Below are 279,762 nucleotides of genomic sequence, written 5' to 3'. Positions count from 1 at the left end.
ATCTCTATCAGAGTTCCCAGTGTCGCTCTGGGCCGGCTAAACTCAGTCGGCGACTGGGGAGGGCCGCGGCAGGGGACGGGAGTCTTGGTGGGGCGTCTGTCAACCACCCTCGCTCGGGTTGGGGGTTGAAACAGGGTTTTGAGTGCTTTGGAGGAATGTTTCCCTCTTTTAGGAAAGAGGGGCCGTGCTTTCGCACTGCCAAACAGGGTTGGTCGCGGAAAGAAGAGAACAGGAATCTTGCAGTGTTAGTCGTGAGAAAGGGCTTCGTGTCGGGACTAAGTCTTAGTCCTCGGGCACCGGGTGTCTTCCCGGGGTCCGGGTTGGTTGCGGAGCTCTGGTAAAGGCTTTCCCTGGCCTTCTCAGAGGTCCTCTTCCGGTTCCGCACTGGTTTAGTGCGCTGCGGCGGCCCGCGCTCTGGACTTTCCTAAGTCCTACTTGCCGGGCACCAGCTGTCCTCCTGGGGTCCGGATCGGCCGCAGAGTTGCGGGAAAGGCTTTTCCTGGCCTTCCAGACGTCCTCTTGCGATCCCGCACTGGACTAGTGCGCTGCGGCGGCCAGCACTCTGGACTTTCCTAAGTCCTACTGGCCGGGCACTAGCTGTCCTCCTGGGGTCCGGATCGGCCGCGGAGTTGCGGGAAAGGCTTTTCCTGGCCTTCCTAGACGTCCTCTTGCGATCCCGCACTGGACTAGTGCGCTGCGGCGGCCAGCACTCTGGACTTTCCTAAGTCCTACTGGCCGGGCACTAGCTGTCCTCCTGGGGTCCGGATCGGCCGCGGAGTTGCGGGAAAGGCTTTTCCTGGCCTTCCTAGACGTCCTCTTGCGATCCCGCACTGGACTAGTGCGCTGCGGCGGCCAGCACTCTGGACTTTCCTAAGTCCTACTGGCCGGGCACCAGCTGTCCTCCTGGGGTCCGGATCGTCCGCGGAGTTGCGGGAAAGGCTTTTCCTGGCCTTCCTAGACGTCCTCTTGCGATCCCGCACTGGACTAGTGCGCTGCGGCGGCCAGCACTCTGGACTTTCCTAAGTCCTACTGGCCGGGCACCAGCTGTCCTCCTGGGGTCCGGATCGTCCGCGGAGTTGCGGGAAAGGCTTTTCCTGGCCTTCCTAGACGTCCTCTTGCGATCCCGCACTGGACTAGTGCGCTGCGGCGGCCAGCACTCTGGACTTTCCTAAGTCCTACTGGCCGGGCACCAGCTGTCCTCCTGGGGTCCGGATTGTCCGCGGAGTTGCGGGAAAGGCTTTTCCACACCTTCCCAGATGTCCTTTCTCGCCTCGACGCCCCACTGGTGGCCTACCAATGGGGAGTCAGGTTTCGACCAAACCTGACGTGTTGTCGTTGGTCGAAACTGGCAACCCGTCGTCCAAACAGGTTAAATGTCGTTCAACACTCGCCCGAACGAGTGTAGAGCAGTGGAGTTCACTGTGTGAGAGGCTAATCGACTTTAGCCTCGACACAACTCCCGGTCGCTGAAGAAATCGGAGTTCACTTAGTACTGGTGTACTGTGACGTTGCTAGCTGCTCGCTGCTTCCTTCTCACCTCTCTCGACCGCTCGACTTGGCTCTCCGAACTCGACTGCCTCTTGCTGGCCTTTCTCGAGCCTCCCTCAGTGACCGAGAGGGAGGGGAGAGAGGATGCGCAGCAACGCTGAGCGGTAGGCCAGTGGCTGGCTTGAACGTTGACCCCTCAGATTCTATGAAAGATAGCCGAGCGTCGAATAAATGAGCCCTAAATTCAATGCCTTTCTCTAGTTACGATATACATCGTGACACACTGTTCCTACTAAGGGAAGGGGGGGGGGGAAAGAGAGGGGTGGAGAGGGGGGGGGTGAGGATGGAAGGGGTAAACGGCAGACAGAAGGTCCCAAATGCCTGAGTACATTCTGCCGCCTCTCCGCCGGTCAACATAGACCGAACATAAACTGGGCGCCAGGTTGGTTCCTCGCCAACCGGTGGTGATGCGTCGGCACCATCCGAAGAAATGAGCAAGCTACCCGGCCAGATCCTAGGCCTAGCTTCAGAGAAGATCTTGAAGATCTGCGCCGTGCTTTCGCACTGCGTTGAGACGCCGTGTTCGCACACTGCAAGAGACCGCCATGCTTCCGCACTGCGATGGGGGACGCCGTGCTTTCGCACTGCAAGAAACGCCGTGCTTTCGCACTGCAAAGGACCGCCGTGCTTCCGCACTGCAATGGGGGACGCCGTGTTTGCACACTGCAAGAGGCTGCCGTGCTTCCGCACTGCGATGGGGGACGCCGTGCTTTCGCACTGCAAGAAACGCCGTGCTTTCGCACTGCAAAGGACCGCCGTGCTTCCGCACTGCAATGGGGGACGCCGTGTTTGCACACTGCAAGAGGCCGCCGTGCTTCCGCACTGCGATGGGGGACGCCGTGTTTGCACACTGCAAGAGGCCGCCGTGCTTCCGCACTGCGATGAGTCGCCGTGCTTGCGCACTGCATGTGCCGGGCTTTCGCCCTGCATGGCCGTGTTTTCACACTGCCTTGCTTCGCCGTGCTTGCGCACTGCATGTGCCGGGCTTTCGCCTGCATGGCCGTGTTTTCACACTGCCTTGCTTCGCCGTGCTTGCGCACTGCATGTGCCGGGCTTTCGCCCTGCATGGCCGTGCTTTCACACTGCCTTGCTTCGCCGTGCTTGCGCACTGCATGTGCCGGGCTTTCGCCCTGCATGGCCGTGTTTTCACACTGCCTTGCTTCGCCGTGCTTGCGCACTGCATGTGCCGGGCTTTCGCCCTGCATGGCCGTGTTTTCACACTGCCTTGCTTCGCCGTGCTTGCGCACTGCATGTGCCGGGCTTTCGCCCTGCATGGCCGTGTTTTCACACTGCCAAAACTTACAGCATCAGACAGCTGGAATGAATCTTCAACACGACCAGGAACTCGTCGTGGTCTCAGCAATAGTCAGCTGAGATACAGCTCCAATAATTCCAGGAGCTCGTCAAGGAAGTAGACTCAAGTTGCAGTCCCCATCCTCAAGAAGAAACGTGATACACAACAATGTACCACTTCACAGGAGGCAGAAGTTGATAGAGGCGAATTGGAGTCCAGGAAAATTACCAAGTGTCAGAGTGATGGATACTCTCAGTTAGTTCAGTGTATCAGCAACTTATTGTTCAAAATAAAATATGAGAGATGATAATATGATGAGGAATACTGAATCATATGGTTGACATGAAGCCACTAGTTGTGATGTTACACCACATATTTCGATTTTATATCACAATTAAATGTGGTCGAAATAATAATTCATTTTCGATCTGTTATGAGGATCACAGCCTTCTCTTTATATCACAATAATAAAATCGGAACTATAAATTTTAACTCAATATTCCACTTCTCACTGTTCATTTCAATAATGAAATCAATCACATTATTTACTTATGCAAAGTAACCATCCATTGGATATAAATGACAGTGTGTTTATTATAACAGATAACATCTGCTAATTAATTCACAATCAGTGAACATTTATTGCTCAATCTCTCCTTCTCACTTCAAGACTTATTTCACCCCGAAATAAATCTTAATTTACTTTTTCAAAGTAATTATTCACACAAGGCGTGTATAATGACCCAACAGCTGTTAATAAATCACACTAAGTGAATATTGATTTTCCGAAAAATAATCACAACAATTAGCACAAATAATAATTATTGAATGAATCAATACACCGTCAATAATATCTCATGATGGTAGGCTGAGTAAGAATTAGATTCACTCTCGAGACGTGATCTAATTCCAAACTAACAATAGCACGATCTAACACAGACTGACTCAATAACAGTAGAATATCTGGAAAAACTAGAATTCACATGAATTCTATTTTATAAATTGTTATTGAAAAGGAGAAGTAATTCTCTTCTACAGACTAGAAGCTTGGCGATAGCAGTTAGCCAGTTGAGATAACGTTTATCTTATCTTCACAGCACAGCACAAACAACTTTTCGATCCAACATAGAATTAATTCCAATTGAAATAATAATTATTTTATTCCAATTTATAGTAAGTCCTCCGACTTTATTTTCAAGTGAAATATTAGAAAATGTTAATCATAATCTGAAGCTAAAAAACCCCCGATTGTAGTACATCTCGACTCACAATCAAACGCAATTTATTCATTCCACATGAATAATTAATTGCAACGTAATTCACTTTTATCCCACAGTATAATAACGTCTGTTAATCAACTGCATCGTAACACTTTACACGGATTAAAGCAATTACCACCAGCTTCATTAAATGATTTCAATTATTATAACCATTACCTCATGGTTAAAATATTAGTCAGATCATACTGATCTATAATGTTTTCTAATATTCTCTATCCACTCATTCCGCCATCAACTATTTATGGCAAATAGAAAACAAGCTACTGCAAGTTTTGTTCGTTAACCTGTACTTGGTTACAACAATATCGGTAATATACCGATCAAGAAAATTTTAGTATAGTTGGAATCGACTTTGGCTGTTATTAACTAGTCATAGACTGTAGAAAATTTTCTTGATTACCCTTGCTTGGTCACATCATAATGTTGTACATAAATTTCAAACTGAAATTATTGGGATTGCCTTCAGATCAAAAGAAACGCATTAATTTGTCAATAATAATTTTTTCCACTTAATCCAGCCATTGCTTTATGACTGATTATATTAATTAAACTGTAATGGTTGAGTTGCCATTTAGTTTAAGTAGAACTCTATTTTATGAGAAAAATTAAACGGAATATGCTGTTTCCTTTTAATAAACTATTGACCAATTTCTTTCAATAACAATAATATTGTCAGTCTTTTAATATTTTCATCATTTTCGGAATCGTGCTAATGCTATTAATTTTCAAAATTCGGCTAATAAATTCGTGCTAATAATTCTGAATTAATTTTCTTCAATTTCTATGCAATTTTGTCTTTGACAACAAAATTTAATTTCCTCATTTTAAATGGGATAATTTATGAATCAAAAATAGCTCTAAAGCTGTGATATGATTGAACTTCTATGAAATTCACCCCTTCTCGCCTCTTACCTCCTTATTGGCGGCGCGTGACACCTCTCTGGTATCCCATCCTCCGGATAGGCAGCGACCCTCTATAGACTCGCTCGGCCTCCTGCTGTCCATCCGCTCGAATTCCGTCCACCTTTTCCGCAACTGCTCCATCACCATCCTCTTCCTCATCTTCGGGCAGGTGTGGCTGGAGCTTGGTGCCCTTCTCGTGCACAGTAAACCTCTTACCGGCACTCAACATTTCCTCGACCTCATATGGGCCAGAAAATTCCGGCGCTAACTTCGCGGCAAGCTGATTAGCACCCGAGGACAGGTGACACTCCTTCCTGTAGACTAGCTGTCCAGAGTTCACCTTCCTTGTCCTCCTTTTCCAATTATAATACCGGTTGGCATTATAATTCTCGTTTCCAATATCTGAAACTACTTTCTGTGTAGTTTCCAGCACCGGCAGTCTTCTAGACTGCACTGCTCGACGATTATCTCCAGCTCCTTGCTGAAAATTATCCTCCTTCTTCCGCCTCCGGTACAGCTTTTCCGGACAGTTGAACCTCCAGTTCCCAGCTCGTTTACAGTGCCAGCAAATGAACTTTCTACGGGCTGGAGAAATTTTCTGAGAAATAAATTCCTCTTTTCCAGTCTTCCACACGGCTCCTACGTGTTCCTGGACTTGAGGAAATTTCTTCTTCTCCTGCTTCTTCACAGGAATAATTCCAGGTGGCTTCCTTGACCTCCCTATGTCAGGCTGGGTTTTAACAGTAGCCAGCCTCGAGTTGACAGCTCCTTTTCCCACTTTTGGAGTGGAAATATCGTCTCCAATGTGTGCTTTGACGAGATGAGGATCCCATTCCACTGACCGGGAATAGGGGTCTATTCTCACCCGGTGCTCTCGAAGAAACTCCATACCAAGCAGAATATCTGGAGACAGCCCATCCATTATTGTGAGTGTTGTTGATAGGGATATTTTGCCGATTTTCAGGTTGATTATAACACCACCTCGCAGACGTGCAGCCGCCCCATTAGCCATAGCAGCGCCGCGCTGCACAGGCTCTCGTTCCACTGCTTCCAAACAATTAAAAGCTTTAGAGCTAATATAGTTGGACTCTGCTCCGGTGTCGAGAAGAGCTCTATACTGTCTGTCTCCTATTTTCACTATAGTGAAAAGACGGTTGTCATCCTGGAGCTCTGGCTCTAGCTGGATTTGAAGCCTCGTTTTAACCACTGCTGTTTTATCAGAAGTCTTCTTCTGCTCTCTCTCACAGGAACAATTGGGTCGAGGCTTCCCACACTTTGAGCAGAGTGAAGCCTCCGGACACTCTGATCTCCAGTGTCCCACCTTCTTGCACTGCCAACACACGGGGCCTTCTGGAGGTTGTTCACTCCGACGCCGCGTAGTAGTAGTCTCCTGTCGAGGCTTGGTCTGCTTCCTCACCTCCTCCTGCTTCACAGCTCGTTGTCTCTGTTGAGCACTCTTCTCCTCGAATTTAATTCGTTCATATTGTCTCGCTAAGTGTAGCAAGTCGTCGGTGTTGTACACTTCAGCCTCCCTGATGTAGAGCTTGTAGCGTGGTAAAAGATTTTTGTACAATCTCTGTACCTGGCTACTCTCTGAAAAACCACCTCTTCTCCTCATCAGCGTTAGCAGCTCCTCAACATAGTCGTCTATGAGCTCGCCTTCTTTCTGCCGCCTGTCGAGAATTTCATTCTCAAGATCCTCCACATAAGTAGGTGGATAGTAACGAGACCGAAAGTCTCTCAGGAAATCGTCCCAGTGTCTCCACTGTTCTCTCCTATTCCTCATCCATAAGGAACATTTCCCCGCTAACATTTCAGGTAGCGCTGGAAATAACTGTCTGCCAGACAAGCCATATGCTTGTTGCAGCTCCTCGAGCCGCTCCATAAAACTTGGAGCATCTCCACTCCCATCATATGAGAGCCGCCACCCTCGAACCTTGTCACACACGGCACCCGGGTCCATACAGGATGTAGCAGGCACCGCTGACCTGGTAGGTGACCTCAACACATGCCTAGGCATGTTATTATGCCTCTCCGGCATCTCCGGCCTCACTAGCGCAGGCTCTGCCTCCTCGCTAACTGGTGCTGGCCTTCGCGCTCTTCGACGAAGCGCCTCCTCCCCATTATCCAGAACGGGGAGCATCGCAACAATCCGCTGTCGTTGCTCCAGTAGAGCCCTCCTCAGGCTCGTACTTGTGCCATCTGTCAGCACTGAGTCGAGTAGTAGATCAATCAAGCCCTGATCGTGCACTCTGTACACCCAGGAGTTGCTGGAGTCTCCATCAAACTCTGGAGACGTCTCCTTGGGTATTTCTTCCAGTCTGGAACATGCAGTGGCCTCCGCGACTGGTGGCCACAAAGCTGCAGCTCCTTCCTCTTCCTGACCTGTGCCAGCTCCGCCACCGATCCTGTTTAGACCGGCGGCCTCCACCATTGTCCTCCGGTGGTTTTCGACAAGAGCTCTCCTGAGCTCTGCCATGGTACCTGTTGTAGGTAGCCCTGCTGATGCTGCTAGATCCACTGCTTCATTCCGGTGGAGTTTGTAAATCCAGGACACTCCTGGATCGCTGCTATCCTCTCGCGCCTCCTGGTCTTCTCCGGCGCGATTACATTTCTCTTCTGCACTCATTGCTGCTTTTCTCCTCCTGCCTTGGGCCCCACGTTCGTGTGCCAATCTTCTGAGTAGATTTTTGCCCACACCTATCTCTATCAGAGTTCCCAGTGTCGCTCTGGGCCGGCTAAACTCAGTCGGCGACTGGGGAGGGCCGCGGCAGGGGACGGGAGTCTTGGTGGGGCGTCCGTCAACCACCCTCGCTCGGGTTGGGGGTTGAAACAGGGTTTTGAGTGCTTTGGAGGAATGTTTCCCTCTTTTAGGAAAGAGGGGCCGTGCTTTCGCACTGCCAAACAGGGTTGGTCGCGGAAAGAAGGGAACAGGAACCTTGCAGTGTTAGTCGTGAGAAAGGGCTTCGTGTCGGGACTAAGTCTTAGTCCTCGGGCACCGGGTGTCTTCCCGGGGTCCGGGTTGGTTGCGGAGCTCTGGTAAAGGCTTTCCCTGGCCTTCCCAGAGGTCCTCTTCCGGTTCCGCACTGGTTTAGTGCGCTGCGGCGGCCCGCGCTCTGGACTTTCCTAAGTCCTACTTGCCGGGCACCAGCTGTCCTCCTGGGGTCCGGATCGGCCGCGGAGTTGCGGGAAAGGCTTTTCCTGGCCTTCCCAGACGTCCTCTTGCGATCCCGCACTGGACTAGTGCGCTGCGGCGGCCAGCACTCTGGACTTTCCTAAGTCCTACTGGCCGGGCACTAGCTGTCCTCCTGGGGTCCGGATCGGCCGCGGAGTTGCGGGAAAGGCTTTTCCTGGCCTTCCTAGACGTCCTCTTGCGATCCCGCACTGGACTAGTGCGCTGCGGCGGCCAGCACTCTGGACTTTCCTAAGTCCTACTGGCCGGGCACTAGCTGTCCTCCTGGGGTCCGGATCGGCCGCGGAGTTGCGGGAAAGGCTTTTCCTGGCCTTCCTAGACGTCCTCTTGCGATCCCGCACTGGACTAGTGCGCTGCGGCGGCCAGCACTCTGGACTTTCCTAAGTCCTACTGGCCGGGCACTAGCTGTCCTCCTGGGGTCCGGATCGGCCGCGGAGTTGCGGGAAGGCTTTTCCTGGCCTTCCTAGACATCCTCTTGCGATCCCGCACTGGACTAGTGCGCTGCGGCGGCCAGCACTCTGGACTTTCCTAAGTCCTACTGGCCGGGCACCAGCTGTCCTCCTGGGGTCCGGATCGTCCGCGGAGTTGCGGAAAGGCTTTTCCTGGCCTTCCTAGACGTCCTCTTGCGATCCCGCACTGGACTAGTGCGCTGCGGCGGCCAGCACTCTGGACTTTCCTAAGTCCTACTGGCCGGGCACCAGCTGTCCTCCTGGGGTCCGGATCGTCCGCGGAGTTGCGGGAAAGGCTTTTCCTGGCCTTCCTAGACGTCCTCTTGCGATCCCGCACTGGACTAGTGCGCTGCGGCGGCCAGCACTCTGGACTTTCCTAAGTCCTACTGGCCGGGCACCAGCTGTCCTCCTGGGGTCCGGATCGTCCGCGGAGTTGCGGGAAAGGCTTTTCCACACCTTCCCAGATGTCCTTTCTCGCCTCGACGCCCCACTGGTGGCCTACCAATGGGGAGTCAGGTTTCGACCAAACCTGACGTGTTGTCGTTGGTCGAAACTGGCAACCCGTCGTCCAAACAGGTTAAATGTCGTTCAACACTCGCCCGAACGAGTGTAGAGCAGTGGAGTTCACTGTGTGAGAGGCTAATCGACTTTAGCCTCGACACAACTCCCGGTAGCTGAAGAAATCGGAGTTCACTTAGTACTGGTGTACTGTGACGTTGCTAGCTGCTCGCTGCTTCCTTCTCACCTCTCTCGACCGCTCGACTTGGCTCTCCGAACTCGACTGCCTCTTGCTGGCCTTTCTCGAGCCTCCCTCAGTGACCGAGAGGGAGGGGAGAGAGGATGCGCAGCAACGCTGAGCGGTAGGCCAGTGGCTGGCTTGAACGTTGACCCCTCAGATTCTATGAAAGATAGCCGAGCGTCGAATAAATGAGCCCTAAATTCAATGCCTTTCTCTAGTTACGATATACATCGTGACACAATATATATATATAATATATATATATATATATATATATATATATATAGATAGATTGTAGCTTCCGGGGAATTCAAGGAAGCTGCAATATGATCTGCTCATGCTTATCTATTCTTCCATTATTTCTTCCCCTTTGATTAAATGTAATTTTTCCTTAATTTTCAAGTTCTCTTCAGGTTCCCATCTCTCCACGTTCTCGTCAATTAATGTCATTCTCAATTCCTTACTTTCTATTTTCTCCTTTCTTTGTATCTTTCATCTTTTCTACAATTCCATAATAAACATTCCCCTTTAGAAATTCAAATAAGTGTTTCAAACTTTGTTATTTTTTCTGTTTGATCTTCTCTTCTCACTCATCTTCATCTTCTTTCATCCTCTATTATTCCCAGTGTGTTCTTCATTTCCCATTTTACTCATCATCTCCCATTGTATTATTTAGCATTTTTCATCTTTCCTTGCAGTTTATCACATTTTCGAAAAAATGATACTCTGTTCTTCTGCTTTAGTCTTATAATATCTTCTCACTGAATATAACTTGCTCTCCTCAACCTTTCTATTCACGAACCAAAAATCATTTTCCCCCCTCTTCGGGTTTTGTTGTGATTTCTTCTTCAACATCCTTTCTCGCCTGTCTCTTTTATGCCTCTCATCCACTCACTCCTTACCATCTCCTCCTCCTCTTGTATTCTATCATCCTTACCCTTTATCACCACTTACAACTCTATCCATTCTTCCTTATCTAGCAGGAGAGCCTCCACTCCCTCTTCTGAATATGAAAACTGTTTCAATTAACCTTCTACAATTATTATTATTGTTCCTCCTTCACTATCAGGTGGGTATGACCTCTCCTCCATGCGATAACGGTAACATGGGCGATTTAGAATAAGTTGTTAAAAGACTGCATTGGGCGAGAGAAAGTACTCTGATATTTCAGCTAGCCGTAGTAATAATAATGGATGAATGATATTGTACTCGAATGGAGTGCTTGATAATGAATTCTCACTTAACCTAATACTCCGTGAGAACGATAAGAGAGCATTTCTCTTGTTCGATATGACTTCAATCACGATATTCAAATATGCATTTGTAAATCAAATAGAAAGAATTTTGAAATGGATCATTTCTCGTGAATTGAATGATTTTGAGAGAGCAATGCAAGAGATTCAATAACAACACTCAGAACTATGTATAATAATAATGATGAGCAGTTTTCTTCGCTCAATTCATGGAATCGAGTGATTTTTACAAAAGTCCAAGAGATTCGTTAATTTATTCAAAAGACTTTGGTATTATAATGTCTTAATTTCCCTTTCATATGAAATTTTTTTAACTTTTATAATATTCAACATGATATATTATACACACGAAATAGCTAGAAATTCAACCGAGATTCAATGTTGAGACGTTGTGCAGGTGATCAATATTGGTTCAATATACAATTTATTCTTCCTACTTCTATACCTGAGCTCTTCAGTTTTATTGGAACAAACTGATAAACCGTGTGAGAATTTGACTGAGTCACTGTCGATGTTATAGAACCGTTCCATAAGGAAATAAAAACACACATATATCGTCAAATTCTATCATTCTATTTGGTTTCGTGTTGGTCTTTGGTTCCAGGACCATGGTTTCGTGTCAGCTTGAAAATGTGACCTGTGTGGTACTGTTCCTGTATCAAATTGAACTGTAGAATTTGACAATATTCATGTGTGTTTTTATTTCATCGTGTGAGAATGAATCACAATTTAGAGCAGCTTTCGTGGTATGAAGAAATATTGAGAATGCTATCTCTTCTCCATGGAGATTCAAATTCAAACTGTCAGCATTCATGTATAAATGTATATAACATCAATGCCATCAACCAATGCTGACAATAACACCTCTTTAGTAACACAAAGTAGAAGAAATCATTCATTCTTTTTCATTTCCTGTGATAGTAAGATTCTCTTAATATTGTCAGCATGACGTCAATGGAGAATATTAATGTTATTCATAAGGAATTCTGACAGTTCAAAGTGAATATTGCTAAAGCTGCTTGGAATTGTGGTGGATCTTCACACAGAATTCTGTCACTATTATACCACTATACTGTATGCTGTTGATGCGGTGGAAACGCAATATGTCTGGAAACGCAACATAGACATCATGTGCAAGTTGGCAGCGTGATAGAGGATATGCAAATGCTAGCGTCGGCGGAGCTCACGTGTTCAAACTTGGTGGCAAGTTTGCAAAATGAGCCGATTAGGTGTCGCATGTGGTTTTGGCGGGAGCGAGGAAGCGCGCGCTAATTTGCCGGGCGTTGATTGGTCCGAATTTCGCGCGCCGGTGATTGCCGTCGGGCGGGAACGCCGGCGATTGGCGGGCGGGAGCCAGGAGTCCGTTGGCGCGGAAAATCCCCGCGCCGCCGACAATGCCGCAATTTGCGGTGTGAATGCAGTCCTAATCAACTAAGGGGTTGAGCACAACAATCATTAAAATGTCAAATACCGTGCCAGCAGCCGACGACAACTACAGGCTTGGGCTCTCTACCATCTACGCGCGTTGAAGCCTTAAGCCTTGCAATTTAATGCATCGATGAACGCATTACTAGAGAGGCTACCCTCTACTCTCTACTCGCGCCAAATTCAAATCCACGGTAGCCGCTCTACTCCTAACCTAACCTAACCCTAATCAATCAGGCTCTAACAAGCTTACAAGGCGGCTCGTATTATCTTCCCCCACTAGATGGCGTACATCCTCAACCGCCAACCAATCTGTCCGCTCAGTTCAATCCATATTAGTCCGCCTAAAGACCCCATTCTTCGTCAGACGTCCCTCATCGGAAGCCTGTCAATTGAACTATAACTTGATTTAAGTTCTGCTCGCATGAGTAGAGGTTTTAAAATGTGGGTAGTAGATTGGGTATTGTTGGTTATGGGAGCCGCAAACTTGATTTCAAATCCATTTTTGAACTTGTGGTTGTAGGGTAGTTGATGAGGGTTGCCTCTGTAATTTTCAGTAGCCCTTCACAGAAATAATTCAACACTGTATAAGGAAAGGAAAGATGATTCTTGAGGACATATTTTATGTATGGAGTATGCATGGGTATAACACGAGAAATTAATAATCTATCCCAAGCATAACTCATAGACCATCATAATACAGAGGTCAGACTTCACCTCTCTGTTTACTATGAAGTGAGTAATCGATAGACTGATGCATGTTTCGTGCAAGTTGAAATTTGTGAATGGAGAGTCTATCTCAGATCAGTCCCAATTCCTATTTGAATTCATGAAATTCATTTTACATAATTTTCCGAACGAATCTGAACTCATGAATGGTATTTATTCGAGGGTTATTAATTAAAATTTTGAGTAGGAAATTTTTCCGGAAAGTTATCCATTGTGAAATAGGAGAAATTGTGGAAAGAAATTGATAATGAATATCTATTCAAAGCATATATTCAAATGAAAATCGAACTTCAATTTTAATAATATCAAGAGAAATAGCTTATAACATGATAAATGTAGTTCTACTCATAGGCCTACTTCAAAGTAAAAATAATTCATCACTATTATTGAGAGAAGCATAGTCGGTTGAAGCTTGTAACAGGAACAAAAATCTGACAGAAGTTGAACAAGATATATTCCCAAAATTTCAATCCGTTGAAAATTGATTTATCTTTCGTTAAAAATGCTGTAATCTATTTCATATATTTCTCTCCTCATATTCAATATTTGTAATCTTATTTCTGTGTACGTTCCAGGTATCAAAACAAAGACAGAAACCCCGATTAATCATCCACCTTGAAATTGAAATATCGTCATAATAGTGTCAATAAGAGTCTGCCGAAGACACCATAATTCACTACCATTGTCATAAACAACGACTGACAAAGAATAAGAACTGCGAGGCTGCGGAGATCTAAAGAAGAAGCTTTCAGGAGCAGAGTATCCCCCCTGTATGCCCTTGGGAGGGAAGAGCCACATTGATGCTAGCGCCGAGAAAGGGGAGTGTATGCAAATTACACGCCTGGTAACCATGGTAACGGGGCACGCTATCACCACCAGACTCTGTTGTCACCATCATCATCAACATAATCAGTATCATCATCATCGAAATCATCATAATCATCGTCATCCGTGGGAGTGTTTTCATCCTCCCCCCCCCTTCAACCACCCGATCCTCTTTTCGCCAGAAATCTCTCCTTCTTGCGAATGGAAGCCCGAAGAGGGCATTAGTCTCTCTTTTGCGACAACACCTAAGCTATAAAAGCGTCAACGGCAGTCGGTCCATGCTCGGTGCCCTGCCTCAGGCATAAGCTACTAATCATAGCCGTGCTGATGATTATGAAGACAAATGAGAAATCTCCGAGGTATTTTTTGTGCTGCGTTTGTCAGCGACATTGCTGGGATTCGTGAAAAAGAGAGAGGTGCATCCTTTATGGATTATACGGCGGTCGACAGTACCCGTTTATAAGCTTCACATATGATTTTCATTGAACAATCAAAATCTTTTTGAAATTTCACAGCATATGGGATAAAAGTTCAAATTTCAAATAAAAAGAGAAGAATTTTAATAATATGGCTCATATTAAGCTGTGTCAACACTGAACAAATGTTCGACATACTTGTTCAGCGAACCTGTCTGTTGAGGAGCTGAGGGACAAACATTTAAAAATGTTTGGACAATCATTGTTTGTCAAACAAAAAATTACTGTTTTTTCCAAACATGTTCAGTGTAAAACAGCTGTAAAACATAAAATCTGTTCTCCTCACAAATATTTTGCTTGATGACGCATCTACACATTGTTTGTCAAACATAATAGAATTTGCCCAAACAGTCTCAGCAAACATGTTTGTCGAACATTTATTCAGTGTGAAAACTCCTGAATCTTCCTTAGCTGAATCAGTTGTGATATATCTCTGATAGGTGATAGGTAACTCTGATAGGTGGAATTTATATTGTGCCTATAGCAATATCTTTGAATAATTATAACTGTTCTATGAGAAAAAATTTAGTAGTACAAGTGAAATTCTAGAACTTTGTTTTTATACGGAAAACATTATTTTTCATTGTGGAATCTGTTGATGGAGAATATTGAAAGCAATGGTAGAGAAGTCTAAAGTAGAACATAATTTAATAAAATATATCATTGTAAATTTTCATGGAATAATAGATTTCTATTAGGTTTTCCAATTGTAGTATTCGTATCATTTTCATGTTTGATTCTTCAAACTTCTCTGTAGTGCAGCTCCGGAATTTTCACCTGATTTCACCCAATCTCAATCTTCTCAGAGTCGAAACAAAATATTTACGAGTCGACTCTGTCTAGAAATACATCCCATGGATAATAATTTTGGACAATTCGAATAATACAATCACATGATTATACACTACAAACTCTGTTGTCTCAATTAAGAATCAGTTTATTCCATGAAATGAGCTTTATATTCGAGAACTGATGTTTCCTAAGAAACAGAATACAGCTCATAAAATTGTGAATCATGTTTTACCATTGACAGTCTGCAACGGCAACCGAACAAATCGATTGTCAATTGATATGTTTGTCAAATTCATTCTCCAGGTCTGAAATAAGTTTCGAAAATATGTCGGCGTGACCAAATCGTGCATAACACTCGTGCGTGATGCTCAAGTGTGTTCATGCCTGCGCATAAATCAGCAGCAGCACCTGTTCAATTCAACATCGCTTGTTTCCCACAAATCCAGCGGAAATTTCTATCAAAATGTCGACAGAATAGATGTCTTATGGGACTTATATTCCCCGGAATCAATGGAGTTTTTTTCAAATTTCATGGATAATAATGGGATAGAAAAGCTTAAGAATTGGTTCTGTTGAACCAAGTTGAACCAATTGAATAGTTCTGTAGAAACTGAAACTCATACCAAGCGAATGATATTGCCATTCATCACAATTTCAAGAGTTATTTTGTTTTAGAGTGAGAATGAGATACGTTCCATATTAGTTATGATATTCAAACATGATTTCCAATCGAATATTGTAATAGGGCCACTTGAATGTTCAATTATAGAAAATAGCTAGTACCCTTGTAATATTTCCACTAGTTTTGACATATGTCATTTGAAAAAGGATATCTGAGAATACAACGATTTTGAAAATAGTCTTGTTTAAATCAAATCATCACAAAGGTACATGCTAGTTATTTTCTATAATTAATCCAATATTATAATATCGTATTCTCGTATTCTAAATCTTGAATATTCATTTAATATATGTATATTCTCACAAGTACAAAATCAAAACATCCAAAACTGTCTCTCTCCTGAATTTAGGATGATAGGCCTCAAGTTCACTCTATATAATTGTATTGACTTCATGTCAACAATATCTTGCATTTTCCAGTTCACGATTCATACAAATTTACAGTCTTGATAGTTTTTCTATGTGATGATTTCATTGGGTTTTAGCAAGATCAGCGAAAGTTAACTCCATGCATCTAGAACGCATTAAAACTCCAAAATTTGATTCGTTGAACAATTAACAGAGGCTGACATCACACGAGTCTATATTGTGGCGAACTTTGAACATACAGGAGCACTTGATGAGTCGAAACCACTGCTTGACGCAACCAGAACAACACTCACTCGGGACTTGCTCTGCTCCCTCTTCAAACCTCAAATGACGATGTTACGACTGTTGTGTGCCAGATGATGGTCTGTATGAACTCTGGTTGGTTTTGAAGGATAGAATGCAAGTTAATACAATGATGGTGTGTATAAACTTTGGTTGGTTTTGAAGGATAGAAAGCAAAATAAAACAAGTGTTGTTCTTGTTGATGGTTTGCTTTTCAGCGACAATAGACACATAGACAATTGAAAGTAGATTTAAATGGAGTTGAGTTCAAAAACTGTAATCAGATTTGAAATTTTGAAAACAGGTTATCGAAATGGCTGAAATAGATTTGATGTTGTTTTCATAACGAATTAATTACCACCTATATAGTTACACTGTTGGAGCTTAGATATTTTGTTTCTAGACTTCAAGATGATTATTATCATTATTTGAATAATAATCCCTAATGGGTCTGAAATTTTTTTCAATTAGCCTATTTTGCTGGTTCCAAATAATTTTGAAATTATAAGAATAATTAAAAAAAAAATATTATTTTGTCTGTTGTAAAGTCACTGCCGCCAGCCTGAACGACTGATAATTTATTAATAATTAATATTGTATAAAATATTTCCTCCTTTTTTTCCTGCCTTAACCCCTTTTAGTTATCCGATTAACTCCTTATTTCTCTTAATTCCAATTATTATGTTTATTATAAATTCCCATTATTATTGTAATCCTCTTATTCCATTTCTTGTATATTACTCTTGATTCACGACAAGCTATTATTTAACAACGACGTAGTTAAGTGGTAGAGTGGACAATATTGTCCAAACTTCGCCACGTCAACATAAATAAAAAAGTCATTCTATTCTATTCACGACAAGCTATTCTATTTTATTTATACTTAATTTTAATTTAACGTTGTGAATAATTTAGTTTTGATCTGGCACCTGCTGAAAAACCCACGGGTTTAGCAGGACCCAACAATGTAAAAATGTTTTTCTAATGAAATTGATTGATACGCTTCAATGGACTGAAAATACGGTCTATATATCTATTAGGAATGAAGGAAAAAATTGGTTAAAACACGTACGGAATAGGAAATTTACGAATGATGCATTATCATGTCTTCTGAACTACTGGACTGATTAATTTGAAATTTTGCATATTTATTTTGAATTAACCGAGGATGGTTATAGGCCTATTTTGAATTCTTCAAGATTTCAGTAGATCAAGTTTTCAGTTCATCAGGTTTTTAATTAGACCCTTGAGGAGCACGGGTTACCTGCTGGTCTTCATCAAGACAAATTGATGGATACATTCCATGAAAAATGTTTGATAGAATAGGATGTATATAATAGGAAATGAGAAATGGATAAACATGTTCAATGAAACATTTATTGATGAAAATGGCACAAATTGGAATTCAGAAACTAGATATACCTGTTACCGGAATTATACTAATGAGAAACATGCCACGTTCCCGAAAACTTGCACCGTGAAATCTCACATCTTCATCCGACTGATTAAAATCATTCATCTTCCACAATCAATGAACTGCCAAGGAGCTGTTCAAAGCCGAATTAGAAGAAGAATAAAATGAAGAAGCAGAAGATAAATAAGAAAAAGAATAAATTAGATTGGAAGCAGAAGCATTCCGTAATGACACTCATGTTAACCGCAGAAAATCCGAACTCTTTTCAGAAGCTGCTACAACATCATCTAATCCCTGTACCGTATAATCCTTCTCCTTCCTCTTCTTTTCCATTCATCCTTTCATTTATCAGGTTGCCTTGTCAGGTAACACAGCCGTCCTCTGCCCAGATATTCCGGCCTAAAATGGCAGCAAGCCTGTAGAACAGAGATCGTTAAGAGATAAAGCCATTAGTGATTAATTGAAAATAAAGTTTTGTGATTTGCATACCGGATCGGGCCAATAAGATCAATCGGATGCCGTGTACAGAGCACTGCTCCATGAGAAACATCGGTAGCTACCGGTATTTGAATCAGAACGGGAAAAAAGTGGACAATAACATCGTCGAAAATAAACTGCACAACAGTAACAACACAATTTAAGGAGAGGCGTAGAGTCATGGTCTTGTTATAAGCTGTGTACAACTGTATTCTTTTCAAATCATGGCTGGAAAAAATTCTCCCGGTACATATTTCATTCCAAAGTATTATTTTTTTCTAACTGTTTTGCACATAATCTGAGTAAGAAGAAACCAGATAGAGTTTTTTCAATAATTATGCTTTCTTCTTCCAAAAAAATTGAAGTTTTGACAGGAATATTTTTTTATTCCTGATTCACTAATTGATAATTATTATTAGAGATACCAAGATATTCCGAAATATTCAATTTATAATAGATCAATCAATGATCTTATTGAAAAATGGAAGATTGGTTCCGATCATTGGACATTAGCAATAGGCTATCGTTGCGATTTTAATATATTTTTCCAATCTCAACAATTTACATTCTTCAATACTGAGATGTATTTTTGATTCATTTTGTGTATCCATCATTCAATATTTACTATTAAATTTGGCTCAGTGGTTTTTTGTTTCGTTTCGGTTTTGTATATATTTGGACTTTTTAACATCAAAATTAACTTTATTCCGAGGTGAAAAGTGTAAATTTAAAGTATTGTGCTCACTATAACCTTAGTGTCCGGTTTCCCATTGGACTACATACGGCAAGGTGGAACTACCCTTGGGTCTCCCCACCATTCAAAGCCATACGCTAATAATAATATTCACTAAACTTGAATTTAAAAAAAACAATTTTGAAGTGAAAATACAGTTACTCTTGTAGTGACGATCGTTTCGACCTGTAGGTCATCATCAGACTGTGTGATGACCAACAACAGGTCAAAACGATCGTCACTACAAAAGTAAGCGTATTTTCACTTCAAAAGTGTTTTTTAAAATTCAAGTTTCATTTTGAAAAAGTATAGATATACAACAGAGTAATATTTACTATTGAGTCCAATAAATAACTACAATAGTAGTCCTAGGAAACAGAAATAGAGGTTAGGTAAGGGTTCAAGTTTAGAATAAAACAATCTAATACGGTATCTGTCTAGTCATATGATATTATATCTGTCTAATATCTAATCTAGTATGAGTTTTCCCTGGTTCAGGTATGCCCAGTCAAATATGCTCATTCTGAAGATTTATATAAATTCGAAACTGACTAGAATACCATTACGCTGAACTGACCGACAAACCTAACAGAAAATCAATCTGGATCGAAAGATACATAAATATATTGTATTCATGTAATCTCTATCGAGATGGAAAACAATGAATTATTATTATTGGATTCACATATTTCTCCAGCATTCAACTAGCTTCAAAGAAACCACCATTCAATCTTGAAACAAAAATATTTCAGTAAAGGTGAATTTTCGTTTGTGCATAAGCTTCCGCAGTCGACGACGACAAGCATTGTTGTGATTCATATTGTCCAAATTTCAAGTGTGCTAAAGCAGCTGATCAAATAACTTTCCATTATTTGTGTTTATTATTCAAGAATTGATACATTTCTAATAATATCAACATATTGCCATTTGAAAGAATAAACTGAACCTCCCACATTAAAACATAATTGAACATGATCTTTTAAGTTATTTAGGCAAATTGAAATCTACCCAATCTGAGATCCTCATCCTGTCGTGGTCGACGACGGCATTCACGCACAAACGAAAACCCAGCTTTAAATCTTTTCAAGTTTTCAGTTACAAATTTCCCACGTTATTCATCACCTACAACTCATATAAACCTTTCTGTGACCAGAAAGAATGTAGCTTAGAGTACGTTTGACACTCTTTTGGTGGACAAGAGGATTAATACCTCTTTCAATGAATGGAAATACTCAAGTACGAGGCATCCAGGAGAGAACAATGACTTCAACGGGAACCAAAACGCTGTTCCATTCAAAATAAGCTCACAATGTGATGATTCAAACCACCATTGTTATCAGAGATTCCCAAGATCAGTTACTACAGAACTACAAAACTACAGAACTATGGAACTACAGAACTATGGAGCACCGCTCGGAAAAGCGAGACCGTTCTGTATCGTACAGGAAGTCTTCCAACGTGACTTCCTTCTGCCTCACAATTTGTCACATGATTGTTTTATTCCACTTCTTTCCCTTCTCCTACTTCTTTTTCTTCTGTGCTTTGTGCCGTGATCTCATAGGTCACGTAGAGGCTGCGCTCGTAAAAACGTCCAAATTCGACGGCGGGCTTTCTCACCGTGAGGAGAGAAGGAGGAGGATGGAGAGGGAGAGGTGGAGGAAGAGGAGAATGAGGATTAGAAGGAGGCAGTTGGATGATAAGAGGAGGATTTGTAGAAGAAGGTGAATGGTGAGGAGGATGTGGAGGGGGAGTTGTAGAAGATTAGATTGGATTAGATTTCTTTATTTATGTATGTTACAATATTCACTAGCTTATACAATAATTTTCATTGAATATGACGATAATGCTAGTTATTCAAAATTTTTTAGAAAGTATAAATAATCAATCAATGAGAATAAAGATTGAATGCAATTAGAATAACGATAATATAATATTGTGTCTTAGCTTCACAAATCGGCGGTGTTTCAACAAATAATTGTCTATTCTCCAAGAAGGATATGAAATAATATTCTTCCCATTAACACACGACTGATTTTTGGAAGATAGTGAGGGAGGAGGAGCAGTAGAAGGAGGAAGACGGATTTTCACATTTCCTTCATTATTAAAAATATTCAACCTCATTAAAATTATTTTGCGCCTCAACAAGTGTTACCTTCAATAAATTGTATTAGTACCAATTGTATTCAAAAGCACTTGCACAATTATTTCTATAAACAAAACCCAATCAAGGTTTGACAACTCAATTATTTTTTTTAATTTCCACAAATCTAGTAGTTAACACGAGAACATCATTTACGATAGCAAAACTTTCAAATAGTACTTTGTACATTAAGTCAGGGATGACCAAACCCCCCACCACTGATGATTGATTTAGAGCCTCATTTTTTGTGGATTTCAAGCGCCCCCCCCCGCCACCCAGAATTTCCGAGGCGTCCAAATCCACCTCTGTGAGCACCCTGATTTAGTATAATCTGTCAATATTAAACCGCCAGTTTCTCCTGTACTTAATCATAGATACATCTCTTGTCCATTACCAAACATTAAATACTTCCCGTATATAATTTTACTGTACATATTTTCAACTACATATATTTGCACCTGACACTACACATAGGAAGTCGCAACTGGTGAACGTACAGCTGCTGTAGCGAGTCGATGCGGCCGGCAAACCGAGACGCGACGGCCAGGCCAGCCGATCGGCCCACTAGATAGAGAGAATGTAGTCGTGTCCAAAATAGAAATACAATCTGATAAAAACGACGAGTGGCTACTGTTTGAATACAAAGAGTCCGCTTCTTCTTCACCTTTGTCTCCTCCTACTCCTCCTCCTATTCCACCCTATCATCAACCTCCTCCTCCTCCAGCATCTACTACTCCTCCACCTCGTCATCCCCCTCATCCTTTGCTGCGTCTCCACCTGCCGCTTTTCTGAGGTTATCTACATCACCGACATATTATTCATTCTTGCTACCTCGTTCAGAACTTGAACCAGTACACACCGTTTGCATTGTGCCACTCCAATGTATCCACTATCTATATCGACAACTATTTCATGTAAGGTTATTCTATCTATGTGATGCCTACATACGCAACGGACGATAGAGTGGCTGGGCTGTTTGTAGGTGTGAGTGGAGTGCGAGTTGAAATATATAATATATTAAATCAATTTATTTATTGAGTTCTGATAATTAATATCCACTCGTTTTTGAAAATACAGAGTATTCAATAATCCTATTGGAGTTGTTTGAATCATCGTCACTAGGTTGGAAAATGTATTCTATAAATCCTATTATATTGAGCGAGCAATTTCTCTATTTTTATATCTGGTTATTTATATTTATTTATATCTGGATATTTATGTTCAACGGATCTCGAAAACGGCTCTAACGATTTTCACGATATTTGGAACAAAGTGTAGGTTTATGATATGAAAATTCGATTGCACTAGGTCTCATCCTTGAGAAAATTCGCTGAACGACATTAAAAGGATAATTCATCCTTGGCTGAAACAGCTGTGGATAGTAAAAAAGTCAGTGAGCGAGTGAGTATGTGAAAAATCAAAATATCGCATCCCCGATATTCATAAGATGACATATAGCCAGCTGTGAAATATAAACACGATCATTTTAGGTTGTGGTTCCTGGAAAAGTAATAATACCAATTTCTTACCAGCTCTCTCAGGAGCTCACACAGTTCTCTGCTTTTGCTGATTACTGACGTCGGCCGCTTTAACAGTTCACAGTTCCTGTGACTGATTTGTTGAATTCCACAAATACAGATGCAGAAGATATAGACAGATATAAGGGCTCTGACTATCGTGCTAGACGATGCGACCCCGCCACTAACGCCAACCGCCACCATTCGCCAAAGTGGTCAGCAATGGAAAATGATACCGAGCGGAATCAAAGGCGATACTCTATCAGAATACCTTATAAACTCTATTATTTTCTTAATACTATGACCTTTGAGCTTCTTCAAATCAGATGTGTTAGTACTGGATAATTTACATAAATCTCGGGAACGTTCTATTTCCAAAGATTCAACAATCACTGCTGTGTATCGCTGATTTATCCAACTCATTCGGTGAAGAATACAGTTGGTTGATAATTTTAATAATAGGTCAATAATAATAATAAAATAGAATATAACAAGATTGGTCATGCATGGAGATAGGATAATAAATGAAAAGCACACCATTCAATGAACATAAACATGTAATTACATAAAAAAATCAATGAGCAATAAATAAAAAATATAGAACAACAAATATAAAAATAATATGAGAAATAATATATATCAAAAAATATCACAGGTAGTTCACAGCTTTGTTTTTTAGCACGAAATATTACCATGTGCTTCTTTAATCAGCAAACATATACTTTTAAATTATACAGCTCAGTTATCGACTTGCTGTTGCTTGTCGAATAAAACTTCATGAATCTTTTTTCCAAATTAATGTAAATAATTAATATAAATTATAAATCTCAGAATATATATATGTATATCTCTCAGGGCTTGGGTTCGGCCTCTGGTGGAAATTAGATAAATCAATTTATCTTATGAACATGAGCTTTGCGAAAATCTATCAAGCAACTGACAAAAGATATATGAATGAGCATAAAATTATAATAAATCAAATATTCATAAATATTCCCTCTGTGCATATTTAATAGTGAGTCTCATAAATGTTTCTTAAAAATTATTCCCTTTACTATTAATACTTGCACAAGTTTTTGATATTACTTTTAATATTTAAACAACCTTTTGACGAGCTAGCTTTTATAGATTATAATAAATTGTAGCACTGAGGGCCCTCTCAATAATTTCTCAATGGATAACTCACATGTCGAAAATCACAATTTTGATGGCGCTCCGGATTAGTTCTGATGTCCTAGGCCTTCCTGGTGGGCTGCTGTTGTTTCCTTCTAGGGGATTTTTTGATGAATGACTCCTGTTATAATGCAACTTCACTCAGTCTAATACAATCAATTCATAAATTTAAACTTTAGATACTAAAATGTGCAAATATTAAAAAGGGATCTTGTGCTCTATAAATTGGTGGCTGTTCCCGGTGACCTCTAGCAAGCAATTGGGCTTAGATCTATCCCTATTCTTTTCACGACCATTCTTCCGTATTTTTGAATTTGCATATAATTTAAATATCCTCTCTGATTGGTGCTATTGCCTCACTACTACGCAATAATATGATTCAATATAGTCCATGTTAATCTGCTAGGTTACCGCTGTCACGTGTTATTTTAGCACCACAAAATATTTTTTTGAAATGAATTATTGAACTCTAATGGAATTATAAAATAGAAAGGAAAGATAGCCTAGTCAAAGTACCACTCAAGTAAAATCGAATGTTATTAGCAATAAAGAGTAATCATATTATCTAAAGCAATAAGAAAAAACATGCGTAATTGTAATTCAACAATAATGAGGATCCATTGGCAGAATTAAAAATTATAAAGCGGCTTATTTATTATTGGCAGATCATAGAAAATAAAAGTTTGCATGTACATTTGAGGTTAGAACTGTTTGTTTATGTTTTAAAATGAACCAATCGATCTAGGATAAATCGATAGTTATATGAATCAATACCTAACGAATCAGCTGATTGTTCGATCAACCAGTATAAGTTGAATTATAAAATTTACTCACAAAAGATGTATTAAATATACTAGGGAAGGTTTATGTAAATAAATAGGGACAACTATTATTGCTGCATGAGTATTTATTACAATCTAAAAAAGTATGAAAACCAGGAGTATACAAAGCTCATATAAAAAAAATTGAATGTACACTGTGTGATAGTATCATATATCACAATTTATCTATTAGAATAATCTAAGACAATCATTCCATCTATTTATATAAAAACCTTTTTATCTATCTTTCTATAATAAAGTTGAAGAAACCCTGAATCTGAGGTAACCAATTGTATTGAATCTTGCTAAATTAGAAAGCCAATCAGAAGGAAGCTTACAAATTGTTCAAGGAAGAGATGAAATTTTTCTGGAAATCACTTCTCTTTGGCTTGTGATCTTGATCTGTGAAGATGCACATGGAAATTAGGGTTCTTTCTTCCTGTTAAATTTTAAAAATTATCAAGCCAATCCCTTTTTTAAATGTGAACTATTTGTAATTAATGTTTATTTATCTGTGAACTCAGTGTTTCCAAAGAGTTCTTAATTGTAATCTGTTCCCATAAATGTATCTTTAATGCTGAAAGAAATCTATAAGAAATCTGGACCACGCGCGAGCCCAGCCGAGACGAAAAGGACCTGCATAATACATTATTGGAAATAATTAATTTATTCTACAAGACCTTCAAGAACATCCTTACTGTGAGTGTTTGTTCAAACGAGCTTGTTTTTTAAAGGCATTTTAATAAGAGTTGGGGAGTTGATCAAAGCGCTATATAAATTAATTCAAGTCAAAGAAAATTTGCAACGTGTTGAGAGCTATCATATAGTCTATAAGAATGTTTTATGAATTTATTTGATTTATGTAGGAAGCTTACTTCCATGCATGACATGGACCCATGAAAACCCTGAGATTTTTAAATGTTATTTTTATTAATTATTATTTGCTAATTGATCAAAGCATGTCCTATTAAATCTACAGACCGAACAGGTTTTAAGTTGTGAAATTCTGAATTGACTTGAAGTCCAAGTATCAGTATTAAATATAATATATATATATATTTTGAAGCTCACAACAGTGAATGCTATTAAGCCTTGTGATAATCATTCAATTTATAGAAAAGAACTGATTTAAAGAAAATTATAGATAAGTTATAAGAATATTTTTATATACATTATTTTTATGGGAATATATTTTGTGGTTTATATCAGCATACAAAATCATAGAAGTTTTTATTATATCCTAATTCATCTCGTGATATACAGTTTGAGCTGTCTCAGTACCAAGAAAAAATATTCTGCAGCATATAAAATTAGTGAATCAATTAATATTGATTTTATTAAGAGTATTCAGTATTTATCATCCTTTGATGATAGTCATACTGGTCCGCCAGAAAAAACATATTGATAATTATATTAATAAGGTTCGAGCTATATCATATAAGGATCCAGAGAGCTTCAAGAACTGGCGTTGTAAGTTCTAAGGAATTTCAGAAGGATAAATTGGTGGATGATACCTGTATTCATAGCGAGCATTTTAAAAATCAACTAGAAAAAAACCATAGTTGGTCTTCATTATTCTCGATTGGATACATGGTTACTGGTAATCAGTCATCAACTATCTTTTTGATTTCCTTATTGGTATTCTTCAAGAACTTCATGGAAGCAGCAGTAAGAATTATTAATCACCAGTCATTGAACCTTGTGATGATTAATTATATTTGGAAAATTCATGCATCTACCACTGAGCTAGAGCTGCGGTTTGAACCCAGCAATTTTGCGAGCCGGACGGCCTTAACTTTCTGCGAGTTTATTCGCAAAATAGGGACTTTAGCGACCGCTCTTATAAATATCAAGAACACCGTATCATCTATAAAGGATTTGCAATTTACCACTTCACACCGCATAAAGAGCAAATATTATTGTTTTAATTATTCATTTTGTATCTGTTACATAAATCTGGGTACTGTATAGTTTACAAATTCTTATCATTTATATAATAAATAATGTATATTTTGAATTAACTCGCTTCTACCGCCGGTCAGTTACTGTATTTTGATTGACATATTCTAAACTTACAAATTTATTCATGTGCTGAGTAAGGTATATCACATTTCCTTAATATTTTTATTTATTTTATACATTTTGTCCATGCTCGTATGACATAATAAATATTTTTGTACTTTCTAAAACGCTTTTTCTCTTACATTGACATGCCATGCTTGTTTCTAACCCTCTGATCCTAGTTTAAGCGAATGCTATTTGTATGCAACTAAATTTGCCACAGGTGTCTGGCTAATTCTCAATTTATACGGCTCAACCAATTATTTAGGTTGCCGACTAGTAAGTACCAAAGAACCCAAGCTCAAAAATCGGGTGTGGTGCACTCACACAACTTTCTTTGCCATTATGAAAATTGATCACCTGACGCTAGTGCTCCCGCGCATCTCAAGTCTACTATTCAAAGATTTGAGCCAGCTGGTGACAGGGTAATAACACTGGAGACACACAAGGTCTGCTATCTCTTCATAGTGAATCATTCAATAGAATCAACAGTTGCCTACAGTTTGCAATTGGATAAACACATTTTCTCGAATTTCGAGCTTATTTTCAATTTCTGGTGGAAATGTTGCTGGACATTAATTGTAGAGATTTTCATGCTCAATCTTTTCCACTCAACATTTTTTGTTTAAATTGTCTCTGAAGCCTGATAATTAGGAATCTAGAGTCAAACTTTGCATAGATGGGGCGGAGCTCCTGAAATTTTTACAGATATAGGACTGGTGACAGTTGATAGAGCTCATCAATGAATATTTTAGGTATAACTTTAATCAAAATCGTTGGAGCCGTTTTCGAGAAAATCGTGGAAACCCCTGTTTTTGACAACATTTTCGCCATTTTAGCCGCCATCTTGAATCGCATTTGATCGAAATTGTGTTCGAGTCGGATCCTTATATTGTAAGGACTTTACGTTCCAAATTTCAAGTCAATCCGTTGATTGGAAGATGAGATATCGTGTACACAGACGCACATACACTCATACACACACACACACATACACCCACACCCTTAATTTTTTTCGGAAAGCAATACTTTCCTTACCTATGGTAATAGGGCAAGGAAAGTAAAAATTATTATTTTATATTATTAAATGAATAGCAATAATATTTTCCTTTTCATTTGGCTGTTCAAAAATGTAGCCTGGATAACCGTTATTATCTAATCTTGAGTTTGTTGACATCGTATCTAGCGATAGCAATACAGCTGTTTGCTTGAGACCTATAAATTCTTTCCATTCAATGATTTTGATAACTATTCAAAATGTCTTCTTACAATATGAATTTTTTTTAATTATTTGTTTTACTTACAAATGAAATTTTTTTTCAATTTGATTCATCAAACCATACAGAATCTTCCAGTATAATATATTGTACTCACAATAGAGAATCAAACTAACTTGAGTGTACATAAACAATCAACAATGTGACATCTTTGATTTTGAATGCCTGAGGCCCGAACTGTGACCTCCAACCGGGTTTTCTGCGTGCTGAAGCGTCACTCAGTCTCTCTCGCTCTTTCTTCTACTGTCTCCCACTTACACACGCTCACTCATACTCTCTCTTATTCACACACTCTCTCAATCACTCTCTCTCTCACACTCATCTGGTAGGTCACCAACACAAACACAACAATATTTGAAAGCGTCTAACTCGGCAACAAGCAACAGGTTCTCAGTTCTCAGCGATTTGAGATTGAAAGCAACAATTCCACTCCAAAATGAGGAGGAGGTCAACGCGACAGACCTCATGTTGGAGACAGAGCATTACATTGTCAGTGACCGCCGAATGCCACTGAATAAGAGAGAAAGGGTGTTGAAGAAGGAGTTGGCGATGGGAGTGGAAGAGGATTGGATGATGAAGAGGATATGAGGGGGATGTCAATCAGGAAGAAGAAGTGAAGAGAGAAAAGGGTGAAGAAGAACAATGAGGAAGAGAGGTATGAGCAAGAACGAGAAGAAAGAAGTGGGAGAATGAAAAGTAGAAGAACAAGAAGAAGAAGAAGTAGGAGAACAAAAAAGAAGAGAAACAGGAGAAATAAATAGTAAATCAGAAGAAGGAGAAGGAGAAGCAGAAGGAGAAGGAGAAGGAGAAGGAAAAGGAGAGGGAAAAGGAGAAGGAGAAGGAGAAGGAGAAGGAGAAGGAGAAGGAGAAGGAGAAGGAGAGGGAAAAGGAGAAGGAGAAGGAGAAGGAGAAGGAGAAGGGGAAGGAGAATTGAAACAAAGACCAGATAAACGAAAATGGAGAAGAAGGAGAAAAAGTAGAAGAACATGACGAAGAAAGAGAAGTTCGGGAAGAAGTGGGTGGAGGAGAACAAGATGTAGAAGGAGAAGTGGGAGAACAAGAACGGAAAGGATAAGAAGGAGGAGAACAAAGAGATTAGTAGTAGTATCACAGAATAGGAGGAAAAGGAAATTTGGAAAAGAATTGAAAATAAATCCATAGAAGGAAGAAAATGGGGAAGAAGGAGTTATGAGTAGAGGCCCACGAAAGAGAAAAGTGGGGAAAAAAGACGACAAAAAGAAACAGAAAATAAAAAAGAGAAGAACAATTGAGTATGGAAGAAGACGATGAACGAAGGAGGAACATCAGCAAGAAGGCAATGAAAAATATGGCAGAAAAAGAAGAATGGTGAAGGAGAAGAAGAAGGAGGAGAAGAAGAAGGAGAAGAAGAAGTAGAAGAAGACGAAGAAGAAGAAGAAGAGAAGAAGAAGAAGAAGAAGAAGAAGAAGAAGAAGAAGAAGAAGAAGAAGAAGAAGAAGAAGAAGAAGGAAGAAGAAGAAGTGGAAGAAGAAAGAGAAGAAGAAAGATGAGAAGGAGAACACAATAGGGTCAGAGAAGAAAAACAAGAACGTGGAAAGGAAGAAAAATGAAGCGGAAAAGGAGAAGAAAAAGAAGGTGTCTGAATAGAATAAGAAGAGAAATGGAAAATAAAATAAGAGAGAAATAAGGATTAAGAAGAAGAAAAGTTACAAGAAAACTAGAAGGTGCATTAGAGATGTCGGCAGCGTGCCTAAAGGCATGGAAATTAATCAGTCTCTGAAACTGGTCACCAAGTTGAAAGGTTTTGCATGGCAGTCGGCCAAAAATGTATTAATATCCACTGGTCGGTTATCTGCCATGTTAATTAACCTACATCTTATCGCATGTCCTTGGCTAATAAATAAGCGACCCGAGGTGTTGGCTGTGATGAGTTGACAGATGTAGAACAAAATGGGCAACCGCCAGCATCCAACATCCAGCTTCCAACAATCGATATCAATGCAATGCAATGGTTGAGTATTTGTACTAGTAATAATGTAGGTATACCTCAAAGTTAGTTGACAGAAGGTTGATCACTCCTAGGTGTGAGATTCAAAGTGGTGTCTACTAACGTTGGGCATACCTGATGTATAAGTAAGTTCTTAAACTTACAGTTCTTGAACGATTTTTCTTCAAGCGCCTTTGCCTAAATAGCTTCTCTGTTATTTTGAGGAGAAACTAATATTTTTATAATATTATGTTTTGTGATAAGTCCACACTCAACAAAATGTTCAAATAGAATGTTTGTTCACAGACTCAAGTGTCGAAGACTGAAAAGTTTGCCACTTAAGTGTAATTATTTTTTATTTATTTATTCATTTACAATGCAAATGACAATAATGTAATAACATTGAAAGATCAAATAATAAGGTTGTCGTTGTGCTATTTTCCTTCCAAATTTATAGGTGACAAAGTCCAAGATAGGGTTAGAATTTCACTTGTACAATTTTTATGAAATTTCAGTCCAAAATAAACATTAAAACGAATAATTTTGAATAATTTTAATTTATTATTTATAATTTACTATTAATAATAAATAATTAATTATAATTAATACATAATTTATTATTAATTAATGGATTAATTAATAAATAATTAATTTAATAGTCGAATATTAATAATAATTAATTAGTTAATTAATTCAAAATAATTTTGAATTTAGATGGCTTAAATTGATAAATTAATTCGAAATATTCCACTCAATTAACACTTGTAATGGATAATATTGAGTTATTATTAGAATTAGCCACAACTGTTTCAACATATCAACAACTGAATTTTGACCTAGCTTGTGTTGAGGAGAGATTTCTATCAATATTTCCATCCCAAAAAATATTTTTTTGACACCTTCAGAACTCACTAAAGGAGTATATAATAGTGGTAACTCGACTACTACAGTTTTGAACTATGTATTTGAACTTGCTATTCACTTCAAAATGTGGATTATCGTTTCATTTGTTCATAACTTATCCATGATCGTTCGTATTGTCAACGTATTGATTATGAACTTATGAGATTATCCACAATTAATAGGAAAATAATAAAATCTAATATCTATAATTGTCTTCAACAATATTTACTCCATGACACTATGATTTAAATTGTGGAAATTGGGAGATACAGTTGATTGGAGACAAAATTTCATCCAAATTTCGGTTTTCCGAAAATTTTACTCATTTTTGGAAAAATATGAGAATAAATCATGGATTTTGAAGAGCAGAGATCAAATACTCTCACTATTAGGCAGATTCACTGAAAGGTATCCATTATAATTGGATAATACTTCAACCATCAAATGAGTTAAAAAATTGAAAGATTCAAGCTATACTGTTGTACGAGAATTCTAGGTATAAGATTCATGGACATTGGATCCTTGGTCTGAGGCAGGATAGACCATACTTTATTAAATCGAGTGAATCATATTACAAATAATGCTAACAGGAACTATAGTCGGAGAAGAGTTATTATAGTAGGTCTTTATCAATCTATCTCAAATTGTACAGGTTTTAGTATGATTATTGAATCAACCTGATGGAACATACAGTAATTCTATCTCACTACATGTACATGTACATTTCAAATTCTAGAGTATTGATGACAAATTAGAAATGCAATATTATTATATTCTGCTATTATGAAAATTTCGTTTCATGCATCTCAGGAGACTCATAAATTATGTTTGCACAAACTAAACTGATAGTTTTATCAATAATCTGTAACTCTAGATCAACAATAAATTCAATGATGCAGATCAAGAAATGGTGATAAAACAAACACAATTCACCTGCATCAAGTGAAATCCAGTTTAGAAAGGAGTTGGCCGAAAATAAGATAAAAACGGAACAAAAATATGTTTCAAGATCGTATATTAAGAGGAAACTGGAGCCAGAGTGCCAGGCAAGGTCGTTAAGACATCGATAAAGCGATTAATGGTGCCAATATATCTAATTAGCTCTTGAAATACGGTAACGCCAAACGCCAAAGGATGGACTGAATGGACAAGCACAGCCACTCCAGTCTCCAGCCAACTCAACTTGCTCAAACAAACTTGTTCTCTCAATGCGAAAGCCGCTCAAATATACACTCCTCTTTGATAAAATATGTTGACTGTAACGGGACTTGCTATAGGTGGTGTCAAATAGCTGATTATTTATCGGGTAGAGGATTGGGAATGATTTTGACAACATGGAAGAGTGTGTGTAATGAGGTGACTCAAAGGAATAGTCGAATGTTGTGGAAATGGTCTGGTTGTAAGATCAACTTATTGATAGATGTATGAACAACTCAATAATTCACCAGTAGATTTGAAATAATGGTGAAACTGGGAATAATCATCCCTAAATCGTATAATCGAAGCATTAAAATAATTATGTTCCTTTGAATACAAGGAATTTTCAATACATTATTTTGCTTGCATCATGGAATTGCATGACTACTTAGTGCTTGTATTTGTATTGAGAATCTATCAATGATAAATTACCCTGAAACACATACATTTTTTATTTTGAAATGAGCTGGATCAGAAGTTTCCGAAATTGTGTTGATTAGAGCTGATACACTCACTACTAGAGAGAGAATAATATTTCATTGCAATTAATTGAATGCTTTGAATATCACAACCATAGTATTGGAAAGCTAATTCATTATTGAAAATCCATTCCTGTATAAAGGTGCGTACAGACTTTCGCTCTGCTCCGCAACCGAACGTCACTCCAGCAGAGCGATTGATGATCGACCGGGGAGCAAGAGTGGTTCGACCGGGGAACGCGAGAAGATCTAACATCTTCCGTAACGTTCATGATGGGTGCGGGGGCGGAGCGACTGTGGTTCGATGGAGGAACGAGGGTGGTACGAGGGCGGAGCGTGCTCGGTGCGGGTTGGAAGCGCGTATATGTGTACGCAGCTTTAGAGAGCACATGAGAAAATTACTCATGCTTTGGTCACAATAGTTTTAGAGATCACAATTTCAGTGTTCAAATACTAATCAGGGTGATTTGATAGGAGTGGAAAATACAGGTACAAGTTTTTGAAGAGACGTGAAATATTTTTTCATGATTAGACTGGTACAAACATTAGTTTGTTGGAAGTTATTAAACTCCAGAGTTCAAATAGAAATATGCTGTCTTCACACTTCGATATCAGAAATAGCCAGTGCACTTCTCTTGGAACATTTATTGTCCTATTTATTTTGAACCATACAATAAAATGGCTCCATAAAACTCTAAATGCATCTTTTCCTTCTTTTCCAAAATTTACCCTGTCATGGAAACTGCAAGTCACACCTCCCTTATCAATGAAAAACGGATCCCATTCCAACTTTTATCAATGAATTACTGAACCTGAATAATAAATTCGTTAATTATTCATCCGTATCACCTGCAGAAGCCTGGTAGATAGTGAGTTTTTTTTGAATTGTAATGTTCTCCAAAAGTGAGTAACCTCAGCATTCTCGTCAACTGCAATATTGTCTTCAATGAATAGAGGCGACCGCTTACCTGCTATTATAAAAATGAGTATGGAAGGGTTCACTGCAGGCGAATGAGATCACTTTTTATGACCAGTGAGTGGTCATATACGGCGAACCTTTAAAATGAGGATTAATTCTTGCCCCTCTGTTACTCTGTACAAAAAAATCTCGTAGGTACATTTTCATTTTTCCTCATGTTCAATGTTACGATTCTGCAAGTTTTGATTGAGTTTCAAAATAGTTTTATTCAGTTGATCTGTGCACTGCGTATTATTGATCACTAAACGATAACAAAACATATAAGAAATTATAGTGTTCAATGAGAGCTGGGAGAGTTACTTTTAGTCATTCATATCGTGAAAATGTGAAGCAAATTATTGATAAATAAATTGGAAGAAAATCAATGAATTACATAAAAATCATTGCATAGAAATTAAAAATAAAAATATTAGTTCCCTTTTTTACAATATTGTAAGTAAAAAATTAAAAAAAAGGTACTTGGATTTTTATTTCCGATTTCTACGTATGATCTTTTTGTTGTGATCATTATTCCTTGAATCATTTTCGAATCAAGTGAATTTCAAGTGTCTGTCAATTTCTACAGAACTTTTTAAATGGATGGACCCTCATTTTCCATTTCTCTGAATTGAATCTTCAAATGTGATGAAGACTAATACATATCATCCGGCATTGAATCTTCATGAACTTCCGGTGATATTTTTCGAATAACATTCACTTTTTGAATAACTTTCGGTTATATTAATTGGAGACACATTGAACTCATTACTTCATCAGATAGATTTCACAACTGCGTCTATTAATATTTTTAGACATATTCTCAACAATGTTGATTAATTTGACAGCTGAGATTGGTTATGATTCTGGCTCCCTGGCTTCCTGCTGGTTTTGGTACATGTTAATATTTATCTCCTGAGTACAGTCCTTGTACATAACAGTTATCTCTCGAACTGTGATCGAATTGTCCCTTGACCAGAACTAGTTCAACCAATAAGGTAAACCGGTAGCAGTCACCCGATTCTTTTCTCCTTTTTACACTCGATTTGAAGAAGAATCGTATGAGGAGAGGGTCTAGCTGGCACCTCAATTAAGAAAAAGTCTTCGTTATCGGGACCTTGATCCGTGCTTAGTTCGGCCGCGCTACTTTATATGGTATCGGACTTTGATGACAAGTAAGTGCGGTCTGTCAGCTAACGAGCAAGCAGGGTGACCTGGAACTGGAACGGACCGTCTCTCCAGGCAGGGCGACTCTCCAGGGGTCACTGGAGGCTGACTGGACACACTGGACACTCCAGTTGTTGATGTAGAGGACACCGGCTATTCTCTCTTTCAAGCGAGAAAGTAACAGAGACGGACTTTCTTGTCCTCTCTGTTTCCGAAAGCTGACCAGTTATATGCCAACTTGGCCTATCTATAATGGAATGATCGGCCTATCCCATCTTAAAACTAGATAAATCCATATGCTGATGGGATGAATGTTATCTTGGAATGTTGAATAGAATGCTCCATATCATGAATAAGGGATATTGGATATTATTGTTGACAAGTGATTAAATTTATTTGATTGTGATTAGAGGAGTTTTCTGAGAGCTTCATTTAGTGTGTGAATAATTAAGACTAGTTTTAAAACGAGGAATATCCTATCATAACTTCAATAATAATGTTCCACTGGAAACTTGAAATAATCATTGTGCTTTAAAAATTCCCATTCGCTTACAGTATGCTGTAAAAACTGTATTGTCTACTGAGTCGATAGAATGTTTCCAATACTGTATTACAGTATATAGTAGTAATATTTTTTAAAGTAGTATACTTATTTATTTATTTAGCGTATGGCAGAAACACAAAAAATATATAGCTAATGAGTCTCAAATGCCTAGATATACACTGTATATCTTTGAGATGTGTAGTTTTCGGTCAGAAGAACATAAGTTTGTCTGACCGCCATTATTTGCTAGTCCATTTAGCGTTACCCAATGTGCACCATGGAGACCAACTAGTGTTACACTCATAATGAGGTTGAAAAATATACTTAATCTAATCTTCACGTTAGATATAAATAATGGGAGATACCAAATTTGAATGAGATTCATTGTATAGGGTGAATTTTATCAATGAAAACACACAACATAAGAATCCGTATTTATGAGGTTCAAACATGAAAAGCCGGTGGAAGGAAGAGTGGTGTAAGTCAAAAAATGTCAAATTTCAGATTATCAGTGGTATATATTCATGAAGGGTTATTTTGTGACATGAAAAAGTGAAGTAACTTTTAATCGTTTAATATCGGGGACCGAGCTTCGCTCTGGAGTGCAAAAGCATAAAAAATGTATTACGAAAGAAGAAATTATAATAACATTCATACAGATCTCTTCTATTTAATCACAGTAAATTGAGATTAATTCCCAGAGGAATACAAAAATTTTCCTCACAAACGCCCAGTTGCGCAAAAGTCGGTTAAATTTTAATATTGATTAAATTCACGTGAACCAAATCAGAGAAAACCATTTCAAAAAGATGGATCCACTGGAAATAATCAAAATTTAAAATAACCCGGCTTTTTTGCAACCAGCACTAAGTACCTGATTGAATGATAACAAAAGTTCAACAGCTGAGTCATATTTTTGACACAGTCCCACACACATGAACTCGCTCACTCACTTCCATCACCAACAGACGAAATAATTATTATCAGCTGTTTTCCAAGGATGAATAATAATTTTCCGTTTAATGTCCTTTTTATTAATAAATTGAATTAATAATAAAAAATAATAATGTCGTTCAGCTAGTTTTCCCAGGGATGAGACCTAGCGCAATCGAATCATAAACCTACTATGTTCTGAATTTCGTGAGAATCGTTACAGCCGTTTTCGAGATCCGGTAAATTACAAACATATGAACATCTAAACATCTAAACATCCAAACATCTAAACATATAAACAGAAGTTGCTCGTTAAATAGTATAGGATATACGGTATCTAGGTGGCAGTGAAAAATATCGATGTAACAGATTAGCTGAAGGCATACTGGATAATATTATAAGGCATGTCAAATTTGAACAACATTGACTTACATCATTTTTCCTCTCACCGGCTTTTATCCTCATTTATTTTTACTTTTCCGCATTTCATTTCCTACATTCATTCCCCATTATCTACAATAATCCACACACATAAGTATCTATGGAATGTATTACATCAATCTGAACACATCAAAATGGGTAATGATTCAGTATTTACGAGGTTGAAACTCCCAAACAGATAATGCTCCAATGTTTCCAATGTACTGTAGTAGCAATGATCTCCTTCAGTGTATCAACATCTACATTTGAGTACTATCAAACAAATACTTTATATGAATGGTATTAATCCAAGCACATCAACCTGTGTATACTATTCAGCATTCACGAGGTTCAAACACCCAATATCCCCGTCACCATCAGGGAAGATGTGCGCTCTTCAGAGTCTGCTCCCCGTATTGACAGTGCGGCTCAGCTGCAATAATTTAAACCTGTTTATGTGCTCCGAAATCCCCGATCTCTGAATGGAAGGGTGGCCAACGTGTAGTATGCAGATAGTGCAGATCCCGGCTCTGTTTGAAGAACGCATTAAAAGCGATGATTCAGCTACCATAATGCAGATTATGGCCAGCGTGGATGGGTGGGAGAGAGAGGGGATGATGGGGATTGATGGTGAGTGAGTGAGAGAGAGAGAGAGTGAGAGAGAGAGTGAGAGAGAGAGAGAGAGAGTGAGAGAGAGAGAGGGTGAGAGAGAGAGAGAGGGTGTGAGAGAGAGAGAGGGTGTGAGAGAGAATGACAGAGAGAGAAAGAGTCGATTGGGGTAGGATGGTTGGATTGGTGGGATGTTGAGAGAGAAGGAACGATGAGGATTGATAGAAAGTGGGAGAAAGAGAGATTTGATTGATTGATTATATGCCTTGATTGCGGCGGAGTTAGGACTCCTAGTCCTCTCTGCCACACAATCCTGGGAGTGTGTGTGTGTGAGAGAGAGAGAAAAAGAGAGTGAGAGAGAGAGTGTGTGTGTGAGAAGGAGTCGGATGGAGTAGGGATGATGTGGATTGGTGAGATGCTGGGAGAGATGGGACGATGATGATTGATTGAGAGTGAGAGAGATAGTGTGTAAGAGACAGTGAGAGATCATATAGACAGTAGATGGTAAATAATGAGCTGAAGAGAGAAGAAATGATGAAGTGAAGATAAGGTTTATTGGAGAGAGAGATATAGAACGAATGAGGAAGAGATAAAGAGAGAGAGAGAGAGAGAGAGAGTAAGAGGTATGAGTAGGAAAGGTAATGATGAGATGAAGAATGAAGGAAGGATAGACAACTGAAGAAAAAGTGTGAGGGTGTGAGGAAAGGTAATAATGAGATGAAGAATGAAGGAGGGATAGAGGACTGAAGAAAAAGTGAGAGGAAATGAGGAGGAATAATGAATAATGTATGAGTTTGAAAGAGAAAATAAATAAATGATATTGATAGAAAATGAGAGTGAGAGGGATCCAGGAGGGGTGATTGTGAGGGGTTGAGCTGGAGGGAGGTTGATAGATTCGGAAGTGATAGAAATAGAGAGAGAGAGAAATGGGATGGAGAGATGATGATGATTGAGAGGAAAGGAAATATATGCAACTGGAGAGCTTGTAAGAGAAGGAGATATAAAGGATTGATGAAGTTGGAGCAGGATAGATAGGGAGTTGATCAAGTTGAAAAGAGAGGGAAGATGTGGTGAGGCACCGTGCATTTCTCCCCACTTAAATACCCTCCCTGAGGTTGGGAGTAACAAGCACTAACTAACAAGACTGAGGAGGACCACTTTGATTGACGAAGGCTTAATTGAACACTCAGTCCATTAAGTTTTCAAAAAGTTTTAAATGTGAAATTGAGGGTTAATATTGGTGTGTGTTGAGTGGAGGATTCTCCCCTCCACGTGCTGCCAAGTGATATAAAGGTTGTTTGTTTTGGATATTGTTTTGCATCGATGAATTCTGCTGTAGTTGTGTTAAAAGCTTGTTATCTTTGCTAAACCAACAATTAGATGGTAAAATATAGATTTTTTTCAATTTCTATTTGAATAACAATTGTGAATAAATAAGGATATCTTATCAAAGAAGTTTTTCTCATTTTCATCACCTATGTACAGCTTAAATTCTATGAAAAAAGGTTTGAAAACACACAATTTACATATAGCGGCACTCAGTGCCGCGCGCGTGTAAGCTTGTATACTTAGAAGGCGCCTTGCGTGTAGTTGAGGGTTAATGGTCCCAGTTTTTGGAAGCGATCATAGAGGAGTAGAATCCGATTTAAACCTGTATCCTCTTCCTCCCAATCTAACAATATTTAAATCGAAACTTATTCTTGATCTATTCTATGGTAACGAAAAATCTTAAAATAAGGAATGATAAGAATAGATCATGAATTCTTAGTACTTCCACTGGAAAAAGTTCAATTTCTCTCCATTTGAACCTTAAAGTCCGGTTCAAGCGTTAGTTATAAAATCTGTAATAATGAGAACAAATATCTTGATATTGAGAGGAGTAGGCTAGCTGGTAAGGAGTGAATGGAGTAATGAGGAGCTTAAAATCTCCATGATATTGGCTAGTGTATAATATGAGTCTTATTTCTTGCAGTTTGGCTTTATTGGAATACTATTATCATTCAAGGAAGGAAACAAGTCATGATCACCAATGTGTTCATTTTTGTTTCATTTTTAGAGAAGCTGCTTTATGTTTTATAGAAGCTCCTTCAACAATAGACTTTATGAATGACTCTAATTTAATATAGAAAATTTGAGCCTTATTCATTCTCAATTTCTATAAATAATGGAGCATGATTATAATGAGATGACATGTTAAATTGATTATTCAAATCTGACTTGGGTGTGGTATTTGAAATCGTTGGAGAATGAGAATTCTTATCATGATTCACAGTTTGTATAATTCAGATTATACTATTTTGAGTACAGTTCAGGCTATACCATTATTCAAGTGAAATAACACAAAGTTTTCTTTTAATACTCCCAATTCGTCAATAATGATAAGTTATACGGAAGTAATAAGATCGCAATCCATTATCTAAAAAGAAATTGAACATTTCTCCATTTTCAAATCGCTGTAGTTGTCGGTGAACATCGATTATAATAACATATTTATTGCAATAATACTAGAATGAATAATGAATAATGAATATGTTGGCAAAAACAAGAAATATTTTTACAAATAAAAATAATCATTAAAATACTATAGTTTTCGGAGTGACTGGAAAAAGAAGGCTTCAGCACCAGCCATGAGTTCTAAGATTAAAAAATACATATTTTTTAATCTAATAACAGCAGTACAAATGAAATAATTCTGTTGATTGATGACAATCTATGGATGTTGAATTTCATCAATAATCCAAGTACTTGATAAACAAAATATAAATGCACAGAAAAATAGAGTTTCAGTTATAAAGAGATGCATGGAGAAAGTGAATGGAAAGCCAATCATTAGCGTGTCGAAAACATCTCAGCGTCGAAATAGATTGTAGGATCTCTATCAGGATTCGCTAACATTATATCGGAGAAGAGCCCCATGAAGAGGGGAAATACTGATAATATGTCCCGTATGACACTCTGCATATTAGGAATTCTCGGTAAGAAATATATGAGAGTGAAGATTAGACTGCATACGGACGGAGAAGCAGGTTTGATGGAGTGTGCCTTATCCCTGCAGACACAATAATTTCACAGACCTACGACTTGTGTCATTCTTATCTCAAAGCCTCCGCCTAACACTGTCTTCTTCTATTGGCTTGTGGATAATTCTGATTTTTCTTCCCGTTGTCTGCCCCAATATCTACCCTATTGTCAGCCCAACCAGATATGTCGAACAATATCTTTGCGTACTGTAATAATTCATCCCTTACTTCATCCATGGAAACTTCTATTACGGGACTACGTTATTTTCCAGTCTTATCAATGAATTCCTCTTGTCAGCTTCTGATATAATCAGATATTTGAATGTAAATTCCGTCCTGGGTGTCTTACGTGAGCTTTTCAGATGAGACTGAATCTTTTTCTCGTGTCAAAAATTCGTTCCATTTTCATTCAAGTTTGAAATGAAATCATCAGAAAGAGTTCACTCATATTAGTAACTCATTATAAACTCAAATAAGGATTAATTTAAAACGATAAGGGTTGAGAAGGATAAATCAAAGTAGACCCTAGGTGAACTTTGATAGGCTTAATTATACCTAATAAGTAATCACTAAGCAGATATAAATGGTGACCAATATGTTTTGGGATAATCATTCAAACTTCCATACTTCTACAGGAAAGACCTTTTTTGACTTTGAAAACAATGAAATAGTTGGCGATCAAGCATAAACTACATTGAAACATTTATATAGGGTAGAAAAGCTCACCACAGATTCAAAGGAAAACATATTGCAGCTTTTTCTGTAATTATTCCAAATCTACGAGAATATTGATTGGATCTCCAACTGACACTCCACTAGAGTACTTGAAAAACTGTATCAATATGAGTATGCTATCTTCCTCATTTTCAACCTCTTCCAGGATGGTAGAGAGGACTTAAAAGTCCTAACTCCGCCTAATGAAGAATTTTCTTATTTTCATGATAAGTATTATTTTTTATTTTGTTAATTAACTTGTCAACCGCTGGAATATTTTCGATTATCAAATGATGAAAATTTACATGAAAATTAATAAATAATTTGTAGTTATATTATTGGCTTGGCTAGAAAAAGGAATCTTGTGCTCTAGCCACGAGTTCAAAACATTTCTTACCTATATTAATTTTAACATGATTTTAGAATTGAAACAGCTAATTGAAAAGTGAATGTTTGGAATTATTGAGTATTCAAATGCATAATAATGCTGATTGTGAGCATCTTAAATCTGGAGACCCTGTTTACGGATAACGATACTATTCCTGGTACTGTTCTATCCCTTAATCTCACCAGCAAAGAAGTTCATAACCTCCGTTTGATAATCACTCATATTGGTCTATTGACCTCTTACCATAACAAACAGGCTGATCCTCAATGAGTGAAAGAAAATAGTACCAAAGGAGTGTCAAGTAGTTCAAATGCTGTAGACTGTACATAGTGTAGAGTGTAAAGAAACTAGTAGCTGCCTGCAAATGTAAAAATAGTATATATTGAAGAGTGAGCATTAGGGGAGAACTAGAGCTTCCAAGATCTTATTAAGTTTTATTGCCCTTCTTTAGACAAAAAAACTTATTGAGACAGATCATGAAATATCAAATAAAAGTGCTTTGCTATTAAGTCTTTTAATTTGGATCACTGTGAAGTATAGTGACTACTATTATATAGTTTTATAGTATGTTGATAGTTTTCTATGTAATAGAGTTCCTCTAGGATAGAAGTGATAGCCCACATGATTACACATTAATTTTTGGCAGTAAATGATCATGAAGAATTATCATTCCTTTCCAGTCATTTGGTCAGTTGACAATTCACCAATTATTCCAGTCCCAAGTAATAATTTCTAGTTCTCCTCAATCTAAGTGGTATTCTCTAGACATAAGACATAAACATGGATAAATGAAAGCTGGATGAACTCTATTGATAAAACACACAGATATTATCTAAGAAATGTTCAAATGCTCTGCAGTCTTTGATAGTTAATGTTGATATTATAACAAATTGTATGATTATCGCGTAATTCATATTATGCGAGTCAGAAATATATCTGTGAAGAAAGAAGGAATCCGTAAGGTGCCAATTCATCTTCTTAAGTAGACAGAGCATATGTGAAGCGAGAAGATAAACAAAAACAGTGGAATGGGAAAAAATCGATTAAATAATATATGAGTGTGGTTGCTTTGCTCCATTGACCCGCATATTATACTAGAGCTGGAACCATGACCACGCTAAGTTTGTGTGTTGTATCAGTCAGCAGGAGAAGTGTCGTTCTCCGTCACTCTCGTGGCAGGGTGGGCGGCGCTCTCTCTCTCGCCTTATTACAATTGCTAATGCAGCGAGCCGGGTCTCGACGTAGTGCGACGCTACTATCTCATTCATACTTTTGCATACACAAGTCCTTTTTAACATGCAAAGGCTGTTTCCTAGCCAGCTATCTGCATCCCGGGCGAGAGAGGCAAGCCAGCCAGTGTTTCCTCGGCCTTCTGTTGGGACGCACCTACGCCTTTCACACGGCTACTGTTCCACCGGGACCTGGTGCTTCCTCTGCACCGGAACCAAAGCATCCGTCCTGCACCGAAACTATCGACCCGCTCGATATCGACCGCCCAGCACCCGCGTGTTTGTGTGGAAAGTGAGGTTAGGTTCGATTAGGCGCGCGGCTAGAAAGCGCGGTAAGAATGGGCGGGAAAAAGTGGTGGGGAGGAAAGGATGGTGGTTATCGTTGATGCAGGTATGTACTTGGAAATTTTCAATAGTATAAGTTGTTGGAATAGTATCAGTAGCACCTCAGGTTAAGGAAAGTTTGTTAACCTTGAGTTGCAACAACCGGGATCAGCTGATCATACCTGCTGCTAAGCATAGACATTACAATCATGACATACTGTAGGTATAGTAATGTATATTTATGTCATGATAGCATAATCATGGCACTGTTGCTAGATCGATCAAGCTAGGTGCGGCTCAAAATAGGAAATTTTCTGAAAACTGATGTTGATAGTGAAAGTTACTGGTAGCCATTCTACAAGGAGTAGGCTACTCTGGCAGTTCATCAGTACTGTTGATGGAAATTCTTGATTTTATTCTCATGGATTACTCTATGAATAGAATAGAAACTTTTTATTTTTCTATGTATTCCCTTATACATTCCCCCATGCATGATATGATTGTACATTGTCCCCCATGCATTCCCTTATGCATGATTGTAACCTCTCAATTCGTGGTTCAAATAACTATTTTTCACATTATTTTCAGTTATGACAACTCATTGTTATGATCATTGTTTTTCATGTTGTTGTGTGAGTTATAGTCTGTTTCATGAATCCTGCTGGGTAAATTGTTTGAATAACGTCAAATAAGATCAATAAGAAGTACTACCAACTTCAATTGACCTTGACAATGACATTGTTAGTTCTTGCACTGAGCCACAGAATACTTATGTCCTGATCTGCAAAAAATATAGAAATGTATTTTCGCAATAAACTCTGCTCGCATTATACAATAGTATACTACTTGTTATCCTGATGAAGATACTCTACAACCTGCTACCATTTGATTTCATGTTTTTGCCGTGGAAATAATTTTTATTTGTTGGAAACCGGTAGGTATAACAGCTACACTTGTATGTAGAAGTGTGTGGGAGTTTATTGCCCATATGAGATCACTTATTGCATATGATGGCAACCTTGAACTTATTCTTGTACAGCTCACCTTGAAATCAGGTAGCAAAAATAATAGACTTGTGATCGAGTAATTGCTACAAGAACAATTTATCAGTGATACAGAATAATATTTCATTCCTTTTCTATAAGTATGATTATGATGTGAGTTATTGCAATTCACTCTATGTGCAGCTTCATATAGGCTAATGATTCATGATATTAATTTCAAACTATTATCGATTATCATCTATCGTGATAATCACAATGTATATTACAATCAATATCAATATTATTTTTATTATGCAATGTAATATTACAATGTACTTGTCTTCAATTATTGTGGTATCTTATTGATCCACTTTCAACTTAAGAAATATTCAAATATTGAATTGGCATGTTGTCTTTCCTTTTTTATCTTGCTTCAAATTCTTTGTCTCATCAAGTACCCAATTATTATCCATGATTTAATGGTTCATTAATAAAAGTATTCGGGAACTTGGTATTATCTCATCTCTCTATCAAAGAATCAACTTACGTAACGAATGAAATCTCATAAATATTCAAAGTTGTCAGTCCCTCATAGCCTTGTAGTTTGCTTTTCTCAAAACTGTACATGATGTGAGTCTATCATTGCACATTCTCACTTTTTTCACCGAGGAGCACCCAGCTGAGTGTGTCAGGACACGCCCACAATGATCTGCCATTGTTGGTTAACTGCTAAAAGGAAAAGACAGAGAGGGAGAATGAGTAAGCGAGAAGTGGGGTGTGAGAGAGAATGAGAGAAAACTAATGGAAACGATACATGGAATGTGACATAACCATGATATGTCAGATAAGATGGACAATGGAGAGAAAAAATATTTTGATCAGATTACAGTTGAAATCAATTTATTTTTTTAAAGACCTGAGGTGAGCTTTCTTCAATCTTGGGTTTATTTCATTGATAACAAAATTATTACATTATTATTGAGAACAGCCCTATTACTATATTACAATCAACTTTTTCTGATGCAATCTCAGTATTATTAGTTAGTCAATGATATTTCCTGAAGAATAGGGTATTTATACTTCACTTCGATCAATTACCTGCATAAATAGAAGGAATTAAAGCTTTTTTTATACTCTTTGATTTCATGATCAATGATTCATTTCAGTTATTGAATCCTCACTCCAATAATTAAATTTATCATTTTTCTGATTCTTAATGTCATAATAATGTAGAATAATTTAATAGGATAGTGATGATGAACTTTCATTCAAATTGAATAATCGGATTACTAAATTGAAGCTGTGTTCGAGTTAGCTAAAATAGGATTAGTTGGATGTCAGTAGATATGATAGTTGTCAAGTTTCTTTTTCCACCGCCTCCTATAGTAGAAAGTTATGATTCAGGTCATCCTGGTATATCTGATATGTTAATAATTGTTTATTCTTGTTGATGATGAAAAATTACATCTTAAATATATTATCTCTATAGAGATGATATAATATCTTCCATGATTCCATAATATCAATTTTTGTCATACTTACTCAATTGCAGCTGTTTTCCATTCATTAAATCAAGCCGGTAAACAGCTGTTTGCAGAACAAGAAAACATGTGATTTTCATTACAGCATACTACACTGTAAAGAGATCATATGTTCTCTTTACAGTCGAGTATGTTAGGACTCTACTGAGTCCTAATAAAATCTGAGTAATTAATATATTAACTCAAATAATTAAAGAACTCATTTAAGGATTTTCAAGTTATAAGAACTCATCTGAAATCTTATAATTTAGGCCTTTATCATTTTATTTGAGCTCGAAGGGTCTGTCTGTTATGAACTAGGCGCTACGGGCTAGGTCATGTTTATAGAATGCAGTAGCTCGAATAGTTGCAGGTAATGGTTTCTGTTTCTCAGCAATATTATTCTTTCTCAGATAAGTATGACAAAAAATATTGTACGAAACTTGTACGGTAACGTATTTACCGCATTTGTATGATAATTCTGCCCTCAACTACGTTTCGGGCAGAAACAATCATACTTATGCGGTAAATTATCGTTACCGGACTTGTTATGTAAAGTACTATTTCTCAATTGAGATTGAATATCTTGAAGTTTGTATCAAAAGAGTGTTCTGGTGTCAGTATCAGGCATTGCAACTGAGTTGCTGAGCAGAATGGTCAACGTTATTGTGTTATTCATAATTATTATGTAGTTCACGTATCATAAGTTTGTCATCATCGTTTTACAGCTGAAGGGTAACAGGATATCAAGTGAATATTTTGTTGGACTGAAATAATTTGTTATTTTCATCAGTCTTCTTATTTCAAAATGATCACCATTTCCATAGCTTCCTAGGCTGGCCTCTTACAGTAGAAAATACATTATAAACATGTGTGTATATGCATGTTTATCATGCATGCACACATGTTCATCAAGCATGTTTTTCATCAGAGAAGAGATTCTAAAAATAAATTAACAATCAATAACAAAAAATAATTCACAATTTATAATCATACAAGAATAATTTAACCTTAAAGGAGTAGTGAAGAGAAAATGAAAAACAACAAATCGAGGATACAAAAACCTAACCTAAGAATTTTGCTCGAAGCTTTCCTCTGTGATGTCGCAACAATGTGTGACGTCATGTGTGTACGCACATGTTGATCATGCATGTCCTGTCGTTAGTGGACATCCTTACAGTGAACTTCATACATACACTGTCCACCAACAACCGTATCTTATTTTTCAACTTATTCAACCATAACTCTATCCCTCCTGATAATCCTCCAAAAACACACAATCAAACCCAAACCATCTAGTCATTAATAAAACAAATTTATAGCATCCCACAAACCTCAATACGTCCGTACTTTTTCTATCTCTTTTCCGCCATTGGAAAAAGCCGATAATAAACAACCACCGAGTTCCGCTGCGCTGCCTTTTTGAGCGAAAAGCGCCGATTTGAGAACAGCCGCTCAAAGCGAAGAAAAGAGAGAGAAAACTAAGATGAATGTCGTAGATAGCCGGAAAGAGACTGGCAAATAAAACGGAAACAAAGCGGGAGAGAACAAAAGAAGGATGTGTAGCCTACTGTGTACTGTGGATCATGGGTGGCGCGTGTATGGTGAAGCAGGAACAATGGTAGTAGCTCTGCAAGAGTTCACTTTCATGTATGGTGAGGAGCAGTATAGTATAATATGCTTCATATGCTATGAAAAAAGGGAAAATTCAAGTTCTCGATCATTGTCGAGGAGGCAAACGGCAAAGGAATAAAGGTAATCTAATGCATTGAAAGATAACAATAATCTATCTTCAATTAAAACATATTTGCTAGTCTATCACCAATTTGAAAATATTGAATAGTTTATCTCCAATTTGGAAATATGTCTAAAGCGCTAAGGCGGTATATCATATTCAATTTTCATGTCAGTAGTCTAATACAATTAATGAAGGGATTCTTTGATTTCTGTGGAACAAGGATGTTCAGATAGAATTGAAGCTCATGGTAGAGATAAAAAACCAGTCAAAATAGAACTATAATATTGTATAAACTATACAGTGAAGGTATTGGGGAACTGAGATCGAAAATACAAAAAATCAGAGCTAACACGAATGAGTTAGTATGACCAAATTTAGAAGTTCTGCTTAGTATATTCTTGGACTGGAAATTGAAATAGAATTTTCAACTTTATTAACACTTCCATCGTGTTCTGTACATTCACATGAACCTTTCGCACTCTTTATTCACATTACAATAACTTATATTGTACTCAAATTCACGCTTAGTGGTTATCATCAATGGGTAGTGGAGCTCAAGAACCCAAGTGTTTCAACTCTCGAGTTTCATTTTTAATTTTTATAAATTAGTCTCAGCATGAAACTTTTCTGGAAACTAACTCCAAGAAAATAGTCTTCCATTTTCTAATTTCTATATGATTAATCTACTGAGTAAATCATGGATTTTATGAATCTTAAATAAAGTAACGACTTAGAAATCCACTGACAAAGATGAACAAGATTATCCCAGTAGTCTAGAGTTGACAAAAACAAAGATAGACTATAAATGATGCATTCTGAAAAAGACGATTTACAAGGAAGAACGAGAGGAGAAAAATAGAAGATAAAATTAGAAGATTGGCAGGATGGATTGTGAAGGGACGTTTGGTGGTGTAGAACGAATGAAACAAGATGCATAATAAAAAATACCAAACAAAATGAGATGAAGAAGATGAAAATCAAATCCCCAGGAGCGAAATATCCCCGACATGCCACACCCCTGACTTCAAATGATTTATGCCACCTTATTAACATTCCAATTGTAATGAGTCCATTTTAATTTAACGTGTACACAGGAGCTCTTTCATCTGAGCTCAGTTGTTTCTGGTATACCGACCATTTCATCAATACATCACAAACTATCATCCTTTCTCTCTCTTGAATTCTTTCTTTTCCTCTCCTTCTACTCGTACACCTCCTTCTCCTCCCCATCACCTTCCTCCTCGATCTCATCAACTCATCATACACTTTCTCATTCTCCTTCTTTATTTTTTTGTTGTATCCATCCTTTTTCATCACCTCATCTTCTTTTCCTTGTTCCTCTCTATCTGACACCTCGCTTCATCATCAACTGCTATTAAATTGTGACTGTATTATGTCCTGGTCGTCACTAACCGAAGTTATTATCATATTTTTTCTCTTGATGGTATAATACTACTACATGGTGGAGATTCTAAAATGGAAGAACATGTTCATCTAGACTAGAATGTACTCGTAAATTTAATACGAAACACTTCCAAGTTTTCACTGATGAGACTTCATCACTGTTGAGGAATTTTCAATGTTCCTCCAACATACATTTTTATTCAAAAACTAATTTCTTAGTTATTTTGATGGGCAGATGGTATGCGTCAATAATAAATACTATACTTCCAATTTGATTATGCTTTTTCTCAGATCCATTTTTTGTTGAGTACTTCAAAGTTCAAAGTTGGTTATTTTCAATGATAGAGACTCTGATCCTAGACTTTTCTTCTTTCTAACGTTATATTTTTTGACATATTCCCAGATTCTCCAAGGAAACGTTAGCCTTATAGGCAAGGTCGGAAGACTCCCACCATTTTGTAAAATGTTCAGGTTTTTGAAATAATATTTCTCTACACAATACTTAATGATGATGAACAAACCCAAAAATAAAGCATGATGACTCCGACTTAAACTGAATGGATTATGCATTCCATTGCTAGCCAAGAATGAACTCTTAGTTTTCAATTCGAACGAGAAGACTACTCGAGAGAACATTTTTTGTTAAAGCTTTTCTATCATTCATTTATCATGTGAAAGTCCACTATAGAATAGCAGCTAAAATTTATTTATAATTATCTTAAACTTATCCAAATCTTAGGTTTCATACAGTTTTATCAACCTATACTATTGAACGAGAAATTTCTAATTATATGTTTATAATTATCTTTGTTTATATGTCTGTATGTCACCGGATCTCAAAAACGACTCTCACGAAACTCGAAAAACTCGATTTTCACGAAATTTGGAACATGGTAGGTTTATGATATCAAAATTAGATTGCACTAGGCCTCATCCCTAGGAAAACTCGCTGAACGGCATTGAAAGGATAATTCATCCTTGGATAAACAGCTGAGACTTTCGTCGTCTGTGGATAATGGAAGTGAGTGAGCGAGTGCGTCTGTAGAAAATCAAAATATCTCATCCTCGAAATTCATAAGCTGACGTATAGCCAGCTGTAAAATATAAACACGACCTCAAAGATAAAGAAACCTTGAGGGTATAAAAGGTAAAATTATCCATAATTAATCAAAAATAATAATCATATTCAAAATAAAAACATATTTTTGCCATGTTTCCAAATTCATCAAAAAAGTTGAATTTCTTTTTAATCCTTCAACCATAAAACTTTTTTAATAAATGCACTCAGCTGCTGGGCCCTTTGCATGTTTATGAAGCGATGAGACATAGTATTAGCCAAGGTACCTAGAATAGCTATCAGCCAAGTTATTCAAGGTATTAGCAATGACCATTTTCAGTGTTCATAGTGTATGAATAACAGTCTTTCATTGCTTAGTAGATTCAGAAGTAATTCTCAAGTGAAAACTCCTTTATATAGTTGTCATTGTTGGGCTACATGTTTACTCTAAACAGTCCAAAATAGTAACTTGATGCTATTAGTGTAGGATTGTACATAGTATATTAACAAATATTGTAGCAAACATAGTATATCATTCTAAATATAAATTATAAATCTATTATAATTTCCTCTTTTGTTATAAATTTTCTATGCTTTTGTACTCCACAGCGAAGACCGGTTCCCCGATATTTACATGTACATATCACAAAATGTTTTACTCCTAATCTTGCAGCATTTCAACAATTCAAGCTAGTGATGATTATCATTATATTCTTTATCATACATATTGGTACTTCTAATCAAAACTCCACCCTCATTGGATCCTGTCTAGATCGACCACTTTACTCACAATCAAAACATCTTTCCGATAGTAGGGCTCAACTGTTCCAGTCAGATTTATGTAGACCTTCGGGGTAGATCTACCCTGAAATTTAAGTGACGCCTGCTAACATTTTTCAGCCGCAATCTAATTGTTTTTGCCAGCGTACAATAATCCCATCTAAATACCTTTTAGTAATCAAAGCAACTGGCTCATGTAATAGGCGACTGCTGGTGTGAGCGGGTGCGAGTGCTAGAATCGATTACAAAATCGATACCCCGAGGATATAATCGACTATTCGGTTCATCTTCCAAGATGGTGGTTACCGTTTTTTTTTTAGCAGGGATTTATAGTTACTATCATGTTTTTTGTGTCGGCTGTCACATGTCGGTAATAGTCTACTGCCAGGTAGCTCAAGCCCTAAGGGTGCTCTTCATTTTATAAAACGAATAAGATAATATAATGTTGATTTGGCCATAGCTCTACTGGGGGATTAAATGCACCATGCTGGCTTCCAACCACATGCACTTCAAGTCAAACACAGGATGTTTCCTAACAGGATGGGAGAAGAGAACAATTGAAAAATGAAGAGCACTGGAAGAAAGTCCAAAAAAATGCACAAGAGTGATTGAGGATAATTATGATAATAGAGAATAGGTAGAAGTAATTTACTATAACTTCCAGATCTCCATGATGTACTGTTTGTTTGATTTCTTTAATTCACTAGAGATTTGAGGTTTCAAACTCGATGTTTCAAGACTTTGTTTTGAGATGTTGTATCAAGATGAAGTCCTGGAGAGCAAGTATCTGATGATTTTGCATGGAATTGCTCAGTTTCTCCCTAATCATTATTAAAGTGCGTTGAATAGAGAGTTTATTTACTAAAATGTTCCTTTCAAGCTATGTTTGGATTGTGCAATCGTCTATATCATAATGAAAAAAGAACTGACTTATACACGTACGATATAGGGAATTTACGAATGACGCATCTTCACATCTGAACTGCTGGACTGATTAACTTGAAATTTTGCATAAAGATTCTCAATCTACCAAGGATTGTCATAGACCTATTTTGGACTTACAAAGATCTCAGTAGGACAATTGAGTCAAGTTTTTGATTAGACCTTTGCGGAGTAGGGTTACCTGCTGGTCCAAAATATTATAAATCGTACTCTTTCTAATCAACATCCCAGAAGCACTATGCAAGCAAAGTACTTTGAATGAATGATTCCATGTTTCAAATGGGTTGGTTGGTTCACGAAAGTATGATGCTGAAAGTCACAATAATATTGTATTCTTAACTGTATATAGACATCAACTTTTAGAAAAAATACCCTGTTCATGAAAAATCATGGAAATAGCTTATGATTGAATAAACTAAATTATTTGAACCATCATCCCCATACTGTATCATAAATAATCTCCTTGATCGTCATCTAATTCTTGCCAGATTTATGGGGTAGTTTTTCAAGCTTGCTTTGTCCATCCCATTATTCTTCGTCGATGGAGCTGATTTTAACTCCTCCATCCTCTTCCTTTCATCCTCCTCTATCCTCTTCCTTCTGTTCGTCTCATTCTTTTTCATTTTCGCTTTGTATCGCGCCTGCGCGTATGAGAGTGCCAGAATGGAGATCAAGAGGTTGTGAATCAAGAATATGTCAGACAGGAATTTATCCAGAATCTGAGTCCGATCTTCGGAAGCATCTTTCTCCCTTCCCGACATCATATTTTCCTTTTTTTCTCTCTATTCTTCTGAAAGCTGTGCAGTGATAAATCTTCGGTTCGGCCGGTTTCTTATGGTGGCGGAGAATCCAAGTCATTATTCGTACTTCCAATGTTTGTGATGATCTACCATTTCCAATTCTGGTACGAATTCGAACGATAAATTTCAAGATTCAGTACGCCATCATTCCAGATTGCGTTTCATTAGCTAGAAACTGAGAACTGGAGTTATAATGCAGATCTATTTCATGTTGAATAGTTATTTATTTTGGTCAAAAAAATTATTGGGATGATACGTTATACACAATAGGCTAACCTGTACTGAGGTATATTGATAGGCTATACTGAAGTATATTTTAAGATAAAAAAAACAGCACAATATCCATCATTATCTATTGAAAATATCATATCCAAATATCATATATGTGATGAAATATGTGTGAAGTATCATATTCAAATTATGAACAATATAGATTTTACAAATGAAATACATTGAAACCTTGATTATCACTTTACTCTCATTTCAAAAATCTCCATACTAACTTTATGGAGATTTCACTGATTGATAAATTCTATATTGAATTGAATATTATTTTGTGTATTGTTAAAAAATATATGAAGTTTGATAAATGAAATAACAATGAACAAGATATACAAGATGAACAAGTGTCTTCAGAGCAGCCTATCACTTCACTCTCCTTTCACAAATCCCATCTTAATTAGGAACAATGGATGAGCATAAGCCCCAACAAGACCCGCCAATGTACCTGTGAGAGCATCATAGTGACGTGTTGCCCTGATTGGAGGATTGAGCGATGGTCTCTCAGACCACCTTCTTGATAGACCTGGGGTCCAGGAGACCGGGATGTATGCAATAAGGTATTGGCCCTTCAGATGGGGTTAATCTGCAGTTAATCAATGTTGGGGGAGGACCTCGATGCTCTCCCACTAATTAGTCAAAACAGTCTGACTTTGACAAACTCCCGTCTTATGCATGCAAATTGTAGATGGATCTTGTCTTTGTGTTGAAACTTGCCACATCTCAGCAATAACAAGAGGCTCCGATCCTCATTGATTGACTGTTTAGGCTGGCATTAGTGTTAAATCATTGTAATTGCTTGAAATTTTCGATGAACCCTGTCGAGCTCAATATGAGCCGTTGCAAATTACAAGTTACGACAGGGAAGATTTCGAAGTTTTTGGTTTGAGTAAGTTGAGTGATTGGGAACGTCTTGTGGGATAATTACAGAGATTCGTAACTTTGTTTCGCATGTCGAATATATGGCAGATTGAAAAACATTGAAGACTAAAAATCTTCTAGAAGTGTAATGACCTATTTATTCAATTGCGCTTCCATTGGAATTTAGACGTTTGATTTTTTATCGTACGACCAAAATCGATGTGTGTGTAGCTAGCCATATAAGAATTGTTTGCTGATGTCTTTTTCTGAGAAAATATGGATTTTAAAATAGTAAAGAATAAGTGAGAACATCGTCGTCAGTGGAATAGTTCAGGAATTGAAATATGATAAATCCAAGGATAGTGGAATAGTAAAATATTATAATAGGATGTAGAATGTTTCAACTACTCAACTGTACATTTTTTTGTGAAGAATAGTCAAATCACTAATGTTGCTTTATGAATACTGAATATTCAACTATGTATTTGTGGAACTGTATCTGTTAAGTTATTCACCTTTTTATGATAGTTGGAAGTGTAAATGAAATTAAAGAATGAAACTGCAATGAAATAAAATCATGGATAAAAAGTCTTCTCAAAAATGAGAATGTGCATGAGATATCTATTAAGAAAAAGTACAATTTTTAAGGTTTCTAATAGTTATGAGAGAATTTAATATTCTTTGTAATGAACGCTGACATATCAGTTGAGTCTTATTTATGAAGAATAAACCTAGTTTTCTATAGGATGTGAAAGTTTTGAAAGATCGTCTTGAATGAAGTACCACTCAATAGCACTGTGCAATGTACATTGCATGCATGATAATAATTGTAGGGAACGCTATAGGATTGATTGTAATCTACTAAGAACTTTATTTTATCCTGAAAAAATTTAAACTAAACACTTGAGTGGAAAAATTGCTGCAATTATTGTTGTGTATAGAGATTGTTGTTGAACAACTTCACTTGTATGGGCTACTTCATTGAAATTAATAGAAACAATATAAAACATGGAGTACTCTTCTATTAAAATGTTTCAAATAGAAGGGTACTTCATGTTTTCATATTGTTTTTACTAATTAGACAAATTCAAACAAGTAGTTTGAAATGTTTTAAATAAAAGGGTACCTTATGTTTTTATTTATCAGAGATTGTTGTTCATAATTATTGTCTCAATTGGATATAAGACTCAGGTGCAATATCATTTCTACTCAATTTAATATTCATTTGGTGAACCTCATATGCATCTCAATAGATTTTCCATAGTTTCCATTGTTGATTATATTGAAACTGAGAGTCAGTATACAGAGAATAATATTTTCTCATCACGAGAACAAAAAACTCTGAAAGACAACTCTGATAACAGAATGGGAAAAATTTCTGACTTAATTTTAATCAAGAAGATCCATTACTTCCATTTTCGATTTCACACCAACACCGGCCAAAACACGGTTCGGTCCTTGCGAATCTTGTAAGGTGGAATATTACTTGCGAAGAGAGGAAAAAACAGGGAAAGCAAACAGAAAAAGTAACTTTGCGCGCATATAATCCGTAGCGAAATTAGAATCGAAAGAGTGTTGCGAAGTTGGAAATAGAAAGGGGTTCTGGAGGGAATAGAAGACGGTGGACGGTGGGACGGTGAGGAGGGGGTCTAAATGGTTTGCATTAGTTTGCAAGTTCGAAAAAGAGGAAAAAAGAATTGGGAATTCCACCCGGGAGAATGGGAATATTTGGGAGCAAGTCGCATATCTAAAAACCCTAGGGTATTCTGGAGCGTAGTGTTCCTTCTCCTCCTCCTCACCCATCAGAAAGCCGACCTCTGTGATCTTCCCTCTCTCCTCCTCCCCCCTCCTACTCCTCAGGAAACCATGGTCCGAGGTGTGGGATGCTATCCTCTTGCAGGATGCTGAGCAAAACCCGTTGTCAGCAGAAACACGGAACAGCGACCCCGTTGAGACCCGTCGACCTTTCAGCTAGCTCCCAATAAGCTGCTTCCACTAGATGCACAAACCACGTTTCTTGCCGACAAACAGCATCTGAAAACTGAGTCAAGTGCATCATTAATGTTGTGAGAGTTTCAGTTAGGAAAGTACACGTAATAGTATATTTCGCACCTAGGGCCGAAAATGAGACTTTTCCGGCTCGAAATCGATTTTCAAGTCCGAGGCCGTAGGCCGAGGACTAGAAAAGATTGTGAGCCGGAAAAACATTTTTGCCCGTCGTGCGAACGCTATTTTTCGCCACACAAAAAAATAAAACTATAAATATATGAGAATAATTGTTTATTAGGCACTTCCGAAAGCAAAACTGGAAGGTCATAGCTCTAGCATATCTGAGGTAATCTGAATATCAGGAAATTCTCCAAGTATTTTTTTTCTAATTTTCAGTGAATACAATCATATAAATATGATCGGGAAAAGCACATAACTATTATGGCCCAAACTATTCTGTTCCCAAATTTTGATAACGAATAACATGTCCGAAAAAATAGGTTGTTTTAAGTAGTTCCAAAATCATCCACCAGGTTTAGTGGTAAACGCAGTACTTAAGCTGGGTTTGGGTAGATTTCAATTTCTCTAAATAACCTGAAAGATTATGTTCAATTATGTTTTAATGTGGGAGGTTGAGTTTATACTTTTTTATTCTTTCAAATCAATAAGATGATATTATTATGAATTTTTTGGTCCTTGAATAATAAACACAAATAATGAAATTTTTTGGATCAGCTGTTTTAGCGCACTTGAAATTTGGACGATCTGGGATCTGGATGTCAACAATGCTTGTTATCGGAAGTTGTGGTTAGAATTCCTATCCTACTCTGAAAATCGAATTTGAATAGTTTATAATATATCTTATTTGTATTCCATTCATCCAAATAAATTGATATTATCTTATTGCAGAATACTTTATTCAATTCTAGAAGCATAAACTGATTCCGTTTCATAAACTATTTTGTAAACATGTTCACATCAAATCAGAATCAGCTGACTTCAAGGTTATTTTACAGCCCTAGGGCCGTAAAAATTTTACCGGCCTGGTCAGAAAACAATCATTTTCGGCCTCCATATGACGCACCAGCTCATTACATCCAAGTGGGGCGAAAAATAATAATTTTCAAAGAGAAATTCGAATGTAAATTAGAACTCGAACAACATTTTTGCAGCACAAAGATTGATTTATAAAAAATACTTTTCAATGCTTGAGACCATATCGCATAGTGACGATAAAAAATAATAAGTGATTGAGAGCATATCTGAGAATTTTCAGTTTTACCAAGTACATGCAGAAGAAATGATTTTTCAGTAAGAGTCTATGAAAATATTGAAATTTTGAGAATATTCAGACATAGTATTACCAAAGTGTATTATCGTGGGAAATCATAATGATCAAATGTGAACTCGCTATGTGAATTTGTGAAAATTTTCATACCAAGACCAAGTGATGAAGTTAGTGATTCGTTCAATAAATTTGGTGAAAATTCTGGTTTCAAGGAGAATCATCAAGAATGGATGAAATGACTGGAATAAACGAAATGAACAATCAAATTTAATAACTGACTTAAACGTATTCAAAAGTATAATAATATTATGAGCATGAGTTCATTGATAAGGCAGAGTTGAAGATAGATACTTGGATGACACTCTCCAAATCTCTATGAAAATTCAACAATGTTTGAGAGTAATTTTATCGAGAAGATAGTCAGTCTACTGTGGGCGTGAAGAAGATACGTAACCTCCGCAATGAATGAAATTCGGCACACCTTACCCACACATGTTTTATTATTCTTTCATATTCCACTTCCTTCCAATTCATCTCCTCATCTTTCTCCACCTCGTTCATCAGCTCCCTCTTCTCTAAGTCATCAATTTTCTTCTGACTTTTGGAAGGAATGGAATAATATTATTAAAGTAAGATTTTTGATGGAAAATTCATGTATTGCTCAAAAATATTATTCCAATACATGAATAATTCTTTTGAACAATACATGATCAGTTTACATTTTTTACATTTCACATGATGTAATTACTTAAATGAAATTAATTGTGTCAAATAGAGTTCTATTTCATCCTTCTATCCTTCAAATTCTCATCTTCAGCCTCCTCTTCTTCTTCTGTTTTTCCCCTTCACATTTTTCTCCTCATCCATCACTTTTTCTCATCCTCTTCCACTTTTTCCTCCTCTTCCTCTTCCTCCTTCTCCTCCTCCTCCTCCACCTGCTCCTCTTCTTCTTCATCCTACCACTCTTCATCCTTCTCTTCTTCTTCCTACTTCTCATCTTCTTCCTCTTCCTCCCCCTCTTCATTATCCAACTCCATCACCTCCTCCTCCTCCTCCTCACACTGCTCCTCTTCCTCCTTCCCCTCCTCCTTCCAATCCACTTCCTCCACCTTTCACTCCACCAGACTTTCGACCACATCCAAACCGACTGCAACCCGTATCAAGCGCATGTTAATCGAAGAACATTGCAGAACAGACCAGCATCGAATCAATTTTATTCAGTTTGACGATTTCGTTACGTTTCGTGGACGTCGGCAAATTTGTTTGTAGCCGAATACGTCCGTAATACTCGTGACGAAACTTGGTTTGAAGACATCGGAAACAAAAAATAAAACTTTTATTATTGCTTCCTCTCGATTGGTGGTTTCATTCAAGCGTGGCTTCACGCTTCGGCAACACAACTGTTCTGCCTAATTTCTTTAGAATAGAGACCACTCCTTTTGATGGTTCATTCTACAGCATTATTCTTCAGAACTCTGTTATTCTCCTGTTATCTATAAGCACGTGCTCATTACCTTCTGTAATGCAGGCTTCTTTTCCAGTCAGAAGTAGTCGTAGAATAGGAAAGAAGTCATTAGAGATCTGCTATTGATTATTTCTTTTGCATAAATTCACAGTTGCTATTCATCAAGATATCTTATTCTAAGTTCTACATTCACGATGAACTCTCCTTTATGTATATTGATTGGAGTGAGCAAGTATGACTTCAAATAAATTTCGATCATTTTTGTTTACTGTAGCTTAAAGCCCTCTTCAGATGTGTTGTTGGAATCTAATTTGAATATACGAAGGTTCCTCAATGTCACTCATCATTAGGTTTATAGCCTATCATTTTCAAGATAACTTCATATTTCTCTTTTGTATTTCCACCAGTCCATGGATATGACTGACTGTTGTTAGATTGGATTTGAAGAAATTTATTTTTGAAACTCATATTCCTTCAGTTGAAATTTGAAATTGATTTTTTGAATACTATTGCAATGAAGTAATTGAGAATTGATATTGCAGTTGGTTTAGACTTTCATAAGCTACGCAACACAAACAGTGTACAATTGAATCTGAGACTCACTATAATTAACACAAAATTTTCTGCAGTAATGATCGGCAGTTGAGAATACTAAGATCTTTGAAACAACGACATAATTATCACTTCTTCAACATTCAATTATCTTAATTTTATTGGTACTCGTGTGAAGAAAATTTTACCACCAGCTCATTTGTACAATATATCAAGCGGAAAAAACCTTTTCCTACAGATACCTTGAAAAGTGACCATTTCTGCACTGATTGCAGGCCGCAAAGATCACTTTTCTGCACTAGTGCGCAAAGTGAGCACTTTGCGTACTCCAGATTTGCAGCATGACAACGCAAAATAGTTAGTAGGTTAAATGGAGCACCAGTGCAGGAAAATCAAAATTAAGTTGGTAACACTCAGAGTGAGGCCCACGTTATAATGGCAGTGGAGAACAGCGTTGCCTTGCCATTATGTGCCTTGATTATAGTCATTTCAATGCTTACATAAGATAAACCCCCTTCAAGCAGTCAGATAAATTTTCAATTGAATTACTAATCATCATAATTCAATTATTATTATTCAATTTTAAATGAATTGAGGTTTTTATTAATAGTCTAATAAAATTATACAGAAAAACATTTGATGGATTTCAGGGAATTTTACCCATAATTACCCACTTTTCATATTCAATGGTAACTGTAGGAAAAATTTAATGTGAAATACGTGCGCAAAGTTCGTTAGCTGCACTCAAGAAACCATCATTCCGTTTCTTTCGGTGCAGCAAACTGTCACTTTGGGTACTAGTTGCACAAATAACTATTAACAATGTAGCGGTCAAATAATCATTAATTCATTGATTCAAAATACACAACACTGTTTATTTGAATAATTGGAAGAGGACCAACAGGTACGATAATAATATCATCAAATTGGAAGTCCGATGCTCATAAGTTCATAGTTATGTTTTTTTCTACTTCATAACGTTGTTCCTTCAAATAAACACCCACTAACACCTTATAAGAATGTTATGCCGATCATGATAACCTTCTATGGAGGTGTTATCGTGTTTCCCACTAATATCTGTGTTCATATGTTTATAGGTATCATATTTCCTACTTGACAAGACATTTTTGAATTGTAATGTGTAACTATTTCTTACTAAATCTACGCTATCATCTTCTTCTTCAGCTTCAATCATAGCGCTATCATAGTCAGGAAGAATGATAGCTCGGAATTTATAGAGTCGAACATATCAGAACCACCCAATGAAAACTTCTAGGCTCAAGAAAGCCAGAATAGCATTGCCTCACATAGCTGGATGCTGGTTTCCTTAGTCTGCTCTCCACTGAACACCCTCTAAGAAACCATCCACCCTCTCTATCATTCCTCTCCTCCTTCTTCCTCTTCCTCTCCTTCTTCCTGCTCACTCAGCTTGCAATCAATACGAACGGAAGACGACGGCGGAATATTAAATAGGTGGGTCCAGCCAGGCTTGGGCTACCCCTTGTCAGAGGCTCTCTGTCAGGGTTGGCAACCAGAATGAGAAAGAGAAGAAATGGAGATGAGGAATGAATGGTAGAAGGGAATAGGAAAGCAGGAATGATGGGAAGGAGAGACGGGAGATGAGGAATGAATGGTAGAAGAGAATAGGAAAGCAGGGATAATGGGAAGAAGAGAATTGATAATAAAAGGAACTGAAAAACGAAGAATATTACAGCAGAACAAGAAGGAAGAAGGAAGATGAATGAGGTAGAGAAGAAAGAAGGAGAGAGAAAATGGGGAAAACAGTGAGGAGGAATAGGAAGGTGTAAGGGAATGCCGGAGAAATAAGGAAAAATGAAAGGGAAGAATGTATAACAGGAGGTGAAAGCAGGAATGAAAATAGGGGAAGAATGTGAAATGAGAGCGGGAGGATGAAGAAGGGAAATAATGAAAAATAGAAGGAGAAAGCAGGATTGTAGTGCTATGTTTGAATCTGTGTTTTTGTATTGTATAATCTAGTGTCTTTTGTGAGTGATATTATTGTTCGATTATTATTTGAGAAGTAGAGAACGGATAATTAGAAATGGGAAGAGAATTGAAAGATAGGAGAAAGAGGCGAAAATGAAAAAGAAGTAAAATCAGAGAAGTAAGTAAAGAAGAGAGAATGAGAGGTGAGATCGGGAGTTGAGGATGAGGATGAAAGGAAGTAGCAGTTGAAGACAGAAGGTAGAAAAAGCTAAGTAGCCAGAGTATGAAAAGAGTAACAAGGAAGGAGAGAAGTAATGAATGAAGGATGGAGATAAATGATCGACAAGTTGATGGAATTAATTTATCATTTGATAAAGGGAGAAAGGAGACAAATGAAAAAGAGAGAATAAGGATAAAGAAAAGATTCAAATGGTGGAAAATGAGATAAAAAAGAACTGTTGGAATATAGGTTGAATAGTACAAGTATGAAATTAAGATGTGTTCATATCCTTGAGTAATTGATTATACTGTACTTATAGTACAGGTACATACTGCAGTACTAATAAAAAACTAGTTGCTTATTTCGGGTGTTGATTCGGCCAATAATTTTACGATTCAAACCTATACTTTCCATAAAAGGATAACGCTTGAAAAATACATCTACATGCATCAATCTGACATGTCAACTGTTAAAAACCTTCACACTGACAAAAAGCAGCTATCATCAACTGAAGAGAGTTCAACAAACTCGGAGACTGCTACACACAGCAGATTCAACAGTCAATATAATATCTAAATGACAAGCGTTTTATAGCAACGAGCAGTTAGGGTTCATCTGCATGGTGCTGGGAATTCCCTTAAGCGACTAAAATCCCCGAGGTGAAGCTGGAGTCAAGGGGATCACGGAATCAAGTAGGAGTTGAGGGGATCACGGAATCGAACCGCGGTTCTGGAAAGGGTCCAAATATCGGCTCGCTTTTCGAAAACAAGTGACCCTTAATAACGCCTTGGTGTGGAAGCCCTCCAAACCGCGGGAGAGTTTTTTCTTGCCCGAGTGGAAAAAACGAGGAAAATTTTTGCTTCGTTAAGATTTTTGAACAGTTTTGACAGCTGTCAGCTCGCTGTGGCCCAAGAAGGGGATGTCACTGCTGTGGTGGAGAACCACCCTTTTTCATTCAGTCACTCTATGGTCACGTATTCGATTTTCCGCCCTTTTTAAGCGGTTAAAATAACGCGTCAGCCGGCTATCACGTTCAGATCTGGGAGAGTTCTTGGGAAAGTTCGGGTCTATGTTGTTGGATGGGGAGGATTCTCATTGGTTCGACGATATAGAAAGTTCAATATATTGGTTCATTCAGGATGATTCCCAGATTTTCTGATGAAAATTTCAATTGATCAATATCACAAGATGATAAACAAACAAATGATTATTCTGAAGAAATCGTCAATAATTAAAGAAGTTGTATCATTCGATTATTCTTCTTCGTTTGACAGATAGCAGTTATTACATATTACAGTTAGGCTATAATTGAAATGTTATTTCCTATTCTCAATAATTGGTCATAATTTTGGGTTGGATCCCCCCTCCCAAATAGTTATTTGAGCAACTAGTGCGCAAAGTGACAGTTTGCTGCACCGAAAGAAACGTTTAGGCAAGAGCCGTAGGCGAGGGCGGAATGGTTTCTTGAGTGCAGCAGAGGAACTTTGCGCACGTATTTCTCATTAAATTTTTCCTACAGTTACCATTGGATATGAGAAGTTGTTGATTATGGGTAAAATGATGGCTGAAATCCATCAAAAGTTCGTCTGTATAATTTTGTTATTATAGCAACTTTAATTTATTTTAAACTTGATAATCCAATTGAAAATCAATAATCGATAATTTATTCGAATTAAAAATTAATATAATCTAATTAATTTTATAGTTTTGAGTAAATCTTAATTTCTAAATAATTTTTTAACCAATCAATTTATGAATGAAAAAATTATTATTTGAAATAATGAATAATTGATAATATTCAAAATATATAATTCAATGAGCTCTCATTTTTATTTATTTGAAAATCAGAACAAATTCGCATTCAAAATACACGTCAACAATGTCAACAGCTGATTAGGATGGCTGCAAGATAATACACAAAGTATTAAGAGTACGCAAAGTAATACTTTGCGCACTAGAGCGGAAAAGCGATTCTTTGCGTTCTGTAATCAGTGCAGGAATGGTCACTTTTCAAGGTAACTGTAGGAAAAATATATTTTGGTGGAGTCTAGCCCACCGAAGCCTTATGGGATAGTTAAATATCGCCAGTGTAACCGACGATATATAACTGGAAGGAAATTTCCATAAAGGTCAATAGACTGGAGTGAACAACAACAAGACCTTTTTCGGACTATGTGTAACCTTATTTATAGATTTGGGAAAGGATTAGCCCAAGGTTACCTTATTTTCTCTCTCCCTATCATTTTAATAATGTACTTTTTGTATGAATCAATAAAGACTGGAGTTTCTAAGCAGAATAGATCTATATGATGAGACATTCATCGGAAATTGCAGTAAACCATCTGCAGATGGGATATTGAAATAATTATAAATTGGAATATCTGAATTAGTATGAAATGAAATCTAGAAAGATTACATGAAATTCGCAATACATTATTTATGATCCTGGAATATTAAAATAATGATTAATTGGAATATCTGAATTAGTATGAAATGAAATTTAGGAAAATTACATGAAATTCTCAACACATTATTTATATTCCTTTCTAATAGTTTTTTAATGCATGCAGGAGAATGTTTCTAACCTGTGTAATATGCATAATATTCTACCAAAACGATTATCAAGGTACTCGAATTCGTTTATAAAACCATCTGGATATAGGAAAATTTATTTCAATTGTTCAAATCTCGACCCAGTGAAACGTTATTTAGCAAGTCTCCACAGTTTTGCATCTTTCACGCTTTTCTAACAGTTTTTCCACCTCTACAGATGTGATGATAATGTGAATGCGACCACAAAACCATGCATAACATCAAATGACAAAATAATCAAACAATACACGATCATTCCTCAAAACAATCCATTCATTCTCATGATAATCTCCAACAATGAACGATCAAATTGTATTCCAGCCCGTTATCTGTTAGGAACCGATAGTGAAACTCACAAAATAGGAACAGATTCGAAAAATCCATTTGAATTATTCTGCCCATGATGATTTCAAACAATCAACGGACATCAACCGACGCATAGTAGATACCTAAGCCAACACAATAGAGAACTTTGTGAAATACGATCAAATCCGTACAAATCCATCTGGATAAGTCTGCTCTCAACTATATTGTCACCACCTCGTCAATCATTGATAGCCTCGAGGCAGTCTTCAACAATCGTCCTCAGCAATAATTGTCCTCAACAATTGTCCTCGATTGGCTCACTTCACCAGTTCCTATTATTATGTTTATCAATGCAATTCCTCACGGTGCGCAGACTGTTGAGAGGTCTCAGCTGAAAACTCAATTGTAGGCCATTATTGGTGTGCGCAGCCCGAGGCTATAACCGATAGTACAGTCTGCCACAAGTTTTTATTGGGCCTCACCCTCGAAATGAAGAAGTGCTGTGACCAATAAAGAAACAATAAAACCCTCATCGCTGCAGCATCTCTCACATGTGGTGGTCATTCGCTTTGCCAATCTATAGCTCAGTTTTTCGATCGTATTTTCTGGAAGCGACGGTGCATGTATGTTATGAGAATTACATGGTAAAGCTTTGGTCCATGATTTTTATCTTCAGATTCGATTCAAGTTTGTAGCACTCTTCCTAATCCACTGAGCTACTCTTATTATTATTATTATTATGGATTTCGTGATGAAACGTGATGATTTCGTTTCTTTCCTAACATGGACAAGAGCTCAACAGAATTTTCAAATAAACTATAATTTTCCTCTTCTCAAAATTCAGATTTTTCCAATTTTACTTCTGTAAACATGACAGATTTGCTTGTCGTCTTCTATAACACATCGTTAATTTTTAGAAAGAAATCTAGATACAATTTTCACAATATCAACTCTCTATTACCACCACAACATATTCAATCATTTCTCTATTGATGGAAATTTTCTTATTTCTGAACTGAATGTGGATATGTTTTTCAGAGTCATGGACTATTTAATTGAATACAAACATAGGATGAGCATCAATGGATAAGCTTTTTCCATGATTTGAGAGCTGATATGAGATTCAGGAATCCAATTTTGTAAATAATGTTTCTCAAATAATATAAAATATGTTTTTATTAATGGCAGTATTATTGTAATATGAGGTGATTAAAGTTTATTCTCTGTTATAAATGTGTCCCATTAACAAGTATCATTAGAGAATAAATTGAAGTTTTGTTTAAAGTATCTAATGTGCCAATCATAGAATTTCTATTCGTATGTATTTTGTGAAGTCGCATGTGTATTTTCAATGTGTATTTTGTGATTGCTCATCTCATCTTTAACTCCTTTTCTAGATTTGATGGGGCAACTGGAGTCACTTAATTTCCGGAGAAGTTGACATCAACTAGGAAAATATGATACTTTTGCTTCATAAAGAAGGTAAGGTATAGACTGTTTCTATTTTTATGCTATTCTATTTGTTCTGTGATTGTACAATCGCAGAACAAGGATGAATATATTTATACAATTCAAATTTCTTACTTTCTATCAATAAAATACTACAAAACCCTCTTGATAAAAACAATATACAAATCTTGGAATTTTTAAAAAATAAAGGGTACTTCAAGATTTGTATATTGTTTTTATTAATTTGTTAAAATGTAGCCCATGTGAGTGAAGTGTTTTTAACAAAAACCTTACATCAAAATGGATAAGACAAAATCAACCAAAAATAAACTACATTACTCAGTTGAACAGTCTAAATGAAAATTGCAATTTTAATTCAACAGAAATTCAATTTTGATTCAAAAATAATTGCGAACGACAACAGAAAGAGAGACCACGATTAAATTCCATGAATACTTGACACAGACAATCATGGAATTTATTTATATTATGAATTCATGACAGTGGAAAATTGCTATATTCACTTCTACTGTCTCTAGAAAAACTTGATATGACTTGAAATCAATGAATGATCTAATATAAACACGAAGAAATTCTATGGATATACAACACATACGATATAGATAATTTGAATACACCATATTAATACAATATATTTTTAACGGCTGCACAAACAATTGAATTCTATGATTACAACACAGACAATCTTGAAATTTATCCATATTATGAATTCATGACAGTAAAAAGCTACTACATTTACTTCTACTGACTCTAGAAAAACTTGATAAGACCTGAAACCAATGAATGAAAAATTTAAACACAAATAAATCTTATGGATACAACACAAACAATAATGATAAAATGTTCGATTACACCATATTAATACAATATATTTATAATAACAGTATATGAAGTAGCATTATATTGACTTTTGCCAACTCCAGGAGAAAAACTAGATATGACCTGAAAATCAAAGACCCCTTGCTCGCTCGTCAAGTATAGTTGATCGTCTAAGTTTGCTTCCCAGTGGTCCTGTTTACCCTGGGGGCCCCACAGACCCCCCGCCAAGTGGCAAAGAATAGAGGTGTTTGCCTGAGGCCATACTTCTTGGCCCCAACACAAATTAGCAGGGTGTATATCAATTGGGGGGTGGAACTGGCCCCCCACTGGGCTCATGCCATTATTGCTACTTAGTGATCGCATTGTACCAACACCTCTGTCCTTTGTGCAATTTTTACTCCCTCATCATATTCATCTTCGTCTCTCCCTCGGCATCTTCATCTCTTCTCGCACTTTTTTCTATGATTTTCGTTGACCCTCTCAATTGCCCCCCCCTCTTGATTTCAAAGATCATTTTAGTGAATAGATACTGGTAAAATAGGTCGTGCATAGCTAATTTGTCATCAAATTATTCATGCTATCTGAGTTGCTGATAGCATGAATAATTTGATGACAAATTAGGCACTATATAATTGCTGAGATGCTATAGTGCCTTGTACTGATTTAGAACAATCTGTTGAGTTGAATTTTCTTTCAGTGAGGATTGACGAATCATTCATATTTCCAGTAGAACAGTATATTAGAGCCTGGTTCATCAAAATTCAAAATATGGTTCAGGATATTATTTGTAGCTCACCTCAATTTGTTTTTTCTAACAAAACTAGCCAATAATTCAATGAATTTATTGATGAATTCCTTGAGGATTCATGACCTCGAGGTCAGGACCCGCCTCTTGAAGTGCTATGTGTTCCCAGTTCTCTTGTATGGGTTGGAAGCATGGACACTGAATAAGGAATGTGAGGCCAGACTTCAGGCGTTTGAGATGTGGACCTATCGACGTATGCTTCGTATATCTTGGACAGGTAGAGAAACAAATGCGGAAGCTCTCAGACGTATGGGTAAACAATTGGATATTGTGCGTGACATTAAGATCAGGAAGTTGAAATACTTTGGGCACATTATGAGAGGACCTAAGTATGTAATTCTGCACCTCATAATACAAGGTAAACTTGTTGGTAAGCGTTCAGTGGGACGTAGAATAATGTCTTGGTTGAGAAACCTGAGGGAAGCATTGAGGGTTGAATGGCATTCAACTGCTCGTCACAGGACCTTTTCTGAGCAGCAGTAAACAAAGTAGGAATTGCCATGATGGTAGCCAACTTCCGTAATGGAGAAGGTACGTAAAGAAGAAGAAGATTGATGAATGTTTACTGGGAAAAGAGTTCGAGGGAATATAAGTTTATTGAAAAAAGTTGATGATAATGAAAATGAAAAGATAGATATCATCCACATCTTATCAAAGTTTCGGGAAACACTCATCTAAGATGTGAAAATAGTTCATGCGAATCCCAAGTCTAGAGACTCTAGACAACTCAATCCAGTAATAATTCATTGAATTATGTTTTCTTCCTCCAATCAATGCTTTTATAACGTGAAAATCCATATATTTCCAAATCAACTTATCTAAGCATGATGCCAACCCTCCATTTAGTTTTGATTGACTCATGAAGATTGATTGACCTCATCGGAGTAAATTCATCAATGTAATAGTTTATAACATCTCCTCACAACTTTTCAAAAAGTATCAGGATATACTTGAAACTTTTCAGACTTTTTTTCTGACTTTATTACAATTTGTTATTATTGGATTTCAAGTGTTTACCTGACATGGGAATTTACATTTCTATGATTCCACTACTTTTATTCATTTTTATTTATTTATTACAATATTACATACATAAAGTAAGTAACATTACATATATGCAAGCTCTTTCGAGTATGACCGCATATGGGAGTATCAAGTGTTTCACTCAATAAATTCCTTCAAATATGTTCATCCTTCATCAGGTACCAGAGTGATAACTTGATTGAACTACATTTGAAAATGAATAAAAACCGTTGAAAAAGTGAGAAGTAATTATCAAGAAATTTTCTGAAGCATAGAAATTGATACACTGTTTGCTCTATATTCAATATTGTATTGCACTCATGTTATGTAATGAAGAGCTTTGAAGGTGAGAAATAATATCAGGAATCTTGGAAAACGGGTATGATATTGTCTTTGATAAGCAGCCCAGAAATTCCTAAGAAACATGGCTTCAAATAGTCGATTGCTGTCAGATCCCTTGTATTAGGATTGCTTTGAGGACTGTGGGTTGAGGGTCCGAGAGGCCAGACCTAATGACACTTCAATGGTCTCTCACAATGCCGTGTAAGCATATCGCCTGAGGGTGAATTGGGGATGGATTTGCGGAGGGATGCTGGGATGAGGGTGTCCGGGGATGTATATTTTGATGCCCCCAGTTCCGGGGGGTGGAAGGGGAGGAGTTGATCAGTCATGCGCACCGCTGCTAATAAGACAACAGGGTATCGGCATGTACACAGATATTATATATGTGTTGATTAAATGCCTCCATATAGCTTACGACGTGACTCATATATCTGTGAAGGAATCTGTGGTGTGCTTTTTTGGATATTCAAATCACTCATATTTATTGTATTTGTATTTTAATTGTTGAATGAAGCATTGAAAGTTGAGTTTTCATAACTTCAGAATCGAAGGCATATTGGAAAACCAAAAAGGGGATAGCGCCCTGTCTGGCGTCTCTTGTTTGTTTCACGTTTCTGTACTAGAAATATCAACGCTTGAATCTTGTTTCTTCCACGTTTCAGTACAGAAAATATACGAACCCAATAAATTATGAAATAAATCACTCATATAATAATGATCATCTTCAAATATAAGTTATAATTTGAATAATAACCACCATCTAATTTCATTAAATTTTTTCGTAGCCACACGCTTTCGCAACTTTGGTTAATATTATTTAAAAAGAATACAACAGAATTAAATAATGCAAAACACCATTTTCAACTTCGCGTTTTACGTATGCTTTCTTACACAAGTATATTGTAATGATAAATTATTGGTAAATAATTTATGGATAGTAGCTCTGATTGAAATAATTCCTTTTAGCTGTGCACCCTGTTGTTAATATTTTGCAGTAGCAGAAGCTTTCAGGTTGGTTTACAACATTGAACTTTGGATTTTTGTTCAATAATAATCATTTATTCATAAGCATTCGATCAATTTATGCAATTCCTCATCAATTTTCATTCGTATACATTGTAATACCCTCTCATGTATCTCATCTATGTGAGAACAGTGATGTTCAATTTCACAAAAGTACTCTTCAAAACAACTTTTGATAAATACAAATTTTTTCTGTCTTTATATTAAGCATTATATTCTTACACTATTTTTGTGAACTAGTTGTAAACATGGTTGCATAATGTCTTCGATCCTATTGATAAATTGATCTGAATGTGATGTCCAGAATGCAGAGAAATCATTATCATTATTCTAACTTCTATCCACACATGATGATTATTATTTAAATTATAACTTCTATTTGATTATGATTATTATTATATGAGTAAGAGTACGAATCGCCTCGTTATTGCATGCTTATTCAATTACAATTGAAAGACTACAAATTTGCAACTAATTGTCGAGCTGCACGCCCGTTCATTCAATTGCAATTTGGCGTGCCTTTGAAGCCGGCTGAGCTGTCAGCTGAGGGCCCCTACGCGTGTGTGAGAGCGGCAAGAACGCCCCTCAATCAGCGCCGAAGATTCTATCGCGACGGACCGTTTCAAAATTTAACGCCTCCTGAAATGAGCGACAGACGGGGCAGACGGGCGTAGGCCGACTGAGAGCGTCTTATCTTGATCCGCGCGTCTGATAGCATCGGGCCCTATGGCCTGGGGTGGACTGCCATGCTGCCGCAGCAAACAGCAAACTATACGAGAGGTCTGTCATGCTACACAGCCGTACTACACCATTGCACTTGTCCGTTTCCAGCCCTTGAAGCTTCCCCGATATTGTTCAAGCATCGGGTTCTATAGTGTGAAAGATCTATTAATTTCTCTACTGTTGGTTGCAATAACACTAGGGATAAAATAGAATAGAATGACTGCCTTTATTTTTAGAGAGCGAAGTTAGGACGTGAATAACACTGGGATAACACTTAATACGGAATAACACTAGGGCCTGGTTGCACAAAAGCCTGTTGAATCCTAATCGTGATTAACGGAGCACAGGAGCCAATCAGAGAAGGTTTTTTGAAGAGGAGGCTACTCTGATTGGTTCTCGTGGCATTTAATCGGGTTTATATTAGAAGTTAACAGACTTTTGATTGAGTGGGTATGGATATCATCAGAATTTGGAATATCACGAATAATGGTATTATTTATGGTATAGGAACAGAAACGCATGTTACTTGAAATATGAATGTTTTATACCAGTATGTGTGTTTGTGATAACGCCTGAACATGGAAACGAAACGATCCTCACACAATTTTGAAAAGTGATGGAAAAAAATGTGAATGATAAATATACTGTAGATTTTGAAAGAGTCAAATGAATTGTGATCAAACTTTCAAAGGTTAGGAATAATATTGATTGAGTAAAACGGGAGAAACTGTTTATTGTATTGACATATATTACCAGTATAAAATCAGCGAATGAGACAAGTGTTAGTTTTGTATATATTTTATTCCAACGTTAAGAAGCATCAAGTTTCATGTAGAAACACTTATATTCTTTTTCGCGCAGAAAGATTTAGTTTCTTGTCCCAAATCTTTCCACATAAAAATAGGTTTAATAAAATTCGTTTTGTATGAGAGGTCTGCTGCTGATCATGCTGTCATGCTGCTGATCCGAACTACACTTGTCCGTTTCCAACCCTTGAAGCTCCCTCGATATTGTTCAAGCATCGAATTCTGTCGTGTGGAAGGTCTATTATTTTTTCTACAACTGGTTGAAATAACACAAAATATTATATAAGTTTGGAATATGAAGTACAATGAGATTATATATGTAATAGAAACAAAAACGCACGATACTTGATTTTAGAAATGTTCTAACTCACTGTGTGTTTATGATGACGCCTCAACATGAAAGCGAAACAATCCTCACACAATTTTCAAAGTGATGGAAAAAAATTGTGGGTGATGAAATGCACTTGTTTCATTCAAACGTAAATAAAAACATCAAGTTTTATTTGTGAAAACACCTATGTTTCTTCCCGCGCAAATATTGTCGAGCAATTTCTTGTCACAAATTTTTGTAATGAGTGGATCATTAGACAAAAGACCTTCCAATATGAGGAATAATGTGTAAAACTTTTGATACTCTTGAAGAATATTCACTCTTCACTTAAAAATGTGATGTGAATAACGCTACAATAATCTTAAACCTACCCTCACAATAATATTTAGCTCGACATCAGATTCAAGCAGAGATCGAGTAGCAGGGTTAACACTTTGAATGAAACAGGGTTGCTATCATATCATACTCCACTACATTCAAGCCAAGTAACTCTCCAAATAATACAGTTGTTTCCATATGGAAACCATACACTACATTCCGGCATGAAGTCCAAGTACCCCATCTATCAAAACTTTCTGTTCTAAAGGGTGACCGAGCAAACTGGATGAGTGACATTGGCCAAAAATGACAGCTCATTCGTTAGGCGAGCGCGTTCAGACGTGCGAGTGTTAAAAGCGTGCAAGTGTGTATGTGTTAGTGTATGTAGTTTGCGGCTTGAAATTTCCCCTCAATGAAGAGGCGACGGCCCACGGGATGGACCCTTTGATGAGCTCAGCCCACCCGTCTAACTCTCCAGGGTATACCGACACTAATGCGCCGCGTTGAAATTTTAATCGAAATTTTGAGAGGCGCCTGTCATAATTGATGGGTGTTGGAGTTGGGGGCTGTTTACCCCCTCCCGCCCCCTGTGAAGTTTCACCCCCTCGTCCACTTAAAATCGCGTCGCAGAGATTACTTTATCGCGCGACCGTCGCTCGTCCATCAGGTAGCGCTCTAGCTGGAAACTCCCTGGAGACTTTTCTTGGATAACTGAAAGCAAGGGTGGTACTGCTATCACACGTAGCATGGTATCTTTCTTGGCATCTTTAGCAGACTTCATATTATGTTGAGGAAGAGTGTGACCGTTTCTAAAAGTTTCTATTCCGACTAGTGTGAGTTTGGAGAGGCACTCTGGTCAACCTAGAAGGAGTACTCTTTGTGAGTATTGTAAGAAGTTTGGTATAAGTTCTATTTATTCATTTCTGCTCCATATTCAATCGAAAATCGAGTGAGAGAGATTCTGTTCCCGATCTGCTGAGATGTTCATCCACGAATAAATTTTTACAACTCTTACGAATGAAAAACATTAGCTAGAAACGTATATTGTTCAACTTCCATTGTGGAATAACTCAACTCAGAGATCAAAGCACTCATTAAGTAATCATATTCATACTGATTTATCGTTCAGTTCCATAAATTTAAAATTATGTGAAATGTATTTTTCCAAAACTGTAGTCTATTATCCTCTCAGATTTGACTCCTACATTTATAATCTTTAACAAACACTTCTTCAACCCAGGTTACAAGATCTCATTTCTCATAAAATTGTATAAAAACCAACCTCGTATCTCACTTGCTAAAACTAAAACTAACCTCACACCTAACTCACTGCATCTCAGTAAAGTTTGTTGCAAACTGCTAATGGTCTAGCATCTGCCCACCACTGGGATAGGGTGCGGCTTACCCTGTACACAGAATTTGAGGGGTGCTAAAAAGTATAAGACCCAGAAAATTGAATTTGTGATAGAAGAACGCGTACGGACCAATGTGGGGGCTGCAAAGAGGAGTTGGGGATGAAGATGATGTAACCTAAAGATGAAAGGACGCGTAATGACATATTAGTGGGATGCAAGTGACGTAATAAGGGACAAGGTGGTCCAAAATTGTGTCTGATATGATCGATACCCTTGTAACTGAATCTGCCCATTTCTCTCTCCATGTTAACTGATATCATAGGGAAACTAAGTTATCCTAAATAAATCCCCAATTCTAATAGTCCTGTAGAACAGAGATGTGAAATGTTGAAGTGTTGAAGTATGGTGGGTGCGTGAGTAAAATAGAAAGCTTGACAAATATTAAAAAATGATTGGAAAACTGCAGAAAAAAGGAGAGTAACTGCTAATTGAATAGAGATTTGGTTCTAGAATTTTCCAATAAATTTACATTAGAGGTAATCTCTCAGAATAGATTTTTTTCATATATTTCTCGAAATAGATATTCAAGTGAAAAAAAATCAGTTTGGATTGAACATGGCTGATATTTACAGATACATGATAAATCAACTTAATTTCTCATCACTTTTTTCCTATTAGGAAAAACTTTTTTTCTAACCATCACTTTCTCTAACCATCAACCATCACTTTTTCTAACCATCAACCATCACTTTTTCTAACCATCAACCATCACTTTTTCTAACCATCAACCATCACTTTTTTCTAATAGGAAAAATGTGATGAGAAATTGAGTTGATGTATCATGCATCTGTAAATATCAGCCATGTTCAATCCAAACTGATTGTTTTTCACTTGAATATCTATTTCGAGAAATATATGAAAATAATCTATTTTGAGAGATTACCTTGTTCCAATAAATGTAAATTTATTGGAAAATTCTAGTACCAAATCTCTATTCAATGGTTTCTTGAGCCTTCATAAATGAATTTACGGTTGAAGTCTTTACTATTGATTTACTATTGATATAGTAGCAATAATATGTGCCAATCCAATTATCTCATGCATTAAATCAATCAAAACTCCTACATAATCATACAAAACCGTCGATAAATCAATACTCGTTTTACTCAAAACAACTTTATTGTTAGATTCTTCAGAATTTGTGCTTCTTGCATTTGCTAACGTCATGTTTGAAGGGTGCGGATGTCATTGAATCCCAATAATTCCCCCATTCAAACATCCCTCAAAACGAGTTTTAATAAGGCGAATGTCTGGAGCCGGCAATCATCAACTTCCACTGCAGCAATGATGAGTTCCAACTGAGGGATTGCAATCCCGTTCAAGAGAATTGAGAAGTCCATGGATGCTGGTGCAACCTAATGATGCCAACTTGGTCGCTGCACTAGACAACTGTCAGCATTGATTTAGTAAGAAGCGTTTGTGTTATCTATAGGGTTTGCTGACAGTTTGAAGAAAATCTCTCCCCAGAAAAGGGTTGACTCCAGTTATTTATATCTAAATCTTCCCGTTCCCTTTCAACAGCCCTTCTGGAATGCAAGACTCTTCCTGTTAATCAAGAGGACTTAGTCAAAGGCATATTGGAATGTCGGCACCCCACGAACCTGTTCCACCCCTGGATTCAGGGATTTGCCCTGAGTCTTGTTACCCTTTCAGGGAAGACTGATGAAAAACGCTCACTAGCAGTTAATGGGTTTAGATTAATCCCAGTTTTATTAATCCCTTTCTGATAGTAGGGATAGCTCATAGCTTAACCGTGGAAGGGGATATGATTGATGAGGCTAGAGATTATTGAGTTGAATCCTAGGTCATCATCTACTGATACTACGCATCAAGGATAGGATATAGATAATATATAGCTATTGTTATACTATCCTTGACTACGCATACCCAATAACCTATTGGGTAATGGAGTCCTTCTTCATTGTAGAGCTCGAAATTCCACACTTCTTATTTCACAATGGTATCAAAGTCAATTATTATATATCACTAATTGATTATATAATGTATAATCGGACTTTGAAATTCATTTAATCAACTCTGAAAATAGTTTTATAACTTCAGTGACATGGAATGACTCGCGACATAAATTATAACGCCAGGCAATTGAATTAATTTAATTTATTTGGTTCATCAATGACAAGCTGAATGAAAAGTGATGAGAAACCTTCATCAACAGGTATACTATCTCAGATATACTACTTGAGACAGCCAGTGAGCAATCACAAATAATAATTGAAATGTATATAGCCTACATAATATTTGGACAATTTAAGACAAAATTGGGAAATTTAATAAGTTTTGGGGAATAGCCTATTTTTTCGTCTTCAACTACTGTATTGTTTATTCTATCCAATAAATAAATAAATAATAATTGTCGATCAAAGTGATTGATCATTTTGAGAAAATTAGTATACTCAGAATCTGTCAAATCTAGCCTGAAAAGATTATCATGTACCTTAACTAATTTTCAACAAGAATGAACAGTTGATATTTCACCAGATATTCCGTATCATTTACATCCCATAGAAGGCAGTGGCAAGGTAGAGAATCGGTAACGCTGTTCTCCTATCTTTCTCCATTTCCATTATTTATTCATGGAGACAACTTAACGTGGACTCTGGAATATGGATTATAACGTGGACCTCACTATATATCAAGAGTATGAATAATCATCATATATCTACTACATCTACTGTATCTTCTACACACACTAAACTTTGAGATGCTTTGAGATCCATGCTTTAAAAATAATTATTATTCAGTCTCTACTTGAGATAACAATGGAACAATGTAATCCATAATGTGCGCAAGCTATCGATTGATACCATAATTATTATATTATTGGCAAAGAATAGCAGTGGGCATGGAATCCGAGTAGAAATCGCCCACATTGGTAATGTATCACTTGAAGATGGTGCGTAGGCTTCTACGATCATTATTGGGAATAACATGGGATAATAGCCTCTAAACAAAAAAAATATCATTGAAGCTGTTGTGAAACACGTACCATACGCATTCTAAATTTTAATGGAATATAACAATATTCACGCTCTGAAAAGAACAATATTCCACATTCGCAAATATGGTTAGCTGCTCGAGTACATTAAAATTTTATCATCACTAATGACTAGCAAAAATGTAAATGTTGTATCTGATCTTTTGAAATCGATCTATGTGGTAACTTTTTTTTGGAGTTTCACCTTCGACGCTCTTGTGGAGTCAATTGGGAAGGAGTCTGTGCGTAAAGTAAAACTGAGATACTAGCTGCATCCAAGATCAATAATCAATTGACTTCGAGATTCAAGTTTAATTCACATAAATAGAACTTGATGATATTATTTTGAGTTGAAATGGAGTGATTGTTGTCAGATGTCCCAATGCAAGGCACTTTTTTCTGATTGAGCAGTCTATCTCATGGATGTCATGTATTTCTATGAATAATAATAATTCTTTTAATGCCATTTGTGAGATTTATTCAATTGTCATCAATGAATCAATGGTGAACCTCCATACGTAATTAAATACTGTAATGTTATGTCATCGAAGTCACTCTACCCTCCCCAAAAACACTTCTCTTGAAAAATGTCATAACCTTTAACTTCATGAAATTTCTATAAGAAATTAAGCCCCAGTCGAATCCAATATTCATGAATAATTCAACAACACATATAGTTGAGTGCCTCATTCACTTTTCAAGACACTTTTCCATGAACTCCATCAACTTACGTAACCTTGAATTTATTGGGATGAAAAGCATTCATGATTTTGGTAAAGAAACGCAATGAAAAATCAAACTCAACCAATAGTTTTCAAAAATTATCAATTTTCTCACTCATTCATTCATCCATTTTCATTCATTTATTGTATGAAATACTATAATTATGATATTGGAGGAAAAACTAGGCTGAGCCTTTACTTTTTCTCTCCAAAAATTTTGATAAAATGTTAATGTTGTCCAAAGGTTAAGGCAATGAATTCACACACTGCTTCGTCACTTGATTTTCGAGCCAGGAATCTGGGAATTTTGAATTTTAAAGGTTGACTCATACAATATCAAGAAGTTCTCCAGATAATCATCAACATACCAGTATTTAGGCATGAATATCGTGAGCTCCATAACATTCTCAAAATGAATCAATTTCATTCATTCTTCAATAATAGTTTCAATGTTCCCTCAAGAACTACAAGATTTTCCTACAACTGTATCAACTTGATACTCTGGCACAAGCCCATTACTGCTTGAATTTTTCCAATTCTATAACCATGGACTTCGTTACCGTTTCTGAAATTCCTCCACTGAAAAAAAGGATTCCATATTATTCTCATCAGAAATCTTTGCAATATTATCATCATGAATCTCGTGAATCCGGTAACGGTAACCTTGAACTTCATGATCATTCTCCACAAAACAATCTTCATGAACTATCATTTTCTCGAGAATCTCGAAAATGTCCAATATTTTCCCTCATCAACTACAAGTTTTTCATGTTATCATGCCAGACACAGCATAGAGAAGCTGCAGCAGAAGACTTCTGTAAACCACAGCCACAGTTCCTTTACACGGTATCGATTTGTTTGGTCTGGTGGCGTTTATGTAGCCTCATGCATATTCAGTAGGGGGTGTGTGAGAGTGCCGCCACTCTAGGGGAGCCATGGCAGGAGGGGTGGGGGTGAAGTTCCCGCTGCTGGGGAAGTTTTACCCCAAAACATCCCTTGAGTCACTTCTCAACACTCGTTTCAGCAACCGCTACGTCACCGCTCTTCTCTGCTTTCCAGCTGACGTGAAAAAATTGTACTCCTTCAAAATTCTCCTCTTCGTTTTTTTTCAGCCTCAACTTGATTTTTCACGCCAGTCTGCTTGGCTTTGTCACCTCCCAACATCAATTATGACTGTCTAGCGCCCAGATTCGAGAGCCCGTCAATTGCACGAATGATGCAATTGTTCAAGCAATGATGATCAAGGACGTTCTTGAGAATATTGTGTTACGTTTTGTTCCGTTTCAGTGAACATTTTGGATATTTTATGGGTGAAGACCTCTTGTTGTGATGAGCAAGGATGATGTAGCGTCCAATCAAGTAGACAATCCTGGTTATATTCATTTTTTATCACTTGAGATAAAAGTTTCTTATTTATACAATAATATGAAATTTTAAAAATAACTTCGTGATAATATTTCTACAATTGAGAAAACTTCACCTATGCATTGCCTATGTGTCATTCCTTTGCGAGTTCATTGATGACTCACCACTTTTATTTTCATGAGACTGATTTCCTTATCATAACTTCAAGAACGCAGGAGTACTCTGAAGGAGACTTTTCGAGTTCAATTGTATTCTTTGTGAATTTATGGCATAAAATAGATTCATACAATTATTCTATCATAAGTGGAATCATTCTTCATTCAGAATATTAATTGGGTAATGATTTATCAAATAGCAATCAATACGAAATGTCTCAAAATATACAAACACATCTTAACCCAAAAAATTTCTCTACTCATAAGAAACTCACAATCGAACCAATGTTCCCATGTATACGAAAACTATCGTTTCTAACTTGATAGTGTAATGTATTCCATTTTCAAATATCAAATTCTGAAGGACAAAACTCGCAGTAATGTGTATGATTATTGATTGAGTTAACATCAAGGCTGGTGATGATTGAAAAAATTCACAACTTCAAATTGAATGTTCTGTAGTCGAGAGTGGAATATCATGAATAGAGTGGGATTACAACACCAGGAATAATACAGAGAAGGAAGACAAGTGGGATAGTGTTAAGAACACATTTTCTAATGGTTGAAGATAGTGATAACTTTAAGATGAAATGGACTGTTACAAAGGGTTAACTATAGAGAGAGCGGACATAGTGAGTTGAGTACATCAGTAGCAATACATTAAAAAAGTAGAGTGGGGAAACGATTTAGCAACAACTGTAGAGACAGCAGTAGCAGCCAATAAATCAGTTGGGAGATTGGCTTGAGCAGCAAGCGAGCATTGATGGCAGTTGAAGACGTATTTAATAGTAGACAAGTGGCCGGGTGGTGGCCATGCAATGCCAATGCAATGCAAGTGACTATTATTGATGCAAGCGACACTGGCTGATGGGTCACGTGACTTGGAAGGGCGCGTGCACGCAAATGAATTGCGTCTGCTGATAGTGATGATGGGTCGTGTGACAGAGAGAGAATGAGTGAAGATGGGTTTTGTCAGAGGACGGGTAGAAGGAGTAGGAGGTGAAGAAGAAGAAGAAGAAGAAAAAGGAGAATAATAATAATAATAATAATAATAATAATAATAATAATAATCCTTTCCTTCCTTTTTCCTTCGTCCTGGTACCCCCAGAAGAAGGGAGTTTATTATAGAAAATATAACAAACTAAAATTAAAAATACACTTATAAAAAGAAATCTTACAAACAAAACAAATGAAGAATAATAAAAAAAGCAAGAATGACAAAAGATAAGAAGATTCCATTCCAGTAGAACATTTCTAATATTATAAACCAGACGAATTATAAATTCTCCTAAACCTTCTAAAGAAGGTTTGACTGGAGGAGTCAAGTTTTACATTATATTAAAAAAAACCATAGAAATAGTACATTGATATAATCAATCAGTGATCCCAAAATAATAATTTCCAATTTAAATCATATCAAAAGAGAAATAGTTGTCAATCTTGGGTGGAAAAAAAATTAATTGATACATTGATAATAATTCATTTAATTGTATTGTGTAGCAATAAAATAATAAAACAATGGATTTCAGTTGTTGCTTATCACAAACAATAATACACAAGAAAAAATATATAAAAAACGATATATAATAATAATAATATAATAATAATAATAATAATAATAATATAATAATAATAATAATAATAATAATAATAATAATAATAATAATAAGAAGAAGAAGAAGAAGGAGAAGAAGAAGAAGAAGAAGAAGAAGAAGAAGAAGAAGAGAAGAGAAGAAGAAGAAGAAGAAGAAGAAGAAGAAGAAGAAGAAGAAGAAAAGAAGAAGAAGAAGAAGAAGAAGAAGAAGAAGAACAAGAACAAGAAGCAGAAGAAAAAGTAGAAGGAGAAGAAGAAGAAGAAGAGAAGAAGAAAAAGAGAAGAAGAAGAAGAAGAAGAAGAAGAAGAGAAGAAGAAGAAGAGGAAGAAGAAGAAGAAGAGGAAGAAGAAGAAGAAAGGGAAGGAGAATATGGACAATAACAAGTGGGTAGAGAAAGTGAAAGAGACAGACAGAAAGACAAAATATATTTATTGAAAAAAAAATCGCTTCACAAAGTAATAATCTTATGTACGGTACTCATTTTCAATATAAAACAACAACAAAGGATAAAAACAACCTCATGAATACACTATAAGCCAAATAATTCTTTATATAATGGTCTGCTTGGGCAAAAAATGCCTGTGCGCAAACTAGAGTTGCATAAATCATATAAGTTCGATAGAGAGAAAGGAAACACTAATTTTGATGCATTCAGAATCTTATTTAATATAATTATTACATACAGTGAATTATTGGATAGCTCAGAAAAAAGGTTAATTAGTGTAATTATTATTGTACGAAAATCCTAAATAAATGCTGCAAATCACCCCGAAGACCTCTGCTACTGCAGACATTGACAACAGGGCTAACAGCTAGATGGAAATTCGATGAGAACTACTATCCAAAAAATTTATTTAGGATTTTAGTTCATAATTATATATTAATTAGCATTTGAATAAATGCATTCTCTATTCAATTCCATCTGTTAATTAGTGTAATGGTGCATACAGATTTCAAAAACAGTAGACAGGCTGTCCACCAGCGAATTTATCGATCAAGGTAGGTATTATAATTTGTTGTGATGATGTTTTCTGTTGAGAATAAGTAGGAGGAGGAGTGAGGAACTCCTACAGAATCAAGGAAGTTGAGAATGAGGAATAGAAAATTGTTGAACGATGAAAAGACAGGAAAGCATGAGAAAACTTACACGACTGGCTATTTTTGGGGAGGAACTGGAGGTCGAAGAGCAGAAGGAGGATGATCGGTAGAATCTGGACGATGATGGGGATGTAGTGAGGAGAAAGAGATGAAGGTCGAGGAGGAGGAAACGAAGAAGGTGGAGAAAGTGTTGGGAAAGTGGTGGTGGAGGAGGAGGAGAAAAAAGAAAGAATGAAAGTACAAATAATAGAAGGAGGAGATGGAGGGGAGAAGAGGAAGAGATGATATCATCAATGAAAGAAAAAAAGGAAATGAATGAATAGTGGAAAGTCTTGTAACACATAAAAATGCATTAACAATATTGTGAAGGTCACTAGGTATGATGGGTGGTTAAAGCAAAATATCGGGGCACCGAGCTTCGCTCGTTATTTATTTATTGATAAACATAGCAAAATTCTTCAAAATGATTGGGGAAGGACAAACAGGCACTGCCCAAAACTGTCTCTTCCCCGAATTTTGATTTATAAACTATAAATGGTCCAAAAAGTGGGTTATGTTTCATACACTTGAATTCAGGTCCAATTTTCAGTCAAAATATTTAAAAACAGAAAAGTTCTAATTTAGATTACAAACCAAAATGAATAACAAAATAAAACTCACTAACCACTTGAAACTGTAAAATAATGATTAACTTTGAATATCATGATATACTCTAATTTAGAGTGATAAACCATGTCATGTCAACAAATCAGATTATTTTGATAGAGTCTATTAAAATTTCTAGATAATATTTCTCGCGAGATACGGTAAGCTGTTTGAATGATTACACAGCTGATCTCCCACACAGGCACACGCATCTTCTGTTATCGACAGACGACGAAATCTGTTCTTCCAAGGATGAATTATCCTTTCTATGTCCTTCAGACAGTTTTTTCAATAGTATAGGATACAGTTCTATAGAATGATGAGAACACGATTGGAATCATTCAATAAAAAATCAAAAGAATCCCTCTTCCCTCATTGAATCGAGGAATCAAATGAAGTGGAATTGATAGTCTAGATGAAGAAATATTGATTTGAAAAAGAAGAGAATGTGAGAAACATCCAGTGTAGGATGGAACTGAGGAGTTGCAAATAAATTCAGGAGAATTCATGAATAATGTGATGGAAAATTGAAACATTATTCCAAGGAATGTAAGTAAGGGAAGGAATAACTGTTGAACACGATGAACAAAAGAAATTTTCGAATGTATGTTAACAATGTGAGTCCTGAGAGTACTAGAAAGTGATTGATGTGATTGATGAGGGTCTAGAAAGATTTAGATTGACTTCCCATGTTATTACTTTGGAAAAAAAGCATGAGAGTTCCAGGCTTGGAGAGGCTAAATACATATTCTATTTGCCTTAATACAGCGGAATGAAGTGAAGAGATTATAGAACAAGTCCTTGATTGACACTTAATAACAATTGCATTCATAGTAACTCAGCCGGTAAGAGTACAAGTAAAACAGCTAAAGAAAACTAGCATTCGATTGAAAGCGAGCGTGAGTCAATTTGAAAAGGGATTGTATCGAAGTGTTACTCAGAGGGATCAACCACCCCCGATCCGGCTACTCATCAGCCCTTAAGCTAGATGGATGGTCTCGCGACAAAAATAAAGGGTTTATAGAGGAGCAATAGTTGTGGGTCCCTTCAGCCCTTCCTCAGTGCACCTAGTGCACTGCACCAAGGGTTCGCAGTTATTTAGCGGTCCGTTTAGGGACGCACCATTGACTAGGGGTAGTTTACAGAGCCATTGTCTCGCGCCGGTCGGCTGCACTACCAGCAAAATTGATAGTGGAAACAAAACGGAGGGGGTTCGGAGGACACTGAGGGTTCACTTGTTTACGATCAGCAGTACGCCTTCTGGACAGACCTATTTGCCCGATAGTGCACCCTTGAGATGTTGCTGCTTGAAGGCCGAATGTCGAGTTGGCAGAGGACTGCAGTCGTAATGGACCATTCCGATAGGTAACTGCTAGTTGTAACATGTAATGGAAGTGGAAGAAAGTCAGGTGCAAGATGGAGTTCGAGTTTAGGAAGTGATACATACTTTTTTACTTCTAAAGCATCTTGATCTCTACTGTTCAGATCAAATATACAGTATACGGTATACAGTATACAGTATAAGTATATACAGTATACAGTATACAGTATACAGTATACAGTATACGGTATACAGTATACATTATAAGGTTTTTTTTGCAGAATATACCCACTTCTACTGGCTTTTTTTTGTTTTTAGAATGGTATATTGAGTGAATAGGTTGTGGATGAGTTAGCTCACATATTATGAAACACATCGTTAAAATACTATCAACTACATGATTATTCCCTCATACACTGAAATATATAAAGTTTGGAAGGATAAGAATACGATCTGATTCATGAATAGTGAGAGCTTTCGTTATATTGTCAAGTAAGATGGTTGAGGTTAATAACTCACATTGTACAATAATAAAACCTTGTGATTCTCGAGTAAATATAGTTTTCAGAGAATGACATTGGATAGGATAAGTTGAGGTGACAACGGAGGTGATATTTAAAATTAAATTCAGAATATCCACTATTAAGTTGTTTATGCTCAATGTTGGAATGTTTAGGATGACGAATATTTTTTTGTAGAGGCAAGTTTCCTGGTGATCCTTGAAATTTTCAATATAAAAAATTAATACATTCTCTCATTGTTTTCACATCATGTTATTATGATTATTTCTTTAGTGTATTGATTTTGAAACTATCATGAGAATTTATTACTGGAACATCTCCAGGGATATAACAGTGCTCTCAAAATGTCCAGGGCTTTCATCATGAATGGAGGATTATACACCGGTAGTGGATATCGTCCTACATAATTCTTCTATTGGTATCGCGAAATATATTTGATCCAAATGGAATCAGGATGTTGATTCTCCATCCTACACAAGAGACTGACAATAAATCACATTTTTCGAATCGAATGTACTCGCACCCGGAAGATCAAAACAACTCACTTCACTTTCAGGACGATCGTCACTATTTGTGACAAAGTGATCCCGATTTTATTGATGAGTTATGGGTGCAAACTGCTCCAATTCAGTACAGCGGCCTCCCAGAATGAAGAATGTATTGCAGACGATAGGGATGTCCGCTTGGAAGTGACGATCCATCATTCATGGTCTATATCTGTCCGATGACAATGCAAATGGCCGACTGCGATCATAATGGTCGGCTGTATGGGGCACGCGAATTGCTTCCTCCAGGAAATCAAAATGGCGACATCGTATTGAAGTCGACAACGCCGCCGGAAGTGCTAGCACAAAACGCGCGGATTGATGACGCGTTTCCGGTTTGTGTTAATCATCTGCCGCGCGCGGGAACACGCTTGCCGCCAAAACTATTGTTCCCGCCAAGAGCATCCTCCCCACATCAGGGATGCTGCCAGTAAGTGATCCGCTTTATGAAGAGAACTGCACCCCACAATGGAAACTTGACTCTCATCTAGTGGGTGGCTGTTATGCTCAATTAGGAGATCATATTTGAGTGTCATCCACAAGTGATTAGAGTCATACACTTCACTGTTGAAGTGCTGGAGAAACCAGCAAGTTGAACTCAGCAAAAATTTTCATCATGAAACAATAAGCAGTATTTTTTCAACTTTTTACACGCGATTATCTATTTTAATTTTTGGACTAACAATTCTTGGACTGAATTGATGAAAATTACTAGATTCCAGTAAGGTCAATAGTGTTGTATAATAATCGGCTGAAAGCTAGATTCCTTAGAGGAAAGAATATTATTTGGTAATATTTTATTTCTGATATAACTTGTAGCCTGAGCGACTTTAAAGGTGAATAATTTACTTTATTCTTCCTCATAACAAATTCTCATGGAAAAGTTACCTGCCAATAGTTTTGCTATGAAACACTGTAGTTCTCTTATCAATGTGGAGAGAACAGAAAGTAATTTATATCTTGAAGAATAAAAATATTTTCCATGAAAACATTTGTTTTACTATGCAAGCTTCTCATAGTTTTCCACTTGATTTTCAGGTCTCAGTGCATCAACAGTTCCATGACATTAGATTCCTTATAGATATCTTTATTCAGTTCATGAGTGTTCCTTCTGGGATAAATTCTCCTCTTTGGAACTTGAGTTGCCTAAATGCATTCCAAAAGAATGCGGAACACTACAGAATTGAAATAAAACTCCCTATTCTGGAGTACATGACGTCCTAAATTATCATAGATTATAATTATCCTGCAGTTACCTTCTCTCTATAACAATTTCCTGAAGATACAAACAATATAAAAAATGGGTTCAAATATCAACTCGGATATAGATGGTCCCAGAAATCAGAGAATGAGTAAGCTAGTAAGAACATTATTACTATGAATAAAGATATAATCCTCTCATGAAGATATCAATATGGAGATGAAGATTTTCATCTTCATCTTTTCATCTTCATCTTGAATCATTACGAGTATCACTGTAGAGATGAATTGAAATGAAATCAATTAATATAAAATGTGTAAAATCGCTACACCAAGAAAAATATAACAGCTTTTTTCTCCGGGTAGGTCTTTCGGGTTTTAAGGAGTTGGAGAGAGAGGTCATTAAGGTCTGCTGGAGTTGAAGAGAGAGAGGTCATTAAGATCCGCTGAAGACATGGACGACAATACGTTGTCGGTGACAGTTGCTATAACTCTTATGTAGAACTCTTTTGTGACCGGTCGAAAAAGGGCGACCGGAAAACGCTGCGAGAAACGACTCTAAGAAAAGAGCGGAATTTGATTGAAGTGCACAGATCGTGGTCGGAATTTTAAGTCGGTCCAACTTGGTGAGCTGACGAAAGACATTGACAACTGGATGGTGACATTCGTTTTAAGGGGAGAAATCTTTGATGGACGCGACAATCAATGTGGGACAGTTCGTCTTGCAACATGCGATTAGGAATCAAGAGCTTGGAAATCCTTCAGAACAAAAGATGGAATAGTGTAAGCAAAAAAGGTGGAAGAGCAAAAATCAAGAGTTGGAAATATTGTGGGAAACTTCAATCGTTCCACTTTTATTTGACTCGTCAGGCAACAACTATCCTCAATAATGATATATCAGTCAGCTAAAGTGGAAATAAAATATATTTGAGACCGATTGTGATGTTTGAAATTGTTCTTCAAGGTTGTAGTTCAATTAGTTAAAATATTTTTGAGTTTTTAATAAGAGGGTACTAAAAGTGTTTATTTTATCAATATCGTATTCTTATTTTCATTTTATTTTACTTATTCATATGAATACTTGAATTGAATGAGTTCAAGAATACTTGAATATGGTTCAATGAGTTCAATGTACAATTCAAGAGCTCAATACATGAATATTATGGAGGTCATCTGACATGAATTGAATTATTCAAATATCATCGTTGAAATGTAGAGAAAAATGTTATGCTACAACTACAATTTGATTTGAATGAAGCATTTAAATTTATTTCTGTCGATTGAAGATATGTTGAGCGTTCCAGAATATTCTGTTGAAATATTTGAGCTATTAATCATGATTGTGGTTCATGAGAAATAGGTATATTATAAAATTTCTTCATGTTGAGAATAGGAGAACTTCATGATGAGAGAAAGATAAACAAACATTTTATATTTGGATTTTCATAATTTCAGAGCTTCTTCCATTCTATGATATTCCAATTAAATTTCTCACAGTGGGTTGAATAAAATGAGATTTAGGATCTTCAGTGGTGACAACACAACCACAAATAATATAAATTCATGTGGATTGTGCTCTTCTATCAGCTCCCATCCACTATCCGTTATTACTCAATCAAATAGATCCAATCTATAAATATTTCCAATTGATATTTCAAAAGTAAAATTTCCAATCAAACTCACATTACTTCTCATAATATCGAATTTAACCGTATTTACTCAATTTCAATTAGTCATTTGTTGTTCTTGAAAGTATAGTCTGGAGGTTGAATTGACTACCTGATGGAAAATATAATCCCAATTAGCAAGGAACCTTCTCGTCCATTCCCAAATTTGAACCTGATTGAAGACAACTGTCCACTCGCTGATTGACGATTGGAGTGCATCAGCATCAGCAGCGGCAAGATTCGTTCAATCAATTACTGATCAGAACAATCAAGAGCGGTGCACCTGATTTATTTGTTGGTGCGATGATTTCTCAAGTCAAGTATGCGGTACGCGTGCGCAAAGGAACTGGATCCTATTGTCCGAAATTCCGCAAATGATCTGCGCTGAAAAAAGGACACGAGGCGACGAACAATGATGTCCAACGATGGAGTGGTCCTTCGACAGGAATTCCAGGAATAGAAGGAAGAGAATGAAGAAGAAGAGGAAATAAGGAGAGAAAATGAAGAAACAAGATTTGGGTGTTGGGCAGCCATTGGGAATTCTGTTTTGACGACTGGGCTTCATGTAGCCCAAACAATTTTCTTGTTTCCTTCCTTTTTGATTTTTTCAATCTACATTTCTCTTATTCTTCATCCACCATTCCACCCCTCATTCATTCTCTCTGTCGTACTCTCATGATTCAATTCCTCATATTTCTCTTTCTACTTCAATCTTCCACACGGCTCCTCAATTTATCCTATTACTCTTGATATCGTTATACCTTCTTGTTCATCATCTGATTTCTCTATCATATTTTTATTATTGTTTTGCTGGACATGTTCACTTCAACTTCTTCTGACTTTAATCTCCTACTTACCTTCTTAATCCACCTCACTCAATTCCGTCTTCTATCTCCTGCTCTAGATATTCTACTTCCTCCTTCTCTTACCTGTTTTACCTATTTCTTACTTTCTCTTACCTATTTCACATATCTCTTTACCTTCGTTTACCGATTTCTCCAATCTATTAATCTTTTTCATCGCTCTGACCATCCCCTCTCTTTCCAACTAACCATAATATTATACTTTTTCTCCATTCTTCTTTTCCATGGCCTCGTATTTTATCAAAAATATTCACTCATATTTTGAAAATATCAATGAGCATCAATATTCCTTATTCCAATTATTCCTTCTGCCTCTATTTTTGTCTCCCTCCCTCCCTATTATTCTTGCTCCAACTCCAGTTTGATCCATGAATGTTCGATCAATGGTCCTTATTTCCATTACTTATTACTTCGTACATTAAATTGTCTTTTTTTTCTTCAGGGCTACTTTTGAATATAAATAAAAATATAAATTTTAAAAAGGGTACTCAGGTTTATATTCATTTTACATTACATTTTCTTCTAATTTGTTCCATTGTGATTCTCCTTGTAAAAGTCCCTTCTAATTTCCCCCCCCTGCAGCCTCAGAAAGGAAGAAAGAAAGAAAGAAAAGAACCTTATTCACATGACAATATTATAGCAGTATTGATATTAAATGTATATAATATTTAGTATCTCTTGATCATATCAATAGGTGTTCTAAGTTCATTTAGCTTGGCATTTTCTGCCGTCAGCCGTAGTTGAGAGAGAAAAAAAAGCAATAACCACTGTAAACTTTTGGTGATCAATAGAAAACGAGCAATAAATTATGATATCTTGAACAGCCTACACAATTAATTGATTAATCAATGAACAATACAAACAAACAATGTGGCAAGGCTTGCGTTATAATATTATCGAAAGCATGAAATCAAAATGAAACCTAATTTCCTATTCTGAATTGATATTCGCAATTCTACAACTTATTTTTCTGGTGCGTTCACTGAGTGGAAGTGAGCCAAGTTAGCTCTGCCTATCCATTCGCTTCTAAATCTTTCCCGTATCTTATCAATCAGGAGCTGACCTATCTCAACCCACCTATCTCTTTGTTCCAATGAATCCGGCCAATCTACCTCATACTCCCGACACAACTCTAGCCAATGCTTATACCAGCCACATTTCTTTCTAATAAAAATTTCCGATATAATTCGTCCTGCAGCCTCAGGATCAGGCTCCTCTTTTCTTTCCCTCCCCATCATTTTTCTCATTATTATTTTTGTACTGATTTCTCAAATTCTCTTTCATACCTTACATCTTATCTTACTGTTTCAGAAGTTCTCTTCCTGTTCTCCAATGAAAGAGTTTTCATTCATTCCACTTTTCTCCATCTTCTTCTTCTCCTTCTTGCATTTTTATAACCATTCCTCTTCTATTCTGTTCCTTTCTCTCTTCACCTTTTGCATTTCTCACAAGACTCGTTTTTTCCAACAGTTTGTCTTCACTTTTTTATTCATCATACTCATCAACTAAATTCTGCGTGCGGTCTGACAACATCGATGTTCATCAAAAAAACATTTTCCGAAAAAAATGGAGCACAAGTTGAAAACAATGAACAGTCGAAGAATAAATGAAGAGGCAAGAGGTGAATAACAAGCGGTTGAAAAGGAAACTGGAGTTGTTCGCTGACAGACTTCGGCTTTTTCTGAATGGATGCTCTCCAGCGAACCAATTCATAACTTTTTTGTTTTTGCCTCTGTTCAATCCACACCGGATATCATCCTTCAACTGACCAGAGCATCTGATTGGAGAGGAGAGTATCTCCGTGATCAGGAGATCAGGAAACATCTATGGTACAGGGAACGAGAGTTAATTGACATTACATACCTGGTATTAATTACAATGCATCCTTTCGTATATACTCAATGTTCCTCCTCGAACATTAAACATCAAATTGGAACTTGTAGTATTTTATACATGATAGACATTCCTGTTAACTCATCATGTTTCCTTATCCTTCATTCATCCATGTTTCATGATTTTCTGACAAAAAATATTTTAGTAGTGTTATAATTTTTCATCATAATCATCACATCAAATCAGGAGACAACTTTAATCATCAATGTTTCACGTTTTTCTGACAAAAAGTCCTTTAGCAGTGTAGCCTAATAATTTTCTATCGTGATCATAACAGCAAATAGACATCATGAGATAACTATTCATCCACTTTTCTCGTTTTTCTCACTATCTTCCAGGACTGTGACAGTTTTTCATCATGATCATCACATTAAAATAATAGATAATATCATAAGATGACTGATATTCTTGAATTGTACTGGTATTAATCTGGGAAATTTGCTGTATACATTCTCTCAATTCAGCAATGAAAATTTTTGAGGACAACGACCCAAGAAAGTCTAGCCAGAATATTTCCAAATGAATCATGAAGCTTATCAGATAAAGAGATAATTTGATAACCTACATCAAAATACATCATGTTTGGAATACTTACTACTTTGAATCATAAGGGCTTCTAAATTAAGGGATAATTTTGTTAACCAACAACAAAATTCATCATGTTTGAAATACTATGTAGTATACTTTGAATCAATAAGGGCTGCTGAATAAAGGAATTATATGACAACTAACTTCAAAATACATCATGTTCAGAATACTGAATATTATACTTTTACTATTTATACTTTGTTTTAGATGATAGAAATTTGAGATCAAAGAAAAGATTTCCATATTGAAACAGTGTATTTAAAACACTACCAACTACAGTACTTTGCAACTCTGTATTCTTGCTTCGTTCGGCTCATCACACTTCTTTTTCTAGCATGAGAAGTAAGGAGCAGTGATAAAACTGAGAGTAATTGCAACATGAAGTCCATTTGCAGAGTAATGGAATCCACCCCATCGCCCTCCCTCAATAGATGTCACAACAGCGACATAAACGACTGTAAATCTAGTTCTTCCCGTTTCACTGTGTTCTCCTTGTCAAATGAGTTGGACAAGAATTGGGGAGAGAAAGAGTCGCCATCTTTCACCAATCTCGTCTTCATCTTCTTCTTTTTCTTCTCTTTAGCCTTTTTCCTTTTTTTTGTCCTTTCAATCTGTCTCTTCTCTTCTTGTTTTTCACCCTCTCCTTCTCTTCCTCATCCTTTTTCTACTACTACTTCTTTTTCTTCTCCTCCAACTTTTCCTTCATTTTCTTGTTTTTAATCTTCTTCTTCTTCTTCTTCTTCTTCTTCCTCCTCCTCTCCATTCTCCATCTTCCCTTCTTTTGCCTTCTTCTTCCTTTTTATTCTTCATCTTCCCTCCTTTTGCCTCTTATTAATCTGCTTCTTCACCTCTTGTTCCTGTTCTTATCTTCCTCTGCTCATCCTTCATCTTCTTCTTTATGTTTATTTGCTGCTTCTTCTTCTTCTTCTTCTTCTTCTCCTTGTTCTTCTTTTGCGCCATATTCAGCTGCTCCTTCACCTATTGTTATTGTTCTTATATTCTTTATCTTCTTCTTCTTCACCTTTCTATACTCCTTCTTTTTGTTCGACTACTTTTCCTTCGTCTTCTTTTCCTTCTTTCACTTCTCTTCTCCGTTCACCTCTCATTCATGTGCCTCTTCTCTTCTTGTTCTTGTCTCCTACCTCTTCTACTTCTCTACTCTTCCTCCCTCTTTTTCTCCGTCTCCTTTCCTCTTGCCTGAATCTTATAGCTGTTTGTTATCGATGGGGTGTCTACTGTGTGTCTGCAGCCTAGAATGCAAGCAAGCACTATTTGTCAACTAGTCAGAAGTTGGGGGAGTAGGAATAAGATAGGAATGGGTTGGAGGAGGAAGCGGAGATGGGGTGCAAATAGGAAATTGTTGCAGGAAGGGAAAGTGAATGTGTAAGTGACATTGGTGGGGCTGTCTGATTTTCGGCACCTTATTTCTCCATTGTCAACATTATTCCTCGTTTACTGTCGAATGATACGTCGACTTGTTCTATCACCAAAGGACATCACTGTTAATGGTAGGTCATCACTCTCATCATCAGTCACTTTGAAATTTTGCAAAATTACTTAGTTCTCCCGTGGATTCATTTCCAGATATAAATCCACTATTAATAACTTAATTCTATATTGAATTTAACTTGGTAGATAAACTTTCTCAATATTACATTCAATCAATCAATCAATTCAATTCTTTCATTGTCAATCAAGATGCCAAATTGGCTGAGACAATATTCTCGGATTATTGCCCAAAAGTGGCTTGCAGAACAGTCTCTCTTGTAATGCTTAGTGCCGGTTGCATAACAGCCGGTTAAATGTTAACCTTGATTAATTCCATGAGAACCAATCAGAGAAGCCGTCTTCTCGAAAACGCCTTCTCCGATTGGTTCTTGTGAAATTAATCACGGTTAAAATTCAACCGGCTGTTGTGCAACCAGGCCTTTATGTTGTAGCAAATTGTTAGGACCGTAGAACAAAGTCATCAATAACAAACAGTTCCATTTACTGAGACATATTTCTCAACTAAGTTATAGTATTATCTCTCTCCTATGATTTAGTTATAGTTTACTGGGGGATTGGATGAAAAAAATACAAGTGTATTTCTAAACCAAAATGACATTCCAAAAACAAAATTATATCCTCATCATTGCTCAGGTTCAATAGATGATTCATAGTATGATAATGATTGGATGGATCATTATTTTTCATTTATCTAATTCGAAGATCTGTGAAATTATTAATAAATCTCTTATTTAAAGGATTAAATAACCCTTTAACCCAAGATGAGTAAATGACTTGATTTGTTCCAGTGATACACAATAATCACTGAAGCAATAGTTGTAGAACTATATTGGAAAACAAGAAGCTTGGCGTGGAAATATCACCATCTGTTCCTCCCACGACATCCTTACTTCATTCCAAGAAGCACTTTACATGACAAAAACAAGTTTCAATTACACCTTCTCCTGCCAAGCAATTTCCGAACTTATCTTTCGAAACAGTAGCTACTGCACTGCTAAAGGAAACTTAATGAAACGTGTCAATTTTGATTTATCGCCTATTTTTATATTCAAAGTGTGGTGGAATTCGGATAGCGCGGTCCTGTGCTACACATTTTGATAGATATCCTCGTTATTAGAGACACATGCGGAACGTGTTTGAAAATAAAAGCATTCCTGTTTTCAGGTTTAATTGACAGTGTGTAGGAGTCGGAGATCAATTAAGAGTGAGTTTGGTCGGGCTCTGAGGATCCAACAACTTGATCTGGACGCTTTGAATGATTGGGAACTGGTTGGCTCAAATCCTGGTAACTGGTTGTGTTAGTCGTTATTCAATATTCTTCTCAATTTATCTGATTCTTCGCAGATTGCTGGAGGGAATATGCTGTGAGTGCCAGTGTTTCATTCCTTGAAACGATGCAAAGTAATTGGCAGTTATTGAAGCGATTTGCGCATCTACAAGAAATTAAAATAATTTCAGTTGGAACAGATGACTTGATATTTAGAGTATGAGATGTTGAAATTGTGGATTTTCCTAGTACATCGAGGAGAATGTATGTAGGTTGTTGAAGGCGAGTACACTACCTTACCAACTTGAAAATCAGAATCTTAGTTACGTGACAAGCCATTTTCGATATTGAAATATGAGCCCAAGAAAATCACAGAATTCTCATTCAGCAAACAAATAATTCAATTCTTTCAAAGAATCGATCTGAATTCATTTTATGAATCAATATTATCATTCAAAATGTTTCTTGTAGCCTTTGGATGCTGTCATGTATATATTCCAACAACAGAGACACATAACTTTAGGCCATGAATATACAGGAAATGATAGTTGACCCTCATTGAAACTCATTCTGTTTTAATCATATTAAGTGATTATGTACAAATGAATAATAAGTAATGATATGAATGTTGGGATGAGAACTATATCTTCCATCCTCAATCACAAGAGAAAATGAAAGCAAGTTAAGCAGTCAATATAATGATAATTTCCTCAATTTGATACCGCTTCGATTGGTCAGTCAAGTGACCTAAACTCCTCAAAGTTTAGTCAAAACACTAATACAATAACAATCCATCAAACATATCGGCTAGTCACAAGAAACTTTTCAAAGTCTAGCCAAGAGAGCAAATAAATACACCAAACTTATCAATTAGTCACAATAGCCACTAAAATCTTACAAATTCTAGAAGAAATAATATTATTTTGCCAATTTTCATGAAAAAACTAGTCAAACCCCCAACCACGAGAGAAATGTAAACTCTCTGCCCGAAAAATGTTGGATGAATCAAGCATTCCCACCCAGCTCGAAACTCCGAATAAAATATCGACTATACCTCATCGTTTTCCATCAGATGCCGATCGGCCAGCCAATATTTCCATTGTGTCGAACATCGACGGAAAACGCGACGGCAGAAGAAAAATCAAGTTTGGTAAACAATGAAGAGAAAGGAAATCTGGACTGAGAGCGGACGGTGTGACGGCGAATGAGTCATGTGCCGTGGCATACACACGTCGCTATAGCAAGGTTACCTCATGCAACATTCATGAGTATGCAAAGTAGATGCACCCCTGCTCCAGACCACCCCTTCTGGGGATTTCCACCCCCTTAACGCAGATGGAACAGCGTCACACAGCTTAAAGCTGAACGACCACAGCTATTCTGACCACCGCTGTAGTGTTGTGGTGCACTGCATTCAGCTATGGACATGGATAGTTCCTAGTTTACAATCTATCTCCTGTCGGCGTGTACTGGAGATATTAGTTAATCATTATTGATAGGGAAAATCATAATGTGGATACATGTTTTCCACAACTATTCGTTGAGAATTTATTTTTGAATAATTTTAAGAATATTGTTGCTAATTATGGATTATTTTATCAATTTAGTTGCTAATATTCTTTGTATGTTTGAATAGTTTACTGTATATCCCATGTATTATTTTATTATCTTTATTTTCATAATTTGCAATATTGTTGTTGTGGTATACTCTACTTTTCATAATTTCTGATTATGTGTAATGTATCGATTTGAAGAATAAATGAATTTATTATTGAAAAAAAAAATGTTAAGCCTACTGATTGTATCTATATTCTTGATGCATTGTAATTTTCAAGACAATTTTTCATTAAGTATGTAATGCTGTTCATGACAAATAAATGAATATGAATATGAATCATATTTTCTGATAAGATATTCTAATAGGGGTACATGAATGTTCAATTTTAAAGAGTAACACTGGCATTCTTATTATTCTTCTTAACACGAATATTTCCAACATTTATGTCATTCTTAAGTGTGTTTTTTTTTAAGTTTTTGTTATTTCATAAAATAACAACATGGATGACAGAGAAGACATGAATGTCAAAACTGGTCGTGTATTACTCAAAAGAATTATTTTGAGGGTACTTATTATTTACTATAGTTGAATACAAATCATCAATTCTCTATTAATCTTAACATCCTCAGAAATGAAATTTTTCCCAAATTGTGCATACCACCGCATAACGGCCCAGTCAACGATTTCAACCATTCAACTACGAAGGCTTGAAAACTATCCCGGTCTCTTCATGCGATTCGCACTGTCGTGGTCAAGGGGAATTCTACAATATTTTTATGGAATTTTATTGATATTAATAGAATTATTCCTTTGAGATGTTAATATACTGATTTGTACTAGGAGCTCACAAAAACTAATTTTTCTGATCTTCTCTGACTCATTAATAACGAGAAAATATGTGAAACTTGAGTGAATGAAAATGGAAAAAAGAGAGGAACAATGGCATTTTTTCAAATAAGAGGATTTTATTAACAGAAATACATTTTTATCCAGATAATCTTAACTTTGAAGTATGATTCTAATCGAAGTTGAGTCTTTTACTGATCCAAAATACTAATTTATGTTTTTTTTTTCAGGAGTTGTGAACTTGGAATGCAAGCAACAACCTCGTGAATCATCATAACTATTGCAGGTACAATAATTTCTATCAACTACTAGAAAATTGTTGGGCTTGTAGGACATTGGGAAATATAAGTAGAAAATCAAATAATAAAATCAGTAATAAATTTCATCCAACAAAAGTTGAACGCAGAGCGTCTGACTGGATCTGGCTCTTATCAAAAATTATATTCACAATATTCATTTTTTGTATTTTAATAAGGCTTGACGATTTATAAACACCCCATAATACCACTTTGCAGACCAGCATAGTTCTTTTGTACGCTTCTTGTTTGAGCTCAAGAAATCATGAAATAATGGTCATTTTTAGAGTGAGCTCTTGTAGCACCTCTTTCAAAAGCTCTCCATTTCTAAGTCACATTCTCTCTCTCTTCAATATGCTACATTTTGCGAAGCATCGAATTCGTAGGTGGAGCTCTGTTTTGAACAAAAAATTGAAACTCTCTTCCATCCATTTTCAAATTCTAATTAGAACAACTTCCACAAAATCAACTTCATCACAACAAAGATGTTGAGCTCTCATAATATCAATAGCTCTTTTTTCCTATCACTGTTCCACTAGCACTACTCTCATACGCTACTTTTCCCAGAATAGAACAATTATTAACTCTCATTCATTCAATTGTTATTTACTATTCGGGACCAAATGAAATCAACACAAAAGCATAATATATGACATCACCACAATAGATCAACGAATAAATTATGCTTGGAAGGTCAAGATCAGTGGCGCAGTTCACTAGCCTCCTTTCAATTCAGGACATGATGTTTTGAAACGCATAGTAATTCTAAAAGAGGCAGTCAGTCCCCTTAAGAATGGAAGGGAGAACGAACGCGTCTGGAAATTTGAATATGCAAAATTTGCTTCCGCCCTGACAGCGTAAAGTAGGTTAAGGTTGGGGCACTACTTTGTTGCATTGTGTTTTGTCACCCACAACACTCGATTTCATTGATTTTCGACAATATTCGTTGATGGATTTGTGGTGGTGTTCTTCAAGGGATCAATTTCGCACCTATGTTGTTTTTAATACATAAATCAAAGGCTATTGAAAGGTGTAGGAATAGTTGAGGGAATTTTCGCTGGAAAAGGGAAATTCAAGTGCACGTCTGCACCCCTCAGTGTCGGCCATTCCAGTGTCACACCGTCGGGACGCTCTTAACTCCGCACATGCGCATAGCGTTGCCGACGCATGCGTCTTCATCCCCCGTCTTGTTCCCCTTCTAGCGGCGCTGATTTCATATCCTTAGCTACCCCACGTAGTTATCGAGCACCTCTCCACTCCCCACCGACACAAAAACCTCCTCCCCCCACCCACGAATAACTCCATCATGGTGTGTCACATTCTTGGCCGAAATCATTTGAACAGCCTGTAAACACATCGCTTGTCATTATAATGCTGACATCCTTTAATACACTCGTTGACGATTCAGTGATGGAAAAGGAGTAGCTGAAAGGTGTGACAGAATATTTTGTACGTCCGTTATTCCTGTCATAATCAAATGATCATGTCGTAATCAATTTGAATTTGGCGAAATCATAGATTGAATTAATAGAGAATGCATTTATTCAAATGCTAATTAATATATAATTATTATTTAACGAAAATACTAAATAAATGCTGCAAATCACCCCGAATACTTCTGCTACTGCAGATATTGACAACAGGGTTAACAGCTAGATGGAAATTCGATGAGAACTACTATCCAAAAATTAGTTGCCAGCACGGGAATCGAACCCGGTACCTCCCAATTGCTAGTCAGGAATGCTTACCTTTACATCAAACTGACAATCTCTGGATAGCAGCGCTCATTTTACAGGAAGCCATAGCGGCCAACTAGTTACAGATGGAATATTAAATAGAGAATGGATTTATTCAAATGCTAATTAATATATAATTATCATTAAACGAAAATCCTAAATAAATGCTGCAAATCACCCCGAAGACTTCTGCTACTGCAGACATTGACAACAGGGTTATCAGATGGAAATTCGATGAGAACTACTATCCTAAAATTAGTTTTTCATCTAGCTGTTGTCAATGTCTGCAGTAGCAGAAGTCTTCGGGGTGATTTGCAGCATTTATTTAGGATTTTCGTTAAATAGTAATTATAAATCATAGATTTGTAGCAAACCGATTCTTGTAATTTAATCAGTAACTTTTGATTACTTGTCAAAAATATCTTAAACTTCTACAGAAGATATAAAGATATCTTAAACCTCTACAGAAGATAATTATAAAGATATCTTAAACCTCTACAGAACAAAATCCAAGTCATGTCATCGTCATGGATGTCTTTTATAATTTGCCATCAATATTATTCCACAGTATTTTTATCGGTTGAGGAAATCAGATTTGGGGTCAGCTCAAGTTGTTAAATGGACTTAATGGAATTAGATTTCATAAAGAGAAAACTAGAACAACTAATTGAAAGGAATGGTATTGGAGAGTTTCTATTTGTGTTATTCTTTCTAAGTGTCTCCACTTATATCAATAAAACAATAGGCTATAATCAATTTGTGTCATCGAACTAGAAGAAAACTTGAGGACAACGATTGAAAGATGCTTAGATTGTTATCATAGAGGTTTGATAATCAAGTGTTCAGTAATTGAGATAACAAGAATTGTACAATTCATATTGCCGTTTATAGTTCACATTACATAGTTCACATATTCTACTCCATCAATAATATCCTATTATATTAAGTGAGCAATTTCTGTATTTATATATCTGGTTATTTTCATATCTGGTTATTTTTATATCTGGCTATTTTCATATCTGGCTATTTTTATATCTGGTTATTATTTTATGCTTTACGGATCTCGAAAACGGCTCTAACGATTTTTATGAAATTTGGAACATAGTAGGTTTATGATATAAAGATTCGATTGCACTAGGTCTCATTCTTTGGAAAACTTGCTGAACGACATTAAGAGGATAATTCATCCTTGGAGAACAGATGATAATTTCGTCGTCTCTCGATAACAGAAGATGCGAGTGCCTGTGTGGGAGAGAGACAGAATTATTTCCAGCTGTGTAATCATAATCAATCAGCGAGAATTTTTTCTAGCTAGACACATAATTTAATCGATTTGATCAACATATTCTGATTTGTTGACATGAATTGATTATCCACCTAAACTAGAGTATATCGTTATTTTCAAAGTTGATCATTATTTGACAATTTAAAGTGATTAGTGAGTGTTATTTTGTTATTCAATTTTTTTGTATATAATCTAAATAACATTTTTTGTTTTGAAATGTTTGAATATAAAATTGAACCTGAATTCAAGTGTATGGAACATAACTTACTTTCTGGACTATTTATAGTGTATAAATCAAAATTCGGAAAAGAAACAGTTTTGGGCTGTGCCTGTTTAGTACTTCCCATATCATTCAAAAGAATTGTGTTCGGTTTATCAAAAGTCAATAAATAAATAACGAGCGAAGCCCGGTGCCTCGATATTTATCTATTATGGGAAATAACTTAGTCATTATGATAAGGCCAAAGAGCGATAGTAGGAAAAATTCCAATTTGACAAGTCACTATGGTAGAGGAAATTAAAAATAAGAGAGTTTTCACATGCTCATACTTCAAGTGTTAGATGACAAGCTTCTCATGCATGAATCTAATACCCACTGATTCGCCTGAGAATGGTAAATAAGATTTTGAAATTCAAAAAGTCTTGTCGCTCATTTCCTTGACAGAATGTATGAATAACTAATACAATAATTGCATGTTCACACTGTGTAATTACAAATTTGGCGGCTATCTGGATCGGATTAGTCTGAGGCATGTTTGAACAATGATCATGGAATACCGAAATCTTACAGACCCTATCGTTATGTCAGCATGTAACCAAAACGTTAGTATGTTAATGATGATGTTTTCCAATTTTTATTGTTAATTTGCATATATTCTGATATTAAGCACGCGAACATTCAAGCTCATGTTACTTTTCCAACGAGCTACTTTGTTGTAAATGAATATTTTAACTTATAATATTCGGAATATTCGCGTTCCTGTTAAATGCAGTGTGTTTTGTAATGGGATTTGCTAAGGAGATCACCCTGACAGGTTGGGAATTCACAATTAAAATGCAAATTATAACGTCATATCATATCTACTTTTCATTCTTAGAACATTCAATAAAGTTAGACGTTCAATATTGTTCAATATTTCAATAGTATGTCTAGTTAGTTTCATTTCCTTGTTCTAAATGCTAATCCTGTAACTGATTCATTATTATGTTATGTTATTGATGTATTATGAGATCTGTAATTCAAAATAGGAGTGTATGTAAGAAAAGCTTTGTGGTGTTGAAATTATTGACTCACCCTGACAGGTTGGGAATTCACAATTAAAATGCAAATTATAACTTCATATTATATTTACTTTTCATTCTTAGAACATTCAATAAAGTAAGACGTTCAATATTGTTCAATATTTCAACAGTCTGTCTGGTTGGTTTCATATTCTTGTTCTAAATGCAACTCCTATAACTGATCCGTTATTATGTTATATTATTGATGTACTATGAGATCTGTAATTCAAAAATAGGAATGTATGTAAAAAATGCTTTGTGGTGTTGAAATTATTGACTCAAATCAATAGCTCTGATACTATTCAATAAATTACACTACACTATGAATTTATTTGAGGTTCAAGTGTAGCGTTGACACAGGTTCAGTTCAAGTTCTACTAATAAACTTGAACTGAATAGTCTTTCATGGTCATCGTCGTCATGGATTAGACTTTTCAAGCCTGATCCGGCGCCCACCTCTTCCTCTGTCCACCAATACTTTTATGGTGAATCCATTAGATTAGCAAATTAAATCCGAAAACATTATCCTAGTATCTCCATTCCATGACATTCCCTGTATTTCATTGACATTTTCCCTGTATTTCACTGTTCTCCTTCATTTCTCATGTCTCCCTTTCATGCAAATTATTCCACTACTTTAGCCTTTTTTGTACATTGATGCACTGCTTGCCAAAATATCGAGTGCTTTTCTTCAATCGACCCGCTATATTCTCATGTATGAAAACAAAATCAAATCTTGATAATTAAAACTCTTGCTATCCCAATGTAGCCTACTTAAGGTATCATCATCAATCCCAGGAATATCCATTATCGTCATCTCAATTGATTCATACAACAAGTTCATCAAAACAATTGAAAATAAGAATGCACACAATTTTTACACTTATACTGTGTGATTGCCCCCTAATCCTCCCTTTGTTGTCATAGTTCATAATTGGCATTTATCATCATCGTCCTCATCATCATCATCATTATCATCATCATCACCTTCTTCATCTTCTCATTCATGCTTGTTACCATCTTTCAATTTCATGTCTTTTCTCACTTTTCTTTCACTTATACTTTTTCAATGTCATTTTTTTAAGTAGTTTTTTTAAAGTACTTTTTCTATGGTTAGTTGAGTGAATTTTGTTTTGAATACGAATTGTACTTGTCTTACTGTGATGTTTGAGATATTCGGGTTATATTTAAGGGAGCATATTTGGGTTTTTACCTGTTTCTCCCATTGTGGAATAAATAAATAAATTTTACATCATCGGAATGATAGGCAGAGGAAAATATAAGGGCACCTCGTGCTCTCCCTCTCCAAAATTCAGATAAGGTTACACATAGTCCAAAATAGGGTGTCTTATTTTTCTTCACTTCACAAAATTTTCAATCCTCAAATATTATCACAGAGAAGATTTTCAAATTTAGATGCTTCAAACCCAAACATACCAACTCAACTTCATCTTATGATAACTTGAAACAATTTTCCTCCATAACTCTTTTCCTGTATTTCACTCTTTGTCTACATTGCTTCCTTCTCGAATACCACCTCCCTCCAAGATTGCGAGGACGTGCCTGGACATAGCAGCAGCAGCAGCAGCATAATCAGTGTAAGGCGGTGGCAACATCGACCAGCAATTCCAGTCAATTTTCCTTGAATCATGTCTCTAATGATAGGTGTCTTCAATTTACTGGTAGGAGGATGTACTCCCAGCTATAGCTATACCTTGACCACGTGTCACGGTGCCCCCCGATATAGATATACACATGTGTTGCAGTAGGCTAGCAACCCCCGGTAGCTTAATTACAATCCGAGTCTGGAATACTAATGAAGAGCACGGTCAAAGCAGCAAGACCAGTAGCCGGGTATACTCTGGACACGCCTACTAAAAATTACAGCGTCCATATTTAATGGGCCCAATACACTGCCCGGCGTAACCCCTTCTCAGAAGACAAGAATCTAAATCTCGCAACTGCTATCGTTTTATCTCCTTGTCGTTCATCCAATCTTCCGTCTTTGTTCAGCATGCCGAATGCAGTTTCCTAGGCGGCTAAAATATTCGATATCGAATGCCTTTCTGGAAATGAGTTATTTGTTTGTTTAGCAGGAATTGAGATCCAATAGGATGAATATACAAATCTGGAAGATTTACTTTATTATCATAGAAATTAAACGACCACAAGATCATTTCTGATAACATTATCCCAGAATCACTTGAGACACTGGGAACACTGTTTGATCGATCTTACTAAACGAAACAGTATTGAAGTCAATCATTTAATTCGTATATTGTGATTACTTTCTATTGGAATGTAACTGGTGTACTTAAAAGATCCCACTATAATTGAAAGAATAAGACGTTGTTGTTGTATATAGTGATGGTATTGACAACATCAACGATTTTTTCTTTTAATTACAGAGAAATAACATTTCTCACCGTACAATCAAATTAGCGTACTATAATATGCATAGAAGCTACTCGTCTTTTATTATAGTATTCATAACTTAGAACCGGAAAATTAGAGCTTGTTGAGCTATAAGATGAGACAAAGGAAAAATAACCTTCAAGAGGTGAGGTAAGAAAATACGTAGGGATCGGTTCTGAGTTGGTTTTTGTGAATCGATTGAATAGTAGTTATATTCCTAATCTGTTGATAAGTTATGAAAGAGCTGTATTACTGTATAATGGAATTGAATATTTTGAGATGTGAGCTTCATTTATAATTCTTATATGTGTCAGTTTCTGTAGTTGTAACTTCTCTCCCCTACCATCAGTATCCAAAACGAAAATTAATGTTTTAGACCAACAAGCATGTTGAACTTTTTGGTCAGAGCATTCAAAGAATTGCTCCATATCATCATGAAATCATTGAGAGTATTTGCGAATTATCATGTCTCAATAAAAGTGTGGGAGAATGCAGAAGAGTCATCTTCTATCTATGATGAAATGGAAAATTGAATAAATTATAGTGGATACAAAAATATAAGTTTCGTTCATTTAGATATTCCTTACCTATATTATTATTATTATTTAAGTCTATACAATCAAGATTGGGAAGTAAGAAGATTAGAACCACCAGCAACAAACTCGACTTTGTGATTTCACTTCATTTCGTAGTTCAAAAGATAGAAGTCAGTGTTCTAGTACAGCCACGTCAATCCAGTTACATTTTATCAAGCGGCAGTTCCGTCTTTGTGATCAACACAGTGTCTTCCAGGAGACTTCTTTTTGACTCCTTTTTCGCCTCTCTCTTACCCCCTCACCGTCCACCCTATCCTCTTTCAAAAAGCAAGCAGCATCGACACAGTGAGCTGAGAGACTGTTTGATCTCGCAGCTATCCCAATTACATTGCAGGATCTAGAGTTGCTATGGTAACTGGGGTGGGGGGACGCTGTCTCCACATCAAAGAAAAGCGAACGGCACTCATTTCTGTTGCCCCTCACTTATTCCTCTCCCCCCATGCCACCAATACTGCCGCCCCCGGCCGACGAGCCACCCCCGCGAGAACAAAATTTGCCACCCCCGCTTGTTCCAAGGTCCAATCCCTAACAATCACCGGGATAAAATCCTGTCGTCGCCCCTCTCTGATTCTTGAAAGGCTTCTCCACCTCTCCCTCCCTACAGTGACAAACAGTAAATTCTACCGCATCGACACCTCTGTCGAAGGTTTTCCGATACACGGTGGCACTCACTATACAACCTGAATACTGTTCGAGGTCTTTGCTGAGTTGTATGGAAATGCAGTATTACTCACGCTTGAGCTTACTTTCCAAAGTTTGGGAACCCAGGAATTTTCAGGATGGTGGGGTTGTATTTGAAGGTGATAACTTCTTAAGAATGATTTCAAAGTGCTGCAACTGTTGAATTTTCCTTACGTGATAATGTGTGAAGGATAAAGTAATTAAAATAGACTGGGAATCTCTTACTTTCCTCCTTAAATACTGAATCATATATCAACAAAAACATTAATTTTGCCATCTATAATAAATTTGGTAGAAAAATAGCACAAGGACTACCTTATTATTTTATCTGACAATTTTATCAGACTAGTGTCATTTGCATTGTAAATAATAAATAAATGAAAATAAAATCATGTTCCTAATAACAATAGTGAAGTTCAACAAATTCACATTACAAGTGTGTTGTGTGGAAGAGGTTAATAGATATGTTTGTATGATTTGATTTATTACAATTCTATGATACTTCTGAGTTTCAGTTCCAGCATTTTACTTCCAGTGATACGAAATAACGTTTCAAAAGATATAGCCTATTCATGCAATTGCAAGTTGTGAGATTGCAACGGTTGACATAATGTTCCATGAAGAGTCGGTCACTTACACATTCGTCTTACATATTCACTGTCTTCTTTGTATACTAAATCTAAAATGATGCATTATTGAACTTAATTTGAAGATACCCAACTGAGTTGATTAATTGACATTTTAAAATAGAAGGTGACTTGGAATACCTATCCATAACTCCTCTTACTCATTTATTTGATTTTGTATTTTGAAATTAATTAATCTGATAAATCCAAAATTGTAGTAGATACATTTTTTTAGACTCAAAATAGTGTGTGAATCATGTTATCATTTTCACATAACCTCTAGACTGTATATTCCAAATTGAGGTTTAAAGCAGTTTTGGGCAAATGCCTGTTGTTTTTACCTGGATTGTATTTGTATATGATTAAATGAATGAATAAATAAATAAATTATTCCCCAATGAGGGAGTAATAAAACACAATGAACAATCTAAAGCTACAATCAGCTTCAACTAGGAATTGATTCATCCCGAATGTCCCACAGCAACATGCAGCAGCGTCCAGTGATTCTACAATATCTTAATGTTGTACAAGATAAAGATACAAAAGGTGGACTGAATTCATTTTTTTCAATTTTCAAGATTTTCGAGAAATTAACAAAAACTAAATATTCCAGTGGTTACTATCGCAGGTGATTGTGGAGCTCTCAGTTATTCCTCAAAATCATAGTGTTGCCTGCATGATGAATATGCTTTTATGCCTGGAGTGGACTGAGAGCAGACAACGTGTCTAGGCTAGAACGCTGTTAGCAAGGGAGTGCAACATGGCATCACGCAGGCCGAAGCCTTATTCATCATAACTCGATTGCCAGCTAATAATCTCGTTTGTGGCCTCTCTTTGGATAACGGCGTCCGACTAATTGGATCACAGGGCGCAAACTACCCGCCCTCCACCCTGCTTCACCATAAACTACCCCTACACCGCGTCTATGGACCACGATCATCCCCAAAATGGCTCACGTCAACACTGAGAACACTGGTCTCTTTGCTGATATTCTGGTTAACTAGACTCTGGCAGGATTCACTTTGAACTGTCAGTGAAGAACGTCAAATCCGCCCACTATCAGCAGCATCTATAGGGAATTCATCACTGCTGCCCATTCAATCAAAGATATCAGTTTGAATTGAGACTCTCTATAGTGGAGTATGGTTCTCATGCTATGAAGGCTCCAACATAGTATCATAGCTAGCTAGAAATATACAAATTGAATTTTCTTAGCTTCGACAACTAGTGACATGCTTTGACATATCATGCCATTTCTCAGTGATTGAGTAGCTTGACTACTTGAAAACGACATTATATTTCGGGACATGTCGTGAGCAATCATAAAAATTTTAAAAAACGTACTTTTAATCCCTTAGTTTTTACATGAGTACGAGTATCTTTTACCAAAAAAGTGGATATTTGCTAGAAATGCTTGATACTGAAGATGATATTGTCAAAATAGTTCCTAGATAGAGTATGTATGATTTATAATCATGATGTCGATTGATGCTTGGACCAAATTTTTCATTGAGAAAACTTATTTCAGTACAGGAAGATTCATAAATCCACGTTTTTCAGTTTTTGAATTACTGGATTTGACTAATAAGTGATTATGTTTCTCAAATATAGAGAAAAACTGTAACTGCGACACCATGAATGTGTCTTCTGCAAATTTCATTTTATTTCGAATAGTGTAATTTAGTCATCATTTTTCATTTGTGTAATCATATATTTATAATTTATTGTGAGATTGTTTTTTCTTATTGTGCAATACATTGAATTGGATTAGGAGAAATTAATCATGATAGCATTCATACTGTTAAAAATACCAAATACTGTTATTCTTCAATGTTATTCTTCCTCAATCTAGTCTTTCGAAAACAGTACAAGAATTGATAACATGAACTCATTTAGATATACGGATATTGATTTTAATTCGGGAGAGTAACAATTTGGAATAATTCTGTTGTTTTTCTCCCAATCAATGTTTTGATTTTCTGCTTGTGGAAATGAAATGAATGGAATAGATAATTGTATCGAATGCTCCTTGTATCTTTTTTTCACCCCCAGTCAATACTTCAGTCATCAATCCTCATGAATACTACAATCTACAGTGGTCATCTTCATATCATTACTTGTATCTTCAGTCATGTTTCAAGGATTCATCCACTGAATAAGTTGACAATAGCTCGACAATAATGGTCAAAAATAGAAAGCTACCATCGATTTTGCCACATGTAGGGGGAAAGAAATATTAAAAAGTCATAAATTCTTTCTTTCATTTTTCTTCGCCTTGACTTACTCTACCAGGACATCCGCTATATATAGACAAGAATATAGACATATATAAGTGTCCCAACATACCATACATGCTCGGCTTCCTGAATATATCTCTCCAAACAATGAGAACGTAATAAAAAACAAGAGAGGGACATGATAAACAGTGTTTTCTCTTTCCATCGTATAAGGCACTACGTATAACTGTCTCTTTTTATAACAGTGTAGGCCTAAAGATGCGTTCCCTGTTATGTTTTTCGGGAAGAAGGAGGTTCCCCTCTGTAAACTTGAATGCGTGACGTGAGGAATAATAATAAAAAGAAGAGGGAATGATAATAAAAAGAAGACGACTGTATGTGAGGGTGATGAGTGTAGCAATGGACAGTGAGGTTCAGAATAAGCTTAAGAATCCTGTAAAGTGTAAAGTGGAAATAATTCTCTATTACAATATATTACAAGCTCTCGTAACTGCATTTATGTGAATTTCCAATATTTTGATTCTACAGTAATTGATGGTATGTAATACTTTCTGATGTGTTTTACATTTTTGCGAAAGATTCTTAGGGCTTATGAGTCCGGAACAATTCTGCAACTAATGAATAGCACGAACAATATAGATTCGAGATCAAGCTACATTGAATATTTGACCGAGCAAAGTGAGGTCTAAGATTCAAGTCGACGGTTTTGCATTTCTCTTTATGTTTATATGTTTATATTTAATGTTTTTATTTTCCGCATTTACGGTAAAACGCGGTAATAGATTTTCATGAAATTTGACAGGTATGTTCCTTTTCTAATTGCGCGTCGACATATATACAAGGTTTTTGGAAATTTTGCATTTCAAGGATAATATAAAAGGAAATGGAGCCTCCTTCTTACGGCAATATTAGGATTAAAAATCAGATTATAGAATTATTCATCATAAATCAGCTGTCGAGAGGATTATAAATTGCATGCAATTCAATATCTCAATGTAACTTAGTGAAAAAACTGCTGTTGTGTGGACTGTTGCATGCAGTGAGCCATGCGATTGATAACTTGAAGTAGCATAGTATTTTCTCCCAACTTTTCTCTGATTTCAACTCTGTAAGCTTTTGATGGTGGTAGCATATAGCTGTTCACAACAAATAAATCAGCATTGTCGATACAACAACCCAAACAGCCATTAGTCGTTTATACACCGATACTTCGCCGACAAGACAGGGCAGGACAAAATTTACTCTGATGGACAGTATTAGAGGAGACTGTGGTTTAGAACTGTGTGATGTTTACTGTTCACAGAACCACTAGTGGAATAAATACTATATTCTTTATATTATATTATATAACATAGGATTAGAAATTAGTAAAAATGGAGACGTAGTTAATAGCAGACGTGCAGACCCAACTAAATCGTTCCACAACAGAATTGAGTTCCAGCCTATCAAAATGACAGATTAGCTGTACTGTATGATATCTCACTTATTTCTTCATAAGTAGAATAGGTAAAATATTTATTATAAGTAGAATTGTTGAAGATTCAATCAAATTTCGATTCACCCAATATGACGAGCATTGAAAAACAACCAAAGCTCTTCTTGCTTCTGTTATGACATCAATTTTATTACACTTTATAGCTCTCACAAGGAAACTAATCACTTTCACTCAAAATATTTATCATCAATATTTCATCTTCCATCAACATATTTATTCATCACTTCATGAAATCTTCTGATCACCTTTATCCTTATTCCACATGATAGTTCATACTCTCTCACTGCCAACATCAATATCACAGTCGATTATACAACAGTTATAACTCCAATACTCCATCTCCTCGAGAATTTGAAGCACTTGATGAAGATTTGACTCCCTATACAACCTCACTCCAAGTCAACCCGAAATCAAAGGTGACAAAGCCAGACAGCTTCAGTCATCCTAGTTGTCTGTTCAACTGTAGTGGAATCCACTTTATACTGTCAGCATTGCTTGGATAGGGGGTGTTGATGTTATGTATGAGAGAAAGTGACAGTTCGAGGTGTACATTTGCAACTGTAGTTGTGAGAGTGTGTCGGTGTGTGTGTGTGTGAGTGTGTGAGTGTTTATGTGCCCAGACCATGAGGGAATCTAATGGATGAGTTATACGTCATTGAGGAGCACGCAGACCTGGGGTGTCGAACGGTGTTGAGATGTCTTGGGGAGGAGAGGGTTGTTGAAAGGGGTGAGTGAGAGAGAACTGAATACGCTTGGGGTAGATGTGGGGGAAAGGGGTGGGAAATCATGAATATTCAACTTGCTGATAGAGAGCAGGTCTCTCGAAATCCCAGTACCCAGGCTTCCTCTGTTTACAGATGAACTTGATAATTTGACTAAATTAATTAGACTTTTTCTCCCGTCCCCATCAGTGCAGGTTTCCGTGCATTTTTATTTCTCTCCCCCACCCCTCACAGCTGTCATTATCATCATCAACATCATTCTCTGCACTGCTTCCAGCTTTCTTTCTTAATTTTTCTTGTTATTCGCAGTCTTCTTACGCCACCGCAGCTTTCTTTAGCCTCTCCCCTTTCTTTCTTTGTTTTCACTTTTGCTTCTACATTTTCCTGAGGCTGCTCCTTCCTGTTTCATCTCCAGTCACTTCTTCTTTCATATGACTTCCACCTTTTTATTAGAATTCTCTCAATTTCAGAAGATATATATTATGTAATTCTTCTCTTTTCTTGATTTTTCTTCTCCATTCCACCAAGTTCCACCTTTTCATTCTATTCTTTTTTCCCTGCTTCATCTATAGCCTCCCATTTGTGTTATTCCTCTGTATTTTTCTTGTATCTTCTCTTCTTCTTATTTCTCTCTACTTCCTTCTACTTTTGCTCTACTCTCCTTCCTATCTCGATCTTTCTATCCACAGGATGTTATAAGTGATAATTGATAGTGAACAAGATTATTTCTCCTTCTTTTTCCTCTCTCCTATTTCTTCAAACATTGTTCTTCTCCAACCGTCTTTCCACTCCATTTATCTTTTCTACCTACGTTCTCCGTCTTTTCTCACTTATCGTCATCTTTTCTGTTATTTTACCTTTTATTATCAGTCTCCTTTCCATTTCTATGGTCTCTATTCTCGTCTCCACCAACCCTCTTCTCTTCATCACTCTCTCTTCGAATGCTTCATCTTCTCTCAAGACTTCACCCAAAACATCTTATAATTATTTTTCAGCATTTACTCCTCTCCATCTACTGTTCTTCTACTTCTTATTTCTCTTTATCTTATCCCTGTTTATCAACATTATCACCACTGCCACAAGCCAAATTATCATTCACAATACTCTCAACAACTAGGACTCTTAGACGACTCTTTCCATTCTTATCGTTACCCTTGTTTGCCGATTCTTCCTCTTCCAAATTCTCCTTCCCATGCTCCTCCTCCTCCTCTTCATGTTCCTCCTTCCGCTTATTCTTCTCGTCCTTTTCCTTCCCCTTCTCTTTACTCCTGTTCCTCCTCCTCCCACTTCTCTTCCAACTCCCCCATCTCCTACTATACCTCCTTATCTTCCTCCTCAACCTTCTTCATCTTATTCTTCCCCTCTACTTTCTTCATAATCCGCTCTTTCTCCTTCACCTCCTTCAATCTGTTCCTCTTCCTCCTGCTACTCCTCCTCCAACTAGTTCACCTCCTCCACCTCCTCCTCTTCCGCCACCTCCGTCATCTTTTTCTACCTTCTTCAAATTACACTCCTTCTCCTTCTTCACCTCCTTTATTCTGTTCCTCCTCCTCATACTTCTCCATCAACTACTTCACCACCTCTTAATCCTTCACCTCCTAATCCACCTCCTGCTCTTCCTTCTCGACCTCCTACCTCTTCTCCTACTCCTCCACGACCTTCATATTCTGCTCTTCCTCCTTTTCCACCTCATCCTTCTCGTCCTCCCCCTCCTTCAACTCCCCCTCCTCATCCTGACCGTCCTCCTCATCAGTCTCGTCATCCACGCTTCTCATTGTTTCTCCCTACATTACTCCTCTCCACCATCTCCCTCACCAACCACCCCATCTTTATCATTTTCCTTCTCCCAGCCTTCTTCAATCCGTTTCATTACTCCCCTTCGTTATCGGCATCACAAGAGGTCTGAAACAACAACTCAGATAGCAGACCACCAGCTCTTAAAGCCTTTTGCAACGAGCAAAATTTACATTTCTTTCTTATCTCCACCCTTTCGCACCACTCTTCACCTCCCTCCACTCTCAACATGACTACTCTCTTCAAAATTTCTCGAAATTGATTTAGAAAAAAAGAGGCGGCTTAACAAAGAAGTCCCCAAGAAGCTGTGAACTTTTCTGATTTTTTGTCTCCTAATGAGTGGTAGCTCCTCTATCTCAATATTATGAGTTCCAAGTTCTTTCAAGTCTACTGTATTTTTCCATCGGCAGATTCTTTTCACGGGATGTTATCAGTGATAATTGATAGTAAACAGATTATTCTGCGAAGTATTTCTAATCCTGAGCTTAGCTATTCCAAGTACAAAGTTTTTTCTTGATTTGATAAACTTCAATTCTTGAATAACATTATAGATTCCTCTTGTTTCAATTCCTGGTTCAACGGTATTTTCATTATTTCTCGAGTTTGTAGTGGTGTTGATTCAACAAAAAATTATTTGAAATACATTGTGTGCTGAATTATTTGAAATTCCATGTGGCGTTTGAAATTTTTGAGTCTTTCTCGAATTTGTATCGTTTGACTCAGAGGAAATTTGTCAAGAATTCGCTATCACACTCAGGTTTTTATTCATTTATTTGAATATAACAATAGTGCGATAGTATCCCTCTAGATGTAAGCTATTTGAGGGATATATGGAAGTAATCCATTACATACAATAAACGAATCAACAATAGTTTTGTTTTCTTAATCGACCTGATTATATTTCTTAATTTTTTTTGTAACTGATTGTTCTGTTTTGTCCATTGCACCATAACTTAAATATTATAAAATGGAAAAAAACTTTGCTTGGCAAGCGACAATTAAAAAGATATCACTTTGTTATATTACCTAATGTTATTCACTCTGATACAAATATTTATTAAATCATTATTCATCTTCATTGTAGAATTAAAGAAATTTAAACTTAATAAATACATAATATTACTTCCTGAAACTAATCAAAACTATTCATTCTTATGAAGTCTCATTTTTACTCTGTAACATTGTCAACTCTAATGGCAATGAATTTAAAAGAAATGTGATTCTGAATTCTAGGACTCTTTTACCATAGGCATTGCTATATCTCTGGGTTCTATAATTTCTATGTCTCAATGTGTATTCTATTCCGTTCATTTCTCTATATTCGTTCTTGAAGTAGTTTCGTGACAAATTTGTGAACCTGGCTAAAGCTTCCACAGTCGAATAGTTTTGAGTATTTCCCATGTTCTTTAAAAGAGTGAGTGATAACTAATGGGAATGCTGAGGTATTTCACTTTTGAATTTTATAACCAAAACAGGCTTTATTCAACTACCACATCATCTACGCTTCAAAATATGGGGAGTCAATTAAGACAAATGAAGAGTCCATCCGCATGTAATCTTTTAAATGGGGTGATATTGAAATTCAAAGAGTTTCAATATTGTAGTATCTTTACTTCTCACTGTTAAGGAGGTTATTTATTCGTAGATGATCTTCAAATAATATTGAACAAAGATATAGAAAAATGTACAACAGATGACACTATTGTGTTTGCTGACTCCATTGAAGGTCTGCAACAGTTGATGGACAGAGTGGTGGAAAAGAGTTCGCAATATGGTTTAGAAATCAACACTAATAAGACAAAACTCATGGTAATAAGCAAGGAGAATGTAGGTGGAGTACAATAATTGTTTATTAATGAAAATACAATAGAAAGAGTCTCACACCATAACTACTTGGGTACCATCATCAATGAGAAATGGAATAACACACAAGAAATAAGATACCGCATAGAAAAAGCAAGAGTTGTCTTCAATAAATTGAGTAAGGTGTACAAGAGTTACGACCTTACTCTATTAACTAAATTGAGACTATTGCATTACAAGTGTTCTCCGTTCTGTTGTATGGGGTATAAGCATGGACCCTCACAAAAGAAACAATGGTAAATATTGAAGCTCTTGAACTCTGGCTGTACAGAAGAATGCTGAAAATATCCTGGACGCTAAAAGTTACTAATCAAGAGGTTCTCAGGAGAATGAATAAAGAACCGGAGCTCCTGAATACCATTAAAAGTAGAAAACTCCAATACCTCGGCCACATTATGAGGAATAGCTCAAGATACAGACTTCTGCAAGAGATCCTTCAAGGAAAAATCAACGGAAAAAGGGGACCTGACGGAAGGAGAATTTCATGGCTGGCAAATCTGAGGCTATGGTTTCACCAGTCATCTGCAGAGCTGTTCTGTAGCGCCGTCGACAAAATCAGGATAGCCATTATGATCGCCAACATCCGAAACGGAGCAGGCACGTGAAGAAGAAGATATAGAAAAATGGAAGAACAACGATTCTGATCTCTCTTCTAATAACGATTGTTTATATGCCAACTCTATTGTCCAATACCAATGAATAACATACAAACTAATCGACTTTTATGTCTTAGACGCATTCCTTACTGCAGTAGAAGTCCTGCAGCCTACAAAGAAATTCACTACTGAAGTGAGTAGCCCATTAAATCCGCAATTTTTATAAGACTCCATTGCGATTAAACTCTCACAGGTCGCCTGCAGAGCAGGCAAATTTGCCGTAGTTACGTTCCATGCAGTGCGGCCGTAAAACAGTTCTCTTGTCGTTTCTTATTGGAATAATTTGCTTCGACTATGACAAATTTATGACAAGGCCTGCCAGTGAGATCTGTCAGCATTGATTGAATGGGAAGTGTTGAAGCCTGTCCATAAGGAGTGCTGACAGTTTCAAGTGAATCTGCATTGGCGCGCTGCGGGTCAAAGACCATAAAATATGGCCGAATGATGCATAAAGTGCCAGCTATCATGAATACGGCACATGTCCTATGGTAAGCCAGTGTCTACAGTTTGAGATCATGGCTTCTGGAGTAATAGTATGGTGGCTGATGGTGCTAAATAGATTATCCATTATGATGAAGCAAGTTCTAGCATTGATTTTGAAGGAAGTAGTTGATGGAATCATCATTGTTATAATGGAATATTCCATGACTTAATATGAACATTCGAAACTTGAATACTCCTTAACTTGATAAGAAAATTATTCTATATAAATGTCAGATATTATTATATTAGATATTATTAAATGTATAGATATTCCATAAATGTGAGCTATGGTTATTATTAAGGACTATAACGATTCTAAATTTTAATGTTGCGTATAAAACGCCTGCCTCACAAGGCAACGAAGTAGAAGCGTCTAATTCTTATGAGAGCTTATTATCTTATTCATTCGTTTTTTATTTGTAGACTAACAATGATGAAAGATCAAAACAAAACAGAACTCAAATGTCCGCAATTCAAAATTCAAATTTCAATAACGAATGTATGTTTCAATGTTCTAAAATTCTAAAGAAAAAATAAATATCCAGAACTAATCATTAGTTATAAACTTATAATAGTAATAGTGGATATATATCTTAATTTCGAGTTGATAAATTCAATCAGATCATTGTAATGAACTATATTATTTCATTATAATTTATGTATTCCACATGTTTGATATTGTTTTAATTTGTGTATTAAATCTGTTATTGGATATCAAAAATGCTTCAAAAAAGGGAACTATGATGTTATTTTATAAATATTCTATTGTAATATTGCAGCTTAAATATTACAAAGTCTCTCTTATTTTTAAACTATTATGATGTACGCAGAGTATCCCAATTGGTTTTGGTCTACGGTGTGTTAAAAAAAAATATATAAAGTTTGCAACCAACATTATTTTATTGAAATGGTAATTGTACAATAAATGTATTTTGTTTTGTCCGGTTGTTCTTATTATTTTTGTAACCGATTCCAGTTTTACTTTCGTCATTGAACAGATGCAAACTTCATATTTACCCTTCATAACACTCATAAAAAGCTTGACAGAAGTTGTCACATTATAGGCTTGGGTAAAGAAATTGACTGATCCGATATACAAATACAATACAGCATACGGTACCGGTAGTTGAATAATCAGTAAAGTGATTCAGATTTGAGCAGAACTGAGCAGATTGCATCCAACAATCGAACCAAATAATTTTTTCAACTCATAGAGAAAACTCCAGTCATTAAAGATTTGATTTAAATTACAAAAATAAAAATTTAGTGATTGAAGAAGTGAAGGACGGTCCAACAAAAAATCAGAATCAATAGGCAACAGTACCGTAGTCGGTTCACGAAGAACCACTCAGCGCTACCTATCGGGATTTTAGTGAAGCTCTGGTGGCCATTTTGTTTAGGCGCCCTGCCAGAATAATTTCCCCGCCCATTTCAAAGTCCCCCTCAATTTCCACCATATATGCAGACATAGATATAGAACCTGTGCTGGTTCATGGTATATGACTTCTAGCACTTGTAGTATGTACTGAAGTATACAGCCAAGTGACGAGCTTTATAATCTAAGCTTAGATGTTAAGCCTATGCCATTTTATCTCATTTACTCTGCTAACGAGGGAGAAATCATTTATATCATATTAGTTCTTGAAGAAAAATAAGTCTATTTTCATGAATATCCAGTATATATTTTGAGGATGAAACATGTTAGAATCCTTTTATTGTTATTGTGATCAATTGAACTATGTCTTCTTCTATTTCATATGTTGCCTTCTGATTTGGTCATTAGAATGAATTAGTACGCATACATCATCATTATTTGTCTATGAATATCCTATATTATCTCAAATATGTACCAAATTATACATTCATGTTCGATATTGATAGAAGTAATACGAGCGAAACCAATGTGAACTGCAACTCTGCAACTACAATGAAAAGATCAAGATACGATGAATTCGAAATCCCCTCACATTCTTTAATATAAATGACAACGAATGAATAGTTTGTGTATGCATACCGACATTGAATTAATATTTTCAAAACAACTGAATTAATAAAATAAAATCAATTTCAATTTCAGATTCCAGATAGAAAGCGATCATTGTACTAAATGTACTAAACGGCTTGGGATTGGGACACAAATAATTGACATTCACGAAGTTTTCAAATTCAAAGTGAGTATTGTTAGGATATATTATTATCAACAACATTTTAACTGGAGAAGCTTATGGATAGAATGAAATGATATAAAATAAATGGAACTAATGTCAAATTTTCAATCTGTATCTTTTCGTCTAAGCCGTGACTTAGTTGTATTGCATACAGAGGGTTGATTTGAAAAACGATTTTTCAAGCTTATAAAACTTGTATAATGTATATGACGAGATGTTTATTCAGCGGATAATTCTACTTCCAGATAAAATGAGATAAATCAAATGAAATAAAAATCCAAATGAAATAATAGATTGAATTGGAATTCAGTACCGTAGTTGAAGCAAGAGAAAAAATAATTGTGTTAAATGAATCAAAGAAAGAAAGAGAGCAGCTGGACTCAAGAATGGAATCAAGAGAATAATAAGATAAGAGGCTGGTGGTCAAGAAGAGGAGTGGATAATGAAATGTTGTACAAAGTATTTGGTTGCGAATAAAGAGGAGAAAGGAGAGGGATGATGCGAAATATAGAAAGAAATAATAGAATGAAAGCATAAAACGAATTGAAGGTTAGTAAAATCAAACAAATAAATCGTGGGAGGTATAAGAGGAGATACAGTAAAATCCGTGAAAAATTGATGTCTAGTTATTCGAGCTCTGTTACAAAAAAATTCAAATCTTTTTGCCCGTCGTGTAGGGTACACAACCCAGTGTTTAAAAATCGAATTGATAATGACGCTATTAATAAGCTGCGAGGTGGTTGATTGTTTCCAACCGACAGGAAGTAATAAGTACCGCAGGGTTCACATTCATTCGTTGACAGGCCAGTGCTCTGAAAGCCTGTATTTATTGAACGCCACTTTCAGCATGCTTGGTGCCCAGTGCTTCATTGTGAATTGTACCGCCCGAAGGTGTTGTTCCAACTGAATTATTTAATAAGCCGAATGAGTAACCGCGCTTGAATTAATGAATGCTGGCTGTTTACAAGACGTATTAACGCTCTATAAGTTAGTACTTATGTGGTTTTGTATTTTCAAGTTAGTACGTTATAAGTTAGTATGTCTTCGAATGTTAGCTGATAAGTCTTTGTGTGTAAGTTGGTAGGAAAGTATGGAGTTGTATGTTATTATATAGTTGGTGGTATCTGGAGCTGGAGCAAACTGATAAATAAACCTGTTCTATCATAGTTATTTTCCAGATAATGGAAGTAATGAGTTACATAATGATTGAAAAAGGGCTGAAACAGGCACTTCGTTCTAGCGTGTTTCGGACGCTATTTTCCAACCGATAATCATGAAAATGGTACCAAATTGTTCAGAAAGATTTGGACATCTGGCGCCGTACCGCCAAATTCCAATTTTCCAACTATAAAATGACTTTAAAATTCGATGAACTTGGAGAAAATTTGGCAAAGTTTGACGTTCAATAGGAAAAAATTGATAAGTGATATCAAAATTTGGCGGTACGGCGCCAGATGTCCAAATCTTTCTGAACAATTTGGTACCATTTTCATGATTATCGGTTGGAAAATAGCGTCCGAAACACGCTAGAACGAAGTACCTGCAAAGAACTCGCAATCGAGAAAGCTTCAATTCCCTACTAGCCTTTCGAAAAAGTGTGGTCGAACTCACTAACACAGTCCCAACTGCTATGATTATACAGTACACACACTCACACCGGAAAACTGGTTTTCAGTTGTCGAAACAATTGATTGTTTTTGTTCAATGAGATATTGCCCGTCTTCTTGTCTGCGCTATTGTGTTTTATGTTATATACTATATTCATATAATATGCTCTATTATTCTATATGTTTATACAGTAGTTTGACATTTATATTATTATTTATTCCCATTTCATTTCAATATCACATGAAATCTGTACTATATTCTATTTGTACAGCTATTTTGGAGACATGGTTCATTCTTCTCTCATCGAATTCTTTATTACCCATGTTGGGCCATGCATGGCAATTCAAATTCAACCCAAGAACTTTACATGATACTACCCGGGAAAAATTTAGTTTTGGAGAGATCAAGTTTTACATGTTTTTTTCTTATACTGTAATTATAAAACAACCAATCATTCCTAAATTCTCGAGAAAAAGTAAGTTATTGGATAATATGAATGAATAATAGTTCATGCTTCAACGAAAATTTCTGCAATAAAAAAATAATTTTAGTATACTGCAAGATTTCCAAGATAAGCCAATTCTCTGTTCACTTTTTTTCATTTACATTTACTTTCTTTGAAGTAGTAATAGGGTACAAGTATTCAATTGGAAGAAAGGTGAAATGCAAAAACTAATGTACAGTATGACACTGTACAGGATTGGTAACGTTGGGGGGGGGGGAGATTGCGCAGACTGCGTCCTTGTCATTGTAGTGAGGGGGGTTTCCAATAGGGTCAATATTGTAACGACTGACGATCTTCTTCTTTGGAATGTTTTCTGAATCGTGCAGAATCACAAATACTTTGCTTCTGAATAGAATTATGCTTATATGAATCATAATTTTTTCGGGTTTAGGCGCCTGCTGGCGCCTGCGCGGTAGATTCTATTAAATTCATAATTGACCAGAAATGAATTCGATTGTTTATAAAATAGAAAAATAGACAGTTATCAACTGTCCATTGTTCAGTTGTTTACAGGCCGTTGTACATGGTGATCTGCACTTGTTTTGGTGAATCAGGAATTAGGTACTTCTCGTAATATTTGCTACCGTATATTAGCCCAGTTCTGAATCATGCTAATACAGTCACAAGTACTTTTCTTCTGAATAAAACTATGCTTATGAATCATTGTAGCGTTATAATATTTAGCGTTGTATGATTTGAATTTTTGTGCCCTGTTAATTATTTATTTATTTATTAGATTACCACAAACAATATAATGATCGGGAAAGAAAAAACAGGCTATTGCCCAAAACTTTTTCAATTTCCTAATTCAGTTTCAAATTGTGCAAATATTATACATAGGTTATGTCCATTTCAATTTTCTACACCAAATCACAATCTGAGAGTATAGGTTAGAATAAAACAAACAATTTCAAATTTTGATAGATTGATAGTAAAACTTTTGTAAAAACATAAAAAAACGTTAAATTCACAAAATAGAGAATAAAACCACTTAAATTTTGAGCTCGAAAATATAACGTTCACCTTAGCTATATAACAGCTGTTTCATATTATCATGGATAATAAAAACCAATTTGATTTGATTTATTATATTATTGGAATCATTTTTTGTGCCAAAACTGCCAAAAAATGTGAAAACTTAATGCCAAATGTGACAAAATTTTTAATTTAGTTACCAGAAGAACTCTGTGGGTAGATGACACAAGTTGATAAGTCACATTTTTGAACATATTGAGTTATGCATATGGTTGTGTTCAGAAAAATTAGATCTATAAGATGGTACTATCTATATAATAAGAGAGAGTAGGGTTGTGTTTGTTCATGTGTTCGTTTGTTCGCATCAAAACATGTCAACTTGTGGATTGCATACCGGAAAAACGGGAATGATTTAGATTTCCAAATTTTGCACATAGATTCTAAAAATATCAATCTCGTGCACCTGGAAGCCCAAATTTTAATTTTCTTTTAGATTTTTCAGAATTAATGTTTAAATTTCATTAATGGTACATTCGATTTCATTAAAAAATCACCAAATCATATATGGTCGAAATTAAAAAAGGTACATCTGTTTCTATATTGCTTTCTACCTGAAAAACATATTTTGAAACTTCGTTTTCCTGATGCAATGTTTAGGCCTACACGTGGCATGGATTATTAAATTTTCAGCTAGAACAATTCTTGAGACAAATGCTAAATAAACGTCTACAGTTTCATCAATGCTGTATCGGCAATATGAAAACGCATGCAGGTTTTTCAATGAAGGTGTTGTTATTTAGATAAAGAAATAATATTCTTCCAGTTTTATTTAATTAAAATTTCAAAATTATTCGAGCCCTGATAGAATGACTGACTCACTGTACATAGGCCTATTTTGAATTCTTCTAGATTTCATTACGTCAAGTTTTAAGAAAGACCCTTGCGAAGCACGGGTTACCTGCTAGTAATTAATATGTTGTATCTCTTTAAATAGCTGAGATATAGGCCTTGCTCAAGCCTGATAGAGCATTTTCTTCCAAACCCCAAGTTGACAAATATTGATAAGTAGGCCTACATATATCTCAACACTCTTCTACCGGTTTGTATTATAATCCAATTATCAAAAGATGGCAAAATTTGATAAGTGTATGTACTGGTAGGCTATTATAAAATCTGAAAATCAATAACCTCTATTGAGAACTACATAACCCATTCAACTTTGCAAACAGTTCAAGTTTGTTTAACTTGATCAATACTTGTAAATAATATTAATTAATTGTTGAAAAATATATTCAAATTTCTAAATAATCGATTTTTAAGATATTTCCTATACTGTTACATTGTGATTTGAAACATTTGGCAGATGGCAAAACATGATATCTCTGACATCACTAGCAAAAATCCTCAATTAAATAAATTCAATCCTCAATTTAAATAAATGTTTTATTCCTTGATATTTTATATTCAAATAGTCAATGATCAGCTGATTATATTAGTGTAAAATGGGTAAGAAAAAATATGATAGATAATTTTTGCAGCTATGCCAAACTTTCAAATTGCTCTCCTGAAAAGTTTACAAATCAGCTTGTGTCATCTTCCCACAGAACTGTTTCGAAGAGGTACTCTCTCTAGATTATAGTTCTATATTAACATATGGTATGGACATTTCAATTATAATTTTAAGATATTGGAATAAGAAGATTATACATACTAAAATTCGAACTTTAAACCCTTAAAAACCACCCTTAGAGTTAAAATATCGCCAATAGATTTCTTAGTGAGCCTCTAAAGGGCCAACTGAACATACCTACCAAATTTGAACGTTTTTGGTCCGGTAGATTTTTAGTTCTGCGAGTGAGTGAGTGAGTGAGTAAGTCAGTCAGTGAGTGCCATTTCGCTTTTATATATATATGGATAGTGCACTCATATATTAATGAACTTGTATGTCGATTTAGAAGAATTAGTCAAATGAAGTGTTCTTTGATAACACTGTTGAAGCAATAGAATACAATCTATAGCCAGGCTACTCAAAAGCAGATCAGTCATGTTAGAACAGCCGCAGAATGAGTAGACAATGCAGTGTATAATAATAATAATAATAATAATAATAATAATGGACTTTTCTAGGAAGAGAAGACTGATGTGAGAGTGAGTGCGCGTGTCAATTGTGATAGTGGTGCTACTGAAGTAATGAACTTCTTTCTCTGGAAAGAGAAGACTGATGTGTGAGAGAGCGCATCGATTGAGAGAGAGTAGAGCTATGAAGACCGATGTTTGTGGGCCAGCATGCTTTTTCACTCCGCTCCCCATCTCATCAGTTAAATTTACCTAGTACTACACTTTTTGAACAGCCTTCCTAGACATGCCCCTTAAGAGGAAAACTGTGGTTGGGACGACAACGCCATCTGTGAGTGTTTTCCGGAACTACTGTCGGAAAACTCTGTTTCCCCGAGTCTAAAAAGAGGAAACACACCAGTTAACTCACGTCAAACTCAGTAGATGATGAATCAATGGAAATTTGAATTTCCAACGAAATAATCCAAATTCCAATGAAAGAACAATAATATCAACCGAAGTACAGTATTTCCACTTCATTATTTTTTTTTTGTGTGGAGGAAGAAAGATTACAATGAAAGTATAAGATTATTCAGCACATGAAGAATGATTGTCCATGTCTCAGACGATCAAGATGCAAGAGGATTTCCATTCATATCATGAATCAACTTACATGGAAGATATTGGGAATGTTTTTCCAGAAAAGTTGAAAAAATCACACTTAACCTTTGAAACCTTCAAGCTTATCAGAGATTGACAATGGTGTAATAACCGGAACCGGTCTTTCTAATTATCAATAAATCAGTGGTTTTTTTGACAATTTCTTAGTCTTTTTCATTCAATATGAATAATTTCCACAATATCAACTTCTCAACAACACAAAAAGGAAAACCTTCAAGCCTCGAATGTGAATCTGTTTTCTCTAATACAAGTGTTTTCTCATTAGTATAAGTGAGCATGAAAGTTGCTCATCTTTTAAATTTATTCAGTTTCCTCCAATGACAGTCAATTTTCCAAATAACATTCTAAATTTATGTGAATGAAAAAATGATCATTAATTAGCATTTGAAACTAAATTAACTCTGAACAAACCTCAGACCAAAAACAAAGTACAAACCACAAAAAACCTCCTGAACTTTCTTCCTTGGTAACTGCCCCGTGATATTCACCGACTTTTTTTGTACCATTCTTTCAGTAGGCCTAAATTTATTATAATGTTTCTGGCAGAGTAAAATCTCTTGTCTTGTATTGTCCGAGTCGAAAAGATTTTTCAGTAGGGTTTAACTGCCCTTAACGACTCTCTCATGCTAATTGAGTTGGGAACAATGGCTGCTAGCCACCCAGACAACATTTCTAGCAAAAAATACTTCCGGGCTGTTTGGAATGAGTTCCATGAACACGTGTTTAATTAGTGCTGAGTAGGGAGGAATACAGAGGTTGAAAGAAAGGACCAACATACTCTCTCCAACATGACTTGCTTAGACATACAAATAAGTTTAAAATAACTGAAACCAACATTGTCTGAAACTGTATGTAAATCCTCTCCAGTTCATCTTCATCTGTAATATTTTCAAATCACTTCTGTGATCATAAGAAATGCTGATTAGTAGCCTAATATTAAGAGTACTGGGAAGAATTTTTGCGCAATCCGCGAGAAATAAGGAAAAATTTTTGCGCAAATCCCCCTCCCCCCTCCCCCCTCCCCCTCTGCGCATGCGCCCCCTCTCCTCCCCCTCTCCTCCCCCTCTCCACCCCCTCTCCTCCCCCTCTCCTCCCCCTCTCCTCCCCCTCTCCTCCCCCTCTCCTCCCCCTCTCCTCCCCCTCTCCTCCCCCTCTCCTCCCCCTCTCCTCCCCCTCTCCTCCCCCTCTCCTCCCCCTCTCCTCCCCCTCTCCTCCCCCTCTCCTCCCCCTCTCCTCCCCCTCTCCTCCCCCTCTCCTCCCCCTCTCCTCCCCCTCTCCTCCCCCTCTCCTCCCCCTCTCCCAGTGAGGACGAGGGGGAGGGAAAAAGGGAAAAAAAAATTTCCCTTTGAGGGAAAAATTCTCTACTGACAAATTAAAGTGAATCCATATTTCTACTGTCAAATTAAAGTGAATCCATCTTTATACTGTCAAATTAAAGTGAATCCATATTTCTACTGTCAAATTAAAGTGAATGCTAAATGAGTGAATCTGTATAATGTCCCTTTGAGGGAAAAATTCTCTACTGTCAAATTAAAGTGAATGCTAGATGAGTGAATCTGTTACATCTTTATACTGTAAAAAGTGATTGGTTTGCTTTCCACCCGACAGTTAAGAAAAATTTCACAAATTTATATTGAAATTTTCTATGTGCTGTACAAACCGCAGGCGTTGCTTTTTAAGTGTGCTCTCCGAGAATATCTATAGTAAATTTAGTACGAACAAGCATTCCAAAAATGGCTATAGATATTCTCAGACCTATATCACTTGGGGTATCAACATCATCAATATCGGTGCAGTTCTCTTAGGAACGCCTGCGGTTTGTACAGCACATAGAAAATTTCAATATAAATTTGTGAAATTTTTCTTAACTGTCGGGTGGAAAGCAAACCAATTGTATTAATTTTACAGTATAAAGATGGATTCACTCATCTAGCATTCACTTTAATTTGACAGTAGAGAATTTTTCCCTCAAAGGGACATTATACAGATTCACTCATTCAGCATTCACTTTAATTTGACAGTAGAAATATGGATTCACTTTAATTTGACAGTATAAAGATGGATTCACTTTAATTTGACAGTAGAAATATGGATTCACTTTAATTTGACAGTATAAAGATGGATTCACTTTAATTTGACAGTAGAAATATGGATTCACTTTAATTTGTCAGTAGAGAATTTTTCCCTCAAAGGGAAATTTTTTTTTCCCTTTTTCCCTCCCCCTCGTCCTCACTGGGAGAGGGAGAGGGAGAGGGAGAGGGAGAGGGAGAGGGAGAGGGAGAGGGAGAGGGAGAGGGAGAAGGAGAGGGAGAGAGAGAGGGAGAGGGAGAGGGAGAAGGAGAGGGAGAGGGAGAGGGAGAAGGAGAGGGAGAGGGAGAGGGAGAGGGAGAGGGAGAGGGAGAGGGAGAGGGAGAGGGAGAGGGAGAGGAGAGGGAGAGGGAGAAGGAGAGGGAGAGGGAGAAGGAGAGGGAGAGGGAGAGGGAGAGGGAGAGGAGAGGGAGAGGGAGAGGGAGAGGGAGAGGAGAGGGAGAGGGAGAACAATGGCTGCTAGCCACCCAGACAACATTTCTAGCAAAAAATACTTCCGGGCTGCTTGGAATGAGTTCCATGAACACGTGTTTAATTAGTGCTGAGTAGGGAGGAATACAGAGGTTGAAAGGACTAACATACTCTCTCCAACATGACTTGCTGAGACATACAAATGAATTAAAAATAACTGAAACTGTACGTAAATCGTCTTCAGTTCATCTTCATCTATATAATTTTCAAATCACTTCTGTGGAAAATCTCAAGCCTTAAAATTACTTGAAAACCTATTTTCCAGGAAGTTTTTGCTTGGAATTTCTACTGACAGAGACACTTTACTATGATGGTTAAAATGTAAGATACTGTAATCTGTCTTGAGAGTCTTAAGCCAGTCAAGGTGCGTACAGATATACGCGCCGCGAACATGAGCGATTCACTTTTAATCAGCTAATTATATCTGTATTTTTACAGAAACGGTAAGATACAGATATAAAAAGCTTGGCATCAACTGATTAAGAGTGAATTGCTTATGTTCGCGGCGCGTATATCTGTACGCACCTTTACACACACATTGTTCGTACGATATTTAGCCGTCCTCATGAATTTTATCAGATTGAACGGAACTTGACAAACATAATCTGTTTGAAATCATCTGTTTAATCCAATAGAATTCATAAGAACGGCAAAAATCGATCGTCCAAAAATCGATGTTTGTGTAGCAGGCTTTAGAGTTTAATTGAGAACTTAGATTGAACAGATTCGACAACAATTATGTTGTGCTGAGCATAAATAGCCTATCTAAAGCTTGGCAGCACTAACCGAGACCAAATCATAGAAGTTATGGCCATATATTATCTTCCGAGCATAGTTCTGATCCTGGTTTTGAATTGATAGTATTATTTCTTTGTTATTTCAGTTGGATCGGATCGTACAAGAAACCTGCTAAAATAACTAATATAATAATGATTTGGTTCATTCAATCCATCTAGTTAACTCCAATAAGAAGTTCAGATTGTGGAATATGATGACCTGACTTCTAAATCATTTGAAAATCATTGAGAATAGGTTTAATTTTTTCGTCTATTTCTCGATATTCTGATAGAGCTCTATCTTTCCAACACTGAAATCATATCAAACGATTCTTCATCTACATCTATATCGATCATTCCAATATCATCAGTATCTCAAATCATTAATGTTAATCCAAACAGCTAAGCCCTGCACACACACAACGATTTTTGTTCTTACGATATTTAGCCGTCCTTATGAATTCTATCAGATTAAACGGTACTTGTCTTGTCAAACATCATCTGTTTGAAATTATCTGTTGAATTTTACTGGAATTTATAACGACGGCAAAATAGCGTACGAACAAATATCGTTATGTGTGTGCGGGGCTTTACTGTAATGTTCTGATCTATAAAATTAAATAACATATTAGCTATTTTTTCACAGAACAATCTTCTCCACCAACTCGAAATTTTCTACTACTATTCTACTATTCTTCAAATTTTCATCATCATCATCATCGTCACTGCCACAATGATCCTCGCTATAATCGATAGGCTATCATTATCATTCCATAATTATGGATATCATCCAGGGTAGACGCCAAATAGAAGAGGCATTACATAACAGTCGACAAACTTTGAACTGTGTTGAACTCAAAGCAAACTGATTGAAACTCAAGTTTAGTAACAGCCATTAGTAACAATTCACATTACAATTTCAAATTAGATGCACAAACAATTTCCATACGACATTTGAATAGGCATTTCATTGCCAGATGAAGATTCCAGGCTCACACTCGTTCTCCCTCTCACTCACTCTCTCTTTCTCTAGCACGACTCTTTGCAATCTTCTCTCTCTTTTTCTTTGTTGTAGAGCATAATAATTTTCATTCATCCCACACATGATTTTTTTCGGCTTGATTCGAGGATGGAAGTGAAGAAAAAATGAGTCTTGTGATCATTTGCGAAGGACAGGTAGAAAGTTCACTTGAATTTTCCGTATTCCTGTTTTTTACTATTTAGAGAGTGATCAGATTTCTGATCGTCAAACGCTACCTTCAATAAAGCTTATTCACTTTTATCGTGAGTGTCACCACGGAGTAAAGAACACTTATTGTTATGTATACTGTGTATATATATTGTTATTGTAAAAAAACTCATTGTTATGTATTCTGAGGTGTCACATAGCGATTACAACTGAATTTCTTTAACAATTCAAATTGGTCAGAAAAAATATGATATGATATTGATTTTGTTGTCACAAATCAAATAGTCCAAGGCATAAGTCTCTGAAAGATACACACATCAGTGTCAAAATTCAGGCAGAGCATGAATCAGTTAATTTTAAATTAAAAAGACTAAGAAATTTCCACAGATTTAAATCTGTGACAATATCTTAGTCTTTTCCATTTAATATGAATAATTACCACAATATCAACTTCTCAAGTACACAAAAAGATCAGTTAATTATTATACTATAATCATTCACTAATGTTGGATACAATATTAGTATTAGACAAGCAAGTGACTTATTGTTATCAAATTCTAAATTTAGCCGCAAAATCTTTATCAATATTATTGATTCTTGATCAGTTTTAGTGTTTTTGTCCTCCACCATACAAATCGACATCCTCCTTGAGATATTTATGTCATAAGTGTGAAACTCCATGAGATTTACTAAAAACGATATTTTCTTCTTGGATTCATTTTTGTAAGATTCGTCCACAGAGATGAATTGCTAGATTTCAGCATTACTGCCATACTCTTCAGTAATTGAATAGACTTAGAACGTTGTCAAAAATCCACTTCAATTAAATATAAATTGAAAATTAATAATTTACAGGAGCATGCTTTCGTGTGTGCTCACACATCATCAGCTGTAAGTTACAGTAGTTATAATGAATTTTTAATTCTTATTTAATTGAAGTGGATTTTTGACAACGTTCTAAGTCTATTCAATTATGGAAAAGTTCCACAACATCAACATTCACACTACATACTCTTCAGTATTTATGAGAAGTTGCAACCTTTATACTATTGTAGTACTTCATAAAAAAATGTGATGAACACAAATATTTTGTAGGGTAGAGAATTTTGATAAGATAATAATGGATTGTACCTGTCACATATGAACCCGATTCAATTAAAATCAGCTCAAAACCTCCCAGAAATCTACAGGTTTGTATTATTCATTAGATCTTTGTTCACAAATTAGAACGTGTGGCGACTGCAAAGCGAATATTCACCTCTAGAAGCTTATTGATACCCCGAGTGTGTCACAAGTCGATCTTATGTTGGAGACCGTCTTGAAAAAAAAACATTCGGGAATGATTATTATAATTTCTATTTCCGCGCGACTTTTGAGGGCATACGCTGTTGAAAGCCGATCTTGCTCATTGTAAATCTGGCGGCGTACTTTATATCTTTCGCGATCGTGCATGTCAAACGCATTTGAAAGCTTTGCTCTCGAGATGCAGGTCTCGCGGATTGAATCCAGGGGAGATTGATATGAATATGAGGGGAGTGGATTATATTTTTCTGAGGGAATGAATTGAGATATCATGATTGGAATGACATGTTCGTATCGAATAGGCCTACTTTAGGATTTGACTACATTTTTGTGGTGAACAAAATGTGGCTCTCCACTTATCACATGACAAATCTATTTCATAATGTTAATAATATGAGTTTTAGAATTTAAGAATAATAATTGAATTGAAAGAAAAAGTCAACATTTTCCATGTAGTGGGGCCTACAATTGAAGTGTTCCAATAAATTTGTTATAATAAGGAATCTTGTTCTCTGACAAATCATTGGATTTACAAAAATTATGAGATTTATCATAATGAGAAAGTACAAGAGAAATTAATTTTTTTCACTCGGACTTTTGATAATGGCATGATTAGTCAAAACCACTTTTGTCTTGGAGGAAGAAAAGGTTACCAGTTGTTATTCTATAAAAAGCTAACATCATATTATCAAAAGTAGAGATGTGCCCTGTGGAGATGAGTGAGAAATGCATTATATATTGTAATTTCAAAAAGTTAAAAATTGATTTTTCTCTATATAATACCTAATACAAAAATACTATTATAATAGTATACATGCTAGGTACTACCTAATACTATATAGTCTTATGTACAGAGTGATTATAAAAGGACTTTCAACTTTGATAGCACATAAATATTTATTGATATAACTTACAGAATTGAGAAAGGTGTGATTTTGTTACTAAACACGTCAAGTTTGAGGTGTGGGTGTTATTTTGATTATATTTGACAGCAGTTGGTAATGCGACATACATCCCACCGATTAACGATTTCTTGCCACACTTGTACCAGAATATCAGGCGTAACTTGTGCAACCGCAGCGATCCGAATGTGATCCGATTTCGGAGGTCATTTAAATTGTCTGGTAGAGCTACAGGCGAAACAAAAACCTTATCCGTAGGGCTGTTTGGTACACCTTTTTATTTTTATTTAAATTGGATACTCTTTTCTAATATAATTTTTAAGATCATTAATAGAGTGAGAAAAAGTGGCAACTGAAATTTTTCAGTGGTCTAATAAGCGAGTTGTGGGCTGTTGAAGTGATAAACTCCGTTTTTTTCCAGATCATAAACGGTTTCGAATTTTCAATGGAGTTTTTTTTAATACATTCAGTATATCATTGTCTTTGTTCTAATATGCGTTTTTTCCCGATAAATGCCAAAATAAACAAGTTATCGAGTTTACAAAAATGGTAATTTTTTATTTATGAACGATATGGGGAATAAAATGTTTTAGTTTGGAAAGATACATTTTTTGAATTTTTAAGAGAAGTTCTAATAATATAGTCGAAACCGTTTATGATCTGGAAAGAAAACAGAATCTGGAAAATTAGCACTTCAACAACCCATAACTCGCTTATTAGACCACTTAAAAATTTTAGTTGTCACTTTTTCTCACTCTTATAATGATCTTAAAAATTACATTGAAAAAGATTATCCAATTTAAATAATAACAATGTTTACCAAACAGCCTTAATAAAACCCTACAGGAAGAAACCCATCAGTGTTAAATCCGGTGAGCGAGGTGGCCATGCTATTGGACCTGCATGGTAAATCCAGCGAAGTTGGAAGCTATTGTCTAGAAAATCCTGAACTTTTCCGTGGGAATTAGCTGGTGCACTGTCATGCTGAATAAGATGAACAAGTGTCCTTCTCCTTTCAGTCCTATTATAATCACCCTGTATTTCATTTACTATTGATTGAACAAAGATCATTTCAATGAAATTAAGGTTTGATGAATCAATCTAGAGCCTGGGTCACACTGTGGATCATTAAGACTCGATGCATTATAGTGCAGAGGAATTGAGTATTAACTCATGAATATTGTATAATTATTATTAGGAATAATAGAAAATAATAAGTTAAAAAATTCTCAAGGTCCACGTTATATTCTATACCAATACTTCTACCACGAATGCTACACTGTAATGATTCGACAATCTACCAGAGAAAAACCTATTCTCATGAATATTGTTTCATTCTATGATTCTAGTATACTAGTTCACTACTATACCACTGCAGATACTGTCAATAGATGATCTAAATATTCATCCAACTATCTCCATGTTGATCCACCACACGAGCTCATCCCTAGCACTCTTATTGCGTTCAGATAGAGCAATTTCTCTACTTAAGGGTTAGTTGGGGGCTGCTTCAACCCTCGGTCTGACTCACACGTCCACTTGGATATGCAGATAGGAACTAATGCGAGAACACCCACCCTTGTGCCCAACAGATACACCCCTGTCTGATTTACTTTCAATTTGAATAATACGCCTAATACAGTTATAACTATTGATTCTGGGATCTCGCTATGGTGGTTTGTGGGACAGGAGAATATTGGTTCATAGTGTATACTCCCTAGGAAATTATTATGTTTGGATTTCAAATTTGAAATTGTCACATCAGATAATTTTCTTTGTAAGATATGTATGAGTTACTTCTCACTCCATAAAAGTTCTATGATTATTATTGTTCAAAGATACTGAGAAAATCATACTTCACCCAATTGGAAAACCGAACAATTGAGTGAAATGAGTCAATTTTTGATAACATACCGATCAAATCGAGGCTAAAAAACTGCAATACTGATTTTCAAAATTTCATTTTTTTAAGATTATTTCCTGAAATCGAGATTATTCGAACTTATGATTTTCCCATTGTTTATGATCAAGATTGAGTTTAGAACTAAAAACTGTATTTTGAACCTTTTTCTAATTTATTCCTTGAAGCCGTAAACTCGGTAGAAACATAAACTACTTTCATCATTTGCCCCATGAGTAGAATTTTTTAGAGAAAAAAGCTTTTGTCATATTCCTATCACGCAGAGGATGATAGGGTTAACGGGAACCTAGAGGAAGAGATTATTATCCCCAATCAAAGTCCGTAATTATATCAGAACAATAATTCAGATTATCTACTGTTTCAACCATTATTGTATTCGATAAAAATTTGATTTGTTCTATCAGAACAATAATCCAGATTATCTGCTGTTTCAATTATTGTCTGCAATAAAAATTTGATTTGTTTTGTCACCTTGTAAAATATTCAGATTGTATTCCTCCTGCAATCATCATCGTGGGATTCGAAGCACACTTTTAATTCGGCTCGAATCTTCTTACTAGTGATTTGCATTTTGAAGATCCATTCCTAACGCCAAACAAATCCTGCTAATACTCGGGATGTGCAACTCTATAAACTCTCGCACTCTGCAGTTGTCCCCCTGTTATAAGCTCTTATGATGATTGTGAGATTAGATGACAACTTGCGAAGTACCATCTGCGATTGATACGAGGGCAATCTGGAAAGTCTCCGACCTTACAATGAATGTAGCATCTCTCGTAAGCCAAATCAAATTTTATATACAATGCATGAAAAAACGTTCACATAAATTTGCGTGACAACTGAATCGAATTGGCAAAAATACGAGAAATAAAGCATATCAAATGATCAATAGTCGCTAACACAATAATCACTACAAGCACGGAGTAAAGAACACTCATTGTTTTGTATTCTGTGCTACAAGTAAATAAGAGCACGTGAATATTTTGGTCATATTTCAAATGTTACCCACTGAAAGTTAACCTTTCTGGTCCAAATATGAAAATTGAATTTCAATGTAACATTTCAATATATGAGAGGATTTCATGAGTTTTTATGTGACATTTCTCGCATCATTTTACATTAGCTTATATTCAAAGCATATAGCATGATATATTTTGACTAGCAAACTGAGACTAGAGAAGTTCCATTCTCTTTATGCAATTCTCCTGCATTTCAGCAGCTGATGGTCGTGAATAAAAACTTCCTATGTAATTTGAAAACCTTAAATTTGAATAGCATCATATTCTCAAACAAAAAATGAATTCAAAATTATTCTATAAAGCAGTGAAAATGTTAAGAGAATATCCATCCAATGTAAAATGTCTATATTCCAATGGGTTTTAGAAACTGATTGGGTTTCCAACGGCCGTCATATCTCCCCTCCAAGGTGCGACCAATTATCACCCACATACTGATAAAGTCACACTTCTATCGTTATTTACAACCACCATTTTCAATTTTGTCGGTCTAGCTGTGATAGGACATACACTGACATACATGTGTCAATGACTCCATTGTTTCAGATACGGATATCCATCATGACACTCCATCGTCAACTCAGAACCCACCTATAGTGGCAATGGGTATCAGACCATGACTTCCATGACACCATTTTATCTGAAAATGAGGAAACGAATACTGGAAGGGATAATGGATGATTTGTGTTCAAGGACATAGATGGATAATATAGAACAATAGAAAAAGTGGGAAAAGGTGGGGAGAAAATGGAGGAATATTAGTGGAAGAGGAACAAGTCGTAGGTTAAAGACTGGTGATTGGAAGAAAATCGTAATTGTAGTGTATTTAATGCTGTAGATGAGTAGTCACACTGGAGATTTCAATACGACTTAGATTAAATTGGATCTGTCAAAGAAGGTGAATGGAAAATTGAAGGAGAATTCAAGAAGGAGAAGGAGAAGAGGGAGAAGAAAAATATGGAAAAAAGGAAGAAGAGCAGTGAAAAGAGGGGTACAACAAAAGGTAGCTGAAGAGGTGAAGAAGTTTTAGAGGAGTCAAGAAATAATAAGACTTCAATAAATTTGAAATCGAAATGCAAAGACGAAATACATTTCCGTGGCCTGATGATGTTCATGAGAAATAAAACCACTGACAAAGCTTTTAGTTTGATTAGCGGGGACAATAACCATGTAGATTCATGATGTTCAACTGAAATCAAACCACTGTATGACCAAGTTCCCATTTCGGTCCGCCACAACCGACAACTCTCCTAAGCCACACTTCTTCGACTATTGCTTTTCCCTCTTCTTCTTTTTCTTTTTAACTCCACCCGCTCGACCACAATAATTGCTGTACGCTTCGCTGAATCTTCATTCCCCTTTTTTCCTCTTCTTCCTTTTTCTTCTCTTCATCTTCTCTCTCACTGTAATAACAGACTCACAGGCCAAGGACAGATACGAAACAAAATGGCGGACAACCAATAAAAACCAACCGTAACTTTGTCGTTGCTTTTGACTTGGAAGGCAATTGTGATAATGGCTTTGACAATAATTTAGTAATGGCGCCCAGCTATTTGTTGTTTTTTCAGTTTGTCCTCTATAGAATAGTCTGTGATTTTATTGTTCTTCAACTATGGGTGTGTTAAGATAATTTTTTGTGGTTCTCTGTAATTGATTTGAACTTAAATTACGTGAACATACTAGAGTTGAGCTCTGCAGTTGCATTGAAGAACTAAATATTATCAAATATAAATGAAGACGTCGAGCTAGATAAGACGTCTGGCTAAGATTGAGGGATTCAGTTCAGATCCACTGGAAACTCGAAATGTCTGTAATATTTATTTCGGGTTTATTTTATTATTCCGGTTCGAATTGCCAGGTAGCGAAGACGAGTAGACGTTGCACATTTCAGTCTTTTAGAGACTAGAGCTAACTGGTCGAGAGTTCCAATCCCACCGGTAGACATGGACGTTTGATCATTTCATCAAATCAACCTCGCACTTCCCATTACACACAGCACACAAGCGAGAAGCTCGTCATGTGGGCATCATCTGCAAAACAATTTGTGATTCATTTGAAATTCAATAAATATATTTTATACAATAAATATATATTAATACATATATACAATAAATAACAATTCAATTTTTGGAGCACTTCATTCATTATCGAATATTGTTGTCATTATCATCTTCCTAGTATGTTCTTCTAGTCCTCAAAATTATTTATTCAAGGATTAGCATAATTTTCAGGAATGTATTATGTATGTAGTTTTTAAAATGATGATCTTTTCATGTTCTCAACCTATAGTGAGGTCCACGTTATAATGACAGTACCTATTTGATCGACTTTGGTTTTGCTATCCTTGTTTATCATTTGACAAAGCCGGTGGTACTATCCTTTTCTAGGTTCACAACGATGCCAATTATGTTTTTAAACAGTGTAGAAATATAATTGATTAATGCAGAGAATCGGCATCGCTACTCTTCTATCTTTATCCACTACCATTATAACGTGGACCTCACTATACCTATATTTATTTCACTCCCAAACTTCACCACGTCAACAAATAAAGAACTCATTCTATTCTATTTTTTCAGAATCTGGGGTTATATTAATCATAGTCTGGATTATGAATGTACGATCAAATTAGAACTCACTAAAAAGTGATTTTCAAGGTTTCTTTTCTAACTACACACTGGAAACGTGAAATTCAGGTACTTCCCAAGGTATTTTCAAGAATTTTGTAAATTTTTAAATCGTTCAGCGTTCAACATGATTGATCCGAGAGTTGGAAATTGATGTCGTATCAGGAATAAGTAGGTAGCTAAGTGTTAAATATTCAGTCTGAAAATATCAGGTATTCTCAGGGTAATCGAAAACTTTCAAATCTTTGAAACTCATAAGAGTCCATATTCCATGTCGAATCATTAATATCCAGATGAATGACAATAATTGATGAAAACCAATAATAATTGATAAAGATTTCAATCTATGATCTAAACTCACTGGGACTCTAAATCTATGATCATTGATCAAGCGAATTGGGATATTTCACATAGAATAACCTGACCTCAAAAATATCAGAGTTCCACCTGAACTGATCAAGTTCCTGTTGAACTTTGAAGATTCCATCTTCATTAATAAACTATGTGATTTATATTCCAATCTCGTATATGATGAAGAAGAATAGCACAAGTTAATTGAGAGTTATTTCACTTTCACAACATTTCCTCATTGCAATTTGTACCAATGACAGACGCAAGCACGGCGCGATTTAACCAGTATTAATTACAGCATAATCTGTTGAATTAACAAGGAGAAAAGAGGAGATTTTGTGCGTCATTAATAAAAATTTGCATGTCGTTGCCTACAGCCTTGCAGCAAAGGAGTCGAGTTTTGAGAGCGTTTTAAGAGCTCGTAAAGTGAGTGAGCTCAAAATGAGGAGGACTGAGGAGGTGAGGAGTGAGGAGAAGTTTCCAAGATGGCAGACACACCACTTGAGCTCGGCACACTCACTAAGGGGATGTTGTTATGCTTGAGAATCAGCAGACGCTGAACACCGTTGCACGGCATTATTCTTTATTCCAGAATGCATTTGCATAAGCCGCATCTAACCCTTAGCTCTTCTATATATTATGCATAAAATACAGGCTCCACTTTCCAATTCGTATTTTGATGTAAACCTTCTTGTAAGGGCTCTTCGGGAACTCCACTTGCTGGTTCAGGCGCTCTTTCACCGAATCCTTATTTTTTCTTCTCGTTTGCTCCTCCTTCTCAAACACCAACTTCTCTTCCTCTACCTCTCATTCCTCAACCTCCTCTTCATCATCATCATCCTCCTCCACATCGTGATCCTCAAACTCCTATTCTTGTACTCCTTCTCATAGACAAGTACCTCTCCAATTTGCCTTTGTCATCTGCTGAGTTTTCCTTTGTGGAAGATTCGTTTCCGGATGTACAACGATTTTATGATGATTCCTTCTTGACAGCACGTTTCTATAATCTTTTGATGTGAGCTTTGAAGCGAGAGAAAACAATATTACCGGAGTATTGTAGTATTTCAGTTATTGGAGTTACTTTAAACTGTTGGAAATGCTATTGTTATTGTTAGTCCAACAATATTGAATTCAGAGTCTTGCAAACATGAAATTGATAATAGAAAATTTATTGTTGTTGTAGACTAACGCTCCAGAAGAATTTCATAGTAGAATATCATCATAATAGAAACTAAGGACATTTTTCGTATGTAAGTTTCTCGTATTTTTCGGAAGGAAATTTTCTGAGTAGCCTAGATACAGTACGATGATATAAAAGGTTTCTCATATAGTTGTATCAATATTACATTGTATGTCTCTATTTTGTTCCTTGTGAATTAGAGAGAATGTTTTGAATTTCGATTTTGCATCTACTATCAAACTGTTGTCAATATTTGTTTAGGATAATCTCTCATTTTCCAAGGTATATGTGAGGTTAATTGAAAAACATGTTTTGTAAATCATGTCTCATCATGACAGCAACAACTACAAATTTATGCCTTCCGTACATTTCAAATAATTGACTCACTGGAGACCAATTTTAAAGTTCCACCGATAATACATCAACACTGTAATTTCATAAATAATGGTGCTAGGCTATCCAAACTATTTTTGAATTATTATGGCACTCAACTATCGAATTACGGTCGTCCACCACCAAAAATTATCGGCTTCCTCTGATAAGTGCACTTGACAAATTGATCTATTCCTTTCTTTGTCTCTCTTCACACTCTCTCACTTTTCTCCTTCCTATTTTACAAACTTTTCGCTCATTTCTTCTTCTCCCTTGCCTCGTTTTCTACTTTCTCTTTCTCTATCTCTCTCTTTTTTTCCGTCCACTTTCTGGCTCATTCTTCTTCGTTCTATCTCTCTCTTTTTCGTCCACTTCCTTGCTCACTCTTCCTCATTCTATATATCTCTTCTTTTTTTTCTCTCTCTCTCTCATCCGCTAACTCTCTTCTCCTCACTTTTCAACACATCCTGCCCGCACTGGAATTGCCCGGTAGATGTTTTAGACGAAAGTAGACGACAGCTGCTGGTGTGGTTGGTGTGCCAGAGCGTAGATCTTGTAGATCAATCTAGACAAGAAGTATTGTTCCGGTGTGAGCAAGGTGAGAATAGCGCCGTCCGCCGTCCATTACGGGCTAGAGCAGACATATAGAGCAGGAGCAGGCATCACGAAGCACCTTGAAATAAAGAGCACCTTGAAGGTTAGGCTGTGTTCTGTTACGCGCTGCTGAATTCAACTAACGGACAATGATCTCGTTTCTTGTCGCTGACCGAAATTGTTCTCGGACAACCTAGGTGCTGCTGAAATAAAATGGAAGATAGAGTATACACATCATGCAGAAGTATACGATCTATGACATCATTGTCATACTTGAGCTTCGATCAATATAGAGTGGAATTATGTGATAAAAGTATAGTTACTGCATTTTACAGTAACTATATAACCATGGTTATAAAGTTATAACTGTACTGTACTGCATTACAGTACAAAGTTATTACTGTACTGCATTCGAAGCTGGTATAACTCTAGTGTATTCATAAAGACTGTCAAGTTGAGGAATATTTAAGAATTTTTTGAAGATTAGAAAATATTTTATCAAAAATATGATGAAACATGAAGAATTAATATTTCCAGAATAGTGTCTATGAGGGTACAGTAACTGAAACTGAAACCGGTATAATTCTGTTGCGACATATAGAAATTTTCAAGTATATTGGGAATATTTCATCAAATATGATGATGAGTGGAATTTCAATATCCAAAGAGTAAAGTCTCATTTTTTTCTGGGAGAGGATTTCAGTTGAAAATTGAAAGGAAAAGTTTTTAGGTTTGAAGGAGAGATGATGTTGAAAAACTAAATGTGAGTGATGAACGAGAAGATAACCGAGTAAGGGAAATGAGTAAAATCTCCGAATGAATAACCGGAGAAATGGGAATGATCGTGGACAAGGAGTGGTGTGAGAGAAAAGGGATGTGAATCTGTGAGAAATCATGAATTAACTCAATGAGAGGGAGGACGATCACAGGAAAGACACATTTTCTCAGCTAATTAACAATATTTTAATCATAGCAACTCAGTAGCTCAATACATTTCACCAACCTCTTTTCCAAAACTGGGAAAATAATTTTCTTCACAAGAATTGAAGTTTGATTGAGTATCAATGAACTGATTCATCTAGTAAAATTTAGATGTAAATGTGACTGAAGTCAACGTTTGTTTAGTCGACTCTCCCAAATTTGCCAAATATTTGAGCTATAGTTAGGTCCACATTATAATGGGAGTGTACGATTGACAATACTGTTGCTGTCCTTTTCTATCATACAACAAAGCAGATAGCGCTATCTCTCTCTAGATTTGCAATGTTGTCAGTTTGCCAGAATATTTTACTTTTACTTTTGACAGTGACTGTACAAAAGTAAACAGACAATTCTCAGGCGCCATTTTTTTCTTCATTCTATCAACATACTTTAGTACACAAGTAGCATAATTGATTTAAAATGTATTTTTGAAACAATTTTTAGACATTACCGTATGAGAAAAACAAATTAAAATACCTGAAATGACATTTTTAACGTTGACAACTAACCATCCTAGAATTCATCCATGCTTCAGTTTCAATTCAATTTTCAATTCAATTTATTTATCCTTTTTACAACATAGTTATTGTACAAAGTAGTTATGAAACAAACTACTAGTATAGTGTAGTTAGCCTACACGTATAGGTTAGACCTTCTCGTACCGGTATAAATAATATTGAAAGGTTATTTCAGAATTATTTCCAATAAAATTATTCATTTTGAATAGGATTTTTTTCCTATTATTTTTAAAAGAAATTGGAATAGAATACCTACCAAATAACTCAATTTCTGTTGTTTTGAAATTCAGATTGGTGTATCACAGCTTTTTAAATTAGCCGCCATTTCAGGTTTGTATAAAAATAAAAATCTGATCTCAGTTATGGAAGCAAATTTTTTAATCAAATTATGAAAAATAAACTTTAATGATCAATTTGACATTAAATTGATTATTTTAACAAGGAAATGATTATTATTATTATTAAATCAAATTTAATGGGATGAATTGAGTAACAGCTGTGTACACTCAGTGGCAAAATGGAGAGACTTGGCAACGTTTTTCTCCTATCTTTCTTCACTGCCATTATAACGTGGACCTCACTATAGTTTGATGATTTTTAGAATTCACGAGAGGTGAATTGTTAATTTGTGAATAGTTCTCTGCAAAAAAATCGTAAAACCTATTGATTTGCTGGTGAATAGTAACTATAGTATTTACAATGGCAAAGAATATGTTCACTTCTTGTATCTCAAAATTTCTAAAAGTGGACGTCACTAGTTGGAAGTCAGATACATTCTTGTTACGTCTCCATGTTACGCAGTCATAAGCGTTATGTGCTCTAGAAAGATATTAATAATTTGTCTATTCCTGTGACACCAGTAATGTGGGCGCTTGTTAGGAGTATTGTCACGGTATGTGTTGCCTCTTGTCCTTGAAGCATACTTCAAGTTTTCTTCAGATCTCCAAAGAAGGACAGGAACCTACAATGCGATGAGTTATATCTTTGAGAGCCATGTTAGGTGCAACGTTTTTCTTGTCACTGTAACTAAATTATGAATGGGTGGGTAGAAGCACCGCCCTAACTACAAAGGAATGAAGTGGGTACCAAGTATTATGTGGAGCTGCAATGGGAATAAGATGTGAAAAATATTTTCTCCCACAATATGAGTGAGAAGGAGAGAGAGAAAGAAACCGAATACCTAATGCTTTCTAATAACGTATTTCATCAGGACTCCTTGATTTGTTAGTAAAAATAATTCCGTAGTACCCTTTTGTTTTTGTTTGTTTTTCTTAAACAAAAGGTTAATATGGAATTGAATAATTTATGTTTTCTAATGATGTATCTAATTGAGGCTACTCAATTTGTTAGTATAAAACAATTCCATAGTGCCCTTTTGTTTTTGTTTGCTTTTTTAAACAATGGGTTACTATGGAATTGAATACTTCATGTTTTCTGTTGATGTATTTCATTGGAGCTACTTAATTTGTTAGTATGAAACAATATTCCATAGTACCCTTTTGTTTTTGTTTGCTTTTTTAAACAATGGGTTACTATGGAATTGAATACTTCATGTTCTCTGTTGATGTATTTCATTGGAGCTACTTAATTTGTTAGTATGAAACAATATTCCATAGTACCCTTTTGTTTTTGTTTGCTTTTTTAAACAATAGGTTACTATGGAATTGAATACTTCATGTTCTCTGTTGATGTATTTCATTGGAGCTACTTAATTTGTTAGTATGAAACAATATTCCATAGTACCCTTTTGTTTTTGTTTGCTTTTTTAAACAATAGGTTACTATGGAATTGAATACTTCATGTTTCCTGTTGATGTATTTCATTGGAGCTACTTAATTTGTTAGTATGGAACAATATTCCATAGTACCCTTTTGTTTTTGTTTGCTTTTTTAAACAATGGGTTACTATGGAATTGAATACTTCATGTTTTCAATTTCTAATGTTCAATTCAATTTCATGTTTTCTAATGATGTATTTCATTGGAGCTACTTAATTTGTTAGTATGAAAAAAATTTATAGTAACCTTTTGTGTTTGCTTGTATTTTTTCAACAATAGGTTACTATGAAATTATTGTTCAACTACATACTTAATGTATATGGTAAAGAAGCGAATATCATAGTAGATATGATATTGGAATATGTACTACTGAAAAACAGAGCTTGATTTAAAAAAAAAACTTAATCCACACCATTCATTGTCAAGAAACATTATTTCAATATCCGATAATAGGATTCATTATTTGAAATTGTTAATTTTAAAGTTCTTACTGTTGTTTTATCGAAATAGACAATTGATAATTGGCGAATTCACATCAATGATCTTCTTCGGAGCTTATCAATGGATTGAAGTTACTATGCAAGCTACCACACTAGGCTACTACTCTCTTGCAAATTGTTCTCATTAATATTCATGGATACCTTCACGAAACTCTGTTTAAGTTGCTCTGTTTTGTCTTGTGTTGTAGGTGCTGCATTTCCCACGAGGATCCAGGGGCAGTGAGAGCGGAGAAGAAGTGAGAAGATAAACTGAGCGGAATATTGGAAAGAACAATACGTTATGAAGTGATGCTGAATCTCTATGATTTATCATGGATTAGATGGATTGAACATAATAAATATTTGTTTTAATTTTCTTGACATGTTTCTCACCACACTCCAATGAGAATTCAATTTGATTAAGAAAAGACTTTGAAAGATGGATAACAAAACTGATTATTCATTCCATTCAATTTATTGTACAAAACACTATAATCATAATAGTATTATGATCATGAAGCATGGAGGAAAAAATAGGCTGAGCCTATCTCTCCGGAATTTTGATAAAAAGTTAATGTTGTCTAAAGTATCATTGTATTATGAAATCACACATCACTGCTTTGCCAATTAATTTTCGGTCCATGAATAATTTTTTGGGAATTTCAAATGTTGAAGGTTACGATAGAAATATGATAAATAAATGTACCACATAGAACAATAAATTAAGAACTTGATAAATATTTCACTCATTTGAAAAATTTAAAGACAAAATCACTAAACTACCAACTATTATTGTGGCTATAGTGATTATTGTGATTACTGTGAGAAACTATTACAACAAACAATATCACAATTTTTCAAATTTCTAGATATTTTCAATGAAAATGACAATGACGATTCTGTTGACAATGAAAATGAGAATTTTGATGACAATGACGATTTTAGTGGCAATGACAGTCATAATTGAAATTATCTTTATTCTTCTTCTTAGAGAGTACAAACAATATACAATATACATTTATACAAAATTCGAAGGTTTCTTACATGGGAAAAGCCTGTTTGCGAGGAAAATTACAAAATGAATGTGGATTCAAATGACAATGACAAAACAGTACAGTACAATTGAAATTTCTACAATTTACAGAAGATTTATCCCAAAAATCTACAATTTACTTTGAAAATTCATAAATACAAATTACTCAAGATATTGAATTATTGTTTCATCCCTTATCTGATCAGTGAAGACAACGTACAAGTTATTGGGCAGAATATCTTCAAGAAAGTAGCTCGAGTGATGATCATATAGAAAAAATGGAAAGGGCCAGTTAGATGATGAGTAGCCACCAATAATAGGACCCCAAGGTCTTCGAAGGGTGAAAACATTTTCAAAACAAGTGTTGAAGTCTACACTCCTTTTGAACCATTCTGGTGAAATTGCACCTTCTTTTTCACTGTAATCATCAAACACACCCGGATAATGTGCCGAAATTCTATTTATAACCATATCAGGTGGTCAGCTACCCCAGCAGTGGCCGGAAAAAGAAATTGAAATGTTATTGCTGGACGGATCCGGCTGGCCATTCCTATGATAATGCACGGTCAATGGAATTGGCAAATACACTCAGCACAATCGAACGGTGCCAATTTATATGCTGATATCGCGAAAAATGTATTTATTCAAATGTGTCGGCTGCTTTTGTTGCATTTATTGAGTAAGAAAGGAACTCAGCAGACAGAAATGGGAAATAAGAGTGAGAGAGTTGATGGGAGAAGGAGAGGATGGAGTAAGAGAAAAGAAAAAGTATAGGATGGCATTGAGGGAGGAAATGTAGAGGAGGATGATGTAGTAGTAGTAGATGTGGCAAAGATGTTGGTGTGATGGAAATCTATAATAGAAAATGGAGAATTGAAGAGAAATGTGAGTGGTGGAGAAGGAGGAGTAGGTACATAAATAGGAGGAGAAGGAGAAGTAGGAGGACGATGTGGAGGAGGAAACGGTGAAGGAGAAAGAGGAGGGAAAGGAGGAGGGCAAGAAAGAGCAGGAATGAGGAGGAAGAGCAGAAAGAGGAGAAATAGGAGGAGAGTGGTAGAGTGCAGGATACGAATCAGAAATGAACAGAGAAAGAAGATCGAGAAATATAACAGGGGCGATTCAATAGAAATATTGAACGATAACTGAAAACAGAGAATGATTTAATTGTGAGAGAAGTAGTTGAGAACAAAGAATATGGTCGATTGTGGAAATGATTAGGAGAGGAAAAAGAGAAAGAAAGAAATCTGAAGGATATGAGGAAAGAATAAGAGAATATAGAAAGGAGAAAAAGTGATGCTGTGAGTGGATTGAAGGAAATGGAGGAGAATAAGCAAGTGCATGTAAGATAAAAAGATGAAAGCAAAGAGAAGAAAAAAGAAGATAGTATAGACAGATATTGATACATTCTGAGATAATGTGAAGAGATGTAGAGTTTTGGAGGAAGAAAAATGAATCGTTAAAATACAATAAGAAATAATACTGAACAATAGAAGACACCCTCGCAAAAGAGCTATTGTTGAGCTAATATAGACGTGAAGCTCCCTGAATATTTCCTTGCTTACTAGTATCTCAAACTGAGATTTCTATTGAGTTTTCAACAAAAATGTTGTATTGCTCACACAGTTACTAAAACGCATGATTATATCATGTACTATTTAAGTTACCTTCTCACCATATATTCTGTCTGCTTCATATCGTAGCACAATATAATCACAGAAAATACAATAGTACATAATACAATGTAAATTGTATCAAGTCTGTCTATTACAGTACATGTGTATAGAGATAGATACAGTAGACAGAGAAGGATGCTTACAGATGCCATTCATATTAGTTATGTGTTGAGGGGGGGGAGATTTGTATTACCCTTGTGGTATTGTGGACAGGGTGGGGTGGTGGTTGGAAACCCCAAGTTCAAGACGTCCAGTATGTCTGATAGCATCCCGAATGATTGATGAGCCAATTCATCTTGGACCGCTATTGATCGCCTGCAATGAGATGCTTGCAATCCAGTAGTATTCATGTAACTTATGTATAACGTGTTATGGTCAAATTGAATGAAATAGTGGCTAGAGCATTTTGTGTTTGAAATAATGATTGATTCAATTCCCGTTTCTGATTAATAACAAGAATGATAGATGGAGTGAAAATTCTGAAACCTTATTATTGGTTTCTGATTTTCCTAGAATTGCTTTGCTAATCCAAACGCTAACACTATGTCTATAGATTGATTGATTGATTGAGTACTTTATTTTTGTAGATTACAATATATACTGGCTTATACACTTATATACAATAGCTTACAATACAGCAAAATTATAGATGAATTTACATAATATAGACTAAGAAAATAATTATTGTACTATATATGATATGAAAAGTAATTTGTAATATAATAACTATAGATAATTATATTGTTATGCATCTACATAAATTGGCGGAGCTTTGGACATATCAATGTCCATTCTTCGGAAAGAATATTAAAAATATCCTCCCCACTAACTCTCTACCAAAATCAGAGAGCATTGAAATAGATTGGTTTTTCTATGCTATGGAAACAGACAACTGATTTTAATGAAGTACCTAGGTAAAACAGTTATAGCATAAGCTAATGATGGTTTATAATATTATAATGACTGTGAATGCTCTATGTCTTGATAGACTCATTGCACTAGACAGCGTTACAGCATTACAATACATAGTCAAATAAACAAAATGCAAAATATAAGTATTGCAAAGAAGAATAATTCACTGAGAAGTAAATAAAAATTCATTTGATAATTTTGTTTACACCAAAGTATACAAAACTGGAGAAGTTTTGTTTTCAAACAAACATTGAAAAAATTCTTCCCATTTTAAAGAATCTCTGATCTAATTACTTTTTTTCTATGAGAAAGAACGATTAGCAGTCAAATTTTTACAATAAATGAGTTTATTCACTCACTGTGACAACGAGATCTTTCGGCAGGTCCGCCATCTTCCGCCATCAACCAGGAAGTATGTAGTTAAATTCATTTATTATAAAAATTCGACTGATAGTCGCTTTTTTTAATAGAAAAAAATGATTTAATAATAAACAGTAGTTCGTGATGGAAAACAACATTGAAGATCTCTAATTCAGTTCATGAGTTATATTGTATTCCTTTTTGAAAACAGAATATATTGTTGATTGAACATTATCTTTCTGGAATAAGGAATATCATATTTTCTCAATAGTTTCCACAATAAGTCTTGACAAATACCTTGTAGAAGGTTTCTGATTTCCGAAAACCTTATAAATATCTAAAAATAAGTGACTTGTTCCCAAATAAGAATGAATGTTGTTGGTTTGTTTAGTCTTACTGATTTCTTGGTATTGTTGATGTTGATATCATTTCTCGAGCAACAATTTTACTTGTGATTTGATATACTATGCTCGAGCTCAGAATTAACAATCTAGAAGTACAAAAAAATCTATTAACAGAATACAGTATAGTTTTCTCTGGCTCGAGCAAAGAATATCGTTCAATTCTATGTGAATCCATAATAATATGAGAATCACCTATATTCATGGAAAATGTTATATTGCAAAAATCTTTGAAGCTTCTTTAATCTGTGATTGTATTCACATAAAAAATCACTCAAATTTTTCCGAAAATTGACTTCTTCAACCGTCAATAGCCACTTTCACCTTTATCCTAAACGAATACAAGTCCATCTATCGAACTCCAGTTGAGTTGCACTTTTTACAACCGAATTTTTCAACAACTCACAGGTGGACCTATTAACACAGATAATAGCAGCATGTCCATCTGTGTGTGATAGCCGTAAAAAAGAACTGTTACCGAATTGAGGCCGTAATTGAGGGTGGTTTAGTTGGAGAGAGAGAGAGTGCTAGGGGAGAAGCTGTACCGACAACTCCAGTAATTAATAAATGAAGGATAAACGGCGTGGCGGGAAACAATTGGCGGCAACTTATCTGATTGGACATGCACTCTTGGAGACACGAACCGCTAAAAGATGAAGAAAGTGGAAATTTTTCGTCTGTTTTCAACTTACATTGTATCGAGATAAGGTTATCGCTTGAGGAGACAATTAAACAGTTGATAACCAGTTTGAAACTGTTCTGGATGGAAGAGATACAACAATATATACATTTTTTTAATTCATAAGAATCTTCTGAAAACGTTTTAAGAGACTCTTCATAGTAGGCTGTTGGATTTCTGATAGTAATTTCGATTTCTGATTTCTGTTTCCCATAGATTCAGACTTCAGGTGAAAGTGATGAATGGGGTGACACAGATTCATTTTCAATAAAATAAAGTTTTGAACGCAACAAAGATGAATGAGTGCGGGATACCGGACGATGACGACAATTTTCTAAGCTGTGATTGATTTGTTAAAATTGTTCTACTCCAGTCGTCACCCTGTGTCCTGCACTCATCCCTCGTCGGTGTATGAGGCCAACGATTAAAACAGATGGAGTCAAATAAAACATTTACTGATATCCAGAATAGCTCCAATGATTTTTATACTATAAAGATCTTGGAGAGAGAGCATACAAATATTATGTTCCAACTATGTTCTATGGGTGCACTCAAATATATCTCTCTATCCTCCAACGTTTGGCAGAGAATAGCTAAACATGAGATTGTTTACTCTAAGCTTTTAGGAAACTAGATCCTCTAAAGAAGTAATTTGTAAGTGAGTAGATTGGGAGCGAGAGGTAGATTGATTTATAGAAAATGGAATAGTTTATCATTCAATCTATTGATCTGTTATTCCATATTCTTGAAGCCACCCAGGATTATTCACTTCAACAGACTATAAATTCAACAGAAAAATATCCGATAACATTATCGCAGTGGAGAATCAATAAGTAAGCAACACATAAACCAATTATTATGTTACATTAGCTATCTGATGGGAAAAATCGTCACAAGCAGTCTATTCCCCTGTCATATGAGTTCCTCGTGAGAAGTGGAATAATTTATGTATCCACAACTTCCTTTTCCGGGTGGAAATTGAAGGTTTCCCCCTGTAATGATAGAGAGAGGGTAGCTCATGGGTTTAAGGGGGGCGCAAAGTCTCTGTGCATACCTTAGGGTGGGAGATTCATATATATTACTTGTTGTTGATGTATGTGTTTGTGTGTGTGTGTGTGTGTGTGTGTGAGTGAGCTCGTCCTACAGGAACTATCCTATCCCGGTAGTAGACGTTAATAATAATATATTCCTCATAAATATTCATGTACCAACAGGTGGCTCAAGCACACACGGTTCCCAACTTTCAGTCAGTCTCAAAAACTGATACGTTTTTGAAAACGTTATTAAATTTAATGACAAGTCTTGTACGGTGAGATGGGCAAGGTGACAAGGGTAGTCTGGGTGGTCAGTGAGGGGAGGAAAAGAGGAAATTGGAAAGGAAGAAGAGAGGAAAAGGAGAGCCAGATAACGTTCTCGCGAAAGGACAAGCGGAAATGCAAGAAATGTCTGGAATGGCAGGTGCTTTTGAAACGTCCAAATTCGAGCGTCCAAGCTTATTAGTAGCCAGAGAGGATTATGTCAATGTGAGTATCATGGAGGATTTGCGAAACTGGTTGGGGTTATGCAGATGTTGTTTGATCTGTAGTCATTTAATTGCTTCCATGTATACGGATGGATGTCAATGTTTCTTTCCAAATCTCAGTATCTAGCAAAAAGTTTGGAGATTAAAGTCTTGTTTGTAAATCTAACATTTTTCGACGAGTATTGAGGAATAAAACTAGTTCTTCAATTTATCCTGTACTAACATTCCACACAGATAGTACATGAAAATCTTAGGCTAGTTTCACACACATTCGGTTCGTTTCGTTTTCGGTTCCGATAATTGTGAAACGGTAATTCGGTTTGAATACGTTACCGAATAGAAACCGCATAGAACCTGTCACGTGGTATTTTAGCACCACAAAATATTTTTGAAATGAATTATTGAACTCTAATGGAATTATGAAATAGAAAGGAAAGATAGCCTAGTCAAAGTACCACTCAAGTAAAATCGAATGTTATTAGCGATAAAGAGTAATCATATTATCTAAAGCGATAAGAAAAAACATGCATAATTGTAATTCAACAATAATGAGGATCCATTGGCAGAATTAAAAATTATAAAGTGGCTTATTTATTATTGGCAGATCATGAAAAATAAAAGTTTGCATGTACATTTGAGGTTAGAATTGTTTGTTTATGTTTTAAAATGAATCGATCGATCTAGGATAAATCGATAGTTATTTGAATCAATACCTAACGAATCAGCTGATTGTTCGATCAACCAGTATAAGTTGAATTATAAAGTTTACTCACAAAAGATGTATTATATATACTAGGGAAGGTTTATGTAAATAAATAGGGACAACTATTATTGCTGCATGAATATTTATTACAATCTAGAAAAGTACGAAAACCAAGAGTATACAAAGCTCAAATAAAAAATTGAATGTACGCTGCGTGATAGTATCGTATATCACGATTTATTTATTAGAATAATCTAAGACAATCACTCCATCTATTTATATAAAAAAATGTTATCTATCTTTCTATAAATAAGTTGAAGAAACCCTGAATCTGAAGTAACCAATTGTATTGAGTCTTGCTAAATTAGAAAGCCAATCAGAAGGAAGCTTACAAATCGTTCAAGAAAGAGATGAAATTTTTCTGGAAATCCCTTCTTTTTGGCTTGTGATCCCGATCTGTGAGGATGCACATGGAAATTAGGGTTCTTTCTTCCTGTAAAATTTTAAAAATTATCAAGCCAATCCCTTTTTTAAATGTGAACTATTTGTAATTAATGTTTATTTATCTGTGAACTCAGTGTTGTTAAAGAGTTATTAATTGTAATCTGTTCCCGTAAATGTATCTTTAATACTGAGAGAAATCTATAAGAAATCTGGACCACGCGCGAGCCCAGCCGAGACGAAAAGGACCTGCATAATTAATTATTGGAAATAATTAATTTATTCTACAAGACCTTCAAGAATATCATTACTGTGAGTGTTTGTTCAAACGAGCTCGTTTTTTAAAGGCCTTTTAATAAGAGTTGGGGAATTGATCAAAGCGCTATATAAATTAATTCAAGTCAAAGAAAATTCGCAACGTGTTGAGTGCTATCATATAGTCTATAAGAAAGTTTTATGAGTTTATTTGATTTATCTAGGAAGCTTACTTCCATGCACGGCACGGACTCATAAAAAACCCTGAGATTTTTAAATGTTAGTTTTATTAATTATTATTTGCTATTTGATCAAAGCTTGTCCTATTAAATCTACCGACCGAACAGGTTTTAAGTTGTAGAATTCTGAATTGACTTGAAGTCCAAGTATCAGTATTAATAATATAATATATATATATTTTTTTAAAACTCACAACGGTGAATGCTATTAAGCCTTGTGATAATCATTTAATTTATAGAAAAGAATTTATTTAAAGAAATTATGGATATAAGAATATTTTTATATACATTATTTTTATGGGAATATATTTTGTGTTTTATGTCAGCATACAAAATCATAGAAGTTTTTATTATATCCTAATTCATCTCGTGATATACAGTTTGAGCTGTCTCAGTGCCAAGAAAAAATATTCTGCAGCATATAACATTATTGAATCAATTAATATTGATCTTATTAAGAGTATTCAGTATTTATCATCCTTTGATGATAGTCATACTGGTCCGCCAGAAAAAACATATTGATAACTATATTAATAAGGTTCCAATTATATCATATAAGGATCCAGAGAGCTTCGAGAACTGGCGTTGTAAGTTCTAAGGAATTTCAGAAGGATAAATTGGTAGATACATGTATCCATAGCGAGCGTTTTAAAAATCAACTATAAAAAACCATAGTTGGTCTTCATTATCCTCGATTGGATACATGGTTACTGGTAATCAGTCATCAACTATCTTTTTCATTTCCTTATTGGTATTCTTCAAGAACTTCATAGAAGCAGCGGTAAGAATTATTAATCACCAGTCATTGAACCTTGCGGTGATTAATTATATTTGGGAAATTCATGCATCTACCACTGAGCTAGAGCTGCGGTTTGAACCCAGCAATTTTGCGAGCCGGACGGCCTTAACTTTCTGCGAATTTATTCGCAAAATAGGGACTTTAGCGACCGCTCTTATAAATATCAAGAACACCGTATCATCTATAAAGGATTTGCAATTTACCACTTCACAAACCGAACGCTCACTTGACACTAATAAATTCCATAAGATCAAATTCGTTTCTAGGGAAGGGCTACTTTCACACACATTCGGTTCGGTTCGTTTCGGTTTCGGCAAATTCCGATAAGTGTGAAATGGTGATTCGGTTTGAATTCGGTTCCGAATAGCAACCTCATAACACCGAACGCCCCCATTACCGAATAGGTTTTATCACATTATCGAATTCGTTGCTAGGAAACCGGAAATAAAAACAAAGTCTTTTACACACGCTCGCTTTTTTGTTTTTATTTTAACCTGATATCAGTCCAGTCAAGGAGAGGTTATAGAGGAAAAGGTTGGGAAGAAAATTTTTGACCCCGCAGTTCTGTTTAGGGTAGTGATGAGTTAAACATATCAAAATTCCCCACCCCTACCACCTGTGCTAACAGGATGGGGTGGTTTAAGGGTACATTTCTTTGGTTTCACGCATAAAACTAAAAAGCTATGTATCTTTAGAACTTGACTGTCCCATACAACATTGAAGCTTACATCATTTCTCACAATATTCATTTTATATTTTTTTCTATATCTTCTCTCGTTTTCGAGATATCCGCTCTTAAAGGTGTGACATTTTTGAAAAAATCACGTTTGCCTCGATTTTTTTTTCTATTCAAGCTCTTATATTTTTTTAAAAATCGATGGGGAAAATCGATGTTGATTATGAGCTTATAGAGCATCAAATTCTCTTCAATTTGATTCATAATTTCACACTTTTACGAATTTCTCAACACCTTTTGCAGCAGCTTTAGTGTTGAGTGTGAAATCTCCATTTTTGCAACAATAGACCAATTGCCAAAGGAATTTGGAGGAAATTTTCTCTCAATTTATGAGTGTTAGCTATTTTATCATCATTTATGCCTACAAAGACATTCAATACCTCGAGGTAGGTTTTCGTTCATCGGTTGATCGTCTTCGGCTATGACTAGTCGGGAAAAATCCAAGATCATAACTCGAAGTTATTCATATCATATCATTTTTTGATATCGAACTGCAGGCCGTTCAATCTAAAATCAATACTGAATCATTGATCCTGTTTCTAAGGTTAATCTTGTGAAGTTTTATTACTATAACAATAATATAGTAGTGATGTAATTAAATATGTTTGAAATTGCTTTGAATAATAGTTATAAATATTGTTTTGTAGGGTTGCAATTTTGATTAGTTACAGACGCAGAGTACTACGGAGCCACATTAACGAAAACCTTTCAGGTTACAGTGAGTTTTTATGGTTTAATGAAATCCAAGATGAGAATTCCATTTCGTTTGAGATCATCCACGATCCAGCAACCCATAGTTTTCTCTATTGGTTCGAGTGAGTGTCCCATTCCCATGCCATAAACCATCGACAACCCTGGATCTAAATAGTCTGCGTACACTATCACAAATTGATTTTAAACTAGTTCAAAAGGCTTCCTTCTCTTCAGCCTCCTGGTAAGATCTTTATTCTGCAGAAGTAGGCTTGCCTCAGAGTTGACATGATGATGAAGTCTCGACTCATGCCGCATGGCAAGCCAATTGAGTAGAATGAGACAGAAACTTAAACTAGGAGGAAGAATCTTTAGAGCTCACTCTGCAAACTCAATTTGTCTCCATAGAAATTAAAAGTCACTTTACTGGTGAAAAGTCTTCTACAAATGGAGATGTCACATTTTTCTTGGAACTGCAAACCTTCTCAGCAGTCCCCTCCCATTTTCACAAACTTTATTTCCATTGTGAAAACATAGAACAGTAAAAGTAGAAATGAGAGGCTGGAAAACGATCTTGAGGTGTAATTTGCATTGAATATTCCACTCCCTTTTCAGAACCCTTCTTTCTCCCACTTAAGACGTAGGCTATATTTTCCATTCCTGATCTTCTCTCTGTATCAAATTGAGAAAAGTGTGAGCTGTTTAATATTGGGCTTTCTCTAGTGCTCTTTCTTTTATTGCAGACTTTTCTGTAACAAAGTCACTACTTAGAAGGCTTTTATTATTACTTGCTATCTCATGACACTAAAACCTTTTTCCCTCTCGAAATAAGGTCTACCTTGTTTGAGTCCCCCGACTTGAAACACTTTTTCAGTGAGTTTGCATTTTGAAATCGAGCTAACAACGACGCATTGAAACAGATGATAATTTGCATGGAGAACAAGACTGCAGAGGGAAGATAAAAACAATACTTGTCAAGGCTGCACAGTTCAGACGATAATTTGGTGGTCGTTAGACTTCCAGTTGTTCGCAAGACACCATACCCTCCAAGTTTAAGGACCACTCCTGTTCCAAGCTATTCGGCCCAGAAAAATGTCTCTTGAGTGGATTCCAGTTAGCGTTGAAGTAACATTATCACATCTCTAGAATACCATTCTAAGAATGTGCCTTGCTCCTTGATATTATATAACTAACTGATTTATTGAAAGTCTTTTGAAGTAAAATACTATCAAAAATGATAGTGAAAAAATGTCTCAGAAAAATGTCTCTTGAGTGGATTCCAGTTAGCGTTGAAGTAGCATTATCACTTTTCTAGAATATCATTTTAAGAATATGCCTAACTGTTTGATATTATATAACTAACTGATTTATTGAAAGTCTTTTGAAGAAATATACTATCAAAAGACAATAATTATCGACAGCCAAATTTATAAGATCAAAAGACCAGCTTTCAAGTGTATGAGACCAGTCATTTGTTGAGAGGTATCATTAACATGATTTCCAGGGCAATTTTAAGTGATTTAATGTTACACAATCACTTATTAAAATTATGAGAAGGTATAAATTGAAGGTGGTAATAGTTCAACAATCATCCTATGGAATTCCATAGCTAATTTAATCTAGCACAGAAAAAATACTGATCAGTTAGTGAAAACATAAATTAACTTCTACAATTTGCTAGGTTCCAACTATCGAGAGAGAAGAATTTCAAAAATATTTTGTATCCCACATATTTCATCAATTGGATGAAAAACTTTTCCTCCATGACGAAGATAATAATCTCACATCATATAATAACTAACGAATCCTTTTCTAATGGAAACTAATTAACTATATTGATCTCCAAGTTTTGAAAATACTGTAGTGGAAATAGAATTATGGGAAAATGACTGAGTCTTTCCTTTGAAACATAATAGAAGATTGCAAACCATTCCCGCTTCTGAGCCTCCAACGGTCGGTAGGACCGAAATCATCAAAATCTAAATACGAGTGTAACGTACTAATTACCGACCAAAAGTAAGGCAAACACGTAGGGGTTGGTGTCCACCACACACACACATCACATACCACAAGAAATGGAATGGGGTAAGTTGTTTAATTTATGGAAATAAATACGGAAGGAAATGGGGAGTGAGGTAGCAAGACCTCTGATCAGGCTGGGACCTCGTAGCACGGCGTATCTATGGTAATGGGACAACTCTTGCAAAGGAAGTAACGCATATTTCTTGTCGGCAACTGTTACCAGTTACCAGTTACCACAGTAATCTAATTACCACTGAAACAACACTGCAGCCCCTATGCACGCACACACACGCACAGACCACAGACATCAGCAGTTCTCTGCCTCAATCGTGGTTTCTTCTGAATGGGGGTTGATGATTTGAATAATGGTCATTTCTGTATTTGATACGGTTTTATTTGTATGTTTTTTATCATTTATACTGTTCTCATAATCTCAGAACTACTCGGGTCATCAATGAATGAACTGAAGTTTTATAGTTTCTCAAAGTGTAAAATTTATAGTGAAATGAAAATTAATGGTTAGTTTCTGAGACTAGTTTTAATAACATTCAACATAGAAAAATTCTACTCAAAACCACTTTCTCAAATAATTGTATGAATATGTACTGTGATGAATTTTTTGAGTAAATCTCATGAAAGGAGAGAATTAGCTAGGAAAATTGTAATAACCCTTATAGAATGAAAGATCTGCCAAACGAATAGTTAGCACCCAAGCGATAAGGCTTCCTTATCAACAGCTGAGTATAAGATAAGAGTACCGTTCTGTACTAGGCCTACGCATTTTTTCCAGAGAATTATTTAATAAAATTATAATTATTTTGCAAATTGAGTACAAGTCATTTATGAATTTATTGCTCATTGAACTTTTGGAGGTTACACTTTTGTTTACTATTGATCAGATGTTTTGTAGCAGCTCAGACACAGCTGACTGACTCAATACACTATAAATGTCATGCCAAGTTTTCATGCAAGCTATAATATTATTTTTAAAATTGAGAACTATTGATAAAGGACAGAGAATTTCAAATAGAAAAATAAAATGTATGTATTATTGTTAAAATGTATTTATTATTCACGAAATTACATTATAATGTCAAATGTTATTGTAACTAACTAGGTCATAGCATGAATATTGTATTACTGATAAGAGCAGCAAAATTAATTATCACAGTTTCGAATATAATAAGAATTGTGCAGAAATATTAAATGATAAATTATTGATTCAACTGAGTCACATGGTGAATGAATCTCTTTGGCAAGTCTAAGCCAATCATATGTCATAGAAATAGCACCAAAAGGGATGATCGTTTGGAAACATCATATGTTAATCTGTTATCAGACAACAAACCTGCCTTATCATATATGCTGGTGCATGTACACTGTATAGAGGAACTATATCTAGAGAATTAAGCAGTTTAAAAAATTATACAAATTAAGTTATTATTGTAATTAAAGGAATTATATTTTACTGCTTGCCACTGACGTCATGCCTACGTCATAATCATTCTACCAATGGCAAATTTTCATGCAAATTAATTACACAGAGATTCTTAGAGGAAAGGTTCTAGCCAAAGGCTTAGAAGAAGACAAGTCACTTCCCTTTTAAAATCCTCACCACTAAGACCTTGTTGAAAGTTACCAAAGACCCATTAGTGAAAATTTGTTTGATTTTTGTATATTTTATATGTGAACCAATATTTTGGGCTATTTTATTTGTTATTTGTGAATTTATTTCATCAATCGATAATTCGAGAAATTCAAATTTAACTATTACCTAATTATTTTGGTGAAGGAGATATTTAATTAAAATTCCACACGTTCTGAGACCGAAGCCTGGACCGGCCACCGATCAAACAAATTTGATCTAAAGGAATCACGACCGCCAAGAGGATTCACGTGAGTTTTAAATTTTGGGGCCCCAATCTTCGCTTAGAAAGAAATAACAGTGCAGAAAATATTTTTTTTTTCTTCGTTAAAGTAATAGCCACGCCGACAAGCGCTTATAATTATTAAGATCCTAGATTTTATCTGGTATAGAATTTATAACAACTTGTAGCTGATTAACTATCCTCCGCTGCCAGAACCACGACCCGAGTAATTTTTAAAATCTTTCATAATTCATTTTCACTATTTTTCAAAAAACTGTTAAATTTATCAATTGTAAAATTCTGTTGAATCATGCATGGTGTCACGCGAGTACAAGAAAATTTCTAATTATTTTTTGTTAATGATAAACTATTCTGAATCTGTAATTCAAGCTTTACATCTGCACTGTCAAACCATATATTTTATCATATTATATTTCAATTTTGTCAATTCGTCTTCTGAGTTCGATTATTTCTTAAGCCTGTCAATCATTGTGTCTGACACGTTCTATATTATCAAGAACCGATCAAGTACGATCATTGAAATAATTGAATCAACCTGGATATTGGAACAGATCTAAGTGGATGTAGTGTGTGGGGTCAGATCGAGATTGCCTATTCTCTGTCCTTACCTGCTCATATATCAGCTTTTATCTGTTACCAACTTCGACTTAGGAGCGAATTCGTCGACTGTATAGCAGATGCAGCTGGAGATCATATAATTTCCTACAATAGAGCATAAAACCCGACAAGACTCTGTTCTCGAAATATACTCCGAACGATATCTGGTCCTAGTACCATATCTTAATCCTTTGGAACTTATTAGAGACGCAGTCCCATAAATTATCTACATCGGGATTTTTGCTCGACCTGTATGATTTTGTATGCTGTTCCATCACAGGTAATAGTTTTAAGATATCCGTATTTAGTGTTTAGCAACCGCTACACTACTTTTAGAAAATTTTATCATTATACAATCTGTCATAAGAAGAATCAAGGGTGAGCGAGTGTTTACGCCTCCCGCGATTCAGACGATTGTATCGAATCTTGTAGTGACTCAATCAGTCTGGTATTCACTCAGCGTCCACGCACGCATTTTCAAATTTCTAACCTCAATACTGGTGACTCAGTGCAAGATTCGTTATACATGGAGCTATATATTTGCAGCACGACACAATTTGCCGACGCAACGTAAGGCATTTAAAATACAGCACTACACAATTTGGCTAGTAACGTGGGACTATTATTGTACTCCACACAAGATTCATTATACGATTTATTATTTATATATTCATTATATTAGATTCATTATTATTTATTCATTATATGTCGACCTATCCTTGGAGGTGATAGTAACTCCCCCAGGAAGAGCACCACAGTACATTCATAACAGATAATTATTTGTTTGAAACCATCTGAATAATAAGTGTCTCTTCACTAGTGGAAATTCTCGCATTTGCTTTAAAATTACTTACAATTAGCAATTGCTAATAGAAAAATTTGTGGAACTTATTAGAAACATGATTGAGTTGAATAACCTTGTTCCATTTAGAGCAATATAAATTCATTCAATCAATTGACTTCATTGATTCATGATTTCTCAAATACAACGATCCCACCAGAAATTCCTTTCAATTTCACTGTTGAATGCAATAATAATATCAAAGCGCCTTACTCCTCATAGACTGGAGTTTTACAACCTTCCGATTCTAATTCATTCCAACTTTCCAAGAATGGATTTTTTTCGTCTTTTGCAATGAGGTTGTCAATCGAAATTTCTTGAATGTCCATAATATGAATGGAAACATAACATGAATGATCTCCCGATTGTGGATGAAACTTCTTGAATATTGTAAATAGTACAGGAACAAATACTTATAAATATCGTGAATAGTGCAGGTACAAACTCAACTCTATCTTCATTGCACAAGAAGGTGATAACTTTAAAATTATCGATGTTTCCAGAAGAAATCAAATTAATATCTCAAACACTCAATTCAATGAATCCAGTCTGTGTAGACCTCATAAATTACTCTAGATACTAGTCAGTAATACCTCCCAATTGAATCCAGCTTCCACAATCTCCTTCTTATTCCATTACACAATTTCCTCCAACTACTCTTTCTCTTCTTATCTGTTTTCTGCCGGCGCCAAAAATCTCTTCCCTTTTGGAGTTGTACTTGAAGCAGAGGAGTTCTTCTGTTACTATTTTCTGGCTTGGTTTAGCTACTAACTTATGGATACTGATGACCAGAGTAAATGAGCTTCTTCCCCCTCTCTCTCACAAACAACAGCTATCAAAAATATATATCACCTCAACACTCTCCTATATTTCCACACCCCAACACTCATTCAGACTGCACTGTCATTCTCAACTGTCTTTGTTTGTTTCTCTTTCTATGATAAATGCTCTTACTCATTTATCTCACAGGAAATACTGCAGTTGAACAGAACTTTATTGTTGGTGGAATTGATTCTTTGCTCTAATTGATGAAGTTAGGTGATGATAAGAAAATCTTCAAACCACTAAAATATACAGGACGGTATAATTGCTGCTATACTAGTTTATTGTTGAATAGCATCATTAACACAACTATTCAGTTCACTGGATTTGGATATCAAATACCTGTGAACAATTCAAGCAAATTTGACGTTCTCTTAGGAAGAGATGAATTTTCATCAGTATTTGATTATTTCCACCGCTGAATCAGTAGCCTGGGAAGCACAAACAAGAGGACGATTTTTCTAGAGAAACTAGTGGATTTCATGATACAGGAGAATCTGTCCTAGAATCCATGATTATTTATGGAAAATTTTGATGCAACAGAATCATAAAACTTTATATAAGAAAGTTATTGCAAAATACTTTCCAAATGAAGACCCAAAAATGCATTGAAGTTTCCTTTCAGCTGAACCCTTTTCAAGTGTCTCACAACAAGAACGAGAGTGAACGACCAAAACTCTTTCTATCCTTGTCATGATCTGAATGATTACTTTCAACAATCAGTTACATAGTTGCTTACAGTCTTGGTAACGTTATAATTTGATAAGTTCCCTATCCGTTGATTCAAAAGCATTTCACGATTCGTCTTTGTTACTGTTTGAATCATAATGTCATCTTCAGATCTCGAAAAACAACACTCAAAAATCTTATCAATTTAGTCAGTATAGTACTCGATCAACGGTTTTGAAAGCATTAACGATTCGATTATTTGCTAATCAAATAATAAATAATCTCATCTTTTTCTATTACTTTTTAATGTCATCTTTTCTTGGACTATTACACTATCAATGCCTTCTGTTGGAGATTCACGTAAATTTATTGTGAAATGATTCATTGAAGATAACAGAGAGTATGATATTGATTGAGAGTTCTGGTAGCACGATAATATCTTGCCCTCAACTTAGAAGACCAACGGACCTCACTTCCACCAAAAAATAAAAAAGCTTGTATCATAATACTGTAGTATTATTCAATGGAGAAAATATGGACTTTTCCAGGTTTCAATAGTTGCAACTGAAAAGCACGGACACCAATAAACCAGCAGTAACTCTGGTCGATTTATCACGTTTTTGATCAGTACTTTGTTGATTGTGAGCCGGCCGGCTTCGGGTGTCTTGGCGCTTGGCTTAACGCCTCATTGAGTCGATCTGCTCAAAGTATAATTTGGCCATAATTCCAACGCGGCTTCAGACTTCAGTCCATTGCCACGACACTACCTTACACACTCAGTCAGCTGTAACATTTTATATCTCCGTCTGTCCCGTTTATGGATCCACCCTCCGCGTTTTATCATTTTTTCTCCCCGTATAACGAGAGTGCCGACTTTTTATTGGGTGGAGATTTATACGCTGTGACTTTTGAGTCCCCACCCCGCTGTCAAATATAGTGGTATATAAAAAACAACGTTGACTTTCTATGGTGGTAAGTTGAATCTTTCTGCTGGCAACCCTATGCTCTGTTGATCCCCAGTCGACTACTGAGGCTGACATCCTGGATTCTGGATCATCCTTAGCGCACTAAGTTGCTTTTTCTGCCACCTAAGGGTTTTCCGCCGATATTGCATCCATATTCCAACACTATCATTTTTCCTTCATATCGTTTCCTTTTTTTGTGTCCCTCTCCCACAGCGTAGATTCCTTATTCTTCATATATTCTTAGACTTGAACTCATCTTTGTTGCTATTTTTCTCTTCTGATCAACCTTTTTCCTTATTAAATCGCATCAATCTTGAAACTATAAAATGAGAAGATGAATCATTTCAAAATCATTTTCATAGGGAATAATAGTTCTCAATCAGAAAAACTAGTACCCTCTATTCTTTGTTTCAAGAAGAAAAAACTTGTATTTGAAAATGTGAATGAAGGGTACTAGATATTCAATTGGTAATGGTTCTCCCATTCATGTTTCGCGAAATTCATCGAATATTTAGCTGTAGTTCGTATTATACCCTCTTGAAGATCCAGATAGAAACTAAAAACAAGCATTTTATTACAATTCTATTCTGATTAACTTACATTACATTCGAAATGAGTGTTTTCTGAATTGAATTATTTTTTTTTCATTTCATCTCCTCTTCTTTCCCATTCAATTTGATGAAAGTCATTTGAACAAAGCTATTATTCTCGTTTGAATATCTGTAAACTTTGTTTTATCTTTTCAATTTTTGCATTCCTCGTCGGATATTGTATCATCGGGAGAGAATAGCAGAATCGGATATTTCCATATTGTATAAACTCATATTTCCTAGCTCATATTCTTCTATATAGGAATCCAAGTCTCTTATCACCCACGATAAAATTAGCCAATCACTAACTTGACCATATATGTTGCATCTCCATGATACTACTGACATCAAAACACGATAACTCTTAGTATATCGAATAATATATTAATATAGCATCAAATGTATATTGAATTTAGTATTAAAATATCTCTTGCTGATGAGGAAACTCAATGTTGTACTAGATTTCCAGCTTCTTGAAGACACATCAAAACGTTTCCATTTTCATGACTGACAACATTTTTATCTGACTGACAACTACCAACCGAAGAATGACCACAGTGCTGGCCACTCTATGATGCAGTGAGTGCCCTCTAAGCTGTAATATTATTCACAAACACAGCGGCGGATGGCACATCTATCATATTTTCGCAGACAGGGCCGCGTGACGTCACTCAGTGGTTTGGATCAAGGCCTGGCCATGTATATACTTAAAAAGGGCGGTGAACCTTCACTGTTAAGGGTTTTGACGAGCGGAAAACCGGCCTGGAAGGAAAAGAAAGGAAGAAGTAGAAGAAGAAGGAGAAGAAGAAGGAAAAGGAGAAGGATGAGGAGAAAGGTGGTTGGAGGAGAAGGGAACGTCAAGGATAATGCCTGGACAGCTTATCTGCAAAGAAAACTCCTTTTCCCTCGGAATGGATGGATTTCACTCGCTTGCTCTATTGTGATTTTTCCGCAGATCTTGCACACAAGCAGACAAGTTTATTAAATCCGTCGGGTGATCAATCATTCGCCTTCAAGAAGATGGAGAGGAGAAGGAGGAGGAAGCATGAGGAGGAGAGAAAAATTACGAGAAGAACCGTTGCTGAGGAAGGTCTTGTCATGACGAATCCATCATCTCATTCTGGACTACTCATGCCTCTACTTCTTCTTCTTTTTCTTCTTCATGTTTCTGTACTTGTTCATTTCATTTAGGTTCTCATTCTTTTCATACTTTCATTTTTTTATAAATAAAAATATAAATCAGGATACCCCTTTTAAATTATTTCGTCACGACATGTTTCTTATCCTCTGATGCCATTTTCATTTTCTTATCCTCTTTAATTCCACTTTTTTCATTCCATCAATATTCTAAAAGTGTGTATAGAGGTATGCGCCACGAACACGCGCATTCCACTTTTTATCAGCTGATCCTATGCTTATTATATCTGTATCTTCCTGTATCTCTACAAATACAGATGATAAAATTATAATCATCTGATGTAAAACGAAATGGCGCTCAAGTCAAGTCTGTACGCAACTCAATAGATGTCTCATCAATTTCTCCATATTCTGCCCATAATATCCTGGCTCTACTTGTGATTTCCTTCTCCTATTCATGTATCTTCCAATCTGCTTATTATGGATTTTTATCATTAATGCAGGTTTCTTCCTTATCAAATATAATCTCCCTCTCCTTCTCCCTTGAATTTGGTAGAGAGTTAGTGGGAAGGATACTTCGAATATTCTTTCTGAAGAATGGACATTGATATGTCCAAAGCTCCGCCAATTTATGTATATGCATAACAATATTATCTATTTTATCTATAGTTATTACAAATTGCTTTTTTACATATCATATACAGCTCCATAATTATTTTCCCAATTTATATTTTGTAAATTCATCTATAATTTTGCTGTATTGTAAGCTATTGTATATAAGTGTATAAGCCAGTATAATATATTGTAATCTATATGAATAAAGTACTCAATCAATAAATCAATCTCCTCATCTCCAATCCTTTATCGCCCACTCGCCCTAAAAGAAAATCGTCACTTTGAGTCTTCCACTAACTATTCTTAAAACTTTGAATCCTCTCTCCTCATGATTGATATCTTCCCCCTCCTGATTCGTATATCTCCTTCTTTTTTCTTTCTCTAATTCCTTCATATTCCTTTCTTCCTTTGATTTCATTTCACAATCTCCCTCAGAACAGTAGGCCTATTTGATTTTCATAATCGATTTTATTGTTTCTTTTGAATCGTTACCACTTCTTTCTCTCCAACTCTTCTCTAATAAGTTGTTTTTCCAATCATTTCATCCCCATACACCCTTCTTCTCTTTAATTCTTCATTTATTCCACCCTTCACTATTCTCATTCTAATCCTACCTCTTTCCTTCAACTTGTTTCACTTCCTGTGATCTCATCAGTGCTTCTCAGAGAAAAAGGTTTCTTCCAAATTCAAAGTAATTAGTCCATCTTACCTCTCTCTCTTATTGATCATCATACACTTCTTCTCTTCTCAACAATTCCTTTTTCATCAATTCCTCCCAAGTCATCTCCTCATTTATTCTTCTGTCTCTTCTCTTGTGTACAGACTCGTCAGTTCCATTGCAGAGGAGTCGGTACACTCCAAGTAAAGAACAAGAATTGAAAAAGAAAGATAACTGGTATTCTCACTTACTTATACATTCAACCACTCTTCCCCTCATCCATTGTTGCTGAGTCTTTTTTAAACAACTGACTCTTTGGGTTTTGACGACAAATCATCGTCGTCTGTTTGTCTGACTTCTCGTTAGTCTTCTTTCTTAGATTATGCCGCTTCCTTTTCCTCAAACACCGATCAATACGGTTGCTCTGGATGTTCCAATATGGCTCTAACAATGAACTTCATTCTCTCATATTCATATTTTCATATATACTTGTACGATAACTTTAGTTTTCGATAATTATCAAGTTCAAGAAATTTATTATATCATAGACTAAGTAAACATCCTTATTATCACAAGCTAGATCTGTGATAATATAATTATTATGAAATGACACGTTCAGCAGTTTCTGCTATTTCTGTGATTGGGTGATTCCCTACTAACACACGATTCTCTACTATGATACATGAAAAATTCAGATCACAACACTTCCAATACTGTTCTCACTTTTCGAAGGTGTAAATTATTATTCCGTTACATAGCTTGGTATCTAAGCTTCTCAGGCCTTATCAAAAAGTCAGGAGTCACAAGGAACGAGAGAATTGATTACTTCTACGGGATTTGGCTATACAAGACCAGTTGAAAGAGATTATACATTAGTGAATAACGTGTTAATCAGAAACTCATTAGCAAAATCATCTACTTGATTTCTTGATCCTGGAAGAATAAATTCTGAAATAGACTTGTCTAGCAATGCTAGGTCTACTGCATAGCAAGGATGAATGCTTTTGAAATATAAATGGTCCAAAAAATCGTACGGAAAATCTTCTTCAAATCAAATTACCATTACCTTTCGAATTGAATTATTATTTCAATTAAAATTTTCACTCAAGACAGCTTCAAGTTTCCAATCCTATCATTGATTATAGCAATCATATTGATACAATAATTGTTTATTGAATTGAATGTTTATTTCTATTGATATTTCCACTCAAGAAAGCTTCAAGTTTCCAATCATATCATTGATTATAGCAATTATATTAATACAATTTATTGAAAAAACTATTTATTTGAAGACTATAAAAAATATCAAACTTGAAAATTGTAACATAATCGATTCTGTTCTATCTTATAACTAGATAAGTTCTTCATCAACAGACCCTGAACTTCTGAATTTCTACGATTAGCCCACTACTCACTCAGCCCAATACTCCCAGCTACTCTTGGTACCCTCTCTCTCCTACTTACTCCTAACCCCTTCTTCTTCGTCGATTCTGTTGAAATCTTAGAACCTCGAAATCCTTCAGCTTCTCTCTTGATCCTTCCGCCACTAACTCTTCCTTTCAAGTAACTTCCATCATCCTCCTCCCAAACAATTTCTCTTTTTCAACTCTTCTCTGTCTTTTGCTCCTCTCAGCTTTGTCATTCTCTTGCCACCTCTTCCCATCAGTCAACCTCTAAGGAATAATAACAAGTTTAACATTAATATATATGACTAAAATTCCATCACTTCCCCTCCAAGCCTTTCCTACAACTGCCATCTCCTCATTTTTTCTCTCATTCCTTTTTCCATCACTCCTTCTACCCGTGTCTCATTTTCCGTTTCACTTTCTCCAACTGTCCTCTCTGTTATTCTTTCTTCACCGTTCCCCTGCCAATGTCCCTTAGTCGGGCAGAAAAATCTGAATTTCAAAACGGGTTCCATAATGCATAAATGTATGTGAGGAGACGTAGAATGTTCCGTGGTGGGAGGAGTGGGGGAGGAGGAGGAAGAATGAAGGGGTTTTGAGGGGGAAGTATATAAGTGTGGGGGGAGGTAGGTTGTGTACAACAGTCCGTGACTGGATGAAATTGAAAAACGCAGTACGCTTGATTGACGTTGGAAATATAGCACTGCACACCCCACTCCAACCCAGGAATGTTCTAGTTCCAGTTCCCCATTCAACTATTACGCAATTCATCAATCAATAGTTGAATTGATTTGAGGTCAATTGAATTGTTTTTCTCCACAATCAATCGTTATTTTCTTCCTCTTGATGAGAACCCGAGTAAACATCAAGAACAAGGAATTCAGGATAATGCTTAGGTATTCTAGTCTGAAGAGATGATAGACGTAGATAGACGATGGTAGAGATAGATAAAAGAGTTGCCTCAGGTACACAGGAATCCATTTTTCAAAGTGAGAATAGAAGTTTTTGGAAAGAGTTGTCTGGAAGTGTTGTCTAACAGGCTATGTATGTAAATTATGAATCAATTAATCACTATTTACGCAAATGAATCACATAGTGGAAATGAGTAAACCACAGGACCTATCCGATTCTCTGTCAAAAAACAATATTGAACCATTAAATATTTTTGAGTAAAAACCTTATACTCTTGAACCTTATCTTTTATAGGGTGAAAGTTTGTTTACCAAACCATATCATACTCAGGAAGATTCAGACATCTGATCTAAACCAAAAGAAATGAAACTTGAATTGAGTCTCGTTATCATAAACCTTTCACAATATAATCATGGATAGGCTAACTAACATGAGAAAACTCAATGAACTTAAAGTGAAAAAAAGAACTATCCACAAAATGTTTTCGTGTCCTCATACTCTTCATCAATCAATATCTTCTTTGGTCACAATCTCTCCTCTGTCATTAATATTTCCTATGTTCATTCATAATCATCGGTTCTTTCCCCCTTGGTAGTAGCCTAGCTGAATTTGCAAGAATGATATCCTCAAATATTGGGCAGAGCTTGGAAAACTGACCAATACATTCAATACTGAATGTACTTTTTTAAGTTCATATTTTATAGCAGTATTGTTCACCTCTCGCCTCTCGCCATTCTCCTTGATTTTTTTCACCATTCTCCCTTCTTCCTACGCAAAAACAACAACAAAGTCGGAACGTGGTAGCAGCCACAGACAATATTTGAGATGCCGGCGACCAAGGAAGCATTAGCTATGATGGTATCAGTCCTTTAGCACCATACCGTATTGTGAATATTGCTGTGTTGTACCAACTTCCAGAAGCTTTTTCTCCTCTGACTAGCTTCTTCTTCCTCTTCCTCTTCCTCTTCCTCTTCCTCTTCCTCTTCCTCTTCCTCTTCCTCTTCCTCTTCCTCTTCCTCTTCCTCTTCCTCTTCCTCTTCCTCTTCCTCTTCCTCTTCCTCTTCCTCTTCCTCTTCCTCTTCCTCTTCCTCTTCCTCTTCCTCTTCCTCTTCCTCTTCCTCTTCCTCTTCCTCTTCCTCTTCCTCTTCCTCTTCCTCTTCCTCTTCTTCTTCTTCTTCTTCTTCTCCTCCTCCTTCTCCTCCTCCTCCTCCTCCTCCTCCTCCTCCTCCACCCACTCCTCTTCTCCCTCCTCCTCGTCCTTCTCCTACTCCTCCTCTCACTCCTCCTCCTCCTCCATCTTCTCCGTCTTCTCCTTTTTCTTCTTCTAGTTTTTCTTTTTCTCTTCCGTCTTCTTCGTTTTTCTCCTACCATCTTCTTCGTTGGAACATACATTTCCAGTCAGGCAAGAGACGAAGGCATAAATCCTAGGCACGGCAATGCTTTTAGAGGATATATACTTGCAGGAGTAGCATGGCGTACTTTAGCCTGTTGCAATTCAATGAGCCAAGAAGCGACCAAGTCGATGTCTTCCATAACACTGCAGTAAGCTCTGCGCCATACAACACCCACCAGTCAGCTCATTCCTTCTTCCTTCTCACATTCGCGTTTCTTTTCTCCTATTCTACCTCTTCTGATTCCAGTCTCCTTACGTTCTCTTCCATTCTAATTACTTTATAGAGAAAGTTATGTAATTGAAGAACACCGTAGAAAGACTAAAATCAAAAGAGGCGATTTTCTCTATCAATAGTTTAATTTATTGTAATTTTCCTATTTCTTAACCTATCAATTATTCTTCCCACCCTATTTCTATTGTTCCTCTTCTCATTACACTCTCATCTTTCTGTCCTCATCCTCTTTAACTCAATCCTCATTCAATTGTATTTCTCTTCATGTCAACTGTGTCCATCATCAAGTCATCATCCTGAAACTCTCTAAATTGAAATTTTGGTATTGAAATTTCAACTAAAATTCCAAAATTTCAATTTTTTTTCTTCTCATGCATCTGCTATCATCACTTTTATATTCTTATAATCTATATATTAGTATTAATTATTATTATAATTGTTATTATTATTATTGATTTAACCAACATTTTGATTTGGACAGTATAGTATAAATTGGAAATGGGACAGTTTTGGGCATGAGCCTGTTGTGCCTTTCCTCATGTTAAGTGTTTGTACACAATGTAAATAAATAAATAAATAAATAAATTATATTAAAATATTAATCTATATACCTAATATTCTTATAATCTTTTTTTATTCTTTTTATAATCTCCCACCTACCTTATCAATTATCTTCTATTTTCCTCTTACATCCATTACCCTTCCTCACACGTCTCATTCCTAATCATCTTTATTGGCTCGTATTTGTTCCTCTTGCCTTCATAACATCTCTTTCTCCTACTCTCTTCTCCATTCATACTATCCTTTTCCTTCCAATTTCTTTATACTTCTTTTCGTCTTCTGTTGTTTATTTTTCCTCCTCTTCCCTTTTTTTCCGGTTCTGATTTCTTATTTCCTGTATAATCCAGTTCACCATCTTTGTCCTTTCTACTCTCTGCTTTATCTATACTTACTGAACCACTTTTTTATCACATATTTCTCTCTTTTTTCCGGTTCTGATTTCTTATTTCCTGTATAATCCAGTTCACCATCTTTGTCCTTTCTACTCTCTGCCTTATCTATTCTTACTGAACCACTTTTTTATTACATATTTCTTTATTTTTTTTCCGGTTCTGATTTCTTATTTCCTGTATAATCTAGTTCACCATCTTTTTCCTTCCCGTCCTTTTTACTCTCTGCTTTATCTATTTTCTACTGAACCACCTTTTTTCGCATATTTCTTCCTTTTCCTTTAATCCTAGTATCTTTTCTTCTACAAATTCTATTCCTACATCAAAACTCTTTTTTTCTTCTCCATATTCTATTCCTAGATCCTCTTTCCTTCCCCATATCCCAATAATACATCGTTTCTCCTCTCTCCTTCTTCCACCTATTGCTATTCCACGCAACCAGGAAACCTCCACCAGAGCCTTCTTTTCTTCATTCCATCGATCGAAGATGTTAAAATTGTGACACAACTGAAAAATCCAACTCTCACTTCTTAGAGAAATTGGCCACAATCTTCTTCATCGATACCAACCGACAAAACAGTTACTCCACAACAATCCCCCCACTATATCACTCAACAACAGAGACGCAGCCGACACTCAACTCACAAATCCATCTTCTCACTTTCAAGAACAGTCGCCTCAACCTTTTTCCATGACTTCTTCCTCCTCCGTCACTATCACTCCTAAACAGGTGTCGGCTCCTTATCGGGCGATGATCGACTTCTCCGTTTCCTTTAAGGTCCGTACGTTTGGGGGTGGCTGCCTGACTACCATTAGCTCGCATCACCATAATGGTCGACTGACGCTGACGTGACTATGATGATCGTCATCATCGACCATCATCATCGAATATCATCATCATCGACCATCATCATCATGATGGGGGCGGGGGAGAGTTTGGTAGGGGGGTGTAGCGTGAGAGGGTAGACCACCTCCTCCTTGTCCTCGGTTGGCGGACTGCTTGCATAATCCACGTCTTCAACATCGTCACTAGTTCGGAATGTTGTTGAATATAGCAAGCAGCACGGCCGCAGCACGGAGGAGGCACTTTAAATTGTATGAAACTTACATGAGGCATAAGCCTAGGAGGGATGGGATGGGCGGAAAAAAGAGAGAGACCCTGCACGAGGGGGGAAGATGGGGGAGAACGACCGTCGTTCCCCGGGCCCCCGAAGCTGGTTAAGTTTACAAATGAATACAGCGATTGAAGCAACTTATAATATCAATGTAGTCGTTCGCTCTCGCTTCTTTGCCTGGAATATTCTATATCGATCTCTGTCTGCCCCTGCCTTCCCATATAGAATGGCCATATTAACGTGATAATTAGCTCGGTTATAGGACTTGCAGATGAGCTGGCTGCTGGCTGCCTTGCCTTCCGCCCCAGTCCCAGTCCCAGCCCCGGATGAATAATAATACAGAATATATATATAAAAAGAGGGTTCCTCCCCCCGTCTTGTGCAGTAGTCGACGTCGTCGTCTTTACGCGCGTTGCCTGCCGCCGCCGCCGCCGCCTTGTGACTTACATATAAAATTGGGCTCAGTGCAGGCCAGTCGTGCCATTCTACTACCGGGCATCCGACCAGGAGCACGGCCCGGTCGTGCGGCCTCATAAACTACTAACTCTTATTCAAAAACGCGCGCGAATTTGTTGGTTTACGCGGAAGTTGTTGCACGTGCGGTAATTTGTAAACATGCGCGGAACGTTTGATGCGCGTACTGGCAGTCGTGGTAGAGTGACCTCTCATTGATAAGTGACCCTGATTGACCAGTGATAATATATACATATAGCATATACATAGCACATATATACACAATCATATCTATAAAATGTGATTAAAGCGGGAAACGTTTCAAATCATGATGCTAGTGTTGAGTGTTGCCGCACATTCATAAGTGTTTTAAAGTCGTTGTGGAATATAACAGTGATAATGTAGCCTATAGTTGACATGGATATATAGTACAGCATGGGCTACAGTAGGTTTTCATGGTGTTTGAATGTCGGTGAAACCTTTTCGGTTTGGTGGAATCAACAGTGAGGTTATCTGACCTCTCTTGTACTACTGATTCACTGTGTACAGTACGATGTATAGAAATTCTCAATTCAGCGGGATTGCCATTTTGGCGCCAAAAGTGTGTAGTGGTAATGGAGCGAAAGCCACGTGACCGGATTTGGCGGGAGATGTGGCGGACGCACGGGATATACTAGTCTCTATAGTGCTATATAGCTTTAGTGCATCGCTTTTTGATACGATACTGAAATTTCATTGCTCAAGTTTTTGACAAATAGGATTCCTGATTGACAAGTTTTAATGAAATTTCGGTGGAAAACTTTCTGTGATCGTTGAATATTGTATTGTTTTTGGAGATTGTTAAAATCTGAGAGCCATGTTTGTTGACTTCTTAGTGTTGGAGCAGTTATGATCAAGTTGTTACAGTGATGTTCAATACGTTCATAACAAATACAGATATATTGGATAAGAGCTTCATACTAATAATGTGAAAATCTTACACTGTTGAATGTTATTGTGATTAGATTCCAAAAAACAATATTTTATCATGGTAGATAACTTTGTACCTTGTTAGTAATTCAGATATCGATATCCACCATTTTGTCCTTGACACAGTGCTAGAGTATTCAAGTTGTGGATGAGATCAATTTCCAATTTAAGAATTTTCAAACCATGTCCTCGTTCTTCAGATATCATTGAAGCTGAAAATGTGTTTTATGAGTCGAAAAATGGCGTTTACAATAGGGAGTTTCTTCGATTACGTAATATGACGTCATCACTGGATAACAACATGGCCTCCTCAAGGTCACGACCTCTTCAGGTGATTGGGTAATTGTGTTATGACGTAACATTTGAGGTATTTCAAAGTATTGTGTGCCGAGAAATGTGTAGAAAGTGCAAAAAAAAAATCTTTGAAAGAAATCTATTTTATATTCTGATGGAAATTCAGGCATTGGATTGTTATCAAATCAGTTAAATATTTTTGCATTTTATGTGAGTTTTTGCGTTGTTGACCTATTGTTATCTAGACTTCTACTCACAAAATGAAAAGGGCCGGCTGCGCCCCTAACTCCACCCTCCTAGAATTGAAATGAAAGCATTGTTTCAATCAATTCAATGAATGACTCGGAATTTCCAGCTATAACACAGTTCTCTGCTCATTTTTATTAACTAAAGTTTTCAGAAGTGATCATTTTAATCAACAAGCATTCATTGAAGGGTAGGCGTTAGGGTCATACTAGTACTGAACTAAGTTAGCATACTCACAACAGAGTTTAATATGGAAGCTATTAATTTGTTAACTTTTGTTGCTGTTGCTCATAGTTTGCAACCATCTCATGTAGCTTAACAAGTGGTACTATAATACAGAGCCTGATATAATCTCAATTGATGATAACAGCTGAAATTCTTATACCAATATCATTTATCCATTTACTCATTGAACAATGATGGAACATATAATCATAGAAAAGTAAGTTGATCAGTCACAAATCATTTGAACAGTTTGTTGTTCTTCTTGGATTCAATATAAAGGTGCGTACAGATTTACGCGCCGCGAACATGAGCAATTCACTTCTAATCAGCTGATGCCAAGCTATTTATATCTGTATCTTACCGTTTCTGTAAAAATACAGATATAATCAGCTGATTAAAAGTGAATTGCTCATGTTCGCGGCGCGTATATCTGTACGCACCTTCAGATTATTCGCGGTGGAATGATCTTCCCATATCTTGAAGATAAAAACTCATCAATTAAATGATATGAAAACCGAATAGACCTAATTGAAAATACAATTTAAGCAGTTTGAAAGCAAGAATCAATGATTCTCAAACAGTTACATAGTAGCTTGGATCTAGGAACGCTCTATAAACAAACTTATTTTCTTATTTGTGATCCGACATATGAAAGAACTGAATTGTAGATGAATGACCAGAATTCAATATAGCAGAAGACAAGTTTGAATAAATAGAATCACTAGCACCCTACCATTTTTTACTTTCCTTGCCCTATTAACTTGCTTTCCCTATTAACCCTTTCCTTGCCCTAGGTAAGGAAAGTATTGCTTTCCGAAAAAATTGAGGTTTCCCGATTTCTAAATTTCTATACGTTTCAAGGTCCCCTGAGACCAAAAAAGTGGTTTTTGGGTATTGGTCTGTATGTGTGTGTGTGTGTGTGTGTGTGTGTGTGTGTGTGTGTGTGTGTGTGTGTGTGTGTGTGTGTGTGTGTGTGTGTGTGTGTGTGTGTGTGTGTATGAGTGTATGTGTGTCTGTGTACACAATATATCATCTCCCAACTAACGGAATGACTTTAAATTTGAAAATTAAGGTCCTTACACTATAAGGATCCGACATCAACATTCTCGATCAAATGCAATCCAAGATGGCGGCTAAAATGTTGTCAAAACAGGGTTTTTCGTGATTTCCTCGAAAACGGCTCCAACGATTTTGATCAAATTCATATCTAGGAAAGTCATTGATAAGCTTTATCAACCGCCACAAGTCCCATATCTGTAAAAATTTCAGGAGCACTGCACCATCTATGCAAAGTTTGATTTTAGAATCCCAATTATCAGGCTTCAGATACAAATTGAACAAAATTTCAAGTGAAAAAGATTGAGCTCAAAAATCTCTACAATTAATGTTCAGTAACATTTTCACCTTAAATCGAAAATAAGCTCGAAATTCGAGAAAATAAGATTATTCAATTGCAAACTGTTGGCAACTGTTGATTCTATCAAATCATTCACTATGAAGAGATAGCAGACTTTGTGTGTCTGCAGCGTTATTGTCCTGTCACCAGCTGGCTCAGATCTTAGAAAAGTAGACTTGAGATGCGCGGGAACACTATCGTCAGTTGATCAATTTTGATAACGGCAAGGAAAGTTGTGTGAGTGCACCACACCAGATTTTTTATTTCTGGCACGGCTAGTTACGGGTACTTATTCCATTATCAAGTGTAAAAATGAATGATTATTTCGCGATAAACAGATTTAAACTTCTTCAGCAGCTATCTCATTCCATATTTCTTAAAATGCCAAATATACTCTTTATCAGATAGAAGAATGGATTTATAGGAGCAAAATCTTTACAATATCTCTATAAGAGTTACAATAGCTCCAAATAAGAAATAGATATGTAACATTTGAATTAGAAGTATGCCGGATAATGGGAGACTAATCAAGACATTCGAATGTCAGTTGTCAATGTTAGAATGTCAAAATAGCCAAATTTCATACGTTATTCTATAATTACTGTACTATCCGATACTAACGAGCTTCCACAGGTTCCAAAAAGAGATCCAGTGAAAATAATTTATTGGACTTTGTGGTTAGAAAATAAGCGTTTATCGTTGAGAATGTAAATTCTAATATATGAATTTTTATCTGTTCAAATTAGCTCCAATCTGTCTAAAAGTTTGAAATTCTGCTTTACAATAGAAAAAATATAGATCATCCGGTTCCCCAAGTAAGTCTTCCAATCGCTGACAACCGGATCAATTGAATTGACGCAGAATTGACCGACAATAATAAATTGAAACCGAAGTCGGCTGTTAGCGTGGAGTGGGTGTAATTTAACAACCAGGTGGAGGCTCAATTTACAAAAATTAGAGGGAGGAGTTCTGAAGCTTCCACCTGCTTCGTCAGTTAGTCTCCCCTAAAAGCAATTGTTTTACCCCTTTGTTGTTATCTATAAATCTTTATGCTTTACCGAGCCTATCAATTATGAGGCTATCTGCAGGCCGCATCTTACTTCCTCTATTAGGAGGTTTCGGTTTTTGAAAAGAATTGAACGCCATATTACGGAATGTACGCTGTCCGTTCAAGTTACTAGTTACTCCTCAATTTATTAGCCTACTAACTGAAAAAACTCGCCTGTAAATTGGAGACAACGGACCGTCTCAATTTCGTTTATCGGTTGAATCTTTTTCAACTCAAATTGTTTTGTGATAAGGGTTTCCTTCCTTCAATGTCCATGAGTATATTATACATAGCAGTGTAGTGGGTAGTTGAATAGCGGGGTAATTATTGTTGTATCAGTTATTTTACAAATAAGTTCAATACTAAGGTCCGTTTGCACAGTCAAATCTTAAAGTGAATTTGATAAGCTGATGGCTTGAACTCAAAATGAACCACACCATAATGAACCACACCATAATGAACCACACCATAATGAATGAAACTTGATATGGATTTAATCCAGTTAAGAATAAAATTGAGTTCAAACAGTCACTGTGCAAACGGCACTAATTCTCAAGATAGATAAATAGATAGATAGGCTGCCTTTATTTCAACCTGGAGGGCGAACTTAGGGCGCAGCCGGCCCTCTCTCCCACTTAACGCTCCTATAAAATTCTAATGCATCTGCATCACAACATAAGGAAATAATCTCTTGAATAGAATAATAAGTAATATGATAGAAAAGTATAAATAGATAGTTGAAAAAAAACAATTCAATTTAATTTAGTAGAATATATTTTAGACTGAAAAAAATAAAAAAGTTAGAAAATAGAGATATGGAAATGAAAAGAAATAGAAATAGATGCAATAAGCAACCTTTTGGTATATTGTGTATTGTATGTATTATCAATAGATGAGTTTTGAATGACAAATAATTTGATAAAAAAAGGTCAAATGATTGTTATTTGCAACAATTGATTACTAGAAAGATCTCTCACTATGTCTTTGATATCCAATAATTACTATCATTGTGCTCTGAGTTTGGGCTTTTTCTATCCGTTCCTTGAATTCACATTACAACACATCATATTATTTACTACAAATGAATGTACTTTGAGCATTCTCTACAATGATGCTCATGTTGCACTTTGACTACGCGCCAAATTTAAACCACCTCATGAAAATCAAGTTGAGAAATGTGCAACTATTGCAGGCTTATTTTCTTCGAGTGTATTATCATTAAATGAAGGTCTTTGTTATCAGTTCACAGCTACTGTGAAAATATTGATTGCGTTACGTTGAGGAATCAACCATTCTATTTGAAAATCGAAGGATAATTTTATTGTAAGTATTGTAGATTCATAAAATGGAGTATGATTAGTAAGAATTATTCACATTACAATTGGAAAGAGAACGGTTGTTTCCAAAACTGATAATCACAATACCATCGTTGATGAATAATTCATTTCTGAAATGCAAGGTTGAGAACTCGCACTTCACAAACCTGAACAATAACAAAAACAATCACTTGCTTGACTTGATAATCTCGACAAGAGTTTTGCTTTGTTTTGAGTTGTGGGAGTCCCAAATCACATTTCCTCGAAGTCATTTGGGAAGTGAGGTGTCTCGTGGAGTTCCAAATCCAGTTAATGAATTAACCAGGTAGTCGAACTTATCACAATTTGCACGCTTTCAAACAAAATTTCCATAATTGTTCAAAAGTTCCCATGATTATGTATAATTGCCTACAGCTTGTATCGTCTCACTTTTCCTTTTACTCTACCTTGCAATTCTCTTTCTTCAAAATTAATTACACCCTTGCTCTTTGATTCTCTTGATTCTTATATTATGAGATAAACCACTCTTGCAATTACAATTATTGGAAGTTATTTATGACGCTATTCATTTCTTTAATTCCAGTGATTCCGTTTACAATGATCACTTTGGTTCTTCTTCCATTCTTCGTCTCTTAAAATTGCTCTGATCTTTTTGTCTCCTCAAGAATATTACATACAACATTAATACTCTTTGAAATCTGATCTCGCTCAACAATTTGAGTTGGCTGCTCTTTTTCAAAAAATGAAGTGATATTATGGATTTAAAAATTCGATTGTATGTATTTTGTATAAATCGGATATAACATGTCTAATTAATTAAAATTTTAAAAAAGTAGTTGAGCGATGATTCAGTTTAAAGATCATTAGAAATTACTTCAACTTCTATCAAAACGTTCAAGACTGAACATTTTTGAGAAATTTTACTTCCAATTGAAAAGAGATTGTTGAAGCAAGCTTGAATGAAAAATTCAAATCATTTTACTACTGCACTCAGTGTAATAAATTCATAGCTAATGGTTGAAGTTATTTCTAGTTGTCAACCTTCCCATCAATAGAGTCACATAATCTGAGTTCTGGATAATAAATTACAGCAATGCATAACCATTTCAATAATTTAAATGATGCAATTATTCCACAATCAAATTGCAGATACAAATCAATTATTCTTATCAGTAAGGTCTTCAAATCAATATTATTCCAAACCCATTTTTATTAGGTTAAGTGTATTCTGTCCACTTCAATCTCTAGCAGTTTGAGGATAGGGGAAAATAAGATATCAAATCAGTAATGACGCTATAAAATTGCCCGTGGCTCTACAGACTATTCTGAGTGTGACATCCATGTGAGATATGCTAATTCATTAAGTATTGCTTCCATATCTGAAAGGGGTAACCGGTGACCCTCAGTCTCATTCCTCTCCACTACCCTCACTCACATCCTCTTTCTCCCTCTTTGACTTTCTCTCACTCACTCCATGTCTCACACACTCTCTAGTTGTTGGGCCCTCTTAGAAGCCACTTAGATCGTAATCTATTGCTTGGGTTGTTGAAACATCAACCCTTCCGCTACCAGAAATGGACTGCAACAAACATGTTGGAGACAAAGCTGGGTCTAGAAGGCCCTGATGTTGTCGTCACGTGTGAAATACTGTTACCAGCCTCGTTATCAATTGTCTTATCACCGTCCAAGTTGAGGGAGCACGCGACAATGCTGGCCAGAGGCAGGAAACAGTGGATTGTTGATTCGTGCAACAGTGGGAATCTGATTTATTTCGAGATTGAGTATTGTGATCCGAAGCGGGTTAAAGAAAGGAGACGGAGCAATTTAGAATGAGTCATTTACGAAGGAATGAGTAACCTGAAATCTTCAATGAATGACGTGAGATGGTAGGATACTCTCAATCTAACTTGAATCGTCTTCTAGTAATCCTAATTTATAGTATCAACTTCGAATTTTGCATTATGTACCGTATATACTTCATGGATACCCATCTTGAAAAGTTAGAATTTTGATGTGAGCTATAAGAACAGAATTCTTTCACGAAGAAAATCCAATCTTACGTAACAGGTAGCCAACACCACTATGATATGGAAATAACATAATTTCGGTAATGCAACAATGCAAGTAATCATGTTACATGTTATCAACTCATCAAACATAAATTGTTGTGAATGCAACATTTGCATCACTTACACATGGTGATTGAGTAACTCGACATTATCATCGGAAATTTCCAATTCTTGAACAAGAGATATCAATAGCTCTACTATCAGTTTCATATTTATATTTTGATCTAATGACGTTACAATAAAATACGGTATTCATATTGAAGTCACCAGATTTCAATTCTAAAGGATGGATTATAACGTTTGGATTTCTAGCCCTTTGTACACACTGGAAAGCTCCGTATTCTGATTATAATTTTTAGTAAGGGCGATTGAAATATCAACCGACTGTCAAAACAGACTTCTCTTCACGACACAGACTCAGCAAAGACAGAGCAAGAGTTTTTCTGCACTAGACAAGAAGTATGAGCGGAAACAAATCTATCTCCAAATTTATTGAAATCAATACTTAAAATATTTTTGAAGAAACAACCCGTTCAAACTTGGAGAGAAAATAGTAACAGTTTATCATAGGGACAATCTTCACCTTAATCATGAATATACAAGTTAAAAACAAAAAATAAAAGTAATTTCGAAAAAATGCTCAACTATTACACAATAGCAACGAAGGTTCATGAAGGTGAAAAACCAAAAATCAAAATAGTTTTGAAAAAAATGCTCAACTAGAAAGTTATGTAAGAGTTGACACAACACCATCATTTTTCTGTACAAAGGGCAACAGTCCTTGGGAACAGCTTCTCATATATTACAATTGACAACTAAAAATGTCTTCCTGAGCCTTCAGACAAAAATCTGTGAGTCAATCAGATCCGTGGGTCTATTGCGTATTTCAACTGTCAACAGGATAAAGATTTCCTCACTGATCATAGACTTTGATAAAACTTCAGGGTTTCTAAGTTTGAAGTCATAAATATCCAAAAGCAATTTTTCATTTTGAACCGTTGTCACCGTTGATAAGTCAATCTGTTTGGAGGATATATGTTTAAAATCACGTAACAAAAAATGTAAATGTGAGTTATTTTGACTTCTCATAGACTACTATTGTGGACGCTGACCTTTCACAGTTTTAAGGCGTAGAAGAGACGTTCTTTCTCTTCAAAGAGTATAATTATTCTTCTCAAAGATTGAAGATTATCTCCATTGCAAGTTATTTTTGAGGAAGATTTCATGCTATTAAATTTTCTTTGGTTGCTCTAGATAGGTACCAACCAACTACTGCTATATTTATATGGACTCTGCCAAACAAGAGGTTAAATAAATTGTTCTGTTGAAGTTTTCATGAAGAATCTTATTCAATTTGGAAATATACGAGACATAAGTAGGCCCAACTTCGACTCATGATCCATGATTACAGAACTATAACTTCATATTCAATACTTTTCAATCATAAACAGATCTCTCTTCCAAGCCAAATCCAGGTTTACCAAACCAAGCCCACGTTTTCATTTTTTGAAATATGTTTCGAGAAGGTCTCTGCCATAATTCAATATCTAAACTTGAAGTATGATTGTTCGATGAGAAATTGAAATATATTTTGGGAAGATCATTACAATAATTCAACCTCCAAATTGAAAGATTGTTGTTTGATATAGAATCAACGGATGAGACAACTGGATGAATACTATTCTCTCCCTCTCACTCTATCTCTCTCTCACATAAATAAAGTACTCAATCAATCAATCTCTCTCTCTCTTGTTTTCAACAGCCTAGAAGAGAATAAGGCTATGATAACAATTTTTTTGTGGCTGTCATATAACGGATCAAGACCATCAATAATAGCGAGACATTGATGAGAAATGAGACACCATGACGAGGAAAAACCAAAAAATTGAGAAGAATAGTATATTCCTGCCCTTTTTGACATCCCTATCGCAATAACCGATTCTGATACATGGACACCAGACTTGAGCCCCGGATCTTTTTAGAGGGCGTGACAAAGACTCACGGGTAATACCATACGTAGAAAGGGTGCGACCTTAATCTGGAGATTGGGCCTCACGTCGTCATAGCCCAGCAGGCCACGTGACCGTTCAAAGCAGTACTGTGACCGTCGACTAAAAAGAGTACAAAAAACCGTGCCGTAACACCCCCTCGCTCGATTAATTCGAAGGGGATTCCCTCCCGAGCTGTTTTATTGCCTTATAACTCCTCGGGGACTTGGGCTGGTGGGATACAAGGATGACGAAAGCGTGGGGTGAGCTAGGCACGGTCTCGTTTAATGACTAGTAACTTGAACGAGGTGTTATCCTAGTTGACAGTCCACGATTACTGGCAATGATTAATTGCAATTCGGCCTAATGTGATCTGTGCTGTGCAAGTCGGAAGGGTTGATAACCTGAATCAATAGCATTTCAAAAACGAATGTATTCTCCACTAGCTCCAGTACTGTGGGAGTGGGATAGTAGATAGAGTTCAGAGAGTAACAATAGTTTGGCTAAGTAGGCCTACGTCTAGCTCAGTTGGAAATGTTCAAAATGTATGGGACTCACGTCAACTTACATTAATCTAATACACTCCTCTTAATAACCACCTTTTCAAAGATGTATTCCAAGGAATATTTAAGAGAGCTGTGTGGATTGAGTTTATAGTATATTGTCAGGACCCTTTATATCATCAAGATATGAAACTATTTCATAAACTGTTTCTCCACTACACAAAACGTGAAAAAATATAAGTTTAGTACCTATTGTATTTGTGATTGTGACTGGGTTTTCGTATATTCAATCTTGAAAGAGCTCCCATTTTCCCTTTGGGGAAGAGAAAGTTATAACGTAAACCTTATTTTCTAATCATCCGATCTCACTAGGCGTCAAATTTTCAAAAACCTTAAAAATCAATTTTGAAAAAAAATCAAATCGAACCTATCACTTCGCAAACTGCAAACATGTTAAATCAAGGGAAACTTTGTAATTCTACGTCAATGAACATTAATCTATTTCTGTATTATTATCCCTCTATTTGCATACTTATTCAATTGAGATGATTCAAATAGATTCCCAGACCCAGAATATGGAAGCAGTTACAATGATGAAGTGAGTTCTCTCGTTGTTACAATACCCACAATGAAGCAAGTAATAAAAGAATGAAGCTTATACAACTCCACCTGGCTACAACACACAGGCGTGTCAGAATTCGTCAATTTGGTACCTCGAGTAAATAATTCACATTAAAATTCCTGGCTTGACAAGATCATGCTGATTATAACCAGATGCAGGCAATCATTTTTTTCGCAAGCAGTTATTACTTGGCGAATTCCCTCTCCTTTGGGCGAGCAATAATAATGCAGTTAATAACACATTGATGGACGGTAATGACTGAGTCTAAAAAAATTCATGTTCAATAAAAATAGCCTGGTGTTTTATAATTGACTGCGAATGTTTGCAATTGGATTTATTTTTGGAGTCGCCTCCAGCGTTATTACAAGGCGGGGATGATTGCTCTCTAGACATTGCTTATTGAGGACTAATGAGACTATCAGCATTTCCCTCTATACCAGAGATTATAACATTCTTGAGGTATGAGGCTCTTGAATATTACTCCTGCTCTTCATTTTTTGTGGGTGTAGACATGAGCTAAATGTAGACATAAATGTCGAATTGAATTCTAACAATATTATTTTTACAATTTAGAAATTTGATGAAGAAGTGTTAGAAGTCAGGAGAGAATGAATGAATCATTGTAATTCTTCTATAATAATGATTCTATCATTGTACTAGTCGACTGGATCGTCAAAGAATGAGATCAGCTTCGCTCGCCTGCATTTTTCATTTGAGCATTTTTATAATATTTTAGGACGATCCAGTCGGGGATCCAGACTAAACGTCTGGCTAAACGGATATGGCGAGCGAAGCGAGCCGGACGGCCAGTAATATAATATTCCCAGGGATAGCTCTGATTGAAGTAGCAGTACCCAATCAATTTTTCCGTATTAAATGCATTTCAATCTTCAACTTGGTGCCAACCTAACAAAGTCAATTCAACTTAATGCCAACCTGACAAAATTATTAATTTAGTTACCAGTTAACAACTGTTTCGAAGAGGTACTCTCTCTAGATTATAGTTCTATATTAACATATGGTATGGACATTTTTCAATTATAATTAAGAGAATAAGAAGAATATACATGCTTAAAGACGAACTTTAAACCCTTAAAAACCACCCTTAGAGTTAAAATATTGCCAAAAGATTTCTTAGTGCGCCTCTAAAGGGCCAACTGAACATACCTATCAAATTTGAACGTTTTTGGTCCGGTAGATTTTTAGTTCTGCGAGTGAGTGAGTGAGTGAGTGAGTGAGTGAGTCAGTCAGTCAGTTAGTGATTGCCATTTCGCTTATATATATATATATATATATATATATATATATATATATATATTATATATATATATATATATATATATATATATATAGAGAGAGAGAGAGAGAGAGAGAGAATAGATTATTGCTCATTATTTTTAATAATTCTTTGTGCTTCTTTCTCAACTCATTTCAATAGAGATAATCTGAATCATAACGTTCCCAGTACTGATAAATTTCTAACAAGAATATGTTCTTCTAATATCATGAATGGTACTCTTTGTTATAAAGAATCTTTAGTGATTCGATTTCCACTTTCCGCTGTGGAACATCCATCTCCACTATTCTAATTCCATAGTGAAGAAGATAAAAATCTGAAAATGATTCCTAGATCATTGGTCAAAACTTATCGATCTCCAATTACAAAACGAGATGATTTCCAATTGTAGGTTAGGGAAAACGTTTTTCTCAGAGACTCCACAACAACCTAGACAATAAAAGAAGAATCGAACTGATCATACAATAGTTCCTAATGACAACCTTCTAAACGCCGACTGGCGCTACCGAGTTCGAAATGGTATTTTGCGATTGCTTCCGGAAAATTAGTTTTATCTGTTAGATCTACTGAAACGATACGTAGAAACGTTTATAAGTGGAACTGGGCCATTATCATTGGGTCAGTATCTTCTAGGAGATGATTTTTGGAAGTGGAGAGATAGATGTCCTGGGGCGTGAGAGTTGAAATCGTAGAGATGTGGAGCTGCGCCATTTCAAAATAGAATAGTCTTTGTCCAGGGAAGAGATGCCTTGAGGGGTATCCAGCTCCAAAATCATCGTTTCCTTATCACCGGTAGCCTAATATTCCTGCATCTCGACCAGGTGGCAACACAGAGGTAATGACACAAGTAATCACTCTCACACGCACACGATCGCAGGCCCGCCGACACGGACTATAAGAAAACACTCACTAATACCTGTTTTTAGTTTTTACGGTAGCCGCTGTTGAAGAGAGCCATGCATCTCGGTAATTGAGTAAGAACAACCAGTGAAATGCGAAAAAATTGACGAAAATCACAGGGTTGCAACGCTTAAATCATACTATTAATACCTGTAGCACTGTGTTGTAGGTTACTGTGAGAAAACTGAAGGCATTTTAACAACGTCAGATCTGATTCGATTGCTACTGGAATTTCACAAAGAAAATATGTCCGTTTCCAAGAATACAACCTATCAAAGACTACGTTGTGTTAAATAAGTTCGAAGGTGTTCCATTATCATTGTCACTGGTACTTGACTGAGAGATCAAGACTTGATTGGCATACTTGATATGTTTCTGAGAACTCTATTTAGTATACGTTCATCTTTTTCAATTTTAAAAATTAAACAATTTTATAGATTTAATGATTGTTTGTACAGTTCAAAGAAGTAATATTATGTTGCTACTGGTTTATACAAACAGAACAAGTCTGTGTACATGAATACGTCTTTTTTAAAACGTTTGGCAATGTTTTTATTGACGTTCAAAATAGAATACATCGATTTCAGTGGTTGGGGTTGAAATATGAATTATTCTTATAAAAACTGGAAAATATAGATTCTTGTTTAATTGAATAGTGTGCAAATATCGTGTATTGTAGTACTGTAGCCTATAAAATATTCGTAGATTTGCAAATATGATTCAGAGAGGGTTTCCTCAAATAATAAAGTATTGGATCACGACTTCTTATAAAAATTGTTTGATTTACAATAAGAAATGCCATTATGGGGAAATATTCTAATTTTCACAGACTTTACTGTCCTGACTATCCATTAATAATACTTATATTTCTAGAAATATGATTTTCAGGGAGTCCCTCATCCACGTGACAAGTGTCTTGAACTAGAGGAACAATAGAACCATGACGATGATCAGTTTTAGGAAGAGGTGTGAGGTTAGCTGTCAGGTCCAGGGGTCGCGGCTCACAATAGCTATGCTAATCACCCGGGTTGACGGTCACAACAATGTTATCTCAACTGTGGAATCGTGCTGTGGTTCACACTCGCATCATTTCTTAACTACAGTCGACTCTCGATAATACAAACATTCAATAATAAGAAACTTTCAATAGAACAAATCTCTGTTCCCTTTCAATTCGTATTTTCGAGAGTCGATTCTAGTGGTAAGAAATTCGTACTATCGAGAGTCGATTGTAGTGAAAAGAAACTCTTATTATCAAGAGTCGATTGTAGTGGAAAAGAAATCATTTTATCAAGATTCGATTGTAGTGAAAAGAAATTAGTATTATCGAGGGTCGATTGTAGTAGAAAGAAAATCGTATTATTGTGAGTCGATTGTAGTGGAAAGAAATTCGTATTATCGAGAGTCGATTGTAGTAGGAAGATAATCGTACTATCGAGAGTCGATTGTAGTGGAAAGAAATTCGTATTATCAATAGTCGATTGTAGTAGAAAGAAATTCATACTATCGAGAGTCGATTGTTGTGGAAAGAAATTCGTACTATAGAGATTTTATTGTAGTAGAGAGAAATTCATATTATCGAGAGTCCATTGTAGTAGAAAGAGGGTTGAGTTATATTGACATGGTTTCTTTACAGGTATGACTGTAGAGAAATTATGAGCTCAGGTTTGATAATAGTCTATTGCAATATTCTGTAACGATCGAAGGAAGATTGATGTTGATAAGAATCAATGATTCTTGAAAGCCAACTAAACAGTTCTATTTTTTATAGCTTCAAATTCATCTGTATCAAATACCATCGATACTAACTCTAAATGATATTAATTTGTATAGATCAAGTGAAAAGTTACAAGAAATCATGCTCAAAACTAAGAACGTGATAATAAAGCAACTTCATTAAAAAGCTATGGAGATTGTGATAGTAATGCTCCTGATTCCACTATTGATTTTTATGCGTTGAAGAAAAATAATTCTTCTCACAAGAAGATTTGGATGGAAAGATAAATATGAAATTTACTTTGAACTGTACAGTTTTCGCTCCAGTTTTTACATGTGTTCATATGTTTTTGGCTTATCAGTTCTCCGTTCTAAAAATGATTGAAGGTTGTGAATATTCCTATTTATTGAAGTACTATCTATCAATCTCCTTAACATTTTACGGAGTGAAATTGATTGAAATAGTGAACTAAATATAATAATCAGAACTTGAGAGGTCACAATCAATCAAATATCATGATAATGATAATATTATAGAGGGAATACATACGGATACTATGTTCATCCTATGGAAGTACAGTATTTAGAAAATGTTGAGGATTCAGAGACCTTTGTAGTATATTTGAATTTTTGATGAAACTACAATATTGTCAAATCAATATTCCTAGGAATGTGAATACAAAATGAATCTACAAAAGAATACTGTATTATATGTTACAGTAAAATAATATTAGTTTGGAAAAATTCAATTTATCCATCTTAAATAAATACAATAACTTAAATAATAAAGTATTGGAATACGAATTCCTGTCAGTTGAAATGAACTCTGAGGATTCAAATATTGAAATTTTCTCCAATATTTAAAAAGATTCTATGTAGACTTGAAGTACCAAAGAGACTTTTGAAAAAGTCACAAATTGATCTACCAGAATCAAATAATTATAGTCCCATGCGAAGGAGGAGTCTTGTATGATAATATAGTTAAAGTCCATTTGAAAGGGTGGCCTCAAGGGAAGTCATTTTTCAATTAGGGACCCTCCAATTGTTCAAAATCCAAAGACTGAGGGCATTTTAAAAATCCTCCACTGTGGGGTTGTCTTATTGTTCTACTTTCAAGAGACATACGAAGTCACAGAACTGACAAGGAAGTCCAACAGTGGTACTGTCGAAATTAAATTTTTTGGAAACCCTTGGAGAATCGTCATGGGCTAGAGAAGGTACTTCGCTAACTCAATTTCGTCTCTTTTTTTTTCAACGGACTTGATCAATTAGAAAATCACTTGGGGTTAGGAAAGTCCCTTCTCATTCCTTCAGAGGTTCGGAAATCATTGAGGAGTATCGTATGTGTACTCTTCTATGTTATTTTTGTGCTTGTCTTGTATGTGTTCGTTTGATTTGTGATTCGAGTTTTTCAAAATAGTTATTTTTCATCGACATACATTATTTACATTCAAAATCTAACATGTGTTCAACTCTGAAGCTTGTGTATTCATCCATTGAAATCACACGAATTCTCACTCCGTTAATGATTGAAAATATCGGGACACCGAGCTTCACTTGTTATTTTTATTTATTGATAAACAGAACACAATTCTCTTAAATGATCGTGTTTATATTTTACAGCTAGCTATACGTCAGCTTATGAATTTCGGGGATGCGATATTTTGATTTCCCACAGAATCACTCGCTCACTTTTCACTATTCACAGACGACAAAAGTCCCATCTGTTTCAGCCAAGGATGAATTATTCTTTTTATGTCGTTCAGTGAGTTTTCCCAAGGATGAGACCTAGTGCAATCGAATTTTTATATCATAAACCTGCTATGTTCCAAATTTCGTGAAAATCGTTAGAGCCGCTTTCGAGATCCGTGAATAACCAGATATGAAAATATGAAAATATAAACAGGCATACAGAAATTGCTCGCTTAATATAATAGGATAAAAAAGTGACAATATCGTTAATTAATTAGGAATGATAAAGAATAAATTCTATGTAATAGGCTATAAATTCTATGTAATTAAAAATAATTTAAACTTTCTATTCACACAAATTATAAATGAACGGTTTTTCTCATAACGAGGTAAAACTTTATCAAGATATGAAGGTAATATAAAGATTAATTCTATATTGTATTATCAGTGTAACAAGACCTGCTACCAAGGTATTGTAGATCTATTGATCCATCAGTACAATCAGTGAAGAAGTGATTTTTCATATCTAATAACTCTACAATCCCACTAATCGATACCCATACTTTCTTTATGAGTCTATACTGGTGACACTAACGAAATATTTGTGAGGTACTGTGAGGATCTACTGAGTTCTAGGGAACTCAGCTACAGTGAGATCACGTCAGACTGATCGAATAAAACGTTATCAAATGCTAGTATATTCTAAACAATGATAATTTACTAGTGAAAAATGATTATAATACATGTCAGTATTTCTCATAAATAAATTTTTTATTTATTTTATTGTTCATTGTAAAAAAACTACAATTATTATATAATTTTGACATTATAGGAAAAACTAGGCTGAGCCTGTACTATTTATCTCCAAAAATGTTGATAAAGAGTTAATAATGTCCAAAGATTGAGGTTATGATATCACACACTGCTTCGTCACTTGATTTTTGGTCCAGGAATGATGATTTGAAGATTTTGAATTTTGAAGGTTGACATAATACTTCAAATGAATCACAAAATGTATTACAATGAATAAAAAACTTGAGAAATATTGCACTTATTTGAAAAATTTGAATAAAAATCACAAACCTAGTAAGTTACTGCTAATTGAACCAATGCTTCTAATTCGAACAACGCTGCCAGTATGACGTGAATCTTAATAATGCAGACTGATGTGAGGGGGACACCTGTGAGATCATCGCTGTCATCATTTCTTGTATCTGACACCAATGCTTCCCGTCCAACCAAACAGTGACAGTATGAATTGAACCTCACTCCATGAAGGGGGCCAGTGTGAGATTATCGCCGTCTGTGATAAGCTGTGGCCCCCGGGGCCGACGGACGGACAAGCAGGTAGCGTTTCCCACGCGGCTCGCCGCCTGGAGACATCATGCTCTGCTCCGCTCCTCTGTCGTACATTCCGGTCGTGGGAATTACAGAAGCGGCAGCACAGCTCCTAATAATAGTTGACTGCCGTGGTTATCGGTTCAACTACCCAACAACCACTTCTTTCAGGATTGCCAACATTTCCAATAATTTTCCTCCAACATGTCATATTTGAAGTTATTTTTATAATGTGGTTATCGGCTTATATCATAGCCACCTCTAATACAGATGTATTGATGAGCAATGTATTAGAGGTGGCTATGCATATATCAAACCAGTCATTTTTCACTTACTGATTGCCAATATTACTATCAAGAATAACCACTTTTCTAGACATTTCATATTACAGTTTACTTATCTCTTATTCTTTAGGACTACTTTTGAATATAAAAAAAATAGAAATCCAAGTACACATTTTAAAATTATTTAGTCACGACATGTTTCTATTTTTATTTATACAGTTTACTTATCTGGAAATTGAAAATTCAAGTGGGCCACAGTTTTTTCAACTTTCATTCACTACATGCTTCAACATATAAATGCTATTTTCGATTGGCATTAAGGCATTAATATGTCGAAACATGTAGTGAATTATGGAAGTTGAGTTATGGAATATGAAGTTATGGAAGAGGGTAATTGTATTTTCAATTTCCAGATATATAAATAAGAGTAGCCCTCACCAAAAAATTAATTTAGTTTAATTTTATAATGTTGTAATAGACTGAATACAATATAACTTACCAGCCTGCTTTTCCGTACTGCATTGCAAGATTGGCTTTCCTAATGATTGATACTGGGGAAATGTAACATATTCAAGTTCTATAGAAAGAAATAAAAATCCAAGTACCATTTTTTAAAATTTTTTACTTACGACATGTTTCGGCCATGAGGCCATTATCAAATAAATTTACTTATTCACTTATTTTATTCATTTACTTGATAATGGCATAATGACCGGAAAATGTCGTGAGTGAACAATTTTTCAAGAAAGGGTACTCAGATTTCTATTTCTTTCTTTTAGAAAGTAGCCCTAACGACAAAAGATAATAATCAAGTTTGATACTACGGTTATCAGTTGAGGAACATATCACCAGTGAGGTACTTCTAAGAGGTTGTGTTTCTTTCTCATACTTTTTGCCATTTATACTTAATATTTTTCCTCGTACATGTTATGATATTATTTGTTCTTATTCTCTTTGTTATTTGCCTCTGTTCTTGTCTATTTCTGCCAGTCCATTATTAGATTAGATTGAGAGAGTATTGAGAGAGAAGTAGTTACTAGTAGTACAGCAACAAATAAGAAATTATTCTCAAACTAGACATTTTTGAATATGAAATCTTTCATTATGAAGTAACATCACTATAAGGTCAGTCTTAATACTGTTGAAAAATTGAAAAATACCATAGGCTACATATAAAACGTTTGACTTCAGTTGGGTTCCACAATCTCCAAAACAATCACGAAATGATACAAACGTAATGCAATGGGATTCGATATATTGCATATTTTCAATCAGTGAATTTGAGTATGAGAATGTTTTAAATGAGATATTCATGTTCATGATTATTCTTTGATAAGATATCGATAGCTGAAATGAGAGTTATCACAAATCTAAAGGTACGTACAGATATACGCGCCGCGAACATGAGCAATTCACTTTTTATCAGCTGATATATCTGTATTTTGACAGAAACGGTAAGATACAGATATAAAAAGCTTGGCATCAGCTGATTAAAAGTGAATTGCTCATGTTCGCGGCGCGGAAATCTGTACGCACCTTATGATTTGGATCAGTGTATTAAAGGCTCATTTCCTGATTTTTTTAAAGATCTGTCATCAGGTTATTAACTTGATTTGTAGCTGGGATTAACGGGATTAGCTTTAATACGACCTAACCATATTACAATAATAATCTTGATTTGTCCCTTCTGAAAACGCCATAAGTTCTGCAATAGAATAATAGAAATGACGTAATACAGAAGAAATCTCCACCAATGGTTTTGATTCCTTGCCTTAGCCCACACAAGGGTTGAATTGTTTTTGATCACGCAATATTAGTTGATGATTTATATCAATTGTCGTCTGGGAAATTAAAAATTTGGGACATACCAAAGGCTTATACGAGTGCATACCTGACCCCCAACCTCAGAAATGTAAGAAAGAATTTATTAATTTATATTTTCTAGGCGAGGGTCCACTACTCTTTTTCTCACCCCATTATAATTCCATCCCTAAGCCATTACTTTCCCCTCTCACACCGGAAAGGAACAAATAAATGTGTTCCACGTCACGAGAGAGGCATGAATAATTTTACACTTCAAATCTTATCCAGATAAGAGTTATTTCTTTCCGCTGAATTTTCGTCGAATGATATCATTAGATTTATGACGAGTCTTGAAAGCAAATAGACTTAAAAATAGTAAGTCTCTTACACTGCCACATGTCCACATGAAAGAGTTATAAAATAGAGTTGAATAGCCGAAAAAAGGTACTTATAATGTTTACTGTTGGAAGTATGACTGTTCAGCTACCGTAATATATAGTACTAAAAGCACTGAAAAAATACGACAGTAAGCTACAACTTTACAGTAAGCAATAACTTTACTATAATGTACTTCAAGCTGTTACGCCTGCCTCAAAGAAAAATTGAGTCTATAGAATTTAGTTTTTATTCAAGGAGAATCAATCTATTGTCTGATTTGAAACGTCAAAGTCTAATCTCTCAAGATCTAATCTATGGAATTAGCAAAATCCTGTTCGAAATGATAAGCTTCTATCTGATCTGTAATGAACTAATGAACTGGAAAAAACACTTAACTAAAATACATACATAAAAATTAGGGAACTATTAATAACAATAAAATGTTGGCTCTACTGGCAAAAGTAACACTTGAGCGCCAGTAGTGAGTTCAATTAAAGTAATTATATAATATTATGTACATGTACAAGAACAAAAGAGTACAAGTTGAAAAAGTTAAGTTGCTATTAAACAAAATTAACAGAAATAGAATGAAGACAATATAAGAATAGAAAGAACATTGACAACAAAAAAAGCAATCAAGTAATATCGAAATGTTTGCTCTCACCCATTTATCGATTTCATTTTCCATTTTTTTTTTTTTTTGATAAAGGACTGGTAATAAAATGAATTGGGATTTTATTTGCAAAGAATTCCATGAAATACTGAAGCTGATGTTTATTGACTGTCAATCTAAAAAATGACCTATTTTATAAGTTGTTCACTGTTGGGCGTAAATTGTGTGGGTTCGCATTAAACGTAAGGCTTTCTCTATTTTTATTGATATGGAAAGTTATGCTCTTGACAAACACTTGCCGTATTGATGGTACTCCAAACTCAATAAATAAATTCCTGCTGGGATACAATCTACGTCTTCCAAGGGCTGCCCTGATTATATGCTTTTGCAAAAAAATATGCTATTGAAGTGAGTGTCAAAAGTGCCTCCCCAAATTTATATAACATACTGGAATAGAGAATGTGCATAAGCATGATAGATTGTTCTTATGATGTTTATGTCATTTATTGAATCTATCTTATAAAATACGAATGACAGGTATTTCAATTTTGATACTAGGTAGTTTAAGTGAAAATTCCATTTCAAGTGGTTATCAACCACCAACTAACAACTAACTTATAGCAACTGATAGTTGAAGTATTTGAGATTCAGCAAAATCTAAATTTACAAAGTCTTCAAAGATCTATGAAACCGAATTTGAATTTAGATGCTCGGTGTCATTTCTCTAATAAATTCAATTATTTGTGACTGGAAAACAGTTAGTGAGACATGAAAAACTGAAGTTTGTCAACTGGGAAGTCTGAGTTGGTCAAACTGACAAACTGATTACGAGGAGTTTATCCAGTGAAGAGATAGTGGGAAGCTTTGATGATGTTTTATCAGTACTTCGGTTATATGATAACCGAACCGTACTGATAATGTAAACAACATTCGATTGATAATATATGATAAGATTAAATTAATATTCAAATTCAAATCCTTCCCATTATTAGCGATAACATTGTGTACAAAAATATAATAATATAAGATGACAGAGAATTTCAACCATGAACAATAGGATGGCAATTTTCAGTTAACTTGGTTCGAAAAGCTGAACTGGGGTATCTAAAAGAAGAGAAAAGACAGGTAGACAAATACAGATTCCATGCAACCTACTCTTATTGTATCTGCTATTAGATTACGAGAACATCCTCAATAGAAAAGCTACGTAAAACATGGGGAAAATTTGAAAAATTCACTTTAGGAGCAAACTTTTCATATTATTCTTTCCTCCTTCTCTCAAAGACTCTTCAAAGACTGAAACCGATTCTGCTGCGTCCGAAGTCATCATTTTCGTTTCATCCAACACGTGTTTGAGTCACGCATCTGCCCTAACTTACACCACACATATCATAACTAAGCCTGTATGCTAATTAGACCATTAGAACAATAATTTCCCACCAAGCCCCCTTTGTACAGCGGACCTGTGTCAACCTTTTGTTTCAGAAACTAATTTATGCTCCTACAAGAACTGGATATTGTCACCTGGGCTGATAGGTATAACGCATGTGTATATCCATAAATATAGATATAAAGTTTGGATATAAGTTTCGTCAGCACTCACAAGTGACGTAGCTGTAACGTAAAATGTAAATAAGTGTTCGTTCAAAAGTGTAATGTATTCATTTTGTTGGTCGGCTAAGAATGGTTGATTATTTCTGGTCCCCCAAGCTTCTTAGAGCGTGGTTAATGCTACATTCCAGAGGCGTATGTTGGTGAAATGATGTTCAGAATAGCTCAAACTTAAGCTATAGCTCAAAAGCAGTCATTTTTAGACCAATAATCTTTCTATATAATATTCTGTTGAACGGCAAATCGAATGTAATTCACAAAATCAATTATGAAAATGACGAAATTCACGAATAAAATTCATGAAAAGCTTGTAAATGAACAACATTTGTTAGTCAGGACTCTTTTCCCAAACACAACATTACTTTCTATAACAAAAATAGTACTTGTAAAGGCATGAAAATGAAAAATCTGATTAACCTTGTATAAAAATGTTTAACTCACAATGTTTCAACAATAATGTGATTTTCAAGTGAGTGAATAGAATAAAATAGAATGGAGCATGTTGTGAGTAAAATAAATTAAAACAGGGTACTTGGATTTTCTATTTTATTTCTTGATAATTAAGAGTAGCCCTAACAAAGAAAAGATAATTGTGAAAGTTCTCTTCGAAGCTCTCTCTATTGACTGGCTTGCCACTTTTGAAATGAAGCTTCATAAGTTTCATGAATTTTTCTGATTGGATTGCAATTTAGAATTTCAGAATTTTGGATTGCAATATTCAGAATTAAGTATGGTTCTCATAAAAGGTAACTCTCTACATTCTCTGGATTCGATTTTATTGGATTTTGAACATTGAAATCTAAGAAATACGTTTTCAGGTTATGCTATCTTGTTTTCTAACTCTGTCTATCCATTTCATGGCCATTTGACCCATTTATGGTCAGTTCCAGAGTTACCTTACAATCAGTGAAGCCAGATTCATCAATAAACAAGTGACACCCACATTTTGTATCGTTTATAAGTTTCTCCAGAGCCGCATTACAAATCTTGCTTCTGTCACTGTCACCGTGAGTGACTACCGCAATGGATGTAAGATACGATACTCCTTCAATGTTTGTTGTAAATTTTATTGCCAAGTCACGAATGTAAACAACGCATAAAGAATTGTTTTGCAGAAAATGCATTTACTAGATGCTGAAGTGGATGCTTACTCCAACTCAGACTTCTACTTTGTATTTGTTCAAATGAGAATACAGCGTTCAGAACTTTGTGCGTTATAATAATTATGATTTTACCTGCAATAGCAACATTTCTAATTCGTCAAGAAGTTATTGAAAATATTAATATCAATATCAATACGCACAAAAGCAACAATGCATTATTACATTTGAATATTCGAATAGAGCAATGGTATGGTTCACCATATTAGGAAAGGAAAAAAGGAGGAAATATGAAAATGATATTGTTCATTTGTCCATATCAAATTTAGGTTAGATAAATGCTTGTAAATTGTTACCAATTATGCTTTTCACTTTGTGTGTAGTTGAGAAGTTGATATTGTGGTAATTATTCGTATTGAATGAAAAAGACTAAGAAATTGTCAAAAAACCACTGATTTTTCATTCAAAATTATGCTTTTATTTTCCAGCATACACTGCAATCTGCAAAAAAATTATTTCACAATATTATATTATCTGAAACATTATATGAAACTGAGATGCATTATCCAGAATGTTAATTGAAATAAATGATAATCCAAATTATCATCATCACTCACATTAGTTATGTGAACTAATTTTTTCATCCATCTCATCCTTTGATTGAAATAACTGTTGGTAATATCGTATATTGAATAAGGGAGAACAAGAATGATACCCTGAAGCATATCAAGTTGGTTGAGATGTAAACTATTCATGGCTTACATGAAAATCATATTGAAGTTCAAATTTTTTATTTGTAGACACTGTTGATTTTCTCATGAAATGAGACAATTATTCTGAAATAAACTCTAAACTGTTCATAATGTATGCGTATGCTAATTAATGCATCGGAGCCTTCCAACATTACAACTGATTAAACAAGAAGCGAGTGATTTGGGGAATTGGCCAACTATACGCCCATCAAACTATTCAACTATGCAATTTCCAGCATTGGAAATCACCTCGGGGAGTCAATAACTGAACTGAGGACCACTGACCCAATTCATCTGATGAAATAACTTTACGCATTAACTAGTGGATCGTAAGTTTGGGCTTTAATGTGTTCCAAGTTTGGCTGATAACCGTAGCAAATTTTGAAACACAAATTATGGTAATTGATACATTTCCATTTCATTAATTAGCGTGAAGAATTGATACGGTGATATTGACGAAACTGATTTATGCATATTACTTGGATCAGAAAGTACTGTAGTAATGTGATGGACTGTACTCTGTACCTAACAATAAATCACTTCACAATCATATTATGCATTAAATTCATCATTATAACAATATTCAATGCCATCGTCAATCTAAGATTAAGAACAACCTTATCTAGGGACTTAGTAGTACAGTAATACTACAGAAAAAAGAAGTTTCATTATTCTGTTCCAATACTATCCAAGTAGTTTCTTCTTACAAATTACGTTCTCTCATTGATATTTTCGAAACAAAATGAAATATGGAATAACACAATATTCATTCATTAGATTATATTAATTCCAGCAAAATATTTCTGGCATCCATTCAACAATGCATTGGATGCTTATTCACTCCAATCCACCTTAAAATTGGTGGTATTGTTAAAAATATCCAACGTTTTTTAAGTTAATGTCTCTAAATTTATAAACTTATAAGGATTCTTCCTAAGTTTTCTCTGTAATTTAGTGAAAATATGTCTCTTCTTTTATTCTAAGAGGAGTTTTCACAAAAATTTCGGTTATGATGATTGAATCATTCATTACATCCAAGGCAATATTATCATAACTACTTTGTTATACATTACATTACAGGAAAGCTGCAATATTGTTCTATCTTATCTAATTCAGTAGACTGAATCAGTTCACATATCTCATCTTCGTAGCTCGACTACCTAAATGGAAAACAATTTAGTTATTTCAGAACAGTTTTGAATATTTTCAGGGTTCCAAACTGTAGAGAGAATTTCAAAATTAGTTTGAAATTTTAGGTAGAGTCCATTCAACTAGCATTAAAAAGCTTACGAATAAAAATGCACTAAATCTTCATCATTCACATCAATATTATAATGAGAATGCAAATGCTTGTTGATTCTTACCGAATTATTGTACTTACTATAAAAAAAACAATATTTCTACTTAGAGTAATGAATGAATAATTGAGTCTAGAAAATTACAACCCTATTAAGGTATGATATCGTGAACAAAGGAATCATTCTCCGGTTGACTGTTTTCGACTGTGTTCCTGAACCACTTTATGAAATACATATGATGTGGAACTGAGGGTTGTCAACGAGGTTATACAAGTGAGTGCTCCACAATTCAGAGGGACTCGAAACGTGACCTGGGTTTGAATAATTTCAAACGGTTGAATATGGGTTATTGATATACAGTGGAACTTTCAGTGAGTGATTCACTCGAGCTGTCAGCATTGGTTGAATGGGAAGCATTGACGTAATTTATAAGGAATGCTGACAGTGGAAAGTGAATTTCACTACAAACTTTGATCGATAGGGGTAATCAACAATATGCATTGTTCTCTTCCAAGATAACAATGAGTACTTATTGTTTTGTATTGGAGAGAAGTTGGACAGGTGTAGTCTACATCAATAATATGTCTATCACATGACTTGTGAGGATAATAAATGTAATATGTATTGTTTGCTATTATATTAGCAACTGTGTATCATCCTGGTTGTAAATTTAATTAGTATCGACGTTACTTACAAATGTGAGAAATGTATAAGGGTAATATTGATGAATTCTTGCAGAAAAGCACACGAGAAAATAGTTTATAATTGAGTACTCGTTTATGAAGAGATTAAATAAGAATTGATAAACATTCTAATATTGACCATTAGAATATTGATCATGAAATGTATGACATTTCTGATGTAATATCAGTAAAAACATTTTTATACAATACTTCAGATTACAAAATAAATATATTCACATAACTAAATACAATATGGGCCGGTTTCCGAGCTCGGGATTCAGCTAAGTTTTATACTTTAAAAAGAGTCAGAAATTTGCTTTCCAAAACGAGACGTAGTCGTAGTGATTTTCATAGTCACGTTTAAATTGAATGTCGAGAAACTGTAAAATTGAACTCAATATAAAATAAAAAGAAAATGGTGTAAAGTTTCAGCTACTTCGAATTATTTAGGAATGATTAATTTCATCAAGGAAAAAAGTTTCCAATTATAGAAATGAGAAAATGAAGATTGTTAAAAAAACTGCTACTACGCCCCGTTTCGGAAAGCCAATTTTCTGACACCAGCTATAACTTAGCTCAATCCCGAGCTAGGAAACCAGCCCTTAATCTCTGCAAGGTAAAATGTACAACTGATTAAACTCAATGTTTAGTGGAAATTAATAAAAAAACCGAGAAATATACTATACTCATAGATAACAGATAACTGAATAAAACGAATTTAATAGATCGTGAATTAATATCATTGTCTTATGATTCGTGAGATCAGATTTCATTACTTTTAACAAAGGTAAATAGAATTGATTGAGTACTCTCATGATTTATTGTATGCATTATAGAGGATGATATATGTATTATGTAGACAATTCAGAAATCAGAAATTTAAAACACCAAAGTATATGAATATTTTTTTGATTTCCCAATTATTATTGAATTTCAGCTTCTAAAGGAAGGCGTTCTCCCATGAATTTCATGATTTTCTGCCTCTGAAAATGATCGCAGATACATATTGCCTTGACAGCAATTCAATGAGAAATGGAAGAATTATCAATTCATAATCAGACTCTATAATCAATACCTACTATCACTTATTAAGTAATAGTAGCTATTGCTGTAACTGAATTGAATCTTGTGTGATAGAATTCGGATGACGTCATTCACATGAAAATGATGCACATTTAAAATATGAGATCGCATGGGATTATCCAATGCTTGTTCCCACTTCTTTTTTAATCCTCTACTCTTTTGTCTTCATACCGTTCTCTTCCCCTCCATCTCCTCATTTCCTCTTGTATCCTTATTTAGAATGTAAGAACATGATTTGATGTCGAAAACAAGAAAACATAAGACATGGGAGAATATTCCTTCATCAAGATTCAATACAGTAATATGATCAATCAAAATCATTAACTTTACCAGAGTCCAAGTGAAGAGTTTTGAGAAATAAACATTGTCCCCCATCAGATATATTTTTTAATTGTCATTGTCTTATCCTCTCCCACACACTTTTCCTATTCTCTTCTTGTTGCTGATGGTCTACAGTCTACAAGGTCAGGGCGAGGCACAGTTTGCATTCCAATGCGCGGACAGAGTCTGCCTGCTCAGGTGAGGCCGATATCTAGAAATTTCCTCACGTAAACTGCTCATCACGTTCTATTCAAAACCGATGGACATTATTTCTTATTGCTTCTCTTTCTCTCCTCTTTCTCCTCCTACAACTCCTCTTGATTTCTCTTCACCTCCTTGTTCTTCTCCTTCATCTTTTCCTTTTTCGACTTCTTACTTTTCTCCTTCTACCTCTTCCCCTTCTTCCTTTCCTCCTCCTTCATCTATTTCTTGATTTGTCTCTCCACCTCTTCCTCATGCCAATTACTCTTCCTTTCCCTCCTCTTCTTCTCATATTCTTCTTTCTCTTTTTTTATTCTTTCTATTCTCATTCTCTTCCACTGTTTCTCTATTTTCTTCCATTACAGTCAACTTCCAACCGTTTTTATCATCTTTCTTCTGCTATTCATCTTTCCTCCTCAATCCCAATCCTCGCTCTTTTTTATTATTTTTTTCATTTGCCTAGATCTTCTTCATCATCTCTCAATGATATTTCCCTTGATCCTTAGATCCTCCACTCCATCTGCCTTTATTTCTTCATCTCAATGTTCGTCCTCACTTCTTCTCCAATATTCCACGTTTTTGATTGTGCGCTGTCCTTTCCTCCTTCATGACGGAATAAATTTTATTTCGTTTTTATTCATTCTTCTTCTCATCCTATTCTAGCTCAACCTCTCTCTGTTGCTCTTCTCATTCTTCCACCTCTTTCTCTACCTACACTATCATGTTCCTCCTACTTATTCTCTTCCTTTTTATCCTTTCCTTGTTCTCCTCCCCACATTCTCTCTTTCCCACACGTTTTCCGTTCCATCTCCATACACTCTCCTTCATTTTCCTGGTTTCTTCATCCGTCTTCTTTTTTCTATTAACTTTTTTCAATTTTCTCCTCTACGGTGTCCTCCATCGCCATATTTCTTTCAGTTTTTCCTGTTTGTCTAGCCTGGTCGGCACAACACTTGACAACTATTCAGATTCATCAGGTCAACAACTACACGTGACAACTTCAACTCGTATTGTGTTCTCCGACTTTATCTCTATAGTGAGAATTACTGCCAGCATTGTTTGCCCTGTTAGTGTTATTTTCAAGGAATCCTGACAGTTCTGAGTGAATCTCTCAATATTGAGTCGGTAGCCAAGAAGACGTGTATTGTGTGATCTTTTAAGATGTCTCCTGCTGACAGAGAATCATGCTCCTGCTACTGAGCGTCTGATGTACTCCTATACTGACTGAACTCGAACACAGTCATGCATCTACATCCACCTGAAATCAGCACAGAGAAAGATTGGAAATACTGGATCAGTGGCTGTTGTTTATGAAGAGATTCACTTACACCTGTCAGCATTATTTGTTGACTTGGAAGCATTGATGTTTATAATAATATACGACTGTTTAACAGTGAATACGGTACACCGTAGAAGTGTTGAGAATATTAGAATCGATGGAGATAAAATAATTAGTAAGGATAACAGAGTTGGGAGAAAAACTACGAGTATTGAGTTCATTCTCTCAATGCAACGATTTGCGTGCTGAAAAACGAATAAAGTTAATCTCGTAAAAGGAGAGTATAATTATTAAAATAAGAGAGAGTATAATTATAATGGAAAGCGATGTGATTCTAATACTTCAACTCATATTTTGTAAAACTTGAGACATCATGTAATCTCAAATTCGAATTATTCACTTTTCAATCAAAATAGCACTAAACACTTTGTAATACTGTACTATCAATGGGCAAAATTGGAATGAACTAAAATATAATTGATCTATCATAACGGAGATCTCTTACAACATTATGATCAACTTTCTAATAATAAGGGTAATCTATTGGAATAATTTAATGATGAATGACAGAAAGATTCGTTCTTCTTCATTCAATAAGGTAGTCAATTGATAGAACCACTTCTCCGTGGGAATAGGAGAAGAAAAATGAAAGTGGTTCGTTATCTCATCTTTTCGGATAGGTATTTCAAATTTGTTATTTTCACCCTTGAAACCTACATATGAGTTTATACAAGAGAGCTTTTTGAAAGCCTAGTTATAAGTTCATACATTGGATTCGCTTATCAAATAAATACATAGATGAATAATTCCACGAGCAATGAAAATCATTCAGGACTTTTTATTCAAACCGTTTTTCATATTTTCTTATAGAAAAAATAGGCTTCAAGTGCGTTATTGTTATCATATATTGCAGCATACAATCTATAATATTGTTATACATCAGCAAATTAATACAGCATCACTTGAAGATTACCTGATGATTCTCAAAATCAGTGAAAATTAAAATTGCTGTGCATGAATACGATTCGATAAACAATGATTTGAGATTATTAATTGAATCACAAAGCTTTAAAAAGCTAATATTTCCCTCTCTAGAAATACTGTTGAGCATTATCTCTGGAACTCCAACAACCTAGAACTAAGAGGCTGTCTCACTCATCATCAGTCCAAGAGATTTCATTAAACTAGGCTCTGAAGCAGTTGATGCCTACTCTTTTCATCTTAGAAATATATCTTGAAAATATTTGAAGGCATCTGCTGCAAAGAATAGCTGGTCTGTTGGTGATAGAGTGCTGAAAGGTGCGGAGAGATCACTTGAAACTGTCAGAATTGGTTGCATGGGAGGCGTTAGTGTTATCCATAAGGATTGATGACAGTTTTAAGTGAATTTCACCGTGGAAGTAGCGTGGTATGAGATTTTGACCGGGTCGAGAGGTGTGCGTCAGAGAGCGCTGGGATGTGGGAGTTGAAGGAGAGAGATGGAAGATGATAGAAGAAAACGAAAATGTATAAGGGCGTGGCAGAAAGCAGCCAATAGGAGAGCAGCGGTACAAAGTAATGCTGTCGAGATGCTCTCTCGGTTCACCAGATTCCATCTCTTTTCAGGGAGTTTTGCGGCTGCCTGGAACCCCGTACCCCTTTTGTACCCTGCGATATCTTCACCAATGGCGAGCCCGTATCCCGGGTACAAGCTCGGGTGGGGGTTTTTCCAGGGTACGTCCTTGAGGAAATAATATGGCTGCGCAAAATCTATCGACTCGGATGTAATCCTTTTCTTACCACCCACTCCACCTCGTCAACTTCCTCCTCCTCCTCCTCCTCCTCAGCGCAGAGACGATATCCGCCGCCATCAGGAAACACAGATCCAGGTCACTGAAGATGTCATCTTATCGTTTGCAGGCTTGTAGTGGACTGAAAAACCCTTGGGAGCCACTTCTTTTCTTCTGAAATCCTCCGGGATAATAACACTGCCCCATACTCCACTGCATTCTGATGAGGCACAAAGTCCGGCAGCTTAGAGATGTTGTTTGTCTCTGACTTGAAATCCACAAGAAATACTTGTGGGTTTAATGCTTGATGATATCAAACGGAATAGTAGGAACTATATGATACCATGAAGTTAAATGAGAAATGATAAGGAAAGATATCTTTTATACACGTTTGATAAAGATAAGTTTTTATTTCTGAGCATGATACTGTCCGAAATCAAATCGACAATGTATCGGATAAAATGTATCTCACATTCTCACAGTTCTGAAATAAGTATCGATTACTGATACTTATTTCATTCATCACAATAACTGAAATATATTCCATGAGAAGTCTACGAAGACATTTAGCAAGAAATAAATATTAGTTCATAAGTTAAGAAAATTATAAGTTAAGAATAAAAGTATGAAAGTTACCAGACGAAAGAATGTTGAATGATCGAATGTGAATAAAAATGTATGGGATAGCACAATCATTTATCAAGTTCTAGAATGATTCTGTAATACTTAATGCTATATTCTTCTCTTGTCATTTCAAAATTGAAGTTCAATTAATAAATTTGTCATGAAATTACTCCATTGATTGAGAAAACTCCAAAAACCGCTTTTCCGATCCAGGTAAGAGTTCAATTATTGTGGATAACACTAGAGTTTCGAAAAGGTAAGATTTCATTTGATCCTGTTAACTTTATATGAAAAGCCGTGGAGCTCACCTACTATTTCTCACTAAGTTTGTGAGGAAGCATAAAATATTAAAATATAATGGATGAAACTAGACATCCTACGTATAATTTGAAAAAAAATTCCAATATTATATACTTGTTTATCGTGATTATGATACAGTACACAGAGACATACAAAATTGAGAGTGGGTCTGGATAAGGGGATGTATAACTTGTTCTCGTAGATATGAGAATACATAGTTTTCTTCATGCATGCTATCTTCCAAGAACCTTAAGGTACGAGTCTCCAATTTTATTTTTGTAGATTTCAATTACCTTTTTTCCTCAAATTAGAGGTGAAAGATCTCTTTATCAGTATAGGTGTATTAAATGAGAATTCATGAATCAGTGGTAAGTGTCAATATCTTCAATTGATGAAGCTGGGTCTAAAACAGAAAAATCAAATCATCCACCTTAAAAACACGTATTGCTTTTACTATTTAATAAAATAGTAATACAATTATTCCAATAATTTTCCCTCACAATATTCCACAGCTATGAATCGTATCACGGTAGTTGTCTGATATTTGAGATTATGATTATTTTCCGACACAGTATTCTCTGTAACGTCATTATCTTCTTCAAGATCATTATTACAATAAGCCACGCATCGCAAGTCACGCAACACCGTGCTAGAAGTGGTGAGATCCCCGCTGAAATGTGTTCTTTCAGATGGCAGAAACTTGTCTTGGCAGCTTGTAATGCAAATAATAACACTTTAATTTCTCGACAAGTTATTCTGCGTGAGATTAGAGCTGTAACGAGCAATTTGGTGGGCACTTTGTATGGTTTGTAGGACACGTTGTGGAGGCGGAATTAATTGAGCTGTCGTTACTTGAGGATAGAAAACAAACTATTCATTGAATTATTGATAATAACTGATTATTTCTGATAACCAACTACCTGTTATTGACCTTACAAATTACCATTGAACATTCAGTTTCATAAATTCACTATCAAGGTAATCTGAAAATTAATTTTGGAGTACTAGTAGGTCTACTATTTTTTCATCCATTGAGTAAGAGACAAATCGTGGAGATTTCGATTTGCTGGAACAAGAATACATTTGCTTTGAGTACTGTGAATATTGTTGAAAGTTCAAGGATAAAACCATTGGAAGATATCGAAAGGTGAGATTGAGATTTATAGAAGAAAGGAAATTTATATAGTTAGGAAGAAAGAATCTGAAAAAAATTATTTCAATGAAGATAATATCAGCAGTTACAAGGCAAAGATTAATAATGATAAATGGTGTATGTTCACTGAATCAATCAAGAAAATTATCCATCTCATCGGATAAAATAATAGTTTTATTGGTTACTGAAGCTACAACCTCTTTGAAAACCTGTTTCAAATGATGGTAAGTAGTAGTCTTATAATACTAACAATAATCTATACTTGAAGTACATTAATTTCCAGAATAAAGAGCCTGATAATCATTGAAACCTTATTATTATTTCCATATTATGAACTTCAAAGGCAAAATATTAGTTAAAAATATGATTGGCCCTTATTCTCATCTTAGACACTGGCGTCTGTTGACTGACAAGTATTTTGAAGGAGCTATAAATAGAAAGAAGTCTCCATAATCATTTTCATGTTCATCAACGAACTCAAGTATTGTATGTAAGAATCTACAGCAAGATCCTTCTAATATAAATTATGTAATTTGTTTTTCACTGGAGAAGTATCAATGGAATTTGGTAACTCAACAATTTACAAACCCAGGTCGAAAAACATTACAAAATATACGAAGATAAGTCAATTACCATCCGCAATGTAGGTTTATTTTTCTTTTTGTTGGTTGGACTGTTGATTTGCATTGATGATGTATTCTTTGTTCATTTGTGTTTATATCCAGGCTAGTTTCAAACAGCTATTTCAATTCCATCATCACTGATTCACTGGCATGCTGTTAATTATGACAGCTACACTATTTATTTTCACCAAATTTAGAGTATAAGGATCAGTGGGATTAACCGTTTTTCGTGGTAGGAGAGTGGACAAAATTTATTGAATTCCATTCATAAACACTCAGTTATGGAAGAACACTATTCCCGTATAGCACTGAAAGTTTTGATGAATTTCCCCTTATACACCTTCCGACCTCGGAAAACGGTTCACAGAACGTTGGTGCAAATGACAACTATAATAACAACATGTCAGTGATGATGGAATAGAAAAAAATAGTTTGAAACTAGCCTAGATATAAGAACAAATAAGCAAAGAATGCATCATTTACGCAAATTAACAGTGCTACCAACATGAACAGGAATACACCATTACGGATAATAATTGACTCGTAGATGTGAGTTTTATGTGGTAAGTGTTTTCTATAAGTGATGAATTCAATGATTCATGAAAGAGAGGAAAATACACGAGAATGAAGACAAAAAATGTGTGTTATATGAGGAGAAGAAGAATGAATTATCGATAAACTCGTGACATTGATTATATTGCAGTAACACTTAAGTCCAGGAAATTCGATTAATAGAAGAGAGCACATCATAAAACTCCTTCATACACGTCAATCCAGTCATTATGGTAACTGAGTACCGAAAAACTTTTCAGATTGAATGTTATAGAGACATCAACTTATACGGTTAGCTCCCCTCTTTACATGCTATTAGAGGTGCATTAACTTTGAAAATGACACTCTCTTCGCGTTTCAGCCACCATAACAATATTGCACGAGTATTTAATATGGCTGCACATCTCATTTGACATGATTCGTTGGAGTTTTCATCCCTCCGCTTTTCCAGACGCCAAACTTTGTCATGAAATAAGAAAAACTTCTCACAACAGACGGCTGTTTAAATTGAGTAGAAAGAGGGGTGAATATGTAAAAGGTATCGACCTAATGCCTCGCCATATCTGATGCTGAATCTCTGTCTCTGTTATTTCCTGTTAACCATTATCAAACACATGTCTTCAAGTTTGTTTCAACACAAATAGAGTCATTAAAGTTTATGCGACAACTTTTGCACCACATCCGTTTCCAATCAGATCGTTTTTGAATTGTAACTTCAACAGAAACTAGAACAAGAATTTGATAGTTCCTGTATTATTCGCAGATTGAGCTAATCAGTGAATTGATTGTTGCTTCTATTTTCATTCAATTCTTCTTATTTTTTTGTTATTCATAATGATATTCTATCATGGCAAGATTATCTGATGCTATTATGTTATTGTGGATTGGGATTTGAGCCTGTATAAACTTCTACGACAGTAGAATTTCCATATCGAAGAAGAAGAGTAGCTTATTCTCATCCCCTAGCTTTCCATCAGGCATGGAGCTACTGTTTGATTCTAAATAATCAAATTGTAAATGATAATTGATTCGTATTACAGCATCTTCATCATAAAAATACAATATACAGTATTATCTTTCAATTATTCATTCATCAATTCATTTGAAAATAAAAAATTATCAAATCTATCATTATTTAGCTTTTTTCGCTGTAGTTTATAAATAATTGCAAATGCTTGTTGAATGTCAAATCAATATTCACTCAAATGATCAAATCAAGACTTAATAGATGTGAGTCTATTCTTAAAAGATTATATAATAATCGTTGGAAAGATGAAAATAACGACAAATAAATCATCCTCTGGTTTATCAGTTAACTTAGTTTTCAATAATGATAAATGGATTCGAATTGATTGAATTATCGCATTATTCATCAAATCAAGCTGATCAAAGACAACTAATACGTGATATAATAATACATTGATTAGAGAAGATTCGACTGTTCTTCTTGGCAATCATTGTTAATAAGTGAATTTGAGCAATTAATTCAATCCATTTGATACGAAACTTTGATCACTTCTATGAGTAAGAAATTCGAATCGATGAAATTGAAACATTTATTCAAAAAACCCACTAATGAAATATGATATAATAGAATAAATTCTTTTTCACTTGCTCAAGTTACAATAAATATGGGGATGTATTAAAAAGCAATATAATGAAAACTAGGATATTATGGATATATTAAAAAGCATTATAATGAAAACTAGGATATTATGATACATGTTAATGAATAATTTATACTGTTATTGATTTAAACTACATGGAATAATATATTGACTACATCAAGGAGAGTTCACTCTCTTCTATTGATGAGAGATCACCATTGGCAAGTGAACTCAAGCGGTTGATCGAATCCACTTGATACGCAACTTGAATCACTTTTATGAGTGATCCATTGAACCTCGGTGCTGGCTAATTTATAGGGCACTGGGTTCTAAAGTAGAATGAATGGCATTCGTGAGCATTGGCCACATTAGCATTGCAAAACCTCCTCTGGAATCTTATAAATATGTAGCAGCCACTCTATCTTGGCTCTAATGCTATTCGCATTAGAATATAGTTGGGCTTTAAAGTCATCAATCATCCTCCATTAACTCCCGTAATGATGAGGTAGGTGGCTCGTCATTTGTTTTGTTACGAATTGTTGGATCCAATTATTTGGTAATTATTACACTTTTGTTATCAGATGTTTTGTGAACAAGGCTTGTATCATAGACAAATAATAACAACGCTCATAGAAAGATTGTATAGGCCTCTTTACAGACCTTGGCGAATAACGGTGAACGATATTCTTTCCAAGCAATGAAGGCCTGAATATTGTGTCATGATTTATAGTATTTGAAAAATACCATTTCACAAACATATAGGAAAGGTACGGATTCATTATAATTGTAATGATAGTGTGAGGTGAGTTTTGTCTTTCTTGATTTTACTTGAGTTTACTTCTTGATTTTCAGTTTAAGAATAAGAACTATGTCAAAAACAGATTTGAAAAAAAGGATTCATAATAATTATTGTGAATGACAATGTAGGGTGAGTTTTGCCTTCTTGGTTTTTCTGTAAAACACGTTAGGTTGTAGCCTATTTGTTTCAAATGGAGATTTGGATCATTTTTACATGCTGGTCACTAAACAAGTGATGAACAAGGAATATAAAAACTGAAGCTCAGGAAATTGTTAGAGATTCATTCATATCTAAGGAAGCAGTAAGATTCAAATTACAGATCATCCCTTCAAAATCAACTTGATAGAAAAATGGACAAAAAAGGAGAAAATAAATTGAAACGTTTATTGAATAACTAGCAGGTAACCCGTGCTCCGCAAGGATGTAATTGAAAACTTGACGAACTGAAATCTTGAAGGATAAGGCCTATAAACATCCTCGATAAATTGGGAAATCCATATGCAAATTTTCAAGTTATTCAGATCAGTAGTTCAGACTTGATGATGCGACATTCGTAAATGTCTTATTCCGTGATTGTATAAGCCGGTTCTTTCCTTTATTATAAATAAATACTAGCAGGTAACCCGTACTCCGCAAGGATCTAATAATTAAGAATTTGACAAACTGGAAAGTTGAAGAATTCAAAGACGTCACTACTTCTTCCCTTCAAAATCAACTTGATAGGAAAAAGGACAAAACACATTGAAACTCTTATCCAATACATACAGCAGGAAACCCGTGCTCCGCAAGAATGTAATTGAAAACTTGACCTACTGGAATCTTGAAGAATTTAAAATAGGCATATGAACATCCTCGTCAAATTAAGAATATATATGCAAAATTTCAAGTTAATTAGATCAGTAGTTCAGACGTGATGATGCGTCATTTGTAATAATTCTCCTATCCCGTACATGTATAACACGGTTCTTTTCTTTATTATATTAAAAACTAGCAGGTAACCCGTGCTCCGCAAGGATCTAATTGAAAATTTGACAAGCTGAAAACTTGGCGTACTGAAATCTTGAAGAATTCAAATTACGCCTAGAACCATCCTCGTTAAATTAAGAATCTATATGAAAAATTATAAGTCAATCAGTCCAGTAGTTCAGACGTGATGATGCGTCATTCGTAAACTTCCTATCCCGTACGTCCCGTAAAAGCCGGTTGTTTCCTATATTTTATATTATAGAATAAAGATAATGTGAGGCAACTCATACAACAATACATTTCTAATATAGGAGAGCTGCAAACTCCGTTTCATACACCCCTATCTCCAATTGACAATAACTCAGGTGCATCCTTATTGGCGACATATGTTCCATATAACTGGAGCCCGGCCCCATAGTTCAGTTGAACCTTACCTCGTGCTGGTTTAATTGAAGTGTCTGAGAACGCCATGGTGCATTAGCATTTCACGTATGGTGTGCTGCTGAAAGGCATTTGACACCGGTGTCCCAACTTCTCCTACCCTCTCCTACACTCTCATTCCTTCACCTGTCCTCTCTCTCACTCACTGTGAAGTGTAAAGGAAGCCACCGAACGGGGTTCAGTGAGCGTTATGACATTATAAGAGGGTTGTAAGGGGCTAGCTCAAGGGTTCTCTGGGAGTATCTCGGTAGGCAAATCTCACTGCGTCACTTCCACACCTCTCTTCATCAACTTCCAACCCTTAAACCACTCTCCCCTGAACCTCCTCCACACCCTGAAACTCACCTCAAAACACCACCGCATAAATGAAAACAGCTCTCAGCACCCGTACCCCCGAAATCCGTTCAGTGAGGAATCTTGCAGTGCGGAAAATATGGTTTAAATAAGCCTCTTCCTCTCACCGAGATTACCTTCATATTGAGGCTCAGCACTCTTTGATTCTATAAACGCCAACGTTCACTGAATTGTAATGCCGTGATTGGGGACTTGTTAGAGGATTGTCAGTCATTTGCACTTTGTATAGCGGATTAGAGGATCGGATGGAAAAGTGAATAATGAGAATGTTTGTCGTCTGAATGAATTCACACACATAATGTGCGAATGTGGCGCTGTTTTCAGAATAAAAACTATGTGCTATTATTTTATTTCACTATAAATGTCTCCACCCATCGAAGTTAACTACGATACTACGTTATATATTCCCAAAAGGTTTGAGCTAATCAAATTTAATCAGAAAACAGTATGTATATTCACAATTCTCACATTATCACAATGATAATGATGTAATACAGATAAACTACCAACTCTGGCTGACGGCACAATTGATTTTTTGTTATTGCTTCAGAATTGTAATTGTGCTTTTTGTTAAGAGTATCAATAAATTCTTTATCTTTCTATCTATTCACAATTCTCAACTAAAATGGAATGCAGTAGGGTTCCATTGGCTCTATATGCTTGAATATGACACCGATAGTGCGTTGACCTATACATGAGTGATATATGAATCGTCATTATCATGAGTCGATTAATTTAATGATCTTCAGTAGGATACTACTCTTCAAATCATGAAACTCTTGTATAGTAATAGATAGCTGAATAAGGCGTAGTTTCTGAGCTTTTCTAGTACACAATCTCCATCAATTCCAGTATGGGTTGGTCTATCATATACTTCAGTATATCGACTAAACTAGAGACCTCAGAATGATTCTCCTTCACTTCCAATATTTCTTTAAAAAAAATATTCATAACCTTGACTAGAAACGTTCTTCCAAGTACTGCATTAGCAAATCTACAACATAATCAACTGCATCATACACATATTAAAATCATAAACACACATCAACAACAAATGAGTTATATACACATTTACAATCAAATACTGCATACACATTAGCTATCAGTCACTCATTGTCAACCCTAGCTTCTATTGAGTGCTACCACTGCCAATAGTGTTGACAGGAGTCGTTTCCATTCATAGGCAAATGCTGTGACATTTGTCCACAAGTGCGTTCACCCCTGCCTGGTAAAGTTCACCATTATTCAACTAATGGACACCAGTCAACTACTGAAAGAGAGCAGAACAAAGCTGAATGAGATCACAAGATTTATGAACAAGTAGCTTGGCTAATTCGACTTGTATTCTACTCCTGAAAAAGGTAACAGATGTCGGAGTGTTGCAGAATATTTAGTGAGATGTATTTGTCGCCAAGGCCGTCTCTATTTTGTGTTCATCGACCTCTCATAGAAGTTGTCTCCTGTGAAAGAAAAATCACAGATTAGTTTTTGTTCAAGTTATTTATGATGTTAGTATAATCTTGCATAACATATGCTATCTTTTCTTCACGACACAACCATCTGACAGGCAGTTCCTCGAATTTAAATCACGAATTAGATTAATTTGAATTCATTGGAATAGCAATTAAGAGTATAGAATCAGTTCTGAATCCAGTAAAATAGAATTCATGAGTGACATGATATGGGAAAGTCATTCTTCAAAATAACCCTCATAGAAAGGTTTTATTATAAGTCAATCGCAATTCTCAAGTTCTTCGACCTAAATCAATCACAACAATAAGTTTTGAAAAGTAGATTCATTCTTGATTAATAATCTTTGTTTGATTGTATTACTCATGATTCGTAATGATGAAAACCTACTAATTAAAATTTTGATGATGATTCGTACTCAACTCTTGAATAGAGGTGTCCTTGTGTTCGAATGATGAGATTGATGTGAGGATTTCTCATGTGCTCTCAAGATGTGCGTACCGTTTCAGTATCAGGTTTACTTAACTGTAGCCAAAATATTGAGAAACACAATATTATCTAACCAGGATCATTCAAAGATTGAAATTCTGATTCGGAAATTAGACGTCTGAGAGACGTCCGGTAGTAATAGTGGATAGTCGTTGGTGGCACTAAGAGTAACCTTCCCTATATTGCACTTGGATCTTTTATGTCTGAAGTCTAACAAATTTTGAGAAATTCATTCTTTCCCATTCAATGGGCTCCAATCGGTTTTGAGATTAAGACTGAGAAAATTACTGTGAAAGTATCAAAGTGGAAAGCTTTAATCAATTTAAGTTACTTAACGATCAATGAACAATGCACTCACCCAGGAAACCACCGACCATCAATTTCCCTCCTCATTCATTCTCCAACTTCCAATCAAACTGACTAGCTCGAGCATGCTCGACGAATGTACTCGAACGTACTCGGTCGAGTATAAAACCGATCTTCCATCATTGACATCCCCTGCTGACAAGTGGTTATTACGTAAGATCAACTGTATGGACAAGTTGCGAATCACCATTAGATTAATTGCACCACGGAGCTAAGTGATCCGCCAATCAACGCACGACTTACGATGGCGGGAAGCGATTTGAATTTCAAATAAGTTACTTTAACACAAGACCTCCACCGTCACTTCCTCTGTTGTCCGAGCTGGAAGATAAATTAACAATAAGGCAACTCTCAATCTACTCTTTTCTCGACTTTCTCAGTCGCTTCTCCGTGTTTCTCCTCTATTCTCACACACTATCTCTCTCCACTTCCTTCTTTCCCTCCTGACTCTTCTCCCAATCAGTTCCACTCACTCTCTCTCACTCGCTCACTCACGCTCTCTCTCTCCTCTCCCTCTTTCCTTTTATTTTTCTGTCTCTCTTTCGTTACCCCCAATCCATCCAACAAATTTCCTCCAGAGTCTCCACATTTCCCGGAGCTGGTCCGATATACTGTTCGGCCTACATATGTAATGCACTCTGTATAATTGAATCGAACTGTTCCCAAGATTTAACTGCCCGATTTTATTGTCGGGACTCCATTCATCTGTTTTATAACTTGGGAATGGCTTTGATATGGCGGATTGTTGTCTTAAAGGGTTGTAAACTGCTGTCTCATTGCATGATTTCCCGGTTTGGTTGTTTCGATCGGGAATTAGGGCCAGAGTTTCCTGATTTGAGATGTAGAGTGAACTCATGGATCACAAGAAACTTGATGTCATTACTTTATGCACTGATCATGTTCGCTTTGCTCAAAAGCCATCATTTGAAAAAGTTTGAATACCTTGAAAAGAGAAATGTATGTCAATACCTTAGAGAAAAAAACATTGATGAATCCCTTTTCAAAATATAATCTGATGAATGAACATTCATTCAATAATGTGAACATTATTTAAAGCTCTTCTGATTCCATTTCAACTCATACATTATTCATCAAGATTACACAATAAGATCTAAAGATGTTATCCTTCTTTCCTAATTTACACAGATTCATTAATTTCTAATAAAAATCACTTTTATCTTATGAAAAGTGATTTAATAATAAGCAGTTCGTGATGAAAAACAACATTGAAGAATAAAAATCACTTCATGCACAGAGATTCAATTGCATGGATATTGTTTTTAATCGAACTGCGATGAGTACAAATCAACTTTGAACTTGCTGAGAAGGAACTCAAACTATTTTCTGAAAAGGGACTCAACATTTTGTTGAACATGTCAACTATTCTTTATCATTGTAACTTAGGGATTGATTGGAATCACACATTGCGTTCTACTGTATACAATAACCATGCAATAAAAATTTTGAATCTTATCAACGTCATGATGATGGTCAACTTATGGATTATCTCGTATTTGGAGACCAATAATATAAGGATAATCAAGTCTGAACACGTTGTATTACAATAATTGGGAGAGGGAGTTCTAAATTGATTGAATATGAGCTTGAGTTTGGTGTAGCACTCTGTCATAAGGATACTAATAAAATTCGAAACCTTTTCATTATCTTATTCATCACAAACACTACTCTCACCCATACTCTCTCCACTGTACTATCAGTGTTACTACTTCACTAATATGATATGTATTCTCTATATACTTTTCTATATCACCTTGATATGTTTCATTCATAAATGAATGCCCTCAGGTCTCTTCACCAAGGCAGATACACAGGAACCTTGTCAACGACGATGATCAAGACGGCTTCGAGAGATGATTGAAGCCGATCAAGTCGATGGGGATGCCATTTGTGGATGACATTTGTGGTTGCCGAACTGGTGGTGGCTGTGGTGACCCCATCAGGCAACCACCGGACATAAACGACCACTGATTTATCTCGAAATGGGCGTCACCACATCTGTGCGACTCCGACCGACAAATTGCAATCCGCAATATCTCTAATAAATTATTGTGACCATTATTGCAAGTAGACTGCTGTAGTGAGACTAATCTTGATAATAATTCGGAACCCCGTTTCCGAGAGAGGAGGTCCACCCCGCGATGGTGAACCCCTTTGCTGACTACAGTGCCATATGATCACAAATAAGCGGGAAAATTAGTTGAGGCCGATACTTTTGTTGGATGGAATTGAGGGTACGGAACTCGTTTGTGGTGTGATTTGTAGCGAAATATGGGAGATTTTCATTCTATATTAATGGAATTGACGAGGATGGTGGTTGTGAATTGTGTGGCAAGATGTTTTGTAGGAAATATCGGAATCATCATTCTGTAATGATGGAATCGACGAGTTTGATTTTTTGAAAACATGTAAAAATTCAGTTTTGATTCCATCTCTATATCAATGAAGTTGATGAATATGCAACTAATATTGTATAAGACTTGTATTCGTTGGTATTGTGTTGAAACTTATAATTATGTAGAACAAGGTTTTTGTTGAGATCTGATTTATTTATTTATTTATTAGGTTAGCAAAAAAATACAAGAATCGGAAAAGAAAAAACAGGCTATTGCCCAAAACTTCTTCAATTTTCTAATTTAGTTTTAAATTGTCCAAATATTATAGGTTATGTCCATTCAAATTTCTACATCAAATCACAATCTAAAATATAAATTAGAATAAAACAAACAATTTTAAATTTGGATGCATTAATAATAAAAGTTTCTTAAAAACATGAAACAAACTATAAATTCACAAAATAAATAATTAAAACACTTAAATTTTGAGCTCGAAAATATCACATTCACCTTAGCTATATAACAGCTGTAAATTTGAACAAGAACGTCAAGTTCAATTTCTAGGTTCGAAAATTTGAAGAACCTGAAATGAGTCCATAAAAATACTGAGAATGTTATTTTGTATTTTATAGACTTTGTATTCTGTGTTGTATTGACTGAAAAGTATCATTGATGAGGAAACTCTCAAAATATAGACATATATTATGGTGCCATTGGTTGGATCTGAACATGAGTCATCCATGGCAGCAGTCTCGGAAACTCATTTCCAATTTATACAATTTTCATTGACGCAGTAAAGTAACATTATCAGTAAACATTCAAAGTGAGAGATGTGACAGAAAAGTACCTCATTTTAACTATAATGATTTGATTTGATGATAAATTTATGTTGAATCTAATAAGGCAACTGATATAAGAATATGAATTTGAATGAATGAAATTATTTATTTACCAAAAACAAATAACTCATGTAATATAATGAATAAATAATTGAATGGAACTCATCTTCAATATTATTTTATTCATCCTGTGACTTTTCATACTGTATTATTGAGTCTTGGAAACCTTCGATTCATACAATATCAATCTATGTTTTTGTTTCAGAGAATGGAGTGGAACGGCACATTTTTTACATACTCCGGCCTTCGATCTGGCATCACCTCTTTCCCATTCTCTCTATTTTTTCGAGTTAATAATGAATGCTATTATTCATCGAAAAATGATACCACGCCTAGATGGCTCGCCAAGATTTCATCTTCAATCAATCAATCAATTTTATTAGAAAAACATTTTTACATTGTTGGGTCCTGCTAAACCCGTGGGTTTTTCAGCAGGTGCCAGATCAAAAACAAAATTATTCACAACGTTAAATTAAAATTAAGAATAAATAAAATAAAATAGCTTGTCTTATACAGCAAGATTTCATTTGCTATTTATATAACTCCTCACTCTGATAATAATTCTATCCTCCTATAATTCTGTAATTTATTATTTACTCGTACACGTTTGAGAAAAAGAAGAGCTGATGTTCACGTCGTAGGAAATATCTGAACTCCCATAGCAGAAAACGTATTTGATCTCCTTTACCACAAATCAACCAAATAACACACAATCACACACAAAGAAAGGGCCTATCAATATCCCTTTCAGTAAGCTTTGGGGTAGCAATTACTAGGTAGCTACTTCTCAGAGACCTCCACATTCTCAATTCTCTACTCTTATACCTTTCAAACGTCCACTTAAAGCCTACAGAACCTTTTCATCCACCACCATCCTTTCAATATCCTATCAATTCAAGTATCCCAAATCAAATTTCCCTAAATTAGGCAAAGCTATGCCTGAACCTCTCATTGATCATCCGGTGGTCTAAATTAGGCAAAGCTATGCCTGAATTTCTCTTCCCGGCGCCACTAAAAGAAATGCACACGACAGATGTCTAACCAGGCATCGATTGCTTCTGTGGCTGGAAGGCACTTTAATTTGCCACGATTGAAGGGTGTAACAGCTTTGAAGAATAAGCTGCAGCGTTTAATGTGCGATGCCGAGTCTACCACATGTTCTCTCATGATACCCGACTTCTTTCAACCGACCAACAATTGCCGATTCTGCTCACTTTCCCTGAATTTTTCCTAAGGGTGATTTGTAACTTGGAGCCTCCCTTTAGACGCAACAATGACGCCAACTCTCACTCTAATTCACCCTCTCGCCTTTCTCCCACCCTCGGGGCACCTACTCAGCCACGAAAAGATCGGGAAAGAGCTATTACCAAATTTCATTAGCCTTTTATCGGATGTTAGCCTTTCGAAGTTAAAAGCGTTTGTTTTGATGAGAGGTTTCTAAAATATCGAGCACTTGATCTGTAAGTATCATTCGAATCTAATTTCTGGGTTTGAATAAGAGTCATTCTGAAAAAGTCGGATTCTATTGGTGTTATTGGAGCATGTGATTTTAGTGAATGAAAGTTTAAGGAAATTTGGATTCAAATGATAGGTTCGAGGTAAATGGTAATTCAGTATCACTTACCCTCATATCAGTACTCACAATGCAAGCTTTCAGTATTCACCCTTATCTATAATTTATTCTGAAGAGCGATCAATAATAAGCTATTTTTAAATTTGTATTGCTGCTTCAATTCTACCGACCAATTGAAACTCTTATTCTTTAGAACACTGTTCTTAGCCGGCTATTGATTCCATTGTAGGTGTGATTATAAGTAATTCATTGATTTCCTAAAAGTTATCAAGAGTCTACCTCTTAAAAGCGAGACAATCATCTTCAATCAATCAATCAATTTCATTAGAAAAACATTTTTACATTGTTGGGTCCTGCTAAACCCGTGGGTTTTTCAGCAGGTGCCAGATCAAAAACAAAATTATTCACAACTTTAAATTAAAATTAAGAATAAATAAAATAAAATAGCTTGTCTTATACAGCAAGATTTCATTTGCTATTTATATAACTCCTCACTCTGATAATAATTCTATCCTCCTATAATTCTGTAATTTATTATTTACTCGTACACGTTTGAGGAAAAGAAGAGCTGATGTTCACGTCGTGGGAAATATCTGAACTCCCATAGCAGAAAACGTATTTGATCTCCTTTACCAAAAATCAACCAAATAACACACAATCACACACAAAGGAAGGGCCTATCAATATCCCATTCAGTAAGTTTTGGGGTAGCAATTACTAGGTAGCTACTTCTCAGAGACCTCCACATTCTCAATTCTCTACTCTTATACATTTCAAACGTCCACTTAAAGCCTACAGAACCTTTTCATCCACCACCATCCTTTCAATATCCTATCAATTCAAGTATCCCAAATCAAATTTCCCTAAATTAGGCAAAAATATGCCTGAACCTCTCATTGATCATCCGGTGGTCTAAATTAGGCAAAGCTATGCCTGAATCTCTCTTCCCGGCGCCACTAAAAGAAATGCACACGACAGATGTCTAACCAGGCATCGATTGCTTCTGTGGCTGGAAGGCACTTTAATTTGCCACGATTGAAGGGTGTAACAGCTTTGAAGAATAAGCTGCAGCGTTTAATGTGCGATGCCGAGTCTACCACATGTTCTCTCATGATACCCGACTTCTTTCAACCGACCAACAATTGCCGATTCTGCTCACTTTCCCTGAATTTTTCCTAAGGGTGATTGTAACTTGGAGCCTCCCTTTAGACGCAGCAATGACGCCAACTCTCACTCTAATTCACCCTCTCGCCTTTCTCCCACCCTCGGGGCACCTACTCAGCCACGAAAAGATCGGGAAAGAGCTATTACCAAATTTCATTAGCCTTTTATCGGATGTTGGCTTTCTAAAGTCGAAAACGTTTGCTTTGATGAGAGGTTTCTAAAATATCGAGCACTTGATCTGTAAGTATCATTCGAATCTAATTTCTGGGTTTGAATAAGAGTCAGTCTGGAAAAGTCGGATTCTATTGGTGTTATTGGAGCATGTGATTTTAGTGAATGAAAGTTTAAGGAAATTTGGATTCAAATGATAGGTTCGAAGTAAATGGTAATTCAGTATCACTTACCCTCACATCAGTACTCACAATGCAAGCTTTCAGTATCCACCCTTATCTATAATTTATTCTGAAGAGCGATCAATAATAAGCTATTTTTAAAATTTGTATTGCTGCTTTATTTTTACCGACCAATTGAAACTCTTATTCTTTAGAACGCTGTTCTTAGCCTGCTATTGATTCCATTGTAGGTGTGATTATAAGTAATTCATTGATTTCCCAAAAGTTATCAAGAGTCTACCTCTCAAAAGCGAGACTATCATCTTAAATATCGAAATCAGGAAGATCAATCTTATGTGGTAAACTTATCTGAGTAGTGTAAAGCTATCTAATTTCATGCAACATCAATAAAGGTAATAAGCAAACTCCTCAAAAGTTCTATGATTCGTATACGTACATTCTTATTATTCATATAAGACCTATAAATGATTTACTAGTTGTGACGGAGTAGATTTTCCTAAGATTCTGCGATTCTTGGGAATATCTATAAAATTTAATTTGCAAATAAATTATTTGGACATTATAAAGAAAATTTATTCATGATGTCTCATAAATATTAACGTTAGTACTCATTTGAATGTTATAGTTTCCGATATCGAATGTGTATATCTGTATATCAAAATAGTTCTCTCATCAATTATTCTGTTTTCTCGAGTATAAGGCAAGTACCAGACAACTTTTGATGTATGTGTATCATCATCGCGCATAAATCTCTTGGAGCATTGAGCTTGATGGGTGGTGCGAAGTATCAAGCGCGCTCTCTCCCTCCCTCATCAAGACGCCAAGAGTGCTCCTTCAAAAGTGAAAAATGTAAATTTCCACGGAAAAAAGTCAAAACGTCTCATTACTTTTGCAAATTATGCAGATAGCCAAGGCAGGCTAGAGGACCGACTGTACTTGAGAAGATATTCAGCGCATCTTTTCTCGATTTTGAGTGAGTGAGGGATGAAGCGATGAAATCTTCAGTACTTTTTTCGAAAGAAAAGTTAACTTTGATGAGAAAGGCCTAATCAGAACGGAGCTTCAAGACGGACAGACTCAGAGAAGAAAATACTAACGACGATGAAAAAAACTTTGGAAGTGTCCCTACTTTCCATTCCTCACACCTTTAGCAACGAAGTAATTTTCCTCAGCTGGAAAATGAAATATTTTTAATATAAGAGTGTCAAAGGATTTTTTACTTCTTTGATCATCCCTACTATGAGGTCGTTCCGCATTTGAATTCCAATTCTCGTCCACGCTCAGGTTCGTCTTGGATGAGCAGTGAATTTTAATGGCACTCTAATAAACTCTTCAAGGAAAATACGGTACGGTATCAGCTCTTCAAGAGTCTCATTCACTTCAGTCATATCTGATGGAATATTGCTGGCTGAATTGATATCAAAGGTCACGGAATGAAGGATCTGACTTTTTTACATCATGGAGAACTATGAAAATATATTTTCCCGACATGAAAAAGGTAACGACTTGGTAGAGTGAAAGGCAAGTATAATATATTTCATTGATATGAACAATTATTGCTACTCACAACATTATATTTCTATGAGCTTACTTTGAGAACCAATGATATAAATGATCATCTTCGATGAAAAGGCTATACTGAATAGAAAGTTTCCGTTGAGATATAAGCTACGTGAATTGATTATATTCATTAACATCGTTGGAAATGCTGATTGATTTTTCAATTCGACTATTGTATAGTATCAAAAATAAGTAAAAATTCAAATACATCTTCGAAGGAATAATGCATCCTTGAATGAGAATTTCCTCAGTATGAGGAGGAGAAACACAAAAAAATGAATGAAATACATAAATAATCAGAAATTATAAGGAAAATACACATTGCAAGTCTCTGAAATATTATTTTTAATAAGAAGTAAAAAACTTTAAGAGGTTGTCTCTCGTGCTACTCGAAGGTTCCAATATCAAACTGAGAATGTTTATTAGATAAATACGTACGCAGTAAACAATATGTTTCATTATATTCATTGGGATTTCAATAGAATATTCTTGTGCTATTGTAATTTTCCTGAAATTTGTTAGGCCTAGAATGATTGAGGGATTGAATCAAATGATTAATAAATTTATAGTAAGAAATTGAACGAGCTGCGTACTAGAATGAAACCGTTTTAACCGTTATAATAATATAACGGTACGGTACTTTTCATTCCAGTACGCAGTACGTTCAATTTTTTACTATAAATTTATTTATCATTTGATTCAATCCCTCAATTATTTTAGGCCTAACAAATTTCAGGAAGAATAACCATAGCAAAAAATATTCTACTCAAGTTCCAATGAATGAGAAAATTCACAATATCCAATAAAATAAATGTTATTCTGCATTACTCTTATCAATAATTTAATCTCTCCACATCCGTTCTGAGGATATCCTGCAATCAATTTCCTGTCATCTGTTCTTTTTTCTGTCTTCCATCATCCACTTTTTCCACCTCTTCCTCCAGACATCGATCTTGTCGATCTCCCTCCTTCTTAAGTGCATTCCACGTCCATTCTTCCGTTCATTGATTGTGACAATAACAATGTACAAGCCAATTTTGGAACAATGGCATCTGTTAAAAAACGCCGGATTCCATAAGATGTTTTGCTACTGCAACTTTCAATCCTCGAACATGTTTAGTACGGAAAAAGCCGTAATACATCATATGGCTGATCAAGATCTTTCAGCGCTATTTTGTATTCCGAATTCGTTGTCTGTTCTCGAAATTTCTTTTTTGCTATCCTTTTGGAAGTTCCTCATTTCTAATGGAACGTCAAATTCTCAATAAAACTCAGCAACCATTATTTATTTTATTTATTGTTTGGTTTCATCTGGTTCGCGGAGAATGTGTTGGTAATAATGATGAAGAATTCTAAGAGGCTCCAGAATCTCATTGTAAGTTTTCATTTTTGGTTTCTCAATCAAGATAATAATTTTGAAAAAAATATAACACTTTTAAATTCACGTTCCAGTAAGCAAGTCTTCCAGGAGCAGCTATTCATTCCAAATCATATTATCTTTATTTTTCTATTTATCAGTAGTTGTCATTAAATTGGTGGTGATTAGTTTGGAGAATTTTCCTAATTATTAATAAAAATGTTCTTCATGAAATCCACAGATGATGAGTTATGAATTTTATCATTGAATTTCAGGTGTAGTGAATTAAAAATAAATGTTTTCTTCCTAAAAAAGGTACTATTTCCTTTTTCATTTCCATTGACAGTATAAGGATATTAATCAAGAGAAGCAAAGCTGATGCTTTGCAAAGAATATTAATTTGAATGAATGAAATAATTTATTTACCAAAAACAAATAACTCATGTAATATAATGAATAAATAATTGAATGGAACTCATCTTCAATATTATTTTATTCATCCTGTGACTTTTCATACTGTATTATTGAGTCTTGGAAACCTTCGATTCATACTATATCAATCTATGTTTTATGTTTCAGAGAATGGAGTGGAACGGCACATTTTTTACATACTCCGGCCTTCGATCTGGCATCACCTCTTTCCCATTCTCTCTATTTTTTCGAGTTAATAATGAATGCTATTATTCATCGAAAAATGATACCACGCCTAGATGGCTCGCCAAGATTTCATCTTCAATCAATCAATCAATTTCATTAGAAAAACATTTTTACATTGTTGGGTCCTGCTAAACCCGTGGGTTTTTCAGCAGGTGCCAGATCAAAAACAAAATTATTCACAACTTTAAATTAAAATTAAGAATAAATAAAATAAAATAGCTTGTCTTATACAGCAAGATTTCATTTGCTATTTATATAACTCCTCACTCTGATAATAATTCTATCCTCCTATAATTCTGTAATTTATTATTTACTCGTACACGTTTGAGGAAAAGAAGAGCTGATGTTCACGTCGTGGGAAATATCTGAACTCCCATAGCAGAAAACGTATTTGATCTCCTTTACCAAAATCAACCAAATAACACACAATCACACACAAAGGAAGGGCCTATCAATATCCATTCAGTAAGTTTTGGGGTAGCAATTACTAGGTAGCTACTTCTCAGAGACCTCCACATTCTCAATTCTCTACTCTTATACATTTCAAACGTCCACTTAAAGCCTACAGAACCTTTCATCCACCACCATCCTTTCAATATCCTATCAATTCAAGTATCCCAAATCAAATTTCCCTAAATTAGGCAAAATATGCCTGAACCTCTCATTGATCATCCGGTGGTCTAAATTAGGCAAAGCTATGCCTGAATCTCTCTTCCCGGCGCCACTAAAAGAAATGCACACGACAGATGTCTAACCAGGCATCGATTGCTTCTGTGGCTGGAAGGCACTTTAATTTGCCACGATTGAAGGGTGTAACAGCTTTGAAGAATAAGCTGCAGCGTTTAATGTGCGATGCCGAGTCTACCACATGTTCTCTCATGATACCCGACTTCTTTCAACCGACCAACAATTGCCGATTCTGCTCACTTTCCCTGAATTTTTCCTAAGGGTGATTTGTAACTTGGAGCCTCCCTTTAGACGCAGCAATGACGCCAACTCTCACTCTAATTCACCCTCTCGCCTTTCTCCCACCCTCGGGGCACCTACTCAGCCACGAAAAGATCGGGAAAGAGCTATTACCAAATTTCATTAGCCTTTTATCGGATTTTGGCTTTCTAAAGTCGAAAACGTTTCCTTTGATGAGAGGTTTCTAAAATATCGAGCACTTGATCTGTAAGTATCATTCGAATCTAATTTCTGGGTTTGAATAAGAGTCAGTCTGGAAAAGTCGGATTCTATTGGTGTTATTGGAGCATGTGATTTTAGTGAATGAAAGTTTAAGGAAATTTGGATTCAAATGATAGGTTCGAAGTAAATGGTAATTCAGTATCACTTACCCTCACATCAGTACTCACAATGCAAGCTTTCAGTATTCACCCTTATCTATAATTTATTCTGAAGAGCGATCAATAATAAGCTATTTTAAAATTTGTATTGCTGCTTCATTTCTACCGACCAATTGAAACTCTTATTCTTTAGAACGCTGTTCTTAGCCGGCTATTGATTCCATTGTAGGTGTGATTATAAGTAATTCATTGATTTCCTAAAAGTTATCAAGAGTCTACCTCTCAAAAGCGAGACTATCATATTAAATATCTGGAATATCGAAATCAGGAAGATCAATCTTATGATGTGGTAAACTTATCTGAGTAGTGTAAAGCTATCTAATTCCATGCAACATCAATAAAGGTAATAAGCAAACTCCTCAAAAGTTCTATGATTCGTATACGTACATTCTTATTATTCATATAAGACCAATAAATGATTTACTAGTTGTAACGAAGTAGATTTTCCTAAGATTCTGCGATTCTTGGGAATATCTATAAAATTTAATTTGCAAATAAATTATTTGGACATTATAAAGAAAATTTATTCATGATGTCTCAAAAATATTTATATATATTTCTATAAATGATTGGGATTTATGTTAAATTATTGTATAGTCTATGTTATAGAGATGGCCCGAAGGCAAAGAAATTATTAAACACACAACCTAAGTAATAATTTGATATTTTTGTACGATCTATTTGAACCTTAAATGGCGGAGGACTAGGATATTCAAATTTTATGTTAATTTGAAAGTCGGAAATAAGAATTGTAAAATTGAGGAAGGAGAACCGAGACTCGCCAGCCAAATGCCACCATGAGAGGACCCTAAATATTTTAGAGCGTAATACCTTGCTATAACTTGTAAAAGCTAAAGTTAGATTGAATTATTAAATTTCTTAAAAGACTTTGTGATGCTCTTATAAAGCAGAAGTCATTTTCAATTTCAAATAATTTTGTAACCCCTTGGAAGAGACGATTCCGGCTACCATATTCCAGGACCACCAGGAGTTGGATCGACATCGGCGGCTTATAAGAAGATTTCGACACGTGAGTGAGAAATATTGAATTAGTGATGGGCGCCCTTAGTGCTTCGAATTTATCTAATAATCAAAGCTAGCTCGTCGAAAGGGTTTTCTTATGAATTAAGAATTTAATAAAAAATACTTGCGCAAGTAAATATAGTATTAAAGGTATTTTATTAAAGGAGTAAATGAATCAGTACATTTCAGAAAATTCTATTGAATCAAAGAAGTATAAAATCTAGGCTATTAAACATATGCATATGATCATTAATTTTTGCAATAATTTGCGATAATTTGTTGTAGCTCTAATTCACTAGATGAATTGCTCTACTTATTCCATCAGGTGCCGAATCTTGCACCCTGAGATAAAATATATATTCAATACAAAGAAATCTACTAGATACTAGAGAATTTTATATATATATTTGGATTATTAGTTGCCAATTTATCAAGTTGATCTTAAGGAACCTATTTTTAATTGAATTGTCCAAGTCGACAAGTATTAGCAAGCTTATATCGCAGCTACATGCAAAAGGATGCATATGATTTAAAATAAAGGCACATGGTAATGTTTCGTGCTATAAATCTAGAGTATAATGTTTAGCCTGTGATATTTTACTGATTTCAATTATTGTTCTATTTTTATATTATATATTTTTATCGCTCTTTATATTTTTTGCCTTGATCTATTTTTGCATTATTTGTTAATATATGTATCAAATTGTTTATGGTGTGCAATTTATTTTAATTCCTCAACACTATAGTATGAGTATCAGATTTATATATATTTATTTTTTTAATGAATTACAAGAGTTATAGGGGAAGCCCATATCTGGGCCTATAAAGATTTTTGAGACTGTATTCTATTGAAAAACCACGACCTAATTTTTATAATTATATATCAATATTTCATGCTCTACCGACTGATGCCAAGCAGGAGGCTAATCGTTATTTAAATATAAAGAATAACGTGACATATTGTAAGTTTTCATTTTGGTTTCTCAATCAAGATAATAATTTTGAAAAAATTATAACACTTTTAAATTCACGTTCCAGTAAGCAAGTCTTCCAGGAGCAGCTATTCATTCCAAATCATATTATCTTTATTTTTCTATCTACCAGTAGTTGTCATTAAATTGGTGGTGACTAGTTTGGAGAATTTTCCTAATTCTTAATAAAAATGTTCTTCATGAAATCCACAGATGATGAGTTATGAATTTTATCATTGAATTTCAGGTGTAGTGAATTAAAAATAAATGTTTTCTTCCTAAAAAAGGTGCTATTTCCTTTTTCATTTCCATTGACAGTATAAGGATATTAATCAAGAGAAGCAAAGCTGATGCTTTGCAAATAATATGAATATGAATGAAGTGGATTAAGCACTTTCCAATCATGGAAAAATATATCGGGAAAATACTTTTTAATATACCATACCGGTACTGAAGATAACGCAATTCTTATAAAACTATCAAAATGAAGTATTATAAAGTGTATATTAAAGATATAAAAAATACAATATTATCAACTCAAGAATACAATTATTGTCAACCCAAGCTGTTTATAATGAACGCCAATACCTCGAATTTATGAAAAAAATATCCTAATGAAAAAGTGTAAAGCCTCATTTAAATTCTTGGAGTTGAGTTACTCATATTCCTCATTCCTGGTATGAGATTCAAATTCAGTTTCTATCAACTTATTTTCCCAGGTCCTATGGTTTTCTCATTATAAGGGGATGAATTATCTTCTTTACCTTTAGGAAAAAAGCATAGAGCCTACGGAAATAATCATTTACTACAAGTCAAGTTCATCGTGTAACCTTGGATTTTGTAAATCAAATTCCATAGATCCAAAACATTCAATGATTCACTCTTCTATTGAGCTTCAATCAAGCATCCTCATTCGAGCACAAATTAACCGAGTTTTAATTAACGACGGTTAGTTAGCTGCCACACTTCGGTTGCAAGTTATCTTTGAGAACATCAGTGTAGCTGATTTGGGGGTGTGAAACCCCTGTCGGTCAGAAGTGTGATTAATCCCTTCTCTGCTGTCTTTGTACTACCACAATGCATCAGCTTCATTCAAGTACAATAGTTGCATGTGAGGGGATGATACGAGGGTTATCCAAAAATTGACAGCCTCTAGCTACACTATGCCAAATCGTCTGCTAACTCACCCCGTTCGGCCTACCGTAAAATTGTTCTCCCCTTTTTCATTTTTATTTTCTTTCACCCCTTGTTCTTCTCTCTCACCATCTCAATCATTCCGTCTCACTCTCTCTATCTGACAGATCACGGGCCTGTCACTTGTGTTTAAAGTACACTGGAGTTCACTTGAATAGGTTTGAGCCTACTTTGAAACAGCGGGGTCACGAGCATCAGGTTTATTTATACGGCTTCCATTCTACTGCTACTGGCCGTAGAATACAACTGTTAGATTTCGTCTCATGTTTTAGCCAGTCTTATGGTCGTCCATCTTGTTTTTGTAGCATTTGAATCTACCGCTGCTACAGTCCGCGGACAACTTTCTCACGTGTCATGCGATCTCTGACGTCACAGTTTCATTGATCGCTTGATCGATAGTAGCGCTAGTTGTCGTCTGCTTCTTTCAATGTTTTCTAGTTTAATATTCGTCTATAAGTATTTTGAATTGTATTTTCATTGTTTTTGAACCTCCATTGGTATACTTCAACAGTCACTTCAACCCCAACACCTTCAGTTCGCTTAATATCGATTTTATATTTTCACTTCATTCGTTGAGTTTGTGCTCATGACTGCCGTTCACGTCATGTTTCCGCTATGGGCAGTTCCTGTTTCTTCAACCAGTTTGGCAAGAAGCGTCACTCTCTTTGTACAGTCATACGATGTAACATCTCAGTTTAACGCGTCCATCTTTGGAAAACTTTATCCATTTTCATCATTCATTATGTCCTAGTTTGTGTGCTTATTCGAGAACCATTCAACGCATTTTTCATCAGTGAACGTTTTTCAACCATAATTTCTATGAATTTAACTTACCTTTCGGGACTTTTCTACTAAGCGTCCTTTTTGCAAATCACGCCATGCTTTCTGCGTACAACGTTTTTCAATTATTCATCATATTAGTATTATGAACTGTGAGTAATTTCAACAAGAATCCCACATGAGCTTTCAACAATCCTCAATATGAACTTTTGATTTATTATTTATCACTTCAATTTTAATGAGCATCAGTACACATTTTTTAGCGGTTACATTCATTCGTCTTGTATGCTCATAGGAGATACATTTTTCAACTTGGGAAGTCTTGTGCAAGTGCAGCTTACCTTATTCAACATTTCAACTCAGGAAATTTGCGCAAGTGCAGTTTGCCTTTCATTGTCAACCGCTACTCATTTTTAGCTACTCAGTCTTAGCTACTCATCAGTTATTTAGTCGAACTTTGTCAATCTCAATTCTTACTGATGCCAGTGATTTCAGTCGTCAAGAACATTTTATCTCTTTTTTCAAATATTTATTCACTGCAATTACATCAACTTTAGGACATAACCTCAAACATTAAATTATTCTACTTAACTCATGGTGGAACCTTTTTTTCCAATTAACATTCAACCAGTGAAACTCTTTCAATTTGTGAAGTGCCCATTCGTCGTTATATTCATTATCAATTTTAATATTGGAACAGTCTCAATTTTCAATATCTCAACATATTCAAGTCAAGTTCTCTTCCGCATTGGTCACCGTTTATCAGGATATAATCAAGATATCTTCATCGTTCAACTTCTATTAGCCCAGCAGCTGTCTGCAACTACAATGTACTTGACAGGAGTCAAGTTTCATCCACGGATTTTGAGTCACCGTAGGCCTATCACTTCGGCAACACATCATTAATTATTCAGGGAAGTCTTATTCTATTATTCACATTTTTGTACTTACCCTCTCAGAGGCACTGTGTTTACTGGTAGTCTTCATCCCATCAATTTTGTTCCTAATTAACTCTTTATTCCTAAATAATAACTATTTAAATACGATCAATCATTCAATTTTTTATCTTCTATTATTATTACTTATGTGTTCTACATATAGTAATATTCCCCATGTAACTTGACATGCATTAAGCTGTCATTTCCCAGCCCGCTTATGTAATACAATATGCTGAGCTTCGTCTCCTTTCAATATTGTATTTGGTATTTTTCAACCTTTTCTATTTTTAATTATTAATCGAACCTTCAGTTCTGGACAGACTTTCTGCTCCTTCTGCTTACATTATAGCCAAGTTGCTATATTTGTCCTCTTTCAGTGTTACATAGTCAACAGCTTGAAAGCTTCAGGTACGATTGGATTCTACCTAAACTGAATTCCTAGTTTTCATTTTTTGTGAAATTAGGTAATTGTTCATATTCATATAATTTTCTGTATTTTCATACCTTTAAGATTACTAAGAATTTTGCAGGACTTTTATCTAGGATTTTTGTCTCTCGACTGATTTTATTAGCAGGTTAAGATTCTCATATTTACTATCTTTTTCTCAAGTATTCTAAATTTTATTCATTTTAAACATTGCTAAATTTTTGTACGTTCAATTCAATCATTACTCATTGTCATTATTGTTCTATTATTAGTTTCAGCATCAATATACTCTTTTGTGTATTTCAACATTAACATTGATATCCCAACTTTATCTTTGTATTACTCAATCTTTTGCGCTCACAGGGGTAACATCATTTTGAAACATTGTATCAGTATTCTTAAACGTACTAGCAAAAGTCTAGGTACAATAAACAACTTGAGTGCATTCCTAATTCTTTTTATTTTAATTACAACTACATTAATTTTAAGCATTCCAATAGTTACATTCAAATATCAGCTTTACATACGGATAATAAGAAACTTATTATCTATCATTCTTCAATTATTAGTCATCATTATTGCACTACCTTTGTGCATTCTACTTGTGCTCAGACGCACAGTGAACCAGAGGTATTTTTTCGGATCTACACATTCAAGGTTTGTAAATCCGCTCATAGCAAATAATGAAAAGCTGTCAGTGCCTAGATCAGATATAGATCTCATCTACACACTTCCACACAGTCCACTACTTTGCAGATCGGCCTTACAACCCGATCTACTGACAGTCAACAACAACTATTTTATGTTATATTAAAATTAAATTACTATTTGAAGAATTCAACATTTGAGCAATTAACTCTTAGCTCGTTCGACTTTTCTGTCTGATTATCAGGCGACCAAAGCGTGCTTGAATTTGAACGTTTTTGAAAATTGCCGTGTAAGTTACGGCATAAAGTAAGTGAATTTTTTTTATCCATGGTTACGGCCTCAAGCTTCGAAGTAAGAAAACTTGATTTTTCTATAATATTAGTTTAAGTATATTTCAATCTCGTAAAATTGAAGTCTTAATCCCAATTTCAATTGGAATTTTAATTTTATTCAATCATTTACATGCACAAGATACAATACAAATATACAAATTAATACATGCGAAACAAAAATAACGATAATAAATATACCAATCGTAATACTATTGCTAATTTTCTTTTTTGTATTCATTAAATATGAGACGAATTTTGTTATTTAGAAAAGGAATCAGCATAGTCCTTCTCTGCTAATAATAATCGAACTTATGTTTGAATGTACAGTCGAACCTCTCTATAACGAACCTCCACTTAACGAAATCCCCTACATAACGAATTCACCTAACCTTACCTAACCTTTACATAACCTGGTCCCATGACATTTTAGAGTTTTAGCTGCTTATTTACCTCTATTTAACGAATTTCGGACCTCTCAACAACAAAGTTTTCTCTTGACTTCAACTTACAACATGTAGTGTGTATAGGAAGCAGACGGCCAGTTTGAAGGAATTGTTTAGTTTCAGCAGGAAGGTCAATAGACTAAAAATAATGGCAATTCAGGTTGGAAGAAGATAGGGTGGTAGACAGTCGATAGAGGTTGAAACACATGGCGGAAATTGAATGCAAGTTACTGGTAAATAGAATTCCAAGACCTTGTCATTTATAGATCAGGTAGGTAAACGACTGGACTCCCCCATTCTTGCTCTTGTCACACATTTTAATCCTTTGAACTGACTATGATGATGATGGCTGTGACACACCTGTGGAGAAGAATCCGTCAGATCAAGACGTTCTTGAAGCTTGCAAAATTATCAAGCAAGGATTAAAACTGGAAAATAGTGTACCAGACAACATGTTCGACTGTTTAAATAGATGTGAGTCGTTTATTGAACATTATGTTTCATTCAAATGCAAAATTCAACTGAAAATTACCCACTTTTTCATATTATAGTATTTATACTGTATTTATTGCCAAAATTACCGTATTTTGTGTTCAACCACCGTGATACGATATTACAAGATTCATAAGATCGTGGCAGTTTTCTTGACAGAACAACCTCTCAATAACGAATACTTCTTCTCTGCAGCTAATTTTTTCTCGGGATAATCAACTTCGTTATACAGAGGTTCGACTGTATTTTCATAGTATCCAACTCGAAATATAATGTTGGGAGAAAGATTCTCAACATTTATATGAACAGTCACGAGCTTGGAGATGATTGATTACTATTTCTCCAAGAAATCATGGAAGAATACGTTTTCTTCATGTTTCGCCTTCAAAACATACATCTGGTAGTCGTGGTCTTGGTTTCACAGGAAAGTGTCTCGAATATTTCCTTCTAGACTTTATTTTTTCAAAAGAAACCTTATCCAAACATTGCCTTGTTTACAAACATGACACAGCAGTAGACCAAGTCCATCCAGTCAGAACGAATTTGGCCTGCAATTTTTGACCAGAGGCTATTGAAATTTTGAAAATAGACCAACGATGCGCACCATTACGTTTTGCGTGATGATTTCATGGGAGCGCGGATAAAACTGCTGCAGGACAGACAACATGCTGTATGGGGGTGCAGCAGCGCTCTGTTATTCTATTTTATAATCCGCAACGCAGAACTAACAACAGAGGCCTGCGGATCTCACGAGCGAGTATGACTCATTCTTCTAACGGCCTGACTTCGATAAAAAGGGATGTATAATGGACGATGAAAAGGAAGAAAGAGAAAGATATTGAGGGAAAAATAAAATATATCATTTTCAATGAAAAACATGAAATAAGAGTACAATTTAGGGAAATAGCAGAGGAGAAATTGAAAAGAAGCGATTGAATGAAGGGATATTGTGCTAGCTTGAGAAGCAATGAAGTGCTAATATCACCATAAAATTAAAAAAAAAGTAATTTAAAAATGAATGGTGATAATGATAATGTGATGAATAATAATAAACAAATATTTGTTTTTAAGGAGGAAAGGTTGACGAAGGAAGTTAGAAGACGTGACAAATTCTGTGAAGGAGAATATGGGATGAATAATGATAGAAGATGTAGAATATTGACTGATTGAATAAAGAATGTTGTCTCTTCCTATTCACTCTCCTAAAATGTCAACTGTTTGTGGAAAATGTAACTGACTCCAAGTTTGAAGATCGTCAAAGTTTAACAGGAAACTTGTATATGTAGAGCACTGTAAAGTGTAATAAGAACAATAAAGTTAGCAATGTAAAGAGCAAAAGAGACGGATGCAATTCGATGTATACAGAAAATGAATAATATGACGATTTTAAACAGAAATTTTCCTTGAAAGAGAAGGCAGATGATGAGCTGTGTGGGAGTGAGCCAGACTAACATGACAGTCTCTATAGCCCTGGAAGGGTAGGCGAAAGAACATTGTTTTCTAGGGGAAGCTGCAAGTTTGTATAGCTGGCTCCCCTCCGGCTACTGATTGTTTACCAAAGGTATCAGAATAGACAACTCGGTATTTGTTTGGTTGGGCTTATTGCCCCGCTCAGCAATTGTTTAACGCTAGAGCTGTCGCTGCTTATTATTGAATAGCGTGCGAGATGTTTGGACAACAAGGTTTGTGCACACCGCCGATTCAAAACATCGTCAAATGTAGACGCCGCCTCTTTTGAGCTTGGGAAGGTACCCTCTAGTCGAGTTTAGAAATTGTAGGAGAAATTGTAGGAAGATGCAGTGACTCTATCGCTCATCACTAGAGTCACCATTAAACCAGAAAAACTTCTATAATTCTGTTCAAAGAACTTCTATGCTGTATTCTGTGGAGAAGTATAGTATTGAAAGTACTAGGGATATAGAGAAAAGCTAAATTATGGCTAATTATTCACTAAATAAACATTGTGCTTTTGATTTTCGATCAAAATTGCTTCTGATGTTACTGAGCCTTGAAGAAGAATTAAATGCTTTTCCTTCAGCTGGAGCACGAATCCTTCTAATCCACTCAACTGGGAATCCCATCGTGCAAGAAGCGCTAGTCTCTCCAAAACGCTTGGGTTTTCTGTGCAGTTAACAACACTGATGACATTCGAAATGAATACATACTTTGCAACGATTGAATAATATTGTTTTAGTAAAAATTACAGATTGAATAAAAACACAAATATGTTGTCAAATTCTACACACATAGTTTTATTCGGTACAGACCATGGTTTCGTCAACTTGAAAATGTGACCGGTGTGGTCACAAAACCATGGTCGTGTACCGAATAAAACTGTTTGTGTAGAATTTGACAACATATTTGTGTTTTTATTCAATTTTATCTTGAAGTCAAGCAGTCAACTTGAAAATGTGACCGATGTGATCACGAAACCATGGTCGTGTACCGAATAAAACTGTGTGTATAGAATTTGACAACATATTTGTGTTTTTATTCAATCTGTATTTTTTACTAAAACAATATTATTCAATCGTTGTATGTATTCATTTTCAATGTCATCAGTGTTGTTAACTGCACAGAAAACTTTTCGGAGAGACTCGCGCTTCTTCTTCGATTGGATTTCCAGTTTAGTGGATTCAATTATGGAACGGTTCTACAATATTGACAATTACTCAGTCGAATTACAGATTTATAATAATTGATGAATTTACTAATTCCAAATAATTATTTCTATCCTATGCTTGAGATATTTAGAAAAATATTGAAACCACACTCACCTCACAGATATTCAAATTCGACTCACATAGATAACTAACTCATCTATGATACAGAAAAGTTGGTGCACTATTATGAATAAGTATTAACCAATATTCAATAATCTTGGACCGTATAAGAAGATATCCCATGGTATAGATCGTTTATGTATAAAATCTGAAGCTGATTTTTTGTTAACTCAAGTCGTTTACTGTTGACTACTGTTCTATTATTACTGTTTTGGCCGAGTGAGAGTGTAAGAACGACACAGTATGACACAGCGTCACATGGCTTCACGAAAAAGAACTACTAGCAGCTTGAGTTTACAGTGAACTTTGGAACATAAACGACCTAAATATGACCTTGTAAACCTTGAGATATCTTCTTACGCTATATTGATTTATCTTCTCTATGACAATACATTATCGAAACTATTGGATCATAATTCAAAATACAAAATACTCATCGAATATCACTCATCTTAGCATTCGTACGATAGATCCATGTACGATCCAAATCGTTTTGAAAAAATGGCGTAATCAATATTATGTTAGTAGAAGAGCATGACATTCGCAAGGTGTCTGAAACTGGAACATCTGCCTCATCAGTCATCACGCCCTCTGCTGATCATAGTCTTCTGATTGATGAGATTGATGTTGTCGAAGGTATTACTGTATTTTGCAGACAAAGCAGAATTGTTTGCACCCCTTCATGGTGACATTGCCATTGTTCCTTTCTGGTAGCAATGTCGGTTATTACTTTAACGGTCAGCCATGAAAACTGCCATCATGATTGAGGCGTGAGCAAAATTAACAAATAATAGTTGTTCCTTTTTTACTCAGGTTATCATTACTGGATTAAGAACAGAAGATAATAACGTTGAGAGTTTTATTGATTCAGTTTTCATCGAGAAAAGATGCAATTTTTCTAGAGTCATAATCGTTAGCACAGATGGCAAGAACACATTCTTTGGCCCAGTGAAGGATGGATGGGTAACGTTAAGTCCTTGCTTGAAAGCTCAGTTAGTACCGGGTAATTCAAAAAGGACTTTACAACTTTGAAAATTCATATACATCTTATCAAACAAGGTACAGAGCTGGTTTTTGTATCGTTTTAGAGAAAAACACTCCAAACTTTGACTCGCGTAGTCCGCTAGTGCCTGGTCGTGCCGCACAAGCACTAGCGGCAGTTACGTCAAAGATATCCGAGCGTGCTAGACCCGAGCGTGCTAGCTGTGTCTTTTGGTTCAAAAAACGGCATAGCGTACCTTGATATGTTGCAAAAATGTTTGATACCACAGATCGATGAGGATGACCGAGAACGAAATGTTCTCTTTATACAAGATGGCCTTCACTGGACCCGAGCGTGCTAGCTGTGTCTTTTGGTTCAAAAAACGGCATAGCGTACCTTGATATGTTGCAAAAATGTTTGATACCACAGATCGATGAGGATGACCGAGAACGAAATGTTCTCTTTATACAAGATGGCGCACCACCACATTCTGACTAACGTCCGGGATTTTCTTAATGACCGCTTTCCAAATCAGTGGATTGGACATAATGCGCCAATTGCATAGCCCCCTCGTTCCCCAGACCTGGCACCGCCGGATTTTCTCTTGTGGGGTTTCATAAAAAAAATGGTTTTGGAAAAATACAATAGTTTGATTGATTTCTTTCTGAAGATATAATTCTGTAAATGACTACGACACTCTCCTTCACCAGTCTCTTCAAAATTATCTACATTTTTCGTGTTTACTCACCATTGTCTCTATTGTTTAACACATCTCTTTTCATTCTTACATTCATCGTTAGTATTTTATTTGTAAATAGAATGACAAAGAATTCATCCTCAGTAACTCAGTAATGCAGACTATACTAAGGCTTGATAATATGATTTGTATACTGAACAGGATACAAGTTTGACAGTCCAATTTTGCACTTGGGGGAAGAGTTCGTTGCACTTACTTGTATGTCAGCACACCAACATACACCCGGAAGTGACCCGACTTCCGGACATCATCACAAAGATATGTCGTTCAATGTCAAACCCCAGGGTGGTTGACTCTGTAGCTTTTGAAGGTCGGTTGTGGAAACTGCAGGAATATGATGATGAAAAGTGCAGGAGGGTTTTGCAAAGGTGATTAACCCGTGTGAGGGGTGTGCAATGCGTTCTTCTAATAATGTGGAGTGTAGCGGGGTATGAGGAGGGACAATGGCTAATGCAGTTTAGAAACAGGAAAGGGTCCGAACAGTAAAGTAAGCTTTAAACATAGTCTATGGCTCTATGGTATGTTCCTATATATACTAGAATGTTCCTTTGCTGGATAAAGCACATTTTATTTGAAAATTCACTCGTGAAAGCAGGTGGAGTTACTATTTTTCAAAGTTGTAAAGTCCTTTTTGAAACACTCATCGCAAGTTCCAATCAATAGATTGCTGCGGCTTTCAGCCAGTTACACACAAATCGATTTTTGGACGTACAAATTTCTGCCGTCCTTATAAATTCTCTTAGATTGAATTATTTGACGTCGAACAGATTATGTTTGTCAAGTACCGTTTAGTTTGATAGAACTCATAAGGACGGCAAAAAATCGTACGTCCAAAAATCGATGTGTGTGTAACTGTCTTTTATGTTAGTTCACTCATTAATTGGTAAAGAATCACTCATTTTATACCAAACTGTCACAAAGTATATAGAACTGTCACAAAGTATGAGATAGAACTCATAAGGACGGCAAAAAATCGTACGTCCAAAAATCGATGTGTGTGTAACTGTCTTTTATGTTAGTTCACTCATTAATTGGTAAAGAATCACTCATTTTGTACCAAACTGTCACAAAGTATATACATGGCTGAAAATTGAAAAGCAAAATAATAATTATTTATTCGATCTCTCCCTAATGAACATCTCATTCATTAATTCATGGAATAAATACAATACAATCAATTAGGTATGAACTGTATTCATAAACTGACTACTCATCCCTTCAAAATAAATAATAATCACCTTCCCAATAATAATCAATCTATCATTACATTCCAAAAAAAAACAGTCCACACATTTGGAGAGTGTGAATAAGATGTCTTCGAGAAAACTGAGGATAATATGAAATTTTCAATTCATTTTGGAAAAATACAGTTGTTTGATTGATTACTTTCTGAAGATATAATTATCTAAATGACTACGACACTCTCCTTCACCAGTCTCTTCAAAATTATATACATTTTTCGTGTTTACTCACCATTGTCTCTATTGTTTAACACATCTCTTCTCATTCTTACATTCGTCGTTAGTATTTTATTTGTAAATAGAATGACAAAGAATTCATCCTCAGTAACTCAGTAATGCAGACTATACTGAGGCTTGATAATATGATTTGTATCTTAACAGGATACAAGTTTGACAGTCCAATTTTGCACTTGGGGGAAGAGTTCGTTGCACTTATATGTCAGCACATCAACATACACCCGGAAGTGACCCGACTTCCGGACATCATCACAAAGATATGTCGTTCAATGTCAAACCCCAGGGTGATTGACTCTGTAGCTTTTGAAGGTCGGTTGTGGAAACTGCAGGAATATGATGATGAAAAGTGCAGGAGGGTTTTGCAGAGGTGATTAACCCGTGTGAGGGGTGTGCAATGCGTTCTTCTAATAATGTGGAGTGTAGCGGGGTATGAGGAGGGACAATGGCTAATGCAGTTTAGAAACAGGAAAGGGTCCGAACAGTAAAGTAAGCTTTAAACATAATCTATGGCTCTATGGTATGTTCCTATATATACTAGACTGTTCCTTTGCTGGATAAAGCACATTTTATTTGAAAATTCACTCGTGAAAGCAGGTGGAGTTACTATTTTTCATAATTCGAATAATGCTTAAATTCAACTTATCACTCTACTGCTCTGATAGGAATCAAATATTCATAAATCTCTGGTAAACTACGTATCAAGAGGGTACTCAACACTATAGATTTCTTGAAGAGTTGTGAAAATCATGATAAGATGTTTAAACGGTTTTTTTTAACTCTGTTGATTAACTTTGCCTGAACACAGTTTTCAGCGTTCAATTGTCATTCTCCACACACTAATTCAGAGAGAAAACAATAATAATGATAACTGTATACATGGAGACGCTAATCCTTGTTTTGAAGTAGCATCGACCTTATATTGGGAATATATGAACATGGCCATAAGTTTTGCCATAGTTTCTCAATAAATTATTTATGATAATTATTTCCAATAATTAACTTTCTTATTATAGGATAAACTCCTGATTTTTATGAGTATACTATGCATGAAAAATACAATATATACAATACAATATATGTATCATTCCAATCAATTGTAAATCAGTTTAATGATGAATGGATAAATGAATGAACTTAATCGAAAATTGTCACTATATTGACATACAATATTCAGATCAATATATTGATGAATGGATAAATGAATGAATGAACCGTATCAAAAATTGTCACTGAATTGACATACAATATTCAGGATTCAAAGGCTGATATTAATTCCAAGGATAAATCATGTATCATATTTTCTTATCACAGATTCAAATCGTTTGCTTGTCTGTGGTATATCAACTTTACTGAAATATATTTTGTATAGATTTTTCCTAGACCATTCTGGAGAAGGGTGCAGAGTAACAAAGAGGGCAAATGCCATCATTAGGCTCGTGGCAGCGGAGTGTACAATCAAAAGAATGACTGGACTTTGTATTATGATGGGGCCAGTAGCAAAAGGGAAGTTTTCTGTACTGTTTTGAGGTGTCAAAGTGGGGTGATCCTGTCACCCAACGTAGAGCTCTCAGATTATGAGTCTGAAAAGAGGGTCAATTTTTCCAAATGAATTGGGCACGAACAAAGCAACTGGCACTGCGGCTGGCTTTCACTGCTAAATCTGTTTGGGAGGGTAACTAGTCTGGATTGAGTGAGAAGGTGAATGCAACAACTAGATTGGGATGACTGAGAGAGAATATGTAACTAGACTGGGATGAGTGAGAGAGTAGATGCAACTGGACTGGGGTGTGTGAGAGGCTAGATGCAACTAGGCTAGGGTGACCGAGTTTGTTTTGCTGGGGTGAGGGCGGGGATTAAAAAATACAATGTCTATTCAGGTCCGATAGATCACTGCTGGATTATGGTTTCTCGAATGGACGTGTTGCTGATTGTTCGAAGGTTTCCAGTGTTGGCATATTGAATGTTGTTTCTATTGATTGCTAGCATCAATCGTATAGTCTTTCTGTTCGATACTTCCTAGTGTTGGCATATTGATTGTTGTTTCCATTGATTTTCGTTCTTATTGATTGCTGACATCAATCGGACAGTCTTCCTCCCAACAAAAAATATGAAACTATTCATGTTTGGACGTTACATGATGGATTTCCATCAATAAAATCAAGAATACTGATTCAAGAAAATCAATATTCTTTGAGAAGTATGTGATATGAGAGAAGCAGAGGGCTAGTTTTCACAGGAATGCTCGATATAAGAATGAGAATCTCTATGATGAGAATCTCTTCTTCTTCTTCTTAGGGTGCCTATCCGGTTCGGATGTTGGCGACCATTAATGCAATTTTGACCCTGTTGGTTGCGATGCGAAAAAGGTCAGCGGATGATTTGTCATACCACTGCCCCAGGTTTGCCAGCCATGATGTTCTTCTTCTTCCTCGGCCTCGCTTGCTGTTAATTTTGCCTTGGAGTATTTGCTGCAGCAGTGCGTATCTCTTCTCATTCCGCATGATGTGACCCAAGTACTGTAACTTGCGACTTTTTACGGTGTTCATGATTTCCGTCTTCTTATTCATGCGACGCAGGACCTCTACATTAGTGACCTCATCTTTCCAAGAGATCTGCAACATCCTCCTGTACAGCCACATTTCAAAGGCTTCCAGCCTTTTAGAAAGTTCTTGTGTGACTGTCCATGTTTCAACTCCATATAGCAACACAGTGAAGACATAACATCTCGAGAAGCGGACCTTTGTGGCAAGAGTTATGTTGTGATTTTTAAATAAGGCACTCATTTTAACAAATATGGCTCTTGCTTTTTCTATTCGGCACTTAATCTCTTGTGCATTATCCCAATTTTCATTTATTATAGTTCCCAAGTATGTGTAGTGCTTTACTCTTTCTATTCTTATGTTATTGACAGTGATATGGACATTATTGAATTCTTCCTTACTAACTATTAAAAGTTTTGTCTTGTTGACATTCATTTCTAGTCCATATCTAGCACTTACTTGTACAACTTTGTTTAAAAGTGCCTGCAGTCCTTCCGGTGTATCTGCAAAGATTATGGTATCATCTGCATATCTGATATTATTTATACACAGGCCGTTGAGGGATATGCCTTATTCTATGTCTTCAAGTGTTTCCCTGAAGATGAATTCAGAGTATAAATTAAAAAGGATGGGTGAAAGAATACATCCTTGCCTCACTCCTCGTTGAATATTTATCTCCTCCGTATGCTCTCCCTGTATTTTGAGTACCGCGGACTGGTTCCAGTACAGGTTTATTATTATGTTAATTGTTCCTGAATCCATTCCAATGTTTCTGAGTATGTCCACCATCTTCTCGTGTATTACCCGATCGAATGCCTTTTTATAATCTATAAGGCATGCAAATAAGCTGCAGTTAACATCTCTGCTTCGTTGAAATAGTACTTGCACACTAAAAAGGGCTTCCCGTGTACCTACAGCATTCAAGAAACCAAACTGATTCGGCGCTATCTGTTCTTCACACAGTTTGTATATTCGTTTATGAATTATCTTCAGAAACAGCTTCAACACATGACTCATTGAGCTGATGGTGCGATAGTCGTCACAGGTCTTGGCACTTGGTTTCTTTGGTAAAGTGATGAATTCCGATTCTCTGGGATCATGCCTGATGTGTAAATCTGATTGAAAATGCTTGTCAACCGTTTTATGTTCTCTGTTCCAAGGAGTTTTAGGAACTCTGCGTGTATTCCATCGGGCCCAGCTGCTTTCCCATTCTTCATTTGGTTGATTGCTGCATTGACCTCTTCCTCCAAAATGTACGGTCCACACTCTCCCGTCTCATGTGGGATGCCTTCATCTCTGTTGTCTTGGAACAGTTTCTCGATGTACTTTGTCCACTGTTCTTTCTTCTCTTCCAAAGGTAGAATTACATCTCCCTTATCTGATAACAGCACTCTTCCCGTCTTTCTTCGGCCAGTCCCGGTAAGCTCTCTCACTTTCTTGTAGATGTTGAAGTCGTCATGCTTGCTCTGTAAATATACTATCTCTTCACACTTTTCAATCATTTCTTTCTCTTTGGATTCTCTTATTTTGTAAACAATGATCTTCTGGATTCTACAGTAAATAGAGAATCTATCTACAGTAAGTAGAGAATCTCATGAAATACATTATTCTTCCAAGATAAAATACGTACAATTATTGGAAAAGTGGAGTGAGCAGGTTCAAGGAATTTATTGATTACATGAGAGATACTAGTTGAGTGGAAAGTGTAATACTTCGTGGAAAATGAATATGAATCTTCTTCTGCTAGTGTCTATCCGTTCCGAAAAATGGCGATCAGCCTGAGTATGGATATCTTATTTACAGCCATCCTGGAAAGTTCTGTTGTAGTCTTGGAGAACCAGGTACGCAGGTTTTTCAGCCATGGTATTCTCCTTCTTCCTAGTCCTCTTCTGTCATAGATATTTCCTCGAAGAACGAATTTAAGCAGGACGAATATGAATAAGAAATGTTTTATTCCTCCAAGAATGTTTTGATTCTGTAACAATGTTATCGAAATCATTACAGGTAACAACCGAACAAAGAAGTTCAGTACACAAATAAATAGTGTCAACACTAGAATTTGTACGAATAATGATAATACTATAAATTATAAAATGTATAAATTATATACTAAATAATAATACTAGTAGTTCTGTGACCAGTAGACCACGCGCAGTTATAAACCACAGCCTCCTCTTATACTTTCCATCAGAGTAAATCCTGTCTGTATGTCGTGTCGGCGAGATATCGGTGAGAAAACGGCTAATGGCTGTTGGGGTTGGTGTATCAAAAATGCTTACATCAAAAGCTAATCTCCTTTAAGACATACTGGCAACAGGACAACCCGAGTTCAAAGCAGAGAAAGATCGAGAGACAATACTATGTTATTTTGGTTATTTATTGCATGCGTTATTGCATGCAATCAATAGTTCATTAATAGTGCATAAAAATTGCATTCGATGAGGCATGCAGTTAATAGTCCATACAGCAGCTGATTTTCCACCAAGTTACATTGAGATGTAGAATTTCATGCGTTTATGCGACAACTGATTTATGATGAATAATTCTATAGTCTGATTTTTACTCCAATATTGGCGTATGAAGGAGGCTCCTTTTCCTTTTATATTATCCTTGAAATTCAAAGTTTCCAAAAACCGTGTATATACGTCGATGCGCAATTTAAAAAGGAACATACCTGTCAAATTTCATGAAAATCTATTGCTGCGCTTCGTCGTAAATGCGCAACATTTAAACATAAAGAGAAATGCAAAAACCGTCGACTTGAATCTTAGACCTCACTTCGCTCCATTAACTACAAGGTGAAAGATATCGAATTCCTACTTTAGATCAGTTCCTAAACGTTGCATTGAAAGTTGAAAAATCCATTTGGTTCAAATTGGGCTGGATCATCTACAAAACTTTCAATTATGATAGATTCCATCATTTAATAGAACTGGGAATTTTTGGATCGAGATAAACAACTGATGGAGCAGTCTTCTAATGGTGTAGTTATGTGATACAATGAAACTATGTAACAGAGCTAACAAAGAAGCATGCCATGACAATAACACGTAATGAAACATATAAGGGAAGATGAGAGCAACTTTGAGGTGAATTGTAAAGAAAGGGGTAGTTTTAATTCTTCTTGAATCCACCGAAATTTATAGTCTCTGGTCTTTGCTCACTTGATGAACGCATCCTGTCAAGATGTATCTCCCGTCGTCATATTTTTCATCTCTAGAACAGAGCCACTTAAGTTTACTTGAGTCAACAACAGCTGATCGTGCCATTTCCTCTACTATTTAGTAATCTATGTAAAGCCGCAGGCGAAGATGTTATACGTCGTTTTGGATCAATTTGAAAGCTCGTTGATAAGAGAGAGATAGAGTGAGAGATCATCAATAACAGAAAGAGAGAGAGTGATAGAGCAAGGCTCAGAATGTACAATAAATGAGATATACTGGGATACACACTGTCAGAATCCATTGAAAATAGCATCCATGCTCCTCATTCAACGAATCCTGACAGTTTGAAGGGAATCTTCCTATGGGAGTTCTGTTACACCTGTAGCTTGACATTGAAGGTATTCAGCTATAATTGAAGCCGTTGACTATATCTAGGAGGCAAGCTTACACCTGCACTCAACTCATTAGAACCGTCTCAATGATGCATGCATGCAACGGAAGCTAAGTTCTCGACATTGGATCTCGAAAAGCTCACAATTAGAAGTTCATCACACCGAATTGACTTTTAGTGACCAATTTCACAGTCTTCACAAGCCAATTGTGCATCCGGTAAGTAGTTATGAACGGTTCCTTAATGAATTTAGTGATTAGATCTGAGAAAACGTAAACTCCAGCGGAAGAGTTGACACGCATTGCTTTCTGCTTACCTCAAGTTTTTTTTAGACTCAACTTTCTAGAGTGCATTTGTGATTGATAGGAACATAACTATTATGAATGGTTCTACAGAGAACCTATATCATTTCAGCATATTAGCATATTAAACCCTCATTAATGGAAAATTTATTGTTTATATTCCAATAATTATTAGTCATAGTTCGGGTTTCCTGGAGAATTCTCGAATGAGTGATCTACCTATAATCAATTCATTTATAGCCAGGAATTTGCTCTCATCTGCATAATATATTGTGAATAGTCAACTTTATGGTGACGGCTAATCACATGTATCAAGAAATAGAAAATTGCATTCACTAACTTGACATTTATATGTTGAAACATGTTGTGAATAAAAGGTTTTGATGTATTGATCTATTTTTTATTTCTCGATAGTGAATGATCTGTAGTATTACTTGGAATATTCAAGGCAGTTTTGGATTCCATAGGAAATATAATTATATTCATATGGTCAGGGGGAAAAAACATAGAACTATCCTCACTAGAAAAGATTCGTCAAGAACAATTTAAATTAGATGCTTGCCAGTTGAGTAGCTTTGTCAAAAAATGTTTTAAATAAAGTTACATGAAAAGCATATAATATAATATATAATTATAAACTTTCAGATTGGTACTTGCAGGTCACTCAGCCACAGGAGATCATCTGGACTAAGAGTGATGTGGAGACCTGCAGCCCCAGTTGGGAACCTGTATAGTGGGCACTCATCGGTAATATGGTGGATCATTTGCATTTCCATAGGAAATAATATCAAATTATTGTTCAATGTTGAAGATTGTTCATAGGCGAACTGGGGAAAGATGTCTTCTGAATAAAGAAGTCTTTCTGTCCATGTCCCTGTAAAAAACATAATCTTAGAGGACAACTTGTTTTGAAACCACAAAAAGAATCACTTCTACACTATATTCTTAGACACTGCATGATATATTTATATCATATTTTTATCATAGATTGCTGGTATGGGTACCATTCTCGAACGAAGTTATTATATTCTCCAAATAAATAATAAAATGGCAGATGAGGGATAATTCACTTTCCAACTCGAAATAGAATAAAATTTGAAATCATAGGTGAATAATATTGAGGGATAAACCGTTAAATTTTAAACGCACTTCATTCAAATTTCGATCGGAAGACATTGACCTTGCTGCAACCTCACAGCCCAGAAATCCGCTATGTGACGTAACCGCAGATGCCTCTAATTAAAATAACTGACCCACTGTTTTCTGATTATACCGAGAATTAGCATTTATGAATTATTCAAAAAGATCCCTTTTTACTACTCCACCGCTGCGCCGCTACACTGTTCCGTGCATCAGGGGGAAAATGATGAAGAAGGAAGCCAGATGAAGAGAAAAGGGTAGCAAAGAAGAGAAGGAAAGGTGAAGGAGGAAGAAAATAAAAAGGAGAGAGAGAGAGAGATGTGAGAATTATGATGATAATGAGAGATGACTATGATGATGATGAAGAGGGAGAGATGGAGATGAACAAGGAGATAAACAAGGAAATGGGGGAGAGTGATCAGAAGGAGGAAGAGACAAGTATCAGAAGAGAGTATCAGGAATCAGGAAGAGAAAGATATTAAATGGAATAGAATGAGATCCTCAGGAAAACATAAATGAGAAAAAAATAAACTGAAAATGGGGGTTAAATGGGGAATATGGGAGTTCTGGTCGAGAAATATTGAGATCGAGGAAAGATGGAAGAGGAACTGAAGAAGAAAGTGCCAGAAGCAATGGAATAAGATAGGAACTACAATAAAGAAGATCTTGAAATATGGAATATGAAGAAAGAGTGGGAAGATGTTAAGGGGTAGATCGAGATGGAGGAAAAAGGAGAAAGAGAATAATGATGTAAGAAGTAGGAGATTGAGGAGGAGGAGGAGATGAATTAGAAGGAAGAAAAGAGGTACAGCAAGCTGAGAAGGACATGGAAATCAAAGTGAACGAGATATGGAAGATAGGAATTGTGAAGATGAAGGGAAATAATTAAAAAAGAGAGTGATAGAGGAAAAGGAGGTGGAGGAAGAAGTGGAAAGAAAAGAGGAGGACAAAAAAATAAAAGAGGTCGAAAATACGGTGAAAGAGAACAGAATACGAAGGAGAATCGAGAGTAGAAATGGCAGGCGACTTTTTTAATCAAGCCTCAAACATAGGGAGGATCTTCCCTTTCCCACTCCTATACTAACTCCGTATTATCATAAGCTCATACTTCTTCGGAGGCAGATTGCTAAGTCAACGTAGGCATAATTCTTGATTGTATGTACTCAGTGCAGGGAGGTTCACAAACGTTAACTTAATTTCACTTTCACTGATGTTTTTATTTCTAGCCGCAGTTGAGGTTTGGCAGTCAATTCATTAGAGTTCATCAACAAAGATTTGTTTGTTGTGTCATGAGTGGGGGAAGAACTTTCATGAAATCAGCCAGCATTGCTAAATATTATGCGATTGGATTGATTATGGAAGTAACATAGATCATCATGAAAAATCTGAGTTTTACAATGTATCAGGATAGAACGGTTAGAACCTCAATTCACAAATCATCAAAGGTCCTGACATCGAACTAAAAGGATTAAACTGATAAATATAACTCTGAAGTAGTAATAGTAATAATCAAAATAGAATAAAAACACACATACATCGTCAAATTCTACAGTTTTATTTGGTACAGGACCATGGTTTCGTGACCACACACGTCACATTTTCAAGCTGATAATCATCAATGTATAATTTTTTTATTGAATGAATTGATTATAATGATTTTTGAATGGAAAATACAATGATTTACAAACTCATTTTATTCACGATTATAAATCAAAAATCAACAATGATTGGTCTTGATGAGTGAGGAACATCTAATATAAAATTTGAATAATGTATGATAAACTTCCAATTATTGATTTTCAGGAAGGATTCTCATTAATCTTACTCACCTTTAGAGGAGTTCCTGAGTGTTCGAAAAATGTGATGGAAAACTCTGAATTATTGATTTTTCTAAAATTGAGTTTCTAAAATTCGAAAAATGGAATGAAAAACTCCCAATTATTGATTTCTCAAGAAGGAATCTCATCAATCTTATCTCTAGAGGAGTTTCTGAGTATTGGACGTTGAATATAAAGCTTTCGATTATAGATTGAGTCCAATCAATCAATCTTGAGTCTTGATAATAATTTAATTATACCATCAATTCAAGGCTAGTTCTATGAATAGCTCCACATTTCCCATCCTTCTCAATCAACAGCAGGGATTGGAATAATAGATAATTCAACTGGAATACATTAATAGATTCATGGTATATTCATTTATGATTGAAGATATACATGGATGTGATATTATATCAATATTCCAATGATCGAGTTGGATTCTTGATATATCTCCTTACATATTTATGCTTCAATAGACTGGTTTAGGTTCAATTTTCAACTGTGGTTGTGATAATGAATTGAGGAAATTGATATCTCAAATTTTGGAAATGTTTATTTGTAGGAATAATTGTCAATTGAGAAGTTAATTCTTTATTGAAATGTGTTTTTCATTATTTCCCTCATTGACAAAGTCTATAATTTTTTTTCTTTGACGACTGCCGAAATTGGACATGACGGTTCAAAATTAGGAACAGGAATCGTTCTGTTAACTGTCCCGATATCGTAGATGTTATCAGCAGTAGTCCCAATGTAATTGCATGTACAGAACTGGAAAAAACATATTTTATCGGAAAGTCTCACAGACTGTTACAGTACTTGTCCTCTGTAATTGGACCAATCCCTTGTTATTTATTACCGAAAAGGATAGCAACATAGCGGCAGGTGCTAAGAAAACTACTTGGTCATCTTGCATTTTATATATCTTTCTCCTTCTTTTCCTCAATTTTGCTTCTCCTACGTCTTCTACCTCCACTCATTTTTCTTTCACTTCTATTTTTTATATTTCTCTCTTCCTCTCCAGTCTCTTCGACTCTTCTCCTCTCATTCTACTTTTTCTCAAAACCTATTCTTCTCTCTTTCTATCATCCTCAAATTTTATGTTCAGCTCCAACTTCTTACTTGTTGAATAATACAGCTGCCTGATCAGGTGCCTCCTCTATAAGGTTGTTGAACGGATATCTTTGCATATGGAATTGATTGTTGAAAGTTGTTTTGAAGTTTTGGTATTTTGGTATCAGTGGATTTCTTTTATTATCCAATGAATTTTTCCGCAAGTATTGGCGTATTCATTGTTAGTTAATATTTGATTGATAGAATAAAAATAACTATTTAATTTCTCGATTCTCATTCACTATTATTTTCAACATTTATTCAATAACAATAACCTCGGAATGAAGATATTTGTGTTGAATCTTGATAAATTTACTTTACAGTTCCACAGAGTGTTATTTATTCTCCGAGCCTGTTATTATAATTAATGATTGAATAATGAAAACTTGTTTCAATCATTACTTGTTTTATGTTCCACAGCTTGTATTGGGAATATCCAATTGAATGTAGTATAATCTATATTCTACACAAAGTAAGTACAGTAACATATTTTTCCTATTCCCGATAATGTAGTAACTCACTAATGAGTCACTTAAAAGTGTTGAGTAAACACTCAACTACTTTCTATTGGAATAATTAGAGATTGTAGAAATATCAAGTGATAAACGATTCTATTGGGAAAGTGATATATCATATAATCTTGTTCCAAAATTTTGGGTTTTCCAATTTAATTGGTTATTGAAAGTTTTATTCCTGTTCACATTATCACATTCTTCATTTCATTGTATGTCTCACTTGACACAATAATCCTTTCAAATTAGATAGTCATTTGAACGTGATAACAAAATTATAAATTCCAAAAATAATTACGGTAATAACAAGCTCCAGCGGGTTGAAAATCCATTTCAGCCATCTAATGTGCTCAGCAAACTTCCTTTTCCTGCTCTTCTCTCTTGTTTAAGATACTTTTAAGGACTTATTTAACTTCTTTCTTCCATCCTAAGTAGGTATTATTCCCTCTAGCCCTAGAGCGAAATTCTTGCCAAGATGTTTTTCTCGCCTAATCAAAATGCTAAACAGTTTTTTCCGCAAGGATTTTAATAATATTTTGTGTATTTTGAGGGAGGAGATCGTCTGAGTAAAACAGTGAATTGTGGTTTTTAGCTGCAGATTTCTTCGCTCAACTCTCGCAACATTCAGGCTCTTTTAATCTTCTCAATTCTCTCTTGAAACATTTCTTACTCTTAACATGTCTCGGTTCCCAAGACTCTTTTTGTCTCAGTCATTTCCACATTTCCTTCTCTTAAAACTTTCTCTCTTCTGCTCCTTCAACAATTCTATCTAGTCTTATCAACCCCTTTCAGTTGAAACAATCAGCTTTTCTCTCACAAAATCTGCTGGTCCAAGATTTTGGCACCATCTGTAGAAGCGCCTTCTACAACAAGTTGAAAGAACTGAGGCGGAAATTTGAAGCGCTTGCGAAAAGCAAGTTTCTAGTAAAATCTACAATCCAGCTGCTCTGGGACTCTAACATGAAATAAAAAATATTGTTCTCCAACTTAATTCCTCTTCCATCTATTTCTCAACCAACTTAATGAAGTTTGTCTCAATAAAGTGTTGAGTTTTCAGGTTATTTCCAATTATTCCAACATAATTATGTTAATATTAAGGACAAATATGGAGTTCACTATACGTTTTTACTACATATCTTGTTCTGTTCAGTTTGTAATATTTTGTAATATTGTATCATTGGAGCATCAATGCTCACCAAATTCGAAAAAAATGAATATGATTTACATAACAAAGATCGATGTTACAGATTGATGGAAGGAGCCCAATTGATTGTGAGAATTTAAGTAAACAGTTTATCAGCTCTTCAAATCTGTGATCAATGAAGTTTCTAATTTCCTTGTAGTAGAGATGAATTAATACATTTTTCCTACAGTTACGTTGAAAAGTGGCCATTGCTGCACTAATTACAGAACGCAAAGAATCACTTTTCCGCTCTAGTGCGGGAAAAATTTTTTCCGCACTCCAGATTTGCAACATGACAACGCAAAATAGTTAGTAGGTTATATGGAGCACCAGTGCAGCAAAATCAAAATTAAGTTGGTAACAGTGACTGTGGGTCTAGCACGTTTGTCATAATATTGAGGCGGTGGATGTGAGGGGGGGACAGCGACAGCTACCTCATTCAGCACACAGCCGCCCCCCCCACCCAACATTCAAACGCACATACATTATTCAATTTTATTTATTAATAATAAAATTACACAGATATACATTTGATGCATTTCAGGCAATTTTACCCATAATTACCCACTTTTCATATTCAATGGTAACTGTAGGAAAAACATAATGTGAAATACGTGCGCAAAGTTCCTCTGATGCACTCAAGAAACCATTCCGTTTCTTTCGGTGCAGCAAACTGTCACTTTGCGCACTAGTTGCACAAATAACTATTTTGATTCCAAGACAATGAGATATCACATGGAAAAGATATAAAAGTGAAAGTAAACGTCGACAAGTATCATTGATTCTTCAATCTTAAAGTTGAAATGGATATGATTTACAGAACAGATTGATCGGGGGAACCAGTTGATTTCGAGAGTTCAAGTATACAGTTAATCAGCTCTTCCAAACTGAGATCAATGTAGTATTAAATTTTCTTGTAGTAAAAATGAATTCATTTTCACTCACTTTTCGATTTCAAAACGATGAGAAATAACAGGGAAAAGATGTAAAAGTGAAATAAAACTTCAACAAGTATCATTGACCCTTGAATTTTAAAGTTGTTGAAATGAATGACTCCTCATACGAGTTCAAAACTTGGAAAAATCGTGATACAGCAATAAAACATCATTGAGTTCCCGTTATCCATTCAAAACTCATCCATTAGAGTCCAAATTTATAGCAGTTTAATAGAAGTCAGCCTCCACCGGCTTCCGATCCACAGTCATTGTCCTCCTCCGGACCCTTCCGGACAAAAAATGTCGGCCAAAGTCGATCCCGGACGACACACAACCGATCACGTGACGTGTTTTGATTGGTCACGTGTCAAATGAAAGAGATATCGGTACCCGTTAGCTTTCAATAACAACAATGCGCTGTTATGTAAATATAAACACCCCCTTTGCCTTAGTGGTATGGTTCCACCCCTGCATTGAGCGGGAGAGTGCGTGCGTGAGTGTATTTGTTGTATGTAAGATGTATGTGTATGTTGTTTGAGTGTGTGTTACTCCCACATATTAGGCAGTACGGTTCAATAGTGCTTTGTCAGCAAACTAGAAGTCCATAGTGGGAGGCGCGCCCCAGACACCCAATAGAAAGATGCACGTGACTGCAGATATTGGAAAATTATTATTTTTTGGCATTGTGTTCAGAGAACGTATAGCCCTCAAAGCGAAAGTTGAAGAAGGATTCAGATAATTGAACTTATAATCATATTTATGTCAAATAAATGCATTTCACAAATATTTACAGTGTTTTTATTCGAAAGAAATATAAATTGACATAAAATAGCTCTTTGATGAATATAATTCGAGTTATATTTTTTTTGGGGCTGAGGCTAGAGCCCAACTCAATTTGACCTCATTGTTCAAATTCATGTGACACACGGTTTTGGCTCTGTTTTTCTTTCTCTATTTCAATTTATGTGCACAATGAATAATGGAGTTGAAACCTTATCTTATCGATAGCAAATAAAAGTATACTTTCTTGTTCAAGGCTACTTGTATTTTCCTAGAAATTGGAGTGGAAGTGACCTTTCCAATGGATATTTCTATTTTTCACAACATGCATTGGCGTTAAAGCCATTTTTAAGTGGATAAAAAATTACAAACTATTTGTTCATTCTCTTAAAAAAGGCTATAACGCCAAAACATGTTGTGAAAAATAAAAATATTCATTGAAAAGGGTATTTTGATTTTCAAATCCTATGTCCATGAAAGGACCTATCCATAAAACTCTCACAGACTTGGTATAAATTCATGAATTCATGAGAAAAAGTCATTGAATCCATGAGAAAAAGTCATCAGAGTAAATGTTCATCATTCTTGGAATAATCTGCTCAAAGTTGTATCATAAAAAACTATCCACTCAGGAGAAGCTTCTGAATCATTATGCTGGAGAATAAGAGTAAGAACACAGAATGAGAAACAGTAGCCTACTCTGTTTTTTAAAACGATGTTGTTCATTACAAGAATAATACGTTGTTTATTACTTTGTGGTAAGAGCAAGTGGAGAGAAAGCTGTGCGCCTTCAGTGTTCTAGGCGACTACTTGCACAACACATGTGCTACGCTAGTAGTCGGAACTTGAAGTAGGCGCAAGCTTAAAGGAGTACACCAACTGTCCTGAATAGTGAACCATATTTCTCCAGAAGAGTGATTAGTGTAGCTGAATATTTTATCCAGCTTAATTCTTGTTGAGTGTCAAGACGTCAAGCGAGATCAATTGAATCCAATTTGTCACATCCTAGAATAACATTGATTTCTTTACATATTCTGAAAAACACTTTGTACATCACATCAATTACATAATTAATACTTCAATACTGGTAGTAGTAGTTCTGCGAACAGTAGACCTCGCTCATGAATACAACTCTCAATCTAATGAGAAGGGCCAGTAAATACAGTATATTGTGAAGATTAAGCCATGTATTATTTTCTCCATTCAAAGTGCTAGAGACTGTTTGCAGGGACACCGGACTTATCAAGGAGGTGCCTTTATATCGTCTCCATATTCACAATATAAACATATGTATTACTACTTTTCTAATAATTAATTATAAGAAATCGGTCAACTGACGGAAAAATGGAATATGCAGTAGGCAATTTAGATGATGAATCGTCTCACAGACGATGGTGAGATGGAAAATGATTCTAAATAAGATGGGTTTGTTGGTGACAATGACAGGAGATTGCTAATGATGTTTTTCATGAAAAGTGGATTCAATGTTATGGCTTGTTATGCCTATGCAGAATGTTAATGCTCACAAATCGGTTTCCGATCTCATACCAAAAGGAAAACAAAAGACTTGACACTGTAGAGCGACACAAAAATGCATATAATACAATAATTATTGTACCTGAAAAAACTGAAAATTCATTGAAAAAATAGCTGATAGTTATGAATAAGAGAAATTGGAGATTAAAGAAATGTTTTTGATGTTAAATATTCTAATTAATCCTGTAATATCATTTATGAACGGAAACCTAGCTTCACGGAGACTACGTATGGTTCTGCCATTATAATTGTAATAATAATTATACTCTAAACTCTACTAAGAAATTACTTGAAATACTCTACTATGAATACTTTGGCATAACTTGTCGTAATGTTTCAATTGCTCACTGTTTAGGAAGCTCTGGAACCCTCACAATTCCTCAACCCCTATCACTTCTTGAAGATGAGTACGACCATTTGTATCCGTATGTCAAGTTAAACCACTTCCAAGTGACCACTCAGCAGTCAAAGATAACCCACTTGAGTATCACTCTAAAACTTTCATCAACAATGTTTACCAACTTCAGCCAGTCAATGCTATCATTTGAGTTCCCCTTGACCATTCTATCAGACCAGTAAAATTGTTATTGTCAGTTGTAACGTCTCCCCTCCAGCATATTAAGCACTCCCCAGCTCGCATCAGAGAGCTCCCCAGGGGAGCATCAATCTAGTTTCTACTACTGATAAGGCACAGCGAAGAATGCAGAGGAATGATTCCGGGTTCAGGAAGGAAGCAGCGCAACGATAAGTCTACATATTAATATTAATTCATTATTCTTATCGGTGCCTAAATTGAATACATGCTAAAGTGAGTCCCAAGGGAAAGTGATTGATAACTTCAATGAAACGGGATTATAATCTATATTGCAAGCTGCTTATCCATCAAGATTTAATTGATTGGTCTAAGTTATGACTAATGACTTTATTGTTATGAATCAATTTGATTACTTCTAAATATCAAGTATTGAAGTGTCGAGGTGTTTTGTTGAATTGTTTACAATTCTCTCTTGTTACGACATAATGTTTGAATGCGCTGAACCAGGTGAGTAGTAGTTTTAACTACAGTATTATTCACTCATAATTTATTTAAATCTCTCTAAGTCATTATGAATGTATTCAAATTGATTCATCAATTAGTAGCTTGCAACGAGAGCGGAACGGAATGGATCCCATTCCAAAAGTGGAATGGTTTTTTAAATGTGTGAAAGAGAAATATTTCGTATTACTCGATTGATTTTTACAATGGGAATTTGTTTATCTATTACTTACTCAATTCGATGTACTTTCCAATCAATTTAATAACTATTGATCGAAGAAGGAATCAATTTTTCAAACAATTAAAAGCAATGCATACTATTAGCATGCATAAGCTTACTATTCATGCATGCATCTCTGTTTTCTCCTGAAACTGCCTCTCACATTCACGCTATATCTTGACGTGTGATCTACACATTTTTTCAAAGTTTTTTATTGAAATTATATTATTATAACGTATGCTGAATGTACGTGTGAGAGAAATGGTAGGTTTGTTACTTTGCGACTAGTTTCCTGAAATGACTTTTGCTATAATAGTAGGCTAGCATGTGAATTGATATAGTTTTTCCATATTATTTTATGTGTTTATACTCTATGGCACGGTTGCAGAGAAGCTTTTAGAATTTTTACCGTGATTGTCTGGAGAACCAATCAGGTAAATCTCGTTTTCAAGAAAACCATCTCTGATTTGTTTTTGTATTATGTAATAACGATTAGAATTGAACAGGCCATTGTGCAACAGAGCCCAAGTTTCATCTACGATTGCATTCATAGTGCCTTCATGATTGGTTCTCGTGGATTTAATCATGATTAAAATTCAACAGGCTTTTGTGCAACCGTTCTATATTTCACATTGTAACTAATTTTATCCAATGTATGGTGAACACATATTATTCAAAAGGTATAACGTTCAAAATCCGAATGGATAGATAAAAATTCCTATTTGAAGAAATTTATAGGTCTAAGTGGAATAATAGGCTAATATCGCCAAAGATGATAATGTTAAAGGTTAGATAATATCAGGCATCATGGCTAAATTGTACAACAGCCGAATAGAAATGAAAATAATTTTGCTACCTTATAATAGTATATAGAATATTGAAAATTTGAGGTTAGGCGTAAAACATCTACTGATCGGCGACCTAATGATCGACCGAGTCGCATAACGTAGAATCTGACCAAACACCTTGGCAGAAACTTATTGTAACAAAACAGTATTCAACTTGAGGAACCAAAAGTTCCACGTGGCTAAATATTGAAATGTGAGAAACAACCTATAATCTGTAAAAAATTACTTTGCATGTAAAAAGCATATTAAAAAACCCAAACAAAAATAATTAAATGTATAAAGGAAGTAGGAGGTTCCTAGGCGCATGAATACTATAATAATTTGCATGCACCAATCAAATGGTGGCAATTGATAGGCGGCAATAGTGAGCCGATTCAAATATATTTGTATATATTTCTACAAATGATAAGAATTTATGAATTATTGTTGTACAGTTTATGTTCTGGATACGGCCCGAAGGCAAATAAATTATTAAAGATGTAACATAAGTAATAATTTAATAGTTTGGTACGGTCTATTTGAGCCATGAATGGCGGAGGAACAGATTATTTAAATTTTATGTAAATTTGGAAATCGGAAATGAAAATCGTTAATTAGAAAAGAGAACTTCCACACTTGCCTGCCAACGACCACCATGAGATGTCACCAAAAATTATAGAGCGCAATATCTTACTATACCTTCAATAACTTAAAGTTAAATCGAATTTCTAAATTTTTCTCATAAGACTTTGTGATGCTAATGTAAAGCAAAAGTCATTTTAAATAATTTTTAACCCCTTGGAAGAGATGACTTTGGCTACAAATAACCCAGGATCACCAGGAGTTTGGATCGCCATCAGCAGCTCATAGAAAATTCCAGCACGTGAGTGAATAATATTCGAAATAGTGATAGGGCGCCCTCAGTGCTTCGAAATGAAATAAGAATCAAAGCTAGCTCGTCGAAAGGGTTTTATAAATTAAGAAATTGGTAAAAATACTTGCGCAAGTTTAAAGATAGTATAAAAGGTATTTTTATTAGATAGTAACGATTCAATTCATATGTCCAAGGATACATCAATCAAAGAATACTAAGTTCTAGGCTGTAAATACAATATTCATATGATCATTAATTTCTACAATATAATTTGCGATAATATAATGTAGCTCTGATTCACTAGATGAATTGATCTATCTATTCCGTCAGGTGCCGAATCTCGCACCCTGAGATAAAAAATATTTATTATAAAGAAATCTATTGGAAACCATAGAATTTAATATATATTTGGATTATTAGTTTGTCAATTTATCATGCTGATTTAAGAAATTTATATTCGAAATAGAATCGTCCAAGTCGACAAGTATCAGCAAGTTGATATCGAAGCCACATGCAAATAAATGCATATGATCATAAAATGAAAGCACATGGTAGCATTTCGTGCTATAGAACTTAAAGAATAATATTAACCTGTGATATTTTATTGATTTCGTTTCTTGTTATATTATATATTTCTGTCGCTCTATATATTTTGTTTTGACTTATTTTTTGAGATATTTGTTAATATATGTATCGAAATTTTTATGGTGTACGATTCATTTTATTCCTCAATACTATAGGATATAAGTTTTATATATATATATATATTTTTTTTTTTTATAAATTATCAGTATTATTGTGAAAGCTCATATCTGGCCTATAAAGATTTTTATGAATTATATCCTAGTAAACCCACGATCAGATTTTATAATTATTGAAATAATTCTCATGCTCTACCGATTGATGCCAAGCAGGAGGCTAATCATTATTAAATTATAAAAAATAACTTGACAAAGGATGACTAGGTGATGACTGAGTTTTAGATTTCGGAAAAGATTCAGGGAGACATGAAAAAAAAAAAAAAAAAAAAAAAAAAAAAAAAAAAAAAAAAAAAAAAAAAAAAAAAAAAAAAAAAAAAAAAAAAAAAAAAAAAAAAAAAAAAAAAAAAAAAAAAAAAAAAAAAAAAAAAAAAGGAAATGGAAAGATTGATGGGGAGCAGGAGTTGTGTTTATACAAAACGTTTATTAGAATTAAAGGAAGAAAGTGCAGAGGAAGATGATGAGCGGTGGAATCAACTCGAATACGGTGAATGTCTAATGAAGTTTATCTTTGAAATCTGGTTGCCGGTTTTGGGGGAAAAATACCCGTCTGGTCTTTTGTAGTGGGGAAATTGAAGGGTAAGATTCCACAAGCCTGTATGCAGATCGGAAAGCCAAAGTCTTTATTAGACTTTCCTTTCATTTGGATGCTTTTAGATGCGAAGAAACCGCAAATAAAGTCAGGGCGAAAGACGGGGCGGGGCGCTGGCAATAGGGATCAACTAGTATGCAAATGCAATGCTAATTTCGACCTTAAGGGATGTGGCTCGCGGATATTGAGTGTTTAAATGGGAGGGGACTGCACAGCCGCCCAGCCGGTGAGTTACTCTCTGCCTCCAGTCTCCGACAGATGGACCCATCTCTCACTTCACAATCCTCAACCACAACTCTCTCAACTTTAACTCCAACTCATGGCAAGTCAGAGGAGATATTCTTACAAGTAAATCCTTCATACTAAAAATTGAACTTTAAGAAGGTATTAGATCTAGCTACTGTTATATTTTAGAGCTGAAGTATGTTCATTAAAATGGCTTCAATGCTTAAAAGTAGAGATATGGAGATGAATATCAATGTCAGAATGTTAAACTGCTATGTTTTGCCTGTGTTATTATATGGTGTGGAATAGTGGACAATGAGGTGTTTGAGGTTTGACTTTATAGAAAGATTTTGAAAGTTCTTGGGATGAATCGTCTATTAATATAATTCTGAAGAGATTGAGTGAAGAAAGGGAGATGTTGAATATCATAAAAGCGGTTACTTGAGAAATCGACACCATTGAGATGGGTATGGTGTTACGGTATTACAAGTGAGAGTAATGGTAAGGGAAGGGATCGGCAGGAGAATATTCCATGACTAAGAAATTTGGAAATTCTTCCATGAATACCGCGGGGTTATTCCATGGAACTGTATATTATGGAGTGAAGCTACTCACAATGATAGCAGACGTCTGGAAGTGGATAGGCATCCACAGGAAGAAGAAGAACCGTTGAGGATGATATTTCAACAAGTGGATCCCTCAAACTAGAAATGGAACTTAAGATGATTTGAGATCTAGCTATCTATTGTGTTGATTCATAATATTCAAATTCACAAATCAAGTGAAATCAGAATCAAATCAACTATGGTCCCCGACGTTGACCACAACTCTGACAACTCTCACTTGTGACGGTTTGGCATTTCTCTCAATGTTTGAATGTTTATATATTTATATGTTGCGCATTTACGGCGAAACGCGGTAATAGATTCTCATGAAATTTGACAGGTATGTTCCTTTTTAAATTGCGCGTCGACGTATATACAAGGTTTTTAGAAATTTTGCATTTCAAGGATAATATGAAAGGAAAAAGGAGGCTCCTTCATAAGTCAATATTAGAGTGAAAATCAGACTATAGAATTATTCATCATAAATCAGCTGACAAGTGATTACACAGATGTGTGGAGAAGCCAGTCTATTATTGTATAAGGTCTATAGTTTCAATCAAAGAACATTAAAGAGGTATGCATCTTTAAGCTGGGTTTACAAAATGGTTATAACTTAATCCTTATACATTCTATTAGATTGAACGGAAGTTGACAAACACATAAGTCCATCATGTGTATGATAAGTTATGTTCAATCTAATATAATCTAAAAGGATTGAGTAATAACATTTTTTTTAAATAAATTTGGTCTAATCGCAGCTTCAAGGTCTTTGGTTTCAATTTTTTTGTTTTGCAGTCATGGTATTATTATGCGTGCCCATCAGTATCAATATTCTCACATTCGAAAAAACTAATTTAATTGGTGAATAAAAATAAACAAATAAACTAAATAATGCTAGAGAAATATTATAATATTTTTGATTCTAAAAAATTGATTTTCATCAGATAGAAAGATCATCACGGAACTGGATGAATTATATCATATGAAATACAAATTCAAACGTGAACTGAGTTTAACATTTAAAACAGTTGACATCTGGTACTTGTGGATGAGAATACTGCGTAAGGTCTACTGTTCACAGAAATACTAGTTAAATATGAATCGAGAGAATTCCATTTTGATTATGTTGATGGGATGGGAAACCTGACCGACTAGATGATACTCGAGAAAATATCTTCAGAAAAACGCCCAACTCCTCCACTTTTGAAAATGTTATTTAGAGAAGTATTTGAATTTGAATCATTCATTCATTTCAATTGATATCTCATTTCATCTGGGATGGGATTGATTGAATAGACATAACAGAAGCATAACATTAAGGAGATGTACGTTCATCAATTCAGGATTAGTACAAATTTCTATATCAAGAAGCTTTGAAGAGCTGGATATTCTATTATCAATTTGGAAAAAATAATAATAGAGCAGAAGAAGGAGAAATAGAAGAGGAATTCATGAAAAAGTGGTTCATGGCGAAAGAAAAATGGCAGATGATGATAAAGCATAACTAGTTGTTATCACAATCAGCGACAATCTTCACCCTGAACTCTGATCCTGTGCGGAAGGCCAGGAGGATGAATTATTACTTTCTAGGGGGTGGATGTGGAGTCAAAGGGAGTAGCCCCAGACTTGAGGAGAGACCACTCAGGAAGTGGGAGTCCACTATATGTTCCGGTCACTTGCTTTTCCATTTCTTCATCATCTTCTTCTTCTTCTTTTTCTTCTTCTTCTTCTCCTTCTTCTTCTTCTTCTTCTTCTCTTCTTCTTCTTCTTTTTCTTCTTCTTCTTCTTCTTCTCCTTCTTCTTCTTCTCTTCTTCTTCTTCTTCTTCTACTGCTATTTCTCTAAGTCTTTTTTCCTCTACATCCTCTCCTACCCTGTCATCTCCCTCTACTTTTTATTACACTCTCTTTCCTGCTTCCCTCCTTGTCCTCCTTTATTTCACATATCTCTTTATTCTCTTGTTCAACCTCTTTTTCATCTTTCTCTTTATCCCTTTTATCATTTTCATATTCTTCTCTTTTCACCTCTTCCTTTTTCCTCTTCCTACTTTCATTCTTTCCTCCCTCTCTTCGCTCTCTTCTCCTACTATTCATCCCTCTTGTTGTTGTCGTCGTTCCTCTTCTTTCTCTCTTCTCATTCAATTTATCTTTCATTTTTTCCTCTCCCTCCTTATTATTGTTTTTCTTTTCATTTTTCCACTCATTCTCCTTCTTCATCAACGTCACTTTCTTATCCTTCTCTTATACTAACTTCGCCATTTTCACTCTCTTCTTCTTCAGCTTCCCATGCTTTTGCTGGTCCCCTTTCTCCTCTCTCTTTCTCACCACCACAATCATCAACATTACTTATTTCTCTCTTTCACTCTCTCTCAAAATAAACTTCCTCCTATGCCTTTCCTTCCTTGCTTCAACATCCTCCCAACACCAAAATTCTTCATTTTCTTGCCTTGCCACTATCTTCTAAATCAGTATTCCACCTTCCGTTTCCGTCATTCTTCATAATATCTGGTAATATCTTACAGCACGCTATTCGCCGGACATCACGTTATATTCGGGGTTCGTTCTGCCAAGCAAGAAAATGCTTTAAAAAGTAGACAATAAGACCTTCAAAATGTACAATTAAGTAGCTATTTTCCTATTTTTCCCAACATAAATTCATTATTTCGAATTCTTGTCACTCTATAGCCTTCCACTTCCCCTATTGGGTATTAGAGAGTGTTATAGTGGTAGCTATTATCAAAATATAGTTATCTTGATCGTCAAATATTCTGATAGTTTCATCTACTGAAAAAAACCTTTCCACGAGTAATTGTGTTTGTAATTATGGGATGGATATCAATATTTCTGTTCAAGACTATGATCAAAGACCTGTTGAATTTTTTCCATAATGCATGGAAAAATGCATCGAAAACCATTTGAGAAGGTTTTTAAGATAAGAAGCTTCTCAAAGGCTTTTTGAAGCTCAAAAGGCTTCTCTGATTGGTTCACGTGGCATCTTATCATGATTCACATTATTTAACAGGAGTTTGTGCAGCCAAGCCTATGTGATATTTTTATGTCGAGTCTATTGAAAAAGATTCAAGTGATATTCTTGCATATTAAGTTTATACGACTGTGTGAGAGAGTTATAAAATTATGATAGGCCTACTCGAAGAAGTGGTTGATTTATCTGTTATCTGAAGCTGCAGTTTAATTTTGAAATACTGTACTTGATAAAAATATATTATCAAGCGAGTTTTTACTTTAAACCACTGTTGGACTACTTCAAGGATAACAAAACTGAATCAAACTTATGTACTTTCAGTAATCCTGAAATGCATATCTTTTGAGATATCTCCTCTCAAAAACGACTGACTGACTTTCCTCATCTTCATTTCACCTATAACAGCATATGAACAAGAATTCGACTCATTCTCAGCAGAGAAAAACTATTCCGATCATATCAAATGAAAACATTTAATATGATTTGTTACTCGTTCTAAGACTTCACTGTTGATATTTCAATTGAGGAAGAGAAATCTTCAAAACAAAAAATTGCAGTTGAAGCTTAACTCCGTTGACTACCACGTTTATTATCAAATTTTCAAATTTAGGTATAAGAGGGCTGCTCTCATTATAATATACGACAAATTCCACTCTCGCTACCTGGAAGAAGAACAAGATTGTTGAATATTTCATCACCATAAATAGAATTACGAACCATGTAGGGGCTCCGCCATTCAAAATGAAAGAGCTGCAAGTTTCCACTGAGCAAATCTTACAATGTGTAACTAGAGAGATTCACATTAAATTTTCAGTATTTCATTCATGTATAGCATCAATGGTTTACATTCAACTAATGATGACAGTGTGAGATTTATCTTGGAACTGTCAGTACCCCTTATAAATGGAATCAGTGGTCTATATTCAACCAATACTGACAGTTTAGAGTGAGTCTTGCTGTAAAAAGATAGAAACTGAGTAGTCTGAAGCTTGGCTGAACTTTTCTCCAGTTGTTTACTCTTGGCGCGCAGTTCAATATTTGAACAAGAGATAGGACCGACGCTAGCCTAACCATTCACCGTTAACATAAACATGAGGGGAGCCATTTTCTTTGTTTTCATTTCCTTTCTTTGGTCGTGTCAGCCATTTCTTTCATTTCCCGGTTCAACATGGAGGAAGTTTGTGGAGGAGAGTTTTGGGAGAGATGAATTACTCAAGTAAACTGCAGCAAAAAGCTGCATGAACCAGCAAAAGTGCACTGTTCTTCTGGATTTAGTGATACATAGATTTGTATAATATTGATGTAACTATTCAAGTATTAATAGAAAATCAAAAATCTAGAGAAAGATAAAATACAAGAGAAAAATACAAGTCATTGATTTATTCTATTATTCTGTATCACACAACTTTCATAGAAGTACCACAGGCTAAGTACCCAAAACGTGCTAAGATTGTGGAAACTCGAGAGAAATGGAGCTACATTTTCATGTATCAAGAGGTTTTGGTTCCTGTAGATAACTAATGTGGCTCCGAGCAATAGCTTATTGATGACAAAAATTGGATGATTAATTATACACATTTATTGTACATACAATTATAATCTTCACCATTCAAGAATTACTGTTGAAGTGAGGGTCTCAGAAAAAAGACAAAGAAAAAGAACAAGGAAAGTGATAACAAGGTTAGGGCAAAAGAAAAAATATCCAACTTCAAACCTAGAGTAAAATATCATATCATTAATTATACACATTTATTGTACATACAATAATAATCTTCACCATTCAAGAATTATTGTTGAAGTGAGGGTCTCAGAAAAAAGACAAAGAAAAGGAACAAGGAAAGTGATAACAAGGTAGGGCAAAAGGAAAAATATCCAACTTCAAACCTAGAGTAAAATATCATAAGAACAAATTAATAGTGGATAGGATTTGATTTATCCTGCTGATGACGATATTCATGCAGGCTCAAACAATATACATCACTTATTCATAATGAGTAATGATATAGCCAAGATTCATTGAATTTCAGAATTTCACGAAATAAGATGAGTTGCATCTTGATTTACGACAATATCATAATGTTTCGTACGCAAATGAATTAGTGGAGTTTGAAAAGAAAATCTTTCATTCTTGGAGAAGAATATATTTTCAAACAGGTTTCATCCTTATTCAAGAATATCCTTCAAATCAGGTTCCTTCCTTATTCAAGAATTATTGTTGAAGTGAGGGTCTCAGAAAAAAGACAAAGAAAAAGAACAAGGAAAGTGATAACAAGGTTAGGGCAAAAGAAAAAATATCCAACTTCAAACCTAGAGTAAAATATCATATCATTTATTATACACATTTATTGTACATACAATAATAATCTTCACCATTCAAGAATTATTGTTGAAGTGAGGGTCTCAGAAAAAAGACAAAGAAAAGGAACAAGGAAAGTGATAACAAGGTTAGGGCAAAAGAAAAAATATCCAACTTCAAACCTAGAGTAAAATATCATAAGAACAAATTAATAGTGGATAGGATTTGATTTATCCTGCTGATGACGATATTCATGCAGGCTCAAACAATATACATCACTTATTCATAATAAGTAATGATATAGCCAAGATTCATTGAATTTTACGAAATAAGATGAGTTGCATCTTGATTTACGACAATATCATAATGTTTCGTACGCAAATGAATCAGTGGAGTTTGAAAAGAAAATCTTTCATTCTTGGAGAAGAATATATTTTCAAACAGGTTTCATCCTTATTCAAGAATATACTTCTAATCAGGTTTAATCCTTATTCTAGAATATTCTTTCCATTGACACTCCACAGATTTAGAAACGCGTAAGACTAATACTGTATAGTAAGGAGAGGGAGTCAATGTGAAGAGGGAGGATGATTCAGAAATACAGAGCAGGAGATAACAGAGAGGACCGATAACAGAGTTCAAGGAGTCTGAATTACATAAATCTGGTGACAGAAGCAAGAGGTGTCTGATACACACAATTGTGGCAAGCAGGGTTGTTCTTGTGATTGTAGGGGAGTGGACACATCATCAATTACTGCACTTGCAACCCCCTCCCCTCGCCATGGAGAGACTGCCTTGGACACTCTTGTCGAGAGTCTTCTGCTGACGGCAAGAAGGCACTTTGCCACACCTATATAACTAACAACCGCAGGCTACTTCACGAATTGCATCATATGGATATAAATTTGTATAACCTATGTGTTTCAAATCTTGTTCATGTCTAGGTATATAGCTCATATTGTATTTATATTACTATATCTATTTGGCTAGGCAAATATATAAACAATGCTATATAAACTGTATCTCTGTAATGATATTTTGAGTTGCTAACGAAATCTGGTCTCAATACTTTAAGAACTACTCACAACAGATTTTTTTTTTAAATTGAATATAACTGTTACTAGTACAAGGACTAACGATCAGTAGGTTTATTCCTATCTTGGATATTAATACTCCAAGTAACAAGATAAACTTTCTATCGTAAAATAATGCTCCAAATGCAAGATGATTTAATGCTCCACAACCCCACGATTAGTATCTATTTTTTCTATCTATTGTTGGAGAATTATAAGCCCTGAAAGTACCAAAAATAAAAATCTGCTTTTTTTCTTATTTCACACTTTCAAGAGCGAATATCTTTGAAACTTCTTATTTCTGAAGTCTCTTTAATAGATATATTGGATTGTTACTCATCTGTTGAACTCAACGGAACTCAATCTGTTACTCATCTTTTGTACTTATCATTATATGTGGCTTGGTACAGGATTGGTACAGAATTGTAAACACTATTTTTGGAAAAAAATTGTTCTCTTTTTGAAAAAAATCTGAGTTAAAGGAATTCAGAAACGAATTCGAAAACGAACGCAAAGGAATTTGAATAATCTTCACGGCGTTCTCACAACTATCCATTGGAAAAAATTTGTCACAAAATTATGTTTAATTATTATTTACTTGAATCGCTCCACCTTCAATGGATTTATTATCATATTCAGATTGGTGTAATAATGATTTTATGAGCATCCTGAATCTCAATTGTTGGAATTTACCCAATTGATAATAATAATGATATTCGTTTGGCTTTTTATTGGTGGGTCCGACTCGCCAGAATATATAATTTAAGCCGTCAATGGGCCTTACGATTGTCAGACTTCAGCCGCGACCGACAATTTAACCTTCCTAATAAATAAATAACAATTTGAAATAAATAAACCAAATGACTATTATTTACTCCAACCACTCATAATCAACCAGAATTTCAAGTGATTTTTGCACAATACACGTTCCACATCAAAATGATTTATCCTCGTTCATGAGAATATTGATGTATTCACCCCAATCAATATCAATCCATTCATCCAATGGGATACAAGTCACAACATTATTTTATGATTCACAACAGAATTTTGCCCAAATCTTCGCCTTCTCCAATTTATAGACAAGATTAAATTCTAGCCTACTCAATTCCCACTATTTCCCAACGCAAGTGACCCAAACAAGATTATAATAATCATCATCTCAAACAAAGACTGACAGATTAACCCTGAGGAGGGACGCAGAAACAAACCTCAGTCACACGTCTACAGCCTTGCTGGAGCACCGCATACAGCTGGAGAGTCTGATTATTAGATTTAATAATGACGCCAGCAGTGGTTGAAGTCGAGTTTTGGGTAATTAGCAGCGTTATTAGGGGTTGGTTGGGGTTGCTTTGTTGCAGTCACGCTTGTCTGGTCACCCCACTTCCAGCTCTTGACTTATGGACTGGCGCTCTCTATTCGTGTACCACTCTTGTTCCTCTCTTATTAGTCAGTTTCACTCCCACTCTTACTCACTTTGATTATGATATTATAAATTGAATATCAAAACTTCAATCTCTATGAAGAAATCTCGATGAACACTGTCATTGACACTCCGTTTAAACACAAAATTGACAATTTAATGATTATTTGACTTGATCCATTTTTTAAGGATTGAATTTATTTTAATATTTCTATAGGGGTACTCAATATTATTTTTAGAATCAGCCCACAGTGTACCCTTTATCCTTTTTTCTTTCGCACAAAATGTTTGGGCATTTGAAGCATTCAGTACATTCAGGCCTATATTGAAAACCAAGGAATCGTGAAACATTGAAGAAGGAAGGAAATATTAACAATATCAATGGAAATTCATCTTCTTCTTAGTTTTGGATTGTTAGAGGAAATAGACTATTATTTTGCGAATACTCCCAGCCTACAAATATATATACTGTTTCAATTACATAATAAACCACTATTGGAAACCTGCACTTCCCTTTCTACATTCACAATTCATAATTCTTCAATTAAATGAATTATAAATTTATGTGTTAATTACATTTTAAAAATCATTTTGTCACTTTAATTGAAGCTTATTGAGCTTCGAATAGATTCAAATCTGTCATGAATCATCCAATATTTTTCATCAATGGCATACACATATAATCATGCAACGATTGAAAATCAGAAAAACAGGCTTAGCCTTTACTATTTCATTCGCGAATTCCAGCCATGATTAGGATAAGTTTTTGATTTAGAATGAAAAAGTCTATTTCATTCTAATGAATATGGATACGCGGAAGAATGATGAAAATCTTGGTAGGCTCACTAGGGTACATATTATAATTGGAAGGAGAATACGACTATGGATATAGTATAGAGAATGGTCAAAATGCAATGCAAGAGCACGTCACCTATATAGCATGGAGAAAGCAGTAATAATTCAGGATTAGCATAGTTTAAGCTTTAGGGGTCCGGTCATTTTCGCAGATATCCAATTTCTCGAAAAATGAAAACGGCCCAATAATTTGGAAATCTTGACAGTTCTCTTGAATGAGTAAGACATGAATAATACATGAGGGATGACGTGGAGCAAAACTTGGAAATATCAATCATTTTTGGGGTTCACAGTTGAAGGGTTTTCTGTAGTAATGACCATTTATTACTCTTATGAGACCGAGTTTTTGCGTGACTCATGAGCTCAGTCAATGATAAACTGGAAATAAGAGAAATACCAGAAATAAATAATAAAGAAGGGGTGAGAAGAAAGCAGTGCGCTTAACCCCATGGGGAGTAGAAGAATAACGGGAAGTCAAGAAATGCTATAAAAAACGCAATATATTGACTCCTTTTTGTAGGATGCAGTCATGAACACACATGACCAAATCTACAAAATAACAACACTTCATTATAAAGGTGCGTACAGATATACGCGCCGCGAACATGAGCAATTCACTTTTAATCAGCTGACTATATCTGTATTTTTACAGAAACGGAAGGATACAGATATAAAAAGCTTGGAATCAGCTGATTAAAAGTGAATTGCTCATGTTCGCGGCGCGTATATCTGTACGCACCTTAAGAATGGTAACTTTTAGTTTCTAATGATCATTAGGAGTACCTCTTTTAAGTTAATCGCTCCACTTTAATATCGAAAGTAATTCCAAGCTGACAAGAAGAGTTCTGAGATGTCAATTCTATTTAACTTCATTAATTATTGCTGGATAGAGCTTTGGCCTTTATATCCATATATTATGTTTGCAATAATTTGAAACAAAGTAATGGAAAATATATGTTGTTGATGACAACAATATAGGTGAAAAACCCAGTTATTAATGTGGTTGAATGGGAGTTATTTTTCCATGTTTTATTTCTATTATTTCGTTATACTTTCGAGGCAGAACAATCCAGATTTTTCAGATTATTTTTTCGATCTCACTTATTGTTAGGTTATGACGAAAAACTCATCCAAATCTGTCGGTAATGACGCTTTCTCCTCCAATCTCCTCTCTCGACATTTTTATCGTGTGTGCCTTCTTCTTTTCCTCACTTTCCCCTTTCTCCTCTATATTCTCCTCCACCATCACCCGATACCACTTGACACCCACAACCACCACGGACCACCCTCACCAACAGTCATATTCCTTTCTGCTCTGAGAGACTCTTTGATCCGGGTTTGATATTGATGATATCATTAGTGATGTGGGGGAATGTGATGATATATGAGTGTTCTTCTCCGCTTGAGTATCTGACACCCCATTGGCCAACGACTTATGACTGTGCTGTTGAGCAAACATACACACACATACAGACACCAAGTTTTCTACGAGTCATTCTGCTACACTGAGCAAAACATGAAGGAAAACATCAGGCTGGGGTGGAAAGTCGTCTGTTTTTTCTGCGTCATCGTCTGTATCTATATCCCATAAAAAACAGGAGTCCTAGTCAACATATCTGATTCAGTTCCAATACAAAGAAGTTGAACATCAGGACGGAGAATCTATGTTTCATTTGTGTGAAGTTATAGCTGTTTTGTAGTGAAATGTGATAGGTGAGGTGTTGTAGAATCAAATTCTGTAATCGTATTTCCACATATAATTATAATAATATTCATTCCCATATTCAATGTTAATCACTGATGAAATAACGCATGATAATAGAATATGATACACTCTAATTCTAGTATTATAACAAATTGTATTGTACTATTATCTCTTGAATTTGTTTCCAATCACAAAACTGTTCCATTCTGATGTATTCAACAGTTCTATACTCTCCGTGATTGATTCCCCAATATTTCTTAAGCCGTGTCCACACTGAACAAGTGTTCGACATACATGTTCGACAAACATGTTAGTTGAGGAGCACAGGGACATACATTTGAAAAAGTTTGGACATTAATTGTTTGTCAAACAAAAAATTACTGTTTCTCCGAAAATTCTCAGTATTGAAAGCTGTAGAACATAAAACCTGATCTCCTCACAAATATTTTGTTTGGTGACGAAAATTGGTTCTCGAACATAATAAAATTTCCCTGAACTGTTTCAACAAACATGTTGAAGATTTGTTCAGTGTGGATACGGCTTTATGATTGTTGGAACTTTATTATTCCTGAGGAGAATTTAAAACAATGAAGGAAGTGGATGTGTAAACATACAATTGAAGTTAAGTTTATGAAGTTTTCTGAACGTTGAAAAATGACTTTTGTAGAGTGAGTGTTATAAAGTAACGAACAATGAAGTAAATATGTTTTCAACGCATGAAGTTCAGATCAAAATCAAGAACGAGTTGAAGATATACCTCTACAAGTTATAATGCGGGGCGGCGAGAAGATTTATTCAGTTCAACGCATAAAGAAGAGAGGATGGCCTGCTGTTCATCCACTTAAAACTGTCAGCATTTCTTAAATAGGGAGCGGTGATGTTATTCATAAGGTATGCTGGCAGTCTGGAGTGAATCTACCACAGAGCTCTTGAGTTTTCATCGTGGAAGAGCTTCGAAACCCGTCTGTGAGAAGAGTCATACCGAAGTACTGCACAGGTACCATCTATATACTTCCAGGTATAGTTATAGAGGTACAGATAGTGTACGGAATGGAATCCTTGGAGTTCTCTCATAGGGGTGAAAGGTGGTCTGGAGAGATGGGAGAGACTCAGCGCTCTTCTGCTTCAAAACTTGATGCATATTCAACATACTCAAATGACGCTGTATGCGGTGGAGGTTGTTTGTAATGGCAGACTAAAGATATACTCGGGACAAAGTTGGAGTCAGAACTGAACCCTGCGAAACACCCGTGTTTGTACACCTCGAACAAACCTATCTATAGGTACTCATAACCCCTCGAAATGAAGAGGGATCACCGCATATAATACTTGAAAACCTCACAGAATCATACTGATTTTTTTCAATACATCAATAAATTTTAGTATCGATTAGATCCTCCTCAATTTGAATCAGGCAGCCTTTTGTTTTCTCAATTCCAAACAAAATACCTAAATATTCGTTTCACTGCGAATTGTGTCTGATAGTACATTATAACTGAACATATAAATTATTACTTATTTTATTGTGATCTATTCATGTTTTTCATATGAAATTTAATGATAGGCCTACAGCATGAAGAGACTATGTCCACTTCATTTGTACTGGTGGCAAACTTTTACATTGAAAATAATTATTTGATAAAATCCCAGTTCAATTGTAATGAAAACAAATTCCTTCAAAAAATAATTGATAATACAGTGGACTCCGGTTACAACGTCTCCCGTTAGAGCGCGAATCCGCTTATAGTCCTCTTACGATACAGGACCGGCCAATATCCCGTATAATTATGTGTATTTCGATCCTTTTATAACGCGGTGTATCTCCGGATATAGCGCTGTTTCCACAAAATGTCCCATAGCTTTATTGTTGCTCTCAGTGAGTGAAATTCCTCAAAATAGACTATTATTGAACAATTCCCCAGTGACTGGTCAAAAGTGCTATTCATGGAATAGTTAAGAGTCTTTCCCACCTCTTTGAATTCCCTATAATAACCAGTTTGTATGGTGTCAATCACCCCTACTCTTTTCCTCTCTGTTACTTTACAGAAAAGACTTTGTGAACTGGACATTGTCAGTAGACTGACAGTGGTGTTCATGATTTTGAAGCTTATTATGAAGTGAAAGAGGAATTTTTGAAGCCTCCACTCTTTCTCAGGCTTTCAATCAAGTCAAACAAATGATTCCTTTTCATGAGTGCAGAAGAGAATGAGAGTGATGACATGATACTGTAAAATTTGCATGAGATTTCAAATAGCATAGACAGAAAATTCCTAAATTCTAGAAAAAATCAAAAACTATCAATGAATAGGAAGTAAGATCATAAAATATTATCAAAAACGCGTTCAAAGTGTTCAATAAAAATAAGAATGGCATAGTAATTCAATAGCTGTTTAGTGCTTGATTGTCTGATAATTCATTTCCACTTTTGATGAATGGCAACACTGGTTATAGCGCTGCTCCGGCTATAGCGCTCAGTACCGGATCGTCCCTTCAACCGCGTTGTAACCGGAGTCTACTGTAATACGTTTCGAGGGAAAAAATCAAGAACAAAAAAATTGGGAAGAATCGGGATTCGAACCGAGGAACTATCGCTCCGAAAGCGAGCGTTTTACCGTTACGCTACACGCCTCCGTTCAAATAGATTGTCTTGTGACAGCATTATAAAAAAAACACGCTTCTGGTCTACAAAAATGACAATGAAGCCTATGACGTAAATAGAACTTTATGTACGGTAGCATGAATGGAGTTTGAGCATTAATTCTGGAAAATCTGAAAGGAAAATCGAAATTTGGGCTTCCAGGTGCACGAGATTGTTATTTTTAGAATCTATGTGCAAAATTTGGAGATCTGAATCATTCCTGTTTTTCCGATATGCAATCCACAAGTTGACATGTTTTGATGCGAACAAACGAACAAACACAACTCTACTCTATCTTATTATATAGATAGTGCTTTGGCTCTTTCATCCATAGATTATGTTTACAATAATAAAGACAAAGTAATGATAAACATATGTTGTTTGACCAGTACTGATATTAGTGATTGAATGGAAGTTATTTTTACAAGTCTTATTCCTATTATAAGGTTACCTATACTTTGGAGGCAGGACCATCCAGATTTTTCAGATTTTAACTAATCGATCTAACCTCACTCATCGGCGTTTTATAGCAGCATTCTTTGATTTCACTTCTTCTCTTCCAATACTCTTTGATTATGAATGTAATAGATTGATATATCTACAAGGAATGTAACAGTTTTCATTAATACCATGAATATAAACAATCATTACATTACCAGTAATGACTCGTCTTTTATCCTAAATCCGATTATTTTTGCTATTTCTGGTGGAGTTATTTCAAATTTTGGTGGTTTGTGATCTATAACTAGAGCAATTAGAGCAATTAGAGCATTTGGAGAAGTTTTCCTTGGAATAGATAATTCAGATATTCACAATTTTCAACCATTTACGCGTGATATTTTCGAAAAATATGAGCAGAACATTCATAACATGCTTAAACATCAGGCTGGGGTGGAAAGTCGTCTGTTTTTTCTGCGTCATCGTCTGTATCTATATCCCATAAAAAACAGGAGTCCTAGTCAACATATCTGATTCAGTTCCAATACAAAGAACTTGAACATCAGGACGGAGAATCTATGTTTCATTTGTGTGAAGTTATAGCTGTTTTGTAGTGAAATGTGATAGGTGAGGTGTTGTAGAATCAAATTCTGTAATCGTATTTCCACATATAATTATAATAATATTCATTCCCATATTCAATGTTAATCACTGATGAAATAACGCATGATAATAGAATATGATACACTCTAATTCTAGTATTATAACAAATCGTATTGTTCTACAATCTCTTGAATCTGTTTCCAATCACAAAACTGTTCCATTCTGATGTATTCAACAGTTCTATACTCTCCGTGATTGATTCCCCAATATTTCTTAAGCCGTGTCCACACTGAACAAGTGTTCGACATACATGTTCGACAAACATGTTAGTTGAGGAGCACAGGGACATACATTTGAAAAAGTTTGGACATTAATTGTTTGTCAAACAAAAAATTACTGTTTCTCCGAAAATTCTCAGTATTGAAAGCTGTAGAACATAAAACCTGATCTCCTCACAAATATTTTGTTTGGTGACGCGTCCACACTGTTCATGGACGAAAATTGGTTCTCGAACATAATAAATTTCCCTGAACTGTTTCAACAAACATGTTGAAGATTTGTTCAGTGTGGATACGGCTTTATGATTGTTGGAACTTTATTATTCCTGAGGAGAATTTAAAACAATGAAGGAAGTGGATGTGTAAACATACAATTGAAGTTAAGTTTATGAAGTTTTCTGAACATTGAAAAATGACTTTTGTAGAGTGAGTGTTATAAAGTAACGAACAATGAAGTAAATATGTTTTCAACGCATGAAGTTCAGATCAAAATCAAGAACGAGTTGAAGATGTACCTTTACAAGTTATAATGCGGGGCGCGAGAAGATTTATTCAGTTCAACGCATAAAGAAGAGAGGATGGCCTGCTGTTCATCCACTTAAAACTGTCAGCATTTCTTAAATAGGGAGCGGTGATGTTATTCATAAGGGATGCTGGCAGTCTGGAGTGAATCTACCACAGAGCTCTTGAGTTTTCATCGTGGAAGAGCTTCGAAACCCGTCTGTGAGAAGAGTCATACCGAAGTACTGCACAGGTACCATCTATATACTTCCAGGTATAGTTATAGAGGTACAGACAGTGTACGGAATGGAATCCTTGGAGTTCTCTCATAGGGGTGAAAGGTGGTCTGGAGAGATGGGAGAGACTCAGCGCTCTTCTGCTTCAAAACTTGATGCATATTCAACATACTCAAATGACGCTGTATGCGGTGGAGGTTGTTTGTAATGGCAGACTAAAGATATACTCGGGACAAAGTTGGAGTCAGAACTGAACCCTGCGAAACACCCGTGTTTGTACACCTCGAACAAACCTATCTATAGGTACTCATAACCCCTCGAAATGAAGAGGGATCACCGCATATAATACTGCATCCACTTAGCAGAGTTTGTGTTTCGAGTACCCCATTCAACTGTATGCCTACTACTCAGATAAACTATTTGCTTTGTATGTGTTTCTCGATAACAAAGCGGTTGGAGATGTTATTGGAGGTATTGTGATTCTGAAGATCGGATTGTGATTGTTTGTAATTTTCTACAGTTGGGATAGTAACGGAAATTTGTTCTATGGTCATAGCTTCAGTGAATCGAAGTGTACAGTTCTCAAAATCAATTGATATGGATTTTTGAAGACTGGTGAAACAACTAAACAGTGAATGCTAGAAATTTCGAAAGTAATAGTCGAAAGCCCATATTCTTGTAATTCTCATGCCCAGTTTCACGGAGCTCAGCTGAGACATTTGAATATGGACATTGGTGGAATCAGACACGGTTAACAACGAGTCACGTGAAACATTTTATGATTTCTATGGTGTTGGATAATTCCAATCGATAGTTTTAACTCCAGTGCACGCACTTGTGAAGGATACTCAGCTTGACCATTACTTGAACGAGCTTGATGAAACCAGGCATCAGATGATCAATTATGAAATTGAGAACAAAATGATTTGAGATCTCGATTTGGAGTGATAATTTTCATCAATATGAGTAATATTATTGTAATTCTCCCAACTACCATCCATAAAAATGGAACAATTCAATTGTAAATATCAGGTTTTACTCTAATATTCTAATGAGTAGCCTAATCACAAATAATGTTAGATCGTGTATCATAGCTTTGAACACCAAAGAGAAAGCACTTCTGCTGTGTAGTTTAGGAAACTTTAAATTAGTGTACAGATGACAGAGTGAAGAAAGACAGCAATATTCAATTTATTTTTGTAGTTTAATAATGTATATTCATTCATTCGTCTGTATATTGAGTAATTCACAGTATTATAAACCGTGATAGAATAAATATAATTAATTTCGATGTTCTTTTATTCACCTTATTGTGATTCATCTGCTTACCCTGCTGATTGATAATATCATAGAAAAGCTCATTACAATTATACATGTTGGCTAATAGTCATAGTATCTATCGAATAACGCGATTGTTACCTCAATAAATCAAAAGTTTTCAGAATTATTGTCGTTTGTGGGCTACGAAACTAACGTCAAGTTCAACAAAGGTTCCATAATCTTGATCTTCCTACATCAACAACACACCAAATTTGATTTCTCAGTCGAGAGAAATAAGGGGAAGATTTGGAGAAGTTTTTGAGAAGAGGAGGCATGCAAGAGTGATGTGAGTGTGCGTAATGAGGTGTGGCGATATTAAGCCAGAATGACAACTGTGGCGAAATTTTATTAAATATCACTGAGTCGATTTCGGTTCAGTGGTTCTGTCAGGGTTCTCCATTCAATTATTCGCTGATAGAATTGCTGGACGGGCACAATTGAGTTAGGCAAGGAGGGCAAAGAGAGAAGGAAGAGAAGTATGAAAAAGGGAGAGAGTGAGTGGGAATAATAGAGGGAAAGTAAGAGAGAGAGTTTTGATGGATGAGGTGTCGAGTGGATCAGTTCCGCCCGTAGGAGAGGTCCAAGTCACCCTGAAAAACCAATGGAGTTGTTTTGTTGTGTCAGCAATTCTACAAATGTCGTATATTAGTACAAAAATTAGGTTTGTTCGTTTGATTCACGTTTGAAAATTTACAGCGACGAATTTTTAATTTTATTTCTGAAGATAGAGATGTGACTGAAATTGATAGAATTTTATTGATCGTTCAATTATATCACATATCGACACAGTTAAGGATAAAATGAATGAAATGAAATAGGATAGTCATACAGTATTTACTGAAGATAAATGAACTTCGTTAATTCCCAGCACATTTCATGTTACAATTAAAAAGTGTAGGTATACGGGACACTTCATAAACACAATATCCAATCAACATAGCTGAGATCCTCTTAAAAATGTATCCTAATTGAGATCATATTCTTGAAAATTCATCAATGCATGCTGTGCAACACATACTATGAGGAAACTTTTATTCTATGCTCTAAGTGAAGAGACCATCGAAGGCATTTCCTAATCTATGAGTTTTGTTTCTTTTTATCGAGTCAATACACATATTCTTATCTGGTCCAGAAAACAGTTGTAAAACTTGATAAACATTTTCATTTCATTTTTCATTTATTGTATAAAATACTATAATAATAATACAGTTATGACATTGGAGGAAAAACTAGGCTGAGCCTGAACTATTTCTCTCCAAAAATTTTGATGAAATGTTGATGTTGTCCAAAAGATAAGGCTATATATGTAATCACACACTGCTTCGTTACTTGATTTTCGGTCCAGGAATGATGATTTAGAATTTTGAATTTTGAAGGTTGATTTTTTACATTGATCGATCGACTATTTCTTTGGAAACTGGAATTGCATTGTGGAATTTCACAGAAATTCAATTAAATCAAACCATCGTTAAATCACATCGCTCTGTGAGATTTATTCATTGGCTGTGTTGGCCGATGGAAATTAGATTGGAAACAAATTGGAAAGATTAGATTTCATTGGGTTTTAATGCAACTTTCTATATCTTGAATTCGAGTTATGGTAATTGTTTGAAACAAGAAATATGAAATAGAAACGGTTCAGTAAAAACCAAATTTTTCTCCACTTCAGATAAATATTCAGACAAAACAATAGGAGATGGAGTAGTGAGATATTGATCTCAAAGTTGTCAAGGAGATGCAAAAGAATGATGGAAGCGTGGAAAATGATGTTGAGCGATCTGAACGGATGATGACACCAGACTCGGCGATTTGCATATTGAGGGATGTTTGCTAGTTGTGCAAGTGGCAGCCACATCTATCTGCCAGCCAACATCAACACTTCATTTGTCTTTCTGTTCAGTTCATCTCAGACGATTCAACTCCCTATTTGTCTCTTCGCTTTCTGTCTTCAACACTTTCATTTGATCTGGTTGATTCTTCTAGCATAGAATAACCAATATATCGTTAACCAAGAAATAACTCATAAAAATCAAATAATAATTTTCATGCTTCCCTATGATCGATCACGTAACGGGGGTCAATGACCAGTTAATCTATGAATTGCTCCAGTTTTTACCCTTGAAAATCGGTATTTCACCTTGAAATTCTCATTTTCCTCCATGCTTCTGGGTTGAAATCTATTTCAGGCATTGTGTACCATCGATGATTCACATGCACAAAAGTTAGTTTTCTATTGTTATTTTGGAATTGGTGAATTTTATAAATTTTCGCTTCAAATTCATATTTTCACATTTTTCAATAAACGAGACTGGATTCATTCATTGATAAATAATAGAAATAACTCAACAGAATATTTTTTCAGTATTCAGTTTCTATAATACTAGCTTAATTTTGAATGAGCCACCTATCCTGCAATTTGATAGCTCTTGTTTCGTGATTGAACCATTTTAAGATGAGAACATATAACGAGTGAGTCGCGGTTTAGCTTTCTAGTCCAGTCAACGAAAGATTATAGAGGGAAAAGTTTGGAACACAATTTTCAACTCCACAGCTCTTTTAAGGATAGTAAGAATAGTAAGGATAGTAGTTGATTATGTCGATAGAATACATTGTTCCCAAGATAATAAGCATGTAAGTAATAAGTGGAAAATGCAACTCTCAAACCACCCTCATCCCTTCAGCACAAGATTTAGGGGTTGGGATTTTTGATATGCTCACCTCCAAACTAGTCTCAACAAAGCTGCAAAGTCGAAAATTGTGTTCCAAACATTCCCTCCAAATTCCATTGTCAACTGATCTATTGTTGCTGAATAGAAAATTTCACTCCCAACACTAAAACTGCTGCAGCAGTCGTAGGGAAATACGTAAAATAGTGAACATATACATCAAATTGAAGATAATTCAATGCTCTATCAGCGTATAATCAGCACGGATTTTTATCATCAATCGTTCAAAAATTATAAGGCCGAAAAGATGAGAAAATTGAAGGCAAAAGTGTTATTTCAAAAAACTCCTCACCGTCAAGAGCGGATATCTCAGAAACTATGAGAGATATGGAAAATATGTGGGAGACAAAACTTGGTGGTAATTTTGTAAGCTTCAATTTTGCAAAGGATATAAATGTTCATAAGATGCATAGTTCCCGAGATATATGCGACAAATGAAAAAATGGTACTTTCAAACCACCCCCACCCCATTAGCACAGGGGGTAGGGGTGAGGACTTTAATCTTCTAAGGATATGGTAATCTTCTTACTATCCTTAAAAGAGCTGTGAAGTTGAAAATTGTGTTCCAAACTTTTCCCTCTATGCCTTTATTTAAGCATTCGTTGCCTGGACTATTCGGTATGATGAAAATATGTGAATGTCATCGAAATTCAGACCTGGGAAAACTGTTCTCTCCTATGCTTTACAATGTGATGTGTTAATGTGTTGTATCTCAATGTTTCTGTTCAAATACAGATATAATTAACTGATGAGGAGGAAAATACGCGTGTTCGTGGCGCTCAAGTCAGTACACGAAGCTTTACAAGAAGTTCGATCGCGACCGCGACCTTCACTGAAAGCTGAACATCGACATGACCGTTCTGTTCGTACCCTTACCGAATACATCCATCAATTACACGAACTACACAACATAATTTATTGAGCCAATTCTTTTCTTTTACAGCTCTTTACTCATTCCCTACCCCTATTCTTTCCACATTCAACAACTTCTCTGTCTTTTTACACCATTTGCTCTCAGCCTAAATGCAAAACTCTCAAGCTGCTTTCACTTTAACTTGACTCTAGAATTTCGCAGTTCTCTCCTCCACTCCCCGCTCCCAAGGCTCGACTCACTTAATCTAAATACAATGCCGACTGCAAATCACCGGTGCTACACTTCTTTTTCTACAGTAACTTTTCTCCTCTTCAGCCAAGTTTTTTTAAAAGCTTGTTCTCCATTTTATTTATTGTTTATTTATGCCTCCTCTACTCCGATGGTCGCTCTTCTTTGGAGCTTTTCACCAGAAGGTTTTTTACTCTGTTCTTTTTTCCGCTTCGTTCCATAACCCTACCCTAGGCTGTGCAAAGTAGAAAAACGAGGACCGGCGAAAAGTTAAGTAAACAGTGTATTGCTTATATAGCGGCAAATATAATGTATTGGAGGGTATATGGCAGACAGTTTTCCCTTCCGACAAGTTCTGGTTTTACGCTTCAGAGAGTACTTTCCAGTGCAGAGTACTCCCACTTTCCTCTGTACAAGTACTCTACTGTTTATTTATCTGCTTCACAACTCACCCACAAAGTATCTACTAACTATACTATGAGAATTGGATTATTCCAATAAATCTAAAGTAATCAGCGTATTTATATTCCATTTATACTCATATCATCAGGTTATTTAGCTTTTTCATTTTTCACGAATAATGTTCAATGATTCGGTGTTGGGAAATGCATATTTATGCACTACTTTCTTCAACATCATGCCTTGAAACAACTGTACTTGGGTTTAAACTGGGGTTGAAACATAGTTTTTGAAAAATGTCCAATAGCAATGATAAAAATACTGGAATTTCTCCACATCGATGATTCAACTCAAAAAAATAAAGAATTAGAATATTATTTTACATTCTTACCAGAAATAAGACAGTACCAACTAAACAATTGAAACCTCCTAATTCATATACAACTAATCAAGGGAAGTATTTGGTGTAAATAATGAAAAATCTTATCCTTCTGTCAGAGAAAACGGGTACGTTTTCATTCTGTGAGTTCTTTATTCTAGGATTGTTTTATGCTATGCTTATGTCTACTGGAAAAGATAAAAATGAATTAAATTGTAATTGACAAGAAGTTCCATCCGGTTTATGACAATTTTGACTTCACGACTAAATTAATGATTTCGTTTGAAACCTGTAATTCAACCATGTTGGATTGGAAAGAGTCTTGGTGTTTATGTGCCACGGGAGCACACATTACTACTTGGGTTTGAAATAGGGTTGAAACATAGTTTTTGAACTTTTCCATAGCAATAATAATAATAATTAAAATACCTATCCACATAGATGATTCAACTCAGAAGCATGAAGAATTTGTATTCTTTCAAATTCTTAGAACTATTTCTATTATGTTGTATTTAGAGTGATTCTATGTTATTCCTCCATTTAATCAAAATTTATATTTTTCCATGAATGGAAATTTTAAATATTGGATCACAGAAAGGATCACTCTTATTCACTGGAAATTGCATCTCAAAAGAGCTTTGTTTTTCTTGTTTACCTTTTCAGATAATTAATATCAACAACAGTTGAAATGTATGAATGCATTACTTATTTTCATCTGAAAAATAGAATTATAGTACCCTTTTTTATTAGAATACCCTAATTCTTTTCTATAAATAAAAATCAACAACAGTATTTCTTTCTCAGACAGTCTCTAATACTCTGCTATCAAGTTCGTTCATTTTCATTCTCGTTCATAACACGAAAATCTGAATGTGGTTGCAATTAATAGAGATGTAACAGAAAGTTATCAAACGTGCATTACGTTCCAATTGCTGTTTGGAACACGTTTTAGAACCGCGTTGATGATGGCAGCGAAAAAGCTATTACAAGAGCTCAGTGAGTGTTTCCAACGACAGAGCAAAGCAGAGGATCAAAGGCCAGAAATTGCCACCATTTCAACGAATGGGCAGAGAGCGAAAAATGATCGGCATGCTATCAAATATAGATTGTCTCATTTCCGTTTAAATTGAGTCCTTGTGTGGTGGCCCACCAACTTTTATGTCACTAACGGTTTTTTTCTTCTTTCAGATCCTTCTTCCCTACAACTATCTCCTTCTAATGTTGCCCTTCTGCTGCCAAAAAACTGCTTCTCCCAACTGAATTCTAACTAGGTTTTGACAAGCCCTTATACACACGTTTCCTGTATTTTCTTCTTGGCTCTCTATTTCTCTCTTACTTCCAGTCTATCTCTGGTTCTCTTCCTCCATCTAAGGGCTTTTTTCTCCTTCATTTCTTCTCTTGTCCTCTTTTTCTTCCCTTCTTCCTTCGCTTCTTCTCTTCTCTTTATATCTTTTTCCTCTTCTCTACTCATTCAATATTTTTACATTTCATCTCTTTTCTCTCTACCTCTTTTCTTCCTCTGTTCTTATCTTTATTTTTTGCTCTCTTATCTTTCCTTTCACCTCTCATCTTTCCTTTTTTCTTCTCTTCACCTGTCAATCTCTGGCTCTCTTTTTGTCTTCTTAATTTTCTCATCTTGTTTTCCAGTTCGCTCTCATTCGTTTCTACTCTTCACTCTTCATTCATCTCTCTTCACTAGTCCCCTTCTCCAATTTATCTCTTATCCTCTTTCTCTCTACTTCCATTCACCGCATCTCTTTTCTCCTTCTCTTCTCTCAATATTTTGCTGTTATTTTTTTCCTTCCCAACCTTTCTCGTCCACTCCTTCTCCTCCCTCTTTTTCTTCTTCTTCTTCTTTTTTCTTCCTTTCAATTCTTTCTTACGTTCTTTTTCTCATTTTCCTTCCTCATCTTATCTTTTCTCTATATCTTCTACACCCACCTCCCTTGTTCAATACCTCTCTTTCTCCTCCTGTCATTTCTTCTTCTTATCCTCTTCTTCTCCCAACCTTCTCTTATTCCCTTTTCTCCTCCACAACCATCTTCTTTTCTCACCATTTCCCCTCTTACTTTTCCTCAACTTTTTTTGAGCCTCTCCATCCACTGTCTCTCTTTATCTGCCCAAGACCACATCTCATTGCATTTAGATGGAGTGTCGGCTATGTTAGCTGTGATGTGATGATGTGTCGTCATCCACTGGACACAAAACGCTTTCTGCCACTGAATTAATAGCCTTCCATCAAGTTGGGCTTTTCCGTGGTTTTTTCCTGGAGAGATGAAGGATCGTTTTTTTTCAGTTATTCATGTCATGCTCTAGTACTGTCAGTGTTGATGTATTACCAGTAAATGATGTTTGTATTGTGGAAAATGTAAAGTATTCAAGCAATTAAGGATTTGTGTTGTGTACTCAGTAGCTTGGTAAATCAGAGGGGAGAAGATTAGTTGTCTAATATTTTAATAGAATATAAAAAATAGGATTTCAATAGAAGCCGAAATAATAAGTAGTGTAGGTTATCTTGAGAAAATCAGTAGGAATTTCTTAAATCAATATCCGGATGGAATTTCAAATAGGAGAATGAATCCAATTTCATTTATTGTGCTTTCTTGAACTGGTTATTGCTTACATATAGATTTTTACAATAAATGTTGATTAAATTGACATCATGATATATTCAAAGGAAGTCAATCAAGTTTATTCAATCAGTTTTGATTTCAGATTCCATTGCAAACTGAGACATGGGTCTTCCTCGTACAAGAGTGTTCAAACAGACATGCTATTGGCAGAGCTCAAAGCAATAATCACATAACAGATACATTACAATAATTAATATCAGGCTGAAATTCGAAACATCAAACTACTCGTCCGACTGTTGACAAGAAAAGAGCTTTATTTCCATGAGAATTGAACTAATAACAAATAATTAGTCTTCCACAAACGTGATGATAGTACAAAAGCTGGAAGATATTATTCCATAGAAATTAGTACCGGTACGTAATAGTTTTTTCGCCCCACTTGGATGTAATGAGCTGGTTTACGTGCGTCATATGGAGGCCGAAAGTGATTGTTTTCTGACCAGGCCGGTAAAATTTTTACGGCCCTAGGGCTGTAAAATAACCTTGAAGTCAGCTGATTCTGATTTGATGTGAATGTGTTTACAAAATAGTTTATGAAACGGAATCAGTTTATGCTTCTAGAATTGAATAAAGTTTTTGCAATAAGATACTATAATTTTATTTGGATAAATGGAATACAAATGATATATTATAAACTATTCAAATTCAATTTTCAGAGTATAATAGAATCTAACCTCAAACCTCCTAGTTACAGCGTTTATCACGGAACATGGTGGATAAATGGAATCATTTTATGCTTCTAGAATTCAATAAAGTATTCTGCAATAATATACTATCATTTTATTTGGATGAATAAAATACAGATAAGATATATATTATAAACTATTCAAATAATTCGATTTTCAGAGTAGGATAGAACTTCTAACCTAAACTTCCGTTGACATTCAGATTGGCCAAATTTCAAGTGTGCTAAAACAGCTGATCAAAAACTTTTCATTTTTTGTGTTTATCATTCAATAATTAAAACATTTATAATAATATCATCTTATTGACATTTGAAAGAATAAAAAGTATAAACTCAACCTCTTACATAATCTTTTAGACAAATCATAATAAAAAATAAAAATACTTGGGCAATTTCTTGATATTCAGATTACCTCAGATTTGCTAAAGCTATGACCTTCCACTTTTGCTTTCGGAAGTGCTTATAATAGACAATAATTATTCTCATATGTATATTGTTATTTTCTGTGTGGCGAAAAATAACGTTCTCACCATGGGCAAAAATGTTTTTCCGGCTCTCAATCTTTTCTAGTCCTCGGCCTACGGCCTCGGACTTGAAAACCGATTTCGAGCCAGAAAAGTCTCATTTTCGGCCCTAGGTGCGAAATATACTATCTTCTCCAGAGTTTGGTTCATTATATCATAATGTGAACATACAGCATGATCATTGACAATTTCTCAGATAGTATTATCATAGATAAAGGATAAGCATAACTAACTATATTTCTTGTCTCTGGTATTAATCAGCATTTCGGATAATAACTTGTTGAATTTAGGAGATCTATTGAATAAATGTTACTACTTTTCTTGCCCTATTACCATAGGTAAGGAAAGTATTGCTTTCCGAAAAAAATTAAGGTACCCCAATTTCTAAATTTCTAAATGTTTCAAGGTCCCCTGAGTCCAAAAAACTGGTTCTTGGTTATTGGTCTGTATGTGTGTGTGTGTGTGTGTGTGTGTGTGTGTGTGTGTGTGTGTGTGTGTGTGTGTGTGTGTGTGTGTGTGTGTGTGTGTGTGTGTGTGTGTGTGTGTGTGTGTATGAGTGTATGTGCGTCTGTGTACATGATATCTCATCTCCCAATTAACGGAATGACTTGAAATTTGGAACTTAAGGTCCTTTCACTATAAGGATCCGACACGAACAATTTCGATCAATTGCAATTCAAGATGGCGGCTAAAATGGCGAAAATGTTGTCAAATGTTGAAAAATTTCAGGAGCTCCGCCCCATCAATGCAGATAGATTCCCAATTATCAGAAATTGAATAAATTCAAGAAAATGTGATTATTCAATTGCAAATTATTTTTGATTCTATTAAATCATTTACTTTGAAGAGATAGCAGACCTCATGTGTGTCTCCAGCGCTATTGCCCTGTCACCAGCTGACTCAAATCTTTGAATAGTAGACTTGAGATGCGCGGGAACACTAGCGTCAGGTGATAAATTTTCATAACGGCAAGGAAAGTTGTGTGAGTGCGTCACACCAGATTTTTAAACTTATGATTCAATAAAACTACAATATTCTTAATTTTGTTCACCTGAATTCCACTTCACCATTTCTGTATTTGTTAGCAAAGTGATTGTATGTTTAATAACATCACTTTCTTGATTTCTAGAATAAAATGATGATAGAATATACCTCATTTGGAATATTCAAATGAATCATTAATTCAAAATCAATCAACGCAATCTTAATGTTGAATATAATATATTCGAATCGTGTGAGTAGTATTCAAGAGTATGACACATGAATTTTCTCTCTTTCCCAATCGCATTCATTGAATAGATCCTCCTCATCTTGCCTGGTTCGAAAACACCGAGGTACAAAGCAGTAACTCTTGTCCCCATACTTTCCGAACACTTTTTGCTAAGTACAGCTCTAAAAGGATTAAAAAAGGATAAAAACAAAGCCGGGACTATGCTAATTTTCTTTGCCAACTTCGCGTTCGTGGCGCACTCAAGAAGAACACAAGAAGAGATAATAAGAAAGAGAGAAAGTTTTGTGTGAAAGAAGTAAGCTGGAAGTTGCGCTAATGCGATTAAAATTATTTTCCTTTTGTGGAATTTTCACCGTTCTTCTCAAGAATCTTTCCGGTTCTAATTTGAAATTGATTAGCAGGGAGATGGCCGACGTGATTCATTGCTTTAGAGGGAACGTCCTAACAAACAGTGAATGGTGCTTGTGCTTTTCTAATCTCTAGTATTTTCTATTCAAGAAAAAACTCAAGATAATTAGGATATATAAAAGTAATTCGGAACAGTGAATCCAACATAACACATAAGAAACATCTCTCGTGATTTATCTTATATTATTTTTAATATATCAAACGATATACTGTATGATAATGTACAATGTTTCCCATAATAGCACTTTGTCATAGTACGAAATTTGTGTGTAATGATAGTGTTCCTAATTTCTTCTACAATTCTTACTTCTAAGATAACTTGATAGGGGTTGAAGTTTACACGAAGATTGAAGGATGAACATTAAAATGGGAGAAGCAAATGCTATCAATGAAACTCAGATGATCCACATCATTTGAACTGATCCCATATACTACTGTGGAACATAAATTTATTGTAACATATAAAAA

At 35.6% G+C, this 279,762-nt stretch overlaps 1 protein-coding gene across 7 annotated transcripts; it reads left to right on the top strand.

Moving 5' to 3' along the window:
- The first annotated feature begins 42,245 nt into the window (after positions 1–42,245).
- Positions 42,246–211,568, top strand: LOC111049500. Of its 7 annotated transcripts, none has more exons than XR_005572501.1 (5): positions 42,262–42,766; positions 64,820–64,904; positions 95,081–95,136; positions 115,094–115,187; positions 211,258–211,568. XR_005572501.1 is itself a non-coding variant. In XM_039438070.1 (2 exons), exons 1-2 carry the CDS (start codon positions 42,443–42,445, stop codon positions 139,819–139,821), a joined length of 384 nt encoding a protein of 127 aa, XP_039294004.1. In that variant the 5' UTR covers positions 42,255–42,442; the 3' UTR covers positions 139,822–140,036. The 7 variants fall into 7 exon arrangements, 1 of the variants encoding a protein (XP_039294004.1); XR_005572500.1 differs by lacking the exon at positions 211,258–211,568 and adding an exon at positions 139,762–140,036 and having other exon boundaries at positions 42,286–42,766; XR_005572502.1 differs by lacking the exons at positions 95,081–95,136; positions 211,258–211,568 and adding an exon at positions 139,762–140,036 and having other exon boundaries at positions 42,246–42,766.
- Positions 211,569–279,762: the final 68,194 nt, after the last annotated feature.

Source organism: Nilaparvata lugens, chromosome 11 (assembly GCF_014356525.2).
Source record: "Nilaparvata lugens isolate BPH chromosome 11, ASM1435652v1, whole genome shotgun sequence".
Classification (NCBI taxonomy): Eukaryota; Metazoa; Arthropoda; class Insecta; order Hemiptera; family Delphacidae; genus Nilaparvata; species Nilaparvata lugens.
Note: the sequence above shows the minus strand (reverse complement) of the source record. Positions and strands in the feature narration are given on the sequence as shown.

Coding starts and splice junctions, on each gene's coding strand:
- LOC111049500 (XM_039438070.1), top strand. CDS start 42,443: ATGCAAAGGCTGTTTCCTAGCCAGCTATCTGCATCCCGGGCGAGAGAG. Junction 42,767..139,761: donor GGTGGTTATCGTTGATGCAG/GTATGTACTTGG, acceptor CTTGTGTTGTAG/GTGCTGCATTTCCCACGAGG.